This window comes from Syngnathoides biaculeatus, chromosome 7 (genome assembly GCF_019802595.1).
Source record: "Syngnathoides biaculeatus isolate LvHL_M chromosome 7, ASM1980259v1, whole genome shotgun sequence".
In the NCBI taxonomy this organism is placed as follows: domain Eukaryota; kingdom Metazoa; phylum Chordata; class Actinopteri; order Syngnathiformes; family Syngnathidae; genus Syngnathoides; species Syngnathoides biaculeatus.
The window spans coordinates 14,254,613-14,518,385 of record NC_084646.1 but is presented as its reverse complement, the minus strand read 5'-3'; the positions used below and the strand labels follow the sequence as shown (position 1 = coordinate 14,518,385).

Genomic DNA, 263,773 nt, shown 5'->3' with positions numbered 1-263,773 from the left:
AGAGGCTCCAGCACTCCCGCGACCCTTGTGAGGATAGGTGGCTCAGAAAATGGATTAATGGATATATATGTATTTTTTTCTTTTTTTCATGGTTTTGTTATTCTTTTCCTCCTCTCTATGCAACTAACAAATAGTTACAGGCAGAAACAATTACATACTTTTCCAGTAGATGGCAGAACATCCAGTTAAGCCGTAAACAGTATACTGTATACCGCCGGTTAGCATAGAATGATATCGTTGTGTTCAATTAAGCAGGGCCAAGAGTAAGTACATTTTTTAAGTTAAATAAAGGGAAAGGAAATCTTCATTATTTCCTTCTATAGACTTATTGTGCCATTTTATTTGGTGGTATACCGTGACATGTTTTCAATGTGAAATACGTGCCTTGGCTAAGTAAAGCTTGGGAAACACGAGTACACAATATGTAATTCTCCCTCTATATCATATTCAATACTGCATTTTTGAAGTTAGGTGGCGTTTGGTTGATATTATGACGTATTTAGTAGTAGTCGTGTATTTAGGATTCCCTGGGGAAAAAAATCCTTGAAGGAGAAACCAGTGTGTATAACGAAGGGGCGCGTCTGAGCGTCCAAATTGCAATCACACCTAATGTCCGCTAGGTGTCACTTGACTCAACGGTAGAATTTCTGCCTTCCATGTTATGTAATCAGGATATTGTAAGAGAGCAATGTGAAAATTTCTGCATCCTGAACAACTGACTTTTACTCACTCTCTTTACATTGTTTTTTTCCCCCACAAATTGCATATATTTTGACAGGTCAACTTTTTTTTTTTGTTTGGTCGTTAAAGCTTAACCCAAAACCTGTTCCACTGTACTGAAGTTGCATGACTGTCAGTTTATTCAGTATTGTGTCATCTGTTCTCTCGCTTTCTACATTAGAATAGCAAACATGCCACCCTTTTGTATTTATTTATTGTAATGTCACATTGACTGGAAAGGTGAGACACTCCTCTGCGGTTTTGTCGTTTGTCACTAAACTCAAGAAAAGTTTCTTCAAATATTGACACTGGCTGTCATGTTACCTGCGCGGCCAAGTGTTCATTTTGGGTTACAGAAGTTGGAGTCACTGTCACACATCCGAAATTTGAATATCACCAAAACTGGCTTTCGCGTGTCAATTGATGTTTTTCTCTCCCGCGGAGGGGGATAAAAATACATTTAATTCATTTTATTTTCACCTTTTAATTCACAGACTGAAGGTAAATTTAGATCACATGTGTCAAATTCAAGGCCCGGGGGCCAAATCTGACCTGCCGCATGATTTTATGTGGCCCGTGAAGGCAAATTATGTCTATCAACTTCCTTGATTTAAAAAAAAAATTGTGCTCAACTTTCAAATGGTCATATCATAAATTATAACATTGCGATATTGCAAGCAATATTCTGTGCCCAAACAACAGGAATAGTTGAAAAAAAAAAACCCAAAACATTACTATTGGTGTGTCATTACAAAACTCGCTCATAAACTTCATCTGTAAATATGATGAGGTGAAAGATTTTCATGGTTTCACATTAATAGCGGGACACTGAGGGGAAACTGTAACTGCATTGTGGCCTGCGACAAAAAATGAGTTTGACACCCCTGATTTCGATTCTTCAACTAACCTTGCATGCATAACTGCACGACCGCGAGGCGAGTCTGCAATCCAGGAGTTTTCCCGTGCCATTTTCCCACTTGAAAACAGTCCTGCCTGCGTGGGTTTCCTCCCACATCCCAACAACATGCATTCATTGGAGACTCTAAATTGCCCGTAATTGTGATTGTGAGTACGACTGTTTGTCTCTATGTGCCCTGCGATTAGCTGGCAACCAGTTCAGGCTGTACCCCGCCTCCTGCCCATTGACAGCTGGGATAGGCTCCAGCACTCCCACGACCCTCGTGAGGATAAGCGGCTAAGAAAATGGATGGGTGAAATTGGAATGTTGGAGGAATTCAGAAAACCAGGGGAAACGGCAAACTCCACAGCCAAACCCTGAACCTCAGAACTGTGAGGCAGATGTGCTAAGTATGCGTAATTGTAGTTTCAATTAATACAATAATGTCGTCAGGCTCAAGTGTAATCATCCAGAAGATGTGACCAAATGGGAGCCAGGGGGGCTGACACGCCTCCAACGAGGAAGGAAGTCAGGAAAGGCAGGAAGGAAGGGAGGAAGGCGTCCTCTCACACAACCTTGCAACGTCGCGAATCTCTAAGCCCCGCCTTCCAAACCCGCACACGCTCGTCTCCATTCGCGCGGAGGCCTGTCAATCAATTAAATGACTCGTGACATCACGCCCAGCGGAGTGGATGACGAGGAGGGGCGCTATTCCAAGCAGGAAAAAAAAAAAAAAAAAAAAACAGCACCAGGAACGATCAATTGCCCAATTTTGACTGTCAGTATTCAACACTTTGCGGGCTTTTTGCCCCCACTCGGAGAGGACGCTTCGACAAAGTGCGCTTCCTAGTGATGAAGTTCCTCCCGTCACTTGGTGCTTTTTTTTCCCGCTGCAATTCCAGGGATGGCTAGTCAAGCTAACGTAGCTCGCTAACGGGTTAGCTCGTCCATTTAGCCATTCCCACTCCCCCATAACTTAACCCGTTGTATTATATTTGTTTTTTGAACAAAAAAAGAGGCGAATTATTTTTTTTCAGTGTGCGAGTCGAATGATAGTCGTTGGGAGCTCGACGACGTGTGCTCGCGGTAGATGGACGGGCTGACGGGCGGCGTTTGCAACCACTGCGCGGGCGTAAAGTGTCGGCGTCGGGGCGGCTAGGCTTGCGGGTGGTCTCCGACAAATGTGGCAGGGTCGGCCAGCAGTGCCCCGCTGTCTCCGGGACACGAGTGTTTAATAAAAAACGGCTTTGTGTGCGTGTAGTTAAGCTTTCACGACTGAGCAACGGCGCGGGGAATGATTAAAAAGGTGTTGACATACTGGGAATCTGATTTTTTTTTTTCAACCCCTCCAACGTTAGCTAGCCTGTTGTAGTTTTTTATGTCCACCAAGAAAATGCTACCTTCTAAAACGTCGCCTTTTAACACTCATCTTCAGGCAAGTCTTTTTTTCGTGTAAACTGCTCATTTGCATACGAGTCTTAAGCTGTCAAATATTTGTCACCGGCAAAGAAAGTAGCGTGATCCCATTCGGCTGCACGGGATTCCATTGACTTGAGCTCGGAAAACCTTTTATTTATTTATTTTTTTCCTCGAGTACCCCTTTCGTCCGTCACACGGGGCTTTTCTGGCTCATGCGGTGATGACTCTTGACTCCATGATGGCTTGTTGCCTGAGTGAAGAGGCGAAGGAGTCGAAACGGATTAACTCGGAGATCGAGAAGCAACTGCGGCGGGACAAACGGGACGCCAGGCGGGAGCTGAAGCTGCTTCTGCTGGGTAAGCATATTAATCATCTCACACCAAGTAGAACGATGTTACTAAATGGTCTTTTTTTTCATGCAGTGTTATTCCCGTGCAACTTGTGGTATGCAAAACATTGCACCCACTTATCATATTGACATGCTTTTGACTGACTTGTTAATATGCAAATTGTGTGCTACGTTGTGGTGATACTCCTAACAGGAACTCGAACAGCTGCTTGACCTCACATAAGAGTCACCTTGTTGATACAGTTTCAGCAGAAGACATTTTATGTTCTGTCCCTGGTTTTCTAGTCACGCCAATTTGAGTGAACTGTTTAGAGAGTGCTCCGTGTACCGTAACGTGTCCTCTTTGTTCGCGGCTTCACAATTTCTGCAACCATTAGTCTTGTTGGGAGTTTCTGCCAGAATTTGTTCGAGATAGTTAAATTTTCATCCATCCATTTTCTTTGCCACTTATCTTCCCGAGGGTCGCGGGGAGTGCTGGAGCCTATCGCAGCTGTCAACGCGCAGGAGGCGGGGTACACCCTGAACTGGTTGCCAGCCAATCGCAGGGCACATAGAGACAAACGACCGCAGTCACAATAACACCATGGGGCAATTTAGAGTGTCCAATTAAAAAACCCACGCAGGTACGGGGAGGACATACAAACTCCAAACAGGCGGAGCCGGGATTGAACACGGGTCCTCAGAACTGTGAGGCCAACGCTCTACCAGCTGATGCTATTGGATGAAAGTGGTCAAACATGTAGAGAGCTTCTTTGCCACTGAAGGTGTGAAAATGACCTCTGAAAAATATGTGAAATGACTGACTGGTCACTTTTTGGAAAATGTTTTGACTGTGTGTTTCTGCTCCTAATTAAATTTTTAAAGCTTTTATGCTGCATTACTGCATATAGAGTAACAGGCTTCCTGTAGTCTCCATGGTATTTAAACATTAGAACATCTTTTTATTGTATTTGGGATGTAATATTGTCTCTGGTGCCTCAGTAAACACGTGACATATTGAATTGAAATTGTCCACGCACTGCTGAGTTCCAGATGTTTTTCTGCCAAGAGGCCTGAAATCAGGTCATTGGAATTTCTCGATCTTACCCATGTCACTAGCAAAGATCTCTGCCTTGCTTTTGTGGTCTTGACCCAGCGCTGTCAACATAAACACGTGCTCTCACGAGTGGTTCTTCTACACGGGGCAACCAATCAGAGGAAAGGGACAGTCTTAGCCAAATACAGATGGAGGGGATGTAAATATGGGTCAAACAGAAGTAGCTGACAGAGGGGGCTTTTCTGGACACTCCTATGACAAAATCAAGGTATTTTTTTAAATGAAATCCCTTTTAATTTGGTCTCATCTTGGTGGGATTTTCTCATTGGCTGCAATAGAAAAGTCCTCTGAGGTGATTTTACCCCCCCCCCCAGTAAACATGATATGCACACAATGTGGGGGGGGGGTACAAAACTATCCATCAAGTGTTATCCTGTTCTCTTTGAAATGTAAACACATCAGTATGTGCGGGATGTAATGAAACGAGGCCCATTTCATAGCCTTCAATTATTGGTCGTGTCTCGTTAAAGTTGCAGGAACAAAGAGAGGCTTACAAGTTGCAAACATGTGGTCACGCAGGATCCAACAAGTCTCGTACACAGAGATCCTGCAAAATTATCGCATCAGAGATTAGAAGATTTAAATTTTTTTCTTTTACGCAGAAAAATGGGATATTAACACAATTAAATAATTTGGTTGGCGGCAGTGTCTGGTGTGATGTAAATTATTTTCGTATGACAACAACTGCTTCCAACACAAACACGATGAGACAAGTGAGTCTCTGGCGTTGAACTTCACACTTCAGTTTCAGCATTGCATACATACCCTTACATACTGCCACCGTCCTGCCTGTATTGCAACTCCATTGCAGGGTATCCTCAGTTTACGGCAGTCCCGACATCTGATGTATTGAGGTTACAAGCATGTAGTTAACCAGTTTGCGCAAGAAGTTGCGCTCAGCTAACAGTATTATTTTGGGAGTTTTTTCACATTTATTGGCCATTTTAATGTAAATATTTATTGTAATTGATTTAGCCTTTGATCGTTATAGACTAAGGTGGCTTCTGACTTGCTTGCAAATTTGAGTTACTGTAATTCCCGGCCTACAGAGGGCACCTGGTTACAAGCTTCACTGAATACATTTGCCAAGGAAATACCATTTGATACATACATACGCCACAGCTTTGTAAAAGCCGTAATTGCCTACATTGAAACACGATATTTACAAAGAAAGACAGTACACAGAGAGATTAATGCTAGCGCGACGCTAGCGCTAAGAGGGCCGGTTAAAATAAAACTTACCGGTAAATATAACTGAGAAACGCCAGTAGCACAGCAGCAACATGTTAGCACAGGGCCGGTAAAACTCACTTCCTCGGCATATATATTCTACCGGTCTCACACTTACCTTTTCCGCTCTAGTGCCCCCTTGCGGCTATTAGAAAACAAATTAGCCGCATCACCGCATAAACCGCAGAGTTGAACGCGTGTTAAAAAAGTCGGGGCTTGTAGGCCGGAAATTACGGTACATCTCCAAAGGAACAGAATTCCGAGTACCAAAAGTACCAGTTAAAAGGTGTAAGCAAAGATTTTGTTCTCCCTATTTTGCGTTCACTGCTGTTGACACAGAACAGAGGCCTTGCAAAAGGGGGCTGAACAACTGCTTGTGGCTATTTGCAACTATTTACGCTAGTTCTTATGAGATGGAGAATCTTGCTCCGATGTTTGTTACGAAATTAATTTGCAAACATTACTGCCTCTTACTGGTAAAAGACGGATTTATACTCATGTTTCTGTTCTGTATAAATTTCACAGACAGAATATGAGGGATGAAGACAACCTGACAACTTTCCACCTAATATTCGAGGCAAATGTCCAGAAATTACAGGTTTAGTAGGACCCTCAGTTGTCACTTGATGATCATCAAAGTTGTCTTTCTTTGTTCAACAATGGTTTCCTTCTTTTTACATTTGGATGACATGTAAGAATGTTGGGGAGAAAAAAATCAAAACACAACCCATTATGTTGCAAACTTCATCATTCGTCATGTATTTAGTATTGTTTTTTTTGTCACTAATTGAAGTGGTGAACGTGTATGAAAATTAATATTTGAGAGAAACTTCCTCTGCAGTTTACTCATTCACTTTCGTGGACATTTGTCAACTAGAATCCAGGAGTTTACTAGCTCCAACGTTGATATTCAAATACATACCCCCAACGTAGATATTCAAATACATTTTTCAAAGGGTAAGTGTGGAAGAGGGTCTCGTCCATCTTGTCTCTGAAATTCAGTCTTGTAAATCACTGGTTTTAATAATTGTAACTCATGCGAGGACCTTTGGCGGATATTTGACTAGTTCTCTATTTTTTTGCGCAAGAAAATGAAACCGGCAGTAATTTTCCAATAATATTTTGGAGCATTTGGTAAATAATTTCCCTGGGATCGCCACGTCACCAAGCTCGGTACGGCGCCATGTGTTAACATGACTTCAGCAAGAGAACTGAAGTCCCAATTCACTGCATAGCCGGTATCGACAAAGGAATGTACATTACAAATGGCACGCATTTCAAACTCAAGGCCAAATTTAATATTTTTATTATCCAAGAAGAAGAACCATAATAAATTGGTTATAATTTTATCATGTTAAATCATTGATTGAACAAAAATTTGGGGTCGGCAAGATCTGGCCTTTGACAACATTTTGTGTCCTGGGTAAGCAAATCATGTGCAACAACTTCAAAATTTTCTCAAATCTGTACCAAAATAAAATAAGATATTCACACACAGACTTTGTAAAGTTTTTTTTTTACACACCTTGTTTCCAAACAATGTCTGTAACGTGACAGTTAAATGGCTCAGCAAAGTCATTGTTTTATTCCCCCTCCTCCCGTTCACTCAAACCACTAAAGTCGTCATCTTCAGTATCAACAGTTTTGAAGAGCCTCACCAAGGCTCCATCACACATCATTTCAGTTTCCCAGTTGTAATTGGCAGTAGTTTATCAAATTCTTCTGTATTATGTTTAATTGTAATCTTTATTCAACTCATTTTAAATCAGTTTTTCCTCACAGCTACGTTTATATCTGATTGGTATCATCTGATACTCAAGGCTGAAATATCTGTATCATAGCAGAACTGAAAAAATTGTATTGAGCTATCTACCGAAAACATTTGTGGGGGGTTGGTTTCATGTTTGGGTTAGTCTGTGGCGGTGCCACCTGCTCTATTTGCAGTCCCTACGGTTTGAGCCTAGTTGGTGGAAAATTTCGCAGCATGGTAATAAGGAATGTGTTTGTAGTTGTGCACTATTTGTCTGGCAGTTCCGTTGGTTGAGCAAACTCATACTGACACACCCTAACTTTCAGCAGATATGTGCCAGACTGAGACCGCGAGCCTCTCTGGATATTGCTTTTTATGTGTATATGGAGTGGATATAAAAAGTATGAAAAGTCCTGTGCAAATGGAGTTACACAAGTATGTACATCCTTTTTTAGCTAGGATGTGGCTGTGTTCAGAATTCACCAGTCACAATAACCTCATGTTATGTGGTAGTAAACCCAGACCTGCCAATTTTTAAAAAGCCTCTAATCAAATCCAAATACGTTCCAGCTCTTCAAGTGGGCATTTCCAGACCTTATTTTTTTGTTGTTGTGTTTTTTGTCTGAAGGTTTTATGCTAAGACCGACTGCTATTTTGAACTGTTCGTAATTCCTTCCATAATATTTTAGGCCCCACTGCCATCTGATGGGTAAAACAGCCCCAAATTATAATGCTTCCACCACCATGTTGCAATCTAGGTATAGTGATCTTTAGCACATTAGCTAAACCAGGGGTGTACTAACTATGGCCCCTTGACCGTTTCAATGCAGCCTGCCCAAGATTGGTACAGAATTGTCCAAATCATACCCTATTCATTACAACATTCATTGGACCTTGTCTGAAATGCCAGATGGTTCGACCAGGTTGTGCTTTAATACCCACTGGTTCCACTAAGTGGTTGGTCCAGTGATAAATTGAATTGACTTTAGCTGTTCTGTTTCTTTTCTGATTGACCGCTGAAAACTTCAATCATTAGGAGTGGACCAAAGATAAGAAATGCCAAAATTGAATGCTGAGCAGTGATTCTGCTACTTTAGGAAAGAGAAGAAATGGATTGACTACCCCAACAAAATAACCAGACTAAAGTTACATGTGGATTTTTAGGATTTGTTGGCAAAGCACGATTGTATGTTGATGATTCAGAAGTTGGCTATTAAACCATTTGCAAGAATTTTGCAGATCACAAAATTTGTTGAAATGTGAATAGTAGGAAAAAAGGAGATTGGGAGACGATTGGAATCTGCAATGCGCAGTGACGATGGTGCAATGGCATAAATAGATGAACAAAGTTACATTGGTTATTGTAAATATATGTTGTAGCAATAAAGTACACATACATATACAGTAAATGAACATGTCATTTAAATATTCATTGCTCCATCTTGTGACCGGTTGTTTTTTTTTTTTTTTTTTTTTTTTAAACTCGGTAGTCGGTGATCGGCACTAAAAATCCTGATCGTGTAGAGGTTATTTTTTTATATGCACTGTATGTGTCATTCATCTGAACCTCACGTTCTTCTTCTTATTCTTTCAGCTTGTCCCGTTCGGGGTCGCCACAGCGTGTCATCTTTTTCCATTTAACCATTCGTGCATCTTCCTCTCTAACATCAACCGTCCTCATGTTCTCCCTCACAACATCCATCAACCTTTTCTTTGGTCTTCCTCTCTGTGTTAAAAATATAAACCTAAACCTCACATTATAGCTTGGAATAAGGCTAATAACATTGGAATTCTCAAGGTACTACTCTACTTTGTACTTCTGTCCATCCATCTTCTATCAATTTTCCCGGTCTAGTCGCAAGGGCAGTAGGGTTATCAGGGATGGCCAGACTTCTCTTTCCTCAGCCACTTCTTCCAGCTTTTCTGGTGGGATCCCGAGGCATTCCCAGGCCAGCCGAGAGATGTAGCCTCTCCAGTGTGTCCTGGGTTGTCCCCGGGGTCTCTTTCGGTCCTGACCCGCAGCTCGTGACCATAGGTGAAGGCAGAAATGTAGATTGACAGGTATGTTGAAGGTTTTCCCTTATGCATTTACACAACGCAGCGACACAAACGCTGCATTACTTCAGATGATGCATCGATCCGCCTGTCAATCTCTCACTCCATTCTTCGATCACTCATTAACAAGACCCCAAGATAATTGGACTTCTCGACTTGCGGCAGGATCTCATCAACCTGGAGAGGACACACCACCCTTTTTCATGGTCTGAGATTTGGAGGTGCTGATTCTCATTCCACCCGCTTCTCAAGTACCTTGTACTTGTTACAATTAGTGACACATCATTGAACACATGTTAGGGAGATGCAAAAACAGTCCATTTAAAAATATGACTGGCTTTTTTGATTTAACTGCAGCCAAAGGGGGATAATTTAATTGTAAGTTTTTTAAAAAGCCAAAGTTTTCAGGGAATTTTTGTGAAAACTGCATCCTGTGCTCTTGCAATTCTCATGCGCTGTAGCCTCTTTACGCAGCGATCTGCCAGAATTGCCCCATCAGAGCCGTAAAGGAGGGACTTTGACTGACATTGCCTTTTACACAGAAACCGGCAAAGTTAAATATTTCAACGCCTGCATGAGCTTTCTCTCTGACATTCAGCATCCCGCCATCCGATAATTATATTAAAAACATCGTCTGGTGTGACATCTGACTGCATTCAATCAACGGGATGGGAGAAGTGAATGTAGGGTGTTAAATCAAACACCCCAGTCTCGGAATTCACTTACACATAGGCAATGTCCCAGCTCTTTTACACGAAGCTTTTACAAACAGTGTAAAAGGGACTTATCTAGGTACAAACCCCAGGTCTATTTCTTCTTTTCCATGCTCAGTCACTTGATCAGTACCAAGTCGGACTGGCTGCTTTTTACTCCCGAAATGACAATTGTGGACCTCAAATCCATGTATGAGTGAGCCAGCATGACATCACATCGATGGACAAAAAAATAACGAGGGGTGTGCCACATGGATATCCCCAAAGACACCATATCCATCTTATGAAATGTCTGGTTATACAAAGTTTGCCGTCTAGTCGTTGCGCTTTTTTTTTTTTGGTGCCATTTTCACAGCATTAATCTTTCTTTCTGGGTCCACTCTTAATTCATAATGGCCACTGTTGTGTAGTTCCTCTTCATTTCCTCCTATTCTATTTGTCTTTCTCTGGTGTCTTAACTGACTTGGATGGTGGGAAGAGATTTGGGAGTGAAAAAGGTTCTCAATTGTTGTTGGTAACAGTAATATGGGAAATTAGTTTGCTGACACCCTCTTACCAAGCAAGGGTGAAGCCACATTTTAATAGTTTGAATTTTTTTTTTCCATAGTGAGAAGTTACATTTAATGATTGCTCTGAGAAGTAAAACTTTTTTTTACATATGTACCTGAAAAAAATCAGAGTAATCCATTTAATGAAATTTAAGCTTGAAGCACTTGATGAGACCTTGATCATACACACTAGTGTAAAAGTTCACAATGCTGCCACCGTATTTAAAATGTGTAGAATTATGCGTGGTTAACATTTGGACAATGCTGCCACCGTATTTAAAATGTGTAGAATTATGCGTGGTTAACATTTGGCAGCAAGTGGGCAAAATCTCCAAGTTGAACTAGTTAGCATTTTAAAGAAGTATTGAAAATGGTGCTACAATGAGAGCTGTCAGAGTTTCGTCCACATTGCCGGCAGTTTATAAGACCCGTTTCCAGTTAGAGTTGGACTCCACCAAGGCTGACTTTTGTCACCGATTCTGTTCATAACTTTTATGGACAGAATTTATAGGTGCAACCGAGGCGTAGAGGGGGTCTGGTTTGGTGGCCTCAGTATTGCATCTCTGCTTTATGCAGATTATGTGGTTCTGTTGGCTTCATCAAGTCCTGATCTCCAACCATCAATAGAGCGGTTCGCAGCTGGGTGTGAAGCGGCTGGGATGAGAATGAGGACCTCCAAATCTCAGACCATGATCCTCAGTCGGAAAAGTGTGGCATGTCCTCCCCAGGTTGAGGATGATATCCTGCCCCAAGTGGAGAAGTTCAAGTATCTTGGAGTCTTGATCACGATCTGATTCGGACTCCTCCCGGGCGCCTCCCTGGAGTGGTGTCCCAGGCACGTCCTGCCAGAAAGAGACCCTGTAGATGACCCAGATCACGCTGGAGAGACTACATCTCTTGGCTGGCCTGATAATGCCTTGGTATCCCTCCAGAATAGGTAGATGAAGTGGCTGAGGAAAGCAAAGTCTGGGCGCCCCTGCTAAACCTACTGCCCCCGCGATGCGAGCCAGATACGTGGTAGAAGATGGTTCAACAGAAACAACTCTGCTTCTCTCTTTACATACGATTCCCTGTTAAGCATGACTTGCCCTGTATTGAAACAGCTCCAGACAACCAATGTTGATCCCTTTCAAGGCACAAGCTCCTCACCACAATGCCTCTCATATTCAATTTTTGCTCTATTTTTTTCTCTTGATATGACATATTATCGTAAATCCAAATGACTTTGGGCTCCCACTGCAGGGTATGCATCTTATTTATTATTTTAAAGAAGCTTAATCAAGCCTTAACCATCTGTTCGACCCCTGGTGGTTGGGTGGGTGCTGATTGAGAACGTGTTTCAATTTGTAACAGAGCTTGGATTTTAAATGTTAAAATTTGGCGGCAATCTGTTTAATTTTATTGTGGTGGACAAAATTGTGATCACGATTACAGTTCGATCTAATTGTGCATTTCTAGGAAATATGCATCCATTATGGAAACATTTGAATGAAGAGACAACTTTTGTTGCAGCGAAGTTAATGAGTTACTGGATGATCTTTGATTACATCGAACTGGTTTAGAGGCTGTTGGCAAAAATGCCTAAAGTAATTTTTAGTCTAAAATGTTACTACTCTAGGGTGGCCAAGCTTGGATTCCTTCAAGCATAAAGTAGGTTCACTTCCGAGAAGTATAATTGGAAAAGTTCCTGCGGGCAAAAAGGGCCACTTGACAGCCATTTGGTTCTTGTGCAGTGAGAAAAGCCCCCAGCCAGCCTTGCTCGTGCAGAGTTTGAGTGGATATTGCTTCCTGTTAGATGTACTTGGAGGGGGGATTATTAGGGAATCATTAACTTGGGGCACCATTTTTGTCACACTTTGCACCTCCTCCAATGCCACTCTTTACTTTTCAACATCGATCTCTTATGCTGTGGTTCTGGTTATTAATTTTCATGTAAATCATAACTAAAATGTCAGTTTTGCCCTTAGCTATCCCTGCCCAATGAATGGGGTCTGTTTCAAGGTTTTCTTGGTTATTTCACTGACTGAATGAATAATACGAACCCAATTCTCATGAAGTTGGAACACTGTGTTATAGAAATTAACAGAATACAATGATTTGCAAATCATGTTCAACCTATATTTAATTTAATGCACTTCAAACACAAAGGAAATGCTACTCGATACTATGGAAATGTATTTAAACTTTTGCTCCGAAGTAGTATAAAAGAAGAAATGCGCCCTTTCTTGTAGCATTTAACAAAATTAAATAATTTTTGTAATTCTGACTGAAATATTTTAGTCTTATTTGACTTTAGACTGTGACAAAAAATATATTTTTGCATGTGTTTGTAAACTTCTGGCCTCACCGCTAAAAGTCAAATATTGCGTAGTTGATAAGTTATTTGGGACTATTTCATCATGTCAAATGATTTGTACGTGCAGGTTTTAACTTGACTTCCTTTTTTAAAAATATATATTTTTAAAGCTTGTAGCCTTGTAGAACTCAGCATTCTTGCTTGAAAAGTAACCTCACACGGGACTGGTGCATTTAATTAAGTTTTTAATTGGTGGAACCAATTGCTATAAAAAAACTCAATCCTTTGCCTACCCACTGGTGAGGCACGAGTTTAGTGTTTGTGATTGTAATGTAAAGTTGCTTCGATTAAATTTTTTTTTTTTAGCTCTTTTTTTTTTTTTGGTCATCAGCACTTACATTGGTTTGAAGACTAAAATAAATGCTTAAAAACCATCATTGCAAAAAGTGCAAGAAGCTGTTTATCTTGTTAGCTGTCTCTACGTTGCCATATTTTATTGACTGAGAGTTGACTTCACTGAAGCTCTGTGTAGTGGATTCTGAGGCTCGGAGCGTTTCAGACGCTACACATCGTGAAAGCCTCCTTTGCACAATATAATCTTATTCCAAGTGTTGCACTGAGGTGACTGGTCATTAATTTTAACTGTTACGACAAACTTTAGGTCGTCGGCACCATTTGGTAAAAGCACGTCTTTGCCTGCGTTTTTCTTCGTTGGTTTTTGCCACTTCGTAATGGAAGGACTGTAGGCTTCAAAACGGAAACAATTTTTTTCATTTTAACGGTTACGGGTGAACCGGGACGTTAGTCCTGGTTCCAATTAATTCTCGATTTTGTCCAACCCCAGGACTCTTCTCTGTGCTCCTTCCTTTCCTGCACGGCGAATGCCCATTTCCCATGATTCCCTGGGCACTGCAGACATGATTCCATGTACTTGGATAAACACCCTTTTGAATGGGATCCCACAAATAGCATTTATTCAAGAGGGGAATAGTCTCCCCCCCCCCCCCCCCGACAATTTCTCAGGATGTTGTCATTTATGCTGAATACTGTACAAATGTACAGATTGCTTACAGTTAAAAAAAATTGTATATGTATTGACATAATGCTCTTTATGAATATCACGTTTGTTACACGTTTCGACCTCTGTGAAAAGTATAGCAAGGGGGGCAGGGGGGACCTTGCGTGTTATCTTGGCTCCATAGAGACATGACTGAGCCTATCATCTAGTGTTGTCTGCCATGTATTTATGAATCCAGAGCTGGGGTTGCCATGGCAACTAACATGAACCCTAAGGAGTAGCTCCAGTGAATGTACAGTAGCTTGACTGTGAGAAAAGCCTCTGCTGGCTTTTCCACTCATGCACAGGAACAATGAGATCTGTTGAATGGAGCTTGTCATGCCTGCAGGAGATTCCACTTTTATGTGTTTGGGAAAAGTCAAACGCACATGACCGTGCAATCGCGCACACTCCGGGAAAGATGTCAAGATACAAGGTTCCTCGATTTACGGAGGAGGACTCTCGTTATACTGGGAGTGTAACCCATATTTGTCGCCGGCATTTTCCCACCTTTTTTCAGTATGCAGACACAGAATCGGGGGCGAAGTCGTCCATTACGGTGATGGTCCATAAGCTGATCATTAAATGCTAACATTAACCAAAAATGCCCACCCTGTCAGCAAGCTTGCATATTTTGATGTTTTGATGTATATTGGTTGCAGTCAATTAAAATAAAAAAAGTGTGTGAGTTTGACCAATGAGCTTTTCGAACAGTTTAACTTCTACTTTACCAGGATTAGAACTTGGTCATGAAACTAATCAGACAATTTGGCTTCACGGTCTTAAAATCTGAGAGCCACACTTTGTTAGCCATAAGAATGTTTGTTTATGTGACTAAACCTTAAGCTGCACTTAGCCAGTCTTCGATACCGCGAAGTCAATAAGGTGTTAACAAAACGGGCCATTTCAAACTACCTAATCTTCACTCAAGACTGGGACTGGACGATTTAATAAAATTCTGTCATTGTTTTTGGGAAGCAAAGTTTCACGCGTTATTCACTGAATGGAACAAATGTGGAATATTTCCCCAATACCTTTTGTCCAATATGACCATGTAGTTCATTACTTGTTGATAAAGCCTTGATTAGTATATGATGTTTTTATGAGACAGCAATGTTGCTTTTCATTTACATCATGGGACAAATTAACATTTGACTCTTTACGTTCCAGTATACTACTACGCATTTTTCATGTCATATGCACTCCAAAATTAATAATCCAAAAAACGGTAACTATTACTAAATTTCATCAATCATATTCAGTGCTGGATTAATCAAAAAATAAATCAATGACGTATGCAAAACAATCCAGAGATTGTACAGTTACTTTGGTGTGCACTCATCTATGCTCTCCATTCAACGAAAGCTACACTTGACTTTTTGATGGATATTTTCTGCAAGTTTATGCATCCTAGTGGACTCTTGTACCACAACAACTGCAGATTGTCAGTGAATACCTGAGCGCTTTACTGTAGTGTGTAGATACTAGATGGTGTATGCTTTACTCTTCTCCCGCCTACCTGTTTGGGTCAACGGGGTCAAAAGTAGTCTTAAAATAGTAGTACATATGTACACAGAGCTGCAAACAGGTGATATCACTTTTAAGACGTGAGAGCCCAAATAAATGTCATTACTGTCATCCATATTATTTACACATATGCTCTTCAAGGCAAACACACTGTGGCTGGGCTATTTATCTGAACGTTTAAGTAGTAAATTTGACTTAAAGCTTTTATAAACTGCGTGGCGCCTCGGTTGATTGCCATTTTCACGCACACACTTATGCATATAGAAGATATAACGGTAACTTTATTTTCAATTTCAACAAATTGTTAAATATGAATCTCTTTTACAGTTTGTAAAACCAGAAATTATTCTGTCTTTTCTGTTCTGCTGTTATGCACAAATGGCACATATTGGGAATTAGGTCAAGAAGACCATAGTGGAGTTTGCGATGTTCGCAGGTCTTACCAGAGGCTGGTTGATGTGTGGGAGGAAAGGCCAGGAACACTGGGCAGAAGTGCTAATGTCACACTCACTTTCCTTGTTGTGTTGAAAGCAGTTGTGGCTGTCAACGTTTTGACAACTCTTATGTCACACAGTTTTATCAAAATATTACCTGATTGTGGGATACTATAGTATGTCTACCCCATATATTTGCATTAGTAGATTAGTTAGTAGTAGTAGTCAATGGTTAGACTATCCCATCGTTGCCTGTTTCTCTGTAAAAAAGACACCAGAAAAGTGGAGGTTCCTATGTAGCGCCTCTGCTAATTTACCAGGTTCATTGTTTGACAGAAGCTTTTGTTGCAGCTTTTTGTTGTTATTCATTGATTTGGGTTTATGTCCAATTCCTACAAACCATGAGCGAATCAACCTTTCTCTTCCCATTTCTACCTCGAAAACATTTTTTTTTAATTCCTGACAATTATTTTCACCACTTACTAAACATCTTAAGAAAACATGTTTTTGGTTTGTTGTGTTTGACGTCATTGTAGAAAATCCTGCTTAACAAAAACATTTGACGTTTGACATTTTCAGCAATCTCAAGATATTCCGCTATTTTTATCCAGAAAATAACTCCCATGTGTAAAAGCAGCATATCACATGAGGTAATCCGTTTGACATGCCTAGAAAAACCGGTGTCTGCACCTGAATTTCAAAATAAAAATTCTTTGTCTTTGTAATATATGGCCACACTTGCTGGATTTTTTTTTTTTTTTTACATTTTTTTTTTTCCCTGCAGTCCCATGGTTTGAGAGCAATGCAGTAGATCATACCTCCCCCATTCAATATGTACCATACTAATAATAATTGCCGTTCTTTTCTTCTAATTTAGGGCTGAACTGATCCATTGAATAATTCGACTAATAGCAAAATCTCTGCCACAATTCTTCGTTGCATTATTTTTCCACATGGACTGTGATTGAAGACCCGCACTCTTTTCCATGAAGGAATAAAATGGCAAGATGGCAGCAAGTCATCAGGAAATAGTCCAAAATTTGGGATTATTTCAGACTTAATAAGGAAGATGAGATGCCACGAGTACTAGTACAACAGCACTTCGATAATCGCCAGCTCGAGATAACATACTGACTGATGTTGGCTAATATTATAACTCACAGTTACTAGTTAGAATAGGATTCAACACAACTGAGGGTGCACTTTCACTTCATTGAATAATTGGGGAGGAAACAAACGGAATAATGAGCACATTTATCCACAAGATGCCAATGTTCACCATTGTTTAGCCTCCAATTATGCAGACTTAAGCAACAGTCAACTCTACACATTAATTTTGTTTGCCTATGTCACTCACCTGGCTAGGTGCTGCTTTTTAAAGCCATACTTAGTCACAAATACTACAGTATTGTAGGACATAAGAATGGAGACCCCTAATAGACAAACATAATTCCTGCACACCACGTGAACTTCATTTTTAATCATGCAAAATACTTGTATGCGTTAATCAGTAAAATACGTAATTCTAATAATATCCAATAGTCGTATCCCATGTTTTAATAAACCAACCTCGATGTTTTGAGTTGATTTCTCACAAATGCTAAATTCACCATTTCAGTGTATTTCTCACCATCAACGTAAAAACATTGCTTTTACGGATGTTTCTTTTTAACTTGCTACATACTGTCACAAAGAAGTTGTAAAACAGCTTTGTTGTATTATGGATACCTGGATTCTGTAGCTCTCCACCCACAAACTCAGTGTGTAAACCTCCCCACCCACCCCCCACCCCAAGACTGTTACACAAAGTTTGGCAAAGAAGGGGGGACTTGGACCACTGCCAGAAGGTGTGATGGTGCAATTTCCTTCACTGTTGTTTGCACCAGCACCAAGATGGTGGTGGGCCCCCGAGATTGGCCTGTCGCTAAGTATGGCGTCGTTCTACCACAGAAATTCACATGGCATCAAAAGAAAAGTAGCTGGGTGATTCGCCGGGTCAGCTTACTTATTTGAGCTCTCTGGCTCGTTTTATACTTGGGTTTGCTTACTGTTGTACACGCACGTATCATAGATTATCCTGTGTCTGTGTACTTTTTTTCCTCCAAACTTCATTACAAGAACAGTATTGTCAAACAGTTTCACATAGCCCCCCTTATGAGCTTTTTTTCAGTAGTTGTCATCTTCCTCCTCAGGTACTGGCGAAAGTGGCAAAAGCACTTTTATCAAGCAGATGCGAATCATCCACGGGTCAGGCTACACCGATGAGGACAAGAAGGGCTTCACTAAACTGGTCTATCAGAACATCTTCACTTCCATGCAGTCCATGATCCGTGCCACAGAGACCCTCAAGATCCCATACAAGTTCGAACAGAACAAAGTAAGTCAATTTTGAAAGTAATAATTCCTCTGAAATTACTGCTGTTGATTAACAACTTTGAAAAATGGGTATTAGTGCCACCCTGAAAACAAGAAAAACATACCTGGATTCGAGAGTCAGAATCTTCCTTTTTTTTTTCCCCAAATGTATATTTTCAAGAATTTTTTTTTTTCTTCAGCTTGTATTGTCTTGAGAAAACAAACGTGTAACGAGAATAATAAAGTTGCATTTTTTTCTTAGAGGTAATAGAGAACTAATATTACAAAATTAATCAAAATGTTACCAGATTATTATTCGGTACAAAATATAGCAAATGAAAAAGGGTGTACAAGAATAGTCTTTTTTCTTGTTGTTGTAAGTTTATGAGTCTGTTCATTTTTCAAGAAAGGTGTAACGTTTACAGGAGCAACAATTAATTGACAACTGATTATCAATTGGCTATTTTGACAAACCATCTTTTTGAGACATTTTTCAGTTAAAATTGCCCACATCTTCTGATTTCAGGATCTCAAAAGTAACTCTTCTGGTTTTTGTTGTCCTGTATGGGAGTAGATTTGTATTTGTTTAATTAAAGTAAGATATTTGCAAACATCTACCTTTTACTTTGTAAAGCAATGATAAACATTTTACTCTATTTTCTGTCATGCTACGGATCAAACGGGAACCTAATCGTAATATGTTTTTGTGCTTTTTCTGCACTGACAGTTTGAAATAACGTCCCGTTTCTGAAAAAAAGGATGGTAATTTAAAAAAGGTTTTAAAATCTGCTTCAATTAATTGAAAAATAAATTAGATGAATCAATTTTTAAAAGAATCTCGAGTTGCACCACTAGTAATATTACAAGCATAAAGTTGAGGATTTTTTCAAGTCACGTCTCATGATAAAAAGTGACCGTATGAGAATTAAGTCATATTTTTTTTGAGAAATACAATGTTTACATCCCTCAAAAAAGTATTTTAAAGAGTCAAGCGAAGGAAAGATTTTAGAGAAGCTTTTGTCAACTTATGTTCTTGAGTCGGGAAAAAGTTTTCGACTTAATACGATTAAGGTTACTTTGATTTGATGAACTTAAGTGCCTACAACCTTAGGTATTTAATGAAATATTGATAACCAAAACCCAAGGTCCTGTAGTCTAGTCGAGTGTTGTATTAGAATTACCCGCATGAATAGGTTTTGGATTTTGCCCTTTCAGAACAACGCACAGCTCGTGCGAGAGGTGGATGTGGAGATGGTGACATCGTTCGATCAGCCGTACATCGGCGCCATCAAGATGCTGTGGGCTGACCCTGGCATCCAGGAGGCCTACGACCGCAGAAGAGAGTACCAGCTCTCGGACTCCACCAAATAGTAAGTCTGATTTTTATAAAAACAGTCTACTTGAGGTACATGTGCACGTGGAGGTTAAGATATAAATGATTAGTCATTTTGTCTCTGTTTGTATTAGATAATATTGAGTTGCTTTCATTGGGGTTCTGGATCAGGTGTGGGCAAAGAGTATTGCATAGTGAAAATTATGTGCACCCCTTTTTTCCACACCACACATTTACATTATCAACTGGGCCTTAATATTTGTTGTAAACTGTATTTTCCCAAACGTATTCATTTTCATCAAAATATTTCATTAATTTGTAACCTAATGTGTTCATTTATTTATTGGAAATAAAAAAATAAACGATATATAAATTTAGACTGGTTCTAATTAATAATTGGTTGTGAGTTTTTTTTTTTAATTAGATGGCTTTTATGTTTTTATTTACCTCAGCAACTACAAATCTGTCTCTATAGTTTAAAAATCAAAGGGGCCTTTAGTATTTATGTTTGCCCACTCCTGTTCTGAATCGTTGCATGACACTCACCATGAGGTACACCTGTACAGTGGATTAATTATGTAATATTTGTAATAATTGTGAAGGACATTGGATATTGGAAACATCTCTGTAGAATGCAGTACAAAGTGCGACCACAATAATGAGCATACGGTCTGTCTTTAAAGTCCCCAAGTATCATTCGGACAGATGTGAAGGCATCAGCATTGGACATGATAGGCTTTGTAGTTTTTGTATGCATATTATGCCTGCAAAATTGCCACCTTGCTCGTGATTCACCAATTTGACAATGGAGCAGTGTGGCAAAATTACTGCTTCGCAAAAAGTTTTTCTGTCCCTGACTGTAGTGTAACACCGAATTTGGCATGCTCATTAGCCGTCTCTGTCATCCAAATTAATCCTGGAAAATTTCTCAAATCATGATCTGTCCTTTGGAAACCACGCAGAAGAAGGCCTGTGACTACCACCATTTTTTTTTTCTTTTTTTAAATAAAATTTTTTTTCAGTGCTGCTCCAATGGCAGTTGAAGCTATGCGCAAGGGAATGATTTGCTTCCAAAAATTAAAAATCTGGTGCTGTAAAAAGTTCTGATTACCTCACATCTGTCTGAACGATACTTGAAAAAAAAAAAAAATATATATATATATATATATATATATAAAGTGTCACTGTAGGTGTACCTAATGACGTGTGATGAGTCCATATCCATGTGTGCTTCCCTGTCATACAGTATGTTCCTCCCAATCCACAGTTACCTTAGCGATTTAGAACGAATAGCGACGTCGGGGTACGTGCCCACTCAGCAGGATGTGCTGCGGGTTCGTGTGCCCACCACTGGCATCATTGAGTACCCGTTTGACCTGGAGAATATAATTTTCAGGTACTGGTGGGCTGAGCACTGCCCGTGACGTCTCCGGTTGGCCTGGTCGTGAACCGTCTACGCCGCTGTTGCCATGAGCTAGCTTTGGGCTGCACGTGAAACCATCCCTGATGGTGGCCTCCCAAAAGACTGTAGTCCAGATCGACAATACATGTTAGAAAGTTAGCATTTTTGTGATGCAAATGGCTCGTTAGAGTCAGACGATAGCTTTGTTGAATCCGTAAGAGGGAAATTCTGTCTTTGGGAGGCGCCATCTTGGATGAAGCTGAAATTCCTTTGGGGGTTCTGGCACGACATTTCATCTAATACCCTCGTGGTGCTCAGGAATGTTTCCTTTGGTTACATCTGAACTGAACCACTTGCTTTTTGGAGGGTTTATGTGCTGTATCTGCTCTTATGCTACACTTTCTCCTACCTCTTTCTCTTGTCTTTTACTCTCCATCCTTTCTCCAGCTATCTTAGCGATCTGGATCGTATCGCTGAATCTTCCTATCTACCCACACAACAGGATGTGCTTAGGGTTCGGATCCCAACCACTGGGATCATAGAATACCCTTTCGACTTGCAAAGCATCATTTTCAGGTAGACAAAAAGAATTGCACCGCTTTGACTAACTTCAGCCCGCCCATGTTTCCATTTAATGTTAAAAAAGCACGTCAGTTACATGTACAGCATGCTTAATGTATCTCCTATTGACCCATAAAATCTCAATGTGCAGCGCTATCTTGAATTTGTTCCGTGACCAAGCTCACAACTGGTGTATTTCAAATGAATATTGCCCAGTGGCATGGGATAAGGGGCATGGCCTATTGAGTGACATTGGGAAAATGGCTGGTTTGTGGGCTTCTGGATGGGAGTTTCAACTCACTGTAGCTATTTGCTTGTGTGCTGATTTTGTATTTGTCAGTTAAAAAAAAAAAAGTCACACCTCATAACTGAGTCAAGGCACCACAGTATTTATTGTAAACTTAATGTGCAATTTCACACGAGATTCTCCAAGAGTCACAACTGCTTTATTACCCTTCCTTGTTTAGTTAAACCTCATTGTTTAAAAAAAAAAATAAATACTGTAAGTTCTGTTATTTTTGACATTCAGGGCATTGCACAGACTTTGTGTATCTCGTTAGACTCCAGCACGGTGAGAATTTACTGGATTAACTCTACAACCATAGAACAAAGAATGAAACTCATTGTGATGTAGGTAAGTGTGTGTCTGTCCCAGGTGCTTGGCACACATTGGTATTTTATTTCAACATATCCTGTCCAGAAAAAAATACTAGTATAATATTCATTCATTAAAGACACCACAAGCCAGTGGACAGCAAGCAATGTATCAGAATGCTGCTGAACTGTCGGGCAGTGTGTGTCGCTCTCCAACTAACTTTCAACGGTGACATCGTTAAAAAGTTGTCTGCCTCACATTCCATATGAAAGTGATACATTTTTGTCTTCTTTACTGCAGCATCCATACTCATGTTTAAGATTTCTTAAGTGAGAGATTAAAATAGTGGGGAACTCACTGACAGCGTATTTTCCTCTACTGTCGTTGTTTGCACATGCGGGGTGAGCTAAAAAAAAATACAACTGTCCTTTTTTTTTTTTTCCCCCTTGGGACGCCATCGCGATGGACCAAAACTGCCTTGCAATCGACTGTCGATCGCAATCGACGCATTGAGCACCCCAGTTCTAAATTATTGAGATTCACCTGTATTTGCATCCTATTCCTAAACATTCCCAAGATTTGGCCCATAAACATCGTTGGGACCAAGCCAGCGAGCAACTTCCTTTCCCTCCCGTCCAAAAAAAGAGAGCAACTCAAAATGAACATAGTGAACAAGCGAGAGTGATTACAGTAGAGTGCAGATCGATCGGAAGCCATCATGTCAGCCTCCTCCTACGCTTGGCAAGCCTGGAAATAACTGCAATGTGGTTGTACTCAAGAGCTTTCTGGCCGCTCTGCTGCAGCAAATCTGAGAGGCTCCACTCGGCCCGGCTGCTGATGATGGTGACTCACATGCTCTCAATGGCTTTTCTTTTTATGGGGAGGAACTGCTAAGGTGTCCGGCTACATTCACTGAAGCGCATGATTGTTTAGTTGCCTTAACGCGGAGCGTGTTAACCACAGTGCTAGATTGTAACAAACAAACTTTGTATATTCCGACGACAACCCCCAACGCTAACAAGTCAGCCTTTCATGAACACTCGTAGTTCCTGTTCTTTTAATTGGCGTCGAAGATGTCATTTCTCTTGGCTCATCTTGCATGGGAGGACAGTCTTATTGTTTAAGTGGGTCACATGAAAGACTTTTAGTTAAAGCTGCCAGCACTTGTTTGTGGGTTTTGTGACATCATCAAGGTTTTTACCTTTTCATCAAAAAATGACTGCCATCAGGTGAAATTCCCATCCATTTTCTAAAGCGAGTGTGCGGATTAGAGTAACAGTGAGCTGGAGTCTATCCAAGCTGGCTTTTCGTGACTTTGGCACAGCCTATACTGGTCACCGGCCATAGCTCGGCACATTTAGACAACCAACCATTCTCTCTCACATAGACTGGTACTTGTGGATAGCTTGTATTGCTTGCTAGATGGAAAAAAGTTGGCACCCTCCCCCTGTAGCCTCAACTAGACGCAGTCAGTATTTAGACTTTGGGCAAGAAGTAGTACACACCCGGAACTGGTTGCCAGTGACAACTCTGGCACATATAGACAAATGACCATTCACACTGACTTAGACAGACACATTTTGATAGCTTTACCGAAGTACTTTCTTAAAGTTGAACCAAAATCAGTATTGTTCTAATATTAACTCAATTAAATATTTGACAATAAGTGATGAAAATGGGCAAAGACCTAGAACACAGTACTGAATTATTGAGGTATATCTTGAAAATCTTTAATTAGTTCAGTTCCTTATTTTATATACATGGTGGTTTTAATTTATTTGTCAGGCTTTTGGACCTCTTTGTTCCATCCTTAATAGTACATAGTCTGCTTTGCACTCTACCTCATAGCCCAGACGTAAAGTAATATAAATAGGTTTTTTGTTCCTCTTCTTGTCATTGTGACATTAACATGTTAATCATCTCCCACTTGATGCAAATCTTTGTTGAAAGATGTACTTATCTTTGCACCCATTAAATTCCTGCATGAAAATTCCATTTCTGTCTTGACTCGACGCATCTTTTCTGGTAGCTCTTTTCCTCAACATTTTCAGTCAATGACATGTTTAAATTAAATGTAATACAATTGATTCACTTAATGTCAGATCTAGCTTCGCTAGAGTGACCCTCCCCCATCCCAAAAAATAGTTTAATCAATGCATGCAGCTCTTGAAATGTTACCTTTAAGGATGCTTTCTTAATGTTCTTTTCTGCATTGTTTGTTCGGTGCGTCCCATTCAGGATGGTGGATGTCGGTGGCCAGCGGTCGGAGAGAAGGAAGTGGATCCACTGTTTCGAGAACGTCACCTCTATCATGTTCCTGGTGGCACTCAGCGAGTACGACCAGGTGCTGGTGGAGTCGGACAATGAGGTGAGGGATGCCATAGACATTATAAATGTGTGCGTGTGTGCCATGCAGCTGAACAAGACAGTTTTTTTGTGGGGGGAAAACAATGCTTGTAATGTCCAGTGCCCCAAATATTATGATTTGGAGTTTGAGGAAAAATGTTCTGGATGATCACTTCTATGGCAAATCCAGTCAGACTTGTGCCCAGTTAGCGCCTCAAGCAGTGATATCCAACTGAAACGGTCTACTGTGAGAGATCATTCTTCTGCACAAAATGAATCAATTACACTTTATTGGGCCAAAAATTATTTTCCCCCAAAAATACTCTTTGTTCATTTTGTTTTTTTAAAGTCACTGACATATTGATAGGCAGAACAATTTAATGCCCTTCAACTACAGCTAAGTACAATTAACTGACGTCCTGTTTCCATTCATACAAGAGAATAAATGGCTTTGTGTCCAAATAAACAGGCACAGATTTCACAGCTTTTTTTTTTTTTTGACTATTTGGTGGTGCTCTGTTAGGGTTTTGTTTTTTTTTTTTTTGGAAGTAACTAATCCATTGTTTATCGCGGACATAGAACATGGTAATGCATTATGCAGTCTTATGTAATTGGCATTGTAGCTTTGTATGAATTAAAGATTATCAGCACATTTTTTTTTTACTGTGAAGATAAATTTTGTTTGCAACAAGCAGTGGCTGACAACACAGGTCGGTTCTTTTATACAATTTAAAAATACAATGAAAAAAATTTTGAATAAACGAAACATAACAGGCATGCATGTTTACTCTTTTTTTTTTTTTTTTTTACTTTTTCTAAATGCTCTACTTAAATTAACAGAAGCATACTTTTAACTTAATAGGATGTATAAAGGGTGATGTTGGTTTAAAGAAAGTGTAATTTGAATATAAAACGTTTGTTAACAAAACAGCAGAATATGATTTTTACAAAGAATCCAACAACTAGTGATATTAAGGTATTTCAAAATGGCTGGGCAGTGTTTAGTCATCAAAATGTGCAGAGATGAGCTGGCTGTGTTGACAGGCCCAAGACAAAAGCCTCAACCTTGGAGACACTAAAACCCGGACCTGATGTTTTGTTTAATCACTCTGATTTCACCATCTTTTTTTTTTTTTTTAATTTGATATTAGATTTAGCCACAAGTATATGTGTACATTTCCTAAATATTCTGTTCAAAATCGAAATGTTCTGCATGGGCATTATAAAGTGGGATTGTACACTTACACAGCACCCCAGATGCATAATATTTGTGGCCTGACCGATATGGATTATTTATCTTTTTATTTAGTCCAGTGCCAAATCCCATATTTACCAGAGTTAAGATTCTAATAAGTGATTAATCGGCGTATCAATTCAGAAATATACAGTTGGGCATCACGAGGGGTGCAGCTGTAGAGCGTTGGCCTCACAGTTCTGAGGACTTCAGGTTCAAATCCTGGCCCCACCTATGTAGAGTTTGCATGTTCTCCATGTGCCTGCGTGGGGTTTCTCCGGGCACTCTGGTTTCCTCCCACATCACAAAAACATGCAACATTACAGTAATTTGCTTGAGCACTCCCGCTACCCTCGTGAGGATAAGCAGCTCAGAAAATGGATGTAATCGCAAAAATGCAGTAGACTGCTGCATATTTGCGATTCATCACTCATGGATTCACCTACTAGCAATGTAATTATCATGGGTGTCAATTATTCGCAGATTTTGTCTATTCATGGTTGAGCGTTGTTCCTACACCCCTTGAAAAGTGTGTGCGTGTCGCATTCACGTTACAACACATTTAAGGATTTGCTATTGTAAATACTGAGCTTATTTCACAATTCCGATGATCACCTTGGAGTCCCTCTTAGCCCTCCTCACAACACAGGATAATAACTCAGGATAATCTTTTAGAGAAGTCTGATAATCAGGCCTTTGAAGACTAATTGAAAATACACAAATTTTAAGGATTTTGTTGTTATGCGGTGCCTCCCACTTTAGTTTTTGTCAAAGTAAACCAAGCGTACTTTTGTAAAGTATGTGATGCTGTTTTGGGTTCCAGTTAAATGTTTTCTTGTTTTCCTCTCACTCTCCTAACCTTCTGTGGATGTTCAGAACCGCATGGAGGAGAGTAAAGCGCTGTTCAGGACCATCATCACATATCCTTGGTTTCAAAACTCCTCTGTCATCCTTTTCCTCAACAAGAGGGACCTGTTGGAGGAGAAGATTATGTACTCTCACTTGGTGGACTACTTCCCGGAGTTTGACGGTAGGTACTGCTTGCTTCATATTGATGATTGGTTTGACTGTGGAATCAAAGGGCATGCTGTTTGTCAATTTCTTGATTATTTGCGATTTTGGCACCTGTGTGCATTATAAAAGTTTTTTTTTTTTTATTTATTCTAAAAGAATACTTTTCTAGTGACGCGTGCAAAGATTAATTCATTTTATTTTTATCATAAAGAGACTCAGGCATGAGGATTTCGGCAAGTATGGTAACCAATCTTTCGGTTCCGTTGATTTTTGTCCTGGGAAACGGTGGTAAACAATTTTTCGGTTCCCATTGATAATGCTCATGGAAACCGGTTTTTACATGTACTTCAGAATAAAGCCTTAGCAGGCATGAGCATTTTGTCTTTTACGCTTAGCAACCGACATGTTTGACTAGCGTTTGAGTGACCCGGATATGAATAACTCGACCTTGTGCATGCGTAGCGCAGAAGCAGAAACCGGTGCTGTTTGTAAACCACACTGACAAAGCTGGGCGTTTTAATCATTAAAAATAAAGGGGTTCATGTAGGTTCGTTTTATACAGATTGTTGTATTTCGTTGAGAACTTGTTTTACATTCCACACATGGGCGAATTGTATTAAAAGTAAGCCCTGAGATCTGGGAAACGGACTTTTGGTTCCGTGTTTTCTCAGGCTGGGTAACAACACGGTAACGGAACGATCATTTCCGTGAAATGCTCATGCCTATGACTGTCTGGATAAACGACGACAAATTGTCCCAATCCCCATTACCTTTACTTGGAGAATAGCAAAGTAGAAGTAATATTATGGTTACAGTGAAATGACTTTTTAATTTTCAGATTATTTTACTCAAGTAACTTAACTTCATCCTCTTCATATTATGACATTCTTGTAACATGACTTTTAAGACTTTGTCATGATACTTAGACTTCATCCAAGTATTAGCGCCTTGTTTTTGTTTACAACTTTTGACTCTATGCATCAATAACAAATGTATCAACATTTTAATGACTTCATTTTATTCTGGAATGTAAACAAATCTAACAACCAATCTTTATAATATTACAATTTATTTCTTGTAATACTGTTTTAATTCCTGAACATTACAAACTTTCTTATAAAAACAAAGTTTTCATCGCACCACTACCACTTTATTCAATTTTGTGGCTTTTGTTTTATTGAAAAAAAAAGAAGCTCCATCTCCGTAATATTATTGTGATATTCTCTTAAAACTACTGCTTTATTCTTCTTACACTACACTTTATTCTTGAGATTAACTCTAAATTTTGCAACAGTTTTATCAGCCTGATCAGAATTAGATGATGATTTCCATTTGATCCTGATCGTCTTATCAGTTTGAATCTCATTTGGCGATCCAATCAATGACGTCATTTATCGGCTCCGCAAAAGACAATTACTCTGTCCTTCACAGTTATTTTTATTTAGTAGCCTAGCAAGCTAGTTTTACCACTCGTGGTGTGTGTAAACCTGCTGCCGTTCTTCTGAACATGTGATCTGACCAGATCAGTGAATTCTAACCTTTTTGTAGCCAAGGCACATACTTTACAATTGAAAAACTCTCACGAATACCAACAAATGACAATGTCACAAAAAGTACATACATTAATTGCTATATGTATGTACTGCCATCTAATAGAAGACGATTTGTTCTATCTGTCATTAGGCATCACTGGCATAAATAGATAAACACTGATACATCATAGCAAATATATATTTATTGGGCAGTTCAGTACACAATTACTGTAAATTCTGGCCTACATCGCGGACCGGATTATAAGCCTCACCGAGTACATTTGTAAAGGAAACATCTTTTGGTACATACATAAGCCGCACCTGTGTAAAAACCGCAGGGGCCCACATTGAAACACGAGATATTTACAAAGAAAGACAGTACACAGGAAGTTTTCAGTTATAATATGTTAACTTAATTCAGCAACAACACGGTAGCATGAACAGGGCTGGTTAAAAAAAAAAAAAAAAAAAAAACTTCCACGGTAGCTATACAGTAGCGACATGGTAGCACAGCGCTATCAGAGCCCATTTAAAAAAAAAAACATACCTAAATCACTGAGATGCGGCAGTAACAGCAGAAACATGCTAGCGCGGTGCTAACAAGGCCGGTTAAAACAAAAAAAATCTGTAAAAATCACCGAGACGTGGCAGTAACACAGCAGCCACATGCTAGCACAGCGCTAACAGGGCTGGTTTGGGGGGAAAAAAAAACCACCGGTAAAAATCACGGAGACACGGCAGTGACACTGCAGCAACACATGAGCACAGTGCTAACAGGGCCGGTTTAAAAAAAAAAAAAAAAGCATACCAGTAAAAGTCACTTCCTCAGCACATATAATCCACTGGTCTCACTCTTTCCTTTTCCACTCGAGTGCCTCCTTGCGGCTGTTAGAAAAATTTTTTACAAATTAGCCGCATCACCGCATAAGTCAGTCAGGGTTGAAAGCGTACGGGGGAAAAAGTCGCGGCTTATCGGCCGGAAATTACGGTATATACAGTAAATGAACAGGTCATATAATTAGACAAATTGCGCCATCTTGTGATCAGATCGGTGATCAGTTTTTAAACCCGCTGATTGTTTAGCGGCCCCAAAAATTCTGAACGTATCAAGCCTGATTGCAACTTTGTGACATTAGCTGCGCTACAGCTCTTGGTAGTAAGTTTTGCAAATAAAGTAGCAAAATGAACAGAAAGGACTACGAGTTAACATGATCTCCCTTGTTTTTTTTTTTGCCAGGCCCTCAGCGTGACCCGCTGGCAGGCCGCGAGTTCATCTTGAAGATGTTTGTGGACTTGAACCCAGACAGCGACAAGATCATCTACTCGCACTTCACGTGCGCCACCGACACGGAGAACATCCGCTTCGTCTTTGCCGCTGTCAAGGACACCATCCTGCAGCTCAACCTCAAAGAGTACAACCTGGTGTGAAGCGCTACGTGACACAAAGCGAAAGAGAGGGAGAGAGCAAGCCACACACACACACACACTCACACACATTGTATTATTTACTTTTAGACAAATACACATTTTGCATGGAACACAGTCATCAGCTTCGCTCCACGCTTTGCTATCTTTTTTCGGGGCTCTTGTTGCTCACCACAGTGTACACTCTTCACCTGAGCCGCTTTTTGGGGGGAATTCGTGGTTGAACCTACTATTTTATCAACAGCGCTTGCGTGTCGGAGGTTGGCCCGTGTTGAAGACTTTACCGTTTAAAGGGCTCTCTCCCTTCCTTTGTACGCCATACATGCTGTACACAGCAACAGTATGCTCACCTTAAGGAATAGAATATCTTTCGGTGTTAAAAGAGAACTCTCCCAATTCAGAGTACACTTGTTGAATGTAAATAGTTTTGCTTACACACAGTCAGATGACTTATCTACTTTTTGCCTACTTTGGAGTAACAGTGACTACATTCAGAGGATCGTGACCCTCCTACAGACCCCCCCCCCCGCGTTTTAAAGTGAACTCCGATTGAAATGACAAATACTTTTAAATTTACGACAAACATTTAAATTTGCACCTACTGAAATGCAGTGGTATAAATGTATAATTTACTCCTATAAATTCAGATTTTTTTCGACCATAATCTCTCTTTCTGCCATGTTTTAGTGTGCGCAAAGCATTCTGGGAAGGATGACGTGGATTGGCTGTTGCTCTCTGCGGAGCTACGCTAGCCACCTTCGAAAAACTTACATTATCAGTGAAAAGAGTTAAAGATGCCATACTGTGCTGCTTTTGGATGCAATTTCTATTCAGAACAGAATGCAAAAAGGAGATATGAATTTGTTGCTTTCTTCCGTTGGGCTGTGCTTGGAAGATTTGAGCTGCCCAAGGACAGCTGTCTTCTTGTCATTTCAGCCGAGATCGTTTTTTTTTTATTCTTTCCTCACAAGGAGCCTCAACGGCCGCATGACAAATAAAAGCTGAGCAAAAAGATGCGAAAGACAGCCGGTCTTGTTCATCCCCCTTTAGCAGTAGTTACAAAATACACCACTGAATATGACCAGCTCAGGTTTGTTCACAGCCATCATCTTCATTCTCATTTCTTGTCTTCCTCGCTGTCCTCATTTTCCTTTTCACGCTCTGGCTCGAAAAATGACTGTACGGCGTTCGTCGCTGCCAAGAGATGCTATGGTGGCTTCTGCTAAAAACACCGGGCGACGGTGACATCCCCCTTTTGACCTCACTACCGAATGCAGTGCGAAACAAAAACAATGGCGGCCTATGATGAAATTTGATTTCTTTTAAAAATATAAATCGGGAATTGATTATCGAAAGTTCTTATTCTTATGTAACTCAAGTCGAAAGGGATCATGTATGCCAAACGTCATTGGAATCGGAGTTCACTTTACTAAAATTTACCCTTTAAGAAGACAGACAGCACTACCACTACTTTTACTGCAAATCAATCCACTCTTGCCAATTAGACACCACGTTTCTTTTTTTTTTTTTTTTTTTTTTTTTTTTTGTAAATAGAAATATATTGCCAGTATTCCTTTGGTGCATGAGTGGATCTTGTCTGCCATGCAATTCTCTGGCCCTCAAGGCATATGGAATTATTGATTGTATACTTTTCTGTAAATAGGGGTTTCCTATTCCTCAAGTGATAGGGGTTTCAGAGGTTTGGTTAAATTCTGACCTTGTGAAGTTGAATTATTAATGCTTTTCCTTTTATGCCAAGTCCTCCACCCGCACACAAATGCAAATTCAATTTAGCGTCATCCATCCATCTGATGCTCACAGCGAATCAAATAGCACGGAAAAATTACCAAACAAAAATGTCACAAAGCGCATGTGCCGAAAAGATCTTGTCTGGATTTACTTACAAGGTCCTTGATGCAATTATATACCCGTTGAGTTAAAAACACAAAAGACAATATTCAGATGTAAAAGAGGAAATTGCTCCAGTAAACAAGTTAATTCTATCTTCTGCCATCTAGTGGTAAATCAAATCATCCTGCCTGTCACTGTAGTTAGTGGCATAAATACAATGATCCGTTATTTGTAGAATATAAATACTGTAGTTATTTTTATACACTTGGATAATTTTCCAGTGGCTCAGTGGTTGGAATATGAGCAATCTGATAAACTCAAAAAGGAGTTTGTTGATTTATCCCATGGAAAATTGCAAAGTAACTTTCAGTGGCCGCTTTAAAGCAAACTGGCCGATTTTATTTTTTATTTTTTTTAAGGTTCACAACCACTATTCAAATGTGCAGGTGTTAGGTTGCCTACTGAATATGGATTTTCACCAGAGCAGAAATTAAACTTTTGAGATTGATAAGCCCTAATATGGTGATTTATTTGAACTGTTGGTGAGGAAACCAAGAAATTTCAATTTGACCTTTTTCCCACCCTCACCCTCAAAACCTCAGTGCAGCTTAAATGAAATTAGTTTTTATTTAATAATTTATTACAGAGTTTAAAAGCTTAAAAACATGAAATCCTCTTGAGGACTTTGTAACAACTGACAGGGAAAAGGTTCCCCTCAAGGCCCAAATGTACAGTCAACCCCTTATATTCACTCATCTAGTCGCTGTCACCTATTCCTTCTTTTCGTGCTCTGACCATAGCCATGTCTAATCTACCAGTATTTCGGTAGATGATATCTTGGGTCCACAGAACTCTGAGGTTAGTACAAGTACAATTACTGTTCTAATTGGAAAACAGCACTTTTCCGCCATGTTCTGGCATCTGTATGCAGTTACAAACCTTTTTGGGTGGATGTCACCGACTCGTTTCATCCACCAGGGGTTCACTGTACTGCTGAATCGTTTATGACGTGACAGTCCATTCTAACTTGTGATTGGTTTCCTTTTTCTTCTGACGCTAGAAGCTACAGTACATTCAACCCCCATGTGCACACCATTTCATGACCGTCATTATTAGTAATACTAGTAGAAGGAGCAGTAATGGTAGTTGTGCTGCCGGTTTGCTTTTCATTGAACTGGATTGCTTCAGTTATTATTTTTTTTCTATTCCTGTGATTGACTGGCACATTTGATTACTCAGAAGTAGTTCATTGACTTAGCTGTTTTTCCTCTGTAAGATCAGCGGGACCTCCTTGAGCTCGAGCGAGACTGGCTTTTATACTGCTGTAAAATACAGGAGCTATTTTAACGGAGACGGCGTTTTATCTTTCTACGTTCAGCCGTCTGTTTTTGAAAACGCTCGATGGTCGAAATGGCGGCGTTCGTCTCCATTTTCGGGTTCACGCTTTATGCAAAAATCAGAAAATGAAACAAAAAAAATAAAATTAAAAAAAAACACTTTTAGTGGTTTAATATTTACTGTCAGAGCATTCTTGAATTTTTGTAATTTTAAAGCAGAATATGTTGACAGTTGGTACCAATCCCATATCGTGTGTCTCTTGACGTTCTCCCCTTTTTCTCTAGAGCGGGGTTCCCCTAAACCGACCCTTGGGTCAGATATTTTTCTCTCATTAAGCAGGCACATTATTTCTCTGTAAAGGGCTTTTTGATTCTTTGTAGTGTGTTTCTGATCTGGTTCTGTGTACAGTGCAGTATGGCAGTGATGTATTTTAGTGGGAGGGGGTCGGGAGGCAGCAACCTTTTCAATTTTGACTCGATCCAATTGGGGAGGCCCTTCTCTATAGCGCTTCATTTCGCAATGTAATTTAAGTTGGTCGCCATTACAAGGGCTACGACAAGCAGCTTTGGGTGGTAATAGTGCTATATGATTGATGTGGGGGCCGGGGCGGGTGTTGGGGGCGCGTCTAAACCACAGAAGCCTAGATATGACATTCCTGGTGGCTTTTTCTTTTTTTCACATTTTGCCTTTTTACAAGACAAAAAAAAAGCATCTCACGTGTTTTTCCCTCTGAATTTTGTCCCCTTTTCTAACATTTCCACACAGTCACGGTCATTGCTGCTTAAAACTTCTCTCAGTTTTGAAGGTTCCAGTTTGTCTGAAAAATGCAAGCAAGCGTCCTCATTAAAGTCAGAAGAAGGTCGAGGTGTCCCTCCTTTTGTATAACAGTGTTTCGACCACCTTCGTTGAGCCGAGACACACAGTTACATATTTTACATAAGTAAATCTCACAACATTCCATCCGACCGAATTTCACAAAATGTATAAAGTGGAGTAATGATTGTGTTATTACAGAAGAGCATTTAATTATTCTACCTATCACTGTACATTGCTGGCATTGATACATAACCTGTTTTTCAGTGAATAAATTTTTGACCGTTCAAGTAAAATTGGATAATTTCCTGGGATACGTGTTCCATGCTTTCATGCAACACTTATGTGCAAAGGTATTGAGAATCATAATTCTATAGAGGATGTCAAAATCACCCCAAAATGAAAATGATATATACTGTATTTCCTCAATTTTACTAGACAAATACCTGTCAAATGGGAAAAGAGTAACAGTCATTTATTAAAAGGTGTAATGGTATGCTGCAAAATCTGGTTTTGTTACTATTCATGAAAAAAAAGCCCAAAGAATAATAATTGTAACCGATTTAATATGAAACCAAAAAATCAGACTAATAGCAGAAAGGTCTCATTAAATATTACAAATAAAATGTCCATTCCATCCATGCATCCACTTTCTTCACCGCTTAGCTTCACTAGAGTGTTCACATCAATAGAAAGATCTATCCATTCATTACCTGAGCCGCCTATCCTCACAAGGCTCGCAGGAGTGCTGGAGCCTCCCCCAGCTGTCTTCGGGCAGGAGGCGGGGTACACCCTGAACTGGTTGCCAGCCAATTGCATGGCACAAATCACACGATCACATCCAGGGGCTAATTTAGAGTCTCGAATCAATGCATGTTTTGGGGATGTAGGAGGAAACAGGAGTGCCCGGAGGAAAACCACGCAGGGGAGAACATGTAAACTCCACACAGGTGGGGCTGGGATTTGAACACCGGTCCCCAGAACTGTGAGGCATACGCTCTTCAATAGGAACATATATTGGTAATTGCTAGTAGTAAATCTTCCACTAAAAGGTTCTTACAATAATACACAGAATTTTTTTTTTTTTTTTTTTTTTTTAAAATACACAATTCCAAAAAAGTGCCACAGTAGCAATTATTACATTTCTTTTTGCTTTGGTTCCATTACAAGAGCTCGTGTGAGACAGTTTAAATGTATATGAAAGTCGTTTGTACCACGTTCAGGTTTCTGTTTCACGCTAATATTTATGCTCCTGTGATGCTGTTTCAAATAAGTTAACGAATTGGACTCATTGCCAAAAGCATCTTGCGAGCCAAAGGCTCCGCTTCGCTGTTTGTTTACAGAGGAGATTATACACTTCCTGTCCCTTAGCACTTCTATACCATACACAGTATCTGGAAATGGGAATACACTGTACAGTTACACCCGTAGTACTTTTTTCTGTTCACACAAAGAATCGAGCTGTTGCTAACCAAAACGGCAACACCTGCTGAGTCACACAGCCTCATAGAGGAATACAAAGAGAGATTTCAGGGACAGTGCCAAGCAAAAATACTATCACTAGTATTTTCAAGTCAACTTTTTGTTCCATTGAAGTATGTTTGTAATGGCTTTGTAAGAAAATAAAAAAATGCTAATAATAAATGAATTGAGATGTGAAGCTACTGAAATGGCTGTCAAATTCTTGAAATGAATGAGACTTCTACCCCTCCACCGTCTCGCCCCCCTCTTTATCGGACTGAGTCGTCTCCAAGGATCAGAGAGTACTGAAAGGACTTGATACTGCGCCCCCCCCTCCCCCCAAAAAAAAGGCTTTTGCTTTCATTTGCTCCTGATTATTAACAGTTACGTCCAGGTCCGATCATTTTTGTAAGGAGGACAAGCTTTTCAATGTGTAAATTTTACGATGACTTATGATTATTTTTTTGTTTTTTTCAACAACTTTGTGTAGTGGTGTACAAATTGAAAGTAATGTATTTTCTTTTTTTTTTTTTTAAAGTACAGTATGCCAAATGTAAATTTTGTACAATGTGTGCCAATCCCCTTTCTTTGTAAAGCCAGACTCTTGATTTAATACTTAAGTGCCAATGTTGTGAGAAAAGGGGAGTGGGGTGGAGGTTGGGGGGATTCAGGCCCTGTGAATTTTCATGGTCCACTTTTTGAAAAGAAATATTCTAAATATGTGATAATTAACAAATGTATTCTTTATTTAAGCTTGATCTGCTGTTTTTAACTGCATGTGTTTGTCGGGAGGGGAGGGTGACGTCATGCCAGCCATGACCTCACCGTTGGGGTTGTACTTATTATGGACTTGTTGAGTTACAGTATTTTAGCCATATTTCTCTCATTTTTTTTTTTTTAGTTTCATTTCAACCACTGTTGCCTGAACCTCATTTTAACATAAAAACAACTTTCATAGCCTTCTCCTTTTCAATGTTTTCAATTGGAATAAAAATTATTCCTATATTCACCTACATTGATTTCTTCTGTGCTTTTTCATTTCCGTTACACACACTTTAATTACATTGATCCGACGTTTTAATACTTACACCAGTTTACGTTGCAATTTTTTTTATTAATTAACCATTTAACTTTGTACGATGTCTGGGTAAACACCAGATAAATGCCATAAACTGTTTGCCAGCAAATAGAGCTCGTGCACCTATGTCATAAAATCACGTGACTTTTGTTTAGCTCGCCAAATTGCCGGTCAAGCTAAGCATTGCTCGACGCTAAGTCGGTTGGGGACGACACGGAAATGTCTTGTAGCACGACGCCCAGAGTCTTGTCCAACAACGTCAGACATTTAGAAGGTGAAAATAAATGACAGTACATGGAAATATTGGCTAAACTCTGCATAGAGGACCCATATTTAAAGCCGAAATCAATGTTTTCGCGGATAATAAATTGGACTGTTAATTCGCTTCCGCTTGTCTTGGACAACTGGATATACACATGGATCCGCTGTGTAAGTCGTCAAGATTTACACGGAAAAGTTTGAAAGCGTATAAAAGTCTGGACGCAAACAAATATTTGTTGCTGGATCTGTTCTCATCATAAATAAATGAATCCCACAGGTTTTGATGGCTTGTGAACGCGGAAGAGTGTTCGGCGACACGTTAACCTTTGCTGGAATCCATTGATCTTTTAAGCTAGTATTCAATACAAATATTTAAATAAATGACCCCTGGTTTTACACAAACTCGCATTCATTAACTGTGATTGGGGGGAAAAAAAGACAGTCGTCTCCATGGAATGTACATGGAAGCGATTGGGGTCACGCTTAACCTCCGTAAACTTCTGTGACAGGTTTTTTTTTTTTTTTTAACAACACACATTATTCTGAAATGTTCCAATTTGGCATTATAAATACTTTTTTTGCCATTTTATATTGAGAAGAATAATTCCTACCTGAAATTAAGCGATCGCTACACAGGCGTGTTTGCATTTTGGTTGGGCACCATCCATCATGTTTAATTGCCGAAATCCATCAATATTTTCTGGTCTTTTCACCTGGTATTCCATAGAATTATCTTTTTGAAAATCTGTCTCGTCTACTGTGACAACCAACAGTACAACAGGTCTCGGGTATTGTAAATATTCTCCGGTTCAATGTCTCCCACAATGTCGAGCAGCTCTGTTTGACCGGCAAGATGGCGCCGTGAAAATTGTGACGTCACATGCACGAGCTCTATTGCAGGGCACATGGGGACAGACAACAGTCGCACTCACAATCACACTTCAGGGCAATTTAGAATCTCCAATTAATGCACATTTTGGGCATGTGGGAGGAAACTCACACCATATTGGCTGCATCTCCTGTCCGTGACATCACACTGGGACATTCGCCATTAAAAACATGCTTTGCCACCTACTATGGGAGACGAACACGCCCCTTCTGACACGGAAGCTCTTTTCGAAAAAGAGAACATCTCACAACCGAGTGAAGTTACCGGGGCAATATAACCCGATTGTTTCGAGCCATATTTAGATGATATCCACATTACTTCTAACAACAGACTCCCAGACAGTATGTATGAGCCGGACGAAGGTGTGCTCGCCCACAAGGCACGGCTTGGCCGGCAGCTCGTCCGCCCATCTACTATGAGACATGGAATCTCTTTTCAAAGAAGAGAACATCTCACAATCGAGTGAAGTGTCCTGGGCACTATTACCCTCTTGTTTCGAGCCATGTTTAGATGATATGCGGATCACTTCTCACTAACAACAGACTCCCAGACAGTATGTATGAGCCAGCCCGGCCAAAGCCGTGCTCGTCCGAGAGGCGCGATGCGGACGTCTTCGCCGGCGAGCCCGACACGGAAGCCTTCAATGGCGAGTTCGACGCGGAAACTGTCCGATGCGCACATCGACACATTTCGCACCCCTGTCATACGTCCGCAGATCTTTTGTTACATTATGAGAGACGGGTTACGTGGTCCCCCCCCAAACTGTTATTTTTTTTAGTAGCTGTATACACACCTACCTGTCATTTGGAACCCACAAAGCTCACATCCTTTGCACCCCTAACCGGGTCTTTTGGAAAAGTATGAAGAGCGAATCCATCCTCCCGAGTGTTCAAGCCATATCCAGCAATGCAACAAGTTGGCATTTTGGCTAACACCAAGGAACAACGAGGTACCTTACAGCAGGTAAAACTAATAGAAAGAAACGAGTCCGCTTGAGCACGCTACCGCCTCCATCGTCACTTCTTGCTTCTTGTCAAAAACAAATCCCTCGAGAGGATTTTCATGGCGGGAGTTCCAAAAAGCTGTATACGTCAAAATCATGTTTTGTGCTGAAAAAACGGAAGGGTCCCTACCAGCTGCCGTTTTTTCATTAATAACATCCTAAAAATCATGCATTTCATGACACTTGACCTTTAAATGCAGTAAAAATGAGGACTGGTCTTGATCCTTTTTTTTTTTATTATTATTATCAATGATTGTAATTTTTCTTAAAAACGGGCTTCCATAGGCAGCAAAGAGAGACAATGTTTTGTTTTTCTTACTATTATTTTTTAATCGTCATCATTTAATTTTGTCATATTGCACTTTTATTACATGTACTGTCCACGTGATGACGCCATCTGCTCATACATGTCCAAAAGCGGCTGGCTGCTGGAGAGCCTCATCACATAGATCTGTCCTTAGCGTAGCTGTGTGCTCGTCTTCCGGACCGATCTAGCCAGTGTATTTCTATGTGGGGCGTGCAAGTAGGCAGGCATCGACGGACTTGTGGTCTTTCAGAGAAGACAGACGCACAAGACTTGAATTCACGTCCACGGCACGGAGAGACGATTCGACTTTTTAAAACGTCCCCCCCCCCCACACCTTCTGTCTTTTATCCAGAAATTGCCGGCTATTTTTTTTTTTTACGAAACGTATACGAATCGCTGTGTGTGTGTGTGTGTGTGTGTGTGTGTGTGTATTTTTATTTTTTGGCTTGTTTTCCTCTCGCGAGTTGGGACGTAAAAAACGGGAATGAACTAATGAGCAGACATTTTGTCGTTTTTTTTCCCCCTACATTTTTTTCTTCACTCAGAAAACTTATTCGACTTGGGTTTTTTATATATATATAGCTGTTGTTTTTAAGCACGCGCCGAGTGAGTGTAAAGCGGTAATTCCAAATGTCCTTCCGAGCGATGAATAATTTTTGAGTGACAGCTTTTGGGGGGGAAGAATTACGGCTAGCTTAGCTTAGATGCTCTCTGCCTAGCTCCAACCACGACGTCAAGACCAAAACCAAAGTCTTTTTTTTTTTAATTTTTACCGAGGTTAAGGTGTTTGTTTCTGTTATTTGGGGGGTGTCTCTCGCGAGCTAGCCGTGAGCTAGACGCTGGACAGCTCCACTTGAAAGCTTTTTTTGGGGGGGTGGGACAAAGAAAAATATCAACACAAGGCTTTTTGGTTTTAGGGGGGGGGGGAAGACAGCAACAAGGGACTGACATGATGTTTCCACAATCAAGACACTCAGTAAGTATTTTTTTACATGTGTATTTCTCCTATTTTTTACTATGGTGGGCTCTGCGACTTTGCTTTCTAAACAATGTTTATTTTTGTTTTGATGCTTGTCACAAAATAGCCAAATACTGTGTTCAGCAAGTCTGCCTGTTGTATATGTTACATTACACGTGCATGTAATTTTTTTTTAACGAATGTTGCTATTGGAAGCTGAAACTCTTGCATTGCCATGGTAACAGTGATTGAGTCCTTATCACGCACTCTACTAGTGGCCAAACACAAGTGGGCTAGTACTGTACTCCACTATTAGAGTTGAAAATGTTCAACATATTGAGTACTGTAAATTGCCTATAGATGGGAGATTGTATGTGAAATGTTTGGCCATATGTGCCCTGCAATTGAAATGGCTCGTGACCCGTCCAAGGTCCCGCATCTCATCCCATACAAAGCCGTTAAAGGTTCCAGCTGACTTGCGACCCAGATGCTGACAAGCGACAGAAAAACTGGATGGACAACAAAGTGTCCTGGTGCTTATCTTATGTGCCTTACATAAGAAAAAGTACAAAAGTCATAAGGGCCCAAATGCTAAAATCTCAGCTGAGGCTTCCTGTGTGGAGTTTGCTGTTGTGATCGCTTTGAGGTGAAGTGCTATCGAACATGGCTGAATATTTGCACAAGCATGTGCCTTGATAGCCAGGGAGCTTGCTACCAGTCTCGATCGTTATCCAACATGAATATGCACTTGACACTTCGTTGTCACTCTCTGAGGCATGTCTTTTTCTAAGGTTTGCGTCTTTGTGTTCATAGTTAACTTTGGTTTGCCTGGTAGAGATGCTACATATGATAGTAATAATGACTTTTGCGCTGTTGCCCTCGTCTATTTTTGTGGATGAATACATTTTACTGTCACAGCACTGAAATGCTAAATCTGGTAGTCTTCTTCTTTTTCTTTCGGTTTGTCCCGTTAGGGTTTGCCACAGCCATCTTTTCATCATCATCTTTTTCCATCTGAGTCTATCTCGTGCGTCTTCTTCTTTAACAACCACTGTCCTCATGTCCTCCTTCACCACATCCATAAACCTTCTCTTTGGTCTTCCTCTCGCCCTTTTGCCTGGGAGCTCCATCCTCAGCATCCTTCTACCAATATACTCACTCTCTCGCCTCTGAACATGTCCAAACCATCGAAGTCTGCTCTCTCGAATCTTGTCTCCAAAACCTCCAACTTTGGCTGTCCCTCGAATGAACTCATTTCTAATCCTATCCAACCTGTTCACACGAAGCGAGAACCTCAACATCTTCATTTCTGCTACCGCCAGTTCTGCTTCCTGTTATTTCTTCAGAGCCATGTCTCTAATCCCTACATCATGGCCGGCCTCACTGCTGCTTTATAAACTTTGCCCTTCATCCTAGTGGACACTCTTTTGTCACATAGAACACCAGACACCTTCCACCAACTGTTCCATCCCACTTGGACCCGTTTCTTTACTTCCTTACCACACTCCATTGCTCTGTATTGTTGACCCCAAGTATTTGAAGTGCTAAATCCTATTAGTGAATATAAAATTCTCTCTTTTGTCCAAGTCATCATTGTGGATAAGAAATGTAACATATATAGGGTACTAAGATCTACGTAAATCTAGGTCTTAGTCGCACCCTAACATATGTGCCAAGATGCTAACGTGGAAATTGTGGTTGGAGATGTTTTTTTTTCTCATTAGTATTAGTGGTGTGAATCACAATCACCACCGATTCGTTCGTTAATAGCTCTAGCATTTATAATCATAAAAACATTAACTTCTGCCTCATTCTTCTTACCAACTTCGCTGTGGCTACCATGTTTAGAGGCACAATAACGTGCACTCAGGTGTTACATGAGGTACTAAATGAAAATCAAAATCCCCATTTGTGAGTGAATAACTACAGTAACAATGTCACAGTGGGTGCCTAATTTATTAGCACTGTAACGTATGCACGCTAATGAAAATTTGACATTGTAATACTAAGAATCTAAAGTTGTGTCATGGTTTACTGCTAAACCATTTAATCTCTACATTAGCGGGGAAGGAAAAATTAAGTATTCATAAAGAGTCAATCTAAAACTCTCTCACTTGAGTGTGTAATATTTGAGTCACAGGATTAAAAATGAGCATATATGGAAAGATGGTTTTATTTATGCCAATCTGTCATTGGAACTCAAAGCACCTGTTAGCGTCACTGTCAACCTGTGTACGTTGTGCTGCCACCTCTTCTGTCGCAGGCTTGTGAATGAGCTGCATCTGTGACATTCACATAGATACGTGCGTCAAGATAAGTTAGCCTTTCTCATGCGAGCATGCTCACTTGCTCAACTATTGTCACATCACCTGTTTATGAAAGTCTGGCATTTGGATCAACATTTTTGCGTGAGGAAATGCCTCCAAAGTCACTCAGGGGTCAAATGGGGTGAAAACTCGCTTATGCCTTGAGCAGATTGCAGGATTTTAGAGCCGTTACGCGACGAGAACCCCCTGCCGTCAACCGAGAGGATTGGTGGCATAATGTTTATGAACAAACGTTAGTGCTAGCACTGGCTAAATTCATAACATTATGTTGCCAGCATGTTAGTGGTATTAAAAGTACTTGAACATTACCTGAAGACAGCACTTCATGAAAAACGAACAGCCCAAAAATGTCCTCTCTGGAGCACCTCGGTACAGCACTACACACCTTTTGGGGGTAAAAAAATGAAAATGTTCATGGTAACGGCTGTATCCCGTTGTGTTGTCACGTTTTCCGGTCCCTGCCACCAAAACAGGTCTTGATTTGACAAGATTAGCTCAATGATCGTTAAACATAAGATATGGTGATATCATAATGTATTGTATGTCTTATAGTCTAGCCAGTGTCTGACCACGACACAGCAAGATTTTACGGCAGTAGTCTTGACAAAGTGCCATCGTCATAGAGACCAAATTTGTCTTGTATTCCAAGCATTAAGTGAAGGAAGATGAAAGAGTGAATTGATTCACTTCCATCCATCCATTTTCTTAGCTGCTTATCCTCACATGGGTCACGGGGAGTGCTGGGACGTATCCCAGCTGTCAACGGGCAGGAGGCGGGGTACACCCTAAACTGGTTGCTAGCCAAGCGTAGGGCACGTAGAGTCACACCTAGGGGCAATTTAGAGTGTCCAATTAATGTTGCATTTTTTTGGGATGTGGGAGGAAACCGGAGTGCCTGGAGAAAACCCTAACGCAGCCACAGGGAGAACATGCAAACTCCACACAGGGAGGGCTGGGATTGAACCCAGGTCCTCAGAACTGTGAGGCCGACGCTTTCCATCTGACTCACCGTGCTGCCAATTCATTCACTTTTTTTGTTTTTAAATTACAAGTTCCTCAGTTAAGCGTTGCGTTAGACAATTAAATTGTAGACGTTTTTTTTTCTTTTTCTTTATGTTTTTGGACATTTTTAGACCTCAAGACGGCAATCCTCTTTTGCCCCCCCCCCCCCCACCACCACCACCACCACCAATGAATTTAGTTTAGTAATCCGCTCTAGTTGCAGGTTATGGGCACAGTTCATTGGATTAATAGTGGTGGGGATGGAAAAAGCCTCTTTTGATGCTTGACCCACTTGATAGCATTTGGCATATTGTTGCCTTTTTTTTTCTTGACTTGATTAATTCTAATGCAGCTTCAACAAAGCCGCTTGTGGGTTGTGAGTGGGTGGGGCGGGGGGAGAAGTGGCAAAGTTAAAAGATAGCGAGGCAGAATCCCCCGATAATACGGGTTGAACGACTAAAGACTATTGTGATGAAAGTCGATCATTCGATGTTTCTTTTTTTTCAGCTCAGTACAGTGGCCCTTAATATTTTTTGGCGCCATTGACTGGTTTCACATTAAGACTTATTTCGACGAACCAGCAAAGAAGCAAATCAAAACAACTGAGGATGCAAAGACGACTCAATAAAATCATCAAAAAGCGATCATTAAAAGTGTTTGCAATGAATTTCACTCTCGGTTTATTGTGTTGTGAAATGATTATGTCAGTCACTTGGTGCTTTGTGTTATTACTCCATCAGACACTCTCCCTGTTGGTGCATTGCACATAGGTCAGTGGACCCATGGCTGCTCTCATGGGCATTACATATTTGCATCTAAACCAATAAATAAGATGTATTTGGATGATGTCAGCACTGCTGACTACTGATTGGAAGTCCTGATGATTTCAAGCGCGCAATGACGCATGAGGCACTGATAGACTGAACAAAAAACATGATGGCAATAGGCAAAATGTAAGCGCTAATTTTTGATCAGTCCCTTGTAAGGATAAGCATCTTGGATAATGGAATCGGGGGACAAAAATAGATTTTTGCTTATGCGAGCCAAATAAACTCACTTTAAATATAATTTTGCGTCTTACAGGTGTCCGTGGTTTATTGTAAAGTTATTAGACCTCAACAATGTAAAAAATGTATTTTACCTTTAAGTTTTCCATAATATCATATAATCTTTGTCCGTTTATCAGGATTACAAGACAATTTGGGTTGAAGATGCCCAGAAAGTTCATTTTTCAAACTATTGTACTTGGTCTTTTTCACCTGGCACTTGAGATGGGCACATTTCTTATTAATATATGCTTTGCTCAGATTGTATGGCTCATTTTCTCATTGTAACTATCTACGGAAGACAGCTTTACTGTGATCAGCCATTGGAGACTGGCAGTATTTTGGCAGCTGGATCGAGCATTCATAGTGACCTCACGTTCATTTATTTTTAAGTGGGTGTACAGGGGGGTCTTACTGAGAGCAAAATTCATCAAGTGTTGGATTGTTCACCCACTACATGGTACCCAAAAGAGGACCGTATGTGTCGTGCAGGTGAAGAAAAACTGTGGTTATTTTGAAAGCAGGTCCCATTCATTCACGATAATGTACAGTGAAGAAAATAAGCATTTGAACACCCTGCTACATTGCTAGTTCTCCCACTTAAAAATCACAGAGGGGTCTGACATTTTCATTGTAGGTGCATGTCCACTGTGAAAGAGATAATCTAAAAAGAAATCATAATGTATGATTTTTTTTTTTAAATGATTTGTGTGATACAGCTGCAAATAAGTATTTGAACAGCTAGAATTCTGACCCTCGAAGACCTGTTAGTCCGCCTTTAAAAGTCCACCTCCACTCCATGTATTATCCTGAATCAGATGCACCTCGTTAGCTGCATAAAGACACCTCTCCACCCCATACAATCAGTAACACTCAAACTTGTAATAATTCCACTTACTGTGTTTGGAGGAAGACGACTGATGAGTTTCATCTCAAGAACACCATCCCTTCTGTGAAGCATGGGGGCGGTAGCATCATGCTTTGGGGGTGTTTTTCTGCACATTGGACAGGACGACTGCACTGTATTAAGGCGAGGATGACCAGGGCCATGTATCGTGAGATTTTGAGGAACAACCTCTTTCCCTCAGTCAGAGCATTGAAGACGGGTTGTGGCTGGGTCTTTAAACCTGACAACGACCCGAAGCACACAGCCAGGAAAACCAAGGAGGGGCTCCGTAAGAAGCATATCAAGGTTCTGGCGTGGCCTTGCCAGTCTCCAGACCTAAACCCAATAGAAAATATTTGGAGGGAGCTGAAACTCCGCGTTTCTCAGCAACAGCCCAGAAACCTATTTGATCTAGAGAAGATCTGTGTGCAGGAGCGGGCCAAAATCCCTCCTGCAGTTTGTGCAAACCTGGTGAACAACTACAGGAAACGTTTGACCTCTGTAATTGCAAACAAAGGCGTTTATCCCACATGTATTACGGCGACAGTAACCGCAATTACATTCAACATTAGAAATATAGTAAAGTTTTCTTGTAAAACACAACACTCATATCCTTTTGTATACTGTATTTGCATGGGTTGGTGGTAGCTACCAAACCACCTGGCTAGGTCGCTCCAAACCTGGAAATCCACTTCCAGCCATGAGTGAAAGCTTATTTTACAAAGCCACTCGCCACAAAATCGGTCCAAACAGCACAATCCCGGTCCCCCAAATGCTTAGGAATTTCCCGCAAAATAAATCGAAGCCATTTGTTGTCAACTCCTCTGAGTTTGGCAGGTGACTTAAATCGGTTTAACCCTGACCACGCAAATGCACGAACCCGTGCGCGCACACACACACGCACACACAAAAAGGTCTCCTGTAGTGGTGGGAGGGTCAGGGACATTATGAACCTCACTTGAATTAACAGAGCAGCCCCCAGCCTTTCCGCTAAAACCTCCGGCTGCGTGTGGAGGGGGTTTTTAATCCCGGTGGTCTCCTGTCTCGCCCATTAAATAACCTCCCCATATCCTCCCCTCTGCATTTGTGTGTGGTGTGTGAGTGAGTAACCCTCGCTGTGTTTGGTTGCAGCCAGTGGAAATAGACTCTTGTTGATAATTCTTGCAAAGACACACACACATACACAGATTCTTAGCAGCCTCAAGGGTCTTTTTTTTTTTTTTTGTCAGTGCGGGGGGGGGGGATTGAATGCAGGGTGGGGGTTTGACACGCGGGCCAGCAGATGTCTGGGTCATTAAGGTTAGGCCATCTGATTAGCATGACAAACGTGCACCTCCCCGCCCAACGAAGGGGGTTGCTGTTGACTAGCCAAGTTGACGACACGGGTCACAGGTGATGTTGATTTTTGTCAAGGATGGCTTGAATGGGAGGGGCGGAGCCGCCTCGGACTCAATTAGAGCAACAAGATACACATGACTGCTCTTGGAAAAACTGACTTGTGCTCTTTTCATACAGATAGCATCACAATGTCATAAAACACGATTTTCAAAGATAAAGCAGTGCGCATCGAGTGTTAGGAACAACAAACTGGTTGCATGTTTTTAGCTTGAAGAGGAAGAATGTGGTTTATGTGCCCCCTTAGTCGAAACAGAGTATTCTGATTCGTATTGCATTTGTGGAATAAGAATTGAACAAATAAATTCATCAGTTTTCACCGATCTCAGGGGGATGCCGTTGTGGGTAATGTTGCCCCCTGCTGGTGACTGAAATGATGTCCTTCCACTTGCATTGCAAGTGTATTGTGAGCAGTAATCTTGACAAGATGTTGCAATAACTAGCAAAACTATGGGTCATTACTTGAATTTTTTTTTCAAATCTGAACTTTACAGAATATCTTCAAACCATAGAATTATAATTTTAACTCGATCTACCACCGTACTTACTGCTCTTAGTGTCGAATGTTCGACAGATGACATACACACGACGTTATCTCCATCAACAGTCTGCTTCCACAAACCAGAATTCTATCGTAGTACCAAGACTGACCTATGCAGAGTGCCATGACATCTCAGAGCTATGGAAAATATAAAGACTGAAAAAAAGAACGCAAACGATTCAGTACATATGAACACAAAAGCAAAAATAACACTGAGCGGCTATGGCTGTTGAGTGTAGCACAATGCATTTTCATTGGTAGATGTAGCATTTCAACACCAAACTACCAAGTTCGTGTTTATGAGTGGAAACCCCCGTGTTGACAAATTAGGCAAACTTTTAGTACCGGTATGTACCACTTATCAGAAGCTAACATTAATCTGTGCTAACACTTATTATCTTATTACCTTTTCGCCTTGACGTTAGTGCTCGAGACTGTGGACAATGGGCGATCTAGGAGGCTAGCTGCTAAACGTGCAGAGAAACTCAGTGTGACGAAGGTCATTATGTAAATAAGTAGAATTCTGGAATAAATTCGGTAGAATTCAAAAGAGCTTATTCACAGGCTCATTTTCAGAAATAATCAGATAACTAAAGATTAACAGGAAACACTGTTCATTGCAAGTAATTGATGCTGTACATTATATTATTACTGTTTAACACTGTAAACATACCACAAAATATTATCCCAAAAAATCGTTTTGACAAAAATACAAGAGAAGTACAGTACTATGAATGCAGTGAAGATCATCCGTAACAGAACAGCCCAGGGTTACTGTAAACTTATTTGCTCTGACATGGCCGCGTTGTATATTATACATAATATTGACTGGTAACCTAAAAACACAAAATTGACCTGACCAAGCGATGGATCGGAACTTGGGAAATTTATAAGTTGGTACCGTAAGTGAAATTACCACTGTACTTGTTTGAATAATGTTTTACATAAAGGGTGGGAAGACATTCTAGAAACAGAAATACTTATGTCAAAGCAATTAAAAATCAATTGTCCCATATGTCTCTTTTAAATGTATTCATCTTTGTGATTGACGTCGTTTTCCATTAGGAAATTCACTGAAAGGACTGTGACTCATAAATAAAAGCAGACACTCTTGCTTGTGTCTAGCAGTAGGAATGTGTGTGTCGTGTGCGTCTCTTTTTTTTTTTTTTCACGTGGAAGAAGATTCAAAGTACAAATTCATCAGCAATTGGTCGACTTTATATTTGCAGAACGGCCTTTTGTTGTTCATTGCGTGGCCGGATGTTCTGAATTTAAACGATTCATCATTTTGCATTTTCATTCGAGTGCTCATGGAGTGTGTGTGTGTGTGTGTGTGTTTATGTGTACCTGCTGCATCAGTATTCAGCAGCTTGTTCCCTGTGGGGAATGTGGCTGTGGGGGGGAGGTAGATTGGCGTCGAGCTAACCCTTCACCGGTGCAGAACGGTGCGCTGGGCAGGAACAAAGCTCTCTACGGGGGTTGCTTGATTGGCCCAGCTGGCCTCAGCCCCGCTGGAGCCCCCCCCTTAGACCTCTGCCTTGACACAAAACACCAGACCGCGCTGCATCGGAGCAGAGAAGAGAATTAGCTGCTCTGTTTGTCCGCCTAAGAGCGCCAAGGCCCTGACTGGAACAATGTGTTGCTTCATCCCCGTGATCCCATTCAGACTCCGCCAGGATTCACAGCACTGCGACAACAGCCTCGCTTGTTTGTCTACTTCCTGTCTCTGTGTAATTCAGAGTACACAATGATGTGTGTAATTTAATGTAATGGAGGCTCCGGCATATGATCAGATAATGATGATAATGTCTTTGGTGGTGAAGCAGTATGTGGCTCATTATCCAAAGTTATTTTTGCATGCTGTTTTCCAAGTAACTCTAAATAATTAGACGCGTCCACAAGGCGGCAAAGTGTCAGCTGCCACATTAAAGCTGATCAGCGTGAAATACTTATCGGATGATACCGAGCAAGCCAATGAGATTGGTGTCAAGCCTGGGGAAAAAAGTAATAAAACTGACAAATAACGTTAAAAGTCATGGTTAGTCATTGACGGAGAATTGTCACGGCCGATAGAAACGTTAACCCATTCATGGGCAGGGTGGGAATTTTTCGCCTTATTGAGATAAAAGTCTCCTAACAGGCCACAATCAAGGAAATAACACTTCTTTTTCATTTAACGCATAAAACAAAGGGCAAAAAAGAAGGCAGAGTCTCAAAACCGGGACGGCTATCTTATCAGTTCTGTGAAGTGGTACATACTACAGATATGTTCATTAATTCATTTTTATTCTAGAACGGCACTTATGCATGAATAATACTGATGGATTAGCATGTTGAAGACAAACTTGGTTTCATACTGACCTTTCTCCCTTTCTTCTATTGGAAAACGCTCCATGTGTACTTGAGGCAGCCATGTTGGGTCAGGAAGGAAAGGGAAATAAATTTGACCGATGAGTTATCCTCTCCCGATACCAAATTATGGCTTCAGAATAAAACACTTCAATATTTTGATATACTGAAGGATATAATGCGTGAAAATCATGATGTCCCAAAAATGGGACGCTGGCCATGGATTGGTTTTTAAAGGAGCTTCATGAATTGTTGGAAAGTACTGGCTGTGTATCTATCTACAGTCCTCCATCCATCCATCCATCCATCCATCCATCCGTCGTCATCTCATTGGCCGTTTTACAGCAAACTTTGAGACCAATCTTTCGTTCAGCCTTTCCGCTTCTCTCCTGTGGGTTGTTGTGAGTAATAACCTTGCTTTTTACAAGCAGACATCAATCATCTGCACAACCATACGGGGTGTAATCTTAACCCCCAGCCCCCACCCCCCTCCACACGTCTGGCTTTAATCTCAGACATGCTCTCCAAACCGTCGGACGGTTCCTGCTTCACCATTACCCCCCGCCCCCTTCTTGACAAATTGCCCATTTCCCTCGGTTTTGCAATCTCTGCGCACTTTCCTCTGTGTGTGTGTGTGTGGGGGGGGGGGGTGAGTCTTGTACTATTAAACGCTTCCCTACAGCCACCTTGTCACATCTATGTATGTGTGTGTGCATATTTTTTGTGCATCTGTGTCTCCAGGGCAGGATGCCATGAGTGTCATGTTTGTGTGTGTTTTTAACGCATGCTTGGCTGGCCTTGCACGCGGGGTCAAGATAGTTGCGCCGAGCGGGGAGGCGAGCCGAGCCCTGCCAAGTCCTGTGTTTGCAAGGGCACCTCACTCCCAAGTGATAAAAGTAGAATAATCCTCTTTAGAGCATCTTAACGAGGTCAACTCTGGCGGGCTGCAAGGGGAGGTGTGTGTGTGGGGGGGGGATAAGCCTTGGTATGGTTCGTGAGAGATAATAATCAAAATCAAATTCCTGGCCCAAACAGGATTAGGCTCTCGCTCCACTGCAAAGCCTCTGTCCAGAGCAGCCGAAGACACAAACCTTTACCTCAACACACACACATTTACACACAAACACTTTATACACTTGAAGAAGCTGAGTTGATGTGGGTTCTTGGACATAGCCGTTGATATTTCTATCTAGTGATAAGGCGAGAGCTATTCTTCAGCTGAATTTACACTGGAGGGCTAAGTGGCCAATTTCGAATCGGTGCCATTTCGACCCATCAATTTGTCAATGTCTGACGTAGCACCGGAGGCATAACAGTGTGTCAGGAGGTACCGAACTCTTATTAACCATTAGGGCTGCAAAAACTGAATATTTTCAGAATCAATTGGTGGACCACTTATGCCATTGATTAATGGAGTAATCAAATGAAAATTTGTTTTTCCATTCTTAAACAAAATAATGTCCATGAAAATTTGTTTTTCCATTCTTAAACAAAATAATGTCCATGGTGAGGATTTTTTTTTTTCTACTTGTGGTGACCATCCGCAGGTTCTACTATAGTATCTGTGACTTTGAGTGTGTTTGGCTTTAAAAGTCGAGAGAGGCCTGGCCTGGTGAGTGACAAGGGTATCAGCTGTGAGTTATGAGTTGTCTCACTGTTAAGTGACTAACCTGTTAAATCTCAATCTATGAATTGTATGCTTTGCAGTGAGTTGCAGTAGCTGGTAGTTTACAGACTCGTTCCTCATGGCTAGCCACCATCACCCCAACTTAGTTCTACCGGAGGTAGACTTTTGTCTTATCAAATCAAACACTGTCGCAGAAGTGGAACCAGAAAACCTCTCACATTCCACGTGTCTGGATACACGTTAAAACCATGGTGATACAACAACAATGTGCCATGGAAATGTATTTTATTTTTTTTTTCTGCATGGGGCAGCACGGTAGATTAGCTGGAAAGCGTTGGCACCACATTTCTGAGGTCCCGGGTTCAATCCTGGACCCGCCTGTGTGGAGTTTGCATGTTCTCCCTGTGCCTACGTAGGTTTTCTCTGGGCACTCCGGTTTCCTCCCACATCCCAGAAACAGGCAACATTAATTGGACACTAAATTGCCCCTAGGTGTGATTGTGAGTACGGCTGTTTGTCTCGATGTGCCCTGCGATTGGCTGGCAGCCAGTTCAAGGTGTACCCTGCCTCCTGCCCCTTGACAGCTGGGATAGGCTCCAGCACTCCCACGACCTTCGTGAGGATGAGCGGCAAAGAAAATGGATGGATGGATGTTTCTGTGTGAATGGTTGTTTTTCTTTCTCCACTGTGGTTGGCTGGCGACTAGTTGAGGGTGTACCCTGCCTCCTGCCCGAAGATATCTGGAATAGGCTCCAGCACTCCTGCGACCTTTGTGAGGATAAGCGGCTCAGAAAATGGCTCGATGGATGTTTCTCTGTGTGTGAGTGTATAGGGACAAAATGGGGAAAAACTTGGTTTTCATCACTGGTGCTCAGGAGGCAACATTCCATCAACGATTGCCTGTGGTATGTCCATGCACTTTTAACACGGTACGGCTCACAAACAGGCAACAAAATATTCCGTAGCCTAGCAAGCTAGTGATAGCACGAACAGTTGTACATAAACCTGTTGGCGTTCTGTCGAATTATCTCATAGGCCGGAAATTACGGTATACTGGTGACTGGCCACAGTGGTCTAAGAAACTAAATATTTCATTCTCAAGACAAATAAAATTGTCTGACTAATACTAAGCTAAATAACAAGCTGTTTCGTGATTACAAACATCCAGTTGTTTCATTGGAACACATCGTTCAAACAAAGCACTTTGAACATGAAGCCACATGCCCTGTTAATATCCATTCCACTGCTAGTCTTACCACAAGTATTGATATTTCTATATATTCCGGCTTCATCACGCATTTGCATCCGTCGTCCACATCCAGGTTTTTTGCCGGGTGCAGAAAGCGGATGCTATCGCGCTGTGCTTGAATGGACTGTTGCTATGGCGCGCAACAAAACAGCCCTTGTAGCCCACAAACACAACACGGCCAACTATTAGTCATTCCGCATAAATCTTCTGCAGTCCTTTTTAAAGAGTGGGTGTGAGATAATATGCAGTCATTAGCCGGGGTGTACAATTCCAACGCTACGTCTCCCCACCACCCCCACCACTCACACACGCACACACTGACAAAGTGTGATGTAAACAGCCAGGCAGTGCTCCAGGAAATATGATCCCCACACCGCACAACCCTTAGGCGGGATTTATATGGATAAGGATGTTTTTCAATGTATCCTGCTGGTACTCTGTGTATGTGTGCGCGTGTGTGTGTATGCGTGCCCTAATCTTCTTCCATTTTCTTTGTTAACTGTTCAGTGGGGTAAAAACAATGTTTTGCAGTAGATTTCACACAGATGAGACAGGGTGAAGAGGCAAAGAGATGGTGTTTGTGCGTGCGTGTGTGTGTGTGCGTGTGTGTGTGTGTGTGTGTGTGTGTGTGTGTGCGTGTGCGCCTTGCATGGGGGTTCAGGTGGGACGGGAAGGAAGGCGGGGCAGTAATTTCCTGAAACGACGAATCCCATTTATACGCTGAAGACTGTCTCAATTGCCTCGCTGGCGCACAAAGCTTTTTAATGCTTTAATTACGTCTCAAAGGAGCGGGGCAGAATCAAATTAGAGGTTGTCCTACATTTAAAGTCCTATATATGTGTGTGTGCGCGTGTTTGTCTGTGTGTGTGTGTGTGTGTGTGTGTGTGTGCGTGTGTGTGTGTGTGTGTGCATGCATTATGCAAATTGTGAGGAAGAGGCTGTGTGGGCTGTGTGACTCACGGCAGTGAATATTTGTTCCTCATACACACAAGCTCATCACGCCTCCCCCTCACACACAGTACACAACATGTATCTTTGTCTTACATACACAAGAACACACACACACACACACTGCTGGATGTTGGCGTCCATGATGCCAACTATGCAGGCCAGCCACTCTTTCTTTCTCAAACATAATTTTGCCCCCCCCCCCCCTTCCGCACATCCACATGCAGCCACCTTTTTCGTCACAGCAGATGGCACATGTCAATGTATTGCAGCAGTATTTCATTCACATTATGGGCATCCATCTGTTGTTAGATGCTTCGAGAGCACCTTGTTTTAGCCAGTGGCGCAGTGTTACATAGACAGCTGCCAGTGTTTTCTCAGACTGGGAGGTTTTCTGTTTTCGTACAAATCGGTTTTCGGACAAAAATTTCGAGATTTTTTTGGTTTGGTTTTCAAACGAAAATTTGTATTCGATCACCCCGACCGGCTGACCCATGATGATTTGTTATTGTGCTTTCGAACGCACCCTCGAAAAAAACCAGAAACGACATAACAGCGTGCACTCCCAGCCTAGCATACTCGACTGCTAAAGCATATATTTTAAGCAAGAAATAAATATATTTCCTAAATGATTTCATTATATAACATATTTGAAGGTCAAGTGTCATCCCTATAAACATTCTAAAATAGATATTGCAATGAAAAATACATATATCATTATTCACTTCAATGTCTATACGAAAAAATAAATGTGAGCGGAGAGCGCGTCATCCATGCGCAATGTTGCGGAAGTCTCATTCGACATCCAAGTGGTCGCCATATTGGCTGCATCTCGTGCCCGGACATTCGCCATTGAAAACACGCTGTGGACCCTACTGTGGGAGACGAACACGCCCCTTCTGACACGGAAACTCTTTTCGAAGAAGAGAATGTCACACAACCGAGCTGTTACCGGGGCAATATTACCCTATAGATTCGAGCCATATTCAGATGATCTGAGATCATGGCCAAACCGGCTCCCCGTCCAATCCACTTCCGTGGCGGAGATGAGCCATCGCGTCCCCGGTGCCGCGACGGGCCACCCCGGCCAACAAGGCCGAGCGGCAGCCTTTGCCGGCGAGCCGTCACGGCACCCTTTGTTGGCAAGCTGACACAGCAGCCTTCGCGGGCAAACCCGACGCGAACCCATCCGATGGCATCGACACATTTAGCACCCCTGTCATACGTACACGGATCTTTTGTTACATTATGTGATACAGATTACGTGGTCCGCACCAAGCTAACACGAATGAACAACGAGCTACCTTCCCGGAGGTAAAACTAATAGAAACAAACGAGTCCACGTGAGGGCGGTCCTGCAATGTACGTCACTTCCTGCTTCTTGTCGAAAACAAATCCCTCAAGAGGATTTTCATAGCGGGTGTTACAAAATCATGTTTTGTGGTGAAAAAACGCATGGGTCCATGTCGGCTGCCGTTTTTCATTAATAACGTACTAAAAATCATGTATTTCATGACAGCGGCCCTTTAATGTATACAGTTGAAGCCAAAAGTTTGCGTGTACGCTGCAAAACACACATTTTGTTTTTTTGTCTCACTGTCTGAAGTCAAATGCCGCTAAACCCTCCTCTTTTATATTAGTCAGGATTACAAAAAAAAATGCATTTTGTTAAATGCCACAATAATGTGAGAGAGAATTTTTTTGGGAATTTTGTATTGTTTTCATCGAGGTCAGGTTTGGCCAAAGATTTTGGATAATCTTCCACAAGCTTCTGACAGTACTCTGCTGGAATCCTGGCCCATTCCTCCTGACAGAACTGGTGGAACTGTCAAATTTGTCAGTTGCCACAATCGCACACACCTTTTCATATCTGCCCGCAAATGTTCGATGGGATTCAGATCAGGGCTTTGTTATAGCTACTCCAAGACTTTGTTATCCTTAAGGTACTTTTGAGTCATTTTGGCACTATGCTTTGGGTCATTGTCCATTTGGAATTACGTACGTATGTACGTGAACATACCTCAAGCAAGCCTTAATCGAACGTCCTTCCCTGTCCTGAGCACCAATGACTCTCAACACGTTATTTTCCCCCATTTTTTTTTTTTTTTTTTTATGATAGAGTCGCCGCAATCCAGTCGTGTTTTTATCCTCACATTAATGAGTGTATCCAGTCACATTTGACTTGACCCACTGAGCGTAACAAATGGGATGCGGTGGTATCGGCATAAAGATTTGATTGCAGTAGTCTGACATAGTGCAGTCCTGAAAAAGCAAATGTGTTTTGTAGTCTGACCCGTGCATTATGTGTCGTTTCGTTCAGCCATGTTCTCTCTCCCATGGAGTGTTTTTTTTGTTTTTTTTTAAATGACCTTATTGGCCGTCAGATATTTAAAGTTCTATGACAAAAGACCTATATAAATACCAAGATATAAAAATAAACTTGCTTTTGGATTTGATGTACTGTGCATGACGGCGATGCGAAGTAAATGTCTTTGTCGGAGACGATCACTGAACGGATCGGAGAATTATGACATCCAAACCAATCAACCGATCCGCAAAAAAGTACCAATCTATGGCCGGTCTAATCAGGCCAATCCAATCGGTCTAAAGTCTAACTTGAACGTGTACTCGGCAGATGGCTCTTAATTGCGAGAAAGCGCGTTCTTATTAAGTGGGTGGACCATGACGATGAAGTTCTAAGACTTAAAACACGATACTATAAACTCAATTCTACGTTGTCTTTGTTTGAGTAAGGGAGAGTGAGAAAGAGAACGAGATATGAAGGTCCTGAAATGTCTGTCCTTTCCTGATGCTCTGATTTTCTTCAAACTGTGCATACACTCCATCTCAGTCCCAACATTTGCGTGCAACTACAAGGTCTACCAGGGGCTGTTGACTGCAAACACACACTGAAAAGGAAATGCGGTATTTAAAATGGTTGCACACTGTGTTACACTGGGAGGAAACAAGATCTGGGGCAGCAACTCTAGCCTTGGGCTCCGGCAGCCAACCTGTATGCAAACACTTCCATACACACGCACACAAACACACACGGTATGCAAAGCCAAACGGTGCAGGGAGCAGTTATCACAGCGTGATGTGCGAGGCTGCCTGCAGCTAAGTGCCTTGTGTTGACACATGCTCAGCGTGGCACAGCACCAAATAGCCGCGGTGCTGTTTGATGAGTTTGTTCCTCGCCAGTACAGTCCAGAGAGATAATGGAAAAGCTTATTTGGATTTAAAGTTGGTCTCTCTAAGCAACAGCTTTATTTATATATTTTTTTTATTTTTGCTTGTGTGTGTGTGTGTGTGTGTGTGTGTGTGTGTGTGTGTGTGTGTGTGTGTGTGTGTGTGTGTGTGTGTGTGTGTGTAGACTTGTTTCTGAATAATGCCAGCCCCTCCTTTGACAGCGATATGGCTGATATTACAGTTGTGGCGTAGTAGTATTTTTTTATTTAATACATGTGATCAGATAGTTTCGTATAGTCAATTCCCGCATATTCGCGGTTGTACGATGGAGCTCGTGCACGTGACGTCACCATTTTCACGGCGCCATATTGCCGGTCAAACAGAGCCGCTCGACATTGTGGGAAACACTGAACCGGAGGAGAATATTCACAATACCCGAGACCTGTTGTGCTGTTGGTTGTCACAACATATGAGACCGATATTCAAAAAGATAATTCTTTGGAATACCAGCTGAAAAGACCAGAAAGTATCGATAGATTTTGGCAATTAAACATGATGGATGGTGCCCAACCAAAATACACACACACCCGTGTAGCGATCGCTTCATTTCAGGTAGGAATTATTCTTCTCAATCTCAAATTATCAAAAAGTATTTTTAATGCAAAGTTAGCTCATTTGAGTGTTAAAAAAAAATGTCGCTGAGGTTTACAGAGGTTCAATGTAACCACAAAAAAACAGTTAAAATGCAGCTTACCGTGCCAGAAATAATTTTATAGACAGTATCACATATGATATGAGAACGAGCACGATGGAGCGCAATCACTCAAGCAGCTGCCTTGCACATCGATAAAAGTTATGGTCCACATCTACAGCAGTAAGACTACGTTTATCCTCCTGCTGAAAACTGTAGGCCGCAGGTACATTTTACAAACATACTCACGACTACCTGCAATTTTTCTTGTCTCTTTTAGTTTAACAGCCAAAGATGCCGCCCAAACTCTAAATGGTGGAGTAGCTACACTCAACACAAGCTTAAGTATGTGCTACTTAGCCGCAAGTATTTTGCTGACGTTCGTTTACGCTATTTGTACAGTAGTACTTGTGAGGAAATCAGCAGAGAGCTGGAGGGGGTGTCCTTTTATTCTGCAACAACAGACGTGCTCCAGTCAAACCATGAAGCCATACACTAGTTTAAATGTATAAAATATACATAAATATACCCCTCAACCAAAATACTGTATCATGTTTATTTTGTTCAGTTATTCAGGAATACGATTGGCACGCTTTTAAAATTAAAGCTCAAAAAATTTGTGTTTGCACTTTACACATTATGGACTTGATTAAGTTTTGAATTTGAATTCCAGGAGGGATGTACGGGTTACATTTAAAGTTTTTCATAAAAACAAAACTTTTTTGTTCTCTGTCATTTGTATTGGTGTGCAAAACGTAACCAAAGCGGTAGAAGATGGATGGATGAATGGGTGGAAATGGTTAATTAATTTATTTGTGAAAAATTCCTGAGGTTATAATTTTAGGTCATATCACCCAACTGGACTGATAACACAGCTTTCATGTTGGACTATTAACATTTAAAGTTGCTAAGTGTCAGTCTAAGCAGTATTCTCACCACCTGTAAGTTGTTGTTTTTTTTTTATATATTTTATGCAGTGTTTTTGTCATTTTATTATTACAGGGCATAGGGGTGAGTCATCCGTGGGGGTGTAATTGGATGTGATCCACATTGAGCTAGAGATTTCTTTTTATGATCATTGGAATGAAACGTTCAATTGAAAAAGCAGTCTATCTTCCAATTTCATTGTTAATTATTTTTCCTTTCAATCCGTCACTCCGGGATGCTTTTTCACGTTGATCTTATTCCCCTGGCAGGCTTCATCACAGCAGCTGAAATTCACAACATCCGACTCCTGCGACAGGATCAAGGATGAGTTCCAGTTTCTCCAAGCACAATACCACAGGTGAGAACGCATGCAAACAAGATTTAAAAGCTGTTATAAATGACGTGGCCTTTCTTTTTTGGAATTTAATCCAGTGTGTGCGTGGGACCACAGTGGAAAAGTTATATCTTAATCCAAGACATAGCATCATTTAAATTGTTATGGTTAATTACTTTTCTTCTGTAAGAAATGGCAAAAAAATGTAGAATCTGCTGTGCTGTAATTGAAGATGTCCAATTAAAATAATTACAAATATTTTTTTTCTTTTTCCTGCTCAAAATAGCTCAGAAATGCCTTAAACCTGTTCATTTTCTCCGCCCTTTTAAAATCCATTCAAAACATTAGTTTTTTGAAAGTGAAGAAGTGATTTTTCTTTATTAAAAATCCATAGGTGGCTACTTTCCATATTTTCTCAGAAAGTGATTTGGGCCATAAGCCTTTTACTAAACCACAGAAAGGTAGTTGGCATTTATTTGAGAGAAGGCTTTCTGTGTGTGTGTGTGTGTGTGTGTGTGTGTGTGTGTGTGTGTGTGTGTGTGTGTGTGTGTGCGTGTGTGTGTGTGCGTGCGTGCGTGCGTGCGTGTGGGTGTGTGTAATGGTGGAGCTTGACCTGGTTCCATTCACTGATTGGTCCACAGAGAAAATTTACTTCTATATTCCAGTGGGAGTGGAATGCCAGTGATAATGTCCTGGCAACACCGCATATGTCTCATTATTAAAGGTTATTTGTGTAAGCTCTCTTCCACGCTGCTCTTTAAAATTGTATGTCCGTTGATTGAAGACTCTAATTTGCCCATAGGTGTGCAAATGTTTTTTTTTTTCAGTATATATGTGTGTATGTATATATATATATATATATATATATATATATATATAGATAGATGGATAGATATGTGTGTGTGTGCCCTATGATTGACTGGCAACCAGTACAAGGTGTACTTTGCCTCTTGCGATCCTTGTGAGGATAAGCGGCTCAGAAAATGGGCGGATACATGATCACAAACTATTAGACAGGTGAAGCGGCATGTGCCTTATTTGGCACTCTTGCACACTATGTTCTAGGTAACTAGTAGCAATTGTGTTTATGATCATGAGACCAGACACTTTGATCAAGCATGTGGCATGTTATGTAATGAATAACTGATTACAAAAAATTTTTTGATCATGAGGTGGCTCAAAGTTTAGTACGAGTGTTTTCACAGGTAGGTACTACTATTGACATTTGCTCTTGTTACACAGCTTTGGGACTGTGCTGTCATGTCATTACAGGCAAGCACCACCTATTTTGTGCCCAAAGAGGTGAAATCATTATTTGATGATTTGATGACCGTCGGCTAGGCGCTACCGATCAATGTAAATCAAAACTAGCCATTCAAACTGTTTTAACTTGTTACAATTAAGTCATTAAATTCTAGATCAGCGAAGCTACTATTTTCTGCCTTGGAGTGTTGTTGAGACACGGTTATTAGAATCAGTAATATATACTGTATTTGTATTTGTATTTCACGATTCGTCACTTTAAACTACACCCTTTGCACAATTGTCATTGCATTGGTCTATAACGGTGAACCGCGAACAGGTCAGGGCACTCTGTATAATCTTAACATAAAGTGGGGGGGTTGACACACACTAACTGCTCTAAATCATAGAAGACTGCGTCTTTGCACAACTGTGACTCTTATAAGGAAGGGTTCCCTATTAATTGAATGTCTGTCGTTCTTCATTTTTGTTAGTTTGTTCTTTTCCTTGCTCAACATGAATCTCGTACCAGGGTGGTACCAACTGCTGGACACAAATTCCATGTGTGTTGTTACAGTGGAGAAAATGAGTATTTGGACTGCTTTATTGAAAGTTCTCCCATTTAGAAATCATGGATCGGTCTTAAATTATCATCATAGGTGCATGTCCACTGAGAGAGAGATAATCTAAGAAGAAAAATCTAGAAATCACAATGTATGATTTTTTTTTTAAAATGATTTGTGTGATACAGCTGCAAATAAGTATTTGAACACATGGGAAAAAACAATGTTAATATTTGGTGCAGTAGCCTTTGTTTGCAATTACAGAGGTCAAACGTTCCCTGTAGTTGTTCACCAGGTTTGCACAAAGCAAGTCATTGACCAAGTCCTGTCGTGTAGTCCAGGGCTGAATTGTAGCTGATAGACAGGAGTTCAAATACTTATTTGCAGCTGTATCACACAAATATATCGTTAAAAAATCATACATTGTGATTTCTGGATTTTTCTTTTTAGATTATCGCTCTCACAGTGGACATGCACCTGCGATGAAAATTTCAAACCCCTCCATGATTTCTAAGTGGGAGAACTTGCGATATAGCAGGGTGTTCAAATACTTACTTTCTTCACTGTACATACTGATGATGATGATTCTGATGATTTAATGCAATTATTTCTTCGCTTTTATATTCACCTCTTTTTGAAGTCACGCTATCTTTAACGGTTATTAATCTTTCCGTTTTGGACTAAGAAGTCTCCCCCAGAGCAGCCGTTAGAACGTTAACTGATGTGTTTGAAAGGTGAGACATCCTAGGGCTTTCCTTTAGTGCAGGTAGTTCATGGTTTTAGTTCCTGTAAACGTTTGTGTCTACCATTGCATTCATTCAAAGACATGAAAGCCTGGTGTGTTTTGGCTGGGATTATGATCACTTTTCTTTGTTGTATTTGCAGAGAATTGAGTTGTAGCAAAAATAGTTGAGGGTTTTTTTTGTTACTCGGGTCTTTGTTTATTTTGTGATTCCCTCAATGGCGAGCAGCGTTTAACCCCCATTAAAGAGCCAACTCGCGGTTGAAAAAAGAGCTTTTTTTGTGCCTGCTGACTTGGGAGAGGGTTTTAAAATGTGGGAGTCACAGTGGAAGCTTTGTACTGATATGCTGTATGTTGTTGAAGCCTTTAAAAGGCAAATGTACAACAGGCATTCCCCTGGGGATAGTCGCAGCCATTATATCTGTCGCTGTCTTCCTCCCACCCCCCTCCTCCTCTTCTTCCTAATTCCCCTTTCCCTCAGTCCCATGCATAAATAGATCAGGGAATACATCAATCAAAATAAAGATGACAGCGCAAGCGATTTAGAGACGGAAGAATCGGCAATAAAACTCCATCAAAGTGTCTTTGGAGAGAAGCGGTGCATGCCCGCTGGCTGATGAGCGCCAATTACAAGAATCGTACAGCCAATCCCAGGTGAACTGGGAGTGGGGAGACAAGGGGGGGGTAGGCTTGTTGTCATGACAACACACCACACAGCCAAAAAAAAAATGCACATATGCAGGAAGTCAATGCAGCGCTTTTCAGCAGGAACATGACATTGACATTTGTTTCAACGGTTTGTAATGCAAATTTACCAAAGCATGCTGTGTCTTTTAAGCAGAGTATTTAAGACTAAGCGAAGCAGTATGGGGTTCATTGCCGGAGGTCCTCAGACGCTTTGTTCCAAGTCGGCGTCAACAATTGTTTGTGAACACAAGGCAACTCCATGTTTAGTATAAGTGTGACAGCAACTACTGTGTCAGTCAAAAAAATGTTGTCTGCTCTATGCAGTTTCTCTCTTGCAAGAAATGAACTAGAAAGACAACAATTGTTTTGTATGATGTTTGAGGCACAGCAATCCATCCATATTCTTTAGTGCTTGTTCTTATCCATGTCCCAAGTAGGGTTGGGGATAGTTTGAATTTGAGCAGTTCTGTTCCCGATCTGATTCCACATTTAGATTTTGTATGCAAATGATTCTCGATTACAATGCTTTTAGAGGACTGGGCCAAAAAGTTTGCATGGTTTAAATAATAAGGGTCCAAATTATGAACATCCTGACTGCAGCATTGACGAAAATGAACATTTGACTCAAGAGTTCTTTATAACCAGTATCAATATTAAACCTATGAACTAAAAGTCAATGTGTTTAGAACTAACCCAATTGACTTAAAGGTCAAGTGTCATGCCTATAAACATTTTAAAATAGATATTGTAATGAAAAATACATATAACATTATTGACTTCAATGTCTATCCATGCGCAAAGTTCCGAAAGTACACATAGATGGCAAGAAAAAGTAATCAAGGACAGTCTTTGTGATACTTTGAGACGTTTGTCAATCTTGTGCCACTTCATTATGATGTAGAGTTGCTAGTTTGACCTTTTGTTTTAGTTCAGTTTTTTTTTTCCCCTGTCATGGGCTCTTACGTTGGTTTGAAGACTAAAATAATGCTACAAACCATCTGTTCAAATGTTCCACCCACTGTTTAATTTGTTAGCTGCCTCAATGCTGGCATCGACATATTTTATTATTTCACTTATCCAATTGACTAAAGTCGTGCACGACGTAGCCTCCTGAGGCTGGGAGCGGTACGGAGCACATCAGACTTCCAACACATCATGACAGACCCTTTTGCAGAATATAACCTTATTCCAAGTGTCGCACCGAGGTGCTTGGTCATGTATTTTTACCGAAGTCAAGACACAGTTACGTTCACTGCTGCCATACAGCACAAGCACATCTTTGTGCATGTTCTTCAGTGGTTTTCAACACTTTCTTTTTCAGTGTCAGGGGGAATGTAAGCATCAAAACGGGGAACTGAAATTTTTAAATTTTAATGATTCCAGGAGAACCAGAATGTTAGTCCTGATTCCAATCGATTCTCGATGTCACACCCGAGTTGCAGGTGAGCCGGAGGCAAGAGACTGGTTACAGCCTGGATTGGTCGAGTGCTAATCGCAGGGCACATATACAGTAGACAAATAACCACTCACTCTAATATTTGCAGTAATGGACATCTTTGAGTCTTCATCAAACCCAACATGCTTGTTTATAGAATGTGGGAGAAACATGGATGACCTAAAGAAAACCAATGCAAACGTGAGGAATGACAGAATCCAATTTATTTTCAAGCATGTTCTTTTCACAAGTTCAAAGAAAAGTTGTTGTTGCCCCAAACGTCTTCCATTTAAGAATTATGGTGGACCACTGTGGTTTTAACCTTAAGTGCATCAGAAATGTTTTTATTACCTTGGCTAGATCTGTGGTTTGCCAGAATTCTATCTCTGAGCTCTTCAGACATTTTCTCGTTCTCATTTGCTCTAACGTGTACTGTGAGCTGTAAGGTCTTATATAGACAGGTGTGTTGCTTTTTTAATTAAAAATCAGTCAGGTCAAATACAACTGGACTCTATTGAAGGTGTGGAACCATCTTAAGGATGATAAGAAATAGGCAGCACCAGTGTTAAATACTAGTGGTTGTGTGGGAATAAAATGCTTTTCGTAATCTTTTGGGTAATTCATAGATAGGTGGAAATGAGTGTTTTAATCAAGTTAGGTAATTTTTAAGGTTGAGTAGAGGATCAAAGTTAAGACGAGATTTGACTGTGAAACGAATCTTAGCTTACAGCTGGTGTTGTATTTGTAAAAAATGAACTTGTACACCTGAGTAATGTGACAACATTAGCAATGTGTGACATTGTGATACGCGCCGTGTTAACTGCCATCACAGCTTTCATTCCCGCAGATAGCATCGATGTACACAGGGCATCAAGCAGGTTTTAGATCTATGTGCCATGTGCCTGTGCATATCTTTACACCACCCCAGCCTTATCCATCCTCGCGTGGGATCACGCCTTGTCACACCGGCGTGTCGGCACCGGCTCCCTCAATCAAATGCGCACGGGGGTGATTTATCGCACCTCCCTCCCCCCTGGTCTTCCTGTCGTGTTCATTTTACCATCTGGCTGACTTGTTGACGTGTCCTCCTTTTTTTGTCCCGTCGCCTCACGTGTCATCAGCGCTGACGTGATTACAGCTAATGGCCTGAGCTATGTTTAGAATCGCCTGCTTTCTGGTTGAGAAAACAAGACATTTTACCAAGTGCTTATGATCAGTAAGGTCAGGACGAGGACAGTAATGATGTTTAAGATGGCCGACAAGGGACGAGGTGCTGATGGAAAAAGAAGGTGATGAGGGATGAAGTGACCACTGCTGACTCTTGCTTGTCTTGTTTCTTCCACAGCCTGAAGCTCGAGTGTGACAAGCTGGCCAGTGAGAAGTCGGAGATGCAGCGTCATTACATCATGGTGAGTGAAGCCAACATTAATTTCATTTTATTTTTTGTCTTGAGTTGCAGCACGTGGTTTATTATGCCCTGTTCAAAGGTAGCTGTAAACAACTGTATGTTTTTTGCTCCTGAGGGGGCTCAAGTTTTGCATAGGTTTGACAGACTTTACAGGCATTTTTTCAGCAACATTTTAAAATTCCTCTGTGTCAGAAGGAGACATAACCCATATTGTAATGAAACTAAACTAAAGCGAAGCGGTTTGCGGTTCACTATTAACAAATTATTCTATTTGAGCTTTCTGTACTCTAAAATGCCATAAGGTAACACCGTAGCTTTGTGTCAGTAGGAAAATGGTATCGTAATTGATGTCAAGAAAGTACAGTGGTGCTTTGAAATGAGTTTATTCCATTAACCACGCTCCTAAATTGCAAAACACGTATTTATCACATTTTTTTCTTCCAGTATAATGAATAAAAATGACAATTCATTCCACCCTGCGCAGAAGTCTCAGCAAAATTGTTTGTAATTCTTTATCAGCAGGAAAATAGCACTCTTTAATATTTTACCTTATAAAAACCTACAATACTAATACCAAAAATAAATGGAAAGTAGAAAATTGAAAGCTTTATAAATAATTTCTTGTGGTTCCTTTTGGTGTGTGTATATGTGTGTCTTGGTCATGGGAGAGCAGTATAATCCAGTCATGCAGACACAAACAAAGAATAGTTTCATAACTATTGTAAGTGGCTCAGCAAGCTGAAGTAATACTACGGGTAGTTGTTTTTTTTGAAGAGGATAAAGAATATTTGCCTGTGAGTACTGTTTTATTGTTTATATATATTTTTTTTGTTTACGGTAGTTTGATAGTAAACTTCAACTGGGTGGCATTGAACAGGTGGAAGCCTCTTTTAAGAACTGTTGTTCACTTTGCCAAACCGCTGCTTGTTGTCAATTGAGTAGACTTCACTGCCACTATAGAGAGCGCATCATAATTTTTTGCTTGGAATTTAAAGCAAAAAAGTCGACTGAATGACTGCACCTGACTTGGAAAATCTGAAAATGGTCACTTATTTAATCTGAGAGACAAACTTTCCATATCAGAGAGGACTTTAGCCTGTGTTGTTTTTGGAGATTTTAGAGCGTCTTTGCGAGATGTATTGTATATTGTACACGTGCACTTCTGGCTCATTTCTTAGAAGACAAAGTTGTTAGATGAATTTCAGTTAAATGTACAGTATTTGAAACAATTTACAGTATATAGGCAATTGTGGTACGCTCACCCCATGGCATTTTAAAGGCAATAGTTGAATCAATAAAGCCTCGTCAGCAACTGATGCAAGCCTTGAGACAATACAACCGTTATCTTAGTATATTTCTTCATATAATAAGAAAAGGTTGATGGATGTTGTGAGGGAGGACATGAGGACTGTGGGTGTTAAGAGAAGATGATGCAGTAGATAGGCTTAGATGGAAAAAGATGAAACGCTGTGGCGACCCCTAACAGGACAAGCCGAAAGGAAAAAAAGAAGAAATGCGGGGGGCATTTATTTAGTCAGCTGGAGAAAGGAGCAGGTTTAATATCAAATAAACATCGTGAGATGATTGATTGAGGAGCGACCACGTCACAGCAACGCTCTCCACATAACATAAAATTATCGTGAGGCAAATTGCGTACTATAAATTTCCTCAGACAAATGTAGATAATTACTTTTTTTTTAATTAAAGTCATGTTCAAATATTGTAATTTATAGTCATTGCATGGAAATACTGTATACTGTGGAAAAACCAATAAGGACACCGGAATATATAGACATACTACAGCAAACAATTTAAAGAAAATGTCTTGCCAAGAAATTGTCTGCATGATTGATGAACAATAAAATAGACACTGATGATAGGCCATCCACTAAAAGAAATTTTACAATGCACAGGTTCATTCCCATTCTTTGTTGATTTTTGCCACTTCTTTGGGAATTTTTGACCGTTTCTTTTTGAGAGTTGTCGGACTGAAGGCATCAAAATGGGGAATCGCATTTTTCCGTTCCCGCGAGAGCTGAAATGTTAGCACCCGTTCTAAGTGGTTCTCAATTCTCGATGCCCAATCCTAATGACAGCTGAAACAAACAAAACAAAACAAAACAAAAAACAAAAACAAAGCAAGACTAAGAAAGCCAAAAATATGATTTATTCACAGCAGACGGAAAGAGCTGGCCTTTAGCGATGATGACTCACCGCATGGCTGAAGTTGAATGTCACTGTCTTTTTTTTTTTTTAATGTCTTTTGTCATTGACTGTGAACAACGTTCTCTTATCTCTACCACCAGTATCATGCAGTCAACCAGTTGTATATACGGATAATGTGTTCCACCCCAAGTGTCTCTGACCATTTACTCGTACAGTGAGTTGAGCAAGAACCTGCTAAAACGGCCCAGTGTTTGTTCATCTTGAGTGTGTGTTTTGCCAGTCTAGTAATCAGTGTATCCAACAAGCTAATCGCCAAATCCCCCCAAAAACAAGACCTCAGTTGAAATGGAGCACACGATAATCCTTTAAATGCCCTCTGTCTCCTCTGTGCTCCCTGAACAACCCCAGCCATCCTTTTTGTCTCCCCACATATATGTGCATCCACAAACACACACACACACACGTGGTCCACCTCGAAGTTAATCTCATTGTTGCTGGCAATGTAGCCCTGTGATGTTTTGCCTCTAATTGATCCTCTGACTGGCTTTAATCTCATCTAATCTGCGTCGCCACACCGCTCCCTCCACCATGAGACACAGACAAACACATTGAGAGCCCTCCCCCTCTGTCTGCACGCAGTCAGCTGTACGCACACAGACGCAGTCAAACGCAAATTTATCAAAACACGTGTTGTTTGGTAAAAGGTCACTTTCTTTTCGCCCAAAGCCAACGTGACGCTTTAATATCACGTCAGCCCAAATTAAATTCGACCCGATGTGCAACTGGCACTGCAGTCGCTCACCAAGCACTAACATCCTCTTATCACAATGTAGAGTCTTATTTTAACCACAAAAGTAGTATTCATACACCAATAGTTTATAAATTACTGTAAAAAAACAATGGTAAAACACCAAAATGTGTCTTTCTAGTTGAATCCTAGCAACAAAGAGGAAGTTGCATAAAGCAGGTGTGTAGAATTTAGTACAATGAAAAAAAAAATTCTCCATAAAATTCCATTAAAAGGGGATCTAATCAAATAAACATGAATAAGTGTGTGCTCTGGAAAAATACTGTGTATAAGCAGTATACAGTAGGTTCACAAAAAAAAATCTTATATGTAGTTGACTGCGTGTGTCAAAAGTGTCAATATCCTGCTGTCCACTGTACAATCTGATCCTGGAGGTTTGGTTTCCAGTCTGTCCCTAAAAAAAGTGGCTACTATCTTCTCTGTACAACTATTTGCAAGTTTTGTTGGATTACTTCAGATTTGTTTTAACACATGTTGTTTACAAACGTTATGAAATGCTGATTAACAATCAATAGCTGTCAGACAACAACAGGGTTTAAGTCTGTGCTCGGTCTAATAATTCACTGCCATTTGCCTTAAACATCCGTTGTGACTTTACCATTTCTAACTTATTAGTAAATGAATGTGTTTTGCCAGTTATATTCAGCGGAAATAAACAATATAATACCGAAAGCCTCCCTTTCAATTACTTCTGCTCTCCATGGCTCGCTCGCTCTCGCTCTGGCACAGAAACCCACATACACAACCATCTCTAATGGCGTATCAGGTTGCCCCTGCTCCCCCGGTCGACAGCACCTCCATTTCCCAGGCGCTGTAATTACTTTAGGGACCTTCCACATGGGCTCGTGCGCTACACTGAAAAGCGCACACACACACACAAAAACGTGTGCACGTTTAACGTGTATGTGTGTAAGCTTGAACACAGATCAACAGAGTGTGTGTGTGTGTCTGTGGATACGTGTTTGTGAGCGTGTTTTTCCAGTCCCAGAGCCCATTCTCTCCTGCAGACTGAGTGGGTGATTAACTGGGTTTACGCTGAGAGGGTGGCCCTCTCATTAACACTCAAAACACACACACACACACACACACAATCACAGTCAAAACACAGGCGCATTGTCTATTGTCATTACTTTTCTTGTTCACTTCCTTTTTCCTGTTACGATCTGCTCATCTTACCAAATTGTTACCAGAATGTCAGCTCCCTAAATTTTAGCACCGGTGGCCATTTTGGACATTAGTTTGTGTAACATGGACAAAAAAATAAATAATAATTTTTACATTGTGTCCAACAAAAAAAAAATGTTACGTCTTTAACTTCATCTCCTCATACATTGTGTGCTACGTCGAGTTAAGGGTGACCCAACTCAAAAATTAAATTTAAGTCACCAGAGCCTAACCCTATTACCTTAGGTTATGAGGAATTATTTTAGATATTACATATAGCTGGCGGAAACATTATCAACAAGTAGCAGTTTGGCAAATTAAAAAAAAAAGAAAAAAAATCTTTGCCTAAAAAAAATCTTCAGAAAATGACTACTACTAATACAAAACATGACAGTTACCAATTTTGTATTTAACCAAAACACATACTTTTCTGAAATTGCACTCGCTTAGTGGTAATGTATTGTAGTAAAACACCAGTGAGGGGCTGACAAAACTAGCATCATTGTTGCGATAGTAATCAGTCATTTGACTTTACAGCAATCTAATCGGTATAATTTGATATTTAGCACTTTGTCAGAATTCGCCAATCCAATCAATAACGTCACCGCAAGTCTGGTCTGGTGGAGAAATATGTTAAAATAGTACAGGACATGTATGAGGGCAGGAGAACAGCGGTGAGGTGTGCCGTTGGTGTGTCAGAAGAATTTAAGGTGGTAGACTGGAATCACCTTGGACTATGATGTTCACAGATGATTTTGTGATCTGCAGTGAAAGTAGGGAGCAGACGGAGGAACAATGAGAAAGATGGAGCCGCGCACTAGAAAGGAGAGGAATGAAGATTAGCCGAAGTAAAACAGAACATATGTGCGTGAATGAGAGGGGCGGAGGAGGAAGAGTGAAGCTCCAGGCAGAAGAGAGAGCGAGGATGGACGACTTCAAATACTTGGGGTCAACAATAGTGAGTGTGGTAAGGAGGTGAAGAAACAGGTCCAAGTGGCGTGTAACAGTTGGCGGAAGGTGTCTGCTGTTCTATGTGACAGAAGAGTCTCCGCTAAAATGAAGGGCAAAGTTCATAAGTCAGTGGTGAGGCCGCCCATGAGGTACGGATTAGAGATGGTGGCACTGAAGAAACAACAGGAAGCTGAACTGGAGGTGGCAGAAATGAAGATGTTGAGGTTCTCGCTCGGAGTGAACAAGTCTGATAGGATTAGAAACGAGCTCATTAGAGGGACAGCCAAAGTTGGATGTTTTGGAGACAAGGTGAGAGAGAGCAGGCTTCGATGGTTTGGACATGTCCAGAGGCGAGAGAGTGAGTATATCGGTAGAAGGGTGCTGAGGATGGAGCTGCCAGGGAGAAGAGCGAGAGAAATACAAATGAAAAGGTTGATGGATGTTGTGAGGGAGGACATGAGGACAGTGGGTGTTAGAGAGGAAGATGCACAAGATTGGCTAATAATGGAAAAAGATGACACGCTGTGGCGACCACTAACGGGACAAGCCGAAAGGAAAAGAAGAATCAATAATGTCATTTATCTCCTCTGCAAAAAACATTTACTCCGTGTCGCCAAGGTGGACAGTAGATTTGGATCCAAAAGCCTGTTTGTTTTTAGCCGTGTTGCATGTCATGTCATAGTGCTGTCAATAGCTGACAGCCAATAAGATTATTTTTTTTAAAATGTCAGTGGTGTAGGACAGACAACACGTCTGAGACAGACAACACATAATACCCGTTGAGATGGCTTCATATATGTGTTGAGAATGATCACGGAATGAAGTAAATTGATACAGCTATCAAAATATGTTTTTGACACCAGGGTAATAAAAAATGTCTTTGTCTTATTTCCATACCAGTACTATGAGATGTCCTACGGGCTCAACATTGAGATGCACAAACAGGTGAGTAAATGGCCAACATTCGATTGTACTCTTAAGAGTCTCTTGCATTCTCTCTGCGTGACCACTAACAAAAGAATGACTACCTTGCTCCAAACCTGCGAGATCATTTCAGCATTCTTCCTCACCTGTATCTAATCACAAACACTGTATTGCTTTATGCTTATTTGTAATACCGTAATTTCCGGCCTACAGAGCGCAGCTGTTTATAATCCTCACCCTGTACATTTGTAAAGGAAATACCATTTGGTACATACATGAGCCGCACCTGTGTAAAAGCCGCAGGTGCCCGCATTGAAACCCACATTGGAACACGAGATATTTACAAAGAAAGACGGTAAACAGAAAGAGTTTTCAAAATTTTAATACCTTAGCTTAGCGTAACATACCAACAACGAGGTAGCACAAACTGGGCCGGCAAAAAAAGAAAAAAAAAACATACCGGTGTAAAAAAAAAAAAAAAAAACAGCCGCAGCAGCTACAGAGTAGCAACACGGTAGGACAGTACTAACAGGTCCGGTTAAACAAAACATACCTAAATCACTCAGACGCGGCAGTAACACAGCAGCAACAGGATAGCGCAGCAAAGTCACTTCCTCGGCACATATATTCCACCATTTCACTCTTACCTTTTCCGCTTGAGTGCCCCATTGCGGTCGTTAAAAAAAATGCACAAATTAGCCGCATCACCGCATAAGCGCAGCGTTGAAAGCATGTGAATAAAGTCGCGGCTTATAGACCGGAAATTACGGTATATTGTTTGGATGTGACAAAGGCGGCACAGTGACTGGCTGGTTTGAGTGTTTGCCTCACAGTTCTGAGGACTTGGGTTCCAAACTGTGCAAACAAATCATGTGAGTGACACCTTATTAGATGAAAGTAGCAACAAATTGACATTTTGCTGCATTCTTAGGATGGACGAATGTCAGTGATCCAAATTCAAATCTTAGCAGAAAGAACTGTATTAGTTTATTTTATTATATATAGATAGACTTCTCATCTGTTGGCAAATACAAAACAGACTGCCACAATATGTTTCTGAGGTTAAATTTGCTTTTTTAAAACTGATCACAATAATTTCATTCAGCCTCACTTCATCGTGTTGCTGATTTCTACGAGCTTTACACGATTGAAAGGGAACGGAAAGCCTTGGTTGGAACAGGGAGCGGAGAGTTAGCGTGCTGAGATGAGAAGCACCAGCGCTCATACATCAGCTACTTTGACAGAAGCTGGGGGAGTAATTTATGCTTGGGGTGCAGGAGGGAGAGGCGCGATCATGGGCTTCATCAACTCCCCCAAAACACACACACATACACACATGGTCTTATCATTGACGCATACACTGGCAGGCATATGGGGAGAACCATGTAGGCTTTGACTAATGGACACCTGTGAAGATTGGCAAGCCCTGAGATTTAAACCCCCTTCACATGTACGCACCCAGGTTGGATGTACACGACTGTCATGCACACATACATCCACACACACGCAGTGGGCCATCTATCTCCTTTATCTGAAAGGGATGAATCCTTCAGGGAAAGGTGTGCTGCTGCATATGTGTGTTCACTGGGTTTTTGCTCATGGTTTATTTTATACATATATATATATATATATATATATATATATATATATATATATATATACACACACACACACACACACACACACACGGTTTTTTGGGGGGTGATTTGTGAGTATGCATTGTAGATACTGCTATTTCAATGCATGTCATTTCTTTGTGTGAGTGAATGTGGAGAAGCGCGAGCCCCATTAGAGAGTTGAAATGGAAGGGGATGTGCGTGGACGAGCGTTCATGTCGGGGCCCATTGTGCGCCGCCACTTTCTCCCTACCTCCTCGCCACCTCTGACTCAATTTCCCTCCTCTCGTCCGTTCCCGCCATCCCTCGCTCCCTCTTCATCGTCCTCCATTCAGGGGAGGCTTCTCTACTAGATGGGAGTACGCTCTTGTCCTCCTTTCACGCCTCTTTCTCTTTCTGCTCGTCACAAAGCTGAATCGGCAGTTGAGCTGGAGTGCTTTTACGTTTCGATTCTGTCTCTATAAAATCTTCTCAGAAATGGGATTTGTGTCATGAAATGGAATGACGGCACATACAGCGGAACTTTCAAGGGCCACCACAATCCCTTCATATTTTAAAACAATTTTACCATAGGGTCACAGTTCACTCGGTGGCCAAGTGATTAGTATGTCTGCTTTACAATGGACCTTTCCGATGGTGATCTTAAGCTCCGCCCCCTTAGCCATATCCCACAAGTTTTCAAAATGGCAATTGAACAGAACATGTTTGAAGTCGATCCTCTATCGCGTATTCTAGATAATATTGGGGTATGTTTTTTGCCAAATGCGCTAGCAACACAAAAGAACTACAACAGTGGTTTGACTTCCTGTCACCTCCGGAAGTGAAAAGCGACTCAGAGCGGCTGCCGGCGACACACAACAAAACACTTTGTTTACACCGACTGAATGTCAAAATAAAAAATGCAACATTTTTTCAACATGTTTGGTTTTATTCAAACGGGAGCGGGACAGGAGTAGGAGTAATTTTGAGTGGGAGTGGGATGGGAGTGGGAGTCATTCTACAGGAGTGGGACAGGACAGGATAGAATTTTTTTCTCTGGGAGTGGGACGGGACAGGAGTGAAAATCCGCTCCCGTATCATGCTCTAGTCTCAACTATTTCACGCATGTACACGTAAATATGTACACGGAATTAAGTTGCAGCGAAATGTTGCCGATCGATGCAAAAAATTGACGCCTCACAAACTTCATATTGAAATCCAACAGGATAAAATAGTAAAGCAGGGTGAGTACGTTTTACTTGGAAAGATCACAAGTAATATCATTGTAGTCTTTACAAGTGAGTGGGTGTATTTATTTGACTTGGCTCGTAATGGAACCCAGTGCTCCGTCTTAAAAATCTGATTTGATGCAAATAGGCAAATTGACATAGCATTTACGTATAACTAACCTCCGAGTCTTCGGCATAAAACATGACACGCTTCATTCAGCAGGTCAGTGATACACTAACAAAATGAAAGTTGTTCTCCTGCAATGTATAAAGCACTGATAATAATTCAATCAAACTCAGAGAAGATACTTCTCCCTCACTTACCTTTGAACATATAGCCTTGTGTTTGTTGATATTGTCCACATTTAGTTGTACGTGTGGTCTACTGTGAGCCTTAATCCATCGTTGACACTTTGTCAAATGTGTTTTAGGCTTTAGAAAATGAATCAAGCGGGCCCCTTGTAACCTTGCAGGATATCTTTCGTCAGAATTGCACATTCCCCAAGACCATTTTCTTCGTAACATTAACTTTTCCAAGCGCACGCTACTGACAACCAGCATTGCTTGTGGGACAATACGGCAAAAGGGGCTTGTCAAGCCAGGGGTGAAGACAATGCGGCTTTCTGATTGGCGATTATTGTACAAGTGATTGACAGGTCAGAAAGGTCCATTCAAAGGGTCAGTGCGGCCTTTGCATGTTCTCACCATGCTTGCGTGGGCTTTCTCCACATACTTTGACATTTGCCCATCCCTGACCTATGTCATGAATTTTCCCTTTTAAATTTAACTTCAGAAATAATTCATTTTTACACCTAAAGGCAAATTTATTGAGCACCATTAGTCATTCATTGCGGAGGCCCCGTAGCTCTGCAAGTGCATCTTATAGATAACGTAACGCAAACACGTGTTCCTCTTTGATCCCCCTTGTGAGCTTTTTTTTTTTTTTTTTTTTTACTATTATGGCTTATTTAAATTGCGATTTAAAAAAAAAAAAAAACAGCAAAGGCTTCTCCGGCTGGAATTAACGATCCAGCGTTCGATGTCCACTTTTCTTCTTTTCTGATGCGTACGATATCCTGCTGTTTCAGCGAGGCAAAGTGGAGAAACAACACTTGAAGAAGTCTGCCATAGAACAATGAGCAGGGAACGAAGGAACAGGAGAACAAAGCTCGGGAAGATGATAGGGAGCGCAGATAAAAGCGGCGTAAAGGCGGTGGGAAAAGTGGAATATTTGTTAGCGTTCGGCGAGTCCCACAGAGACTTTTTCAAGATGTCTGTCTGCGTGCGTGCGTGTGTGTGTGCGTGTCTGAGCCAAGCAGAGCGCTTGATTGGAGGAGGAAATCGCGCTCCGCATGCCTAATGACTGCTACTCTCGCCTCATCTCGCCACCAATTATGCTCTAACGCCATTAGCGCTCATTTGCATATCTCGCTCGGATTGGGTGATTAGCAGCCAAATGTGATAATAGACCCGCATGTGAGGACGATAGCAGGGATTGTGCACTATTCGTGTGTGTGCGCGTGTGTGTGTGCGATAGAAAGTTTGAGAAGGTCAAAGCTGCTGTTGCTCATACGAATGAGCGTCTGCTTGGAATCACAAAATGGCTGTTTCCGTGTACTGTGTTGCGGTTTTAAAGCAGGTCTCAAACTGGTGGCCCGAAATGATATTTTTTGCGCTTCCCACCTTAATATGAAAGTTTAATCTTAGTGCGGCCCTCGAGTTTTATAGGAATGGCACTTTTATGGGGTTGTGTGCGGAGCTGGCGACCCAACCAATCATGGAGGGGTATATGGCCCCCGGGGCGTGACATTGATCGGGCTTGATGCAAGCGGAGAAACGTTTTTCTAAAAAAATTACAGCAGTGTTGCTATGAGGAGTTTTATTAGTAGTATTCTACACAACTTGTTGAGACCACCGTCCTTTTTTCTCCTTTTTTTTTTTTTTAAATAAAAAGACGTTTGAGAAGATTGGATTTTCTTTTAAATTTCAACTTGATATTCGTGCATGTGCGCCGAGGTTGCGGCCCAGCTGGAGCCGGATGCTGGCTCAGCGGCCCCAAGTTAAATTGAGTTTGAGACCCATGCTTTAAAGCAGGTTTGCCCAGACTTTTTTATCCCAAGATCTACTTTTCATGCAGCCACCCTCTCGTGAGCTAAGGGGGGGGGGGGGGTTGGGGGGGGGGGGGGGGGGGGGTTATGATGATGCTCCCAAACAGTTTTAAGGTTAATGTTATGTTGCCTCCTATATTTAAAATACAGAATTAGCTTTTTGTACACTGTATTGTCTGTGCTCTCAACCTGGATCAGGCTGTGCCAAGGTGCAATTTTAAAATGACACACCATCTCATCCTGCATGTTCTACTTTGGCTTCAGACCAGATCTTTCCCACTCAGAAAAGAGAAAATCTCATCCAGTTTAACCACATTTTCTTTGATTATTCTCATACGCCGACATTGCATCTTAAAACAACAGCATTTCTTTTTTAACTTTCTCCATTAATATTGAAAGTAAACATAAGCAGCATGTCTAGCTCGTCTTTGCTCTATGTTGCCCGGACTGTGTTGCTAACTAAAGCAGCGGTGGTGGACGCTGTCATTATAAAACACATTGATGGGCTGCGTAAGTACCGTAACATTTGTAATTGAGTGTATGTCAACGGTCGTTGTTAGAGAAAGTTCCGTGTACTTCCTAAACGAAACCAGTGGCTTCTTCTTTTCATTTTTTTATAGTACGTATGGGAATTGTGTCATTGGATGTAACAACCAGTCATCCCTCACTCATTGAATCACATTGCAAAATGCCACAAACTGAATAGCTGTATGTTATACTTTCAATTAGCATTTAGAGACTGCATCAGCGGTGCACAATTGCGCATGCGCGCAGTTTGGAGGGAACATTGGCTGATGTCTTTTTTTTTTTTTTTTTTTTGGCACTCCAGTCGATGGCGATCGACGCATTGAGCACCCCTGGTTTAGAGGGTATAGCTTCAGTTTTTTTTCCTCCACTTTTCAACACATCGTATACGTAATCACGTATCAGTCACTGTGATTTGACAGGTGCGTACGCGCCTGTGCACCATGGCACTCCCAAATCTGCACAGTCGGGCACAAAAAATCACGCGCATAAAATTTGTTACGAGTAGAAATACAGAGAAAATTGAAAGACATTTATTTTGTGTTGTCTTGACCAATGTTCCCTCTAAGCTGCACAATTGCACACTTGTCACACACTTTCAGCGCACATGAAAACCGATCCAGCACAGTGAACCACAACCGAACATCTTTTTTTTTTTTTTCGTTTTTTTTTTGTTTTTAACACTGTAGCACACAGTCTCTAACAAGCTGGCACTCACCCTACTTCTACTTCCTAGTTTTCCTGACACCGCCCCCTCCGCTCTTAAAGGGGTACACTCATAATTACAAACACAACACACACCCGCAACTTTATATCTGCAGGCGTGACTGGTGGACCACACCCGTAACTTTATATCTGCGGGCATGACTGACCTCACCCAAACATTTTTCAAATGTGAGTGACTGACGTATGTAAAAAGCAACAACAATATTATGTAGGGCTGCTTACATGTTGCTGCTTTGTGCAATGGCTGTTCTCGCAGTATGTTTGTCTCAAAAGTATTCTGTCAAATGGCAGCTCCGACTTCTTCTTTTCCTTTTGGCTTGTCCCGTTAGGGGTCGACACACCGTGTCATCTCAGATGAACGGATATTTGTTTGGCACAGTTTTTACGCCGGATCCCCTTCCTGATGCAACCTCTCTGCATCTTAGCCGGGGAGAAAATGGCAGCTCCAACTACCGGAGTCAAATTTCTTGCGTGTTTTTGCCATACTTGCCAAAGTAAAGATGATTCTGATTCTAATCTTGCTAAATCATGCTAAACATTAACGTAGTCGTCTAGATTTTTACTTGAATGCACGACGTCACAGAAGAGCTAAATCACATTTCACAGAATTGGCCACTACCGGGTCGAGCTGAGACGAGCAGGCCAACTAGAATGGGAACAAAAACAGGAAGTAATAACTGCAACTGGCCACAACATGTAATCAGATAAAAATGTCTTGGTGAAGCAACATGCGGCTCTCTGTTACCACCCAGGAATATTTTGGGATCACCAAATTACAGCAGCTTTCGTTTTAGCGGTCACAAGAGTTTGAAGACGTTTTCTCTGTCCAATTTTTCCTCTTCCTCTTGGTGTTTGCTCGTGTTATAGTCATGTATGATTTAGTGCTTGTCTCTTTAACAATAACATCTCCCCTTTTCCTCCACAGGCTGAGATCGTAAAGAGATTAAACGGGATCTGTGCCCAAGTCCTCCCATATCTGTCTCAGGAGGTATATATCTCCCCCCAACACACACAAAGTTATGGTCCCGGCTAAGACCCCCTAGCATCCAGGAGTGACATCACTTTCATTCCCTTCTTGTTACCCCCTCCACTGCACTGACCTCTTCCCTCATCGTTTTCCCATCCCCAACTACCATATGTGTTTGTCTTCGTGTGCAATAATAAATGGTTGTGAGATTCAGATAAGCTGTGTTCTTATCTGGTCACCAGGGGGGTGACCATCACCCATTACTTCACACCATCCATTCACTGATGTCAGACTAGGGTTTTTCTGTGTGTGTGTGTGTGTGTGTGTGTGTGTTAATAGCTGAAAGGTTGTAGGGGAACTCCTTTGCGACGCTTAATATTGATCTAACCCGTCCACCCCTCTTTTCTCTCATTGTGTCCCTCCCTTTCCTGCCACCCCCCAACCTGTGATGCAGCACCAGCAGCAGGTCCTGGCGGCCATCGAGAGGGCCAAGCAGGTCACCCCTCCAGAGATGAACTCCATCATAAGGGTAGGAGGATCTGGCCCTCCCTGTGGGATGGGCAATTTCTTGATCATTTCTGTGAATAGTGCATGACATTATCATTTTTTATTGTTGTTATTTACTGACACTTATTGCTGGTCCGATGTTTGAGGGTGCATCACCTACTTGTCTCAAAACGGCTTTCCTCACTAGTGACCAAATGGGCTAATTAAGAAAGAAATTCTCATAATATTAAAATATGTTTTTTGAGAGGAAAAATCCAACCTATTATTTCCACTTTTTATCTTGGAAAAAGTGGCGGCACGGTGGCTCAGCTGGTAAAGCGTTGGCCTCACATTTCTGAGGTCCCGGGTTCAATCCCGGACCCGCCTGTGTGGAGTTTTAATGTTCTCCCCCGTGCCTGCCTGGGTTTTCCCCGGGCACTCCGGTTTCCTCCCACATCCCAAAAACATGCAACATTAATTGGACACTCTAAATTGACCCCTCCGTGGATGTTGCGCAATCCGTGTCACTGACCAATCAGACGCCAGAGATCTGCATCATCTCAGACTCAAATCTCAGACAACGCTGGCTGGATGGTCCAGTATAGCTTCTGTTGGCGTTTTATCGCGTATTTGGGTTCTTTAACAATAGATATGGTTAAGAGGCGTAGTCACGGACTTTGTAATAGTGACGACAGGTATCCTGAAAGGCTAGTTGGTGGAGTTCAATTCGTACCCTTTCTAAAACTGAAGACCCAGTACGAAAAATGTCTTTGATGGATAAAACTTTGAGGAAGACCGCATGATCAACTGAATCCATCAACCGGAAGAGATATGTTTGCACGAAGGTAAACCCTAAATTTGATTTTCTATACATGTCTCATATAAATGAATTAGCAGTTCTTCGCTTGCATAACATAGCTAAGTGTGAATGATTGACACACTTGATCTATGTTGAGCGATATTTTGCGATGATCTGACTGCACAAACGTGTCGGTTTGTTGCTGGCTAATTAGCTAAGCTAAACCGGACGAGCAGTCCTAAAAGCCTTCGACGTGCACAGAGACACCAAGACTGAAGGAAGGATGTTTGAGGACACTAAAGTAGTGATTGTCGTACTCGGTCGGGACTTGCGTAGGTTCGGCACTAATTCAAGAATAATTATTGAGGGGAGCGAGTGACGTTACACAAAGAAAACGAGAGAAACAACTCGTAAATCAAGCCTCGCCTTCTTTTCCTTCATACGATGGTTCACAAATGGCTATACAGATGCATATACAGATTCTGCACACAAGTGTGATATGTAACACGAAAATAGGAAACTGTCAATGACGAATTCGTCTTTGGGTTATAATATATTATGTGGCTTCTCGGTCTTCCTCTGACTCCGGAAAGATCTCGCGCTAATATCAATGGTTTCTCCGTCGATATGCATGTAAATACCATTGAAATACCGCTCGCTGAAATACTTGAAGCCCTGCTGTCTGCTTTTCAACGATATTTCGCTGTTAGTTAAGAATGCGAGTGAGAAATCAGCCGGTAAATCGGACAGTTTCGCTCTATTCCTTTCTTGCTGCACCGGTATTTTTGCCAATTGTTTGTCTGACGTCAGCGCATGTGACGTGACGTCACTTCAGGAGGCGTGGTTAAGTGCCCTGTACGGAGGGGTCAATTGCCCAAAGGTGTGATTGTGGGTGTGGCTGTCTCGATGTGCCCTGCGATTGGCCGGCAACCAGTTCAGGGCATACCCCTCCTCCTGCCCGTTGACAGCTGGAATAGGCTCCAGCACTCCCTGCGACCCTCGTGAGGATAAGCGGTGAAGAAAATTGATGGATGGATCTTTGAAAAAATGCAACTTTATTATCATTGTAAAAAAGGGTTAGAACATGACTCTTTTTCATATTAACACTTTCTTTTGCCAAATCCAACATTTCAACTTGAAAAATACAATTTTATTCCTGTAATATTGAATTTTTCTCGAGTTGTTTTTCTTCTTTCTCTAAAAATGTTGTCTGACTTTTTATCCAAAATCTCGATTCTTAAACTCTTCTCATAGTGTTCTAAATTGATCTTTTTGGAAAATTGTGAATTCATTCACATATTCTTGTGAAAATAAATCAGAATTTATTGTGGTGTCACAACATGAGCCCAAAGATTTAATATGTTGCTTTCAGTCAGTTGAGATGTCACTTGAGTGGATGCAGCCGTTAGTCTTCTGTTGCTTTTGGCCTCTGTTGCACTTTGATGCATTATTTACAAACACAATATGTGTGAGGATCAGCATGCAAACACAATTTGTCACTTAGTATATATATATATATTGTCTCTCTATTATTTATATAGTCAATTGATTTCATTGGAAGGGGGTGGGGGGCTTTTGTGGTGGACATGTTTACCTTGTGATGTTGTTTTGCTTATATAGAAGGAATGTATACACAGCAGCTGTAGAGCGTTAGCCTAACAGTTCTGAGGACCAGGGTTCAAATCATGGCCCCGCTTGTTTGGAGTTTGCATGTTCTCCCCGTGCCTGCGTGGGTTTCCTACGGGCACTCTGGTTTCCTCCCACATCTCTAAAAAACATGCATTCAATGGAGACTGTTAATTGCCTCCCAGGCGTGATTGTGAGTGCTGATGTTTGCCTCCATGCGCCCTGCGATTGGCTGGCAACCAGTTCAGGGTGTACTCCGCCACCTGCCTCTTGACAGCTGGGATAGGCTCCAGCACTCCCGTGGCCCTCGTGAGGATAAGCGGTCAGAAAACAGATGGATAGAAGGAATGTATAAGTCCAGGGCTTTTTTTTACCGTCAGTTTGTAAAATGTATCGGAAAATTGGAACTCAAGTCTCCTTCACTTCACATATTCTTTTTGTGGGCGTGTGGAGTCTAAGTGACGTGCGCTTGTGTTCCGTGTAGCAGCAGCTCCAAGCTCACCAGCTGTCTCAGCTCCAAGGCCTGGCGCTGCCCATGACCCCCCTGCCGCTGGGCCTGAGCCAGCCCAGCCTGCCCGCCGTCACCACCTCCTCCGGCCTCTTCTCCCTCTCCTCTCTGCTGGCCACCCAGGCACAGCTGGCCAAGGAGGAGAAGGCCTCGCGCGACGCCGCCGACAGCCACCGCGAGGAAGACGGCGACAAGTCTGACTAAGCAGTGCACCCCCAGCTTTCTGTCTGTATCTATAGCTCTATTCTTTCTCTCGTTCTCTCTCTCTCTCAATTTCAACGTGGAACCCCCCCCCCCCCCCCCCCGCCACCCCCCAACTTCTGCTTTCCACTGAGACAAAATGGCCTCTGAGCTTCTGACGGGACTCCAACTTTCTTATTTCATGTTTTCATCTATCTCTTTTTTTTTTTATTGAATGTTTTATTGATGAAGCTTCATCCTCTTTATTCTTCCCTCCTCTCGCCTCCTCTTCTAGCCATGTTCAACGCGACTGGCGCTGCGTTCAAGACTGCTGGGAAGTAGGAAAGCACTTTTGGGAAAAAAAGACAGGCACGATCATCAGTTCATCCATTCTCAAATTAATTTTGGATTCATTGGGAATAATGATAATAATGGAAGGCATTTTGCATTCCATTCCAAAAACGTGTTTCATTGAACCAGTCCAGGATGGACCACGCTTCCAGCTCCATGTAGTGATAAATGCTGATATCCATTACAGCCAAAGGTCTAGTTCAGGGGGGCCCCAATATCTACTTTTCAAGTATTTGACCTCCTGCGATCTACCCTTTTTTTGGGATGGGGGTTGGTAATGACCATGTCCCCGGTTTGAGACCGCAGAGAACTAACTACCAATGAGCTAAAATTCTGGGCCACCAACACAGCTCAGCAACAATGTATTGCATCACCCCGTGAGCCAATCTTGCACAACACAACGCAACACAACATAATTAAAAATGTACATTTTTTTGCCGACTCGCACTGAAGTCCGGCCAGTTGCTGTCTACAGTCAGCCTCAAGCACACTTCCAAATGTTCATCACTTAGAGGGCGGAACGGTAAAATACTCCTCCTCGCGTTCCCTATAAAAGTGGTTTGTTTTTCTCTTCTTGCATGGTCCAGCTCCCCCAAGCATTTTTATAAGTTAAGTTTAAAGGGGAAATCCACTGGTTTGCATGAACAATGTATCCAATAGGTCATGTAATATGTACTCTATTTTGACAAAGTGATGTTAAATCCTCTCTCATTTAATAGTGTTTGGAGAAGAAAACAGGTAATTCACTGACCAGCTTGTTAATTTTGACAAAGCTGCAGTTACTTTTTAGTGGTGTTCCGTAACCTAAATGTCAGAAAAATGCACATCACCGATAATATTAGTATTAGTAATATTAGGGCTGACGTCTTTTTTTTTTTTTTTGGGGGGGGGGGGTCAGATGTCATCCAATCTACCAATCCTACTGCGTCGTGCACCCCTGGTCAAGTCCATATCAGCATGACATTTTAATACTGAAATTTCTTCTCTCACCAAAGTGTAGGTATTTAAATTTGCAGTAGACCTTGCTTCGAGTGGCGTTCCAATGCACTTTGACACTAACCCGAGGTCTGAAATGTCAGTTTTTCACAGTTTTCATGAACGCAGCAGCCACGGTGAACGCCAGAATTGTTTGTCAGGCCTCTCATACACTTAATTTTTGTTTTTTGTTTTTTGAGTACGATTGCATGTGTCGGAACATTTGAACTCCATTGCAAACCAGAACAAAAGCACCTAAAGAAGCATGTAAATGTTGATTTGGGTTGTAAGTGTAATTGTCTCAGTTCATAGACTCTATTGTTGTCCAACCAGGCAGACATTCAATAGCTGATTTTATTTGAAGTCGTTCGCTACCCAAAACAGCAGCACCTACAGAAGAATGTGTCCCGCCTTCGTGTAAAAGGCTTAGGCAGATAAATAACACGTCTTTTGTATTAAATGGATGGAGTATTAGGGTCACACTGGGGCAAGGGGTCATGCACGACAAGAATAATGTTGTATTTTGTTGTCTTTAACCTTTTTTTTTTTTCTTTTCCTTTTTCTGATGTTACAACCATTTTGGGATCTCTAGAATATAATTTTTTTTTCGCCCTTAATTCCGTGACATTTTCCCTCAAAGGAATAGCCCGAGTTAGCTGGGATAGGCTCCGGCACTCCCCCGACCCTTGTGAGGATAAGCGACTAAGAAAATGGATGAATGCATTTCCTGGATTTTCTCCAAATAACACAACTGTTCTCGTAATATTACTGCTTTTCTCTGGGGGGGGGGGGAATCACAATCTTGAATTGATTATTCTATCAAATTTGTCTTCATTTTTTTTATCCTCACCCCTTCGTCGTCTATTATTTAAACACGTCATTTTTACGTATTATTTTAATACCTTTCTCAGAACTATAAAGCTTAGCATTTTAGCATTTTCTTGAGAGTTATGACTTAATGGGGGAAAAAAATACATTATTTTGACACACACGCAGCTTCCAGTGTGTCGTTAATACTCCTGGGTGGCAAATAAAAGCGCCTCGTTAAAGCAGCGTGTATGTTTTGTGTGTGTGTGTGTGTGTGTGTGTGTGTGTGTGTGTGTGTGTGTGTGTGTGTGTGTGTGTGTGTAAAGACAGCAGGGGCCAGCGTGTGTATTGCTGTCCAAACAAAAGGAGGACAAAATCCATACATTCCCCTCGTGTTGGTATGATTGTGTTTGCGTTCTATCTTATTGGAATAACGTTTCTCTGCTTGTGAATGCAGTGCATCATCTTCCTGCCTGGCTTTCATGTAGTGATGTCACTCAAAAAACACACACACGCGCGTCAATGCATGATCCACAGTGGGAAGCAAATTTCCTAAATTTTCTTAAAAAGCATTTTTTTTTTTTTTTTTTGGTCATCACTGCATTTCGCTTTGCTGTGTTGAATTGTATATTTTAGTGGTGGGAATCCGAGACCACGTTACACGAAGCTGCCATATTAAAATCCAAATCTCATAATCAACTGTTCAAAAAAAAACAAACAAACAAAAAAAAAAAAAAAAACGGGAAAAAAAAAATTGCTGATCATATAAAAAGAAACATTTTTTTCTTACATGTAGGGAAAAAGGTTCCCCCAACCCTGAAGTATAAGTTCACGTAGCTGGAGGTCGTCTCGTTTACTTCTCCATACATAAAAAGCTTTATGTGTATATTCCGGATCATTCTTGCTATTGGGAAGGGTTTACAATTGCAGTACTTTTTGCCCCTTTTTCCTCGCCCTCCTCGCGTCTCCTGACTTTCTAGCTCATAGCGTGAAGCATTGTAAGCTTTGTAAGGTCTTTTTTTTTGTTTTTCCTTGTTTTTTTTTTTAAATACTTTTGTGTATAATGTAAAACCTGAACGTGAAAATGTTTTGTGTCCTACATCATAACTACATTTAAACAACAATGGAAAAAAAAAAATTGGAAAAAAAAAAAACAAGGAAACTATTAAAAGTACAGCAGACATTTATGTGAAATAATATGAAATGTTGTGCATTAAGGAAGGACTTCTGGTGCCTTACAAATAAAGTCAATCAAATCATAGCCGACTTTCCTTGTGTTAGTTCATTTGTTTGTTTAAAACACACAATTCACTTTTTGGGCGGCACCGTGGATCAGCAGGTAAAGCGTTGGACTCACTGTTCTGAGGACCTGGGTTCGATCCCGATCTCAGCCCCGCCTGTGTGGACTTTGCATGTTCTCCCCGTGCCTGCGTGGGTTTTCTCCGGGCACTCCGGTTTCCTCCCGCATCCCAAAAACATGTAAAATTAATTGGACATTCTAAATTGCCCCTGGGTGTGATTGTGAGTGCGGCTGTTGTCTGTCTCCATGTGCCCTGCAATTGGCTGGCAACCAATTCAGGGTGTACCCCTCCTCCTGCCCGTTGACAGCTGGGATAGGCTCCAGCACTCCAGTGACCCTCGTGAGGAGAAGCAGCTAAGAAAATGGACGGATAATGCAGTAAATACGATAGAACTCCTGATGATGTCCGTGCCATCGGGCCAGATTAATGCATCGAGCGGGCCCTAAAATTTTGCTGCTGGGATAGGCTCCAGGACTCCCCACGACCCTCGTGAGGATAAGCAGCCAAAAAGATGGATGGATTTCACTTTTTGTCTGACTGTCTGAAATCAAGTCAGATTAAATCTCCTGTTTTAGGTCACTCACTGTTCTTTATTTGTTTTTTGTTTCCATGTCTCTTTAGGAGTAATGGTTTTATTCTCGGTGAGTGGTCTTTCAGCCCAGATTTTTGTGATCCTGACTAACCTGAAACAGAAGACGTTTTGCCTGATTTGACTTCAGACAGTGAGGGGGGGGGGGGAGTGTGTTTTTGCAGTGTATGTAAACTTCTGGCTTCGACTGTGTGCGTGTGTGTGTGTACTGTAAATTAATTGATCTAATCACAGGTTTTTATCTAATGATGAAGACAATTACAATAGGAAAATTGGTATTTTCTACGGGGGGAAAAAATGAACTTAAACTTGAAAAATGATGAATATCTATAGAAAATACTTTTGAATCAATTTTGTAATCACAAGCATACGGTTTTTTTTCTTCCAAATCTCAAATTCTGACTATTTTAAAAAGTATAACTTTGAAAAGACTTGTCTTTGAAGGAACTCCATAACTTGAACAAATGCTTCATTTTCAAAAATCATCTTTAAACAATATGATTCATCTAAAAATAATCTGGGCATATATGTTGATAGTTGCTTGCATCTGAGGGAAAAAAAATGCGAGTTCGGTATTAAAATCCTATTTTCTGTTTTCTACAGACGTGATTTTAGTCAACGTGTCCTTGTGGCTTGTCATTCCCTGATCGTCCACTAAGAGGAGATGTTGGTTCACCTCTAGCAGTACTGGAAAATCTCTCTCTCTCTCTCTCTCTCTCTCTCTCTCCTCTCTCTCTCTCTCTCTTTCTCTCTCTCTCTCTCTCTCTCTCTCTCTCTCTCTCTCTCTCGCACACACACGATCACTTCCTGTTCTTTGGGTTTGGCACTGATGAATGCTGCTCTATTCTTAGCCGCTTCTGACCGCACCAACATGGCCGATTGACCTGTTTACAGCCGATTATTATTATTTTTTATTTTTTTTTGTAACGTTGCAATACAGTTTCACTCTGGCTGGCTCCACCATTTTGGTACAATCTACTTTACATGATTAAATGTATTTAAAATGAGGGAATAAAACATTTAGAAGAGAGAGAAAAAAATAAAAGTACAATTAAAATAGTGTTCAAGTGCAAGAAATATTTAAAAATCGAAATACTCAAAAGCATGACGAAAAATTTTTTTAATCTATATCACACTTGGGGCTGACCTCACCTCTGTTGGCAACTTCTTCCATTTGTGTGCAGCATAATAGCTAAATGCTGCTTCACCATGTTTGCTTTGGACTCTGGGCGCCACTATTTGACCTGAGTCAGTCGATCTCAGTGCTCCACTGGGTTTGTATTCCGTAAGCATTTCTTTCATGTATTCAGGATGCAAACCATTTAGTGAATTATAGACCATTATTAGAACATAAAAATCTCTTCTTAAACTGACTGGAGGCCTGTGCGAAGACTTTAGGATTGGAGTTATGTGCTCTGACCTCTTTGTTCTGTTCAGAACCCGGGCTGCAGCTGTTTACTGCTTTTTTAAGGAAATCCAGTCAGAAGACTATTACAATAGTCAAGTCGAGAAGACTATTACAGTAGTCAAGTCTATTTGAGATAAAAAAAAAAAAAAATACAACTACATGTGGAAAAAAAATATCACTTTTGTATCTAGAGAAAATAATGCTTTTGCTAGTCTCTATCTTGAGAGGTGAAATAATTTTTTAACCAGACGTAAAAAGATAAATAAAGATTTTTATCTTTAAAAATGACTGCTTTCTAGCTAAAAAAAATAATAATACATTTTTGTCCCCCTTGAAAGAAGAACACTAAAAATTTCTGAACTTTTCACTCAAAGAATGCCACTTTGTTTTTAGAAAAATGCCACTTTTTCTTTCAATTTTTTTTTGTTTTTTGTTTCAGCCATTATCTTGTAGTAACCTCAATTTTTTCAGTAGGATTTTTTTTTATTTCTAAAAATTAACAACATTCTGATTGCCAGTGACTTGGAACCGAGTGTCCAATATGAATTAGTCTTATGTAATGAGTCATCACCTCATCTGATCAAGCCCTTTGGCGGGAGGTGTGTGCATTATTCCACACCCCCCAAACAAAAAAAAAAGGAATGTACATGATTGAGTGATGAGAAGCGGAGCGAGCGAGCGCGAGAAACGTGCTGATTAATCGTGATTGACTCATTCAGAGCGCACTCTTCTTCATCCCTCCATCATCACGCCTTCCTTGATTACAACGCTTCCTCCACGTTCCCTCTCTTTTTGTCACGTTTATATCGCCTCGCCGCATGACTCCCCCCCCCATGGGAGGGTGTCACTCTCATCCCCTTCATCCATCCATCCATTCATCCACATCCATACGACATCTCGTATCATCCTCCCTTCCATCTTTCTTTCCTGACAGCATGTCACTGCCTTGCTCCTCCGCTTGTACATGAATCATCTTTGTCACCTCCAAGCTTTCCTCCGTTCTTTTTTTCTTTTTTTTTTACCATAAAATGTCCCTTCCAATGCATTCAATACCATCTGTCATCATCCCTCAGTACGTGCGTGTGATTACTTTTGTATTTCAATTTTGGGCATAATCCTGTTTTTTTTTTTTTTTTTTTTTATTTAAGCTTTTGCATTTGTCTGGTCCACATCAAAAAGGTAGCGAGGACGGGCGAGCTCCTAACTTTTCACATGTTTTTCCACCTTTTGTGCAGCACAAACCTTGACATCTACATCACTACATGGACTTTTTTTTCTTCTTCTTAATCTTCCCCACACCAGTAAAATGCTAAAATGACCTCCTTATTAGACGGCGTGTGCATTTTTTTTTTTTTTTCTGTTTGTTTTTTGTCAGCCTCAGCTGGAGCAGCAGTCAGTGTTGACACGGCTCGTCTAATGCTGTCTCTCCCGCAAATGCATCATGGGAAAGCATCCTCTTGGCCTCCTTTTGTAATCTCCCAGTCTGCTCTGTGTACACCCCCCAGCCCCCACCCCTTTGCACCGGGTGTGTGCGCGTGCGGTGTAGCAGCTGCTTCGCTGCAGTTGCAGGAAGCAGCGAGAGCTCACGTGAACGCGCACGAAGGCATACCCCGCGTGTCCTTTCTCCTCTCCTCAACTGACCTTCTCTTCTTCTTCTTTTCTTCTTCTTCTTCTTCTCACTCCCCCCTACCTCCTCCCGTTCTCACATTTTCATCCCTCCCGCTAACAACCATCTGCCTTCCTTTTCTCCGCAGCTCCCTCTTTCTTCGCATCCCTCGTTCCTTCGCATACTTTCGAAATGTCCCCGTAGGCAAAAGGACTTGTACGGTAGCTGTAGTTGTGCGGACAGAGTACGTTCGTGCATTTTGTACGCCGCTTTTGGCCTCGTTGGGGTCGCAGGTGAGCGGCAGCCTTTCGGCCTACCGACTTTCCAGTCCTGTAATATTTATTGCTTTAGTTTAGTCGTCACAGCTCCCCCAAAACTTGAATTCCATTACATGCATTTATTCATTTTGATGTATTTTAATGCTTGTTAATACATTTATTGTAAACTCCCGACTTGGATGTTTTAAGAGATTTGAGCTGTAATTTGACTTGTGTAGCGCAGGGGTCACCAACGCGGTGCCCCCGGGCGAATGGTAGCCCGCGAGGACCATATAAGGCACCCGCAAGGTATGTTGTAAAAATACCATAGGCCACAAATTCTTATTATTATTTGTGCTTTAAATTCTTTATCTGACTTGCTTACATGAATTAGAATTTTAAGATACCTGTTATGTCATTTACTACAATAAATTAAAACGAAAATATTTATGTACGTGTAATGAACGGAGTCTGAAATTTGCCGCAAACAGGTCACGTCGCCCTTCATACGATCAGTGCTCACGAAGTAGCCCTCAGCCTCAAAAAGGTTGCTGAGCCCTGGTGTCGCAGCAGTTACTCAACTTATTTACCATCAAGCACATAAAATGAACAAATACCGTAATTTCTTGAGTATAATGCGCCCTGAAGTATAATGCCCAAAGTTGACCTAAAAACTCAGGAAAACCCTTCTACCAATGTATAATGCCATTTTGCCGCTACCCATATGCTCAGAATATCAGGAATGATCTGTATCTATATTCTGTTAGGTTTGTACTTGTATTGTTTTACAAGAATTATTAATAATACTCTGCATGTGCTGAAGTAGCAGTAATATAATCTCAGGACAGGCCACAGGACACGCTTGTCCTGGTCCCTGTAATTGTCAGAACAGAATCGCTCAACCAACGAAAATAAATGCTCAATGATGGCACTAAACTTGATTAATACTATGAACACATATTTCAGTCTTAAAAATATAAACTCTTTAACATTGTTTATTAAACACAGCATTAAGTATTTGTGCATAGTGCAGTTCATCCACTACATTACACATCCTTGGCCAAGTCTTCAAAAGAAGAATTATGACGAATCTCCAATTCGAAAAAGATCCATAGTAACTTTATTTGGTGCATCGCTGTGGAACTCATCATTGATGACTTGAAATATTTTTTTAATCCCAAGAGTTTGGGTTGCGCAGCGCAAACTCTCCCCCTCCATTCGGCTCCAATCCGTAGCATCTTTCACTACGGCGTCAGGTGGCTATTAAAACAATGTGAGCTCAAACTACGTAGAAACGAGCGTAATGGGCACATAAAAAAAAAAAAGCAACCATTTCAATTGTGTGCGCTCTCCCGTTTTATTTTTAATGTCCCCATGACGCTCGTATTACATAGTTTCAGCTCACGTTGTTTTGATACCCACCTGAAGCCATTGAGGCGAGCTATCGTTGTTTCGTACTGCGGCGCGACCTCCGGATTGCCGGCCTCATCGGCACGAGTGATGACGCATTTCTTTTAAAAGCACCTTCACACCTAGCCGTTGTAGTTGACATTTTTTTAAATTTATCTTAGTTTAAGTTGAATCGAACTCATCGGCAATCATTTCTGATCTTTGATGTGGTAGCAACACGCATGCTACGCTAACAATCATGAAATGCAAGCACCCGGAGGAGCTCTGAGAGCTCAGGTTGGGGGCGCACATTACTGTAATTTTTAGAAATGTGTAACATAAGACATCGAATATCATATCGAAATGTATATGTATAGATTTTTTTTAACCACGCTATGTACCTGTATACGACTATACAATGTGATTGTATTTTTTATTTTTCATCCATACCTAAATATAATGCACTCTATTAGCTTTTGAAAATATTTTTGGAAAAATTATTTAAATTTATTTTTGAGAAATTATGGTATTATTAAAAAAAATACTTGGAACTGTTTCGTGTTAAACGAAACGTAAAGAAAATCAAATACAGTATTTAAATCAAATGTGTAGCTTTAGGTAATGGGAAACACTGTAGGCGCTGGCTAGCTATTAGCATCTATGTGAGGATTTTATTTACCAAAGACCATTTGAACACGAATGGTGCAGCGACACATGCAAACAGACAATAGAACAGCGCTTCCAGGCACATATTCTTTGTCCCCTGTGAAGAACCAAGAACATTACAGCTGAGGAGTTGCGATGGGCAGTCTGTTTCAATCTATAGCCATATGTCTGTGTTGTGCTGCCACCACGCGGCCGAGGTGACCACACCAGAATGAGCAGCACGATGCGCATTGAATCCAGAATCTCTGGACTGTCAGAGAAAACTCGCACTGTGAAACAGCCAAAAATGGTGCATCCCCTATTCTTCTGTTTCTAGCTGGTGTGGAGGTTGTGTGTGTGTGGTGTGTGTGTGTGTGTGTGTGTTTTGCAATGCTAGCAACAGCCTGCGCTACATCCTGCCTGTCACTTGCAATCCTCGTGACACAAGCACACAGCAACAACAAGTCTCTTGCCGATGTTTTTCACACACGAGGATGCGATTCAAAATTGGCGGAACACGGCCGGCACACGCAAACGCGTCGATTTCCTCATGGCCGCACGCGCACACAAACATTTCGTGGAATTACGACTGGGGTAACAACCAACCAGCGTTGTCGTACTAATAGAACCCTCGCGAGAAGTTGGAGAGACTGAACGCAGTCAGTCAGCGTCGCGTCCATTCATCCGTTGTCTGTCTGCTTGTCCTCATGAGGGCGAGCTGGAGTCTGTCTCAGCTGACTACGTGGCAAGACGTGGGGCCCACCCTGGACTGGTCGCCATCCTATTTGATCAAGGCAAATTGTCATCTTTTAATTCTACTTTTTAAAAAAGTTATATAGTGGGATTTGATGACTTTTAAAACAAGTCAAATCTTGTACAGTTTTTTTTATTTATCAACAATTGTTTTAAAAATGAAAAGTATTTCTATAAGATTAAAAATTCTCATTTTCCTACTTATTCTAAAGTTTGACTTTTTTTAACCTGATTTTTACTACTCATTTTTAATAGAATTTTTGTAAGATAAAAATCCATATTTTATAAAAGTACATCTTTTTTTTTACTAAATTAAAAAGCTATATATTTTTATGATTTTTTTTTTACTTTATTTTTTTAGATAAAACAGATGGCAATGCAACTGTTTTGTAATAACCAAGAAAATATGTACTCTACATCGGCTCCACGTAGTTCCATCTGCTCGTGGATCCATCGCTTTCCTCGTCATGTCCCATGAATTTACCAGATTGAAATAAAACCAGGAATGGCTGACCTCTCAATATGCCCATTTTTTTTCTTACGCTATGAAATTATTATTATTATTTTTTTCAAGGAATACACTTATTTTTTTCAGCCATTTTGGGTGTTTGTACGAGAGGATTGCGACACTTCAATTTACCGTTTTGCTCGAATCAACCAATCAGAGGTCAGAAAAATGTCACCATCATTCGAAGCCTTCAAGCTGGCCCTGTTTATTGAATATGAAATCTGATGGGTTTAAAATTGCCCTTAACTGCCATTGACGGCAATAGAAGTCAAATATTCTTGTTAACTGGGAAGATTTAGCGTTCATGACATCGACGTCCCTGGGGCAGTTTATAGTGAAGAAAATAAGTATTTGAACACCCTGCTATATTGAAAGTTCTCACACTTGGAAATCGTGGAGGGGTCTGAAATTTTCATCGTAGGTGCATGTCCACTGTGAGAGTGATAATATAAAAAGAAAAATCCAGAAATCACAATGTATGATTTTTTTTAAAAACGATTTATTTGTGTGATACAGCTGCAAATAAGTATATGAACATCAGATAGAATTCTGACCCTCAAAGGACAACAGGACTTGATCAATGAGCTGAAAAGAGCTGGGACCACCGTTTCCAAGGTGACTGTTGGTAATACAATAAGACGTCATGGTTTGAAATCATGCATGGCACGGAAGGTTCCCCTGCTTAAACCAGCACATGTCAAGGCCCGTTTTAGGTTTGCCAATGACCATTTGGATGATACAGAGGAGGGTTTTTTTGGTCAAATGAGACCAAAATGGAACTTTTTGGTCATAATTCCACTAACTGTGTTTGGAGGAACACGAATGATGATTTCCATCCCAAGAACACCATCCCAACTGTGAAGCATGGGGGTGGTAGCATCAAGCTTTGGGGAGTTTTTTTCTGCACATGGGACAGGACGACTGGACTGTATTAAGGAGAGGACGACCAGGACCATGTATCGTGAGATTTTGAGGAACAACCTCTTTCCCTCAGTCAGAGGATTGAAGACGGGTTGTGGCTGGGTCTTTAGACCTGACAACGACCCGAAGCACACCAAGGAGTGGCTTCGTAAGAAGCATATCGAGGTTCTGGCGTGGCCGAGCCAATCTCCAGACCTAAACCCAATAGAAAATCTTTGGAGGGAGCTGAAAGTCCGTGTTTCTCAGCGAACGCCCAGAAACCTGTTTAATCGAGAGAAGATCTGTGTGGCGGAGTGGGTCAAAATCCCTCCTGCAGTGTGTGCAAAACTGGTGAACAACTACTGGAAACGTTTGACCTGTGTAACTGCAAACAAAGGCTACTGTAGCAAATATTAACATTGGTTTTCTCAGGTGTTCAAATACTTATTTGCAGCTGTATCACACCACTAAATCGTTACATAAACCATACATTGTCATTTCAGAATTTTTCTTTTTAGATGATCTCTCTCACAGTGGACAAGCACCTACGATGAAAATTTCATACACCCCCCCTCCCCCCATGATTTCTAAGTGGGAGAATTTGCAATCTAGCAGTCTGTGTTCAAATACTCCTTTTCTTCACTTTACCTGGCTCGCGGCATTTATCCTACACATATTATGACGTGTTAACTACGATACACCGTGCCGTTTAAAGAAACCTTCCATAAAGAGCCATTACGTCGCGTAATGACAAAGCAAGACGAAGGCATTTCTGACATCCGTCGACATAAAATGCTTTTGATAAGAAGAACGAGTCTCACGCACACACATTGACGAGTTGAGAGTTGACAGGCTCACGACAAGGTTTTGCCGGTCCTGTCCGTCAGGCGAGCCTCCAATGGACCCACTTGTTTTGTGAAAGTACAGCTACTTTTGTGCTGTATTGTTTGTGTTTCGTCATAACTATTTCATACGCAGGCTGTCCGAACTCCATTCGTCAACAACAAGACAATTGTGAAACCTCATCCGGTTAACTGGACAGTAAGCAAGGGCGCCCCCCACGGCTCCGTGCTCATCCCTCTCATTTTCACCATTTTCACCCATGACTGTCTCCTCATCAAGTTTGCTGATGACACAACAGCCACAGCAGGTGGAGAAGAGACAGAAAAGCGGCGGCTCAGAGGGTGGTGCGAAAATAATCCGTCTTGAAACGCTGTCAGGACTAAAGAAATGATTATCGATCCGAGGGGGAGGAAAACGCATCTTACAGCGTTTGTCGTCAGCGGGACCCAGCCGTAGAGGACGTAAACCTTCAAAGTCATCTGTTGCCACATTAGCGATGTGGACCCGCAACAGAGACCCTCCCTTGTTGAAGAAGCTGAGGAAATTTGGAAAAACTGCTCGGCAACTTCACCCCACCGCAGCACTTTTATGACACTGGAGTGTTTTACTGAGCGTATGACACTAAACATCTCGAATCCTGAATGGAATTCTCCCGACTAGAAGATACCGCCGGGCCCGTCTCCCCTCTTGCAGGCGTGCACGTGCAATCGTGTACGACTTTCACGCGCTCGGTCCGCTCGCTTTGCGTGTCCGCCGTGTAATTGAGGCGCTCCCCGCTGTCTTAATACTGCGATGCGGCACCGAGCGTCATTCATCTTCCCCTAATTGCGAGGCGGCGGAAAGCCGGTCAGTCATCAAGGCCCCGAAATGATGTATGCGATGACTCATGGGAGACTATTAGCGTAGGTGTTGGGGAAAATGTCGTATAATACGCGCGCGTGTTGTTTTACTATATTGCAGTCTTATATGCGTGTGCACAGTCGCGACGAACTCGTTCATCCTCTGGATGACACGTCGCCCTCAGCGAACGTGACATTGGGCGAGTGTCGTCCGCACGTTTGTGCATCCCCGGGGATGACACTCGCTACCTGACTGGTCCAAGGATTTCATCAGACACTTTGAGTCACCATTTTTCTTTTCTGCCTCTATCTATCCGTCCATCAAGTTTTCATGTTCTCCCTCTGTTTCTGGGGTCAACTTCCTCCCAAATTCTCTCCCAAAACACGCAAGTTAGGATCATATCCTCCTCTAAATTTTTAATAAGTCCGGCAATTCTCCCTTCCAAACTTCCATCCCTCATTCCTTCTGTCAGTGGCAACTCTGAATTAATGTTTAGTATTGTTTTGGAGAGAAATGGCGGCATGTTTGCAATATTTTCCGATGCTTTCAAAGTGCTAGCGTTGATGGGCTGCAGCTCACCATCAAGCGGCACGGTGGGCTCGGCTGGAAAGCGTTGGCCTCACAGTTCTGAGGTCCCGGGTTTGATCCCGCACCCGCCTGTGCGGAGTTTGCCTGTACTCCCTGTGCCTGCGTGAGTTTTCTCCGGGAACTCCGGATTCCTCCCGCATCCCAAAAACATGCAACATTAATTGGACACTCTAAATTGCTCATAGGTGTGATTGTGAGTGCGAATGGTTGTTCGTCTGTATGTGCCCTGCGATTGGCTGGCAACCAGTTCAGGGTGTACCCCTCCTCCTGCCCGTTGACAGCTGGGATAGGCTCCAGTGCTCCCCGTGACCCTTGTGAGGATAAGCGGCAAAGAAAATGGATGGATAGGTGCAGTTGGATAATTTCCCGTATGTATGCCTGATTATCTCTCACAGCACATTGGTTGGGAATCACGTGATTAGACATTAGCATCGATGCTAATGTGATGTTTCAGACTTCAGTCGAGATATAAATGCTTCACAAACTTTAAAATGCCTCCTGCCCCATGACAGCTGGGATAGGCCCCAGCACTCCCCGTGACCCTTGTGAGGATAAGCGGCTAGGAAAATGGATGGATATTGTCCATCAGTCTTTTTTCCCTCTACATGTGCCCTGCAATGGACAAATGGACCGCACCCTAGATTGGTCCACACCATCATTTTGTGGAAACCCAAACTAATTGGGTGAAAAAAAAATGAAATAAATAAAAATCGAAGCAACACAAGCACAGTAAATTTCTCTGCCTCTGGCGCTTGTGCTTTCTCTGCAGCATCCTGTATAATCAACACACACCTCACAAATATGCATGTGTGTCCTCGCAAAGGCCAGCAGTTGAACATCAACATATCCCCTGAAGAGTTTCCAAACATGGCATCATGAATTTTTCAACAGTGACATCAGCCATCTGCACCTCGGCCGACACACACACACACACACACACACCCGCCACGCATGTTGCGGGCATTATTCCTTCTTATTCCTCACACACATCTGCTCCGTTTCCGGCGAGTTCACCTCTCCCTCATCCTGTCTCTGCGCACCTGCTCGTAACAAGCCATCTTGCTCCAGTATTACACTTTCATAATGGAGTCATGTGGACAATAAGACAGATAGAGAGAGGACGGAAGGAGGGGGAGAACCTCTAACCCGCCTAAAAAAAAAACCTTATCCTGGAACCGGGTCTGTTTGCATCCCAAACAAACCAAGAGATACATCCGGGGATCCCAGTTCACCTCGGACCTGGGCCTCGGCTTCCGAATGTCCTCCACGCAAAGCCTTTGAGGTCAACCTCGAACCAAAAACCCGGCGTCCCAATCCACGTGGAACCTCGCGCCTCGCCATCGCCATCAACCGCGATAAACTGACTGTGTTCAAGCCCAGAGGTTCCACTCTAGTATTTTCTCTGTGTGAGGAAAAACACCATTGATTAAAGAGGAAAGGCTAATGTATTTTTCATTTGAAATGTGTGTGTGTGTGTCTCACTCCAGAGCAGTCAGTGAGTGCATTGTGCAGCCTGCCTCGCTTCCAATTAGTCGCACAACTGCCTTGTGCCAAGTTGGCTGATAACCACTTTGCGTACTCCAGCCTGGGTGCCCTGCCATGCACGCACACACCTAATTCACACTACACCGGTGCTTGCATGTACACATGACGTGATCTCGCCGGTATGTGCGCTGTGTTCTCACACGCTTATTTACATACCGTACACGCATAGATACCAATGTGCACTTCCAGATCTTTCTTTGCGTGCACTCGCATTGCGTGCGGCTTACAAAAAAGGCTTTTGTGAACGAAACGTAAGATGCAAAGTAATGCGTAGAGCGGTGCTAAACGAAGTTTTAGGGCCCGCTCGATTCATTAATCTGGCCGGATGGAATGGACATCATCAGGAATTCTATCGTATTTACTGCATTATCCATCCATCCATCCATCCATCCATCCATCCATCCATCCATCCATCCATCCATCCATTTTCTTAGCTGCTTATCCCCACGAGGGTTGTAGGAGTGCTGGGGCCTATCCCAGCTGTCATTCGGGCAGGTGGTGGGGTACACCCTGAACTGGTTGCCAGCCAATCCCAGGGCACATCGAGACAAACGGCTGCATTTACAATCACACCGACGAGCAATTTAGAGGGTCCAATTAATGGATCATGTTTTTGGGATCTGGCACTCAGCTGGTAAAGCATTGGCCTCACAGTTCTAGGGTCCCAGGTTCCATCCCGGACCCGCCTGTGTGAAGTTTGCATGTTCTCTCCGTGCCTGCGCGGGTTTCCCCTGGTCACTCCGGTTTCCTCCCACATCCCAAAAACATGCAACATTAATTGGAGACTCTAAATTGCCCCTAGGTGTGATTGTGAGTGCGACTCTTTGTCTCTATGTGCACTGCAATTGGCTGGCAACCAATTCAGGGTGCAGCCCACCTCCTGCCCGTTGACAGCTGGGATAGGCTCCGGCACTCCCCGCGAGCCTCGTGAGGATAAGCGGCAGAGAAAATGGATAGATTGATGTTTTTGTGAGGTGGGAGGAAACCGGAGTGCCTGGAGAACATCCAAATTCCACAGAGGCGGGTCCAGGATTGAACCCGAGTCCTCAGAGCTGTGAGGCCAACGCTTTCCAGCTGCTCCACCATGCTGCTCTTTACTGCATTAATGTAGTCTTTCCTAAAATTGATTTATTAAAATGAGTGATTCGGCGGGACGGTTCTGATCACCGGGGTTCAAATCCTGGCCTCGCCTGTGTGGAGCTTGCATGTTCTCCCCGTGCCTGCGGTGATTCGAACCCCCGGCCCCAGAGCTGGCAGGCAGTGGGTTTAACCACTTGCTCCCGTCCCGGCCATGTTTATTATTCATTGTGCGCTGATTTGATGAAGTGGAGTGGCCGATTTGGCGCCCCCCCCCCCCCCCCCCCCCGCTCATCTTTCCTTACATTCGCGTATGTCAGGGCGGGACAGTGACTGATGCCGACGACATTGTGCCAGCTCGCCTCATTTCCCCGACGCTCAGATCTTGTTAAAGCTCGTTAATCGCGCGACAAGTTCCCGTCACTTCTTTTGAGTCACACGAAGACGCCAGACAAAGCTGTCATTCCGTCACCTTTTTGATGTTGGGTCAGCGCCGGCCTTGGCTCAAATTTTACTTGTGAGAGCTGCGTAAAAACAGTGGAAAACCCAGAAAGGTGTCCTTCAAAGAAAGAGGAGTACCAGAATGTTCTACTAAGAATTTTCTTTCCCGAAGGTCCACCAGATTAATGCTAACACAAATTGAAAAATGCCGCAAATTGTCTGAAGGAAATTAATACAGCTATTCAAAAATCGATGCTTACTCGAATTGGGATTCACGTGGACCTGAAAAAGGAATCAATGAATTTATTGACTCGAATGCAAACACATCTTAAAATATCATACTGCTTTACTTTATTTGGACAAGATCTGCAACTGCTACCGCACTGCATTTACTAACATTTATAAAATATTTTAAGATTTTTCACTTGTCTTTACAGTCGACTGCATTTTGACTTACTGTGCATCCTTTCTGCGGTGAGTTGGGGTCTGGCGTATTTTTCCGTTCTCGCGGTTGGTCACGGATCGGGGACGCAACCAGCCAAAGCCCTCCAACGAGACCATGATTTCTGCGGAGGCAGCTATCTGACGGCCGAGTCCGAAGACCTGCACGACTGTTCATGGCAGCCCCCCCAGCCCCCCAACCTAAAGCCATAAAGAGCCATCGCTGGAGGAGGATGCGGCAGAAGAAATAAATGGGACCAAGTTTAGCTAAAACAGATGTGCCGGCTCGTTAGCTTCTAAGGAGGCAGCTGGTCCACACCAGCGCCGATTTCTGCAAAGAAGACAGTGATACGTAATCAACTCTGGTTCCACCAGTGGAACCACAGTACGGCGAGGGATCCTGGTTAAAGTAAGCCAGTTCAAACATCCACCCAATTTCTTTGCTGCTTATCCTCACGAGGGTCTCGGGGAGCGCTGGAGCCTATCCCAGCTGTCAACAGGCAGGAGTCGCGGTACACCCTGAACTGGTTGCCAGCCAATCGATGAGCACATACAGTGAAGAAAATAAGTATTTGAACACCCTGCTATATTGCAAGTTCTCCCACTTAGAAATCATGGAGGGGTCTGAAATGTTCATCGTAGGTGCACCTCCACTGTGAGAGAGATAATCTAAAAAGAAAAGTCCAGAAATCACAATCAATGTATGATTTTTTTTTTTTTTTTAACGATTTGTCTGATATAGCTGCAAATAAGTATTTGAACACCTGCGAAAACCAATGTTAATATTTGGTACAATAGCTTTTGTTTGCAATTACAGAGGTCAAATGTTTCCAGTAGTTGTTCACCAGTTTTGCACACACTGCAGGAGGGATTTTGGCCCACTCTTCCAAACAGATCTCCTCTAGATCAGACAGGTTTCTGGGCTGTGGCTGATAAACACGGAGTTTCAGCTCCCTCCAAAGATTTTCTATTGGTTTCAGTCCGGAGACTGGGTAGGCCACACCAGAACCTTGATATGCTTCTTACGGACCCACTCCTTTGTTTTCCTGGCTGTGTGCTTCGGGTCATTGTCATGTTGAAAGACCCAGCTGCGACCCATCTTCAATGCTCTGACTGAGGGAAAGAGGTTGTTCCCCAAAATCTCACAATACATGCCTGCCGTCATCCTTTACTTAATACAGTGCAGTCGTCCTGTCCCTTGTGCAGAAAAACACCCCCAAAGCGTGATGCTAGCACCCTCATGCTTCACAGTAGGGGTGGTGTTCTTGGGATGGAAATCATTATTCGTCTTCCTCCAAACATGGTTAGTAGAATCTGACTCCTGCAAACCTCGTGAGGATAAGCGGCTGAGAAAATGGATGGATGGATGTATATTTTGACACCAAAATGTTCAAACAAACATTATAACTTAGTCTAAGTCCACTCGCTTCACGCTAATATATAATACGACATGACATTAATGAGCTCAAGGAAACGAGCATAGATGCCATATATTCCATAAATATTGTCAGCCAAAATATATTCATTCCAGATGACGTCTCGTATAAAAGCTCCAAAGGCATTAATAATAAATCCAGTAAATACATCGGCACATAAACATCACAGGAGTCAAACAATATGAAACGATGTCGACGTCAATTTTGGTGCACACACACAGGCAAGTGACACACTTCTTTCCTGCTGCTGGGGAGCAGTCGGAAAGATGGCGTTAATATTGGCACACTTTTCCTGCACATGTCCCACATATACGGCGTTTGTGTCGGAACATCACACAAACACACACACACACGCACACACACAGGAAAAACAAAAACAAAAAAACAAACAAAGCCGCAAAGCAAACACACAACTGTTTAACATTTGCACTGCAAGGTTATGAGTGCAAATTTTGTTCGCTGGCACAAAAGGAGAAGGCGACGGTCCTCTCCAAAATCCCTTCAGGATTTACATGTGGAATTATGCGTCGAGTTTAATGTTACTGTATATTAAACCCTTTTGGGATCATAGTTTGTTATACAGTAATTACATTACTTCATTTTGAGTGACTGCATCAGCAGGACCCGTGGGGATTTCCTATAAAAAAAAACCATATTGGCCACATATTGTTTTTTTTTTACGCATATAATAAACTCAGGAAAACACGATGGAATGTAAAAATTACAGTTAGACCCATTTTGTAATTAATGTATGTAATCTAGTAACACACAGCTGGTTGCTCACCAATGCTATTAAAAGTGATCTAGCGCCCCCTGCAGCTACGGAGGCTGGGAACATCATATTGCAGACTTTCACTGTGTCACTTTTGTATCGGTTGACTAAAATGCCATAATTTATTTTTATCGATCGTCGAGGGGCTCTCTGATTGCCATTTATTGGATTCCATGGATCACGTGTTCACACTTTTTACAGTGGAGCTACAGACATCCGTTTTATTTTTTATTTTATTTATTATAATTTACAGTGGAGCTACAGACATCCGTTTTTTTATTTTATTTATTATCAGGTGATTTGAATATTTTATATATTGTCATCATTAAAAGCGTATTGGAAGGAAAAAAAAGTGCTTTTATCACTGCATATAAAATGTACGACCAGTATTCTACTTGTGTATGATGTATTGAATTTTCATTAAAAATCTTGATAATAAATTTGACGGTTTTGATGAACATTTGATGAACATTACGAACTGTTTTCTTGCACATTTATTGAACGCTCACAGACTGGCCAGATATGTTGTCGTAATTAAAAATCACAATAATTCAGTGGAACAATGAATGAGCAATTTTGAAAAATATAGGCATTGTTTATTTTTTTCCATGTTGATCCTGTGCAGTCAGTAAGGATCTTTTCTTTTCAATCAATATAAACAAAGGAATGACGCAAACTGCTTCAATAAATCATATATGAATTGTGTTATGAAATAATGCAATACAATAATAATTGTTTCGTCATGGATAATTATAAATCGTGTATTCTATAGATAATAATTGAAGAGCGGGATTCAATTCGATGAGTCCTTTTTGTTGTTTGTTTGTTTTTGCTGACTTTTGTCATGTTTATCTTATTGCCAGCCAATATGAAAGGTGTGTTTGCTTCCGGCCTCTTTATGTGTGCTCTTTAGGGGTTGAAATTAACGCCAGAATTTAGTGAGCGTTTACGTAGCGTGACTGACAGTAAGTCCGGCGTGCTCGTGCGTGTGTGTTTTGTGTCTTGCGCGCGCGCGAGCAGAATAATTGGAACTTCAATGCCCACAATCCCCACGAGGCTCCTCAATCCTCCTCCTCCTCCTCCTCCTTCTCTTCCTCCTCCTCCTCCGCCGCCGCCATCCCTCTCTCTCTCCCACGGCCCTTCCGACAGCCGTTTACCCCCGCTCCCATTGGGCAGATTCCGATAGGACGTCACGAGCCAACGTGGGGTCTGAAGGAAGACGATTGGCTCGGCTCGGTCCAATCGGCGCGCGACGAGAGCCTCCCGGCCGGCCGAGCTCTTTTAAGGTGGAACCAGGCGATAGACGCAGCCCCCGTGACGAAGCCCAATTGAGACGTAAAAGGGCTGCACTGAGGCTTCCCGCGCTTTTCGCCGCTTGTTGTGGACGGATCAGGAAGTGGAAGGCAATGCGGATCTCCGCTTGACAGATTACCTCCTCTCAATGTTATCTCTTAATTTTTTTTCCCCCCTCACAAATTGAAATTAAACGTATTAATAGGGAATACACCTAACTATTTTTGGTGTGCTTCTCAAATGAGCACCTGCAAAGGTTGCTTAGTGCTCATTTTGACCTCATGGATCCATTTAGAAGACTTAGAAAGGCTAAGTTGCAGGCTAACATGCTAGCGGTGCGCAGTCTCCTACTGCCCTCGCAACGTTTATGAAGTCAACATGAAATGTAAAGTATGTACGCCTTTCATTATGACGTGTGTGGCGGACGGAAAGAGATTTACACTATTAATTATTTGAGTCATAACAAAAAAGTAAGTTTCTTTCGGCTTGTCCCGTTAGGGGTCGCCACAGCATTTTACAACGATAACTAATATGAATTTCTGGTTCGTGCCCATGATGTTAGCACACTTTAAAAACACAGGAAAAAATGTGAACTTTAGAGATGTATTTTTATCAACGCTAAAATTAGTGACAATGTTTATACGTGTCATCTTTACATGACCAATTACATGGTTTTGTGAGCTTGTTTTTGGTGTTTTAATATGGATAGGTTTCCAATGACGTCACCGCAGTCCTCAGACCAATCGGATAAATTAACGATGGGGAAAAAAACCCACGCTTGACCTATCACCTGTGTTCTCTGACCTTTATGACACACAAGATGGCGTAATTGGAAACCTATCCATCGGGGGAAGACACAAAGTGCAATTTTCATTGTTTGATGTTTAATTTTACAGTAAACATCAACTAGCCTCTTGATGCTGAATTTTTCATTCTCTGACCCAAAAGTGAAAGCGAAAAATCCTCCGAACGACAGCTCGCATGTTGAATCAAGGCCCCATTCAAATCTCAGCTCCAGCGTTCTCGTGCAGAATTTGCACGTTCTCCCCGAGCTTGTGCGCATTTTCTTTGGGTACTCTGACTTTGTCCCACATTGAGGTTCATTTGAAGGCACTAAAATTGTCCATAGAAGTGGGTGTGCTGGAATTGACTGGTGACCAGTTCATGGAGTACCCTGCCTCTCGGCCAAAGTCAGCTGGAATAAACGCCAGCTCAGCCATGACTCTAATGAGGATAAGCGCTGTAGAAAATCGCACGGGCGGATGCTTTTCTATTGTATTTGATTTCTATTCCATCTCATTGTTGTGGGAACCTGTTGTGTTACAATGTCTGATAGTTGCGTGCGTGTTATCCGGCAGGGAAGTCGGTCTACAATTTCTATTCAAAGTAACACAGACTCAAGCGGAACTACCCGTTTATTTACAATATCAGCGGAAAATCTAATATCTGCTTTCCGGGTCAAAGTCCTTTCCCAGAAAGCGAGTCATTCTTGTTTGTTTTCCAATTGTCTGTTGGACACAGGTATATATATATATATATATATATATATATATATATATATATTATATATATATATATATATATATATACACACACACACACACACACACACACCTCATCTGCAGAATGGGAGGGCAAAGTCACCCTGTCAACTTTCTAATATTGCAGTACTAACAGATGCGTAATGAATCGCTGATCATAATTATTTAATTGTGTGTGCTTCGACTCACTCCTCCCTTTCAGGTAGAGTGGTGCCTTGACTTAAGAGTTGTATTCGTCCCGTGCCTATGGTTGTGAGTCAAAATTCTCATCTCTCGAATCATCTTTCCTCATTGGCATGAATGAAAATGCCATTAATATGTTTGAGCCCCCCCCCCCCCAAAAAAAAAAAAACACATTTTACAAAGCTATACAATAATAACATACCGTAGGAAAATAGAATATAAACAAATAAACAGCATGATTATAATTCAGTGGACAGTGAGCTGCTAATGGTGGCATGTCCCCCATTAGGGGACCATGTATTAATAAATTTTAGTACAGAAAAAAATAATATGAATGCCTATGAGTATTGCTGTCTCCTGTGTTTCTACTGCCCATGTTCAAATACGATTTTCAAATCTTTGAAGTTGCATTTCGCAACATCTTAACATTAAAATAGCAGACCTCCAGTTAATCTTCTCTTAATCCATTCATCCATCTTCCATACCGCTTATCCTCACTACAGTAATAACTGCTTTGTGTTATGTTTAGCTGTATAGCACAAATTTTTCTTGCGGGCTACATTGTGGTTCCGGTTTCCCTCAGAGGGCTGTTATGACTATGAAACAATACAAACATTTTAATATTTTAATTTATGATCTATTTTTGGAATCAGAAAGGGTAATGTGCTTTTCAACTGTTCATGTTTGGTAACACAAAAATGCTTGTTAACTTCAACTCTATCATTTATGATGCATGACAATTTGACATTTTTGCACAGATTTTTACAAGAATAATTGAAATTGACACTCTAGATTTGGCTTTGCGGGCCACATAAAATCACGTGGTGGGCCGGCTCTGGCCCTCGGGCCTTGAGTTTGACACCTGTGCTGTACAGTAAATGTCAACTGGAAGAGAAAATAAATGGCTCGACACGAGAATTTTTCACTGTTTACCATACTACTGCTTTTTGTGAAGTTCGCCGCCACCATCGCTAGTACCTATAACAATTTTTTTGGTTTTGTTTTGTTTGTAACTCAAGGCATGGCTTGTGTCTTGACACTTGTAAGTCGGGTTGCTCCTACTGCTAGGGCTGCTACGACTACGAAGTTAAGGTGCTACTACTGCTAGCATCGCTAGTGCCTGTAACAAAATGTTTTTTGCTCATAACCCAAGACAAAAATTTGCCCAGCGCCGGCTTGTATCTTGACCCTCGCAGGTTTTCCGAGCTGTTTTGAAAAATTCCATCATCGTCTTTGCTATTACCAACACAAGAAGTCCAAGTTGAATTGAGGTGTTGTTTAAAGAGGCGTTCCCCAGAAGTAGTCTGATAATGTCCCGCGTTGTATAATAAAGCATTAGTCCCGTATGTGACCATAATTAACACTTGGGGGTGCCCTCTGGCTGACCCTCCTTGTTATCAAATGCCTTACTGGAAACCCCGCGCCCTCGTGCCAAGACCGGCTGTGTCCAATTCAACGGTGCAGGATTAATGGCTGTTTGATCGAGTTCAAAGGCAGAGCTGCACCGGATAAAGTCATTACGAAGCGGGCCAAAAGACGTCTGGGCCAGGCCGGTGCTCTCTACATGGAAAGACTTTAAATAACGCGACTTCGCGGGCCGTCCTGTAAATAACGCGTATAGAGGAGTTAACAGCGAGGCCAGAAACAGAAGGACAGGCAGACAGATATTTTTTCACTGTCCTCGCGTGGGGTGTTTGCGGCATGTTGCTACGTTAATCCCGAGTGTTTTTTTTTTGAGGACGTGTGGGTGGCGTCATCACGTCATATGTCACACCTCCCATAGTACCATGGCCTTCACTTGATCTTAATGTCATTTATGACAGGCCTACTTTACCTCCTTTTCCTTCACCGTTTTAGAGTTCTTCCCTTATAATAAGACACCTGACAGCAAGGTTTCCTGCGGTGCCTAACACCTGATCTCAATATGGGGTAAAATACCTTACCTGCCAAACTCTGTGTGAAGCTCACAGTACGGTGGAGACTCTCAAGTCAAACGCCGATGAGGTTGTAAAATTTGAGCAACAAGTTGAGGGGAAAATACGCTTTGAAAATCAAAGCTTGAACGCTTTTCTTTGCCGTTTTGTGTCTCATTTGAAAAGAAAGGCCGTTGGCGACGATAGGAAAACTGAAGAAAGAAGTAGCGTGTTTTGTTTTTGTTTTTATCTAAATATTACTGTACATATCAAATTTCCAATACAGGAAACTATTATTGTGGAAGGCAGCAAGGTGGATCAGCTGGTAAAGCATTGGCCTCACAGTTCTGAGGACCCAGGTTCGATCCTGTCCCCGCCTGTGTGGAGATTGCATTTTCTCCCCGTGCGTGTGTGGGTTTTCTCCGGGCACTCCGGTTTCCTCCCACATCCCAAAAACATGCAACGTTAATTGGACACTCTAAATTGCCCCTAGGTGTTATTGTGAGGGTGGTCTCTATGAGCCCTGCGATTGGCTGGCAACCAGTTCAGTGGGTACCCCGCCTCCTGCCCTTTGACAGCTGGGATCCAGCACTCCCCATGACCCCTAGTGAGGATAAGCAGCAAAGGAAATGGATGGATGGATTATTGTGGAAACAAAAAAACAAAATATATATACTGTACATACTAGGGCTGTTCACAAATGGGTGGTGACCCCAATTATTGTTAGTTATTTTAAAATATCTCACTGTTATTACATACTGTGGCAGTCACTGTGATTTGACGGGTGCATGCGCGCTATCGCGCTCGCAAATCTGCTCAGTCGAGCATGAAAAATCACTCGCGGAAAATTTGTTACGAGTAGAAATACATAGATATTGAAGGACGTCGCTTATTTTGTGTAGTCTTTACCAATGTTCCCTCTACGCTGCGCCACAGATCCAGCACAATGAACCACAGCCTGACGTCTTTTTTTTTTTTTTTTAACACTGAAGCACATGGCCGAGCTGCTGCTCAGCCTACTTCTACTTCCTAGTTTACCTGACACCTCCCACCCTCCGCTCTTAAATGGGTACACTCATAATTACGAACAGAACACACACCCGCAACTTTATATTTGCGGGCATGACTGGTGGACCACACCCGTAATTTTTTAAATGTTGGGGACTGCTATGACATTTGGAAATCTTGTTGTAGATTCATGAGAGTTGACATCATTTGCTTTTGTGGACCACATAAAATGATGCGGCCGGCCAGATCTGGCCCACGGGCCTCGAGTTTGACACCCCTCGTTCGGTGTTATTTTTCATCGCGGCATACATTTTTCATGTATGTTCACTCCACTTTGCGAGGACCAGCGACGCACAGCGTTATCTCTGCAAGTACTAAATGACGTGCATGTGTGCGCGCGCGCTCTGATCGCCGTCACGAATCCCTGTATGCGCATCGGAGCGTTCGTTCGGCAATCTCAGTTCCTTATCAGCTTTTTGTGCATGAATGACTGCTCCCTACGAGTGTGTGTTTGTGTGAGAGAGCTCACAAGCTTTCTCGCTGCCTCGTTCCTTCCGTCTGTTCAGTTCCACCTTAAGAGCAGCTTTAGCAGCCTGTCCTGTTTGTGTTGAAGCCAACAGGCACAATATATTACAGTGTAGGGCTCGCTGCTGAAAAGCCCGCTGGATCCTCCACTGACCTGCTCGTCTTTCCTGTTTTCCTCCACCGACCCCCCCCCCACCCATCATATTAAAAAACAAAAGCTTGCTCACACTCTGTCCTCCTCGTCCCTCCTCTTCCATTCTGCAGCAGCGTGTGACAGGAGGAGGAAGCCCGACCAGAGGAGGAAGACCATCCATCTGTGTGTTTATGTTTCTGTCAGCGGATGGCCGGGTGAAGAAGGGGCACCGGGAGACGTGAGGAACAAAAAGGGGAGACGACGACGAAGAAGAAGAAGAAAAGGAGAGAGGATGTAATTGTCACGTCACTATGTTTGGAGCTTGACTGATCACAGCAGGGGGAAGCACGACAAGAAGAGAGCCTGGAAACTAAGTCTTGTGTGTTCTCATGACAGTGTTGGAAAAACCTGCCTTGGATTGACTTTGCGAGAACGAGAAGTGGACTTTGTGAACCGGTGGAGGGCAGAGGAGTGGAGGGCCAGGGGACGAACCTGGCCATCAAACGGACTGGGAGCCTCTCCTCACCTGGGATCATGTACCCTCAGGGCAGGCATCCGGTAAGTGCGTTGTCGTCTCTTCATCTTTTTGTCCCAACAGGTTTTTCTTTTCTTTTCTTTTCACCATACTTTCCGTTCCACTTTGGAGCTTTATGAGTGTATGTCACTCACTACAGTGAGTACTTGTAGGTGTTCTCATCTCGATGGCTGAGCAAACCCTCGTTTGGTTGGCGGCTACATTCCGACATACCCATTGTCACTTGTATAAAAAGCCCGCTGTGCCTCCCTTTGCGAGCCCGCCCTCGAGTGCAGTCAGGCTGTGGCGTTAATGTAGCTACCAGAGTACGAGAAAGGTTAAAAACAAAAGTGAGATAAAGGTTAAATATGCAGACGCTAATAATAACAACAACAAAACATAGGTGTGAATGACAGCTTTGGCTCGGTGTGGCTGTTTTTTTTTTTTTTTCCTCTTCTCATGGTCAGCTTGATATAATCAGATTTATTTGTCGTTCTCCGTGTCTGCTGCAAATAGGTCAGTGGCCACTTTGCTGTGTGTGTATGTGTGTGTGTAGCCAGCTTGCAGACTGACTTCCCTGCCAGATAACACACACTCACACATACTACATAACTATCACACAGAATTATGAATGACATTTCACAAGAGTCAGGCATGAGGAATCAATTATGTGTAAGCGGAAAATGCTAATAACTGAATGAGGGAGGAGGACGAAGTGAAAAAGGTACAAAGGCAAGAAAAAGATGGCAAAGGAAGAGTTGATTAATAGATGGAATGTAAATGAATGAGAGGAGGGGGAAGAGTGGGAACATTTGTGATAAAGTTGGACCCCAACAGGTTGATGGGCGTCATCGAGCCCCCCACTCTCACGCCATCTCTGCCCGTGACGACACCCCCGATCACGACGGCACCTTTTATTTCTGGTGCAGCAGGGAAATGTGATCCGTGGTGAGGTGTGCGAGTCACAAAAATACACACGCGACTTTACGTGTGCCTTTGTTTTTGCGTCTACAGTTGTACAAGTAGCGCACAAGTTGTAATTGTAGCACGTGTTAAAAAAGGAAGCCGAGCTCATAGTCTTTCCCTTTATTTCACACTAAAAACACTGCGTGTTTTACATCACATCACTTGTTTGATTTCAAATCACCTCAACCGTCTTCTAATGAACCTTTCCGACTGGCGATCTTCAGCCCCCCCCCCTTAGCTACAGTTGCTATGCCCCACAATCTTCCAAAATGGCGACTGAACGTAACAGGGTTGAACTGGATTCTCTACCGCGTATTTCAGATAATATTGGGGTATGTTTTTTGCCAAATGCGTCAGACTTGTCTCAGACAGTTTTTACTGAGAGGTCTCAACTATTTCACGGAATTAAGATTTTGGACGGAGCAGGGCGCAATGTCAGTTACAGCGAAACGTTGATCGATGCAAAAAAGTTTGACCCCTCACAAACTTTATATTGAAATCCAACAGAATAAAATAGTGAAATCGTACTGCGCATGTAAAGCAGGGTGAGTACTTTTTACTTGGAAAAATCACGAGTAATATCATTGTAGTCTTTATAAGTGAGTGGGTGTATTCATTTGACTTGGCTTGTAATCGAACCCAATACTCTGTCTTAAAAGTCTGATATGATACAAATGAGCAAATTTCTGTTGCATGACGTGGCGCATTTACGTATCACTAACCCGACTATTCGGCATAAAACATGACACACTTCATTCAGCGGATCAGTGATACACTAACAAAGTGAAAGTTGTTCTCCTGCAATGTATAAAGCACTGATAATAATGAAATCAAACTCCGAGAAGATACTTCTCCCTCCCTCACTTATCTTCGAACATACAGCCTTGTGTTTGTTGATATTGTCCACACTTAGTTGTACGTGTGGACTTCCGCGAGCCTTAATCCATCGTAGACACTTCGTCAACTGTGTTTTAGGCTTTGGAAAATGAATCAAGCGGGCCCCTTGTAACCTAGCAGGATATCTTTCATCAGAATTGCATGTGCAAAGCGCATCTGAGGACCATTTTCTTCGTAACATTAACTTTTCCAAGCGCACGCTACTGACAACCAGCATTCCTTGTGGGACATGACGACAAGAGGGGTGGGTCAAGCCAGGGGTTAAGACAATGCGGCTGTCTGATTGGCTATTATTGTACAAGTAATTGACAGGTCAGAAATGTCCATTGTGACGTAAATGTCTTTTATTTCAATCAGATGTTGTTCAAAGAGTAGTTGGACAGGACGAAAAAAAGTGTTTTATATTAATGAACTCCAAATAGGACCAATATTCCTTTCTGTACACGTGTAAAACTTTTGGTATCATTTCCTGTCTATTGTATTTTCATTTTGGAATCGGCATTTGCGTGTGGGAAATCAAAGCCATCCGTCTTCAGGATTTTGAACTTCATTCACTCGCACTAATTTCACAGTATTCCGTGCACGACTGCAGTTCATCCTGTTTTTAGTTGAGCCAATCTTCCCCTCCAAGTGCAGCTGGAATATTCATTTCCTGTTGTTCCCTCTCATGCAAATGCGCTACCTCAAGGTCCGCAAGTGACTGCGGAGCAGACGCGTTCGAAATGCTTTCAAGGCCGCACAATTGGAAGGATGAACGAGAGTTTGAGGAAAAACGTACTTTTGGACGGCCAGCACGGCGGACCGGTGGTTAGCGTGTGCCTACTCAGCAGGTTTGAGGTTGTGGGTTTGAATCTCGACTCCACTCTGCCCATTTGGAGTTTGCATGTTACTTATTGGTACTCTATCTTTCTCCTGCACTTCAAAAACATGCATTATTGGTTATTTTAAGACTCAGAATTGTCCATCGATGTATGTGAGTCGACCAATCCAGAGTGCCACCTCCTCCCGCCCCCACTCGGCCTTTGTCAGCGAGTATAGGATCCAGCTGAACCCTGCCCCTACTAAGCACAAGCAGTAAATGGATAAATTTGAATTCAAATAGATTGCTTTAGATCTTTGTGTACTAATCCCCAGTCCCTGCTGTAGTAATAAAGATTTCTTTTATAGATGAAACGGCAAAAGGCAACATTCATTTTTTATGACTATTCAGACTACACTGCTTGGAGACTCTTGAAGAAGTGTGAAGAGTTAAGTTGTATGTGCAGCTCTGTAATTGGTTACACTGGATGTTTGTTTTGCTACGTATGTGTGTGTGCATATTTTAATGTTTTTGTGTGTGCATCTGGGCCTCAGTGTCTTATTCTTGTGTACGTGTTGTTCCTATAAAAGTGTTGATGCGTGTGTTTGTGATGTGAGGAGGGGTGCTGGTCTGTGTCATCACAATAAATGGAGTGTCAGTCTGACTTTAATTACCACACAGATTTGCTTATGGCAAGAACAAAAAAGCACACACTCCATTAATGAGGACCAAGCATTCATGAATATGTGTGTGTGCGCATAATACGAATGTGGAGTTTGGCGTTTTGTGAGTTTTATGGACATGCAAGTGTGCCAGCTGCTTTTTACTTTGAGTTTTTGTGATTCTACCATAGTTACATTATATATAGCTCTCTGCTCACTTGGTGAGATTTTTTTTCAAATAATATGGCTTAGTTTATGCATTATTTTGCAAGTATATCTGAAAATATACCATATTTTCCGCACTAAAAGGCGCACCTAAATAATTTTAATTTTCTCAAAAGCCGACAGTGCGCCTTATAATCTGGCGCAACTTATATATGGATCAATATTGAGCCTTTAGTCCAGCTCCATCTAATGGATGCATAACGTAACCTTATTCTCTACTGTAGCATCTATTGTATGCGCCTGGTAATGCGGTGCGGCTTATATATGAAAAAACGTCTTAAAATGGGCCATTCATTGAAGGTGCGCTTTATGGTGCGAAAAATATGGTAGGCATTAGCTCATTTACCTGAACTACCTTAGCTGTATAAATAACAATATAGAGTCACGAGTAGGCGTTTAACTAATGTTAGCTAGCCACTTTGGCAGTATCAAGAAACAGGTAAGTGTTTTAGCGTAACCATCTATAGCTAGCTGAATAAATGAGAATATGGAGTCATGGGTTATTGTTTTTAGTACACATGGGCAGAGATTTGGAGGTAACACCAAACTACAACTGTACACTTGTCGTTGTTTTGAAGAATTGATCACTATCTGACAAGCTGCTGCTCGTTGTGGAGTTCGCCATCACCATCTAACAGTTAAAACTTTAGCCTGAAACTCAAGAATCGACTTAAAAACTACTAAGTTAGGACGCTTGTAAGTATAGGTACCACTGTAATTAAATTTACAATATATGTGATGGCTGCTTCTCTGCCATCAAGTAAATTGAACGTGCCCCTTCTCTCTCTAGCAACTCTGTGAAAATATAGTACTGTATTCTCATCCAGCCCTAGATTGTGCAGGTGTGCCTAATGGAGTGGCCAGTATGTGTAGTGCACTAACCAAATTCTTTGCTAATTTGCAACATCCAAGGCGGAATCAAATCATCCCAAATTGCGAAAGTGAAATTTGTCAACCGCTAACGAGCGAATGCCTTTCCAGACTTGCCCAGTGTGTTAGTACATAATGCAATGTGATCCAACGTGCCTCAAAATACAGCATAACCGCCCTTTGGTCCAAAAAGGCAGCGAGCTGCAGACGTGTTCATGTGGGGCACCAACACTTGGCATTTCTCATCTATTCATGTCTTTCGCAGCTAAATATTTCATCAGCCAATGATTATTTCATGCTTTATCCGAATGTGTCTCTGCTTGTCTTGGAGACGTTCTCATGCAAAATGAAGAGCGAGGGGTAAAGAATGACAGGGTGGAAGAGGAAGATGCGTCCTTGCACAGGCATGCCCGCTAACGCCGCGTGTTGCTAGAGTGCACCAGAGGCTAAACGGCGGGAGAGTCGGAAGACGAGCAGACAGATCGAATTATTTCTCACCCAATCACTGACAGACCTGCATCTGTGCCGTACTTGAGCTTTCATTTCCAGTGGTGGTGGTGAGGGGGTGGGGGGAACAGCAGCTCATTTTATCAGAAGTTCAGTCTTACAAAAGAGAAAGTGAGGGCGACTAACAAAGACTCAGGAGATAGAGTTCAGGCAGAAAGCGAAACAAATTGTGCTGACCCGATGGATGAAAGGGCCACTTTCAAGGCTTTTGTTGACGATTGTGCACTTTTTTTTTCTTTCAATCGAAGCAAAATTCTCGTTTGGAATGAACAAAGACGGTTGACATCTTGGATGATCACAAGGCAAACTCATCACTAGGCACATCATTTGCTCATTAAACTTGCAGAATTTACTTATAACGCCTGAAACAAATTCTCAGCTTTATCCTGGAAACAGATAAAGAAATATTAATTAAAAAATGGAGATCTGATTTTGCGTCTGAACTTTTCAACTACATAACGCTGTGTCAGCCTCTCGCCAACTGTTGCAGAAATTGAATTTAAATTCCCATTCACACAGTCAGTGTGACAGGTACTGGAAGGTCATTTTCAAAACTAACCACTAAATTCGACTTCATTATTTGGAATATTTATTTTGGCAATTCGTTTTTTAAATCGGTCCATCAAAGAGTCCATTACTAGTCAGTTATGAGAACGGACCATTGACGGGTGACGTCCATGGCGGGAGGAGGGGTCATACCCCGCATGGTGACTGAGTCAAAACAGACGCCTCCCCTTGCCTACCTCCCCCTACTCTGTTGGCCAAAGATAATCCTTTCTAATTCCCAGTTTTGCTTGTGCCAGCTCATTCAAATTGTGATTGACTGCTGTCCCACATGGTGTGTCAATGTGTGTGGATGGGTGGGTGTGAAACCCCCCCCCTCCCCCATCTTTCACATCTACGTCCTAGATTAACAGGATCGGTTTTTGCATCTGATTCTCTATGACGGCTGCATCTCACTCACATAGACATGTGCCCTCACAAACATTCTGTACAAAAAAAAAAAGAAGAGGAGGCAAGAGGCTGTTTTTTCGGCCATTCGTGACAGCCTTTCGGACCCCCAACAGTCTGCGTGGCCATCTGTCACGGCGCAGGAAAGACCCGACATGCTCGCACACTCAACTTCAACAACAAATGTTTGCCGTGGCCTACATACGCCATCGACGATGCCATCTTTTGTCAATATTGCTTATGCTTTCCATCCCTTCCAGTCCCTTTTATCTAAGTTTTACTTGAGAAAATGTTGGTACTCGTTGTGCCAACTCCTGCAAATTGCCACAAATGTGTCAAGGCGAGACCGACATGAGTGGCCGTATTTACCACGCAGTTGCATGAGGCAAAAAATTTGGCTCAGCGACGACTTGTATCTCAAAAAAATCCGCGGCTCTGTGCTGTTCTGTTTAGGTGCTTGTGTCTATAACGTGTTTAAAGAGTGTGTGAGGTCAAGCTGTAGGTGTCAATTGCTAAATATCTCAATCTCGCCCAATTGCTCTGCTGAACCTATATGGGTGTGCGTATTACTCCACACAATGATTTGATGGTATCCGGTAGGTTATGTTGGCATCTTCAATTCCTGATCATTTTTGTCTTGCTACCGGTACCCCATGTGAAGCATTTCCAATCAAATTAAAAGACCTTGTGGAGTTTCCTCACAGTGTTGTGGACGTATTACTCAGTCATATTAGCAGAGTATTGCAGAGGCAGGATGGCCACGTTTGTGTTGACTACAACGAAAAAAGAAAGAGGTGGGGGAGAATATTTCTTTCGTCTGCATTCGTTCTTTGGGCGTCGTAGGGCATTCTCGCTCACTCAATCACTCTTGTCTCTCTCACGCTCTCCTCTATGAGAACGTCGGAGCAGTCTATCACTCGCTCAATCCGTCTGTCTGTCAGACGTGTCATTATCTGGCTTTTTGGCCATCACGCCCCCTCGCAATCCGCACTCTTTTTGGCGATATGAAATATGCCTGTGCACATATTTGTTCCCAGTGGGTTCATGTGCTGTATGTACAGTGCCTTGTGAAAGTATTTGGCCCCCTTGAACTTTTCAACCTTTCACTACATTTCAAGCTTCAAACATAAAGATATAAAATTACATTTTTTTTCTGTCAAGAATCAACAAGTGGGACACAATCGTGAAGTGGAATGAAATTTATTGGATATTTTCAACTTTTTTAGCAAATAAAAACCTGAAATGTGCAATGTGCGTGAAATATTATTCGGCCCCCTTGGATCAATACTTTTGTACCGGCACCTTTTGCTGCAATTACAGCTGCAAGTCGCTTGGGGTACGTCTCTATCAGTTTTGCACACCGAGAGACTGAAATTCTTGCTCATGCTTCCTTGCAAAACATCTCAAGCTCTGTGAGGTTGGATGGAGAGCGTTTGTGAACGGCAGTCTTCAGCTCTGCGCACTGATTCTCGATTTGGATTCACGTCTGGACTTTGACTTGGCCATTCTAACACCTGGATATGTTCATTTATAAGTTTCCATTGTATATTTGGCCTTATGTTTTGGATCGTTGTCCTGTTGAAAGATAAATCTCTGTCCCAATCTCAGGTCTTTTGCAGACTCCAACAGGTTTTCTTCCAGAATGGTAAATGTATTTTGCTCCATTCATCTACTGATCAATTTGAACCTTCTTCCCTGTCTCTGCTGAAGAAAAGCAGGTCCAAACCATGAGGCTGTCACCATCATGTTTGAGAGTGGGGATGGTGTGTTCAGGGTGATGACCTTTGTTGCTTTTCCGCCAAACATACTGTTTTGCATTGTGGCCAAAAACTTCGATTTTGATATCATCTGACCAGAGCACCTTCTTCCACATGTTTGGTGTGTCTCTCAGGTGGCTTGTGGCAAACTTTAAACGAGATGTTTTATGGATGTCTTTGAGAAATGGCTTTCTTCTTGCTACTCATCCATAAAGTCCGGATTTGTGCATGACTGATTGTTGTCCTCTGGACAGACTCTCCCACCTCAGCTGCAGATCTCTGCAGTTCATCCAGAGCCATCATGGCCCTCTTGGCTGCATCTCTGATCAGTCTTGTCCTTGTTCCAGGTGAAAGTTTAGAGGGCCACCTGGACAGGTCTTGGTAGACTTGCAGTGGTCTGATACTCCTTCCATTTCAATATGATTGCTTGCTCAGTGCTCCTTGAGATGTTTAAAGCTTGGGAAACATTTTTGTATCCAAATACGGCTTTAAACTACTGCACAACAGTATCTCGGACCTGCCTGGTGTGTTTCTTGGTCTTCATGATGCTCTCTACACCAAACGGAACTCTGAGACTATCACCGAGCAGGTGCATTTATACGGAGACTTGATTACACACAGGTGGATTCTATTTATCATCAGTCAACATTGGATCATTCAGAGATCCTCACTGATCGTCTGGAGTGAGTTTGCTGCACTGAAAGTCAAGGGGCCGAATAACATTGCACGCCCCACTTTTCAGGTTTTTTATGGGTTTAAAAAAGTATCAAATATCCAATAATTGTCGTTCCACTTCACAATTGTGTCCCACTTGTTGTTGATTCTTGACAAAAAAAATGTTACTTTGTATCCTTATGTTTGAAGTCTGAAATGTGGCGAAAGTTTGAAAAATTCAAGGGGGCTGAATAATTTCACAAGGCACTGTATGTGCATGTAGTGCACCCAAGTATACTGCACTCCCTTCCGAACCCCGTCAGTGTGGAGTGTTTCTCCCAGCCTTCTTCTCTCAAACAAACACAAAGTTCGTTGTACGTTGCGGCCATGTCGACCTACCCGCTCTGCCTCGTCTCAACTTCAGCTCGACTCTGCGTATTAATTAATGGGGGGGAAGCATGCACATTTCCGACCTCTGGCGTAGGACTAACTGAACTCTAATTGAATTGTGCTTGTCTGGACTAATGAAGTTCGCCACTGAAACCGCCAATCTCTTCGCTCTGGCTGCAGGCAGAGTCCTGTGAACGTATAATAAACCTTTTGCCTTGTGCCAGTGAGTTTGAATGGATTCACACTTGGTCTGAATTGTTACTTTACTTTATTTATATAGTTAAAGAGTGCAGAAATTAGTGTATTGCAAAAGCGTGGATTTATGTATATGAGCCGCAATTGTCACCTCCTTCAGATACTATGTCTGTCTTTGCCCACTTGATTTGAAATTTTAAGTGATTGGAAGTATTACAAAAAAATGTGAACTATGGCTGTGGCGCCGGAGTTTGCCACAAGAGATCATCTGGTGGAAATGGTGGTGGAGGAAAGGGTAATTTTTTTTTACTCAAATGTTTACTTATTCATCTATCAATGGCAATGACATATTATACCACTATATGGCAGAAGGTACAGTAGTGACCTAATCTGTATACTGTATGCACCTGTTGTCATTCATGGTAAGCGGACACAAAGTAAGATGTGACAATGTTGGTTGTTGGTTGGTGTATGCTTGTTATGACTTTTTGTTTGGAGGTCTTCCTTATTTAAAATATGTGCCTTGTGCTTGCATGGTTAGAAAACATTAAAAACAAAATACACCTACGCTATTGCGATCCAATACAAAAACTGCACCCCAAATTTTGCCGAGTAGTAATATATTTTACACACTATTAGTCGTAGCTTTTTTTTAAATGCACATTCCACCTTGTGAGTCTACTTCATCTCCCCATTTTGTATACGCACCTTACACACAGGACAGCGAGCTCAGGGGGGGGGGGGAAATGAAAAAGACCCGTTTTAGATGAGTAAATCTTGAATACATCGAATATGGATGTAATTTCACTTGATGTGAAACGGCATCTAAAATATCCTCAGTTGTTTCTCTGCGATGAAGACAAATGTGGAGGACGGGGGCTGGCTCCCCCGAGAGGCGCTTTGTTCCGTTGGTCCTTGTTTAGCTTTTAGCAGGTGCCTTGATTTCCCTGCAAGTTATTCTAATGACGTTTCCTCCCGTCGCAGCTCTTTGTAGGCTAGAATACATTAGCGTGCCGCCAAGAAAGTGGGGAGGATGCTAATGTGGAAGAGAGGGAGAGGAAAGAGGAGGGAAGGAGGAAGAGTCATTAGCGGAGGACACAGCTTTATGATGTGTGGGAAGAGGAAGTGACCTTTTCTCACTTTCATCTTTGCACACACACACACACACACACACACACACACATGCACTTACTTTGTTTCCTCACAGAGTCACACACATACACAGCTGAGCGTCTGTCTTTCATCCCGCCTTCACATGTGTCCTTTTCTCCCCCCGTGAAGGTCCCCTTGCAACCTGGCCAGTCTTTCAAGTTCACCGTCCTGGAAACTCTGGACCGCATCAAGGAGGAATTCCAGTTCCTCCAGGCCCAGTATCACAGGTACAGCGTCATGTGTACTGTAGTAAACATAACGATGAATACATCTGTCAGGTATAGACAATGACTCACTGAAGATATGTTGTCCTCTTTCTCACTTTCTTTGTATCATATTCTTTGTCATGTAATGTCTTTGTTGTAATGTTTAATACATTAATTTTTCATTTTCCAGCCTCAAGCTCGAGTGTGAGAAGCTGGCCAGTGAGAAGACTGAGATGCAGCGGCACTACATCATGGTGAGTCGACTTACGGTTTTCAAGAAAAACCTTGTTAGTTAGTCTCGCTTGTTTGTCGAGATCGTACCGATCAATCTTCTCTTTTTTTTTAAAAAAAAAAAAAACAGAGAATCAGTATTTATGCCTTCAGGGCTCCCCATACAGCTGTGGAGTGGTGAATTTACCTTTGGGCTACTCTTCTTTCAAATCAAAAGTAGTAAATGTGTCTGTTAGTGGAAATAGACATTGCATGAAGTCAATGTTTGATTTCCCTGACTTTGATCATTTTGAGGTCATTTTAAAGTTTGTGAAGCATTTTTATCTCGACTGAAGTTTGAACTATCGCACTAGCATCAATGCTAATATCTAATCACGTGATTCCCAACCAGTGTGCTGTGAGAGATAATCAGGCATATTTGGGAAATGATCCAATTGCAGCTATCCATACATCCATTATCTTTGTCGCTTATCCTCATGAGGGTCGCGGGGAGTGCTAGAGCCTATCCCAGCTGTCAACAGGCAGGAGGCGGGGTACACTGAATTGGTTGCCAGCCAATCACAGGGCACATTGAGACAAACAGATGCACTCACAATCACACCTAGGGGCAATTTAGAGTGTCCAACGAATGTTCCATGTTTTTGGGGTGTGGGAGGAAACCAGAGTGCCCAGAGGAAACCCATGCAGACATGGGGAGAACATGCAAACTCCACACAGGTGGGTCCGGGATTGAACACGGGACCCCAGAAGTATGAGGCCAATGCTTTGCAAGTTGATTCACCGTGCCGCCCCAATTACACCTAATTAATCTAAAAAGAATTGCTTTACTGCAAATTTATCTGTTACTCTATCTATGCTAGTTATATATAGTGTCAGACAGAACAATTAAATGTGCTTCCACTAAATGGCAGAAAGTCCAATAAAATGTGTATCCACCAATTGCCATTCATACAACACAACAATAGCTGAGTGTTCAAATAAATAGGTCCCGATTGCATCATTACGGTGTATATACTTTTTGTCTTTTTTTTTGTTAGTTTTCCTGGAGAATTCTCTGTAAGATAGGTGCCTTGGATTAGGAAACACTGACTTTATCAATGTAGCGGGTGCATGGGTAACAGCTGAGAAGGTGATCAAGGGTTGCCGTGGTGAAAGATTCTGCGCTTGCTTTATCTCCTATGCAACTCTCAAAATGTACTTTTCAAAATTCTCAAATATATTTTCCCACTTCCCCCTGAAGTCATCCCCCCCCCTGCCGCTCCTCCCCCCCAGTCTTTCAGCCTGAGCTCCTCTTTGTCGGTGTCTATGTGCAACTAAAGGCTCACATGTATTGTAAGGCTTTGTCTGTGGTACAAAATCCACACAGAGCCGAGCAGAATTTGATATGCACCGTCTACAAAGCTGCTTGCCTTTCGTAAACCTGGGAGGGCAAGCCAGATCAGGACTTTAAGCTGGATAGATGCGCAGATGGGAAGGCATGAATTTAAGAATAGAAGAATCAGGCGCGAGAGATGGTGTGATACATTTACAAGTAGACACAATATAACACAAACACACAATAACTGGCAACGAAATCCATCCAGTTTTGACAGCCATTGTCCTCATCAGTATCATCTTTATTTGCCATGTATGTCAAAAACACACAAAGAATTGGTCTCCGGTAGTTGAAGCCATCCGTTCTTGTTTGACAACAGACAGGGAATACTTATTTTTGAGATATCAAAGCATAAAAGAAACAGCACAGAGAGTCACTGAGTAATGGAAGTTTACCATAATGTGGTAATACCGACGCTATTTGGTGAGTGGTAGCTAACAAAAACTAAATGAGCAAAATGGCACAAACAATCAATTTAGCCATTGATTTTATCCATTTTTACTTCATTAGGATTCTGCATGCCACGGGAATATTTGTGCACAATATACCATAATTCACGGGCTTCAGAGCGCTTCTTGTTGTAAGAGTACATTTGTGAAGGAAATACCATTTGGTTCATAGATATGCCGCAGTTGTGTAAAAGCCGAAAATGCCCACATTGAAACCCACATTCAAACATGAGATATTTAGAAAGACTGTACAAAGAAAGAGTTTGATGCTAGAGCAGTGTTAGTGTGGCGCTAATGCAAATGCTAACACTAACAGGTCCGGGTAAAATAAAATTTACCGGTAAATATCACTGAGACACGCCAGTAACACAGCAGCAACACGGCTACCACAGTGCTAAAGCAGCGCTAACAGGGCCAGTAAAGTCACTTCCTCGGCACATGTATTCCACCGGTGTCATTTTTGCCTTTTCCGCTCGAGTGCCCCCTTGTGGCCGTTAGAAAAAAATGCACGAATTAGCCACATCTCCGCATAAACTGCAGGGTTGAAAGCGTGTGAAAAAAGTTGGGGCTTGTAGGCCGGAAATGACGGTATGTGTCATGTTATAACCACTTTAGAATCCACAGTTTTCCCCCATCTATATGACACTAGTACACATGATGGCATGGCATACACTTCAGGTGTGCACTGGACAGCTAGCGTGGTGCTATGCTTCTCAGGCAGCGTTCATGAAAGACGGTCAGCGTGAGCAGGATGAGGCAGGGGACATTGACGCTCAAAGGCAAAGATAACTCGCTCTGTGTCAGACTGGAGGAGAAAAAAAAATGAGAATTGTGGATCGATGGGTAAAATGAAAAGCAGGGACTGATGAGGGTGGGAAAGAGGATGGGTGGGTGAGGGGGAGAAAAATGAAAAGGGGGGAAAAAAAGATTATAATGTGGTGGTGGGAAGAAATGGGGAAAGATAGCAACGGTGATGCAGGGTGTAAGAGCAAAGTGTGTACGATCGGGTGTGCGTGTGTGTGTGTGTATCGAGGCATAGACACATAAATAATGTGAAGCAACAACGGACTGGCTATGCCCACGGAGGAGATAACCCAGAAGGCTATATTTAGTTTGTTAGGCCTGTCATCCACACTGAGCCCCATTTGCATCCGGGGTGTGTGTGTGTTTGTGTGTGTAAGGGGGTGTAAGGTTAGGTTATTATAATTCTTTTTTTTCCTGCTCTGTTCACCGTCATTACTATTCATCAGTTTTAGGATCTCTAAATATCAGGCCGAGGCGCAACAAGCAGGATGACATCAGGCATTTTTATCAATGGTGATGTGAACATCAGCCGTTGTTTGCACATCACTAAATTTTACTGCTCAAATGGCATCAGTAATGTCTTTGTTTGATGCGAAATACTAAATACTTCTAAGATTTTGTCGTCTGTGGCTGATTTGTCGTCTTGCAAACAGCTCTCAAATAAACTGTTGCTGGAGGGAAAGATAAACTCTTGTGAGGTGTGGATTTTCCTCAATGGCAAATTATGTCTACGAGTGAGAAAGGCTGTCAAGGTGTTCAAAAAGAAATAAATATCATAAACAACACTGCAGTTATTTGTGCACCCGGCATGTAAATAAGATGTTCTGGAAAGACAGCTTTATTTATTCATATAGTCCGATGCGATGCGACTCCGTGAAAGCAAAAATGAAATTTAAAAAAGGTGAGGTGGTGTGCCAAACTTATCCTGCTATTCTGTTTCTGTGTGTGTGTGTGCGTGTGTGCCCACAGAACAAAGCTTTTATTTGGAACTAAAGTCTCTTTGACGCGGAACCCAGCGAATGAGCAATACTGTCACAACTGTGAAATACTTGTCAGACCGCATCATTGCTTTCAACGCAACAAGGTGGAAGAAGAGAGAAACTTTGGATTGATCTTTGTGCACTTTTTCTTGAAACGCCTACAATATGAAAATACTTCCAAAAATAAATGTTCCATGCTTATTTTGCCGGAGACATTTTCATCTCTGTTGAACCCACTCATGATCCCGTGTGTCATTAAATCATCAGCGACTGGTCACCGCATCCTCAAAATCATTTATTCCTCATTTGGTATTATAGCTTTGATTGTGCTTTAAAGTGAGCATAAGATAGGCATGACACAAAAATTACGCCTTTTTGTTCGCGAAATAAAAATTACATAGTTTTTATGTACTCAATAAATTGTTGTTGTGGTGAGCCGAACAGAGAGTTGAACAGCTTTGCCGTTAGCTGCTAGTGGGCTCGTGGAACACCGGCGGACCGGTGCTCTGTCTTAATACTCCACAGCCTTGCTCATGCACGGCGCATAGATTCACACAGCACAGACCCTAAAATGAAAGCTGTTACTGTTTGGTTGGTCGCTAACTAACGAACTAGTCCGCAAGCTAATGATCTGGCGCTCCACCACCAAGGTCCTTTAAAATTTCAGCGCCTTGTTCCGAATTTGTTTTGTGTTATTTGCCTATTAACATACACACACAAAATTAGGATCAGCACAGCGGCAAAGGTTATTCAAACAGTAGCTGACTAGCTCAAATGTATGTTTGACTGATAGGTGAAGGGCTCATCTTCCGCCGTATGTGCATTTAAATGTGCACTTACAGTGCATTATTTTGAAAGAAAATATTCTGTAACCTATTTGTACTTGAGACAAATTTTGTAGTTAAGTTTAAACTATTCATACAAGCAGTAATATTACACATTTGTTCGTCTAGGTTTGCGGGATGGCACCGTGACCCGCTGAAAAGTGTGTGGCTTTGCTTCTTGTGTATGTACAGTAGATGATAGTCAGAGCCATGTTTGTTTCTTGCCAGTATGTCGTATCAATTAACACAAACTCACATAGGCGTCAAGGCGCTTACGTCAAACTTAGTGAGAGTCACTACTGTTTGTGGCATTGATAATTGTCACATTTCACCACTGCCTTTGAACTCCTCCATATGTGTTGTTGTCTGTAAGTAAAGATCTGTTGTGGCGAATGACAGGGTGTGCTCACATTTGCTTACATTTGGTCTGAGAATCCCCCTTGGTAGTGGTGTGTCGTTAAATAGTTTTCCTGCTTGACAAAGTCCATCTATCCATCCATTTTCTGTACTGCTTATCCTCACTAGTTGCTTAATTGAACTCTGAACTGTTCGCCCGCCAACTGCAAGCTTGGCAAAGTAGCTCTTTAAATTCAATTCATGCATACTCTGCCCAAAACCAGCACATGGATGCCTGTGGTTCTTGTCCTAAGAACCTTTTGCAGATTTACAATCAAACATGTTTTTATTCTGTGTTTTTTTGACCTTCAAACACCCTCAAGAAGTTTGTAGAATTTCTTCTTCTCTCCTGCCTTGTTGTACTCTCTATGAGGCAGTGAAATGAATTCTTGGCGTATTTAGGTGGTGCTAGAAACTATTCCCATTGCTTCACTTTTCCCACATTTTGTTTTTTTTCATTCCGTATTCCAAAATGGATTAGTTTTCCTCAAAATTTGCACACAGTATTTTTTGTTTTTTGTCTTTGTTGTTGTTGAGATTTTTCAGAATTTATTAAAAATAAAATGAGACTACAATTATTGCTCAAGGTGTGTGAACATCTTAAGTCTTTTTCAAATATGATGACACAAGATGGGGACACCTGTCTTTGGACACTTTAATTTATGCAGAGTAAATATGAGGCAGTACAGCCACATCGTTACTCTGTCAGTCGGTTAACTTGGAAAAAATAAAGAATATGCAGAGTATCTTAAAACCACATGACATCTTACAGTGCAGAATTATATTAGGCACTCCCTACATGGTTTATGCGTGTGTGGGAGACAAGCAAAGACTCTGCAGGGGTCCGCTGTTATTAATTAGCCGTGCCTGAGGGGCAAAATATTGTTTCATCAAAATTCAGAATGGAAATTATTGGCCAGATTCAACCAAGTCGCCTTTGCTTGTGTTGAAGATGACAAAGAACAGGAACGTTATCTAACTAGCACCAAAAAAAAAACCAGTTGGCATAAAAGTGGTGTTATTGTGTCCTTGGTTTGCTTTGAATCTTAACATGTGATGAATAAACTCTTAAAAAACTGAAATACATCAAATGTGAGTTTAGTCTTGTAGTCGCACTGGTAATCTTCCAGTAGTTGACCAGGTCAGGTGAAGTAATCTCCTGGTTGTGTTGCATGTATTACCGCATAGCTCCTCATTCTCAGATACAGAATGAAAAGCTGTGTTCAACATTTCAGCAGGTTTTTTTCTCTCCAGCTTCATCCAAATGGGCAAAAGCAAAAGGATGAAGGAACTTTGGCAGAGGCGGAATAAAGGAGGAAAAGATAACAGTGGTGGCGGTGGTGTATGAGACAATAAAAGGATTGAGCATGACAGCTGGGAATAAAAAATAGTGAGGGCACGGGGGCTTTCTTGGCAAGAGCAGAAAAAGGTGGCGGACGCGCCACGACGCCTTTCATCTTGTTAGCCTTAGCATCTGTGAACTTTTCTCCTGGGAGTTGTGTGTGGAGTCTTTGTAACAGGGCTGCAGCTATCAAATGTCTTTAGAATAGATTCTTCTACAAGTAACCAGATAAAAATGGATTTTTTGCACTATTAAGCAACAAAATGTGCATGTGTACTCTAATTAGGATGTCCTGATCTGATTTTTTCCATTTACGATATGATACCGATATTGCAGCCTTGAGTTTTGACTGATACCAACATCGCAGTCTGATCCATTTTTCAGCAATTCTAATTTTGCATTTAAATATCCTGTCGTATGTAATGTAAAAATAGGCTTGTTCAAGTGGGATTTGTCAGAGAGCACTAATCAGCAGCAGTAGGTGTAAGAAAAACTGAATCATTTATTCATATTCATAAAGAGACTGCTGTGCACATCTTGACCTATGAGGGGCGATCAGATACTCAATTGCAGTAACAAAGTGGGTTAATCAGCATTTGTGTACCAATAATTATTTTGAGAATGAGTTCAATACTAATTTTTGTTAACTTCTCAATGGTGTTTTTCACTCATTTTGTGATAGCATTATGCTGGCACTTCTGTACGACAAAAACAAAGAAACAAACGAAGTCTGTGATCTATTTGAACATTCAAGAAGTGTAATTCCTTTTCACACGTTTATTTTTACAGTGAACTTCAACTGGAGTGTCAACAGTCACTCTTATTCCTTGCTACGACAATAGCACATTAGAAACCTGTTGTTGTGATCATGTGGTCTCTGTATGGTGCCAGGGGGCTGTTGGATAGAAGTGCTGGAGGAGAGCATAAAATGGACTGCTTGTATAAGAGTGGTAAATTGGAGAGTTCAGATCCAGTGCGATCCGATCCTTGTTTTTTCTTTTGCTGACATTGGACCAATAAGGTGTAATGTCTGTAACTTTGATTGTGTGTGTGTGTGTGTGTGTGTGTGTGTGTGCGTGCGTGTTTGTGACTGTAAAAAGTGGAGCTTGGCCTGGTGAGTGATGGAGGAGTTGGTGAATGAGAATGTAGAGTTAGCTGTGAGCTCATTTAGCGGCTGCCTGTTAACTAGCTAATCTTTAACTGGTCGTTTGGAGTGCCTGGTGGTCACTTATAGCTATAGGAGCTCATGTATGAATGTCCTTAGTATGTATTATTTTGTTAATGTTTGGAAAATATAGTGATTGATTGAATGGACACCGGCAGTTGTCTATCCTTGAGTGTTTGTGGGGGCATTAAGATCTGTTCTAACTAGCAGTGGTAAGCTATACAGTATTAGCTTCCATCAATGTCCACCTAAATGTGGTGTTGTGGTATTTAAGTTCTACTTTGCAGTCGACGCATTGCACTTCAATTTTCTATTTTAGTCTGAAATGATTCCAAACTTTGTTTTTTATGCGCGGCTTCATCTTATTTCTACACATAGTGTAATTGTTTTAGCTCTATTAGAGATATTGATGTGTGCTAAGAGGATCTTTTTTCTTGTTTTGAGACATTTTGTTTATAATATAACCGAGGTTTCATTACTTAACAAAATCATTCTCACTCTTATCGTTGTCTACCACAGTTGAAACACGCCTCATTTGACTCGGTTTTAAAAGAGAGATTCAGTACTTTCCAAAAGTTGAAGGTCACATTAGCGCAGACCTCTATCAAGGCTAACTGTGAACTAAAGTGGAGGAAAAAAAAAGATGAACAGTGTGGGTTTTTTTTTTTTTTATTTTTTACCAATATTTGACAATTACAAGGCTACATTCTGGTTAATTGATAGTGAGAAATTGAGTTAAAGAGCCTGACTTACTTAAGGTTAGCACAAAGAAAAGGGCCACAAACTTAATTGCTCACCCAAACAAATACAAAATGAGAGGCGCTGAGGAGAATAGATCTTTCCGCCTGCATAAAATTTAAATGCCAGAAAGAGGGGAGAAAAATAGCTTCTATTCAGCGGTGCAGTTTTTGGAGCTTTTGAATGATCAAAGCGCAGACTTGGAACAAGTCACCAATAGAAAAACACCTTTTCAACTCTGAATTTCCTTGCATCAGGGTCATCCAGACCTGACCTCTTCCAGACCAGTTTTTTGAGATTTAAATGCAATATTTCTTAGGATGGGCAACTCGGGACCAAACAAAACATGACTTTTATGTCATTCAGTCAGGCCCAAAGTGTGCAAATAAAATCCTTCATCCAGGTAATGATTTTTTTTGTTTGATAACCCATCTTCCACCATCTTTTTTTTTTGGGATGAAGTTGCTGAATTTTTGGGTCTTTTCCAAGGGTTGTACCAGAACAAACTCATCCAACAGTATTCACCTCACCACCACCAGATTCCAAACCGGTGCATCCGACAGATGCCTGAAACTTTTTTGTATCATTTCTGAGCTTTTGTTATTCGACGTGGGCACATCTTTGGCGGGATGGCTGGTCGTCGTGCCATGAAACGCGAAACTCTCATAACTCGTCACCCCAAGCGGCGATCATGACCAAATGCGGCTGTTCATGAAAAAAAGTCTCACACGTACCAAACATCACATTGCATTATGTGTCACTGTTAAATAACACACATTAGGGGATCAGATGGAATGGATGATTGGGTTCTCGCTAGAACATACTTCTTAAAAGAAAATTTGTCTGTCGGAAACTATTGACTCAGAGATGCTCTCAAACCTACATTTTATAAAACATCTTGGGCAGTTGTTCTTCAGAACTGAATGGGTTTCCTTGGAACAAATATTCCTAAAAATATTTCCTCCCTTCAAACAAAAAAAAAAATGTATGATCATACGAAGGAGGATATTGTAAAAACCCTTCCTAACAGTTGGGATGAGAATTGTGGGGAAGGATTGCTGTTGCCATCCAGGGCTGGGTCTTTGGGTTCTCAGGATTTAAAGAAGGCCAGATGCAGGGGAGGGATTGATTTTTTAAGAGCCTTAAAACAGTCTGAGGAGTCTCAAAACAAGACGGGAAAAAAAGGATTAAAAAAAAAAATGAACCGGACTCGGAGCCCTTAAAATTCACACGTACCTCCGTGTACTGGTTGTGTTGACGTTGACTCTGATGAAACTCTCTGCAAGAGGTGCTGATGGACTCGCAGCTTGCTAACCTGACCTCTTAGTGCACTTTTGAAAAACCCCTCTAATAAATAATTTAACATATTGTCAGTGACCGTGTGTGTGAGTGAGTGGGTGGCGAGATGACTGAAACGGTCTCACCCAAGAGACCCCAAAGAACAATACCTTTGTGAAGGCTTTTTACAAAAAACACGCTTGCCCACACACCAACACACACATGGGTGAAGTCGCATTCCCGCGTGTATAAACGCCACTCCCACACATTGTTTTATGAAGCCACAAACACGCACAGTGGTATACACACACATCAACGTCCCCTTTAGATTCACCACCTTAGCACTTTAAACCCACCCTTATAGTGTGGGCTTTCACTGCAGAATATATTAAAGTGAGTAATTCAAATAAACAGTTGTCTCAATGCTCTGAGTGTGTGTAACTGCTGGGTGGTGATAAATGAACAAAGGTTCTCTTGAGATTGCAACAGCAAGAGATAATATTGGTCATGATCAGAAAAACACTACTGGTGAGATATGTTAAAGAAAACTGAACATCTAATGAACTGACCAAAGGGTGTAGCTTCTACGAAAAGTAATCACAAACCCGTCTTCAGAGCCACAAGAAGGGGAGAAAAGTCCACGACTGATAGGGGCCCTTGAAATTTCTACTTCAAATTCACAATATTATCGATTATATTTTCTTTTGCAGTTTTGCAGTCTTGGCTAATTTGATCCTCTATCTCTCCATAATAGCTCCATTCTTATTGCTGGTGCTAGTACTGCAGCCATTCCGTCTCTCGTTCGCTCAAAACCCAGAAATATATTTTGAGTGTGAGTGAGAGCTTTTGTGCATTTTGAAGTGTAATCCAAGACGTTGCGTTGGTGTTTCAAATTTTGAGTTGCGGCAAAACCTGTCGCCACACTTTTGGGTTCCACAGCATCGTTGGGTGTTGGGCAAATCTTAACCGGTCACTCCAGGACCTGTTTAGACCTAAAAACATAGTCCACAAACTCTTCATGTGTTGTGGTGCTCTAACATAGGACTTTAACCCATTTGTGTATATCTCAACTCATCATTGCCCACTCAATTAAACAAGAATGCCACTAATCCATACCAGCCTCCCCAAAAACCAACAAATATGATGTCTTTTTAATAAGAAATCTATCTCTAATATCTTACAAGAAGTATTGTAGCTCTGTTATGGACTGCATTTTGAGCTTTAATTGCGACAGAGAAGCAGGAAGAACAAACACATACAAAGACACGCCTTTTTGTGTAATCTGTGGCTGGCCTGTTATTGTCGTTCCTGCTTAATGATGTGAGCTGTTTGGTTTCTTGACCGTCTCTTATATATACACATACACGCACACGCATACGTACTTTCTTCCCCACACACTTGCTGTGTCCAATCTACATATACATACATTGTGGTGCACTTAAGCAGTGCAGAGTGCAGCAACTCACCACAGGGATTATATAATGGGACCTGCAGGGGGGATGGTGGCTGTTAAGTGAGGATAAACCTTTAAAAAAAAAAAAGACAATGAAATAGTGTGGCACTGTGATCTCAGCTACAGTATAATTAGTATTACAGAGCCTCCTCCTACCCACTGGCGCACTAACATTGCAACGCTAGGTTCTTTTCAGAAGGTAAACCGACTTCATGTTCATGTTTGGTTCTTTACAATAAATAGTAGATTCAGTAAATTTACCAATTTACTGAATTTCATTGATACTGTAATTATGGGTATTGAGTAGTAACACTAACCATTCAAACACTTTGCAATTCATTGTCATGTACTCAGATGCTCAAGGTAATGAACAAATGTATTAATTTACTCTTCTCCCCTCTCAGTAAATATTTCAGGATAAAACTATTTGCGACTTCAGTTTTGCCTTGATTTAATTTTCTCGAGCACATCCCAGTAACTTCTCTGACACTGGCTGTGGAATGCGCTGCCATGAATAGAATTTTTAATTAAACAGTCTCAAGGGAACAGAAATGAGCTGAACATCTTTCTTTTTCAGTCCCTGGGCTCTCACATGTGCACGTCTGTCAAAGCTTCTTGAATGTTGCAGCCACAATCCAAACAATGCCTGGCTCTGCCTTGAGCTGAACGCTGCAGCATTGCCCTTATATAAACACGACTATGCATTTCTTTGCATATTGTTATACGCTGTTTGTACACAGTAGGAGGTTCTTCCTCAAAATTCTGAGTTCAAATGCAAGAGACTTTCTTTGTCTTCTTGGAAAAATCATTTGCAGGCTGTAAAGTACACGCCAAAGCTGGGTACAGTATTGGCACATGGACCAATATATCAACTTCAGTCAATCGGAGGGCACCTACAAACAAGCATTCACAAGACGTTCCCACCAAGGGACAAGTTAGTCTACAGTGAACATGACCTGCACATTTTTGGAATGTGGGAGGGAGCCAGACTACCTGACTCACCATGGATCTGCTTCATTGTTGCCCCCACTTGTCCTGATATAAGAGGCCAAAAACGGCAAACTGTGAAAATATATTCCCTAATCTGCACCTTTATACAGATAAGAACAACATTATTACAGAATTGGTACATCCTTGGCCCATGTGCTACCTTGTGGAAACGGGTTAGTCATTTTTGTGTAATCCTGCTAACCCACCAAGCAACCAACCAATCAACCAATCCAATCACTAATGTAACAACCAACCAACCCCCTAACAAACCCATCGGCCCACCAAACAACCAACACACCGACCCACCGAAATGCCAGCCCACCAAACCAATTGATAAATGAAATATTGCACTGGAAATGCTAAAAATGTAATGAGGATAAGCGGCAAAAAAAATGGATGGATGGATGGATGCTACTCTCAAAAATACTCCAGTTCAACTGTGTTTGACCCTGTTTTGTCAAAAAGAAGCATACCTGACAAGACGGCCTGAGTGAGAGTTGAGCGCTGCGTGATAACAGCAGGGAAGAGGCCGACGGAGTAGATGGAGAGAGAATTAATAAGCATAGACAGACAGGAATTGAGTTAAAGAGAGGTGGCGGTAACGATGGCAAGGTGAAGGAGAGGCTGATGAAAGATGGTGTGAGGGTGAGACAGACTTTACAAAGCGAGACGTCACATGCCTTTTTATGTTGACGCGACAAGGGGGGGAGGGCTTTAATAGCTTTGAGTTGTCAGGTGTGATGTGCGAGGTGTCTGCTTCCATATGTGAAAGGGAGAGATTCTGAGATGGTTTGCATGGGGTTTGTGAGAGAGAGGGAGAGAGAGAGAGAGAGAGAGAGTGAGAGAGAGAGAGCGCTACGGTAAGTATGCAACAAACACTCGACAAGGATAAGAGGGACCACATTCAAAGCTAGAGAAAGAAATAAAAGCTTGACAGAAAACTAAAATGCCTGGACTAAAAGGCTGAAACACAAGAGTCGTGTATGGAAAAACGAGAGTGATTGGGGGAAAGATGGGGGGGGAGTTAAAGGATAATTGGCATGAGGGAGAATGTAAGGAAATGGAGATGGTAAAAAGAAGAGCAGCACGGATCTCAACTCACTCACGTTTGGACCAAAGTTAGTTGTTTGACAGCCACGTTATCCCATTTTGTCCCAGAATCACAATCATATAGGACAAATAAATGTAGGACAAAGTGTAACCATGCATGGGTTCCAGCTCCCCTCATGTCTGACTGGAACACGGAGAGTAAAATATAATAAATCTATGCGCCCCTCTTACAAATGCCAGGCTTTTGTGACATAACAAATTGAGACAAGAGAAACTATTTTAAAACATTTTCCACAATTATGACCTAGAACCTTCCCACCTTCATTGGGGGAAAAAACGAGGAGAACTAAAAATAAACAACTGACATAATGTGGGGCAGCACTGTGGACCATCTGGTTCGATCGTTCACCTCACAGTTCTGTGAGGATTGGGGTTCAAATCCCGGCCCTGCCTGTGTGGAGTTTGCATGTTCTCGCCGTGCATGTGTGGGTTTTCTCCGGGCACTACGGTTTCCTACCACATCCCAAAAACATGCATTAATTGGAGACTCTAAATGATCAACCAGTCGGTTGCGAGGCAGTTTCGGTTCATCGCGACGGTGGGCCGAGGGGGCAAAAAAAAAAAGACATCAGCTATATTTTGTTTTTAACTTTAGCTCACTTCGCATGTGCAAACCGCAGTGCAGGAAAACACGCTGTCATTGACTTCCCCCCTTATTTTAAGCTTTCGCTTAAGAAATCTTAACAAACTTGACTATGGAAACTGCAGTGAAGAAGACAAAAACGTATCACTTTTATACGGAATGGGAGGCGGACAATTTTTTAACCGTCATTTTTGAAGTGCGTTTGCCTCATCTACCAGTGTAGTGAAATGTGTCGCGGCATTTTCGAAGTGTTTATGGAAAATACGACACTGGCATTCCGCCGAAAAGCAAGCTGAGAATGAGAAAAGTGAACAAACTAAAATCCCAATCCCCCCCCTTCCCCACACACACACACATTTCAGATTGTGAGTGTTTCTCACTGCAGTTGGATGAAATCCACTGACGTGAGTGACACAGCCCAGGTGTGCATTTTCATTGGTATGGTGTTTAGTGATCATCAACGTGAGCCCAGATAGTTACAAAAAATGTTTAAAGTTAATTATGTTGTGTAAAATTGGCTCATGCGGTTATGCAAGGCACACAAACATACGTCTACACATAAAGAATCCTCAATATACATGAATATAAATGTGCATTTTTGTAGTGGGTAGATCTGTGTGACTTGGTCATTCTATTTCATATTTGGTCATTCTTTTTCAAAAAAAAAAAATGTTAGCCGCCTCCCCCCACGTCCATCACGAGAGGCTGGATGCTTGAGAAGTAGAACTTGGGGTAAAAAAAAAAAAGTCTGAGCACCCTTGCTGTAGATAGACAAAAGTTGTTGATGAATAAATTAGGTCATGGAAATGACCTTAAAATGACCACTTCAAAATAAAATGGCCTTTTGAGCGTGACACTTTTTTTTTTTGTTGAAATGATCTGACGTGCTGCCTAATTTTCATATTACTAAGTGAAACTATTTTCAGCGTCACTGGCAAGACTGAATTGAACAGATGGAACTGTATTAAGTATTATACTACTTTTCACATTTTCAACCTGACACTTTTCGACCGATCATCCATTATTTCTGGAGCGTTACGCCAATGGAACGGACTGGAAAACCTTTTACTGCTTGAAGAGAATGAAGGCCTATAGAGTGCCGTGAAGGGAAAAGACCCAACTCGAGTCGCAGGATGGGACTAAAGAGAGCGGGTGGCTGAGGCGAGGAGGAAATGGAGAGAGTCATGTGTCGCTCTCATCAGTCAGACATTGTTCATCCGGCAGCGTAGGGAGGCCGACTTTGTCACGGTGACGGATCCTCGCTGGCTGCGTGCCGTCATCTCTCCATCGGCCCCATCACGGCACATTATAGTCACATCCACACAGGCCAGGGAAGCATCCATTTAGTGAGCATGTATGAGAGAGCGGGCGGGGAGGTATTTAGTCAAACGCACACAAACCTTATTATGCTTTGTGGTCGTGACGCGTGCACAGTCCGGAGGACCACAGTAGACTCGTTTTATGTTGCAATCACCGTGCAACACTGCAATGATTGTCAGCAAGCGCTTTCAGACTCCTGAAAATGTTCTCGAAAACCATATGAAAAAGTGCAAACTGCAAATGCCAGCAGCAATATTTTCGTCAACATTACTTGTGTGTTAGCTAGCAATTTTTTAAACACCCCCGCAGATGAGCAAAAAGCTAAAATACAGCAACAACTATTAGGGGATGATTTCCGCTCACAACACAAGCTAATCTCTGCTTCTCCACAACAGACAAAATAGCTCAGAACAGTCAAAATTATCATAAAATGGTTCCTTGAGATGTGAATTAAATTAATTTCCATGACCAAGCTTGTAACTTAAAACACATCTCAAAGGATCTTTTCCCATTGAAATGAATTCAAATATGTGCAATTCGTGCCAGCCTCCCACCAAAAAGTGTTTTGAATAATGAAAACGGCACTCGAGAATATTGTACTCTATAAAACCATAATTACGTATTTAAATTGAATGTAAATAATTAAACAGATTGCGCATCATGATTAATGCACCTGGCATCTTAGACTAGAGCACAAAAGCTGAGCTCCAAAAGAGTGAAACCATTCACGGGTGGGGGTGCACCGCTAACTTTACGGATAAATACTTTTGGTTCCACACAAACGGTCAGGCTAGAGCCGTCTTATCTCGCTGAGGTGCAAGAACTGATGACGCCTGCCCGGATGAGAGGTGAAACGATTTTAAGACAACCAGACAGCCCAGTTGTGATCGATTCGACGTTCAGAGACATGTTCTGTTTCTGATACACTGCCCAAACTTTAGCAAACCAATGACAAGCATTAATTGTTTATGTCAAAAATAACTTATTGTGAAATCAACAACGTATTGCTTCTTCACTTAAAGACAAAGCCTTTATTGGCTGGATAACATTTGAACTTTCTGCTCTGATCAATTTAAATCACAGGCAACACACACATGATGTGCTAAACACAATACAGTTTTTTAGCTTAATTTGTAAAATAGTGATCCTTTTTAATTATCATTGTTCATCTCAAGCGTTAGATGGGAAGAATTTTTTACATACAATTTTATTTTGAACTCGTTCCTCTGACTTTCTTTTCATGCAAAAGCCGTTACAGTCAAATGACATCAATCTTAATTTTTTAAATTACCATTTTAACTTTGTTTTAACAGTGTCGCATTTAGACCTGGCCATTTGGCAGCAAACTGGTCGTCAACTTGAAACAAACCAAACACATAAACACGATGATGCGTTATGGCGCTTTGCATCTCAACAGATGTTGTTTTAGACTTTCTTACCATGTGAAAAGCTCTGACTAAGCTGGGTTGTGTTTGTTTCCACAGTACTATGAAATGTCCTACGGACTCAACATTGAGATGCACAAACAGGTAAGAGAAACTACAGTTTGGGTTTTTTTTTGTGTGTGTGTGTGTTTGTTTTTGTTTTTTTTTTTTCAAACAATGTTGGTTTGCAGTTGGATCAGCGACATTGGTATGTATGTGTGTGTGTGTGTGAATCTGTCTCGATGCATCTACAAAGTAGGCGGGAGGAGGTCATTGTTTTGATTTTTCACAAACAACAAATGCCACTGTCATTTTGCGTGGGTGGGTGATTATTTTAGTGATTTTCTTTTAATTCCACTCAATACCTGGTACGCCTCCATGTATTTATACGAGGTCTGCAAATTGCCACTATTTGGCACATATAATTTGTGCGTGGTTTACTTTCGACCGAAACAAACAAGTAGTCGCTTTTAAAAAAAAATATGAATACAATATCGTAACTGTAGTTATTGCTGCAGTGGATTGAATAGTCAGAGAATCTCCACAACGGAATGTTCCAGTATGCTGGACATTGGCATAGCAACTCATTGTAAGATTCTGATGCAGTTAAAAGGAGAGCTCCCGCACTCTGCCACCACCTCGTAATCACTGTGTCATTTGTCAGTTAAGGTAATTATAGCGCTGCAACATCTAAACAGTGACTTTTCATCTGAATAATTTCTGCATTGTGCAATTTTGCTCGCTTGAACGCGCCAGTTTGTGTATCACCATTAGAACTTTCAAGGCTGCATTTTTTTGTTCACCATCTTGCACGTACTTAGTGAATAAATTACAGAATCTGAAAATGTCTTCAAATATTGTGATGTATTGTGACGCAAAGCGGCTGGAATTAGTGAGCTCTTCAATTTGTTCAGAGAGGCCCTTAAAAAGGTTCCTAAAGCACCAGATACCCAGATAAATGGTTACTGCAATTCCCGGCCTACAGAGCGCATCTGGTTATAAACCTCACCCAGTAGATTTGTACCATTTGGTACATACATGGGCCACAGCCGTGTAAAAGCCACAAGTGCCCACATTCAAACCCACATTGAAAGACGAGATATTTACAAAGAAAGATGGTACACAGAGAGTTTAACGCTAACACGGCCGCGCTAACAGGGCCTGTTAAAAAAAAAACATACTGGTGAAAATCACTGAGGCACGGTAGAAACAGGCTAGGGCAGCACTAACAGGGCCACACCGGTAAAAGTCCCTTCCTCGACACATATATTCCACCAGCCACACTTTAACCTTTTACGCGCGAGTGCCCACTTGCGGCTGTTATATATAAAAAAATGCACAACTTAGGCGCCTCAACGCATAAACTGCAGGGTTGAAAGCTTGTGAAAAAAGTTGCGGTTTCTAGGCCGGAAATTACGGTAATTTTTCTCTTAAAGAATTTTAGATCTCATCATTTTTAGTTCCACTATTTAAACAGGTTGTATCAGTGAAATTTAAAAATGCCATGATCCCTTCCTGTTTGTGGATGTACACCATATCAATGCATGTTTTTGGGAATGTAGGCTCCATGTACAATCCCGCATTCGATATGAAGTACTGATCTGTTCAATAGCCTGAGTTAGAAGCATATTTGGTAAACCCAAGCAATATTTACCTGAACAATGCGTTTGTTTAAAAAAAGAAAAAAAAGTCAGTGAACTGGGATTTCATTAGGATCCTTAAGCACGCTCTTATCTCAAATCACTGTTCGCAAGTGAAGGCAAAATAAATCACCTGCGCGATGGCTCACATCTTGAAAAAGTCGTGAGCATGGGCAGCAGTCTGTTGACCTACTGCTGTATTTCAACGCATTTGGTATGTGTGCATGGATGAAAGGATTTAAAAATCCCCTGCCACCCTGCAAAAAAAAAAAAAACTCCCATTATTTATTTCTGTTTGACTCTCAACGTTTGAAGCTCTTCATTGTGCTGTAGTCCCACAAAAAAACAAGCTCCGCTCTAGTCTGCCGCCAAACACACGGTCTGTGTTTGAAAACACGAAAGCAATTAGTTACTTTTTATGATAGATTCGTCGCACTATAGGAAAGCAAGACACATGCACGATTACAGTGACAGATGGATGGGTCGCATCGATTCCAAAAGCCCACGCCAGACACTAGTATTGACGGAGCAACACGAGGGAAGGAAACGAGACTCTCAAATAGGGAAAAGGGAGAAGGAAAACCAACGAGGTCACAACTTTGGATTGGGAAAGCACATTTTAAGAAAACCACAGAGTAGCGCCTTACATACTACATTGAGTTCCTCTTGTTGCCAAGTGGAGTAAGTTATGACCGTTTTCTTCTGTGTTTGTGAATTGAAAATAAACCTCAGGAAAGCCCCCCATCTCAATGCAAACTGTGTGTGTGGTCACATTTGAGAAGAAAATAAAATAAATCACTGCCAAATTGGAACAATTCACTCCAACAGGCACACGCGCAGCAACTTTAATTTGAGTTTGAAGAAGATCGGAAAGGCCAGGCACAACGCTAACAGGCAGCTGTTCATTAATCAATAAATGAATTAATGAATCAATGAGGGTTCGGTTAGTGCATTAGGGCCACAATTAAAAGAGAAAAATAATAAACTGTAAAGCCTAAACTTTGGAAGGTGATGATTAAAAATGTCTTCTAGAGGAGTTACTTTTTATCATTCATTTTTCTTGTAACATCACATGTTCATTCTTGTTGTGACGTGCCCCTTCATAGATTGCAATTTTTAGTTTTCTCACAAATGTTAATCCATGGGCGTGGAGCAGCCGGTAAAGCGTTGGCCTCACAGTTCTGAGGTCCCGGGTTCAATCCCGGACCCGCCTGTGTGAAGTTTGCATGTTCTCCCTGTTCCTGTGTCGGTTTTTCTCCGGCAACTCCGGTTTCCTCCCACATTCCAAAAACATGCAACAGTAATTGGACACTCTAAATTGCCCCTAGGTGTGATTGTGACTGCGATTGTTTGTCTCTATGTGCCCTGCGATTGGCTGATGACCAGTTCTGGGTGTATCCCGCCTCCTGCCCGTTGACACCTGCGATTGGCTCTAGCACGCCCCGCGACCCTGGTGAGGATAAGCGGCTAAGAAGATTGATGGATGGATATTAAACCATTTTGTATCCATTCACATGGGGCCCTCAGATTATAATCGAGTTCTTTTCCCATGGAGGAGACGTAACACGAATTTTTTTGGAACACGCCGTAGTCACAAGCACTCGTAATCACAGTAAATATTTGGATGGAAAAAAAACTCTCTAGTCTATACATAGAACAGAAATGTAAAACAGTAAGTGCGACGGTAACTGAGCGTGACTGATGAATTCTTACTCCACTGCGCAAGCTAGCATGAGCTAGCGCAGTGTGTGCAGTTAACACCCTTGAAACAACGCACGTCTGCGCCGGTCTAAACCGAGATCCTGCTGTATTTTTTTTCATGTTCACTTCCTGGAAGTATCTGAGGATAGATTAAAAAAAATTGAAGCTACAGCTTGCATCGGGAAAAATAAAAGAGGAAACTGAAGAAATATGTAAGGGATAGCGATAAATTGAAGGGATGAAAGGGAAGCGTGTAAACAGGAAGGATGGAGATTAAGAGGCGATTGATAAAAAAACCTCTGAGAAGAGATCAAATGAGATGAAGCTAGAAAAATAAGCAGCGGAGGGTGGAGAAACGCGATGGGGGGAGCAGAAAGAGAGACATCAAGAAGCTGCACTGAGAAATAATGAATCATGAATAGATTTCACAGTATCTGCTCTTATTTCCTCTCCTTCTCCTCCCTTTTTCCCGCTTCCTCTTAACATCCTGTTATCGTTATCGCTCGCCCTTGTGAGATCATCATCATCATGATCATCATCATCAGCAGCAGCAGCAGTGTGGCCATTGCATGTTCCAGCATTAATTGAGCTGTAACATCCCCCATCTCTCTCCTTCTGTGCGTGCTTCTTTTTCTCCTCTTTTTTTCTCCACAGTTGGTTTTTAACTACGAGAAGGGACAAGATACATAAAATGCTACATTGTGTTGTATCACATATACTGTATTGCTAGTGCTACCAAGATGTCCTTCTTCTCTGGTGCTGCTTTTACATGCAGTGATTTGACTCTTTTGGCAAGTCGATGCTTTTGCCCCCGCCTTTTTATGATTTTTCTAAATTCAAATATATGGTGTACTATGGTTCAGAGAGCTCTTAGAATGTCCAAGCTGTGTGTGTGTGTGGGTGTGTGTGTGTGTGTGTATGTGTGTATGTGGTTCCGCCCTGAGGAGTGGTGAATGCATTCATGCCACAAATGAGGTAGGTCTTGCCAGACTTGTGTCCAGTCAGGAGTGTTCGTAGCCTGCCGCAGTGCAGCCTGGAAAAAGAAAGTACGAGTGTTAAGAGAGGGAATGAGATACTGTATTTCCTTCCTGTCATCAGAAGCAAACTTCAAAGGGGCCTGTAGCGTGTAGGGCGCCCCCAGCTGGCCGGTAAGCGCAACAACCACACTGACAAGGAAGGAAGCCAATTGGTTGTAGACATCCAGTGAGGCAGATGAATTCTAAAAAAATGCCAGATTTTTAAATAATAGTAATAAAGAGAACCTGATAAGTGATGCTGTTCCCCTCCAGTCCTACAGGGGGCACTGATGAATTCTAGAGAGTGGGTGCCAACTGCTTTTCTCCATCAGCAATGGATGTGGTGGCCTCATTGGCCCCATTGCAAGCAGAATATCAAGGAAAAAGGAACAAAAAAAAAATCTCAATATTTACCTTTACAGCTACAATTTATGTTGCAAAGCTACATGAAAATTGACTCAGCATTGTTTTTCTTGAAAATTACCCGACGCTGACAAGTCTATTCCATAGCTTTATAAAAACACCCAACAGATGTTAAATCTGTGACTTGTTGGCATCTCCTTGATTTTTTTTTTCATCAGTCTGTGCAGGGATTCCATATATTACTTTATTATGACAGTACAATACAATGCCCACCAATGCAAATCACTTGTGAGCAATTTTTTTTACTCATTGAAATCAATTCCACTCTGCCACATGTATAGAAGATATTACTCATTCACGTCGACATTGACAAATGAGTCTAATCGAATGTCGATAATTCCTGCAAAACAAATGAAATGAAGATCAACTACCTCTCTTTTTTTTTCAAAGACATTGTTAACATTTCTTTTTCATTTTATATAATTTGGCCCTAATTTATCATTAACACCCATTCCCCCCCCCCTCCCCCCATTTGTATGGACAAGACTGAAATGTTCTGTCTGCCCTTGTAAAAGCTCCGCAAATGACCTCGGGACAACGTAACAGGTGGGAACGTGGTCCACATTACTATTGGGCTGTGTCACTTTTCTCCCTCTGTCTGGAAAAATAAACTCTTACCCGCTTGCTAATTTTAACCCGTTAATAACCTCACCCCATAGTAACAAATGGATACACCAAGAATCATTTGTGTTGTATAATTTCATTTGAAGGTTAGGTTTGATGGATCGTTCATTGATCCCAAAGGAAATTCTTTAGGGAAAAATTAAGCTTCAGAGGGAATAATGTACTGACTTCCCACCTTCTATATCTGAGCAGAACTATAAAGAAAATGCTTTTTGGTGTTAGGTTCTATACATTGATGAAAAATATGGCCATAATAATCCATTGAGCCAGGTACAGACAGTACTAATAATTTGCCAGATTTTGAAGTCAATTTGAAAGTCAGCTTCCCATGGGCTCACCACCTGTGAGAGGGGCCATTGGGGTCGAGTGTGAAGTGAGTTAGGCGGTGGCAATACGATCCCCAGCTACAGAAACTAGCTCTAGGGACATGGAATGTCACCTCTTTGGCAGGGAAGCAGCCAGAGTGCCTGAGGTCGGGAAGTTCCGACTAGATATAGTCGGACTTGCCTCCACGCACCGCTTGGGCTCTGGCACCACTCCTCTTGAGAGGGGTTGGACTCTGTTCCACTCTGAACAGACCAAGATCCCAGATACAGGTGACCGAAATGAGTTTCCTCCGGATGGTGTCCACGCTCTCCCTTAGAGATAGGGTGGGAAGCTCGGTCATCCGGGAGGGGCTCAGTGTCAAGCCACTGCTCCTCCGCATTGAGAGGAGCCAAATGAGTTGGCTGGGGCATCTCATTCAGATGCCTCCCAGACGCCTCCCTGATGAGGTATTCCAGGCATGTCCCACAGTAAAGAGACCCCGAGGACGACCCAGGACATGCTGGAGTTATGTCTCTCGACTGGCTTGGGAACACCTCGGGATCCCTCTGGAAGAGCTGGAAGAAGTGGCTGGGGAAGGGGAAGTCTGGGTATCCCTGCTGAAGTTATTTCCCTCGTGACCCGACCTGGAAAAGCGGTAGATAATGGATGAATGGGTTTATTGAAAGTCAGCAAAGACCTGATTATTCTTACCAACAGTCCTCATGTGTGAGGTTTGTTCACAGTGGTCGGTCAGAGCTGACAATCGTTGTCACGTCTATAAAATGAGGCTTCAGAATTGTGAAAAATCAAATCCACTCTGGTCTGACCTGCCTCTAGTCCACAGTCACGTTCACAAAAATACGACTCTGATGCTCTGACATTCTGTATTAAATAGTTCTTTGCACATTTTTGGCAATCATCTTCAAACATGTGGCAATGTATTTAGAAGCCAATTTCATAATTCTCCTCACAAGGTCTAAAATATAGGATCGCAAATCAACCTGAGTGTTGGCACCACTAAATGGCAACGTCATTTAAAATGGCGCAATGGTTTTTAATTGGACATAATTGGGTTTTCCAGTAGCTCATAATGTTGTGCGTGGTCCACGTGCGGACCCCACAACCAGAGTACACAGAGTAACCGTGCAGAATACTGCACAAAGGCACAGAGCGCGCCAAAAGACGCGGATGTTGCGGGAAGTCGTGCTGGACAGCCGGGATGCTCGGCAGCCAGGCGCTTTCCTCTGTGGACTCCCAAGGACGTGCAAAGCAGCTGGCTGTCCATCCTTCCTGTTCCCTTCTTTCATTTCATCACCCCACACCACCATCACTGTGTGTCTTTGTGTCTCCGGAGTCACTCAGCCATGGCTGGTTTTTGTACCCTTTTTTTTTTCCTTTTCCACGACAAAGTAAACGCTGCGTAGCTGTGTGTGTGTGTGTGTGTGTGTGTGTGTGTTGTACAGAATTTGGCTGGAGCTGTGACCTGAATCCTTGTCTCATTCGGAAGGGAGGAGAGATAGAGAGAAAGAGAGGCTGAGGAGGAGAAAGGATAAGGAGGAGGGAGTGAGATGCCGTCAATTTTCTCAAGAAGTCTCTTCATAATAGGATTGGATCTATCTATCTATCTATCTATCTATCTATCTATCTATCTATCTATCTATCTATCTATCTATCTATCTATCTATCTATCTATCTATCTATCTATCTATCTATCTATCTATCTATCTATCTATCTATCTATCTATCTATCTATCCATCCATCATCCATCCATCCATCCATCCATCCATCCATCCATCCATCCATCCATCCATCCATCCATCCATCTATCTATCTATCCATCTATCTATCTATCTATCTATCTATCTATCTATCTATCTATCTCTCTCTCTCTCTCTCTCTCTCTCTCTCTCTCCATCTTAATACCTTGCTCCTCCTTTCTCTTTCTTTCCACATTTTTCCTCCTCTGTCTCACTCCACAAGCACTTGATAATCCCTCGTTTATTGTATTTTTTTATTTTTTTATTTTCCCGCTTGTGTCTAAAGGGCAAGATTAGCACAAGCTTGGGTATGTGGGTCATCTCAGCTCCGGAGCGGTCAGATGACTGCGTGTATTTGTCGTTTTTATTTGCACTCTCTCTGATCACTGGTGTGTGATGACTGTCTTTGCACATGTTGCAGCGTCTGTGTGCTTTGGTTGTGTGCAGCTTTGAAATGTCGCTCTGTGTCTGGATTGCGTGTGTGTGTGTTGCTGTTCACTCGCGTGTAGAAGAGCTCGTGTGTGAATTATGTTGTCTCGAGAGACGGAGCGGGATGGAACTCTTTAGAGGTGAGACAAATTAACGTGGTGAGAAAAAGCAATGCGAGAAAGGGGGAAAAAAAGGAATGAGAAAAATTAAGTGAAGAGAAAGCGGAATTCCTGTCGCGTTAACCTTTTAACGTAATGGCTTTGTCACTCTCTGAGATGTTTTTTTTGTGTGTGTGTGTGTGTGTGTGTATGTGTGTTTGAAAGCACGATTATGTCTGTATTATACTTTTGATGGAATTTAATATGTAACTATAAATCTGTAATTCAGAAGATATTAAACTACTATAATTAAGGAACATTTAACATAAACACTATCTGTTCAACTTGGGATTTTTTTTTTCATACCCCCAAATTTTGAAAATAGAAAAGTGATGTTTACTCTGCTCCTTTTGGACTAAGTTTCACAAATATGCCATAAAAAAAGATATAGGCTACTAAAATGCCATCCATCCATCCATCCATCCATCCATTTCCTTAGCCGCTTATCCTCATAAGGGTCGCGGGGAGTGCTGGAGCCTATCCCAGCGGTCAACGGGCAGGAGGCGGGCTACACCCTGAATTGGTTGCCCGCCAATCGCAGTGCACATAGAGACAAACAGTCGCACTCACAATCACACTTACGGGCAATTTAGAATGTCCAATTAATGTTGCATGTTTTTGGGATGTGGGAGGAAACTGGAGTGCCCAGAGAAAACCCACGCAGGTATGGGGAGATCATGCAAACTCTACACAGGCGGTTCCAGGATTGAACCCTATACCTCAGAACTGTGAGGCCAACGCTTTCCCAGCTGTTCCACCGTGCCACGCTACTAAAATGAAATAAGTAATTATTCACAGCAAAGTGGATAGTTTGACAATAATATATATAAAAATTTACACGTTTCTAAAACCAGGCAGTGAGAGCAGTGGATGGCAAATGGACAGAAATAAATACTATATACCAGGATTTGAATGACAAAATGCACATGAACAAAGACGTACTGTATAGTGGTTGAACAGACTAGTCGACTTCACCTCTCCACAAAGACGCTTAGATCCTGAAGTTGACTAGATGCCAATCACCTTTCTTGGCATTAATGACACTGATGCCTCGTAGCAACCAACAGGTGACAAGGGAAGTGCGTACGCGCGGCAAGCAAGCAGCACTGCCTCAAGTATGTAGAAACATTTTGTTTATTCAAAATGAGAACAGGAGCGCAGTCACTTTCACAATAGTCGATTCTCAAGTATAACAAAAGTACAAGTGCTGTGTTCACTTATCTGATAAGGCAGTCACTGACGCTGGGCATTGTAAAGCCTGAATCCTAACCGATCAAAAGACAATAATGGACGGGGGCGTTGATTAATAAACGCTTTATTGTGAATAATTAACGCTTTATGTCGGACAAAGCCAAGCCAAAAAGTCCACTCGTTCCATCACAAGTCACGCTATGACAACTTGATGGCTTCATAGACAATCGGAACTTATAACACTCTGGTCAACAACCCACACAATACAGTATGTTATTGCAAAGCATTTCCTCCTCTTATTATTATAATTTTTTTTTTACAGTATTGTAGTGACTAGTACCCTTCAGTTGTGTTAGGTGACGGCGGAAATAGTGCGCTTGCATTTGAAGGCAAAGGCAAACATTTGTGCAGAGTGCCAGTCGACAACTGAAAAAGTATCAATGACGTCATGGGTTAGTCGACGTTGACGCCGCGTTGTCTTTGGTTGCGTTGCGGGCGGAGTTGGGGGGCGACGGATGCAGCCTGTCTGTGTAAGCTGGTGAGCTGGCACCGTGTGGCTATGACTAATAGCTGGAGTTACAATACAGCCTGAAAGAGAACGAGCAAGCGCGAGAGAGAAGGAGGTTTGTTAGATTGCAACTGCCACTGGAGCGCTGCAGAATTTGGGTCTCACACTCACATGCCCTAGAAAAATTCCCAGCGCGTACAACACGTGTATTTTTAGAGTCGTCGTCAGCTGTGGCCGTTACGTGTGCTCTCTGTGTGGAATTGTCATCATTTCTATTGGGACACTTGATAACACCACCATGATGTGATTCGCACATTCTGGATGAAATAAATCCTGGGATGAGTTGTCAGTCAGCCCTCTTAGAATTGTATCCTTATTATTTTCATTATTCTGAGGTCATTTTGAGGGTCCTCCTCGTACTCACAATCGAAAAACATTTTGCAGGTGAGTTCATCCTGGTGAAAATGTGCTTAATTTCTTTAAAAATGAGCTTGCTCCACCGCTGGAATAAATTTTAATACTTCAGTCCCTGAAGGCAGTTTCACTTAGCAACATGAATTTTGTTCAGCCTGTCTGTCATGAGCAGACTCAAAAACCCAAGGCTGAAAAGATAAAGGATGTCTCATCTTTTGGTTCATAGCCAAACCATTAATTCTCCATTGTGGTTCAGGTTGCAGACTGGACTGAAACAAGGATTTACATTCACAACTACGGACAATTTAAAATATTCAATGACCCTCACATTTTTTTGAAAGGTGGAAGGATGTCATAGGGTTGCGGTTAGTTAACCCTAAGAAGAAAAACTACGCGAGCAGGAAGGCCGAAACCAGAATAGCAGGTCCTGGAGACCGCTAGATCACTCTGCTGGCTGCCATTTATCTCATGTTGGCTGTTTGGGGTTGTCCTTTAAAGGTGGAATACTTACCGTAACACATTGGTTGTTCACTTGCTACGAAATTGAAACCACGTAAAGCAGACAGATTGGTCACTGTAAATTGCCAAGAATTTTAAAAGGGATGTCATGATCATTTTTTTTTTCCATACTGGAGTCAGAATCACCTCATTTTAAGTCCCCAACCAATATCTTAGCAATGCATTGGAGGGGAAAAAAAGACAATCCCAGCCAAAGCTCCTCTTTTCTTATATCAATCAACTCCCACCAGAATCGAAAGGAAGGTAAGAACTGTGTTTGTCAATATTTGAACAAATACAGTGAAGAAAATAAGTATTTGAACACCCTGCTATATTGCAAGTTCTCCCACTTAAAAATCACGGAGGGGTCTGAAATTTTCATCATAGGTGCATGTCCACTGTGAGAGAGATAATCTTAAAAGAAAAATCCAGAAATCACAATGTATGAATTGTTTTTTTTTTCACGATTTATTTGTGTGATACAGCTCCAAATAAGTGTTTGAACACCTGAGAAAACCAATGTTAATATTTGATACAATAGCTTTTGTTTGCAATTGCAGAGGTCAAACGTTTCCTGTAGTTGTTCACCAGGTTTGCAGACACTGCAGGAGGGAGTTTGGCCCACTCTTCCAAACAGATCTCCTCTAGATCAGACAAGTTTGTGGGCTGTCACTGAGAAACACAGAGTTTCAGCTCCCTCCAAAGATTTTTTATTGGGTTTCATGATTTCAAACCATGACGTCTTCATGTAGTACCAACAGTCACCTTGGAAATGGTGGTCCCAGCTTTTTTCAGCTCATTAACCAAGTCCTGATATGTAGTCCTGGGCTGATTCTTCACCTTTCTAAGGATCATTGACCCCCACGAGGTGATATCTTCCATGGGCCTCCACTCCGATTGAGATTGACCGTCATGTTGAGCTTCTTCCATTTTCTAATGATTGCTCCAACAGTGGAGCTTTTTTCACCAAGCTGCTTGGCAATTTCTCTGTAGCCCTTTCCCGCCATGTGACGTACAATTTTGTCTGTGGTGTCTTTGGAAAGCTCTTTGGTCTTGGCCATGTTACAAGTTTGAGTCTTACTTATTGTATGGGGTGGACAGGTGTCTTTATGCAGCTAACGACCTCACACAGGTGCATCTGATTCAGGATCATACATGGAGTGGAGGTGGACTTTTAAAGGCGGACTAACAGATCTTTGAGGGTCAGAATTCTAGCTGATAGACAGGTGTTCAAATACTTATTTGCAGCTTTATCTCACAAATAAATCATTAAAAAAGCATACATTGTGATTTCTGGATTTTTCTTGCACCTGCACATGCGATGAAAATTTCAGACCCCTCCATGATTTCTTAGTGGGAGAACTTGCAATATAGCAGGGTGTTCAAATACTTATTTTCTTCACTGTAGATGCTATGCAACTCTGCTTAATCAATTGCTGCTTGGATAAACCACATTAGGATAAACCACATTAGGGGAATGATAGCAGTTGTGTGCATGAGCTTTTCTTTTTCACTCCACCACACAAAATGGAAACATCACATTTTGCTGTCTAAAACTAAGCTATTGCTGTTCCATTTGGCAATATTTTTGTTATTTTGTGACATTTTTAAAAATTCATCTGAAAACAATCTGTTCAAGATTGCGATGGCTCTAAGTTTGAGTTTTTATTTTTTGGGGTGGATGATGGCAGCTTAAGTCTGATAATAATAAATCGGCTTCACGAGCTTTGAACTTGGGCAAGCGTCTTGTGTGTTATGAAACGTGAAGAAATTCATACAAAAATGTACGCATTGAGAAACTTCTCTCATCACAACCTGCGCTTTCCTCAAACTGGTCTACTTGCACTGTGTGCGGCTTTTTTCTTTTGTAAATGATTCTTTCTCTCTCCTGCATGGTCGTTCGGGTGCCTGTCTTCTTGGGTTTCTACCATGAATCTTGTCTTTATGTGTGTGTGTGTGTGTGCGCGCGCGTTGCTTTCATGCTGCGAGGCTTTGCTTGCTTTGCACACAGCTCTTTGTACTGTATGTGTGCACTTCTCTGCTCTGTTTGGATTGCTTTTCTGTGTGCGCGCGCGTGCGTTTCATTTTGTGTGTTTAGCTGTATTTATATGTGCTTTGTGTGTGTGTGTGTGTGTGTATGTGATAGTGCTTTGGTCTGTCTGTGTGTTTTGGCGCTTGCGGTTTTTTTTCGTCTTCCTCCCTATTTCCCTTCTTCTCCCTCCATAACAGCAGTGCCATCAATCAGAGGCAAGGGGTGGGTGGTGAGGGGGGTCGAAGGGGAGGAGGATGAGAAGCTGGCGTCATGCCAGGGAAGACGAGCTGGCACGCAGCCCAGAGGAGAGCGAGGGGAAAAGCGATGCAGGGGAGGTGGAAAAAAAGATGAGACAACGAGAAAGAGGGCAGGGAGAGAGAGTAAGGAGCAAGGCTGAGTGCACTAAGGGAAAACATTGGGGGGGCTAAAAAGAGAGAATAGAAGGATAAGAGTGGAAGAACAGAAAGAAGCAGGGGAGGAAGAATGACCTGATGTCACTGAACTGCTGTGGGCCTTAAACACCAATCACTGTCTGATTAAAGTGTCACTGGCTACAAATGTTGACCTTTAACTATTCACACCGGGTGAATGTGGTCCAGTTTGCAAGCAGGGGGATTAGATAAGATTCAGTGTCTCTATGCTTAGAGACTGTTCTCACAACAGTTTTAGGGATATTTACACCCCAACCTCATGTTTTATTGTTATAATTAATATTATTTTGCTTGAGAACAACGTCAAAAATTCTGTGAACAATGTACAAATGTCCACAAAATGCAACAGCACCATTGTTATTGCTATGATGTATATTGAACGCTTGCTTGTTTGCAGGGGGTTGTATGTACAAAACAAAATGATGGATAACCAGTTTTGAAATTAAAAGTCCGGGTTGATAGTTTATTCATCTATTGTTCAAGGTACTTTAAAAAATGCCAGCAATATCTCAACAGTTCTAAATTATATAAGTGGACGCGCATGATTTGCTTCTACAGGTCTACATAAAATGATGTTTTCCCCTCCACCTTGAGTTTGACACCTGTGGTTTTATATCTTGTATTAGTGAGCCATGGGCAAGGGAACGATGTGCTTCCAAAAACTGCAAAGTCTCTGCTGTCAAATGCTGGCTGAATGATACCTGAAACAGGAACAGAAAAAGTGAGAGTGGACCGAGACTTTATGTAAACCGTTCGTGTACTCCAACAGGAAATGTTGTTTGAAGATTATGACGATGAATTAGTTGTACACACCCGTAGCAGTGTTAAGTCTTCTATTTTCTTTGTTTTTGCCACTTTGTTCTTCTTTACTGTGAGGTACTGGTTCCACTCAATAATGGCGGGTCACTGCACTGTAACGTTTTCCTTCTTTCCTTTCCTTCACATCCAAAAGGCTTACCTTTTGGCCCGTCTTCAGGCACTTTGGTACATTGCCAGAAGCCTTAGAAGGAGAAGAGCTTTTTGACATTACAGAATGCTTAAAACGACACTCGACACCAACAGGCACGTTTTTTTTAAGCAAATTGTTTTAGTTCTGTTCTGCAGTCCAAAAAATTGCAATTCGACGAGTGTTGACGAGTTATGCAAATCAGCACAAGGTTACTTGGTGAACAGACATAACCCAAATTTGTTCCTCAGTAAGACCGTACTGTAGTCTACCACTGACGTATGCAAAAGCAGTAGTTACAATCATAACATGTAAGTCATATTTATAGATTTTTTTGCTTGAAAACACTTCTCGGCTGTAAGTAGAACAGTAACTGAACTTCTTTGTGTGTTGTGCAACATGATGACTTATTCATTTGTTCCTGTGCAATCAGGTTAATTAGCGCCCCTTTGGCCACCCCGAAACATTTGATGTCAGGAACCTTTTAAACTGGACCTTCCTGGACTGAATTTACCCACTGCTCTGTAACATTTGTTTCCGAAGTGAAAAATTGCAGACAAATGCAACAATACAGAATTGTTAACCTATAAAAAAAGTGGCATTTGTTATTCTTTTGGCTCCATCGTAAGATCCTGCGAGAGACTATTCTTTCCTGCTAGAAGTTACCTGTGCCTCACACTAGGTTTTTAAGCTTTTCTTGCACTGATATTCTTGTTTGCTTGATGCAGTTTCAGTATGTGCGACGTACTGCATCTTGCTCGCCATACACCTTCAGCCAGGCAGAGCCTCACTGTATTTGTTTGATGAGATGTGGATACATGTGTCTCTAAACTCCCTTTCCTTTATCTAACATGTTGAGTGTTGAAACCTTGGAGATTTGTACCATACCCGAGTGATCAGATTACCGTAATTTCCGTCTTATAAAACGCGACTTTTTTCACATGCTTTCAACTCTGCGGTTTATGCGGTGATGCGGCTAATTTGTGCATTTTTTCTAACGGCCGCAAGGGGGTACTCGAGTGGAAAAGGTAAAAGTGAGACCGGTGGAATATATGTGCCGAGAAAGTGACTTTTCCCAGTCCGGCCCTGTTAGCGCTGCGCTGGCTTGTTACTCCCCTGTTTTAGTGATTTTTACCGTTATGTTTTTTTTTTTTAACCGTTTAACCTGTTACCCCGGCGCTACCGTTAGCGCGGAAAAGCTCACGTCGAACTCTCTCTGTACGGTCTTTCTTTGTAAATATCTCGTTTCAATGAGGGCACTTGTGGCTTTTACATAGCTGCTGCGTATGTATGTACCAAATGGTATTTCCTTTACAAATGTACTGGGTGAGGCTTATGACCAGGTGCACTCTGTAGGCCGGGAATTACAGTACAAATACTGTGCATGGACTGCTCCACTTCTCCTAAATATGCAGGTTCTCATTTTTCACGGACAACCAATTTTAATGTTATTCATCCATCCATTTTCAGGAGTGCTTCTCCTCTTTAGGGTCTCTGGGTAGACCCTGGTCACCAAACAATTCACATGGGGCACGTATGAACAAACGCGCCTTCGTACTTAGATTCACAGGAAAAACTTGCTAAACATTGGGAGACAATGGCACCTCCGGACAAGGCAGGTCAGAGCCGAGAGTCGAACTGCGAACCCCAGAACGTAAACCAGATGTGCTCAAGAACTGGTCTGAAGTCCTGCCCTGTTAAAAGCGAAAGAAAATGGCCTCTTCGTATTATTTTTCAATAACAATTTGTAGCAAACAGATTTGTAGATTTGCTTAAAAAAAATATTGTATGACAGCATCGGCAGCCATTTGCAAGGATTGCTATTTTAATGGCAGTCATAGGTAAACGGGAAATGAACGTGGACTAGAATGCTGGACAAATACCTAAGCCAAGACCTCTTTTTATTCCTTCGCACCGCAGTCTATTCCCACACTTCTGTGAATTCAATTCCTCGGATTGATTTGACATTTTCTGGCATTTATTTGATAGCCACCCCCCCTGCCCCCCATCGAGTACAAGGTGGCCGTCTAGAACAAGCCTCAACTCCTGCAGGGTCAGCAGTGTTAGCAGAAGCAGTCGATCACAAGGAGGAGAGCTGCCTGTGGCAGAAATAGAAGAGATGTTAGCGATTATTCAGCCAGTGAGTGGGACGAAACGCTCACCTTTCCTTCCTGTAACAAGTTGAGTGTTGTCGACGGGCTGTCCTTGATGGCAGACCCTCAGCCCGCTGGGCACCAAGTTGCTGGCACAGGATGCTAATCACGCTCAAACTCGGCAAGTTTTATTGGCAAGATGAATGCAAGCGCTGTTAGTCGCTGTCCAGCTGTCCTAACACAACGCTGATTTTTCACAGCAAGTCCCTGCAGTGACATCTTTCACTGGGTCTCCTTGTCTAATTTGTTCTCCATTTCTTCTTCTAGCAATATGTGACTGGTTTGAGTTCATTTAAGCGGAATCGCATACAGATGTTTAACTTTTTTTTCATCGCAGCATGTACTATTGAGTGCTCTAAATTCACTTTACGTCCCAAAATTGTAATTTCAGGTCTCAATGTAGTATTTTTTCTTACAACTAAATGAAAGTAAATTTCCCTTATTTAGAAAAACATGCGTAAAAGAAATATCCGGTCATACATCCAGTTTTCTAGGAATGTACTGTTGCGTACATTGAAATGGAGTGTATTGTCCAACGTTATTTACATTCTTGGTCCTCTAGCAGTGCCGTAAAACAAGTATTTGAGGGTGATGTAAATATGCTACACCAAAGTAGCAACGCTTTCTGCATTAAAATAACCTTCATTGATTGTTCACACAATGTTAGTGCAGCGTCCCAAATTTGTTCCTGTCACACAAAAACTCACTCACTCGTACTCTCTTGGCGCGCATGCCAATCACGCAGATTCCGTTTAACAAACTCTGCTCAAAAGTGCCCAGCATCATCTCTTAATTAAGCACGTCAACCCATGCGGCCCACTCAGGTCGGCCATGTAACAGTTGGATTGAGCGGAAATCGATTAGTGTTGCCTAGAGGGTAGGATGGGAGGATGATTTACTATACAGCCCAGGACAGGTGTCAAACTCATGGCCTGGGGGGTAAATCCAGCCCACCACATCATTTTATGTGGCCAGCGAAAGCAGATGAAGTGTGTCGACTTCATTTCTGTTGCTAAAATGACAAACTAGCAGATTTTCTTCACCTTTGATAACAATAATTTGAAACCATTTCTTTATTACCAGTCCCCCATTTAAAATAATTTGCATGGTATAACCATTTTTACAGGGCTGCGATTGGCTGGCAGTCAGTTCAGGGTTTACCCCACCTCTATCCCGAAGATAGCTGGGATATGCTCCACTATGCCTGCAACCCTTGTGAGGATAAGCGTAATGGAGGACGAATAAATGAATTTTTACAGTATTCTGATTTAAAAAGTGCGTGGTGGACCACGATAGCGTGACGGAACACTTCTTAGGGGAATGTCCACCATTCCCAAATTTGTCCTAACCTGCTTGTCAAACACAGACAACACACACAAGCCACAAAAATATTTTTAGGTTTTATTACCTTTATATCAAGTGTTTCAGGATGCTATCGTATCTTGTTTTGTATTAAATGTTCCAATAAGATGTTCTAGTTTTTGGTTTGCCATCAGCTCATTTTTCCCTCATGACCATAAACCATACAGACATCATTATCTGCAGCCATTGTTTGTTTTTAAAATATGCCCAAAAGCGTATCTTTCCTTCCCACCTGTCTTGCTTTTTTTTTTTTTCCCTCCACCTACCCAAGATTTCCTACGATGCATTTTGACAGCCATCATAAACCTGACAGGCATGTATAAACTTTGCACTGTGGTTTTTATTTCGTGGGCAGCAGAAAACACTGGAGATAGCAGAGTAAGCCACGGGGAGCGTTTCCACTCTGGGTGTGATTCTGGTCCAATGGGTCAGGTGCTTTTGTGGAAACAGACTTCATCATACAGCACCGGTCTCTTGTTTGACAAGATCGTGGCAATCTGCCGCTCTGCATGACCTTTCAAACACAGCATAATCCCCCAGTAACAAGTATGGAAAAGTTTAATATGTTTAAATAAATTGACAAACATCCATCCATCCATTTTCATATCTGCTTATCCTCACGAGGGTTGCTGGAGTGCTGGAGCCAATCCCAGCTGTCTTCGGGCAGAAGGCGGGGTCCAGCAATTGCAAGGCAGACAACAGTCGCACTCACAATCAAACCTTAGGGAAATTTGTAAATGTTATGTAATATTGGAAGCATTACAGTAGCTGTTATGTATTTTTTTATAAGCATATTTTGTATAGTGCCACGGTGACAGTTCTGAGGTCCCTGGTTCAATCCCGGACCCTCCTGTGTGGAGTTTGCATGTTCTCCCCATGCCTGTGTGGGTTTTCTCTGTGCAGTCCGGTTTCCTCCCACATCCCAAAAACATGCGACATTAATTGGACACTCAAAATTGCCTCAAGGTGTGATTGTGAATGCGGCTGTTTGTCTCGATGTGGCCTGCGATTGGCTGGCAACCAGTTCAGGGCGCACCCCGCCTCCTGCCCGTTGACAGCTAGGATAGGATCCAGAACTCCTGCAACCCTCGTGAGGATAAGCAGCTAAGAAATTGGATGGATGGATATTTTGCATATCCTTCCTCTACCAAACCACAATAGCAGATGATGAAAGTACCAGGGTGTTGTTCGCCTTTTCGCCTGAAGTCAGAATAACCTCCAACTCCCCAATAGAAAATGGCTTGGTGGATGGATTAATTCTTTCACTTTTCATTTTTGGGAAAGGAAAAAAATGTTTTGAAATTAAAGCAACTTGGAAGTCAACTTTGCACGTTTGCCTATATGTCACAATTACAATTAAGATTCTCCATGAAATTTCGTGAGCTTTGACTGACTTAACTTTCGTGGCGAGACAAGTAAGGCGGTTGTCTACTTTCTCCAGGCCCAAGGTTGACAGCAAAAGGCAACAGTCAATCAAACTATGTTGTGAAGGTTATGTTTTTATGTATTTCAAATAATCCTACAGACAGTGGCACTGAACATAAACCACTGAGTGACCTCCTGAGGTTGTGATTCAAACTATAACTTGTCGACTATTATTATGTACGTAAGAATGACTTGGCACAATGCACTTAGAAGCCCCCCCCCTTTTTTTTTTTCAACTTGCATTGCTGCTGGCATGAATGCTTAACATTCTTAACGGTGACAAGTCGTTTCATATCCCCATCGTCCTTTTTCACAGCCATGCTTGTGATTAAAAAAAAATCATTGGATTTACCCTTTGAAAATGAACAGACACGTTTCATTTTTCAGCACGTGTGTATGTGTTATTTTTGCACACATTTCTGGATGTCTTTTTATGCATTAATGAAACACTGATTGTATAAACGTGCTGGGTGTGATGATCATTAAATCAGTGAACATATAATTTTGAGCATTCTATTGTGTGTGTGTGTTTTAGGCTATCTCCTGAAGCTAATTCTTGCTTTCTCCTCAACCCCTTCATTTCCTTACAAGCTTGTTTTTATTTTGTTTTTTATTTATTTTTAAGAAGAGAAGAATAAAGCAAAGGGAATTGTTTTTGTTTAATGGAAATCTGTTAAAGATTTTGTTTTCTCACTTGCACTTTTTAAAAAAAAATCTCACTCATTTTCTCTCTCTCGCTCTCCTTCTCTGCAGTTGGCAGCTTATCTGCCCTCAGGTGTTTATCGACCCCCCCTCTTTCTTTTCTTTGTATCTGTTCCTGCCTCCATCCGCTCATCCCTCCATCCATCCATCCAGCCTGTGCCAGCACTCCCTGGTGGCTGTGCTTTGGCAGGCCTGTGGACGGGCATCTCTGTACGGTTTGTGACACCTGGCTTGGAGCGCACTCGGTTTCAGCTGAGCTGACTTTTATTGTAGTGCAAAGCCCCGCTGGCTTATTGGCTGCTTTCACTCCACCGCCACACTGCTCCTCCAATATTCATTCCCCACCCTTGGGGGGCTGGGGGGGAGTTTTTATCTGTTGCTGCATCCCAATTATAGTGTTTGATAACCTGTTTTATAGAGTGCCAGAGCACAAAATCTGAAGGTTTTGCACTATGTGCACAAAAACAATAAAGTGTCCCTACAGGGAAAACCACAAGGAGAGACACTTGACTGAAAACAAAATCCCTTCCTGAACAAAAACCTCATATTTGTTATTTTTGCACTTAAAATTAGGGCACATGCCTGAAGTGCATTAAATAAAATGTGTTTTTGCTTTTTTCAGGGCTTCACCTCTCGTGACCCTGCTGTATCGCAGATTTGTTCATGTTGAAATATGTTTACAGTAGCTACCGTAATTCCAGGCCTCCAGAGCGCACCTGGTTCTAAGCCTCACCCAGTACATTTATACATACATACGTCGCAGCTGTGTAAAAGCCGCTGAGTAAAAGTGCCCACGTTGAAACCCACATTGAAACACGAGATATTTACAAAGATGGTCCAGAGAGTTTAACGCTAGCACCGCCATGCTAACGATAGCGCCGCCCTAATGCTAACACTAGCGCCACAATAATCCCACGCTAATCCTAACACCGCGCTACCGCTAACGCAAGAGCCGTGCTAACAGGGACGGACGGGTAAAAGTCACTTCCTCGCCACATATATTCCACCGGTCTCACTCTTACTTCACTTTTTCCGTTCCCTTGAGTGCCCCCTCGCGGCCGTTAGAAAAAATGCACAAATTAGCTGAATGACCGCATAAGCCGCAGGGTTGGAAGTGTGTGGGAAAAAAAGTCGCGCCTTATAGGCCGGAAATTACGGTATGTACAGTGGATCCTCTGTGCTAGCGTGGATAGACTACAAATAGTGAAATTCCTCATAAAATTGACAGCCATTAAACTTGCATTTAAAAAATTTTTTTTTTTTTTGAATAATCTACCAACAGGCATTTTGGGGATTTTCTCCCCGCAAAAAAAAAAAAAAAGGAAAAAAATGGTTACATGTTTGATATGTTCATATACAGTAGGTGACTGCCCGTGCTGAACCAGGATATTTCAAGCCGTTCAGTGACTGCAACAGTGTTTTCATGGAAAATAAAAAAATAAAGTGAGTGACACCAAACTTTGAACAGTAACTTTGTGATCATGAATCGGTTCGTATTCCGGAGCTAGAATGAGGTGTGTCAGAGACGTTCCAGTACTCATTCGCAGGGGATAGAGATGAGCGCAACAGTATATAGTGAAAATCTGTGTATTATAGCTATATAAAAATGCAAATCGGATCTTTAAAAAAGCACAAATAAACTTTTCCGGGCTAGGTTCCATACAAAAGTACTGTAATTTCCGACCTACAAGCTGCGACTTTTTCACACGCTTTCAACCCTACGGTTTATGCGGTGATGCGGCGCTAGCGTTAGCGCAGTGCTAGCGTTAGCGCATCTGGTTATAAGGTTCGGTACACAGAGTTTAACGCCATGCTAATGCTAGCGCTGCGTTAGCGTTAAACTCTTTCTGTGCACCAAGGCCTATAACCAGGTGCGCTCTGTAGGCCGGGAATTACGGTAGGTAAGTCTGAAAATGGCGAACTGCGATATGTATGGTCCACTATATTTCAAAGCCTTCAAGTTTTCCCTTTAAACGTTGGCCATACGATCAACAGGAACTTCTACAACAATCCAGCATCTGCTTTGTTCAGTGTGTAGGAATAGGAGAGAAAACAAAAAATCAGGAATACATAGATAGTGGAGAAATACAAGTTTCATGGTATTGCTTCACAGTTCAATACTATATAGTTGTCTCAGTTGTCAGTCATCACATTTTCAGAAGTTGTTTTCAAACAAATATAATGTACTTAGCAATAAATCTGATTTTAACTTACAGGCCCTTTAAGTAAAACTCATAGAAGTACCTTCATGTATTTAATGCCATTATAACAGACTTGCCTTGCCAAAGCTAAAGTCCTCACAGTTGCTTACATGACGTAGCTCCAGCCCCATTTCTGTCTTCAATCAGAGTTTGGCAACGAGCTGATTGAATTGTTTCCAGATTGCGAGAGCATTTGCCAAATAGAAGAACGCTCGCTCCATCCCAGATGTTGTTGGTTCAAACACACGCACACACAAATTCACACACACCCTTTGTTAGCCTCCGTTCAGATCGTTATCAAAAGAATACAGCAACGGGCTGTATGCACACGTAACTGTGTCAGTCTCTTGTGGCTTGTTTTCATTTCCAGCTTTAATGTAGTTGTAAAGGACAGAAAGAGTTATCCAAGCACAAAGTTGCAAGCGAGTCTGAAAAGCGGGCAGTTTAATTTTCATATTCTCAAATGTTTCTCCACACAACCGGGTTGCTGTCCATCTTTGACTATATCAACTTCATCCATAGTTTGACCATGTGACAATTTCGCACTATTTTCCCTCTGTTTTTTTTCCCCATATTGGAGCTAAAAATCACAAATATGGACCGTTCACGCTGAGATTGACACCTTTTGGACAATCTAGTCTTTAGTAAACCACACTTAGGAATGTGGGAGAAAGCCAGAGTAGCACACAAAGAACACGCAAACTCCATACAGCAAGACTGAGGCCAAGAGCCAAACCCAGAACATCAGAACTGTGAACCAGACATGCTAACCACTATTTCATCACGCTATCCATTGTTATTATTCCTTGGTTGAACTAATCTTTGTGCTCAAATACAGGATCTTTTCGTAGGCATTCATCGGGTGAAAAGGTTACATTAGGTCTTTTTAGAAAAAACTAACCTGGGGTCAAATACATTATACAAGTTTAGATGTGTGCCATCAAGCTTCTCTGGAATGTTTATGACCCTCAAAAAGATGGTCACTAGACCCTACTGGATGGTTTGTCTTTGTTATTCAGTTTCTCACAGGAACCACAATTTTGGTTGTGATGTCCATCATGAGTAAACCCAGAAACAAGTCTCAAGAATCCATGCCTGAGAAGAAGCAGGAAGTCTGCCATTTTGTTTTGAAGTGGCCACTTTAGAGTCATTTTGGTTATTTTCACGGGTCCTCCAAAAACAAACTACCCAGTGTTTTTCTGTGGCAGCGACAAAATTTGAACCATGTGCACTAAACAGATGGATAAAATTTTGATTTTCTATCACCCACTTGGCCATGCTGCTCAAAGGCACACATATTACACATAACAGTTGTTGTTGTTGTGACTGAGCCTTTCTGATATATATATATATATTTAGTGAAGAAAATAAGTATTTCACCACCCTGCTATATTGCAAGTTCTCCCACTTCAAATTATGGAGGGGTCTGAAATTTTCATCGTAGGTGCATGTCCACTGTGAGAGAGATAATCTAAAAAGAAAAGTCCAGAAATCACAATCAATGTATGATTTTTTTTTTTAACGATTTGTCTGATATAGCTGCAAATAAGTATTTGAACGCCTGAGAAAACCAATGTTAATATTTGCTACAGTAGCCTTTGGTTGCAATTACAGAGGTCAAACCTTTCCTGTAGTTGTTCACCAGGTTTGCACACACTGCAGGGGGGATTTTGGCCCACTCCTCCACACAGATCTTCTCTAGATCAGAGAGGTTTCTGTGCTGTCGCTGAGAAACACCAAGTTTCAGCTCCCTCCAAAAATTTTCTATTGGGTTTAGGACTGGAGACTGGGTAGGCCACGCCAGAACCTTGATATGCCTCTTACGGAGCCACTCCTTGGTTTTCTTGGTTGTGTGCTTCGGGTCATTGTCATGTTGAAAGACCCAGCCATGACCCATCTTCAATGCTCTGACTGATGGAAAAAGGTTGTTCCCCAAAATCTCACAATACATTGCCGCGGTCGTCCTCTCCTTAAAACAGTGCAGTTGTCCTGTCCCATGTGCAGAAAAACACCCCCGAAGCATGATGCTACTACCCCTTGCTTCATAGTAGGGATGGTGTTCTTGGGTGGAAATCATCATTCGTGTTCCTCCAAACACAGTTAGTGGAATTATGACCAAAAAGTTCCATTTTGGTCTCATTTGACCAAAAAACCTCCTCTGTATCATCCAAACGGTCGGAGGCAAATTTAAGATGGGCCTTGACATGTGCTGGTTTAAGCAGGGGAACCTTCCGTGCCATGCATGATTTTAAACCATGACGTCTTAGTGTATTACCAACAGTCACCTTGGAAACGTTGGTCCCAGCTTTTTTCAGGTCATTGACCAAGTCCTGTCGTGTCGTCCTGGGCTGATTCCTCACCTTTCTCAGGATCATTGAGACCCCACGAAGTGATATCTTGCAAGGATCTCCACTCAGATTTTTTTAGCTTCTTCCATTTTCTAATGATTGCTCCAACAGTGGATCTTTTTTCACCAAGCTGCTTGGCAATTTCTCCGTAGCACTTTCCAGCCATGTGGAGTTGTACACTTTTGTCTCTGGTGTTTTTGGACAGCTCTTTGGTCTTGGCCATGTTACAAGTTTGAGTTTTACTGATTGTATGGGTTGGACAGGTGTCTTTATGCAGCTAACGACCTCACACAGGTGCATCTGATTCAGGATAATACATGGAGTGGAGGTGGACTTTTTAAAGGCGGACTAACAGGTCTTTGAGGATCAGAATTCTTGCTGATAGACAGGTGTTCAAATACTTGTTTGCAGCTGTATCGCACAAATAAATCGTTAAAAAAAATAATGCATTATGATTTCTGGATTTTTCTTTTTGGATGATCTTTCTCACAGTGGACATGCACCTTCAATGAAAATTTCAGACCCCTCTATGATTTCTAAGTGCGAGAACTTGCAATATAGCAGGGTGTTCAAATACTCATTTTCTTCACTGTAAACACCCCCCCACTCCACGACCCGACCCCTGATAAGCAGTAGAAGATAAATGAATGAATTAATATTCTTAATTCAACAAAAATCATTTCAAATGGGAACATTGATTTTTAAATTCTTTAAATCAAGACAAACCCATTTAGTTTACAAAATATTGCATTTGCTGATGCATAAATCCATATCAGTACTGCTCAGAGGCACGCACACGCGCACACATACACACACACACAAGTAAATGTATGACTGTATGATGTAATGAAGTTGTGTCCTTGCAACAGTGTGCGATGGCGGCCACGATTAGACTTGCTGTGACTGACAGGCTGGCTCATCATACAGATGAGTGTGTTTGTGTGGCGATGATGCATTTCTATCCTCAGCTCACCACACTTTTTGCCCCCCCCCCCTCCACACACACACACATACACACAAACACACACACTTTTTTCACTCCTCTACATCCCCCAGTGGCAGGAAGGAGGAGGATCTACAAAATTAAAGCGAGAAAGTAATGAAGTGAGAGACTGATAATGGCGAAATTAAAAAGAAAGAGGAGCAAAAGATGGTGGTGGAGGGTTGGCGTTGGTGGGGTGGGAAAATAGAAAAAGATGAGTGAAAGCCAAAGCTGAGGTGGGTGAGGGGGGGCAGTGAGGAAGAAGAGGGTGAATGGCGTAATAATGGCCTCGTGTGAGAGCTGTTGTTGGAAAAGAGACGGGCTGAGTGAGGAAGGAAACAAAATGAGGCTGAGGGCACTCAGACAGATAGAATTAGACGCACAGCAGAGGCTTTGTGTGCTTTTTGTGTGTGTTTTCGTGCAGCTGGATGCTTACCAGGTTTGTCTATGCACAGGAACACAATGTTAAAATGTTTTAAGGCCAACAGAGTGCCTCTTCGAAGGCTTTCTCAAGTATACTCTACCTAAATTATCACCAAATGAGCTGACGGGCAAGTGGGGTATACTTTATGTACAACATCTGCATTATCTATTTCTGCAGTGGAAATCAAAAGTTTACGCACCAACTTTTAAAAGGACAGGTTTTTGTTATGAGACAAAAATAAAGCATTTGCAAACTTTCTTGAATATCGATGTGACCTGTAACACCGTCTTTATAACTGGGGATATGGCTGTATTCAAATAATACTCTACAATTCAGCTGATCTCGGAGGCTTTTCCAGACAAGGTTTTATGCTCATACTGCTTTTGAATAGTTCATAATTGCCTCCACCTTCACTTAGGCCTCAGTTCCAGTTAAAGAAAAACTGTTGTTTTTTGTTAAAAGTTGATGCTAGCGTTCTTTTTTGCGCCAAATTACCGTTTTCTAATTATGAAAAGAAAGTTGGTGTGGGACGGCATGGCGGCTCAGCTGGAAAAACGTTGGCCTCACAGTTTTGAGGTCCCGGGTTCAATCCCGGACCCACCTGTGATGAGTTTGCATGTTTTCCCCGTCCCGGCGTGGCTTTTCTCCGGGCACTCCGGTTTCCTCCCACATCCCAAAAACATGCAACATTAATTGGACACTCTAAATTGACCCTAGGTGTGATTGTGAGTGTGGCAGTTTTTCTCTATGTGCCCTGCGATTGGCTGGCAACCAGCGATTGGCTGCCCGTTGACAGCTGGGATAGGCTCCAGAACTCCCGCGCCCCTTGTGAGGATAAGCGGCTAAGAAAGTGGATGGATGGATGGAAGTTGGTGTGGGTTCATCAACTATAACACATTTTCTCGCAATGTGCCTGGGACATTTTATGTGCAGGGTATGTAGACATTATATATAACATTATTGTAGTGTTATATTTTCAAATGAAATACAGCAGACAAAGCAACAAGTACTTTTATTAGTATGGTTTGTATTTGTTTCATAAATAAAAACATTTAAAATAAAAATGTAGAAACACTCATACGGCACAACTTTCATTTTGTTATTTATAATTAATGAACTAAACAACTATATGATGAGATTCGTTTTAAAATATATATATTTAAAAAAACAACTCTCGATGATGACAATAGTGTAATTTTTTAGTGGGCCGGATGAAAGAATAGCGCCCCATGTGACCCGTCGCCATTCTTTCGCCACTCCGGCATGAGAGGGTGCAGGTGTACCTAATGAAGCGTCCCGTGGATCAGGGGCTTTGAGAAAGACGCCGACGATGAATGAACGCGATGCCGAAAGGCGCTCTCAAGCACGCTCGTCCTCCGTCGCAACCTCATTAGAAGCGTGTTTCTTTGACGCGGCGAAGGCTTAATGTGTTGTAAATGCAGATCATATGCGGTGTTCATTGTGCACTTTGCCATATGTGATGTGATCGAGTAGCTTTTCTCTCTCTCACTCTCTCTCCATTTCCTCCCTTCACAGGCAGAGATTGTCAAGCGTCTTAGTGCCATCTGTGCTCAGATCATCCCTTTCCTCTCGCAAGAGGTGAGTGCGGCCCTGACCAGACATACGTGCATCTTACCTGGATTCACTGAATCTCAACTAGATGAATATAGAGCAAAAATCTGAAGAAATTTGTCTTTGGTCAATTCTTTCTTTGTTGTAACAATTGCTTCTTGGCATTCTTACAACAAATGCCAATGTCCAACAGTTTATTCTGTTGTTAACATTTATCTACTGTCAAAACACTGAAAACTGTGGACTCGTGCTTGGAATAAGGCATACAAAAGCAATGAGGCCTTCAAATGTAAGTTTACTTTGCTTTGTGAACATGTTAACATCTCACAACGCTTGTCGCAAATCAACTTTCCCCTTTGAAACTAAGATAAATGCAATTAATTCATTCCAGCCCCCCAAAATAACCTTTTTCACACGGTATCAATTGAACGGCCATTGTGCCGCTCTTTCCGTTGTGCCTGCCTTGGACCCTTACAGGCACTACAAGACAGACAGATGAGTATACTGTTCATTGCGATGTTTCAACTCCTCTCAGCCCATCAGTACGGCACTATTATTAATCATTATTTGCAGAGGGTACAGAATGTATCGCTGGTGTCGAGTCAAAAGTACCTGTGTCAAAATAAGGTAAATTGAACGTTTTTTTTTTTACAAATTGATACTTTTGGTCTATCCCCATGTGGGTCTGTTATCCTCACAATTTCCTGACTAATATTAAACTGAAAATTGATGTCGACCAAGCGTGAAGGTTGCTGCCTCCATCTAGCGGTGGGGGTCCAAAGCGTATCTCCACTTTTAAAAAAATAAAAAAAAAATAGCCAAGCAACAGCTTGCATCTCAAAACTAGTAAATGAAACCACTTATACTTCGAGGTACCGCTATAAAAACCTTTTAATAATGATGCGCGTTCTGTCACAACTTTCTAAAGAAGAATACATTTGCCCACGCGTATATATGGTTTTAACTGCTTGAATCCAGTCTGTAGATTTGATTAGATTTTTGTTTTGTTTTTTTTTCCAAAAAGTCCTTTTTTTCTTTCAGGCATTTTTGTCTCAGAGTATGTAGCAAAGTGACCTTCAAATGAGGTCTGTAACAAACGACGATTGAGTTAAATGTTTCCCTTTCTCTAGCTGCGGCTGAGAGAAGTCTGGAGAAAGGTCAAGTGTATAGCTGATGAATTTTTAGTCCTTGCTTATTTTTGCAGTTCTTCATTCTCCAACTTGTTCAAGTCCTTTTCTCCTTGGCCTGCTTCAAGTGCGTAGAGTTTGCTTTGCAGAACACCGTGCGGGGCTTTGTGAGGATTTGTGCCTGAGAACAGCACTCGCCGGTAGCGGCGTATCACCTGCTCAGCTCCTGCATTTGCACTCTTTGTAGCGTGAAAAGCTATTTCCACTTCAGCTGCGGCTTCTTCAGATGCCGCCGTGCAATTAGAGCAGGTCTGCAACCTTTAAAAACGCCAGAGTGACTTCTGCGGCGTACCCTCACTCTCGCTCCCCAGTGCAACTTTAACTTTGAATGCGCTTGGCAATCCAAGATAAGAGAGCCTCGTAAAAACTCCTTTCCTTTTCTTCACCGAGAAAGCGAAACATTGCTCCCGCTGAGATTCATGGTGTTTGGAAAACTCTCGTTGTATTTCTGGCCCTGAAAATGATGGGATCGCAGTCAAACCGCAAGTTCAGAACACGGTCCGCCCACTAAGCGATTTCTGGAGGCCAGTGCTGTCCAAAACTACAGGTGGCTGGCAACGGCCTCAAAGCCGCACTGTAATCAAAGACGGATTCCGCTTCTTTCTGGTTCCATTTCCTAAAACAAAAACACTACGCTATGACAACTTGTGCAGAGTGAAAATGTGAACCCTGTGCCCTCGTTAAGCCGATCTTTTTTTTGCAGATTGCAAATGTGTGTATACAGTTCTTGTCAGACGTTTTTGTACACTCATCACAGCTATTAATGTCCTATTAAATCGTGATTGTAATATGATTATAAAGTGTAATGGACGGTAGTACTGAAATATTTTTGGGTTGCTTAGTATTGTCTTTATTCTTTTAAAAGAAAAGCATTATTTCTTAAATGAAGACACTTTAAATTAATCAGAAACACAGTCAAAACAATCTTAATGTGGTAAAACTCCTCTATTTCGCAGAGCATAATTTGCGGTCAATTAACAAAGTGCTGTCATCCAAGTTCACTTTTAGATATCTGTGTCATACTATTGAAGCAGTTTGCCGAGTCCAAGTACCGTATTTTCCACACTATAAGGCGCAATTTTCTCAAAATCCGACGGTGCGCCTTATAATCCGGTGCGCCTTATATGTGGATCAATATTGAGCCTTTAGTCCCGCTCCATCTAATGCATGCATAACATAACCCCAGCCTCTACTGTAGCGTCTATTCTATGCGCCTTATAATGCGATGCACCTTATATATGAAAAAAGTTTTAAAATAGGCCATTCATTGAAGGTTCGCCATATAATCCGGTGCGCTTTATAGTGCGGAAAATGCAGTTTTAGTCAAGATGTGCAGTATCAGCATCAATACTCAACAGTTGTTTGTCAATTATATAGTAGTGTGCTTTCATGGTGAAAAAAATATTTTGTAAAAATATGAATTGGACACACATAAAATAAAATAATACGTACTTAAAATAAGGGGAATGTCTTTTAACTTGACAAGGCCATATCCTTTTTACTTACTATTACCATTTACCAGCATGTGAAAATGTATGTATTTTAGCACTCGTGCTTTGATTTCAAATGATCAAGCAGACAAGAGGATATTTTAAAAGGTTGCATTTTAACCACAAGGGGGCAATAGGACCTCACTAGCCCAATGGGATTTAGTCACAAATTAGCCTCTTTAAGGTCAAAAAGTGCTGGCATTTAGCGGTCTGCCTGAGGCATGTGTGACGCTGCAAACAATGTAAGGTGAAAGTGTGTGTGCGCGTGTGTATCCGTGCCCAGAATACAAATCTGCAGTGTGAGCGTGCACTGATGAATGTGCATCCTGCTGACAGGGAGGTCACAGCTCTGTCAGTTTAATCAATATTGACACAGTGTGTGTGTTCTTGTGCGTGTGTGTGTGTGTGTGTGTGTGTGCACGACTGATTAGATTGGGACATGGTATAAACACATGAGAATTTGAGTCTAGAGCAGCTTTGAGCATGTATGCCAGCAACTACTTGGGTATACGTTTATTAGTGTACTTAAGTAATAGTTAAGATGCTTTGGTAATTTGCAATTTAGATCAATTATAGTCGGAATAAATTTGAAGGGAAAATTATATTACGGCGTCACTGATGGGGTTATCGTACACACACCTAACTGCATGGGATCGATTCCCGCTTAGTGATGGTGTTGATATCTGCCCCGCGACTGACTGGTGACCAGTCCAGGGTGTCGTCTGCCTTTCGCACAAAGCTAGCTAGGGTAGGCTCCAGCTCTCCTGTAACCCATGAGGATAACCAGCTCAGAAAATGGATGGCTGGATGGATGGATATTATATTGCGATTCCAAGAGGGGTTTCGTAATGCATGGTGCTTGGGTCTCAAGTCAGTCATATATGGGGCACTAATAAAACATGTTAAAACCTAAAACGTGCTCACGATACTGTAATGTTGGCCACACACTGAGCAACAGCCACACAAAGTGATTTTGACGTGCCACATACTGCACACAGTACGAGTTATTTTTTACTAAACCACAAACAGTACGGTGCAATTGTAAAAGAAGAAGCAGATGCCTCTGGTCTTTTGGAAAAATAAAATAAAAAAATAAAGGAAGGAGTGGATATTGGAGAACCTCTTGACTCCGTTTATTGACTTTACACGAGACTTTCCATGCTTCGCTTTTTCAGCCACAGATAAAGTACACATGAAATTCGAAATATTATTGAATATATTATTGCCAAACGCTGTGTATGTACACTTTTTACAGCGGATTGCTATGGCTTGACAAACCCTGGCTGAATATCATATCTGGGAAAGCTAGTTGTTGGGCATCGGCTCAAAATTATCACAAGCTATCTAGGGAGCATGTGACGCTAATATTCCCATTTATCTTCACTCAGACTTTCTTCTTCTGAAGTGAAATGCCGCACATTTCTCACAGAGGATCTGAATCAAAGTCCTTTGTGCATCCAAAGTTGAGAATCCTATAGAGCCAAGATGAGGTAGAAACCTAAAAAACAGATACAGATCACAACAACAATTATTAACTCTGGACAAAAGTTCTCAGACATTGGTATCCAAGTACCTTTTCGCGCTTATCTGCAAATTTCCAGAAATATGTCAGAGTTCCACTGGAATCTTTCACCACGCTGCTGTTGGCTTTCAAGCTAGCTAGCCATCAAATGGTGGCCAGCGCTAGCAACTCCGCCGGTCCGGATATACTTAACATTTTAACGACTCCCATGAGATATTGTCTCTTGAAATGTGCTCTCAAAATCGAAGTTATTTTTTATTAATTTTTTTGTTAAAGATGAAGGCTCTCCTCACCAGGCTTCCTTACCCCAAACGCAGAAGCGCTGCATGTGGAGACCCCCGTCCCTCCTTGTGAAGTGTCCCTTCATTGTGAAACATGTACTGCAAAGATAAATCTCTCTTTTCATGTGTCATTTTTGTGTATGTGGGTGTAGCATCAGCAACAGGTGGTGCAAGCAGTGGAGCGGGCCAAACAGGTCACCATGGCTGAACTCAATGCCATCATCGGGGTGAGTCACCTCCCCGCATAAACACAATAACGACACCCCAGGATGTTGAGCTTGCTCTTTTAGATTGTTTTTGTCCAAACGTTTTAAAGCATATGGATTTTATCACTATGCACATTGAAAATGTTGGCACTATTAGGCTTCATTTCCAAAATACATGAGGTGTTTGTAACATGCACTATAGAGACTTTGATCCTTTATCACCATATAAACCTTATTCGGAATCATACTTGGTGAAAATGTCATAGAAAGTACATATTGAAGAAATATCACACGAGAAGCAGAAATGATACCAAATATTTGTTTATTTATTCAATCACTGACACAAATTTTAGCAAAGAGTGGCATTAGCCACCGAGTTAGCATTCGCACAATATGCTAACTAGCCAACATTTACCCCAAAAATTAGGCAAATGAAGATTGTTTTACTGTTTCATTTACACGGAACGAGTTGGATTAGTCCACTATACACCATTCCGTCTTTAAATTGGCGCTCAATGGCAAGCACAAGTCACACAAAGTAGTACATAAATCCAAGTGAAGCTAATTACACATGACATCTCTGCACTCATTAGACACCTAACCATGTTGGCCAACTGCCAAGCAAATTAAATTATTAGCTTTCGCCTGGAAACATATATATATATATATATGTTTTTTTGTTTTTTTTTTTCAAACTAAATTCACTCAAAAATTGCTGTCAGCACAAAACGTTATTGTTGCGACTTTTAGCTTGTCCCATCAGGGATGGCCACAACAATTTAGACTTGAGTTAAACATTTTTTAAAATGGTTTATTGCAAAACATTAAGCCTTGCACCAGCGTTCAGTACTTCTCAAATCAAGACAAAATATGCTTGTGTATTTCATCTTATCAGGCAGTTTTTATGTAAGAGCATTGCCTGGTTTTATGCACTTTCTATTTTATTGTCCCGTTTACTTAATCGTTGAAATTTAGCACAGTTGTTAACAACACTCTTCTCTGGTGTGTGAAATTTAGAAAACATTTTCATTTTATTGGAGCTTTAAGTAATAGATTCCTCATTTCTTTCCTTGTTTTTTAAGTGAGTTTTTGGATCGATCTTTGTTGTATTTTCTTATCGTCTTCCATCATTCTTTTCTTGTCATTGTCTCGCCTTCTCTTCCCTTAATCGACACGGCTCCTTCACATCCCTCACCGCGCGACATCAATCTCCTCTTCTCCCCACTCATCTCTCCCCTTCTGCTGTTTTATTCTTCACATATTAATCGTTTTTTATGATCTCACGTTGTCGAACCTCGCCCCGACCCGGTCGTCATCTCCACATCTTTTGCCTTCTCTCGTCTTTGCTGATGATTCAATTTCCTCTTTTCCCGTCTTTATTTTTTTATCCACCGTGTCGACCTTTTAATCCCCTAATCTCTCCGCCATCCTATCAACTTCCCCCCTTATGATTTCCTCTCTCCCACTTCACTGTGACCGCCTTATTTCCTTCCTTCCTAATCATCCCCCCCACCTCTTCCTCTGCCCCACCCCACTTCTCTTGCCCCTGTGGCCACAGCAGCAGCAGCTCCAGCACTTGTCCCACCACGCCCCAGGTATCCCCCTCACGCCGCACCCGTCCGGGTTGTCTCTGGGCGCGGGCGGCTCCGGGCTCCTGGCGCTGACGGGGGCCTTAGGGGTGTCGGCCCACCTTGCCGCCAAGGACGAGCGAAACCACCTTGACCCAGAACATCTCAGAGGTATTGAAGCAGTGCAGCATACGTGTTATGTACTTTATTAGCTAGTAAACATACATAATTATTCATCAACGAGCAGGATTCTGTTTTTATGACTTAAGTTTGAATTTCATACAGTAGTTGTTTCTGCCAATCACAATGCCAGGTTGGATCACGTGAAAAAAAATCTGGGTACCAAGCAAGATCCAGCAAACATTGATGCTATAGTCTTATCTTTGTCCACCCTCTGCGGCACATCTGGAATTATCATGCGTCAGCTGCTTCAGTGGAACACTTTGTCAGCTCGTCCACAGTTGGAGGAAGTAGGAGTATGTAAACCTTGCTCTATAAAGAAATAAGTCACAAGCAGTTAGGTCAAGTGACGTTCCAGGCCACGTCCAGAACATTTGATTGTCTTGTTCAACACACACTCTGTTTGGCGGGTGCTCATTACGAAATACGAGACAGCCAGATACCACCGTGGCAGTGCGGAATCTTACTGACAAAAGGTAGTCACCACCCTCAGTAGTTAGTTGTGGAAACATCCAATTGATTTGGAGTGTTGTAAGGCAAAAAATCTAATCAAATATCATTGCTATGGAATGTATGGATGCAATATATTTCAATTAACATCATGCTGCTCCTTCTGTGTTGCACACATTTTCCACCTGTGAGCAGTGTAACACAGATAGTTACACTTGGAGATAGTCACAGATCCTCAATAAGACACAATAGTATTCGTTGGTCTTGACAGAGGATAAAGAATATATGCCTGTGAGTGCTATTTTTTGTCCACATGTGTTGCCCCACCATTTGTGCGCAAATACCGGTTCCTCAAAAGGTTATAACACCCTGACACAGATGCTATTTTTTAGCCCATTTGTGGTGTTTAACATTGTTTGTCAGCACTAAGTCCAAACAGACAAACAAGGCTTTGCGGTTGTTTTAAATTCACACCGTGTAACTCTTTGAGCGTAAATTTCCGCAGTCAACAATGAAAACTTAAAGAGACGCCGCTATAATTGAGCGGGCCTGCCTTGTGGACCTCAGTTGAACTATTAAAAATCACGGGCACTGTGCGGACAGAAGCTCGTACGTGTGAACTTTCCTTCACCTCCCCAGCATAGCTTATCTGTTTCAGGCTCAGTGCCAAGAGGCTCGTGAATAAAGCCAGGGCTGGAAAGATGTTTTTAAAAAAAAAAAAAAAAAAAGGGGGAGAAAAGAACTGTTGGTTTTCATTCAGTATTTGCACATGATGGATCTTGGACAAATGTTGTGTGGTCAGAAAGCCTGGCCATAATAATGTTTTTAACAAGGAGCGGTCATAACCTTGTCTTATTGCTCTGCAGTGACGTCTACTTTTTCCCCCCATAACTCTCTTATCTCACTTTTTTTTCTTTCTCTTTTCATGCTTTCCCTGCCCAATCCCAGAGGGGGCACCCAGCAGGGTAAGTACTTTTGTGTGCGTGTGCGAGATATTGATAAAGCAACCAAAATACACAAGCACAGCAAAGTATGTAGTAGTCGCAATAGCTCTTCATCGCTCATCCACACCAGCGACTCCTTCTGAAAGTAGATTTTGTCCAGGATGCACAGTTTGTAATTCTGCACACACCTGCCACGGCCCAACTACATACATCACAGATTATTATTCTTTTTCGTATGTGTGTGTCTGTATTTGTGTATTGGGGAGGTCACTGCTGAATAATGATCTGTTTCGTAGTGATCGTTTTTACAGTATACTTGCTGTCGTATAATCCCTACTCATGAGAGAAAGCTGCAGTTGATGACGCACTTTTCACAGAACAGTTAAAAACTCAGCCAGGAACTGCTGTCGACCGCAGCTCACGCCCAGACAGCCACACGTGCACACCACACGCATGCCAGGGCTCTCACAGGCAGCACAAAATGTCCAACAATACCATTACAGTATGTAGTCATGGAATTCAAGTTCCATCGTCCAAGCCGCTTATCCTCACAAGGGTCACTGGAGTGCCGGAACCTATCCCGGCTAACATTGGGCGAAACATGGACTACAGCCTGAACTGATTACCAGTCCGTTACAAACCTCAATTTCAATCACGTTGTGTAAAATGTAAATAAAACAGAATACAATGATTTAAAATCTCTTTCCATCTATATTCAGTGCAATGCGCTACAAAGACAAGATATTTAATTTTCAAACAAATGCACATTTGTGACTTCTTTATTTATTTTTTGCTTGTTGTTTTCACGGCATGGTGACTCAGCTGGTAAAGCATTGGCCTCACAGTTCTGAGGTCCCAGGTTCAATCCCAGACCCATCTGTGTGGAGTTTGCATATTCTCCCCGTGCCTGCGTGGGTTTACTCCGGGTCGGCGCTCCGGTTTCCTCCCACATCCCCAAAACATGCAACATTAATTAGAGACTCTAAATTGCCCCTAGGTGTGATTGTGAGTGCGGCTGTTTGTCTTGATGTGCCCTGCGATTGGTTAGCAACCAGTTCAGGCTCTACCCCGCCTCCTGCCCGTTGACAGCTGGGATAGGCTCCAGCACTCCCCGCGACCGTCGTAAGGATAAGCGGTGAAGAAAATGTATGTATGAATGGATGCTTTTTGTTTTCCACATTTTGAATTTAATCCCCTTAACATGTTTGAAAAAAGCAGGGAAAGGGGGGCATGTTTACCACTAGTAATTACAATGCAAAAAAAAAAACCAGCCCACTGACAGCTCATATTTTGAAAAACAAAAACAAGTTTGGCGGCTCATATCTCAAGGAATACTGTATTCCCCATCAGATATTGGTTAAAATAATACCAAGCTCGCAATTGTGTTTTTGACAATGGGAAAATCCCTCAAAATGCCAATTTGGGCAAAGTTGTAAGAGCAATTTCAAAAGCACGAGTGTTGCGTGAGAAATGCCTTTGATTTGCTTTTTCCGTTGAAACAGAAAAGCTCGCTGCTCCCTTGACACAGGGCTGGAGTCCAACTCTGAGCATAAGTTAATTGCTAAGTATACAGTATCGACTTTAAAGCTGCAAGTGAAACATTTCTCTCGGGAAGCGGCGAGTGGAGGGATCAATTAACATTTGGCACTGGTGAAACCGCTTTCACTTGTACACGGAGGGCAGTTGAGCTCCATTGTGTTACTTATTCCTCCTCTCCTCCTTCCTGTCCTCCCTCTGAGCTCTCTTCTCTGCTGTGTTGTCCCCCCCACCGGAGGGACGGAGATAGAGGGGCCTCTAGCTGAACCCCTCCTGGCTGCCCAAACAGCCCGACGCTTTCATCGGCACTTCTGAGCGCGCTGTATTGTAAATATACCTGCGCAGCCTCATAATGAGAGCTGGATTTCACACCAGGTTTTACGTGTGAAGCACTAAATAAATACCTTATGTGGGCTTCTTTTCAAGCTGCCCTGTTTACATTCACCCCTCATGTTGTGCATGAGTCAGTGCAATAATTTCTGTTTATCTGATTTAAAAAAAAAAATGGGCCTCATCTTCATCACTCATCTTTACTTTCGAAGCATACAGGATCATGGTTGCTAACCTAAAGTCAAAACGGGCTCCTGGAATTGTTTTTTCAACATACTCAAATACTTTTTGCAAACTAGTCTAACAATATCTGTACGGTATTTACAGGTCCAGAACCGTACACATATTTCAACTAGTGGCTAGAAAAGACACAAAACTGGGCACGCATTACAGTGGTCCTCACACGTAAACTTAAATGCACCCAAAAAAAAAAAAAAAAGAATACTCAGGTTCCCAAGTACCACCATTATGACCAATATTCCCAATATAATTGTCTAGATGCCACGCTGTGGTGACCCCTAACAGGACAAGCCAAAAGGAAAAGAAGAAGTCTAGTATTTGTTGTAGAAACGAGACATACTTTTTACACATAAAACCATCCATCCATTTTCTCAGCCGCTTATCCTCACAAGGCTCGCGGGAGTGCTGAAGCCTATCCCAGGTGTCAACGGGCAGGAGGCGGGGTACACTAAAGGACACATCGAGACAAACAGCCACACTCATAATCACCCTTACGGGCAATTTAGTGTGTCCAATTGATGTTGCATGATTTTGGGATGTGGGAGGAAACCGGAGTGCTTGGAGTAAAACTATGCAGGCACGGGTAAAACATGCAAACCCCACAAAGACGAGTCCGGGATTGAAGAACTCAGAACTGTGAGGCAAACTAATTCTTATTATTGTAATCCACTGTAACATTTTGTACAATTTCAACTTTTTTATTTGCTTGTTTTTTGGTCCGGTTCGGCTTTCAGATCAAACAGAATGGAGCGTCTGCATCTGTTTTTCGCAACAGTTTTATTTTGTCACATTGGAGTTTCAAGCACAGTTTTAACATTAAAACCACACTTAAATATTGGAACATAAAAACAGTTACTGGATTTATTAAAATATGTTGCAGACAGTCACATTTGTATAAGGAAAAGGAAATCTTTAGAAGAAAAATGTGTTATAAAAAAAAGCTACAGTATATATTTTGGCTACCAAAGTTGCATATTCAAAAAATACCTTTTTAAACTTAAAATGTTTGCATTTAAGGAAATTATCATTTTAAAAAAATGAAAAAAAGTAATTTAAAAAACAGTAAAAACTGTAAAAGAAAAAAGTAAAATTTGCTGCAAAAATCTAAATATTTTCAAGAAAATATATTTTGAATGTCTTTTTCCCATTTTTTTTTAATTGCTTGCATTGTTTAAACATTTTTAACTAACATTGTGTTGATCTTATTTTGAGAGAAAATCATAAGAACACCATTTTAGTTTCAAAGTGCCATTTGAGAAAAAAAAATCATTGATCAATGACAAATTTGATGTCTATTACGATGGGAGACATGGCACAATTGCAGCAATGTGTGCGTATATATCAGCAGGATGATCATTGATGTTAAACCCAATTTTGGCCAATTCCATGGGTCGCACTTGAAGAGCCCCCCGCACTCCCCAAATGGATTCCACTTCAATGAGTCCAGATGTAAATCAAGGATTCTAAACAGATGGGCCATGACGAACACTGCCCTCTCACCATCCCGACATCCCCGACATGCGTGCTGGTGACGAGGGCCCGTTGAACGCTGCTTTGCACCTTACATTTCCCGTTGTTTTCTCTCACTTCAGAGTAAGTCGGCGTCGTCGACTGACAGTCAGCCGCCGGATGAGCGTCAGGGCCCATCGGGCGTCTACGCCTCTTCGCAGGGAGGAACGGAGGCGAAGAGGAGGCGCTGCGACGAAAAAGAGCCCCTCGCGCCGCACTCCTACGTACGTGCCCGTGTTCCCGCTTGGATTACAGGAACAAACTTGTTACCTTGTTAGCATTGGTAATTCTAACATGAATAATGATGACCTCATCTCAATTTACGCAACAAAAAAGCGCTATGAATTGTTCTGTCTGTTACTATAAAGCATTCACACATGAGCAAAGATACCATATTTTCTGCACTGTAAGGTGCACCCAAAAAGCCTTTAATTTTCTCAAAAGCTGATGGTGCGCCTTATAATCCGGTGCGCTTTATATCTGGAGCAATATTGAGCCTTTAGTGCAGCACCATCTAATGGATGCATAACGTAACCCCAGCCTCCACTGTAACATCTATTCTATGTGCCTTATAATGCGGTGCGCCTTATATTGTATATGAAAAACGTTTTGAAATAGGCCATTCATTGAAGGTGCGCCTTATAGTGCGGAAAATACGGTACATTTGTAGTAAATGAATAATACAGTTTGACAACTTAAGTGAAAATGGACACTTTCACAACAAAAGAAGCTACAGAAGTACAACGAGCCCCACGTATTTGCAAATTCACCTTTTTGGAACTATTGCCTGTTATTTGTTGAAAATCTCTGTTTTTTAGTAAACGTTTTTGAGTAAATTACTTTTTATCTTGTAGAATCTTGGTGTTTGGTTTAATTAAATGAAAGTATTTAATAGCTAGTTTCTGCTTTTTTTCCCTCTCCAATATTGCTAAAAAATGGCCTATGTTGTCTACTTTACCATTTTCCTGCTTTCCATAATATTTATTACTATGTGTAAATACCTTAACAAATATTTAATTACTCATTTGCGTAAGAGCTACTTGGCATATTTGCCAGTCAGTTTGTGGTAGTGTGTCATTTAGGCTAGTACGCTAGCTAATGATGTTAGACTTAGATGGTTTGGACATGTTCAGAGACGAGAGAGTGAGTATATTGGTGGAAAGGTGCTGAGGATGGCGCTGCCGGGCAAAAGAGCGATAGGAAGACCAAAGAAAAGGCTGTTGGATGCTGTGAGGGAGGACATGAGGACAGTGGGTGTTAGAGAGGAGAATCCATGACATAGGCTTAGATGGAAAAAGATGACATGCTATGGCGAACCCTAATGGGACAAGCTGAAAGAAAAAGAAGTTGAACAATTTAACTACAAAATGCAAAGATTTATGTAACATGGCTACATGACTGTATACATGCTTGATACATGGAGATCCTCTCTGTTTTAAGTGCTGTGGCGCCATTTATTGGCTGGATTTTTGCAAATTATGTGTCACACATGTCCAGGTGCGGCATTTCTCATGAATGTTTACCCCTCGTGGAGGTGGTGCCGTTGAGGTCGGGGGCCAATTAGAGTCATGTTATGGTTGGATGAACGATGAGTTGCCAATAATGATAGCCGAAATGAATGTGATGGCTGTGTGTGTACGTGTGTTTGCAGTGTGCAGGGCCAATTGACACTTGTAGTGTGTGTGTGTGTGTGTGCGGAACGGCGTCCAGCTTGAAATCACGGCCATGGCGATGGTCCCAGTGCATCTAGTTTGATTCCTCATTTTTTTGTCAAGACACATTTGATCTCTCATTTCTCTCCTGTGTACTTGCACTCCTTCCATCACTTCTCGTTTTTGAAAACATTTTTCGTCCTCATTTGTCATTCCCCGTTCACTCTGTTTTCCTGTTTCAATTTGAGGACTCCAGAAATCGCCCGTGCATTAATTAGCTGCCGATGTCACTTGTCACTGATGTCAATGGGGAGTATCACGCCCTGATGGTATCAAAGCTCGGTTGCCATGGTGACTAAATGCCATCATTCTCGCCGAAGAAAGTAGGGATGGATATGGAGAGGGAGAGAGAGAGTGGAAGATGTCTCTTGGAAAGTAGTCAAAAAATGCGGGAGTGATGGAGAAAGAGCAACTGTGTGTGTGGGTGGGTGCGCAGAGGCAATCAATATTGTGTGCTTGTGTGACAGCAGATGTTTGTTGCGTACTGTTGCCGTTGTCGAAAGCTGACAAAGGAGGGAAGCGAAGTATGGCCAGCGATATTGACTGATCACTGTGTGTGCTCGTTTCTGTCTTTGCGAAGAAAGCTTTCTACGCACACCCAAGTCTCTCTTGTGTCTGTGGGGAAAAGTAATAGAAATTATTATGTGTTGTTTGTTTCTTTTTCCTCACTTGCAGGACAGTGATGGAGACAAAAGTGAGGACAATCTGGTCGTGGACGTATCCAATGAGGTTGGTTTTCTGTCTCAGTGTTTATCAATTTGACTGTGTCAAGGTGCACATTTTACATTTAGGTTGTCCAATTGAAGCCGTTTCACTTTTAAACTCCTTATAAAGACGCACTACACATGCTCAGAATGAAACATTTCATGTTTTTTTTAGCAGGAATTTGCCCTATGGACGTTATTTTCAGAGGTGTTTGTACATCCGTCCATTTTTTTTCCCCACTTATCCTCACGAGGGTCACGGGGAGTGCTGGAGCCTATCCCAGCCGTCAAAGGGCAGGGTACACCCTGAACTGGTTGCCAGCCAATCGCAGGGCACATCGAGACAGAGAACAGCCGCACTCAAAATCACACCTAGGGGCAATTTAGTGTCCAATGAATGTTGCATGTTTTTGGGATGTGGAAGTAAAACCGGAGTTCCCGGAGAAAACTCACGCAGGCACGGGGAGAACATGCAAACTCCACACAGCTGGATCTGGGATTGAACCCGGGACCTATGAACTGTGAGGCCAACGCTTTCCATCGTGCCACCTATTTAAAACATGGCACGCCTATCCCGTATTTGCCATTGTAATTGGAAAAGTGGCCACTTCATCTAACCATGCACATCCTTCACTTGATCCTCTGCAGATCCCTTCACACGCATGTTTGGTGGCATTTTGCCCGTACGATGGCGCAATTTCCAGACAGGATGGGCATATGACTGTGTCATAGGCCGCATTGCATGAATAACACGTGGGAATAAACCAGTTGAATCAGTCCTCTGTCATCAACAATCTTTGTTTGCCAATCACTCACACTGATATAATCAAGCCAATCATTGATTGCTCGTCTTCCCGTTCCACCGCCTTTTTTCTTCAAACCTTCAGAAGTCTCAATGTGAACATTTCAATTGGCCGTCACCGGTCAAGCCATCTATACATATTTTGGAATTGCATGACAAATAAGCCTGCTTAGGGCGAAATGGAATTCTCGAGTGCAGTCATATGATTTTTTTTTTCCCCATACACTACTAGAATACATTTCTGAAAGTGCTAGTTAATTGCATCATTAATTCATATGGCACAAATTGTAGGGATTGTTGCATGAAATTAAAAGCGATAGATCTCCACATGGCGTCGCCACATTGATTGTCCAGAAAATGAGCATTTATTCGATTTTCATTTAGCCCTCTAAATACATTCCCTTCATCCATTCTTTTTTTTTTGGGGGGGGGGAAGGGGGGGAGTCACCTTCATCGCTGTTGCTTCCTTTGAACTCCTCGCTCTTTATAATCCACCTTATCCTCCGATCCGCTTCTTCTTATTACGGTTGCCTTCACACAACTAATCTTTTAAAATGCATCCAGCAAGCAGTGAGCAAAATGTTGTGTTTTTTTTTTTTAAAGTCTAAAACTTTCATTTGAATCAGTAAAACACAAAGAGCTCCCTTGTTGGCAACCAACACCAAAGCAGAAAATTGCGTCTAATAACTGGGAGAGGGAGGGGTCGGGGCTTCTCTGTGTATACAATAATTGCTGACCCGTTAAGAAGCGCCAAGTCCAGCGCAAGGCGGTCTAGAGAAGGCAGAGGGATTTTTGGTTAACATCATCTTCTTCTGTTCTCGAAGCGATGATGAGACGAGCTGTTGTAAACTGCTGAGTCGCGATAATCACTATAGGTGCTGAGTCGCCAGAAATTCTGCTGCGGTCACTGTGGTGCTAACATGTTTTATATGTGAGGCACATGGAAGCCACTTGTACAACCTTATATAAATGATGAATTGACTGCCCGAGTTCTATTCATTGTTCCATTTTGTCTGGCTTGAATTAATATCGACCAATTTGGCTGAGAATATTCACATAAAAAAAATACTGTCACAACGCGGTCCAGTTCATCTGCTGTGGTTGCAGTCTGCCATGTTGGTCTGTGCAGCACCTCTGTACCATCGGATGCCTTGTTCGACAGTGATTATCGTCTTGGGCCGGGGGAGGGGGAGCCGTGATCCATGTGAGTTGTGCAGTAACTACCTGTACAACAAGCTATCAAAAATGGCAGCAGTCATAAACAATGGACGTAAACGCGGTGTGGCAGAATAGCAGAACCTTGTCAGAATCGAGTAGCTTGTTATTCTTTTGATTGAAATTTTGGATTTGTTCTTTCATTTGGATTTGCGATTAATTTCAGTCGTCACAGACTGGTTAGTAGACAGTAACACTGAAATGTAAAGAATTTGTGCATCATGATAACGCAATGGCCATTGTGCTCTTCATTCTTCATCTTTGGGCATAATAAATCTTGATTTGATGATAAAACAGAAAAAGAGTGTGTTATGATCCTTTGTATTCAAATCTAAGTTGCTTAATGGTTTTGTATCCCCACAGCGTTGACGTCCGCTTTGTTAGCGCAGGCTTGTGTCAATAACTGTTTGCATTCTCTTCTAATGCAGGACCCCAACTCCCCTGTTGGCAGTCCACCTCATTCTCCACGTGGGAACGGTTTGGACCGGGCTCCTGCCTTAAGAAAAGAGCTTCCAGGCTCCTCGGGCCCTGTAGAGACCCCTTCCACCCCGAACCCATGTAGCCCCGCTCCAGGCAAATCCAAGGATCCCTCACAGGCAAGGCGCTGCATCTTCGCAGTAACACATCCTTACCTTTCCACTTAAAATACACTCAATCTATACAATTTCTCCACATTTGCGTTCTTCACTAAATTCAAAAGACATCCTACTACAAGTGACACCCCCAAATTGCTATTCCTATTTACTGTTTGTTTGACACAGATGGATAAGTCCCAGTCGCCCTTGTCCAAGTCCAGCACCCCGTCGCCATCCCACCGCGAGGCCCTCACGCCGGGAGCTCCCGGAGCACCCGGTCCCAGCACTTCCTGCCTTCGCCTGGTCAGCAAAGCGGCGTCTGCGGCTGACCCCCTAGGTGGGACCCCAGTTGCATTACAACTTGGACTGTATTTTCAAATTATTATTCCAAGTGCGCTCAATTAAAAAAAGGAGAATTCCAGAGTTAAAAAAAAGGCCCATGAAAATATTAAAAATGAATACAGTATTTGCAACTTTTTTTTTCTTTCAATGGAACCCATTCTCAGTTATTCACTGGAAAACTCACCTATTGGCGATATATTTCAGCTCATTTGCTAACACCTTAATGGTGCTTCTAATGTTGCCAAATCTCTGGTCAATAGGAAAATATTAATTGCTGTCAAGGAAATATGTAATTTATCAATATTTCAGGGAGGAGCTGAGTTTAGTCTGGGTTGCGAGCGGAAGTTCAAAAGAATCTTCGCTGCATAATTTTGCTCCGCCGCTGTTAAAAAGTTCAAGATAACAAACGACGGAGGTCTCATTATTGCTTGACAAATTATTTTTACGTCAAATGTAAGATTAGTTTGAAATGATGTGAAGTGTTTGGGATCATGTTTTGTAATATATAAAACATGGATAATTATACCATATATCTATATATTTTTTAGACGGGGGGCATCAATTACTTATCTAGTACTTTATTTCAAAAGAGTGCTTGTGTGTCATGTGTCGATGTCTTCCCTTTTTTTTTTTTTTGGTCTGCTCTCCTTCTCCTCTTGACTTTCCCAGCACTCCGCAGCCCCATGTCTGTGCCCCCCGGTTCATACCCGGCTCATTTTGGCGTGGTGTCCCACGCAGGACTCAACGGGGAGCTGGCCAGTCCCGGAGGCTTTGGCGGGCCTCTCACACTCTCGCCCCAAATCAGCGCAGCGGCCAGCGCCTACGCCCGAAGCCCCATGGTGAGCGCCGTCATTTGTCTCTGTTCACGTTTGAGTCATAGCACGGAGTCCGTTGTGACCCACTCAAAAGATAAATATACCGTAATTCCCGGCCTATAAGTCGTGACTTTTTTCACACGTTTTCAACCCTGCGATTTTATGGCTAATTTGTGCATTTTTTCTGGAGGTTATATTCAGGTGGAATATATGTGCCGAGGAAGTGACTTTTGCGCTAGCATGTTACTGTCGTCTCTCAGTGATTTTTACTGGTATGGTTTGTTTTTTTTAACCGGGTGCGCTCTGTAGGCCGGTAATTATGGTAGATATCAATATAGTGTGTAGTGCTCTCTGACTCACGAGGTATCCACTTATGTCAATCTAATTCCCTTTTTTTTTTCTTTTATCCTGATATGCAAAAGGTTGCTTATGACTCCCGGTCTCACTTGAGAGCTCCACTGTCGTCCTCTCTGCCTGGCTCATCTGGCGGCAAGCCGTGAGTTAATTTTTTTTTTTTTTTTTTTATTGTTTTGCTCAACCCTACACAATCATTAAGCGTTGACTCCAAAATGTATCTTTCGAATACTCTAAATACTTTATGGCAAACAGTGTAGAGGTTGACTCAAGATAACAATGACGTGACAGCCAACCACAGAACATTACTTCCCTCGTGCTTAATGATGATACGAAATGCAAACTGCCATAGATTGTCTAACGAACTGTACTGCTAGTTGCTGTGCTTTATGCATTTAAGCAACAGAAGACAAATGGTGAAGGACAATATAGACTAACAAATTTTAACGGCGTATTTTATTGATCTGCTGTGAAAAATAACTTCATTTATTAATGTAATGAGTCACTTAAAGTAGTTGTAAAAGTCTTTGTCTGTGTCTTCGTGACTGTATTATACACACCAAAAGGAGCAGTACAAAGTTTACTGAAGAGAAGCAAAAAATGTTGCACATATTAATCCTAGTTTTTATATATGACAGGACTATAATTTTTTCAATACAAAAAATAATACAATGATTTGTTGGACAGATGAGCGCCATTTGCATACATTTCAATGGAGCGCATAGTCACAAAACAAAATGTACTTGGAAGTGAAGGGACCACTGCATAATACATGACATGCATACGCGCTTCCTACTTACTTGAGAGGAATCAACTTGAAAGGCAGCCATGGTATTTCCCAACAAATCTCTTTTTGATTTTTTTTCTAATTCTGCGGTTGCAATTTAAGTCACTTGCTCCAGACAAGCACCTGCTTCAGTATTGATCCTCCATTAGCGCTCTCACATGGACTCCACACTGTGACGCATTGTGGTCTTTAGTCTGGCCCGCTCGCTGATGTGTGTGTGTACCGGTGCAAGAAACCGCAGGCGCTCCAATTTCATATTTCTGGATTCATTTTGCTGCAAATACTGCTTCTATTACAGTATTTCATAGTCGATCGACGCCTCCTGCCTGTTTGTCACATACAGGGCTTACTCGTTCCACGTGAGCGCCGACGGGCAGATGCAGCCTGTGCCCTTCCCCCCCGACGCCCTGCTGGGCCCGGGCATCCCTCGCCACGCCCGGCAGATCCACAGCCTGAGCCACGGCGAGGTGGTGTGCGCCGTCACCATCAGCACGTCCACGCGTCACGTCTACACGGGGGGCAAAGGCTGCGTCAAGGTCTGGGACATCAGCCAGCCGGGCAGCAAGAGTCCCATGGCGCAGCTCGACTGTCTGGTCAGTTCTTTTGAACCCCTTTACAACTCTGGATCAGGGTCGTGAAATAGTGAAATAATAGACACACGCGTAGAAATATAAAATCATAAGGAATCAAATATTTGCCTCCCTTTCAAACTTAAAAAAAATTCAAATTTCTATAGCATGTATGACAGCTTAAATATTATTATAATTGGTGGTGGCATGGTGGAGCAACCGGTGAGAGTGTTGCCCTGACAGGTCTGAGTACCCGGATTCGATCCCAGACCTGCCTGTGTGGAGTTTGCATGTTCTCCCCATGCCTGTGTGGGTTTCATCCCACATCCCAAAAATATGCAACAATACAATTGCCCCTAGGTGTGACCGTGAATTGGCAGTTGGGATAGGTTCGAGCACTCCCCGTGACCCTCGTGAGGATAAGTAGCAAAGAAAATGGATGGATGATTACAGATTTCTTAAGCAAAGCAAATGAATTTGTATTGCAGATTTCATACACAAGGTAACTCAATGTGCTTTACATGATTATAAGCATTTAAAAGCAAATAAATAAAACATTTAAAATGGGGATTTTGGAGAGTCCAGTCAGAAGACCATTAAAATAGTCAAGTCTACTTTAGATAGAAGCATGGATAAGCTTCTTCTGGTTTAGATAGTTTTGTCCTTCTCTGTTCCCAGCAGAACCGCGACAACTACATCCGCTCCTGTAAGATCCTACCCGACGGGCGCACGCTGATCGTTGGCGGCGAGGCCAGCACGCTGTCCATCTGGGACCTGGCCACCCCCACCCCTCGCATCAAAGCCGAGCTGACGTCGTCCGCGCCCGCCTGCTACGCCCTGGCCATCTCGCCCGACAACAAGGTGTGCTTCTCCTGCTGCAGCGACGGAAACATCGTCGTCTGGGACCTGCACAACCAGACGCTCGTCAGGTAACAAGTTCAAAGGTCGAGCAGCCATCGCTATGCTGAGGACGGGGTAAAAATAGAAATGTTTTTATTTGTCAAAGCAATACAGTTTCTGAAACTTCTCCTGTACTTACTGCTCTGTAGTATATGTTTAAATTTAATGTATGTTTGCTCGTAATTACATGAACTTATGGATAAGTTTCCAGTGACGTCACCACCACCCTTAAACCAATCAGAAAAATTAACGATAGAAAAAAATTTCACGCTTCACCTATCACCTGTGTTCTTTGACCTCCATGACACACGAGCTGGCGTAATTGGAAACCTATCCATTGCCAATGCATACCCTTTCTCTATTTAAAATACAATAAAACTCTAATCTATAATAAAATGAGTTTGTCGATCATTGCCTCAGACAGTTCCAGGGCCACACGGACGGCGCAAGCTGCATCGACATCTCCAACGACGGCACCAAGCTGTGGACGGGAGGCCTGGACAACACGGTCCGCTGCTGGGACCTGAGGGAGGGACGGCAGCTGCAGCAGCACGACTTCACCTCGCAGGTGGGTTCATTACGTGTATCGCTTATTTACCGAGTTAAATAATTGCTTCATTGATTTATTGGACATCAGAGAGTAAAAAAGTACTGGGAAAGTCCAAAATCGGTCTTACAAAATTTGGAAAATACTAGGTAATTCCCGGCCTACACAACGCACCTGGTTATTAGCCTCACCCAGTACATTTGTAAAGGAAATATCATTTGGTACATACATATGCCTCAGCCTTGTAAAAGCCGAAAGTGCCCACATTGAAACATGAGATATTTACAAAGACTGCACACAGAGAGTTTAATGCTAGCGCCGCCGCACTAACAGGGCCGGTTAAAGAAAAGAAAAACATACCGGTAAAAATCACTGAGACACGGCAGTAACATGCTAGCGCAGCACTAACAGGGCTGGACCGGTAAAAGTCACTTCCTCAGCGCATATATTCCACCAGTGTCACGCTTACCTTTTCCGCTCGAGTGTCCACTGGAGGCCGTGAGAAAAAATGCACAAATTAAGTGCATCACCGCATAAACCGCAGGGTTGAAAGCATGTGGAAAAAAGTCGCGGCTTATAGGCCGGAAATGACGGTACAATTATTATTACAATAAACAATAAATGCGTTTTATTTTTCCTTCATCCACAAATAAACTGCCCAGGGATGAAATATGTCCCTTGAGCACAAAGTTGTAACAGTAGTAGTACAGCATGAACATGCATGCCCCAGCCAAACAGCGCTCACACGGTGCGTGAAAGAATATCAGCCAAAGGAGCAAAAAGTGTGCAGATATGACAACAAAAGGGTGAAATTGGAGAAGCTGTCGGGAAATGAGGGATGAGGGCGGGAAGAAGATAAGATTGATGAAAGGACGCCAACATGACAAGAAGAGAACAAAGCAGGAAGGACAGAAATGTGAGATTATGGAAAGATGAAAAAATAGATAAATAAAAAGATGACAAGAGCATTCAACATGATGGATGCACAAGTCAAAGGCCGACGTGCGTTGTTGTGCTCGGGCAGATCTTCTCGCTGGGTTACTGTCCGACGGGCGAGTGGCTGGCGGTGGGCATGGAGAGCAGCAACGTGGAAGTCCTGCACGTGTCCAAGCCCGACAAGTACCAGCTGCACCTTCACGAGAGCTGCGTGCTCTCGCTCAAGTTCGCCTACTGCGGTGAGAACGTGCTTCATTTCCACTCGGGGGGGTTTACTCCTTCATAGTGTGCAACTCCACTGAAAATACCATTTGGAAACCTTAATTCGAAACTCTTCTTTGACACCCTGACCCTAGTTTGAAGCCCTAATTTGAAACACAACCTCTCATACAAAACCCATTTTGAAAACCTAACCCTAGTTTGACACCTTATTTGAAACCCTAATACACTAACTCATTTGAAATCTTACCCTGAGTTTGAGAGCCAAATTTGAAACCCTAAGAATAGTTGAAAACCCTTTTTGGAAACCCTAACAGTAGGTTAAAACCCTTCCCCTAATTTGAAATCCTTGTTTGATCCCCTTACTCTAGTTTGAACCCCCTTTTGAAAGCCCAACTTGTGTTTAAAACCCTACTAACCCCAGTTTGAAAGCTTTCCCAGATTTTAAACCCCATTTTGAAACCCAAACAAAAGACCTCAGCCATGTCTGAATCCCTAAACCAAAGCTCAGAACGCTAATTTGATACCTTACCTTACTTTGAACCCCTGTTGTCTTAAAATCCCTTGTTTCAAACTGCTGCCTAAGCTCGAAACCCGAGCCCCAATTTTTCAAAACTTGCCTGTGCTTCAAACCCAAACTTATTCTTATGTTTTATTTCAATTTCAGGCAAGTGGTTCGTGAGCACAGGCAAAGACAACCTGTTGAACGCGTGGAGGACGCCGTACGGTGCCAGTATCTTTCAGGTGACTTCTCTTTCGGATCTTCTTAGAACGCAGGATGAGGAGTGCACGCTTGTATGCAGCAAACGCTCTCCTGACTAACATGGCCGTCGTTAACGTACTAATGAAGAACCGCTTCCTTCCGGTCACCGCTTCCCGGCGGCTGCAGCGACCCTGTTTGCTCAAAATGGAATTGTGTGTAAAAACAGTCAAATGTGAACGTGTTCTTTGTGTGTGTCTATATTGCACTGCCCCCAAGTGGACAAGGCACGTACAGCAGAAGGAGCTGCACAATGTCCTATGAAGTGGAGCAAAAAGTGTCGCTTATTCATTAATTCTTCACATTCTACTTCACTATGTCATTACTGTATGATTTTTTTAATGAAGTGCAATATTAAAGAGTGCTGTTTTGGGGGATGAGGATAGATTCTGAGTGTATAGCTGAACAAATTAAATTTGCATTTCAAGGCAGCGTTGTACAATTTACCAGTATGTGTTTCTAACAAGAATGATTCAGAATTAGCTTACAACTTCAGAAAAGCCCAAAATTGACAAAAGTGAAGAAATTTGAATGTGACATAAAAAGAAACCGTCCAAAATGAAAATGACTTGCGACTAATATGAGTTTGACTTTTTCCTGACACGAACCAACTTTTCACCCCTCTGAGTAGTTCAGCTTTGTTGTTTGTGTCTCGGACGTCCTTCACATTTTTCACTTCAGGAGCTTTTTTTTTTCCCTGCCTCTCTTGCGTGTTGCAGCAAGAACTGCATTGATTTTGAAGGCAAGACGCAGAGGTCGCACCGTGCCGGAAGGTCGCGACCCGCTGCCGCTCGCCGCTGTGTTACGTAACACAAGTGCATCTAACAAGCCTCCACTGTGTGTGTGTGTGTGTGTGTCAGCCTATGATGACAGCGTATGTTTATCGTGTGATTGAATTGCAAATGCATCTTGTATAATTGAGTGATGAGTTATATTTGTCTCGATATCTCTCTCTCTCTTTCTCTTTTTGGTCCGGCTCACCCCCGTTTCGGTCCAGTCCAAGGAGTCGTCGTCCGTGCTGAGCTGCGACGTGTCCCCGGACGACAAGTACATCGTGACCGGCTCGGGGGACAAGAAGGCCACCGTGTACGAGGTGGTCTACTGAGTGACCGGACATTCTGGTTCCCCTGACAACCACTCGCGTATCCCATAATACTGTGGAAGCACCCTCCCCTCTCCTCTCCATCAGCGGCGGGCTGAAATAAGTCCGAGAAGTACACTACTCACAAGAAATGCCGTGTTGAGCTTCATTTCAGGCTGACCCTGAAACGCACTTACCGTAATTTCCGGCCTAGAGAGCCTACCTGGTTATAAGCCTCACCAAGTACATTTAGAAAGGAAATACCATTTGGTACAGACATAAATCGCCCCTGTGTATAAGCCGCAAGCACCCACATTGAAACCCACATTGCAACACGAGATATTTACCAAGCAAGACGGTAAACAGAAAGCATTTTCAAAGTTTTAATACCTCAGCTTATGTTAACATAGCAACAACACGGGAGCAAGAACGGGGTTGGTTAAAAAAAAAAAAAAAAAAGCCGCGGCAGCTACACAGTAGCAACATGGTAGCACAGCACGAACAGGGCCAGTTAAAAAAAAAAAAAAAAACCTCACTGAGATGTGGTAGTAACACAGCCGCAGCTGCTAGCGCGGTGCTAGCCGCTAGCATGGCGCTAACTGCTAGCGCGGCGCTAACCGCTAGCGACACGCGTACACAAAAAGCAAAATATCTGTGTTAAGGCACACACCGTTGAGTTTGAGAGTGACACGCGGACAATTTGCGGGAACAAAAGGGGGATCTGGTTCTAACCGCTAACTTCCAGCACGGCGCTAACAAGGCCGGCAAAAGTCACTTCCTCGACACATATTCCACCTGTCTCACTCTTACCGTTTCCGCTCGAGTGCCCCCCCCCCCTTGCGGCCGTTAGAAAAAATGCACAAATTAGCCGCATCACCGCGTTAGCCACAGGGTTGAAAGCGTGTAGGCTGGAAATTACGGTAATTTGACCATCTCTAAACTTCTGAATGAATGTCCGACTGTTTTTCGTTTCAGTACTTTTTGCCCAGTTGGCTGTTTTCAAACAAGGAGCTGAACGTCAAATCAATGTCCTGGTTCGAGCTGAACTGTTTTTTTTAAAAAGATATCTTTGTGTTTTGACATCACAATACGAAGATGATGTCTTACAATGAATCGACAGTGCAACACCATCACAAGCGGGTGACGAATCTGCAAGAGAGACTGGAAAAGTCACAGAAAGGCTCACTGTCAAAACAGTCACAAGCAGCTGCTGTAGGCCACAAGTCACGCCCACACGCTCACACGCTGACTTAACTTGCCGGTGTGACGGTCTGAGCGCTCCCCCGTGTTCAAAAGTCTCCTTGTGATGAATGCGCATGCGAATACTAACAGGGGAACTCTGGGTACGTAGCAGACGCTTACTGGGAAATCCCCCGGTCTCATAGTTCCCCTTCTTCTACATAGACGGAGCTAACATATGTTATAACCTAACCTTAAAAAAAAAGTTGATAAAAAGATATACACATGTATGTACGTTCACTGTGTTCGTCTTTCCGAGACGTCCACAGCGAACATGAACGCTCTGCGACAAGTTGAAAAAGCATGGATGGGGATGTTTCAGACTGGCTGGAAGTTTACAAATTATACGTACATGCACATGAATCACAAGGAGACTTTTCAGCACCGGGCCAACTCGTTAGGCCACACCCCTTAAAGGCGCACGCCCAACACAAATACTGCAGGACGTACTGCAGTTGCCCTTTATAAAAACGGCGGAACAAATTAAAGCTGTTTCAGTTTATCGAAATTGATTCGAACCAACGTTCAACAGTTGTGATTACGGAAGTTACCAGAAGGCCAAATGAAGTCCGCTAATAAAGGTTCTTGTGCATTTTCATCCTGAAAGTTCAGCAGTTTTTTTTTTTGTCAGGAGTGTACACATGAGAGTGTATGCGTGTGTGCGCTTTCCACCGTGTATACACACACACACACACACACACGGGAGGAATATAAATGAAAAGGAGGAGTCTGTCTAATGAGTGCTGTTTCCTGATTAAGAGATCAGCAGAGGAAGGGAAGCCCCCCCCCGCACACACACAAGGGAGACTGTAATGAGGTGTACGCTGCCGTACGCTATGCCCACTGAGAAATGTCACGAGGCGGGGAAGCAGCCACGTCATCGAGGGTACATGACCCCCCCCCCCCCCACCCCACTTTCCCCCTTCTAGGGAAAGAAACAGCTAATTAAACAGCCTCCTTGCTTATTATACTATTATCTTATTTCCGTCTAATGAGGGGCCACTCTGTTCTCAGCCAACAGTGGGTCCCGCTCACGTGCCCCCCCCAACGCTCCCCTTCAAGTGTTACACAATGTGTCCTTTTTTTGCATTCATATCATTGATTATCAACAATTTTGTACTGTACTTGTTTCCAGGCGTTTGTCCATTTCTACATGCCTCTGTTCAAATGTGTTTAAGGTCGCCTGCAGCAGACGTTTTATTAAACAAGACTTTTTTTGTTTTATTATTATTATTATGATTTTCCCAGTCCCTCGTCGCTCGCAGCATCAAATCAACAAAGCCACTAGCTCGTTATTGTTTGCATTTTTTTTCCAGTGGGCTTTGTCGTCCTCGTTGCTTTTGTCGAGAACCTGCTAAGATTTGGAAGCAACTCCTCACAAACGTGGCCGCAATTGGGACAAAATGGAAGAAATAAAATCGGCAAAACTTTGTTTACAAAGGTAAATAGAGTGTCAATTTTATCTCCCATAGGGAAGAATAGAATGTGAAATAAACTGGCGACATTCTGAAACCATTTAAAGAGCCTGTAAAGTGAATTCTGAGATTTGATTCATTATGCGTATTACTGCAAACGAACAAAGACAGCAAACCAAATTGTTCCATTTAATAGTTTTTCACTCAGCCAGTATGTGGACAGCGGCTTTGCGCTTGCACGGCCATATTAGAGCGCCTCGTTGTCACTGGATAGAAAACTCCCACGATAACCTAGTGGGAACTATTCCTGCCACTGGTGCCGTCATAACAAAGATACTAATCAAAATGTTAACTTTTTGTACAACATGCTACTAAATTCTCATCGGACGACAGTAGCGATCACTTGGGAACGCAGGCTTGTTGCACTGATGTTCATTTTTAGTTTAGTTTTTTTTTTTTTTTTAAAGTATTTTGTAGTTTGTACTTCAGACACAGCAAATGAGTCGGACATGTGGACAGTGACGCTTTCGCCCGCCCGCCTGCCTTTCTGCCCGTCAGCCACAATGTGAATTCTCTCACAATCCACACGAAGCTGTTATGTCTGTACAGTAGATGTATGATGGCCATGCATTTGCTTTTTTTTTCTCCTCATGATATTTTACAAGCTGATGTACAGTTTGTTTTTCCTTGAAAAAAGCCGACAAGGCTTTTGTCTTCCCTCCCACGTGCTGTATAAACAATGATGCTAACACTACAATGTGCACAGAATAAACCTAACGTGTTAACCTTTACGTGCGTCGGTTCGTTTTCTGGGTTTTCGCTCTCCGTTGACGTTATACGACTTCTACACGACCGCCGTAGGGATGAGAATGACCAATTTGGAAAAACACTGAAAATGTCTGCCTTCGGCGGGGGGTGGGTGCTTTGGGCACAATTTTTTTTTTTTTTTTATAAAACACTTAAATGGTGACCTCTGGTTACGTCTAATATTATAAATACAGGGCAATCATATTTTGAAAACTTAAAATGAGTCCAAACAACCAAAATAATTCTGCATACATAAAAATGTAGAGTGAGTGATCTACGTGGCCAGTGCTACAGATAGGCCTAATCTTATTAACAGTTGTCAATTATATAATATTTGAAACATTTACATCTAACTTACCTCTGCGTTTCCCGATTTGGATATGCTCCTGGATATTTTTTGCTCCTCGGCTTCCATAATTGATCATATCCGAACACAGAGTGCGCAGCACTTTGCTGGGAACGTCCACGTTTTGTGCGTTCGCTTAGACGTGTTGGTACCGTTTTCGTTACACTTTTTTCAAGCCACGCCCACCTGAAACAGTTTTTTTACCCTGTGGTTTTTATCAATTTCCCTGGCACGATCTTCACCTTTTCGCGCAAAGACTTTCATCATACTGCCAAACGTGCAAACCGCTCAATAACATACTGTATGCGTACGTGTGTCTAGAACTATCCCGTAGTAAACAGAATGCTTCGCTATGAAATGTTAGAGTAAAAATCCAGATGAAATACCGCCAAATTGCTGCCGGAAATCAGAATGTTGTCGTTATTAGAAACACCAAATTTAATGCAAAAAAAGATACCAAGCAGGGCCGTTTTCCGCTATCACAGCTGTGACTAATTTCACGATGAGCGTTGCCCATAGATGCTTGATCACAGAAATCTGCAGAAAATTCTCATCCCTGATAACAGAAGCATTTGAGCAAAGACGCAAAATGGTCTAACGGCGCAAGCAATGAGTCGACTCAAGCGAAGTCCCACTTGCCTTTCCAGAACTTTATTTACATCCATATAGAAGCCAGCAAACGACAACGAACCTTGAACATGAAGCAGAAAGTGTCGCGTCTCTGGTAGAATCGGCAAGTCTTAAAACCAAAACCAAAGAAACACCAAACAAAACAGCAACATTTGACAACACGGGTTGTTGCGCCTTCCGGAAATGGTACAATCAGGTTTGCCGCCGTCGCCCGAACCCAAAAAATTAGGTACAGGCAGAGCAGAGCCAGGCTCGTTTGAAGCGGGCTGAACTTCCAAGCCGCCTCTTTGTGGTCCACAAAAAAAAAAAAAAGCTAAAAAAATATGTTATGTTGCTAATGTCCACTACAGAGGTTTTATTTTGTTAAGTAAAAAAACAAAAACAAAAGGAAACATCTTTGGAGGAACCCCGCACTCTCTCAGCTATCCTTCTCGAAGTATTAAAAAACAGTTTGGAGTCTTTCTTTCACAAACAAACAAAAAAAAAGTAGTCGAGTGTCTGTTTTCCGCTGTGTACAGTCGCGTGTGCGTTGATGACTCAGTTCAGTAGATGACTTCGTACACGGTGGCCTTCTTGTCCCCCGAGCCCGTCACGATGAACTGGTCGTCGGGGGAGATGTCGCAGCTCAGCACTGACGACGACTCCTTAGACTGAACCCACAGACACAGACCAAAGTTCACAATCAAGCAGTTGGACTTTTGTTCTGAGTCAAGGCGTCAAGCCAGTGCTTGCCTGGAATATGCTGGAGCCGTAAGGCGTCCGCCACGCGTTCAGCAGGTTGTCTTTGCCCGTGCTCACAAACCATTTACCTGCAGGGGGAGCACAACATTGCCACACTTCCAAATAGTGCACAAGATGAAGTTGCAATTAAGAATGATGAAAATAAAAATGAAAAAAAAGAATCAGATGCTACCATCATTCTACAAAACAATAACTGAGTTAACATTTCACGACCGCATCACTTCGTATTTTTTCGTCACTTGTAATTTTTTTGTGCGTTGGAAACTTACGTCCAAGCAGTGCTACTGGAAGCACCACATCGTTGCTTTTTGACCGGATGTTTTGAAGTAAATCCAGTTTTATTCTCTCTAGTTGATTCTCCCCACCGCACCCCCATTATATTTTCAAAACAATGACTTTTTTGGAAGGTTTTCTAGTCAGGATCAAGGTTTAAAGAATTTTAAACAAGGGTTAGGTGTTCAAATTAAAGTTTAAGAAGCAATTATAATTTCAAATAAAGGGTTCTGCTTTCCAATGAGGGTTTGAAATTAAGGCAATGAACATTGGCAAGGTTTTCAAACAAAGGTTCAAGGTCAAGTGTCATCCCCATAAACTTTTTAAAATAGATATTGTAATGACAAATACATATCACATTATTCACTTCAATGTCTATACACAAATATAAATATGAGTGGAGAGCGCGTCATCCATGCGCAAAGTTGCGGAAGTCTCATTCGACATTCAAATGGTAGCCATATTGGCTGCATCTTCTGTCCGTGATGTCACCCGGGACATTTGCAATTGTAAACACGCTTTGCCACCTACTGTGGGAGACGAACACGCCCCCTCTGACACGGAAGCTCTTTTCGAAGAAGAGAACACGTCACAAACGAGTGAAGTGACCGGGGCAATATTAGCCTATCGTTTCGAGCCATATTTAGAGGATATGCGGATCACGGCCAAACCACATGGGGCCCGATCCACCTCCGCGCCGGTGATAACCAACACTGCCCGCAATGACGACGAAGCTGCCTCTCTGTCCGATCCACCTCGCCACTGCGGCCCGGCGCATCGTCATGATCATGGCTTCGGCTGGGTGGCACATCGACACATTTAACACGCCCCACAAGTCATTAGTCACCCGCAACTATTTTTTTTTTTTTAGTCGCTGTATACACACCTATCTTTTATTTGGAACCCACGAAGCAATCCATTTTTCACGACGAACCGGGTCTTTTGGAAAAGTATGAAGAGCGGATCCATCCTCCCGAGTGTTTGAGGAATATCCAACAATACAACGAGTCGGCATTTTAGCTAACACGAAGGAACAAAGAGCTACCTTCCAGCAGGTAAAACTAGTATAAACATTTGAGACCGCTCGAGTCCGCTACTGCCCCGTACGTCACTTCCTGTTTCTTCTCAAAAACAAATCCCTCGAGAGGATTTTCATGCCGGGAGTTACAAAAAGCCATATACTGTACGTCAAAATCATGTTGTGTGGTGAAAAAAAATTGCTGGGTCCATACCGACTGACGTTTTTTATTCATAACATACTAAAAATCATGCATTGCATGACAGTGGACCTTTAAGTTTTTAAGTTTCAGTTTAGGGGGTCGAGCCTAGGTCAAGGTTTAAAAAAAAAAAAAAAAAAAAAAAAAGTGTTTTCATCATGGGTTTGAGTTACAAGTCTAGATCAGGGTTTGAAATGATTTCAAAGTAAATGAGGGTTTCAGGTCTTGGTTGTTAGGGTTTCAAATGAGGAGTTTAAGCAAAGGTTTCAAACCATTTACTTGAATTTCAAACGGTTCAAAGGGTTAGGTTTGCAAACTTGGGCTTGACGCCAGGGTTAGACGTCGTTTCGAGTCTTTCCCGTTGTCCATGATTAAGAAAGCACGTTCTCACCGCAGTAGGCGAACTTGAGCGAGAGCACGCAGCTCTCGTGAAGGTGCAGCTGGTACTTGTCGGGCTTGGACACGTGCAGGACTTCCACGTTGCTGCTCTCCATGCCCACCGCCAGCCACTCGCCCGTCGGACAGTAACCCAGCGAGAAGATCTGCCCATGGCAGAAGGGAAAACGTTGGCATTTTTAAACATTCGGATGGCGCCCTGTGAAATTCTGCTCGGCGTGTGCGCACCTGCGAGGTGAAGTCGTGCTGCTGCAGCTGCCGTCCCTCCCTCAGGTCCCAGCAGCGGACCGTGTTGTCCAGGCCTCCCGTCCACAGCTTGGTGCCGTCGTTGGAGATGTCGATGCAGCTTGCGCCGTCCGTGTGGCCCTGGAACTGTCTGAGGCCACCACCGACACAGAACGCATTCAATATGGAGGTGAAGGGGACTCGACCTTTGAACTTGTTACCTGACGAGCGTCTGGTTGTGCAGGTCCCAGACGACGATGTTTCCGTCGCTGCAGCAGGAGAAGCACACCTTGTTGTCGGGCGAGATGGCCAGGGCGTAGCAGGCGGGCGCGGACGACGTCAGCTCGGCTTTGATGCGAGGGGTGGGCGTGGCCAGGTCCCAGATGGACAGCGTGCTGGCCTCGCCGCCAACGATCAGCGTGCGCCCGTCCGACAGCAGCTTGCACGAGCGGATGTAGTTGTCGCGGTTCTGCTGGGAACAGAGAAGGACAAAACTATCTAAACCAGAAGAAGCTTATCCATGCTTCTATCTAAAGTAGACTTGACTATTTTAATGGTCTTCTGACTGGACTCTCCAAAATCCCCATTTTAAATGTTTTATTTATTTGCTTTTAAATGCTTATAATCATGTAAAGCACATTGTGTATGAAATCTGCGATATAAATTCATTTGCTTTGCTTAACAAAACTGACTGGAATTTCTGTAATCATCCATCCATCCATTTTCCTAGCCGCTTATCCTCACAAGGGTCGCAGGGGTGCTGTCAACTGGGACGCGAGAAGTAATATTTTAAGTGACATTCTTTTCATTATCAAGAGAAGTAAAACTTTTATTATTTTGAATTGACGGCGTTTATTTTATGCAGATCCATTTGGACAAGGTATAGACATTTTAACAGTATAGTACATATAACCATGGTTACTATTTTTATGTATTGAATTATTATAGAAATGAGGAAAGGATGGCAAAGGATGAGAAAGCTTTTATTTATCATTTTACTATTTACCTTAAAGGTACGTAAGAAAATCAAATTATAAAATGTAGTAGAATGTAGGGAAAGAATATGTACTTTATAATTTCCCGAAAAATTGTACTATAACTTTATTAAAAATGTAAGGCAATATTTTTTTTTTTTTAAAACATGCTTTCTTTCTCCAGAAGTTACATGGGGTGAAAAAAATATATAATTTACGATTTATAATACAGGTTTAATTCTACTAATTTATTTATTTATTATATATATATTTTTTTAAATACTAATTTTTACTTTACCGCATCTATGGATATTAAATATTTTTATTTCAAATTACATGACCAAAAAAAAAAAAGAATACAGGCTTATTGTGTACGATTTTGTACTTACATATTGACATACAGTAATTCTACTTGTAAAGATGAACTCCTGAACACTGACCAGACAGTCGAGCTGCGCCATGGGACTCTTGCTGCCCGGCTGGCTGATGTCCCAGACCTTGACGCAGCCTTTGCCCCCCGTGTAGACGTGACGCGTGGACGTGCTGATGGTGACGGCGCACACCACCTCGCCGTGGCTCAGGCTGTGGATCTGCCGGGCGTGGCGAGGGATGCCCGGGCCCAGCAGGGCGTCGGGGGGGAAGGGCACAGGCTGCATCTGCCCGTCGGCACTCACGTGGAACGAGTAAGCCCTGCGGGGTACCGGGGTTCTCTTTTAAGGCCCGGCCCCACTCGGATACTGGGAGGAGTCCGGCCGGACGAAACTTACGGTTTTCCAGAGGCGGCTGACTGCAGGCTGGCGGGCAAGCCGGGCACTCTCATGTGCGGGTGTGGAGACTCGTAGCCCACCTGTGGATCAAAACCCAAAGTGACGGGACAGAAAAAGACGAACAAGTGGGGCTTGCTGCTTCTGAATAATTCATGACCTTTTTTTCTATTTATGCTACGTATGTTGGCTAAACACCAATTGGCTCAGTGCCAAGCTGAAGCGACCTGAGTTGGAAATGCTAAAAATGTTTTGGAGTCATGGTGAGGCGTAATTATGGTTTTGAGCAGGGGCGGCCAAGCAGCCAGAGCTCAAGAGCCACATTTTTGACTGTGTTCCGGCAAAGAGCCACATCATACTAGTGGACATTGGCCAGATTTATTGTAAATGGCACACACCAACATGATAACAACAAAAATGGACTCCTACAGAGTACCAAGACCACAGGCCAGTAATAAAAAAAAAAAAAAAAAAAAAAAAATTGCGTGCTCTTTCTCACACAGAAACTACTCACATAATTGGAGCTCTGAGTGCAACTGTAATGTCTGATATTCTCAGTTCAACAGTGTGGCGGGAGAGTTAAATGTTTGACACAATTTCTTTAACATTTTTGTTTTCGGGCCACAAGGTTTCCGTGACATCACTGAGGCATTTTTTAAATAAATTACCCTTCAATGTATGTTTTTTTTGGTGCCACTCCAATGTTCCAAGTCACTTGATATGATACAAGCATTTGTCTCTGGATGCTTCAATAATTTTTTTTAACTCCATCTGCTTTTCTGTGCGATTTTTCTAAGTGACTAACTTGTGACTAGGAAGTCTAGTTTCTTTGGGAAATTCCAGGTCAATATTAGCGTGGAGTGAGCTCAAGTGAAGATTTGATGTCTGACAGAAAAGGCGCTCAACCACCCCCAACCCAAAAATAAACAATTCAGCCTTAATTCCCTCCTTCCTCATTAAGCAATAAAAAGTATTGCTTTTACTTTTTTCCATTTAGACAAATATAACACTGCACTTGTGGCATTCATAAGATATTGTAAACCTTTTTTTTCCCCTTTACACATAGACTTATTATTATGATGAGATGACAATTTACCCCCGAATAACTTGATTAATTTATTTCATAAGTGTGTACCAAACCGGTCGATCTTCCAATAATCAGTATTCAACAAGTAGCTCCGTTTTAAAAAGTTTGATGACCCCTGCATTCGACATTTGCTCGAACCCGACCTCTCCTCTGTAAAAAATTTACTACAGGTGCTCACCACTGGGGAGCGTCCGTATCCTGCCGCCGCCGCAGCAGCGGCCGCTGCCGCCGCCGCCGCACCATTCATCTGGGGGGAGACCAGGTGGAGGCCTGCGCCGTAGGCCGCCGCGCCGGGCAGGTCCCCGTTGACCCCGGGAGGAGGCAGACCGAAAGCCCCTGGGGGGTACGCGCCCTGCACGACCAAGGGGTTCCTCAGACCAAGAGCTGCAGAAAAGAGCTGCAGTTATTGCACATGATTAAATGATGATGCTCATTCTTAACACTCAGTGAGGAACTGAGCAGCACTGGAACACTACTGCCCCCTGCTGGACGCTGTGCATCCCTGCACGGACACGATAAAGTGCTGACAGGATAGGACAGCTGGAAAAATCCACGGACGTCATATGAGGCGGTCAATCAACTCGTTTTTTTCTGTCTTGACCATCAGATGAGTCGAGTTGGTGATGTGATGCATTCACACATCATGCAAAATAGGTCGGGAAAAACACGAATAATAAAATAAGAAAAAGTAGAGCTGCGGTAAAAGGAAAATAATTGTTAGCATATTGCAGATGCATAATTATTTTTTTGAACATTTTCACAAAGCCCTCTTGATTTGACCATTGTAGATTTTCATGACCTGCATGGCTGAGAATCAACAGAGACTTGCATTTTTTCCCATGAGATTTCAACAGTGCGTTAAAAATGACATTTTCTTTTTTTACCAATTTTGCCATTGAGTAAATTAAATCTGTAACTGAGGAAAAGGTAGGGAAGAGGGGAAGTTATGCATAATAGAAAAGAATATGTTTGAGCAATGAAAGGGTAGAAGTAACGATGGAAGAATAACAAAACTGAGCGAAGGAAGGCGAGATGAAAAGAAGTGGACGCCTTCTTCTGAGCACACCATCGTTATGGTCAATAAATACAACTCGAGTGCACAAAGTTTGAGATGCCTTTGACATCCAATACAAAGAATTGGAGGCCAAAGATGATCATTTCAAGCTACAAGGCTGGTGGGTGGGGGAAGTCGTCATGGCTTTTACCCAGCGGGTCGACACCAGGCTTGCCGGGGATGGGTCTGAACTGCGGCGGTCCACTGGGTCCAGGGGTATTGGACTCCTGGGACATTGGGGTTCCTGGCTTCATACCTGGAGTACTGGATTTCTCTCTCTGAAAATAAAGCAAAAGATTTTGATGTGAGTCCAGCTGTTGGTGGTGTACCCAGTCTCCAACCCAGACGAGTGAATCCTCAATTAGTTGCATGTAGAACATCAACAATGGCATGGCAGTGATGGCAGTGTGATGGTCTGGGGATGCTTTTCCAGTTCAGAAACTGGACAAGTCGCTGTGTCAAATACTGGACTTAAATCCAAGTGAGATGTTGTGTTGCCTTCTTAAATTGCACAATTTACATTTGATTTAAAATTTTGCCTCATAGGGTAGCACAATTGATAATTAGGTTCCAAACTAATGATTCAAAAAAAAAAAAAGGCTTGACATTGTAGGTTTGGGATTCCCACCCTCTTTTATAACTAAAATACGCATTTAAAAACTGCAGTTCAGAGCTACGTGGTTTGTCATTGTGAGATTAAAACCAGCGCATCTGTTTCATGAAACTTAGTATTTGCGTCAGCAACAAACCCCCACGACAGGTGAAGGTTTACGGGACAGATTCATCTAATTTGAACGATACCTGTGAAGACTCCTTGCCACGCGACGGTGACGTTGCGCTGCTGGAGGACGCCAGCGAGGTAGGGCTGGCCTGTGGAGGTCCTTCCTTGCGAGAGGGCGGCATCTTGTCCAGGCCGTTTTCCCTGGATGAGTAGGACTGCACGCTACGCGGGGACGATGGGTCCTGGTTTGTCGGATACCAGAGAGAGTAGACAATAGTGAAGAAACTACAGTACCGCATTGGAAAACGAAATAACGGTGTCATTCGAAGGTGGGAACATTTTTGTTGTGGTGTGGCTAGAGTCCCGCTTGAGACCTTCAAATAATAAAAAAAACTGTAAACTACCACTAACGATGATGACAAATGTGCAAACCTCGTCAACCACCAAGTTGTCATCGCTTTTGTCTGCATCGCTGCCCTGACAGAGGAATGAAAGAAGAATGAAGAAAGTGAGGTGGAATTCCTTCAATTAGAATTCTCTTAATATTTTACACAAAGGGCTATACACTTGCGCTCGCAAAAAAAAATAAATAAAAAAATTCTATACCAGGGGTGCCCAGACTTTTTTTTACCCCAAGATCTACTTTTCGAACATCCAGTCTCTCACGAGCTACCGACGACGGGGGGATGATGATGATGCTCCCAAACCGTTTTAAGGTTAATGGTATGTTGCCTCCAATATTTAAAATACAGAATTAGCTTTTTGTGCACTGTATTGTCTGTGCTTTCATCCTGGATCAAGGTGGAATTTCAAAATTATACACCATCTCATCCTGCACTTTCTACTTTGGCTTCCGACTCAACAAAAGAGAAAATCTCATCCAGTTTAACCACTATTTCTTCGATTATTCACATACTCTGACAGTCATTCCATCTTAAAACAACAGCATTTCTTTTTTAACTTTCTCCATTAATGTCGAAAAAAACATAAGCAGCATGTCTAGCTCGTCTTTGCTCTACGTTGCCCAGACTGTGTTGGTAACTAAAGCAGCGGTGGTGGACGCTGTCATTATAAAAAAACATCGATGGATCAATCAACCAAGACTGCCTCGCGATCGACGCATTGCTCTATACCATAACAATGAAAAGCTTAAGCATGTCAAATAGGACGGCATACGCTAGAATCAGCTGCATTTTTGTCCCGTTTGTGGTATTCTTCAGGTAAGAGAGCTTGAGTGGCACCAGGCCTTAAAATGAACAAGAAATTGAAGGAACAAGAGTGGCTGCATGTAGAAAAAAAATCATATTCAGCTTGATTCCATTAAAATATGTCCCACCACTAAAAGCAAATTTGAACTCGAAGTGTGTAAAAGGGCCAGCTCACATAGTCCGTCATGAACTCCTTCTCGTCAGCTTTCCTCTTCTTGCTGTTGCTGAGGTAGTCTGCAGGGCGACCTTTGTCCCCATTGGACAGAGAGCTCTGCGGGAGAGACGGAGGGGCGGAAGGAAAGAAAGGGAAGCGACGGAGAAAGGAAGTAAGGAGGCGACGAGGTGAGAGTGGACGTGATGAATTATCTAAAAGGCTTCAGACACACACAAGCGCACCAAAATAACCCCACAAACATATCACATGGCATCAAAATATCATTTTTTTGCTCTTCTGAGCTGAGCAAACGTTGTTTAAATGCTTCAAATAACTCAACTTTGGCCAACAGTGCATTTCAAAGGGGACACATTACGGGAAATTGACTTTAAATGGGCCGTATACAAATAGTTGGCTCACTGGAGTGTCTGTCCGGCCATCAAGAGTGAAATGAAACATAAAAGTCAATCTTTTGTCGGAAAAACGTCGGGGCTGATTGACGTGGTAATCGTCGCTGGACTGAGTCCCTTGAGCAAGAGCCAGCTGTTAACTGGCTGTCTGACCCACGATCGTGGAACAACAACAACATCCCTCACAGACGCCACAGCGTTGCTATCATGGCAAAGCTCAAAGGTAGGCAGAGCTGCATTGAGTGAGATTAGTGTTGTGACTGCGCAACACATACACACACTGTTTTGCGTAAGTGGTGTCTCCATGAGTTAAAAAAAAAAAAAAAAATATATATATATATAGAGAGAGATTTTCTCTATTTTTATCCCCCTGCTGCCTTGGGTTGTCATGGTAACAAAAGCTGGACTCACCATTGGTTTGGCAAGATATGGGGTGGGGTGTGTTGTCACTCACTTGAATGCGGATCTGCTGCTCAAGGTGGGTTACCTTAAGCAAGGCAAAAAAAAAAAAAACTGGTCTAAAGTACCCCATTATCCTTAATACTTGGGGTATTTGAACGCTGCGGACATCTGGGAACTGTTTTAAATGGAAAATAAAATGTTTGGGCATTTGAATAATCTAAACGTCCTACATTTCTTCAGTAATTAAAGTAAGATGTGCAAAAAGTTATGAAAACGTCTGCAAGGAGGACGATAATGTCCTTTTTATTGATTTGATCCAAATTCCATCTGTTTTCCAAGCGGCTTATCAGCAACAGGGTCGCGGAAGTGTTGGAGCCTAACTCCGGGGGAAAAGCGAACTACACCCAGAACTGGTCCTCGGTCACGTATCGACACCATCACTGAGGTGGGAATCGATCCCACGCTGCCCACACCAAAATCAGTCATGTGTACCACTACACCATCAGTGACTCTGAGATGTACTTCATTGTATAGCTACAGTATATTTGCTCAATTCCTTGTACTCACCGGTCCTGCTTCCCGGTCTGTGTCCAGGTTGAGGTGGTGATGGTTCATGTCACAACACCCAGAAAAAAAAAATGGACAAAAAGAAAAACATTTTTTCATTAGACGATAATCCTCGACACAGTCAGCGGCGTAACTTTCAAGTCTTCACTCATTATTGCAGCAATCATACACGAGACGTTTGATCCAGCTGATTTCGGCTTCATCACTGAGATCGTCGGCAAATCGTGAAACTTTGCCTCCATGTAATCATACACACAATCACAACATTCAAATTCTTTGCAATTTCGTATCAACGCTCTACATACTGGACGTGGTTTCAATTTAGAAGCTGGATCAGGGCGAGTTAGTTTTTTAACATAAACTTGAAAATGGACCAAAATGGCCTCTTAAAACAAAAGAGCTGACCTCTTATTTCAAGATATTTTTTTTTTCATATAGTTTTTGTGAGTCTACCAATTTGTATGTTTGTAACGCATAAGCTGGCCCAAATGATTAAATGACTACCGTTTTTTCCCCACACTATAAGGCGCACCGCATTATAAGCCACACCTTCAATGAATGGCCTATTTCAAAACGTTTTTCATATACAATATAAGGCGCACCGCATTATAAGGTGCATAGAATAGACGCTACAGTAAAGGATGGGGTTACATTATGCATCCATTAGATGGAGCTGCACTAAAGGCTCAATAATGATCCATCCATACATAAGGCGCACCGGATTATAAGGCGCACCATTGGCTTTTGAGAAAATGAAAGGCTTTTAGGTGCGCCTCATAGCGCAGAAAATACGGCAATTCAAATATCACTTCAAAATCTCAGCCCTGCGATATTGCAGCTTCTCCTATTTTTCCGCTACTGCTACCAAGACAAAGCTATGAATTTCACAAAAACTTCACATGGAAGGCCTATTGATATGATTACAAAGCGGTCAAATTTTTATTGTGGAAGTATTATACTGCCCCCTGGTGGCCAAGGGTACACACATAAAAAGGATCAGCACAATGTCTACTGAATTAAAGCAAAAAAAATGTGTTACGACTATATTATCCCTCATTTTATCTGAAAAAAAAAACCCAAAAACATTTGTTTGTTGTTTTTTGGGCCTGGAATAGATTAGTGACATTTCTGTCCATTTAATTGAGAAACAATTTGAAGTAATTTTCATTACAAACATGGCCACGTAACTTTTCATTCATTCACGTTAAATGCTGCGCTCGGTTACCTCGGTGATGCTCGGCGGCGGCGGCAGCGGCCTCCAGGTGAGCTCTCTCGTCTTTGGCGGCCAGCTGGGCCCCCAGGGCCCCAGACAGGGCCAGCAGCCCGGAGCCCCCGCCCAACGCCAGGCCCGGGTGAGGCAGCCCTGACGGGTGCGGCCCCACCGGCAGACCCTGTGCGTGCTGCGAGAGGTGTTGCGCTTGAAGCTGCTGCTACGGGGGGAGCCACAAGAGGGGAAAGACATGGGTGACTTATTGGCGCTGAGAGAGAGAGGGGGGGGGGGGGGGGGCGCAGAGCAGGAAAGCAGGAAGTGCAGCGGGAGAAATGCACAGGTCAGGGCAGTGGGCCTAACAGGAATCATATTTGCATCATAAATGCGTATGGGACATTTTAAAGTGCAACCATACCAAATTAAGAGAGCCAATCGGTGTGGAATGGGCCTAAAAGGGTGCCTCGTTAATATATCTTTTACGTCAAGAAAAAAGGAGGGAAAAATAAAAAGGAGGATAAGGTACACACACTATGAGGCAGAGGGGGGAGCCCACGTACCCCTATGGAAGCATTTAACTCCCCCATGGTCACCTGTTTGGCGCGCTCCATAGCTTGGACCACCTGTTGCTGGTGCTGCGGGGAAGAAAAAAGCCAGAGGTCACTCGGAGGACACGTCGTGCTCGCTTTCAGGAATATTAATTGCGTGCAAAGTGGGATTGATTAGCATGCTAAGCTATTCAGCATGTACGAATGAATGTGACCGCTTGGCCATCAGCAAAAATGAAATGCCCTTCAGAGGACTCAGCGTGCCGTAGGTGCGCTTGCGTTCTTGTCTCTAAATCTTTGTGAGGTACAAATCTTGACATTGCCGCCTACATTTGTCTTTTCTTGGAAAAAAACAGGCTTAAATGAGCTCTTTTTGCCCTGGACTGTTTTGTCTCTATCTGTGTGTGGCGCAGCCCTTGGCATTTACACCTTTATTGTGAAGAGATTTGTCTTTGCCTGTGCATTCCGCCCTGCTAAAATGTTTGTGTGAGCTTCTTTCGCCCTACTGGTCAGGTCAAATAGTGGAGCGCAGAGTCCAAAGCAAACATGGTGAAGCAGCATTTAGCTATTATGCTGGACACAAATAGAAGAAGTTGGGAACAGAGGTGAGGTCAGCCCCAAGTGGGAATATTTTTAAATCCAGGTTGAAAACTCTTCCTTTTTCTCATAGAATATATCCACTTTTTGATCATATTACTCGTTACATATTACGCGGATTTAATTGTCTTTTTTAAAATATTTGGTCATTTTTATTGTTTTATACCGTTTTAAATGTTTTATCTCTTTGTTTTCAAATGCCTTTAAAGGGCCACTATCATGAAATGCATGATTTCTAGTATGTTATTAATGAAAAAAAAACCGACATGGACACATGCGTTTTTTTCCCACCACAAAACAAGATTTTAACATTTATGACTTTTTGTAACTCCCGCCATGAAAATCCTCTCGAGGGATTTGTTTTCGAGAAGAAGCAGGAAGTGACGTACATGGCAGGACCGCCCTCAAGTGGACTCGTTTTTTTCCATTAGTTTTACCTCCCGGTGGTAGCTCGTCGTTCCTTCGTGTTAGCCAAAATGCCGGGCCGGCTCGGTGCATTGCTGGACATTGCTCGAACACTCGGGAGGATGGATTTACCCTTCATAAGTTTGCAAGAGACCCGGTTCGTCGTGAAAAATGGATTGCACGGGTGCAGAGGACGAGAGCTTCGTGGGTTCCAAATGACAGCTAGGTGTGTATACAGCTACTAAAAAAAAAATAATATTTTGGGTCAGACCACGTAATCAGTCTCTCATAATTTAACAAAAGATCCGCGTACATATGATAGGGGTGCTAAATGAGTTGATGTGCGCATTGGATGGCTTCCGCGTCGTGTTCGCCCGCGAAGGCTGCCGCGTTGGGTTCGCGAACGGGGGCGGCTATGAACAACAGATGCCGGCAATGGCACACTCAGCTGCGTGCTACAACAACGCCCTGTCGGCCGGGGAGGCTCGTCGTGGCGCCGGGTTGCGATGGTTCATCTCCACCGTGGAAGTGGATCAGACGGGGAGGCGGTTTGGCTGTGATTCACATATCATCTGAATATGCCTCAAAACAGTAGGGTAATATAATCTTCGAAAAGAGCTTCCGTGTCAGAAGGGGCGTATTCGTCTCCCATAGTAGGTGGCACAATGGCGAATGTCTGGGGTGACGTCACGGACAGACAATGCAGCCAGTATGGCGACTACTTGGATGTCGAATGACACTTCCGCAACTTTGCGCATGGATGACACGCTTTCCGCTCATATTTATTTTTTCGTGTCGACATTGACGTGAATAATGTTATATGTATTTTTCATTTCACTATGTATTTTAGAATGTTTATAGGGGTGACACTTGACCTTTAATCATGTAAAGCACATTGTGTATGAAATGCACTATACAAATAAATTTGCTTGCTTTGCTACTGGACTGTGGGTGCGTACGTTCTTTCCTCTACCTTTGAGAGGCACAGTTCTTGACATCTGCACTTGTCTTTGGATGGACGCTTTGACAGGGAAAAAAAATGATTGGATGAGCTCTTTGCGTCCTATTTTACCACGTGTGTGCTTAGTTGTTAATCTTTGCGTGGCACAGCCTTTGCCATTTATACTGTACATTCATTGTGTGGAAATTTATCTTTACATGGACATTTTTGGCTGGAAAAATGGTACAGGACACAGACTTTTCACCCCGTCAGACAATGTGTGTGTTTCTGGCTACACATATTTGTGTGGGCATCTATCTGTGTGTGGACATTTTGGTTAAAAAAAAACAAAAAACGGTGAGCTTCAATTAAACTGTGTGTGTGTGTGTGTGTGTGTATCCCACCTCCTGAGACAGGAATGGGATGAGTTGAGCACAGATCACGTTCAGCCGCTTGGCAATCTCGGTCTGAAAGCGGGGAGGAGGAAGAAAAATATGTGATGAAAAAAAAAGACTTTTTACACACAGATACATGCAAAAAGACACACCCACACAGACACTGTCGCTATGACCTGCTTCTCTCGCGGACCCCTGTGGTAAATATTTCAACCGCTTGCATCTGGCCCATGCAAATGGAACCTTTGCCAGAGAGTCGGACTAAAATATTCATGGTGAGCATCTGCTGTGGCCGCAGCCAGCCCACACACACACAAAATCACTAACTTACACACATACACACAATCAGAGCGTGGGCGTGTGCGTTGCCGTGAGAAAGATTCTCAATATTTTTGCGCGCGCGCGCTCCTCAGACGTCGGCGTGTGTGTTCACATTCTGCCGGCTCGAGTGTGCGTTTTTCACGCTACGGGTCAAAGACTCTTACTGAGGGTGTGTGACTGTGCATGCGCGTCTAACTGCTCTACTACACAGCCGGCTTCCTCCCCCCATCCCGTTCTCCATTTCGTTAGGTGTATGTTTACGCAAGAATATAAGTGTAATCAGAGATACAAGTTTATAGCAATATAGCTGCATATATACATTACACACAGGCTATGACGGTGCCACAACTGGTTTGAGCGTTAGTCTCACAATTCTGAGGACCGCAGTTCAAATCCCCGACCCCGCCTATGTGAAGTTTGCATGTTCTCCCGGTGCCTGCGTGGCTTTCCTCCGGGCACTCCGGTTTCCTCCCACATCCCATAAACATGCACCAATTGAAGACTCTAAATTGCCTCTAGATGTGATTGTGACTGCAGTTTGACTCTATGTGCCCTGCGATTGGCTGGGAACCAGTTCACCGTGTACCCCGCCTACTCCTCCATGACGGCTGGGATAGGCTCCAGCACTCTCATGACCCTTGTGAGGATAAGCGGCTCAGAAAAATGGATGGATGCTATATATACACATACACACACACACACACACACACACTGGATGATAGTGTTTCTATTGGTTGTTTTGCAGTCTTGATGACGAGGAGAATTTCAACAGCAATATTGATATTTCATGAGATATCACCATAGAACAATATTTCGGTACTTATAAAAATAAGTGCTGGTTTCCTGTTGAAATGCAATTTTACGTCATCAAAATAATGTTAACTCATAAAATGGACAAAATTTGACAATGAAAATACGAAACTTGACTCAAAAGAGCATATAATGGAGGGGGGGGGGAATCGACATTTTGCAAGAGATGTTATTTTCCTACAGAAATGCACATCGGAAGGAAGGCTGCCATTTCCCAGTAGCGGTTCTTTTGACTCTAAAAACACGGTTGCTGTGGAAACAAGCAAACAACATTCTCTTTAATCTCCTTTTGGTTAAAAATAGTCCTGCGAAAAAACGCGCCCTCTGTCTATTCCAAGTCTGCCTCCTTCCATTCCTCCCTTGCTGATATTATTGATTAGTGTTACGGGCTTCGGCATGCACACGCAAGAGCATACGCAAAACACACAAACACACACAAACACACTTAGCATCAAGGCCGTTAGGGCCGGTAATGATATGCATGCAGAGATCATGACAACATCATTATGGCTGCAGGCTGTTTGTCTAGTTGACAGCCAGCCTGTGCTGAGGTGTGTGCGTTACTGAGTGTGTGTAAATGTGTGTCTGTGTCCACACACACACACCACACACACACACACTGGATGATAGTGTTTCTATTGGTTGTTTTGCAGTCTTGATGACGAGGAGAATTTCAACAGCAATATTGATATTTCATGAGATATCACCATAGAACAATATTTCGGTACTTATAAAAATAAGTGCTGGTTTCCTGTTGAAATGCAATTTTACGTCATCAAAATAATGTTAACTCATAAAATGGACAAAATTTGACAATGAAAATACGAAACTTGACTCAAAAGAGCATATAATGGAGGGGGGGGGGGAATCGACATTTTGCAAGAGATGTTATTTTCCTACAGAAATGCACATCGGAAGGAAGGCTGCCATTTCCCAGTAGCGGTTCTTTTGACTCTAAAAACACGGTTGCTGTGGAAACAAGCAAACAACATTCTCTTTAATCTCCTTTTGGTTAAAAATAGTCCTGCGAAAAAACGCGCCCTCTGTTTATTCCAAGTCTGCCTCCTTCCATTCCTCCCTTGCTGATATTATTGATTAGTGTTACGGGCTTCGGCATGCACACGCAAGAGCATACGCAAAACACACAAACACACACAAACACACTTAGCATCAAGGCCGTTAGGGCCGGTAATGATATGCATGCAGAGATCATGACAACATCATTATGGCTGCAGGCTGTTTGTCTAGTTGACAGCCAGCCTGTGCTGAGGTGTGTGCGTTACTGAGTGTGTGTAAATGTGTGTCTGTGTCCACACACACACACACACACACACACACACACACATTTATACACGCACACACAACCCCATTCCCTCCTAAGTGATTTATTGACGCCGGACTGAACTTCCACCCCCTCCTCTTTTTCCTCCCTCTCTCCGTCATTCCTCTCACTTGCCCACATACCCTCCCCCGCCCCCGTCCTCCTCCCAATCCATCAGCCCCACCGTCCCTCGGCCCCGCCTGCCCAGGGGAGACACAATGATTTCTTGTTAGAGAACTCCAACTACTAAATGACATCTTCAGGAGGGAGGAGAGTGGGAGGAAAAGGAGAAGAGCAACTGAGAGAAAGGGGATAAAGAGAGGGGAGGACAGAATGGGGGAGGAAGAGGTGGGGAGGTGATGAAATGGGAGAGGAGGGGATTGGGTGGCGAGGAAGTGCGACAATGAGGCGAGGATGTGGGAGGAAAGTGGGGGAGGGAAAAAAAAAAAAAAAAAAATCGACATCGCGGTGGAGAGTGCGGGTTGGGGGGGTGGGGGCTCTGTGACATGTCAAAAGTGAAACAATTGAGATGGCGAAATGAACAGAGAGAGAGCAGGAGAAAGAGAGAAAGGGGAGACAGCAGGAAGGCAGTGACCTGATTTAAAGTGAAATCTAGCATGGACTTTATATGTCTGAGAGGAAGAGGGAAGAACCCCACACACCCCCATTAAAAAAAATACAGAATGCAGAAGAAATTGAAAATTAATAGTGGAGTGGGGGAGAAAAATCAGAAAAAAAAAAGAAAAAAGATTCATGACAGACAGGACCGATAATGGTAAGAGAGATCTTCCTCATGTACGTAGTGGAAGAATGAACTCGGCGTGGAGATCCTATTAAACGCCTCCGTTGATATATTTGAAGGAGGGCTGACATTACACTCAGAGAGAAGGAAAGCCAGGAAGGGGGGTTGGTGGTGGGGGGGGGGGATAAAGGAGAGGGCGTGAAATTCCAAGACAAAGATAAACTGGAAGGACGACAAACAAACGTCACGGCTTGCTCACCTGTTTGTGCATTTCGATGTTAAGGCCGTAGGACATCTCGTAATACTGCAACACACACACACAAAATACATATTGTTACATTAATGCTGCTATTATCTTTGAATGGGACCACTGTTGCTTTATTTATGGGCCACCCAGACTATTAAATGTTTCATCAAAACACACTTGTACACGCTATATGTACGATATGGTCTAAACTTTGGGGGCCGCTTGGAACTCTTTTTTTTTTTTTAATGTCTAGACTATTTTCTTCACTGGAAAAAAATGATTTTCATTAAAAAGTAGGAACATTTGTTAGGTGAAATTCTGAAACTTTTGAATGACCGTGTTTCTTTTTCCTTGATGTGTTGTTTCTGATGGTATTTATGTTTAAAACGGATATAAAAAGACAACACATGTGTTCAAATGACAGGTTTTTGTCCTGTAAGAAGATCAATTATTTCAAACAATAACCTGTATAGGTCAATTGATTTCATAATCTTCTGAAGAGCGGGACTTAAAATAACACAATGTGTGCACACCATCTTATAAAATGGCGTCAGCAGACATATCCTTCTGTTTAAAGTTCCTGATGAACCCCAAATCAATTTCAGATCAGTTAAGGCTTTTTCTGACCTTTTTTCCCCACCAAAATTGTTCATAATTCGTTCCACCGAGACTAAGGTCCCAGATCCATCCATTTTCTTCGCCGCTTATCCTCACAAGGGTCGCGGGGAATGCTGGAGCCTATCCCAGCTGTCAACGGGCAGTAGGTGGGCTACACCCTGAATAGGTGGAGACAGACAACAATCGCACTAACAATCACACCTATGGGCAATTTTAGAGTGTCCAATTAATGTTGCATGTTTTTGGGATGTGGGAGGAAACCGGAGTGCCTGGAGAAAACACACACAGGCACAGGGAGAACATGCAAACTCCACACAGGCGGGGCTGGGATCGAACCCAAGCCCTCATAACTGTGAGGCCAACGCTTTACCAGCTGACCCACCGTGCCGCAGGTCCCAGATTGGTGGTGCATGGCTAACTAATGGTTTGACTACAGCGTACGGATTGCCCAAAAAAAAAAAAAGATAGAAAAATGTCACTTTTCCCCCACAATATTTGCTTTTTTTTTTTTTTTATGAAGATGAAAGCAGTCTGTGATATTAACCTTGGACACTGAAAGTCATCAGCGCTCGGAAAACTCGGGTGAAGGGCGCTTGGGAGGCCTCCAAGTGAGTAGCGGCGAGAAAGGAATATTGTCAGACTGCTGGAATAATCACGTCTAATTTGAGCTATTTGAACTTTTTGACTCCAAAGAGGAGCTGGGAGGGGAGAGCCAATGAGAAATGACAGGCAGGTGGCACTCTCTCTCTCTCTTTCTTTCTTTCTCTCTCTCGACAGAAAAAAAGAAAGTGTTTTAAAGTCGGATGCCTCGCAAAGTGACAGCCTGACATTTGCTTTTCAGAGAGGAGATTGGCAAGTTGGAGCGCCAGAACATTCTGGCTGTATGAGAGGAGAGGAGATGGGCATGGGGTTGTCTCTCTGCAGACATCTTTCTTGGCACGCTGTGTGTGTGTGTGTGTGTGTGTGTGTGTGCGTGCGTGTGCGCGCATGCAGGTGTCTATGCGTCTGTATTGCTGTTTGTCTGTGCTTCCATAAAAGATGCCTTTCCTGGCAGCTGGCAGCTCCACTTGACAGTTGGTGTGCCAAGTTGTGCCGGTTGCTTAGCAACACCCAAACTCCCCCCAATCAGCCACTAGGAGAGGAGACCTCGCCTACCCCACCAACACCCCCCTCCTCCCCTTTTCTTAGCGAGAGCCAGAACTTCAACCCCCAACCCCTCCAACACACACACACACACAATTCCCAGCTCAGTGCCAGGAATGCCTCATAGCATTTTTTTGGCAGGGCCCGAGCGGGTTCTTGGCAGACGGCGCTGGTTCAGCTGTGGTGGCGAGGGGTTCAGATGGCAGGCAGAATTCCCGCTGACTGAACGGACCCAAATATTCACAGAACGTTGCCCTAATGGTACGGTCGCAGCGCAGCCAAGTGCAGACACGCATTAACCTCAAAACTGCGCGCGCCTCATTAGTTTCAACATTTCCATACTTTTGTAGTTCTTTGACCATTCGCGGCTGTGATCTCACTTATCAGACCCAGAAACGGGCCCAGCACTCCATTTCGCCTCAGTTGCTTCCCGGTGCGATTCATCTGCAATCAATTTCGCATCTCGAATCGAACAATTAATATTAAGTCAATCCTTAGTGTGAACGTTGACAGATTCTGTTGCTGAGCCCAAGTGACCGAACAAAAGAATAAACTGAGGAAATACATTACTCGTGAATCATTATGAAAATTAGTGTCTCCCAAGCTTTACTGAGCACATATTTTACATTTGAACGATCTCATGGCACACCCTCAATTTAACTGCAAATGGATTTGCTCAGTGTGCAAGTTGGTCATATTTATTTGGACGTAAAGCTATTTTGCTGTTGTAACGCCAACAGGTGGATACACATTAATTATACCTTCTGCTATTGAATTTAACTGATATATAATGTACATGTAACCGACAGACAGTGAAGAAAACAAGTATTTGAACACCCTGCTATATTTCAAGTTCTCCCACTTAGAAATCATGGAGGGGTCTGAAATTTTCATTGTAGGTGCATGTCCACTGTGAGAAAAATAATCTAAAAAGAAAAATCCAGAAATCACAATGTATGATTTTTTTTACTGATTTATTTGTGTGACTCAGCCTTTCGGATATATATATATATTTAGTGAAGAAAATATGTATTTGACCACCCTGCTATATTGCAAGTTCAAATTATGGAGGGGTCTGAAATTTTCATCGTAGGTGCATGTCCACTGTGAGAGAGATAATCTAAAAAGAAAAGTCCAGAAATCACAATCAATGTATGATTTTTTTTTTTAACGATTTGTCTGATATAGCTGCAAATAAGTATTTGAATACCTGCGAAAACCAATGTTAATATTTGGTACAATAGCTTTTGTTTGCAATTACAGAGGTCAAACGTTTCCAGTAGTTGTTCACCAGTTTTGCACACACTGCAGGAGGGATTTTGGCCCACTCCTCCACACAGATCTTCTCTAGATCACACAGGTTTCTGGGCTGTCGCTGAGAAACACAGAGTTTCAGCTCCCTCCAAAGATTTCGTATTGGTTTAGGTCTGGAGACTGGCTAGGCCACCCCAGAACCTTGATATGCTTCTTACAGAGCCACTCCTTTGTTTTCCTGGCTGTGTGCTTCGGTTCATTGTCATGTTGAAAGACCCAGCCACGACCTATCTTCAATGCTCTGACTGAGGGAAAGAGGTTGTTCCCCAAAATCTCACAATACATGGCCGCGGTCATCCTCTCCTTAATACAGTGCAGTCGTCCTGTCCCATGTGCAGAAAAAAACTCCCCAAAGCTTGATGCTATCACCCCCGTGCTTCACAGTAGGGATGGTGTTCATGGGATGGAACTCATCATTCGTCTTCCTCTAAACATGGTTAGTGGAATTACAACCAAAAAGTTCCATTTTGGTCTCATCTGACTGCAAAACTTTCTCCCATGACTCCTTTGTATCATCCAAATGGTCATTGGCAAACTTAAGACGGGCCTTGACATGTGCTGGTTTAAGCAGGGGAACCTTCCGTGCCATCCATGATTTCAAACCATGACGTCTTGGAGTATGACCAACAGTCATCTTGGAAACGGTGGTCACAGCTGTTTTCAGATCATTGACCAAGTCCTGTCGTGTAGTCGTGGGCTGATTCTTCACCTTTCTAAGGATCATTGAGACCCCACGAGGTGATATCTTGCAAGGATCTCCGCTCAGATGTTTTTAGCTTCTTCCACTTTCTAATGATTGCTCCAACAGTGGACCTTTTTTTCCACCAAGCTGCTTGACAATTTCTTCGTAACCCTTTCCAGCCGTGTGGAGTTGTACAATTTTGTCTCTGGTGTCTTTGGACAGCTCTTTGGTCTTGGCCATGTTACAAGTTTGAGTCTTACTGATTGGATGGGGTGGACAGGTGTCTCTATGCAGCTAACGACCTGACACAGGTGGAGGTGGACTTTTAAAGGCGGACTAACAGGTCTTTGAGGGTCAGAATTCTAGCTGATAGACAGGTGTTCAAATACTTATTTGCAGCTGTAACGCACAAATAAATCGTTTCAAAAAATCATACATTGTGAATTCTGGATTTTTCTTTTTAGATTATCTCTCTCACAGCGGACATGCACCTACGCTGACAATTTTAGACCCCTCCATGATTTCTAAGTGGGAGAACTTGCAATATAGCAGAGTGTTCAAATACTTATTTTCTTCACTGTAGATAAAGATGTTTGTTTTGTCAAAAGTAAATCATCATTTTCAGACCAGTTAAGTGAAACCGACACACTGCTTGGGAATCATTGATGTAAAAATAGCATCAAGTGGAGAGTAGCATTTTGCTGACATCACCACAATAATCAAGATTGGTCCGTTTCTAAGTGTTGTGGTCTGACCATGGAGCACAATTTCACAAGCCCGTTGAAAACAAATAAGTAGGTATTTAACTGGATTGGAATGCTTTGGCACATCGTTTATAATGAGTTTAACTGAAAGACAAATTGCTGTCTTTTGAAAAACTACCCACTCAACGAAAAAAATTCGAGTTGAACACAAAGCAAAATCTGGAGGAGTGCATTTGATGAAGCTCAGTAAACGCACATGCGCCTTTAAAAAGGTTCGAAACATCGGCAGCATAGATGCACTTTGTTTAGCCCAGAAGTCCACGATGATGATGTTCACTCATTCACTGTAAGTGCTGTTTACTCCGTGATGGAACGTGCGTGCATGTGTGTGCGTGTGTGTGTGTTCGTGTGTGTGTGGCCTTGCGAGTGGTTTCTGGTGGGTGTTTAGCATCTGTTAGAAGAAAAGGACTCAAGACGACTTGGCTCACCATCACGTAGTGTCTCTGGATCTCTGTCTTCTCGGTGGCCAATTTCTCACATTCCAGCTTCAAACTACAACGAGAGGGAACGAAGAGGGTGAGAGGGGGTAGCAGCTGCCAATGTCCACAGTTTGGGTTTTACTCCAAGTCATATACTATATTCAAATGCATATCTCAGTCGGCAACAAAAGTTGCTCTCACCCATAATCGTGTCGCACAAACACCGATGGGATAGATTGGGGGGTTTAGGACGAGGTCAAAATAAGTTGCTGCACCGAGATCATCTCTCGTGATTGGTCCGCTTTAGTCACATGCTGTGATGACATACCGTTCCTCCCTGCTCCACATACGCCGCCACCTCATTGATCTATTTTGCAGCATACTGTATTTTCTGCACTATAAGGTGCACCTAAAAGCCTTTAATTTTCCTCAAAAGCCGTCGGTGCGCCTTATACGTGGATCAATATTGAGTCTTTAGAGCAGCTCCATTTAATGGGACGCATAACATAACCCCAACCTCTACTGTAGTGTCTATTCTGTGCACCTTATAATGCGGTGTGCCCTATATATGAAAAGAGTTTTAAAATAGGCCATTCATTGAATGTGCGCCTTATAATGCGTAAAATACGGTAATTAAACATATTCTGTCATTTACGCCCAATTGTTCAAGCAGACACTATTCCTCGGTCATCATTACTGTTGCTTTGTTCATTTTTAGGGAAAGGAAAGTAAAGTAAAAACGGCTACAGGAAATGAGCAAAATGGGCTGAGGAAACTCCACGCTGTGCCATCCTAGCCAATACCAGCCAAAGTGACATCTCTGACTTGGAGAAGACGTACGGCATATTTTCAGAACTGCACGCGTGGGTTACGCGGCAGTACAAAAGCAAACTACGCGCGGGAGAGACAGCGATGACGTCGCCTCATATGAGAGTATGAAGAGCCCTTTAGTGACTTGTTTTCAAATGTTTGTTGTTGACTTAAATTTAGTACATTGAAACAACGGTAATATCAATGCCGCTAATATGTATGGTAGGGTGATATGGTACTGCTTCAGCTATTTTGAAGGGATAAACTTGAGCTGCACACAACAACGTATTTCGTGGTAAAGCACTAAAGAAAAAACGAGAGAATGCATATCAAATTAAAACAATGGATTTGTTGAAGAACAGACTGATGAAAGCCAAAGGCCTAGTGTTAGGAATGTGCTAATATTTATGCAGTACAAATTGCAGGATAACTGGCCATGAGAAGAAATGACTTGAACCTGAAATCTGGCAGGACTATTAAACTGCTCAATCCATCCATCCATCCATCCATTTTTTAGCCACTTATCCTCACAATGGTTGCGGGAATGGTGGAGCCTATCCCAGCTATCAACGTGCAGGAGGCAGGGTACACCCTGAACTGGTTGCCAGCCAATCGCAGGGCACATCGAGACAAACAGTCGCACTCACAATCACACCTAGGGGCAATTTAGAGTGTCCAATTAATGTTCCATGTTTTTGGAATGTGGGAGAAAACCGGAGTGCCCACCCGGAGTAAACCCACGCAGGCACGGGGAGGACATGCAAACTCCACACAGGGGGGCCGGGATTGAACCTGGGTTCTCAGAACTGTGAGGCCAACGCTTTACCAGCTGATCCACCGTGCCAACCTAAATTTCTCAATACTACAGTATAATACAGGTAAAAGTCTCAAATGATCATCTGTGCTTTCCTAAGATGTTTTTTTTTTTTACCGATTATAAACTGTCCCAAAAACAAATGGGGACCTTTTATCTTCATTTGATGATTTTCAATGTTGTTTAGCTCTGAAACTTTTAAAAATGCACAAACACTGGGCCACCAATATCCGTTTACAATCAAAGAAATACCTACCACAGAGTAACAACGCTTTAACGTAGGCAGTTATCACGCTCTGCTTGGCCCAAGGCTGCCGTCCAACCTTTCCCCAAAGAACAAAGTCTTTATTCAAACCCTTTTTTTGCTGTAAGCCCATTTACTATCATAGTACATACAGTATTTTCCTTCCCATGTGTAACCTTTGTACAAACTAGCCTGTCAGATACCGTAATTTAGAGAATATATAGTACAACACACCCTCTAAAAAGGCTTGAAATATGCCCATGTCTGTAATTATTGTACTGGTATTCTGCTGAATGTGTGCCCCTGAACGGATCACACACGTGCCACAGATGAGGCGGCCAAACGCCTCTCCCGTGTGTGCCGTATTTCCGTGAGTCTGTCTGACCACACGGCCCAACAGGTCCCCCCTGTGCACTAAAATTGGATAATGCCTTTGGCCGGATTTGCAAAAAGGGGACGCGCTCATTATTCTCTCCTGTGGATGTGTAACAAGTGCACGTACGCACACATACTTTGCAGCTCATGTAGGAAAGTGCAGGACCCCCTCCCTCCCTACCTCCCCCCCTCCTTCCGTCCCCAGAGAGGCAGTATTTTGAGTCAGTTTACGCTGATTTGTTTGCAGGCAGCAAATAGATTGATAGGGGGAAGCGGGAGTGGGGAGTTGGTACGGGTGCATTTGTGTGTGCGCGCGTTGATGATGTGCGTCTTGTGGGGCGGGTTGCGTGGCGGAGGAAAATTAGAATATGATTAATATGGCAACATTACCCCCCGCGCCCGCAACAGGTAATAACAGCCCCCCATCAGCTCTCTTTTCACGCACACACGCACATAATTGACTCATTTATCATTGCCAGCCCGTGGAGGAGAAGGGGAACAAGGAAAGTGAGGGAGCGAAGCGGCAGAAGAAAGAAGCGGCGGTGGCGTTCAAAAGGTGGAGGGGAGCACGGATTAAACCCCTCCCACTCCGCCCCCGTCACCTTATAGATTTTATTACAGTGCAATTGCCTCTCAGCTCAAGTGTGCAGTGTGTGTGCATGCGTGTGTGTATACTGGCTACCTCATCTTCTTGTGTTGGATACATTATAAAATTCAGTCGGGTTCTCGCTTTGAATCAGAAAAATAACCCCAGAAAGTTTGAAGACCTGCGGAAAATTGATGACTGGCAAAGACCAACGTGCGCCAGCTGGACCGTAAGACCTCAGCTAATCACTTCATGTGTTGAAAATTCTTAAAATCAAAAGAGCTCCCGCTTTGACGGAGATTTAAAGTGCCTGCATGAAACGTTTACTGACGTGGCGGACCTGGTTCAAACCATAACTTTAAAATGAGAGAATCGTTTGATGCTTTTCTCAATTGACAGTAATAGTTTGCATGTTGTCCCCGTGCCTGCATGGGTTTTCTCTGGGCACTCCAGTTTTCTCCCACATCCCAAAAACATGCAACATTAATTGGACACTCTAAATTGCCCGTAGGTATGATTGTGAGTGCGACTGTTGTCCGTCTCCATTTGGCCTGTGATTGGCTGACAACCAGTTCAGGGTGTACCCCGGCTCCGAAAATGGATGGAACCTGTCCCTAACTAGTCACAGAAAAACTAGCCTGTCAGTGTATTTTTGTCCCCTTTCTGTACCACTTACAGTTGCCACAAGATGGTGTCCGAGGCCCAGCGAATAGGAATGTACCTAATTAGTGTCAAACTAGGACACTTGACGTGATAAATCTCATTTAAAAAACAACATAATTGCATGTCTCTATGTTGTGTGTAGCATCTTACAGGCAGTAGATTGTATTCACATGATTAAAATCCACCTCATTTAACCATTTTATTTATGGACAAGGACTTGTCCTCAGCGGCACGGTGGGCTCAGCTGGTAAAGCGTTGGCCTCACAGTTCTGAGGTCCAGGGTTTGATCCCAGCTCCGCCTGTGTGGAGTTTGCATATTCTCCCCGTGCCTGCGTGGGTTTCCTCCGGGTGGGCACTCCGGTTTCCTCCCACATTCCAAAAACGTGCAACATTAATTGGACACTCTAAATTGCTCTTAGGTGTTATTATGAATGCGGCTGTTTGTCTCAATGTGCCCTGCGATTGGCTGGCAACCAGTTCAAGGTGTACCCCGCCTCCTGTTCGTTGACAGCTGGGATAGGTTCCAGCACTCCCCGCGATGCTCGTGAGAATAAGCGGTGAAGAAAATGGATCGATGGACTGGTCCTCATTGGGGGTCCAGGCAGAACTGGAGCCTATTCCACCTGGACTTTGGACCAGAAGTGGGGTAACACCCTGGACTGGTCGCCAATCAATCTCAGGGTATATAGACAAGCATTCACGTTCACATTTCAAGCTGTGGACATTGTAGCCTACAATGAACCCAAGATACAGGTTTTTGAAATGTGGGAGGACAGCAGAGTAGCCACAGAAAACCCGCACAGAGTTTCAAACCTTGGATTTTTTTCACAATTTGTCAGTTTTTGTTTGTCCACCAGCCTCTTGAGGATTGACCACAAGTTCTCAATGGGATTCAGGTCTGAAGGGTATCCTGGCCATGGACCCAAAATGTAGACATTTTTCTCTATGAGCCACGTAGCTATCACTTTAGCCTTACAGCGAGGTGCTCCATCATGGTGGGAAAGGAATTGTTCGTCACCAAATTCTTCATGGGTGGATTGGGAGAAGTTGCTCTTGGACGATGTTTTGGGACCATTCTTTATTTATGGCAGTGTTTTAGGCAAAATTGTGAGTGAGCTCAGTCCCTTGGCTGAGAAGCAACCCCACACATGAATGGTCTCAGGAAGGATGATAGCGCTCGCCTTTTTTTTTCTCTTCTCTGGCCAAGCTATTTTTTACTCCCCAGATGCCTCAAACAAATCGGAAAGGGGATTCATCAGAGAATACACAGAATATCAGTCTGTCCTTGATGTTTTTCTTGAGAGAAGTGGCTTCTTTGCACCGGGCCCATCCTCCAAAAGTCTTCGCCTCGCTGTGCCGGCAGATGCACTCACACCTGCTTGCTGCCATTCCTGAGCAAGTTCCGCACTGGTAGTGACTGAATGAACTTTGGGAAACGGTCCTGGTGTTTGTTGGATTTTCTTGGGCGCGTTGAAGTGTTCTTCACGTCAATTGAACTTCTCTCCTTTAAGTTCTCCATGATCCAATAAATGGTTGATTTCGGTGCAATTTTACTAACTGCAATATCTTTGCCTCTAAAAACCTTTTTTTTTGTTTTGTTTTGTTTTTTTGCATCGCGATGGAGCTTTCCGACCTGTCAATCACTTGTACAATAATAGCCAATCAGATAGCCTGGCTTGACACGCCCCTCTCGCCGTATTGTCACACAAGCAATGCTGGTTGTCAGTAGCGTGCGCTTGGAAAAGTTAATGTTACGAAGAAAATGGTCCTCAGATGCGTTTGGGGAATGTGCAATTCTGATGAAAAATGTCCTGCTAGGTTACAAGGGGCCCAGTTGATTCATTTTCCAAAGCCTAAAACACAGTTGACGAAATGTCTACGATAGATTAAGGCTCGAAGACTGCAATGTACAACTAAATGTAGACAATATCAAGAAACACTTGGCTCTATGTTGGAAGATAAGTGAGGGAGAAGTATTTTCTGAGTTTGATTGAATTATTATCTGTGATTTATACATTGCAGGAGAACAACTTCCACTTTGTTAGTGCATAACTGACCTGCCGAATGAAGTGTGTCATGTTTTATGCCGAAGAGTCGGATTGGTAACATGTAAATGCGCGATGACACGCAAGAGAAATGTCCATTTGCCTATTTTTATCACATCAGACTTTTAAGACAGTGCACTGGGTTCCATTACGAGACAAGTCAAATGAAGACACCCACTCACTTATAAAGACTAGAGTGATATTACTCGTGATCTTTCCAAATAAAAAGTATGCGTAAAGTACGATTCCACTATTTTATCCTGTTGGATTTCAATATGAAGTTTGTGAGGAGTCAAACGTTTTTGCATCGGTCGCCAACGTTTCGCTGTAACTCTGACATTGCGTCCTGCTCCGTCCAAAATCTTAATTCCGTGTACATATCCTTGCGTGGAATAGTTGAAACCTCTCTTGTAGAACTCTCTTGGACAAGTCTGACGCATTTGGCAAAAAACATACCCCAATATCTGGAATATGCGATCGAGAATCGACTTCAAACATGTTCTGTTCAATCGCCATTTTGGAAGCTTGTGGGACATGACCAAGGGGGCGGAGCTAAAGATCGCCATCAGAAAGGACCATAATGACTGCCCGCGTTTTCCTTTCCGGCAACCTTGGTTAACAGGGGAAGAACAACGATTTCAAGCACCAGTTTCTTTTTAAAGCTGTTATTCTAAGTCAATCAGCATGACAAAATGAACTCAAGCCTCGTCCTCATCAACACTCTCACCTGTTTTAACGAGGGAATCGCATTGGTGTCAGAACTGAATTCCAGTGGAAGTGTCTGTGTGTGTGTTTGGGGGGGGAGGGGGTAATTTTCATAGCAAATAGGGACTTTGCAAGTAATTTCAATTCATATGATCACTTTTCATAACATTCTGGAGTGCATTCAAATTGCCATCATAAAAAAATGAAGCAGTAGATTTTGAGAATATTAATATTTGCGTCATTCTCCAAACCTTTGGCCATGGCTGTGGCCTTGTACCCGGAAAATGAAACCTTGATTTAAGATGGCTCTTTTTCAAAAACAATGTGGCATTTTTAAGACTGTTGAAGGGCAGATTAAAGGATGAAGACCAACTTTTCGGGATAATTATGGCATTAATTTTCCAAAATCCCATTTAAAACTTTCAGGACCTCCAGACACCCTGAATGATATACTGCGTACTTGAATAACATTGTAATGTTCAAATGACTTTACTACTCACTTGATACAAGTACATCATTAATTTGTTTGACGAGGCAGGGAGGCCTTGAAGGGAAGAAAGGAGCGAAGGAGCGTGCCGGCCAGGAAGTGGAGCATGATTGGCTGTCATAATTAGTCTTTAGCCGGCCGCCATTTAGTGATGATGTGAGGGAGAGAAGCATGAAAAGCGGGAAAACAGACGTGAAGGTGTGTGTGCGTGCCTCAAATCTTTCCCTGGCGGTGACAAGATAAGGTGATCAGCTGAAAGTGCTCCAAATCTGCAGCCTGTCGCCTTTTCAGACAGCTCTGTCTGTGTTGCGTTACTGATGAACACGCGTGCACGCAAACGCGCACATCACGAGAAACAAAGACGTGTGTAAAACTGAATATATTGGCCAAAAGATGCCACTGCCTTTGTGAAGGCAACAGACTCCCACGCATCGGCAAAAATAAATAAATAAAAAAAAACACACTAAGACGGTCAAAAGAAAACAACATCCAGCATCTAATTAAGATGTTGCACTTTAAGAAATATCCCGGGTGTCATTTAAGACTTTATTTTTCTTCATTTCTTTTTCATTTGCTCGCAGTTTTAAAAATCAGGAATGCTTCCACGCGTCCCTCCAGGATGTTCTTTTTCAAAAGGGGTCGGGAAAGGTGGATCGAGCGGTTTTCAATTTTCCCTCAATTGCAAAAAGACAATTAAAATCAATCAACTGCAAACAATCAAGCGGCGTCTTCGCAAACTACGTCAATCCCGAGCCAAGGACGCAAAAGAAAAAAAAAAATCCTGTTGTGATCCACTTCTCTTATTTTGCTCGTCTATTGTGTCCTTTGTAATTTTGTTGTTGTACAATTGTCACAATTTGTGCCCTCGTTCAACAAAGCCCCCTGTCATAAAATGTGATTTTGTAACATTTTGTCTTTTTTTTAATAATAAACATGCAGGTTGACTTTGGATGGAGAGGTACTGAGATGTTCCTCAAATGTGTAATGACGTAAATATGGATAGCCCTTCAACTAATGTTTAATCTCTTCACTCTCACTTAGGTGTATGAATCGTCACCTGGCAACGCCACAAAGATATTGACTTTAAAAATAAGCATCATCTCGTTTCGCTTTAATTATGGAAATGGTACAACCCAAAAGCTTAGCTTGACAGAGGCTCTGGCGAAGTCACTAAAATGTTTTTTTTTTTGTTAAAGGGTTTCAAGCGGCACATTTAAAAGGATGTAAATCATCTTCACAGTTAAAAACGTACCAGTCAGCACTAAGTCTTATTGATCGTGACATCAGCGTAATCACACGGGCACCCATGAGGACCGTTTAGGCTCCAGGCCTCCAGGTCTGTGACTGTTCACTTTACATCTCATTAAGTATTGATCAACCGTTTCTTGCAAATCCGCTGGAAAAATAAATTCCGACAGCTCTCTCACACGCACAAACGCACAGAGCACCAGCCCACCCAACTAGCATGTGCACACTTTCATCATCATTCAAGGGTGTGCACAAAACACACACACAAACAAAACAAAGGACGGATCTCGTCGTACGGCAGCAGACCAAGCGCACTTGTATCTGTCATCGCACTCATTGCTAGGCCACACACACACCAAACTAAAATCACAAGGCGTGAAGCATCCCGCTTGTAAATACAATGTCAGCATAGAGAGTTGATTAAATCAAATGTTTACACACTTTTTTCTTTAGTGTCGGTCGCGAAATACACTGCACTGGTGTTTCTCAACTGTCGTTTTTGACAAGGTATATACTGCGTTTCTCATTAGAAAACGCTTGCGTCACACCAGGTAAATGTACCAAAATAAAGACCTCAGCTCAGTTGAGTCACTGTGTAACCCGAGGCTGTTAATTTGAACAGAAAGCTCGTTTTTTTGTACAGCAAAAAGTGGCTGAGAAAGGTTAAAGTCTACCTTCTGCCATGTGGTGGAAGAGTATATGATTGTTCTGGCCGTCATTCTACAACGCTGGCATATATAGCTTAACAAAGGTTTGCCATTTGTGGTAAACAATCATTTTTGGAACCATCCATCCAATTGAATAGAGTGCTCCCCCGCGATGAGTCACTGATGATTCGGCCGAATTTGACAAAGGCATTGTCGCTTCAGTCCCCACTCAGTGATGTGATTCAACAGTTTGAAGGTGTGAATCGATGGTTTGTCCATCGTTATACGTGCCCAAATGGCGACCAGTTTGGGGCGTCGGCCGCCATTCACCCGGATTTAGTTTGGATAGACTTCAGCTCTCTCCATGACAGTAAACAGAATTTTTAAAAAGGCATAACTGCCAATAGATGCTAAAAGATGGTGGCAAAGCACTACTTTTGTCTCAATGAAGCTCCTCAATTCACTTCAACATTGTTCCTCGGCACTAAGATTCCAGAAGATAGTGGCAAAATCCGAATCTTTCCTTAAAAGCACTAATTTTGTTTAAATAAAAGTCCTAGGTTGATAAGCATGATCTTTTTTAAAAAGATACACTTTAGATCACAGGTGTCAAACTGAAGGCCTCGGGGGCCAGATCCGGCCCGCCACATGATTTCATGTGGCCCACGAAGGCAAATCCTCGGTGTCAAAATCCGTGATTCTTGTGAAAATATGTCCCAACATTTCAAATTGTCATATAATCATAAATGATAATGTTGAGATATAAGATTTTTTGTGTTACCAAACATAACCAATGGGTGAAAAACCCATCATGCTTGATTTCCGATTCCAAAACTAGATCATGAATTTCCTGTGTAAATATGATGAGGCGATTCAGGATTTCTATGGTTTCAAAATCACGGCTCTTTGTGAAAAATCGTAACTACAATGTGGCCCGCGAGGCTGACACCCCTGCTTAGATGCAGTGATTGTCAACGAGACAAGTCCTCACCATCTCTGTGGAATTTTCCAAAACATGGAATTGGCACTTCAAGCGGCTTTAAAATGATCCAGAACAAATACCTACATTCAAGAATTAAAAAATTCGATAGAGTACATGACATGCTATTCTGCCCATGGTGCTCTTCTCATAACCAATGTACGACTGGCGCTATTGAAGTCCAGTTTCTCGTGCAAGTGACAACATTTGAAATGTCCCGGGTAATTTGATAACTGGACTTGGAGAAGATGAGATCCTTCCCTAGGTGGAGGAGTTCAAGTATATTCAGGTCTTGTTCACTAGTGAGGGAAGAATGGAGATGGACAGACTGATCGGTGCAGCGTCTGCAGGGATGCGGACTTTGTATCGGTCCGTTGTGGTAAAGAGGAAGCTAATTTGAAAGGCGAAGCTGTCAATTTACCAGTCGATCTACATTCCTACCCTCACCTATGGGCACGGGCTGTGGGTCGTGACCGAAAGAACAAGATCCTGGATACAAGTGGCCGAAATGAGTGTCCTCCGCAGGCTGTCCGGGGTCTCCGTTGAGATAGGGTGAGAAGCTCGGTCATCCGGGAGGGGCTCTGTGCCGAGTCACTGTTCCTCTGTATAGAGAGGAGCCAGATGAGGTGCCTGGGGCATCTGATTCGGATGCCTTCCGGACGCCTCCCTGGTGAGGTGTTCCAGGCATGTCCCACCAATGACCCCGAGGATGACCCAAGACATGCTGGAGAGACCATGTCTCTCGGCTAGCTTGGGAACGCCTCGAGATCCCTCCAGAATAGCTGGAAGAAGTGGCTGGGGAAAAGGAAGTCCGGGTATCCCTGCCGAAGCAACTTCCCAGGCGACCCGACCCAGAAAAGCGGTAGATAATGGATGGATGGATGGATGGAGTTTGAGAACCCCTTGGAATATCAGGCCATGTGAACTTATTGTTGGATATTTTTAACTGAAGCATGTCAGCCAATCAGATAATGGGTTACCCAATTAGTAGTGCAGGAGATACTCGAGAACTAATGATCTTTTACCTACTCTAATTTGAAGGCATTGATTACCATATTTTCTTTTGGCAATGTTCCTCAAAAAGGCAACTCTTTCTAACGCACACAAAAATATATATATTTTATTTTGGGGTGAGTTGTACTCCGGCAGAAGTAACTACTCCAAACGGAGTCGGCATCCTCACAGACTGTTGGTTTTGAGTGAATCTTGTTATGCTGCTACAGACAGCCAAAGTCCATTAAGATGCACTCATGCCTTCCATGAAGATTGACTTTTGAGGAATATTTTCCCTCAAAAATTCGGGGGCCTAAGGCGAAAAACCACTCAAGGAGCCTTTGTGTTCTTTTGTATTGCAAGTGTTTCCAAGCCCATCGACAATGAGGTTTGTCCATTTCATTCCCCCCTCCAATTCAATTACCATTGTCGGACAGTCGTTTTATGCGTGAAGCCAATCTTGCCAGTCATTTTTTTTTTTTTTTGCCGCACAGCAATTGTCAAGGTCATGTGACACACTTACACAGCAGATGAGTGTGCATGTTTGTCTTTTATAACAGCAGTCTAGTGTGCGCCCAGGGAAGAGGACAAGGGCTTCAAACATGAGTGGTAGCATGTTAGCAGTGACTGAAGAGTCTCTGTGCAGCCACACACACACACACACACACCACACACACACACACACCACACACACACACACACACACACACACACAACACACACACACACACACAACACACACACCACACACACACACACACACACAACACACACACACACACACACACACAAAAATTCACTTAGAGCAGCCTTTGCTTGTGTGCATCCAAATGTGTGGAGAAAAGAATTGAAGTAATTAAAGCTCCCTTGCCCGTCTGCTGATTACAGACCGTTTCGTTAACATACACGAGCGCGCGCGCACACGCCAAAAATCAGAGTGCTGACCCACCAAAGGCTTTAATTAGCCCTTTTCTGCCTTGAGTTTCCTACTAATCTTCCTCATCACGACATACCTACCATGCCGCCAAAAACCCGGCAAACATTTACGTTTGCGCACGTAGCCCACCGCGACACACATGCGTCGACCCCCGCCACACACGCAGTTGTAGCTCATCAGTGCTAATCCCTTGCCCTCAGTCTCTTTCCTGCCGTCTAATCCGGCATCTATCGGAATCCAACCACCATCTCCGCCGCCAAAACACACAAGTAAACTCTGCTATTTCGAGGCGGCGGCTATTTGTGTGCGCAGATAATTGGGGAGCCCTGCATGGGTGTGTGTGTGTCTGTGTGTTATTTAAGCACATAACTCATCACCATGTGTGTTTGTGACTGCAGGCAAACACAGCAGCAGTGAAGGAGCCTACGAGTGTGTTTCTTTCATCACCAGGCCTGTCCTGCATGCAACCGCACGAGAATCTGTGGTCATAATGACATCAGTGAAGCATCCATTTTTGCTATTGGAGACTGACTAAAGTGTCTTTTACGAGTTGCTCACAACTTCAAGGGACAACTCCGCAAGTAAATTGGCACTGCGACACGGATTTGTAATTAATTCATCTTAATCGTATTTTGAACGGCTTTGTCCAATCAAACGTGATTGCGGCGTAGCTGTTATCGAAGTGGAACTAGATGTTGAGTTGCGTTTCAACGGCAGTGACAAAAATGCAAATCTATCGTGTAATAGTCCATCACAAAGCTACGCTAATGATGTACAGTGAACCGCTTCCTATTTGCAGTTTGCCTTTTGCATATTAACTTATCCACCCTCAGCTATTTGCTGAAAATCTCATTCGCATTTTTATTTTTTTGTACTCTTTAATTGCCCTAAAATGTCACATAATGCAACAACCCCTTGACTAGTAAGAAAGCAGGATTTGGTGTCGAGGAAGTATGCTGAAGTGATACAAATTGGCTGTTCTAAGACTTACATAATCGGGGAGAACCTAACTTTAGCCTGGGTTGTTAAGAGAGGTCTTGTTGTTGCTGGACAATTATTATTTTTACGTGTTGCAAGGGCAACACACACGTGGAATTCAATGTTTAAAAAGCACTTGCAAGCCATATAGTAAACATAAAATGATCACGTAAAAATTCCATCCATCCATTTTCTTTGCCCCTTATCCTCACAAGGGTCGCGGGGAGTGCTGGAGCCTATCCCAGCTGTCAACGGGCAGGAGGCGGGGTACACCCGGAACTGGTTGCCAGCCAATCGCAGGGCACATTGAGCAGCTGCATTCACAATCACACCTAGGGGCAATTTAGAGTGTCCAATTGATGTTGCATGTTTTTGGGATGTGGGAGGAAACCGGAGTGCCCGGAGGAAACTCACGTAGGCACGGGGAGAAGATGCAAACTCCACACAGGTGGGGCCGGGACCGAACCCGGGTCCTCAGAACTGTGAGGCCAATGCTTTACCAGCTGACCCCACCGTGTTGCACCAAGTTAAAATTTGCCCTGCTAAAAACTTTCTATAGAACAGTTGTAAAAAATTTCTAAAGAACTATATAACTTTAGGACCCAAGTCCTATAGAAATTCCATTGTAATATTACAGCCAAAGTTCTATAGAACAAGATGTTCTGTACAAATTCTATAGAAATTTTTAGCACGATGTGACTGTGGATATCTTCTTTTGCCACATAACGTATTCAAATAGGCGGTTTAACGATGGCATGCAAGAAAATAATTTACACAGCAGGGTAAGCGTATTTAAGGCTGAGAAATGTTTCTCACACCATTTTTTATTGTACATATGACTTAAGTACTATCTTAGCATAGGGTAGTTATAGACTTTGGTACATTCCGACTTGTGTACAAATTTTATTCATGTATCCGGCGGGGAATTGAACTCCCATGTAAACACAGCGCCCTATGTACAGTTGAAGGCGGATGTTTACATACACTAAAAACACACGTTCCTTCTTTTTTTTTGTCTCACAGTCTAAAGTGAAATCAGATTAAATGTCTCCTGTTTCAGGTCACACAGGATCACCAAAATTATTTAATTTTGTTAAATGCCACAATAATGACGGAGAGAATTTCCCAGAGTATTTGATATTTTTTTCTTTGAGGTCAAAAGTTTACATAGATTTCCTTAGTATCGACTAACATTTCCTTTGAACTGCATGCCACGGGTCATGTGTTTTTGGTAACCTTCCACAAGCTTCTGACAGGACTCTGCTGGAATCCTGGCCCATTCCTCTCGACAGAAATGGTGTCCCCGATTCAGGTTTGTCAGTTCCCTTGCCCGCACAGGCCTTTTCAGATCTGAGAGCCCACAAAATTTCCATGGGATCCAGATCAGGCCTTTGTGATAGCCACTCCAAGACATTGACTTTGTTATCCTCAAGGTACTTTTGAACCATTTTGGAAATATTCTTTGGTCAGTGTCTGTTTGGAAGACCCATTTGTGTCCACGTTTTAGCTTCCCGGCTGATGTCTTGAGATGTTGCCTTAAAGATCTCGATGCAATGTTCTTTCTTCATGATGCCGTCTATTTTATGAAGAGTTCCAGTTCCTGCTGCAACAAAACACCCCCACAATATAATGCCGCCACCTCCGTGCTTCACAGTTGGTATGGTCTTCTCAGGTCTACAAGCTTCTCCCTTTTTTCTCCAGATGTCACATTGGTCATGATGGCCAAACAGCTCCACTTTAATTTCATTAGACCACAGAGCATGTCTCCAGAAGTTAGGAACTTTGTCTTGGTGTCTTTTTACAAACTGTAACCTCGCTTTTTCAGGTTTCTTTTTTCTTGGTGAGTGGCCTTTCAGTCCCTGTCGGTGCAGGACTCATTTACCAGGTTCTTCTAGCATCTTGACAAGGTCTTTTGATTTTGTTCTGGGATTGATTTGCATATTTCGGACCAAAACACGTTCTCACAGAGGGAAACCGTGCCTGTCTCCTTCCTGAGTGGTGTAACTGTTGGACATTTCCATAATGTTTATATGTGCATAGAATTGTCTGACTAGATGAAGGTACATCTTCAAGCATCTGGAAATTGCACCCAAGGATGAGCCAGACCTGTGGAGCTGCACGAGTCTCTCTTTGATTTCCTAGCCGATTTCTTATATTTTCCCGTGATTTCACACAAGGAAGAAGAGTGTTTCAGGTTTACCCTTGAAAACATCCCCAGGTGTGCTACCAACTGACTTACATGTTGTCAGTTAACTTATCACGAGCTTCCAAAGGCGCTTCCCAACGTCAATTAAATACATGGAACTTTTACTGTATGTAAACTTTTGGCTTCAAAGAAAATGTAAAATTCTCTCAGAAATTCTCTCATCATTGTGGCATTTAACAAAATTAAATAATTTGGGTGATCCTGAGTGACTGGAAAGAGGAGAGCTTTAGTCTGATTTGACTTCAGACAGCGATACAAAAAAATCAAATCTGATTTTGAAAGTGTATGTAAACTTCTGGCTTCAAAGGTATATAATTAGCCTACTTCTACAAAATTATTCCCATACATAAAACATGTAAAGGCAGAGGCATTCATGTCAAAATGATCAAAAGCCATATTTCCCCGCTCGTTCATCTGCGAGCCAAAGAAACAGGTTCGTAGCCACCTGCCAGATTAAACATCCAAACCATCAGTGAATTTGCAGGGCTCAATCTGTTGCCATGTTCGTCGGCCAAATGTACGCTTAGAGACATACATGGTTTAAGTTTTCCCATTGGCCATTTTTCCTGGAGAATGTACACCGGCCTGCTCAAGATCTGAAGTTCACCCAATCAGAATCACTTCTATCCATTTATTGTGTATTTAGCGAGGTGTGTTAAGCACGAGGGCACCACTCCAGGTGTTTTGTAACACAAGCGGGGAGGCAATGAAATAGCGCCAAGAGAGCAATCAACACACGGGGTGACTCACCCGCCATGAATTCCTTGATTTATCAAGATCAAGCCGACAGGTGCTTCACACATTGCCGCAAATATTTTTTGTATTTTACATAAAGACATGGCAGTAACCTGTGGTTACCTCTTCATTTCTCAGGGCAAATATTTTTAAGACATTTTCCAACACTGAGAAGGAAAAACAAATATGAGGGGGAGGAATTAGGGGAAATGGAAAAGTCATCTTGACCTGAGAGTAAACTAGTAAGCAGGAAATTGTCATTTAAAAGGGATGTTTTGGCACTAGCAGTCTGTACTGCAAGTGCCCAGTCAACAGAGAGCACAAATGTGCCAACTGCCAAAAGAAACACTCTCCTGCACGACATTGAGAGGTGATTAACATGAAACCCGAAGTCAAAGAAATGAAGATTCCCGCGTAAACGTCACATTTTTTGCTGAATTACCCCCACACCACTGCGCGCCGCCATTTAACCTCTCTACTTAACGCGTACCCACTGTGGAAGTCTACGGAATACCCTCGGTTACTGGTTGTGTTTTAGTGTTTCACGGGCGTCTCTGGACTCACGTACACAAGAGAGGACTTGCTAACCATCAGAGAGGATTCTTCTGACTTTTATTTTGACAATTCTCGCAAATACGCTGAAGCTTTTTTCACAGTTACTAGTCGGCGCGCTCTTCAAGGCCTCCCAATCCAGTACACAAGACCGGCTGCGTAAGCGGGGACATTGTCTAACGCTTACGACTAAAGACTTTGGACGTTGTGCGGTTCTGTGCTTCACGGAGACTTGGCTTTGCGGACGATTGCCCGACGCTGCTATCCCGCTGCCTGGTCTCAACCTCCATTGTGCAGATGCGTCGTGGGGCTAAGCTAACAAGCTTAATCGATACTCTTTTCAGAAGGCCAACATTACCGTTAAGATCGTTTTTTGTTAGTCACTTGAAAGATTTGAGTATTTTGTGAAATACTGGATTTGTTTATTCTTTTGTCTTTCTGCCATTGTCATCAAATTTTAAACAAACATTTCGCTTTGCTTGTGGTGACCTAATATACAGGTTTTACTTTTGAAAAAAATACAATGGAATAAATGGAGTTTGCCTCAATATCAAAAAAATACTATTCCACTGCCTTTCGTTTTCCACGTTAGCATACAGGTAAGTGCTCTTCCTTCGTAATTTCTGTCACAGAGTGAAAGATCAAGGGCACAATACTGCGCCTTTGTTACACCGTCCTGAGTCCCATGATGTGCGTATGCCAGGTAGCCTAGTAGTCAGTTTGGGCTTGATGTGCTGTCGGTCCCGTCCGTCTTCAATAAATACGGTTAGAAACATAATGTCGTCCACCTTGCCTACGTATGAGTCACGGGAGGTCAGGGATCGAAAATGGCCGCCGTTCGAGGCAGCCCGACGGGTGAAGTCACGTGAAAACAACCCATAATACTTGTCCTCTTCGCAAGTTGTGGCAGAGCTAGATGGAATTTCAGTTGCCAATCAATCAATAAGCAATTCAGTAAAACAGAATTATGGATCAAATCATTGACTAATGAATGTCTACGCCTGGTCTGAGTGATGACAAAGCAGAAAGTCCTCACGCTCTCGTAACGATCCCGCCACAACTCATTGCAACATGATCCTCACAAAGATGGATGCCCACGAACACACTCACACTCACACACTCACACTCACACACACACACACACACACACACACACACACACACACACACACACGGTTCTGTGCAAAGCTGCAGTAGCCACGGGGGTGAGAGGACTGTAGATGGGAGGGGTGTACAAAAGAAGTTTGAAGTGGGACAGAAAAAGAGAGGGAGGGGATGGGATACTGGCGAGCTAAATCAAAGCAGGTTGAGAGGAGGATAAGAAAGGGGGAGCAGGGGGTTGGGGGCAGATATAAAGGTGTGCCAAGGGCGGGTAGGGGGGTTGGGCAATGGAGGGGGTCCCACAGCTAAAATGAAATCCCTCATTCAAAGGCTGTGCATAGTCCTGCATAGCAACCATCTCAAACAACACACACACACACACACACACACACACACACACACACTATCATGCCAGCCTCTTTGTACGTACACTACTACGGTCTAATGCAGGTGTGGACAAACCTTTTAATCTCAATTCATTCATATAGCAATTTCATATTCTCCAATGAAATGGGTTAAAATGCCACTAATCTGTTCAAACCCCCTTTTTTTTGTTTCATGGTTTTAACAAAGTAGATTAGCTGGGAAGCCTATTCTGACCCTCAGAGGTGCTCCACAGACTCTGTTGGGACTTGGAGGTTTTGAAAAAAAAAAAAACAGGTTTCTATAATCTTCAAAAAGCATTTTGTATCAGTATTTCAAATATGCTTTTTCTTTTTACAGAACAGAATTGTTTTAGATCTGAGCTACTTTTGGATCAAGTTGAATACAAACGAAGCATTGTAAATATTACATTAGTAGCCAAAGAAGCATTTATGGGGAAAATTATCGATTGCAAGAAAAAAAAAAATCTATACCTGCTGGAGTAATATAGATCTGGTAACCAGTCATTGTTTATAATTCTTCAATCATTTGACCTTAAAAACTGCACATACTTCATCTAGTCTGGACAAATACTCAAACCATTTCTGCAGGCTTTTTAAGTACTCATAAACTACATAAAAATTTTTGGTCTCTCGACAAACTTTAAGTCACCTACTTTTTTCTTTTAAACCCCCCAAGGACACTTTACAGATATTACGTGTGCGCTGGATATGCTGTACCTTCTGTCCAAAGTTGAAGAAAAATAGATAAACTGTATCATTTCATTCTCTCACCCAATGAGATGTGAAATCAGATCAACGAGTATCGATAATGGAATCAGAATCTTTTCATTCTCATCCCATCCTAAATTTTAATTCAAATTTTGTGTTGTAACGCAAAGGTGTGGGGTTATGGGGAAAAAACATTATTATAACAAAATATAACAAGACTCTTACAGTAAGCAAACGCTCTGTGGTCGAGATTTGAGAACAGAGCGGCCACAATTGACCTCCCCACGCCCCATGTTCTAACTGGACATGTACCTGTGGTACTGGGTCTGCAGAAACTGGAACTCCTCCTTGATGCGGTCCAGAGTCTCCGGGTACGTCAGCTTCAGCGACTGGGGGGTCCCTGACGCCGCAGCCGCCGCCGCGGCCGCCGCTACCACAGAGGCCGAAGACCCCGGGGGTGGCTGGAGAGGTGCCTGAGAACGACGACGAAACACAAACACACACACGCTATTGACATATGACACAACGGCGATGAGGAACGATGGTGGCACTTGCTCGGCGGGTGGCGGGCTGTCTTTTGCAAAGTGTCACGGCCAACGGAGCCAGATGTGAATGAGTCACAAAGACTCGGGAAAGGGGAGGGCGGGGGGGCATTGAGCACATGAGATTCTTAGCCAAATGAACACTCATTGTTTCACTGCAGGTCCAAGAAGGGGAAGAGAGGTGGGCGCATAGCGGGTGGGAACGGGACCCAAAAAGGGCTGGGGAGCCTTTGGAAGCCCTGTGCTTTTGGCTCCCTTCTCTGGAGGGTCCAGAGCAATTAGGAGGGTACAAGCGTAAGTGTAATGCCGCAGGACAAGCAGACAAAAGAAGGCTGAGCGCTGGACTGCGAGGGTGGCGGGGCGGGGGCTCCCCCGTCTGTCTGTCTATCTGACTCTGTGTCAACATCACAGAGCTCACGAGCCCACAGGGACAGGGAGTTCTCAAGCTCTGAGGCGGTCAAGTAGTACAGTGAAGTTCGCACTTGACTACTGAAGAACAATATCATGCCTGATCCTCTGTCCAAATTAAAAGGGAAGGGTTTTCAGGCAGAACATTTCAATGATTCTCACCGATTATGAATTTATGACACTTCCAGTGTGCTTTTCCTTCATGAAATATTTTTAAAACCAAAGTATATTCCAACAACTCTTAAATATTTAAGAAGAAAAAGGTCCCTGAAAAACAATGGAATAGCCTTGAGCTTAGTGCTTTAAAAAAAAAAAAATGCTTTGCATTCAACAAATTAAGTCAGCCTGGTGAGTCTTCGTGGCATCAAATGTCGCCAAGCATGAATGTTTTCCAGGACAAGGTTGGAAACAGGACAATGTACGCAACGTCTTTCAAAGAAAATCTGAAGCTCCAGTGAGGAGGCTGGAAAAAGGTTCACAATGACGATTGTAAATTGTGGTCGTGTAGAACAATAACGACATTATTTAGTAGCAGATTAAAATCCATTTGTAACTCCATTAGAGAAAATATTGATTTGTTTACATTTTCTATTTCCATTGTTTAATTAATTTAAAACAGACCTTGGAATTCCTCTGAACAGAGTATATGTGATATTTCATGAACTTTTGAAAAAAAATGGGCGTTTCCTGAACACAGACCTCTTTCTTTCTGTCTATGTCTAATAACTTTCCAATCTTTATTGGGTCAATCAACCAATGAGGGTTCAAATTAATTAGTAGTAAAAATCAATTCCATCTGGAGTCTTGAAAATATTCCCTACAACAGGACATACCTCAGTGCAGATCAATTTGAAGGTTTTTTGATCAATTACTGCGAATTATGCTTGCTTATCTCCACTCGAGAAATTTACAGTTTATTATTCAAGGTGCATTTGGCTGTGCGCCACATACTTTCCCTCTCAAGTTTATCTTGGATGTCGCCCACATAATCTGCAGCTATGCTGGCCTTTATCCGGGTCCCAAGGCCCCACCCAGGTATTTGTTCAACGCACTTAACGTCCTTGTGAAACACGAATCATCGAGCCGGTATGTTTGTCCGGTCACACGAAGAGATCTCCGTCTGCGTGGCTGCCAAATCTCCTTTCGACGTGGTCTTCGGACAATCCAGCCCCGAAACACTCAAGTCGAATCCTGTCCCGTTATAGCGTCAGAATATAAGGAGAGTAGACCGCTAATGACGGCGCCGACGGCTCCTTTGAAAATGTGTTCCACTCGGATCCGACCGTCGCGCACATCAGCAACACATTAGCTTTAATTAACTGCAACATCGCTCAGCCGGGATGCCAAAAAGCGCATAGGAGCTTGGCTGGGTGGCGGTGGGGGGGATGAAAGCTGTGAAAATCAAACTCGCATGTTGACATGACAGCAGTGCAGCGTTCCAACACAAACGGACGCATTCAAAAGATATAAAAAGTAGACGCACTCCCATCTTCAAACGGACGGTTTTTGTGATGGACTTTTTTAAAAATCCCACATTAACGTAACCTTAACCTCGATAACCTTCAAAAACATAATTGAAAAACAATAGAAAGCTTTTAGAGATGCGAAGCAAATCTTAACTGCCGTTGCACAAGTGCGCACACCCTCTTATCAGTGGGGGATGTGGCCGAGTTCAGATGTAACCCATCGCAAGCCCACGTTAAAAGGGAGTCAGCACAGACCTGCTAATCGCTGAAAGGCCCTCCGATTAACCCCAAATAAAGTTCGGATGTTTTTCCTTTTCTAGCTTTCCCTGACATTTTTGTCGCCACATCTTACAACAGAGGCCAAGGTCTGCTGAGAGCTTTCAAAGCATCTGAGCGAGCTTGTCGTTCAAAAGGTAACAGGAGAAGGGAACAAAGGGATTTTCAAGGCATTAAATATAACAGAGTGAAGTCCACTTATGGAATGGAGGGAAATGGCACAACGGAGACAATATTACCGAGAAGCCTCCAAAACCAATGAAAAGGAGGAAAACAAAATGGCCAGGGAAGCCGTCAGGAACATTGACAGATTGAGGTATCGATGGCAAGTAAGTACATGTGACAATTGGTCGTCTGCTTCGTACTGTACGTCCGGGCTATAGAGACAGGTGGCAAGATGGCAGCCTAATCTTACAAAATGACAACACTGCGTACACCCGAGTGAGTGCGCCGTAGATAAAGACACACACCAAGGAGTTAGGAGGAGGTCATGAAATGAAAGGAGAAGAGATAACAAATGGAGGATACAAGGGGTGCCGAGTGGCGACCCGGAAAGTTGGAAACGCGCTGAAAAGAGGAAAGCACAAACGAAACGAGGCACTCTCAACCTGTCGGACAGAACCCTTCCTGGGTGCACGTGCGCACGCGGGCCAATTAACCTGCAGAGGAGAAAAGTCACTTGGGTCCTTTCATGGGAGGATGCAAGGAGGGCGAAGGGTGTAATGTCTCATCTTCCTCTCATTTAAAGCGCTACCTTCATTTTTTCCTTCATTTGTCTCCTGAGCGAGTGTCCTTCACATGTTCAAAAGAGTTTCTGGTGTACAGAAAAAAGATTTCTTTTTTTAATGAAGTAATCATCCCACAATGGTTACCTTCATTTGTCACCCCTTGCTTTGAAACATGCATCATGCACACAGCATTTCCTTAAACAGCTTTAATTTTTCTCCAATTATGTTTGTCTATGCATTTTGCATTTTATAGTCTTTTTCTAGCAAGGGTAGACATTTGTATGATGTCAGTGTGCTCCGTCATTTCATTAATGGAAGCAATTTTTTCCAGCCCATCCTCACCTAAAATAACATCACTTAATTTTTCGACAATATTTTTTTTCTCTTAAATCATGTCGTGACGCTTGATCCTAAATCCTCAGTTGAACAGATCACGCAATTCTAGCTCTGTTGTGTAATTATTAGTAAATCTTATTTGGTTCAGGTTTTCGTGTTTAGTGAAAAAGGAAAAAGATTAGGGTACGATTTTTTTTATTTGGGGAATTTTATTTTTTCAAATGTCATCTCACAAAAAATCAAAATGAAGTGCAGTTGGTTGCAAGCAGCACGCGCAGTGCATTGAGTCTCAACTAGTTTGCAGTCTAAAGAAGGACAACAGTCAGGTTTGGAAAGTTGTGCTCCACTTGCACATCCTCACAGACCTCCACGGCGGCAAAACTTCTCCGGGCAGTATTACTCTGCCCAATAACAACACTGGCATGAAAACAAAAGTTCACAACATTCAGACCAATTTTTTTTTTTCCATGGAGAGTCTACTTATTTAATTTTCCACTGTGGCCAATTAAATGCAGTTTCTGAAAGCTAATCCTTATTGTAAGTTATGCAAATAGGTAGTAAAAATTGATTTATTTATTTTTTTTAGCCTGGTTCATAATTGGTTTAAAAAAATAAAATAAAATAAATAAATCAAGATTTCGCATGCGCTTTATGACTAATGTGTCTTTTGTTTGACACTTTTCCCAAGCTGGTGAGGAGATTTTTTTTTTCCTTTTGAAATAGCATTAACTGTAGACATTTGATGAAATTCCCATTGTACAGCTACAGCCTCAAATCTGGAAGGTTCTGGCGCAATTAGTAGTAATCATTTCTTTTGTGAACACTGATAAAATGTGACACGTTTCAATGTGAGAAAAGCAGCCGAGGGCCTCGTGCTGTATTAGGGGTGTTGGGCTCGTCCATTACAAGGACATCACGCTGGCATATTTAATGGGCCTGGTGATGTGCATTAGGGCTGTTTCCCAACCCTTGTTGAGCCTGAACATTAGAAATGTTTAATGGCACACCACCGAATGTCGTCAAAAGTACATAAAATGAAAAATAATGATTTTTGTGTCAGATTACCTGCAGTGAAATCCGGGCCTGTTAATTGACCAAAAAGCCATTATTCTGCTGTATGAATGGCAACAGGTAGTCCGCAGGTTAATTCAGTTGAGTCGAGTTAAGTTCTACCATCTAGTGGAAAAACAATACAGGCTTCCTGTCACCGTACAGGGAGTCCTCGGTTTGACAACTGAGATCCATTCCTAGAGTAGCGAGTTAACTCGAATTTCCACTTAAGTCGGATTCCACCATTAAAGTCAGAATTTACATCAAAATACTTTGTATAATAAACAAATACGTTGAAATAAACAAGATGATGTAGTTAGCAGTATTGCCAACAGGTGAATGGAGAAGAAGGAGGCGAGGCTGTGCTTCGCTATAGCGAAGGAAGCTGGTTCTCAAGTCTCTCAATCTCAACAAGTCTCAAAGAAACTTGTTTTGTGATCATTGTATCCGACATAGGAACGGAACCCTTCGCATGCGTTAGAACGCGGGCTTTGTTTTTAATAATTGTCACCACGGTCGACCGACTGAAGCTTTGGTGGTGTTGGTGTCTCTCCTTTCTCCAATCTTCTTATGATCTTGAGCTTTGTTTCCATGGTAATGAATTTTCTTTTGGCTGCAGAAGCATTGCTAAAAGACACAGCTTTCTTCTTTGGCGCGATAATGTCTAAAAAGAAGGGCGAAAAATGCGAAGATACTCCTGGCGCACAAACACAAGCATTAGCCATACAAAATGGCCGACGGGGGACGGGCGTTGTAAAGTCAAAACGTCTTAGGTGGAGACAGTCTTAACCCGAGGACTCGCTGGCTAAGATGGATCAACAAAGATGTATTATTCTAATTAATTTATGGACCAATTAAACGAAATTGGATAATTTAGAAATCACTCTGTTAGGGAGCGTTCACACAGAGGAGCTCATCAATTTTGTCTCAGTTGATGGCTTTGTAAACTGCTTCTGCCGCAGTTTTGTACATGTTTGCACAGTTTAAAAACTATGTACCGTAATTCCCGGACTACAGAGCGCATCTGGTTACAAGCCTCTCCGAGTACATTTGCAAACGAAATACCATTTGGTACATACATACGCTGTGTAAAAGCCACAAGTGCCCACATTGAAACCCCAGATATTTACAAAGAAAGACGGTACACAGAAAGACTTAGCGCCGCGCTAACGCTAGCGCCACGCTAATGTTAACACTAATAGGGCCGGTTAAAATAAAACTTACGGGTAATAGTTACTGAGACACGCCAGTAACGCAGCAGCAACACACTTGCACACCAATAACGCTAGCGCAGCGCTAAAAGGGCCAGTAAAAGTCACTTCCTCGGCACATATATTCCACCGGTCTCATTCTTACCTTTTCCGCTCGAGTGCCCCCTTGCGGTCGTCGCATAAACCGCAGGGTTGAAAGCGTGTGAAAAAAGTCGCGGCTTGTAGGCCGGAAATTACGGTAAATAAATGAAAATCCACAGGCCTCTTTTGGTTAGGAACTTTCTTATCCTATCCCAAATGAGTGAGATGAACCACAAGTACTTGAAGGAAAGGATCGTTCAGATTGTAAAAATGCTTACCAAAGGTTCCTCACTGCAACGTTTAATTCACCTTTAGCGTAGGTTACTCCTTAGCGAGAGTTACAGAAGAATGTTACCAATAAACTTTATGGGAGCAATATTTAAAGCAACAGGCAACATACAAAATTTACCGACTCAATGCAAAGACACTGGAGAGTTCAGAAGCAAAAGTAGAGTACAAAAAGTAACAAAATCACACGTAGGTTACCGTTGTGCTACATATTATTTCTGTAGCCTATAAGAAAAACAAACGCCAGTTTTACATTATTTTAAAAAAGACTGATGGACGCAGTGAATTTCCATCTCAACATACATGAGTTTAGCCTCTGAAGTGATTTTCATGGTTTATGATGACCTGGTGAAAGAAATGCTTTTTGCAGTCCTTCAGAAAAATTTCAGTTTCAGGGGAGGGCTGCACTTCCCTATACAAGTTTGAAACTGAGGACCGTTTCATCTAACCTTGAACCGATGACATTTTCCACAAAAGCTACGGAGAACTAGCATAAAGCGGATGAAAATTAAACTTCCAAAGACGCCCAAAACGCATTAAACGTGTCATCACCACGTGATGCTGCTCTCTTCCCTTATTTGTCACAAGAATGTCAACAGGAAGAAACTTTGTTGATCTGCGTTATAAATAATCAACAATTGCAATTGTTGATCATTTTACAATGCGACGAAGGACTGTGTTCTCCTTATGACTGATTTTAGCACCCAAAGTTGCGTGTCAAGTAAGTTATTGTGCTAATGGAAGAAATCCATCCAATTCAGAAATAATGTCTACTTTTGAGGTCCAAAGACAAAAGAGCGGACATTAAAACAAAAGCACTTGTTGTGGAGTCTGCCAACAGTGTGGCCGTGCCCGCCTTTTTCATTTGAGTTGCCTTCGTACCGCAGGCAACAAAACCGCAATGACCTCACATCCTCGTTCGCCAACAATGTGCGCGCCCACACACACACACACACACCCTCAGAGCAGACAACACGCCCACACGCCACCTCAGACAGCGGATGCGTACAAGATGCAGCTTTCCGCAAGTATTTACGAGCACATGTGCACTTTATTGCCTTCACATGAAGCGGGCTCGGCGTCGACTAGATGAAACTCCGCAATCACGCTTCGTGAACGTCACGCTGGAACAAAATCTTGCACACGGACGTAAAACGGAGCCACGGCCGTCATCACATGGGTGTGAAGGCTGCGAAATTAGGTTTGCTGAAAAATACTTTTTTTATTGTATTTTCTTCAAACGTACAACGGGAAGAAACTTTTTGTTAAATCCCACTGCATTCTTTTCGCAGAAGAAAATGTGCTTTGACGCACTTGCTCAAAGAAACAAAACACGCATAAATGATCAAACAAAGTCCATAACCACAAAACTACTTTAACAATCATAACTGCTTGACTACTTTTGTCTTTTCTGCAATACGCTCTGCCTCCTCAACTTCTACAGCACTGCGCCGCGGTAAGATTTAAATCTAACCTTCTGGTGCACAAATTACGCTGCTGCCTTCCTTTCGCTGCGCTCTGCCCATTTGTCAGGCCACTAATTACACTTCTTCACCCACAAAACACCCTAAACACCTGCCAAATTCTCTGAAAACGTTCTATATGTGCAGCTTTCCCATACGAGTACTATTCAATTTTCCACAGGAAACCAAAACCACACTGGATTGAACGCATCAGCTGAATGAGACTCTAACAAACAACAATAGCGTGTGGCTGTCAGCTACTGTATATTTGATTCAAGAGGAGAAAATGGGCCATTGCAGCAAAGTGGAGACTGTGGAGTTTAATGTCGGTACTAGAACGTCAACAGCATAGTAATGAGGAATGGGGATTCCCGATAATATTTGTTCATCTATGTCAAAGGCGCACAGTGACAAGCGGAACAACTGAAAATTCTTCTGCATCCACCTGTTGCCATTCATACAACTGAATAATTGCTTTGCGTCCAATTTAACAGAACCCACACACCACACAGACTAAGTAAGTGCGTTTGTGACTAAATGAAGATGAGAGCGGCAATGTCACTTTTTGTGGCATTGTTTCTATACAAATATTAAATTGTGCTCTTTCTCTTAATCCCCAAGATGCCATAAAATGGTGCCAAAGTCTGAGCTCGTAGGAAAATAGTAACTGATGACAAGCAAGTATTATCGTAGTGATAAATCTCGACTTAGAGGCAAAGATCTTCGAATGTCGGGAAGGAGCCGACTTTACCCTGGATTGCTAATGGAAGAAGTTACAGAGTCTTTGCCACATGCATTTAAAAAAAAAATTAAAAAAAAAAAATCAATTGATCTGCAAGCCATTTATCTTAACAGCAATGTTCTGAGTTTGACTTGACATTCAAGTGTTTTGGGATCATAGCGTGTGGTACAATGTATGGTTTCAACTACTGTACATATAGGAACCTAATAATTTTTAGTCCCCATCTGCTGCACATAGCAGGCATTTACTCTATTATTACATTTGTTTATAATTATGGATGTTCAACGCCACTTTTAAAGACAAATACCAATAAAAGTATTCACTCGAGTTCTTACCATTTTTTAATTAGTACAGTGACATAATTGTGAAAAATGATTTGACTGGCTTGTATAGGGATCTTTCACGAGTACCCGACACCTTGAAAGAAGGCCATCACTACTTATCCTAATAGCGAGCAGTGGTGTCAAACATACTAGTACCCGTTAATCCCAAACTCTCCATTTAACGCATTTCAACCAAGACTACCATCTGAAATTAAAAGACGAGACGCCACGTCCGATTGTCTAACAGAGAGGAACAGCCAGAGTTTGCTTTGTTAAATCGTCTCCAGCGAAGACAAAAAGTCAAACCCGTTGCAACAGCATCGCTCTACTTGGCTCCGAGCTGCAGAAACAAGCTGCTAATCTCTCAATGACTCCGGCACTTAGAGGGGAGGGGCAGGCAGCCAGGCACCTGTTTCATTAGCACCATACATCTCTTCTTTCTCAACCACCCCCCCCCCCCACCACTACCTCATTTCTCCCACAAGCCTCCTTATTCAAATTTCCATGCTGTCAGCCCACATTAGCAGATAGCCACAGTTTGCCTGTCAGCCGCCTTAATTGCTGGAGGTGCCTTCTTTTATTAGGTAACCCCCGCCCCTCCCCTCAGCTCGTTTACCAATTCCATCGAGACACACCTCCACGGCAGCGTGTGTGTGTAAACCCAAGATCCCTTCAGCATCGTTTCCTTCATTTTCTCCTCTGGATCGATGGCCGCGTTCACATGTGGGCAGCAGTGACAGTAAAGAGCTAAGGTACTAACGTAAAGTGGGCCTAAATGCGGTGTACTAGTGCTGCGGCAACTAACCCACTAACACATTTAATATTTGAGAGAAACAACAGTGGGAAACAAAGAGCCTCTTTGGAGTGGGACGAACAATGCCAGCAAAAAAATGCAAAACCAACTCATGTACGTCGACGTAGTCTGAGGATGACCTCGGCAATTGACCCCTCCGTGGATATTGCGCAATCCGCGTCACTGACCAATCAGAGGCCAGACATCTGCATAAACCAAAGCCCGTTTTTGCTCCCGCCATTTTCTCAGACAACATTGCACGGTACAGTATAGGTTTAGTTAGCGTTTTATCGCGTATTTGGGTTATTTAACAAAAAATATGGTTAAGAGGTGTAGTCACAGACTTTGTAATAGTGACGACAGGTATCCTGAAAGGCTAGTTGGTGGAGTTCGATTCGTACCCTTTCCAAAACCGAAGACCCAGTATGAAAAATGCCTTTGATGGATCAAACTTTGTGGAAGACCGCATCATCAACTCAATCCATCTAATATCAACCGGAACAGTTATGTTTGCACAAAGGTATGCCCTATATTTGATTTTCAATACATGTCTCGTATAAATGAATTCGAAGTTCTTCGCTAGCATAACACTGCTCCGTGTGAACGATTGACACACTTATACTTTGTTGAGCGATATTTAGCGATGATCGGACTGCACAAACGTATCGATTTCTTGCTGGCTCGCGGCCGAAGCTTAACCAGACTGTGTTTGCATGAAGATATGCCCTAAATTTGATTTTTAATACACGTCTCGTATAAATGAATGAGACGTTCTCCGCTAGCATAACACTGCTCCGTGTGAACGATTGACACACTTATTCTTTGTTGAGCGATATTTAGCGATGATCGGACTGCACAAACATATCGATTTCTTGCTGGCTTGCGCCCGAAAGTTAACCAGACTGTGTTTGCACAAAGATATGCCCTAAATTTGATTTTTAATACACGTCTTGTATAAATGAATGAGACGTTCTCCGCTAGCATAACATTGCTACGTGTGAATGATTGAATGAAATCAGAAGCATGGCGTCTCTCTCAGTTAAGAATGTATTGTATTTAGAATCTATAATATATCGTTGATTTGAATGAAATCAGAAGCATGGAGTCTGTCTCAGTTCAAAGTGTATTGTATTGTATTTGCCATTTTTACTGTTTGTCTTACGTCAGCGCACGTGGCGTGACGTCACGTCAGGAGGCGTGGTTAAGTGCCCTGTACGGAGGGGTCAATTTTCATTAGCTTGTCTGTGACCTCCTGCATACGTCATCATCAACGTCTTTTATAAGACGATGTCTTCTTCTTTTCCTTTCGGCTTGTCCCGTTAGTTTTCGCCACAACGTGTCATCTTTTTCCATTACTAGCCAATCTTGTGCATCTTCCTCTCTAACACCCACTGTCCTCATGTCCTCCCTCACAACATCCATCAACCTTTTCATTGGTATTCCTCTCGCTCTTCTGCCTGGCAGCTCCATCCTCAGCACCCTTCTACCGATATACTCACTCTATCGTCTCTGGACATGTCCAAACCATCTAAGTCTGCTCTCTCTAACCTTGTCTCCAAAACATCCAACTTTGGCTGTCCCTCTAATGAGCTTGTTTCTAATCCTATCCAATCTGTTCACTCCAAGCGAGAACCTCAGCATCTTCATTTCTGCTACCTCCAGTTCTGCTTCCTGTTGTTTCTTCAGTGCCACCGTCTCTAATCCGTACATCTTGGCCGGCCTCACCACTGTTTTATAAACTTTGCCCTTCATCGTAGCGGAGACTCTTCTGTCGCATAGAACACCAGACACCTTCCGCCAAGAGTTCCACCCTGCTTGGACCCGTTTCTTCACTTCTTTACCACACTCTCTATTGCTCTGTATTATTGACCATACAGTAATTAAAGTTATCCCCAAAATATTCGTGTTTCACTTTTCATATTTTACAAAACAATTACGATAGAGTTCTGTTCCTGTCGCGGCAAAACAAGTTGGAAATATTTGTATGAAAAGCACTTCTAGTACATACTATAAATATAAAACAGCTGAGAGAACAGTAAGTAAGGAAGTCCTAACTAAATGTTCCTTTTCTACAATGTGATATATTCTAAGACAGCTGCAGAAATGACCGTATTTTCCGCACTAAAAGGCGCACCGCATTATAAGGCGCACCTTCAATGAATGGCCTATTTAAAACATTTTTCATATCTATGGCACGCCGCATTATAAAGCAAATAGACTCGACGCTACAGTGGAGGCTGGGGTTACGTTATGCATCCATTAGATGGAGCCGCACTAAAGGTTCACTATTGACCCATATATAAAGTGCACCGGATTATAAGGCGCACCGACGACTTTTGAGAAAATTAAAGAATTTTAGGTGCGCCTTACAGTGCGGAAAATACGGTAGTCCAAATGGTACACACAAAAACTGTCAGGACTGGCAAAAAGAGGCGCTGCAAACGTTCTCCTTAAATGAAAATTTTAGATGTGTAACTTGCATCAACAGCCGGTAAACAAAGTTCATCTGTGGTGTGTTTCATTAACTTGCTGCAATATATTATAAAATAATAACAAAATGGGATTTGGGAATTTCCACAACGCATTTCATGTACAACTCTGCCATCTACCAGCCAGGAAAAAAAGAAAGTGCTGTTGCCACACGAACTTTGAACCTTTCGAACAATTTCCCCCAATAAATATTTCACTTACTGTGATATACCAACGGCAGGTTCGCTAATCTACAGTCAACACTCCTTTCCCGGATCTTTGTGATGATATATCCTTGATCTCTGCGCTTACTCACAGAACCTGCTCAATAAGCTCATTGAAAAGGTGTTTGTGTACAAAGTATGAGTGCATTTATGGGCAAAGTGACAAAATGAGCTTTTCAACAGTCTCCTGTGAGACAAAGTAAGAGTTAGGCAAAAGGTCATTGGCAAATCCAGTTTAACGGCATCAGTTTAAAAAAAAAAAAAAAAGGGAAGATTAGATCAAAGACAAAACATCCTTGGTAGACCAGATCACATTAAAAGGCAAACAAAACTGCAGTTAAAGCTGAACCTGTGTTCAATATTTTGAGAAGACCAGTTTTGGTTGGTAACCGAATCAGAGGATTTGGCTGGTCGGATCAAGGTTGCCACTAATGTGTTTTAAAAGGCTGTTGTGGTGTCTTAAAATACAGAAACTGTATGACTGGTTATAGAACATTGTGAGAGAGGAGCTGTTATTGCGCAGGGCAAAAGCTTTAACGAAACAAGACGACACGAGAGGCGGGACAGAAGTGGCCATTAGCAAACCCCTGCGCTCAAACGAGGGCATTGTCCTGAAGAAGGCCGAGGAAAAGGGTGTTGGTAATATTACAAGACGCCGTGGATGATCATTTGGAAAAATACAAGCTTAGCTATTCTTAGGAGGAATGACAAAGGCAGTGCCAAAGGTCTTTCAACGCCACTTCCGCCAAAGAAAATGTGCCCAGGGAACATTACTACTGGTACTAATTCTCAAATGCATTCGAATGTAATCAAAAATTCCAAATTCAGAAGCCCTTTTTGTACCATATCATTTCGATAACACCGCTTCATCGCATCTGATTTTGTTTGTAACCTCTAATTAGGAGAGCATAAGATGGGTTGAGGTAAGCCAAGACACTCCTTCTCCATAACATTAGGTAGACCTGAGCTCTATGAAAAAAAAAAATGAACATAAAAAAAATCTGAATTTACAAAGATAACGCTTACCTTTGTAGTCACTGCACAGTCGAGCATGAAAAATCAAGTGCGTGAAATTTGTTACGAGTAGAAGAAAAAAAAATATTGAAAGACGTGGCTTATTTTGTGTAGTCTTGAAATTAATTTACGCGTTTATTTCATTAACGTAGTTTACAAAATATTCACCCGGAAACAGGATATGCAAGTTAACTGTTCTGAGCATGTTCGGAAGTTAGGCCAAAAGCACGTGTTCAGAGCTTCTTCACGTACTGCAAGCACATTTACGTTGAAAGTCATCAGCATCATGACCCTCGCCAAAGGAAATTCAATTACACTGAAAACATTTCTGGGATATAACACAGGTAATGTTTCAGTGTCTAATACTTTGACTTGATCTAAGTTCTAAAGTTAGAGTAGTTTGTCCATTTATCTAAATGTGAACGTTTTTGGAATCTTGCCTTCCAATTGCCCAATCCACAGAAGACTTTCAACTCGGGCCGCCTGCTGCATTCACTGGGCTTTAAAGGTCTGTGAAGCAAGAAAATGTCCAGACAACAAGGCGGCACAATCTTCATACATATGCATAGGTCTGAGTACCAAAATAAGATGGTTGTGGAGAACAATAGCAGTTAGCCTCGTTAACTTCATCTACACCAATTACTGAGGGTTTTAAAATAAAATCATCTTCAAATATTTATACAACCATGACCACGGGACTGTTGGCGAGGAACACAGGAAGCGGCAAATCTATCATGACAGACAATAAAAGCAAACATGAAATACAAACAGAAAAAAAAAAACACAGGACTGCTTAATATTTTGGGGAGCCTGGCTTGGATGTCCCTGTCTTACAACATGCTATGAAACAAACTGGTTCTGGGAGAAGAAGAAAAGAAAAAGACAAAAACACGCACAGAACTAACACTAATTTCAACAACTAATTTGAGTGTAATGGTTAGTTGTACTTTTAATCATTTGTTTCGACACCTGTCCGCCAAATTGTTTATATGTGAAAACAGTCCGTGGCGCTAAAAAGGTTACTCTACTGTGCTTAAAAAAAAAAAAATCATGTCATTGATTAATTGAATTTGTTTTCCTTTTTTTAACATTACAGTTGATTACAAAATTGTTTCATTGATCAATCCCCAACTGAACTCCCGACAGGAGTTCCCAATAATAGAAAGAGTTCAGTAAATACAGTATGCAACCTCAATAATTTATTAAATGCATCTCTAACACTGTCCATCAAAATAAATTAGATAGCTTTTTTTTTTTTTTAAACATACAGTACTTTTATTACACTGAAAAGATCAGACTAAAAGATAAATATGAAGACGAAAGCCGAGTGGTTTTTTAAGTAATAGCAGTGTTTCAACTAATCACGCGCTATAAACTTATGTTCAGCATTGAGCATAAAATGTGTGTGGCGATCAATTAATTGTAATTAGATTTTCAAAACGATAACTTTTAATTCCATTAGCCACAGTCACAAGTTTTTTGTTTTTGTTTTTCCGCGTATATAGGTCAAATTTGTCACAGCAGGGCGGTACGCAACGCTGACAGGTTATTGGCCGCTTCGTCTTTCACGGCGTGCCAACTTGACGGGCCCTTCGCTCACAGGTGAGAATTGGAGCTACCGCCTGGCTGCGTGTTTTTGTGTGCACGTGCAGACTGAAAAAGAAACGGGGTCATCGCTTTCCCAACCAGCGCCGCCGCCGCCGCAGACTGCGCCTCTCGGCCTGGGACACCTGCCCATACATTAAGATGTGGTTTGGAGCCTCTTGCCGGAACACAGCAAGGAGAGTCTGGATGAGAGGGATCGGGTTTACAGTGGAAACCGCAGAACCACAGTCTGCCTCCTGCCTTCCCTTCCTGTAGGCCCGCTTACTACTTACACAGCTGCAGGAGGTCACAAGATCACAGCAAAAAGAAGCGCAGCGGGCGAGAAGGCCGACAACCACGGATGTTGCCGGCGCAGTGTAAATCCTGCCAGCTATTAGCTTTTAAAAATTTTTGGCTTTCCACCTGAATGGCTCAGATGGATCCCAAGTAAATTCGCATTTGCATGCTTAATCTGCTTCTAAAGCGTGGCACGTCAATGTCAAAACACCGTCAGGGGTAGCGTGGCTGAGGCGTGAAGATGAGGGTTAGGCAAATGAGCGAGTCCTTAATTATACTTCACGCAGCTTGAGGACCAGTGTTTATGTATTTCACCCAGCTCGAAAGCCCTCAACCTAACTTGATTGACACAAATTAAAAGACAGGTACGTCTCTCAGGGGAGTGGAAAAAAACAAAAGCAAAACATTGTCCCTTTAGGGCGCGAACAGCTTGTCACCGGAATGGTACTGTCATAATAACTTGTTGCACCCTTGATATTTGACTCACAGATTAGCTGTGGAAAAACGCCACTCCAGGAGTCCAATATTTTCTCCCATGCGGTACCAGATCAGAGGTTCTCCAAGTTCAAGGCAAGGTAACACGTATAGGAGACCATTTTTTATTTCCATGGACATCCTCCAAATCATGATGAAAAATAACTACCATGTGTACCCCTAAATTTCAACCTATTCATGACTTCACCTCAAATCGGTCATCTCAGTGAAGCTCCACTTTCCAAGAACTGCCAGCATCCCTCCAGCTTCAGTGAGTCACACCTCATGGGTGTCAGAAGTCATAACAGGAGAACTGGCACAATTGGACACAAATGAGAGAAGATGGCCCGATGTGCCCCCAGTGGATGCAATGCTTCTTTCCTAACATGCACACAGGCATCAAGGACGCTTTCCCACCATGACCTTTACACTCGAAATCAACTCATGGTTTCTTTGAAATACATTTTTTTAAAATAGAGTGAAGAAAATAAGTATTTGAACACCCTGCTATATTTTAAGTTCTCCCACTTAGAAATCATGGAGGGGTCTGAAATTTTCATCGTAGGCGCATGTCCACTGTGAGAAAGATCATCTAAAAGGAAAAACCCAGAAATCACAATGTATGATTTTTTTAACGATTTGTGTGATACAGCTGCAAATAAGTATTTGAACACCTGTCTATCCGTCCACTTTTGGAGCAATCATTAGAAAATGGAACAAGCTAAACATGACGGTCAATCTCAATCGGAGTAGAGCCCCATGCAAGATATCACCTTGTGGGGTCTCAATGATCCTTACAAAGGTGAGGAATCAGCCCAGGACTACACGACAGGACTTGGTCAATGATCTGAAAACAGCTGTGACCACCGTTTCCAAGATGACTGTTGTCATACTCTAAGACGTCATGGTTTGAAATCATGGATGGCACGGAAGGTTCCCCTGCTTAAACCAGCACATGTCAAGGCCCGTCTTAAGTTTGCCAATGACCATTTGGATGATACAAAGGAGTCATGGGAGAAAGTTTTGCAGTCAGATGAGACCAAAATGGAACTTTTTGGTTGTAATTCCACTAACCATGTTTAGAGGAAGACGAATGATGAGTTCCATCCCATGAACACCATCCCTACTGTGAAGCATGGGGTTGGTAGCATCATGCTTTGGGGGTGTTTTTGTGCACATAGGACAGGGCGACTGCACTGTATTAAAGAGAGGATGACCGCGGCCATGTATTGTGAGATTTTGGGAACAAGCTCTTTCCCTCAGTCAGAGCATTGAAGATGGGTTTTGGCTGGGTCTTTCAACATAACAATGACCTGAAGCACACAGCCAGGAAAACAAAGGAGTGGGTCCGTAAGAAGCATATCAAGGTTCTGGTGTGGCCTAGCCAGTCTCCAGACCTAAACCCAATCAAAAATCTTTGGAGGAAGCTGAAACTCTGTGTTTCTCAGCGACAGCCCAGAAACCAGTCTGATCTAGAGAAGATGTGTGTCAAGTAGTGGACCAAAATCCCTCCTGCAGTGGGTGCAAACCTAGTGAACAACTACAGGAAATGTTTGACCTCTGTAATTGCAATCAAAGGCTACAGTACCAAATATTAACATTGGCTTTCTCAGGTGTTCAAATACTTATTTGCAGCTGTATCACACAAATAAATCATTTTTAAAAAAAAATCATATATTGTGATTCCTGGATTTTTCTTTTTAGATTATCTCTCTCACAGTGGACATGCAGCTACGATGAAAATTCTTGACCCCTCCATGACTTCTAAGTGGGAGAACTTGCAATATAGCAGGTTCTTCAAATACTTATTTTCTTCACTGTACAACATTGTCGTTTTAATTTTAATTATTATTAGGTTGCAACACAAGACTGTTACTAAACACAAAGCAGGTAAAATGTACATTGTTCATAACTCCGATTCTTTGGGGACAACCTACCAGGCTACAGCTCACCTTCAAATAGCCGAGTGCACTTTAAAAGGATGTTGCAAGCTAAGTGACCATGTTGGTGACGTTTCTTCTCTTGAGTACCCATAGTCTGTCATTATGATGGCTTTCAGAGTCAAACCTGATTTGTTCAATTGGCAGTCAGACTCCTTGCCCATCACAACCCATCCATTTTCCATTGTCCTTTTCTTCATTATGAAGTCAAGGCCTGGCTGGACCCATCCCAGCCAGCTTTGTGCGAGAGGCTGGGTACAACCTGAACTGGTTGCCAGCCACTTTTAAGACGCATACACACAAACAACCATGGTGTAGGCTATTTAGGAGCTTTGTGCTAACATGAATGTCTTTGGTATGCGGAAGAAACCTGGAGGACACAGACAAAACCCAAGCAAGGATGGAGAACCCAGAACCTCACAACTGTGAAGCAGACGCGCCAACTCCTACCTCACTGTGCGGCCCACAACCAAACTACATCAAAGTTTAGTCGCAAGATATCGAGAAACCACCTGATCAAACCAACTACTAGTTAGAAAGGGGTAAACCAATAATTGTTTGGTTAAACAGACCAAGACCACAATAAGCTACAAGAAGCCTGACTTGCTTTGACGACACCCGCTTTTTGCTGACAAAATACCATGGGAAATGATTGCCCAGTATATGCCCAAATCTTTAATCTTCACACTCCTAAAACAAAAACAGCTTGAATGGCCGCAGTTTGGTTGTAATCCCTGATCGGGTTTGCTTGCCTGTTGTTGCCAGGAAGTTACAATCGCTTCTATGCTTCTGCTTTAGGTGTGATATTCAACAGCAGCGTGCCAATAAGCGGTATGGTAAAGGCTAAAAACAAGTGGAGCATTCAGTCAAACCACATCTTTAAGGTAGAATTCATATCTATGTTTTTCTGGGTACAATTAACAGTGTGATTTAAATTAAAAAAAAAAAAAAATTGTGGTTCCTGGTTTATATGAAAATTTGTGAAGTAACAATATTTGTTTATATTTCCAAGTTTAATACCAATACAATATATGCACGTGAGGAGCACATTGGTATTATTTTGTCCACTTCATCCATCCATTCATCCACCCATCCATCCATTTTCTTAGCCACTCATCCTCACAAGGGTCACAGGGAGTGCTGGAGCCTATCCCAACTGTCAACAGGCAGGAGGCGGTGTACACCCTCAACTGGTTGCCACCCAATCGCAGGGGACTTGGAGACAAAGAGTCGTACTCACAATCACACCTAGGGGCAATTTAGAGTGTCCAATTCATGTTGCATGTTTTTGGAATGTGGGAAGAAACCGGAGTGCCCGGAGAAAACCCACGCAGGCAGAGGAAAAACATGCAAACGCCACACAGGCGAGCCCAGGATTGAACCTGCCACCTCAGAACTGTGAGGCCAACACTTTCCAGTTGAGCCACCGTGCCGCCTGTCCACTTCACTATCTTCATATTTTACACAATAGTATCTATGACTTAATGTGTGTCGCTCTAAAAGGTGGGTTCTGACCAATTAAGTTACATAGGAGTCAGTTAGCCACTTTGCTTGTTCAGTCCCTGGGCGTGAATTTCGGGCATAGTAGCCAGTGTATGACTATGCTAATGTTTTCATTTTGTTTGTATTAGTTTAATAAAACAATTGAAAGTGCACTGGCGGCATTCTCTATCAATGACCACTTGTGGGGGTTTTACGATACGGTCTAACTAGCAGCGGTTCGCTATATTAAAATGGCTAGTGATGTTTTGAATATTTTGTTAGCTTATAGACTGTTTGACTGACGTCACACACCTTCCGATTTAGAACGCGGGTGCCATCTTGGTTTGGCGAATTCACGTAAACAAACAGTAACTAAGCAGGAATCATTTCAGAAAGGCGTATGAATGGGGGCACACTGCTATGTTATCGGTTGCTCAAACGAAAGTGGGCGTTGTAAAGCGTCTTTCTTTCGACTGCCAGCTGTGATTAAGGACCAGTGCGAGAAAACGGAGCAGTTAGCAACCAAACGGCAACAACTGTGGCTGTCTCGCGTTAGCAGAGCCGACCTAGCAGCAAAGTCATTCCCTTACGCCCGAGTTTGCTCGAAGCATTTTGTTCACGGTAAGCATTGGATACCTTTTAGAATTTCACACCGACGTAGCAATAACTACGTTTTGTGAAGGAGAAGTATTCTTTAGGGCCAAGGGCCTACGTAATACTCGTGTGTGTGAGAATGCAATGCATGTCTCCAAAACCTGTATTTTCTGTTTTATTATAATAACTTTGCAAAAACGGGTTACCACACCGCTAGCCGTTTCATGAGTCGAGTTAAAAATGTAGCCGTGGAAGTGGAGAAAAAGGTGCGGGCTCCACTTGGGACTCGTCCCGGTCGAACCTCTCTCTCTCTCTCTCTCTTAGTAACAAAAATAAAAATAATAATCTACACCTCTTTCGTTGGTATAATCAACAAAATTTAACACAACGCTGACTATAATCACGCGGTAGCGGTACACTAACCTTAGCAGTGTGTTTACAATGGATACCGCCGTATGACAAACCCATTGATGAATCGGTTCTAGGCCTCCAGACCTTTGTAATTCTCTAGTTGGTCCATGGTATAAGCACTTGTCGAGAAGAGGAGATCGTGGACGATGTCTGGATAGGTTACCGACGCCCACATTTCTGTGCTCCATTTGTGTTTCTCCAAGGCATTTGGGTTCATATTGTCGATCAAAGCGCACTTCTCGTCGTAAGGGTTTCTTGAAACAACATCTAATGAGCCCAGATAACTTTCCAAAGTCTTTTTAGCCATCACGCGTCACTTTTAACAGTCGTAGGAACATTTGTGTAACTCCGGTCTGTATGCAAAAGCATTAGTGAACGGGGCGTCAGTAGAGTGAACCCATCCAACACGGCCAGGTGCCCCTGGACGTAGTCACATGGTCGAAAACGGTCTATAGACGTGCAGTAATGTAAGCTAGTTTATCTTCTTTCAATGTGATATGATCCCAGATTTGGGACATTCTCAATCTTTTAACAGACTCTCTCCTCATGGCTCGACCGTATTACTTTGCGAGTTTAATTGACAGTGTACATTAACGAACGCCCCAAAAAATACAGCAATGTAAAATTTGAAATTTACGATTCAAAAATGCAGAATACAGTGAGACCACAAAAAAGTGAAACCTCGATATGGCGAGGCACGACCAATTTTTTTCTGACACCTTGTAAAACGGTTGGATCACTATTCACGGTTTCCGGCGCTAAAGACACATTTTTAATACAAATCGATGATATGGTTTTAACTGGGGGCCAAAATAGTGACAATAATAACAGCAAGAATGATACTTGAGAATGTGTCAACAAGCGGAGTTGACTCACTTCCCTCGCTCTCAGGCATTGACGAACGTGCTCTGTTCATCCCCACCATCATCGCACTCCGGTTCGGAATTAAAGCTGCAGGTTTGTGGTGGGGAGGCACCCAAGTCTTTAAAGTTCCCCCTTTACTCATTCACCGGTCACTGGCTAACAAAATGAGCATGACCTTAATAAAATTACAACAACAAGTAATCATAATAACGAGCACCGCTCCGATGGGATTTGACGGACACTTCCTACTCACCGGTGCTCGGTTTTGTGGGAACATTCTGCCGGCAAAACGTGCGTCTCCGGATGGTTATTGTCCTTCTTGTCCCCCGGCGAGGCGGAAAAAGCTTGCTCGAGGAATACGAGGAGAGCTTTTGTATGTGTGTGCGCTATTTCTTTTTTGTAGTTTTTTTTTTCTTTTTCGTTTTTTAGTGGGACATTTGGCAAGGAAGCTGTTCCGAGGACTCGCTCGTTCCTCTCGCCTTCCTTTGTTCTGATTTTCGCGGCTCTCCCGGAGCACCCGCCGCCCCGCTCTCGACGCGTGAGGGCCGGGGCAGGAGGGAGCAAGGAACCGGTCCTGCTTTTGGAAGACTTCCTCGATTCGAGAGCGGGGTGGGGGGGTTGGTCCCGCTCCGCGAAAGTCTCCCAAAACTTGATAGGTCCGGCGATATCGGTTGGCCCCTCTTTCTCTCCCCCCCTCTCTCTCTCTTTCTTTTTCTTTCTTTCTTTCTTGGCGAAGAGGAGGAGGAGCGGCTCGCAGACGGACACACAACACAACAGCAGCACGTTGAATGCAGCCGCAGCCTCTTTTGTCTCCCTCGTTGGCCTGCACCCCTTTCACACAACACTCCCTCTCCCCCCTCTCTCATCCTCAATGGGACATAACATAGGAGTTCTTAGAGGAGGGGGGCCTTAAATTCGCCCCCCCCCCACGCTCACACACAACCATACTTTGGTTTAAATATTACGGCAATGCTGCACGTGCCGTTCAATATCGGTATTTTTTAAGGGAAAAAACTGGAGCATTTTATTTCATTTGGTTTGCATAAATGCAATTTAAATCAGTCCGCATAATTAAAAAAAAACACGGTTATTTAAATGGAGGTGGGGGGGGAGGCTCCGTGGAATTGTTCTCAGTAGTGATTGAATGAAAATCTCCACGTGGGGCTCGTCCGTTGAGCTGGTGGAACAAGCCAATCGGCGTCGGGGAAGCCCACGTGGGATCAACTGTCCCTTCGCTGATTGGAGTGCAGGGCTCCGACACGTCAATCAAACTCGAAGGGCGGGGGGAAAAGGAGGAGGGGTGCGTTTGAGTTTAACCCCTTGTTGGCGACGAGGGGGCGGCGCTCGGCGGTGTGGCGGCTTGTGTATTGCGACTCGGTGGTTTTCCGCTTTCCTCGCCACAAGCTTGACGGCGCTCTTGTTGAACATCTTACATTTTTGTCCTCGTTGGAGAGGAGATAAGACTAAAAAGATTTGCATCATCATCATCAACACATCACCGACCCCCCCCCCCCCCACAGACCCCCTCGTGCTTGTGTTTTGCTAATCGCCACCTCAAGGGAAGGATTGGAAGGGCCCACTGGTGATAATGTAGCAAGAACACACACACGCACACACACACACACACACACACACAAGCGTGATGTCTTCATTGTTGCAGCCTGGAACACGAGAATTATTCCAGCCAAGAAAGGAAATAAATTGTAGAAAATTGGTATTCTGGTGGCAAGACCCCTTTAGCGGGGCTCATAATTAGAGAGAGAGATATTGAAAAAGCAATTTCTGACAGTGGAAATCACAACCTGCCAGAGGTGGAGTTGGAAAATATAGATGTGTGTGTGCGTGTTTGTGTGTGTGGTAATTTGTGTGTGTGTGAGAGAGGGGGGGGGAGAGAGAGAGGCCGAGGGGGAGGGAGGAGGAAGAGAATAAAGGATGAAGGACAGCAGGGGGGATGCTGAGAAAGACGAGTCAGTGGGGGGGTTAGTGCACATCTCTGATGAAAAAAAAAAGTGTGTGTGTGTGTGTGTGTGTGCAGATTTGCTCCCCGCGCGTGTGAGGCAATGGAGATTGTCGGAGGAAAAGATGGAGGAAGAGGACACATTTTATTGCCATTTTTTTTAACGCTCCTCTGCTGAATTTGAATGCGCGACATCTCCAATTGCACCATCGCATTTGGGAGAATAAAGTGAAAGAGGAGGAATGTGACGCACGGGAAGTGGCTTCACGCGGCGTGGAAGCAGCGGCGGGGGGGGGCGGGGGGGCGCACCGAAAGGCTCGGCTGCTAGCGGGAGCGGCTGAGAAGGTGGTGGGCGGGAAGGGGGCAAAAATAATATAGAAAATGGAAAAGATAAGTGAAGGACACACACTGTATATTGCTATTGGCAGGTCAGATGAAGGTGTGTCTAATGGTTAAATACGCCCCCCCCCTTCCCCGCACAAGCGAGGCACATCAAAGTCCAGCCAACAATGGCGAAGGAGATTTTTTTGGGGGGTGCTTTTAGCGGTCCCGTGCGAGATCGTAAAGGCGCGAGGGTCCTTGCGACGCACACGGATGCCGAGCGGGAGTAAGCACGGTGGCCGGCGAGCGGGTGTCGTTTCTCCTTTGGGCCAAAACAATGCAAAGGAGGAGGAGGAGGAGGAGGAGGAGGAGGAGAGGCCTGCATACCTTCATAATCACAAGTTGAAGCGCAGGAATGCAGGGAGCGCACGGGGAGGCTTTGAACGTGGCCAGTTTGATTCCCACAGAACTCCGCAGATGACTTCATCGAGAGTGATATGAACAATAAACGGGCGAGGTGTCACGGCGCGAGCGGTCCGGTCGGTTTGCCTTGACGGGTTTGTGACTGGGCCCTGGCTCGTGTCGTCGCAAATGCACGAACGAGGCCGCGGAAACCCCCCCCTCGGTTGCACCCGGCGGGCATGGCGCCCACCGAGCGAAGCGGCGCAACCCAGCTGGAGAATCGTGAACAAATTACAGTTGGCGTCTCGCACCCGGGAACCTGGGACTTGACCCCAACGCAAGGAAAAAATTGTGACCCATGGGTGTGTCTGAGCGAATACACTCAGCCCGTGAGCGCCCCCTTTGACCACCGTGAGCAACATCAGACGCACGCACTGTGGTCAATCAGTGTCATCCACTGAAGTCATGAACTCATTAAAAGGTTCAGATTACATTCCCATCACAACATTTTGAAGAACATTTAAAATACATTACAATACACATACACACCAAGCCAACTATTAACTATAAATTTGAAATGTTGCTTCCAACTTTGTTTCTTTTTTTTTTTTTTTTTAACTCAGAATGATATACCCGTCTGTTTTTCTTGGTGTAAAACTGAATTATTGCTTGCAGAATATCTTTCGCAATCGATGTGGAAAGCTGAATGATGCTCCCAAACAGTTTTAGGGTTGTTATGTTGCCTCCTATATTTAAAATACAGAATGAGCTTTTGGGGCAATGTATCATCCATGCTTTCACCCTCGATCAGGCTGTGCCAAGATGGAATTTTAACATTGTACACCATCTGATCCTGTACTTTCTACTTTGGCTTCAGACCAGACCTTTTTACACAAAAAAGAGAAAATCTCGTCCAGTTTCACCACTTTTTCTTCCACTATTCACATACTCCGACCTTCATTAAAGCAACAGCATGTCTTTTTTTTTTTTTTTAACCATCATTATCGAGAGAAAACATAAGCAGCATGTCTAACTCTTTGCTCTACGTTGCCCGGACTGGGTGGTGGGCCTGTTTGTAATTATGAGTGTACCCCTTTACAAGCGGAGGTGGGCGGGGTCAGGTAAAGGAGGAAGTAGAGTGTGTGTGGCCCGGTGTGGCCGAGTAGCACCTCATTGTGATAGGCACTGCGTTGGATCTGTTTTCATCAGCGCCGAAAGTGTGCAACAAGTGCGCAAATGCGCAGTTGCACAGCTTAGAGGGAACATTGCCCACGGATCTTTTTTTTTTGATGCTCCACTTCAACTGTTTTTGCCCGTGACAGGCATTATAGGGTCATGGGTGATCTGGAGTTAAGTGTTTCGGGGACATATCGACAAACAAGGATTCACACGCGAATCCACGCCGAAGGATGATTTGAGAGTCTTCAATGAACCTAACGTGCTTGTTTTCAAAATGTAGGAGGAAGCTGGTGAAATTAAACACCAGCACAGGTAGAGCATGCAAAGATTCAAACCCAGAATGTCAGCGCTGTGAGGCAGACATGCAACAACAACAACAAAAAAAAAAAACCATTCGCATTAATTAGTGGTTGGTTGGTGGTCCTCGCGGTCACGACGTCGCATCTTCTCCAACGGCCTCTGATATTAGTTGGAGACACTCGGTTGGGCTCTTTCCCAATTTAACCGACAATTCCCAGCTGATTGTTCACTCGGCGTGCAAAAGTCTGAAAAAGAAGCGGCCGAGCTGAAAAAGACAAAGTACAATATCGATCCATCCATCCATTTCCTTTGCCGCTTATCCTCACGAGGGTCACAGGGAGCGTTGGAGCCTATCCCAGCTGTGAACGGGAAGGAGGCGGGGCACACCCTGAGCTGGTTGCCAGCCAATCGCAGGGCACATCGAGACAAACAGCCGCACCCACAATCACACCGATGGGCAATTTAGAGTGTCCAATTAATTTTGCATGTTTGTGGGATGTGGGAGGAAACCCACACAGGCACGGGGAGAACATGCAAACTCCGCACAAGCGGGTCCGGGATCCAACCCGGGACCTCAGAACTGTGAGGCTTTACCAGCTGATCCACAGTGCCGCGCCGAGTACAATTGCATTTTCGAAACAAGTTATCTTTCAAAACTGATGAGAACCTCAAAGATTATGACAAAAAATGCAATCGTACACTCCGCAGTCTCCACTTAGCTGCTGCGACCCTTTTCTTTGCGTTTGTATTTTTTTTTAAATGGGTTTAAGTCGTATATTATGAGCCGCCGTGGCGTCCGCACTGCCCTTTAAGACGGGGGTCAAGAACGGCAGGAAAACAAGGCCGTAGCGCTGTTAGGGTGGAGCACCCCCACCCCCAACTCCGCTCTTCACTAATCCAAACCCCCCCCCCGTTCAGCCCCACTCCCACCATCGCTGTCCTCCATCAGACAAGATGGGTGTCAGAGTAGAGACGGCGCAGTGATTTATTGGTCTCAGATCCTCGGGGACACAACCTCAGCCCCACCCTGATGCAAGCCACACACACACACACACACACACACACACATCATGCAGCATCCGCCCCCTCCTCCTCGCTCCCACTGCCTGGCCCCTTGGGGAAAAGAAGGGGGTAATGACCCACATACGCACACACAAATACAAATAAACACCCCCAGTGACACACATACACATGCATGCCCACATGAAACAGACGCATTTACGCCCACGGCCATGTGAACGAGGGTCCTCAGGAATTCCAGTGCAGAGCCCCCACTGCCCCCACCCCCCCACCCCCATCGTTGTTTTCTTCTCCCCATTCTCCACGCGATAAGACACTGCAGTTCGCGACACTTCATTTCAATGACGTTTATTCCCATTTTATTTCTCGATTTTTAAAACATTTTTCTTCTTTCCCCTGAACCGAGAGTCATCGTCGCAAAGGGTGAGACGAACTTTCCCTTTCATCCAACGGAACAAAGGGAGCGACACAACGCAGCCTTCGGTGGGCGCGCGGCACGTTCGGCCTTGAACGCCGGGAGCTGCACCGCGCGCGGGCGCAATACAGGCGACTCACGACAAATACAATTTGGAGATTTCAATATGAATTCACGCCACTCTGGCTTGTTCTTTGGCTTTCTGTGTCATTTTAATTTTCCGGTGGGGGATGTGCCTGACTTTTCTGAGACTTCTTCGCCCCCCCTGTCCTGTCCCCTGCTGGCTTGCACTCTTTCACATAAACTGCAAATTTCTTCACTTCGTGTATTATTTCTAGCCGGTGTTTACTTCTTTTGTGCAAGGTGGTGGTTATCATTAATAACTAGCAAGAGCAATGATAGACATAAACAGAACAATGTTACTGAGCGTGGGATGGACATTTCTTTTTTTTTTTTTTAACTCAGGCTTATTTCTGTTGGTCTTCCAGTTGGTTTTTATTGTGCAAGGTAGTGGTTGCATTGATTATATTAAAATTAATTACAGAGGGTATAGGAAGTAGCAAGAGAGAAGGAAAGGTGGAATGAAACCATGTAATGAAAGAAGGCCAAGGCCTAATTATATATTGGAAGGAAGGAAGGAAGGAATGACTGTATGAACAGGAAGGATGGAAGGAAGATGGGTTACAATATGAGCATGTATGAAAGGGAAGAACTTGGAAAGGAATGAAGAGAGGAAAGATGGATGGATGGGTGGAAGGAAAAGCAAGTTTAAGAGTTGGAAGGGTGGATGGATGTAAGATAAGAAATTATAAGGATATAGAATAGAAAAGATGATGAGATAAAATATGAAATGTTTATTTTCACAAGTATAAATCTAACTTTTGGCACAACTGTATATGCTGTTAATATTGAATGTGACGTCATGCCAAAGAAGTAATGGGATTGGGATTAGTAAAACATGCTATGTGCAAAATAATAATTAAAAAAAATGCGAATAATGTTCAATAACCAGGCATAATGTAATGTCTGCCTGTTTATGCGAAGTTTACCTGCTGAAGGAGGAGGCCATTTGTTGTAATGTCTCAAATAAAAGTTTCAATTCTCCCAAGAAACCAACAAAATAAATAAATAAATCAACTCTTGCTAACGAGCTAGTTTCAAGGTAGCTGTTTTATTTTGCGACACTTCACAACACAAGGACGCCCTTTTACGGCAGCTCTCTGCAATTGCACAAGAGCTCCACACGGCGTCGTCAAAGCGCCGTCCCAGTAAGCGTGGCGCAATGGAGGGTTTCTTTCTCCTTAAAAAAAAAAAGAATAAAAAGCAGTATTGAAAAATAAGACTGTTTTTTTTTAAACAACTATAAATCTGAGAAGTTTTTGATTTAAAAATCTGAATTATCATACATCTAAAAAAATAATTATCCTTTTGAAATTACAGATATTCATACAACGGAACTATTTCCCTTTTCAGCAAATGAATATATGATGCTCAATTCATACAAGAGTGCTACCTTTTTTTCCTACAATAAATCAAGTGGAAAGTTTGATTTGAAAATACCAAATAAAACTCAAAATATGCCTTTGCTTTGGTAACATACATTTCTGAACAAAGAAAACAAATGTGATGCAATACTTATTAATATGCTTTAAAACATGTATATATATATATATATATATATATATGTGTGTGTGTGTGTGTGTGTGTCAATGGGTGTGTTAACATTAAAAATGAAACTAGACCTTCTCCTTGGTCTCTTTTGACTTTTGTGATATTAAGTAGTTGCACAAAAGTAAAGTGGAACATCCAGTTTGTATTTCAACGCACCATAGCCATATTCTGTTGTCCTTGCCTTTTTTTATTTTTATTTTTTTTATCATTTGTTTATTTATTTGTTTATTTATTTTGTGTGTGTGTATGTGTGTGTGTGTGTGTGTGTGTGTGTGTGTGTGTGTGTGTGTGTGTGTGTGTGTGTGTGTGTGTGTGTGTGTGGTTTTGCGGTTCCAGGTTTAATTGCTCTTCGCCTTGAAGACTTGCCAGACGCTCGGGCAGCCACATAAAGAGGTCTCACTCCTTTGCCTCTTTACGGACACTTGATCATTTAGCGTGTGCGCGCGGTGTTGACAAAGTGTGGGTAAAAGTAGTACACAAGCAGCCCCTCCCTGCCAGCCCCATTACAGTCAGTGCTCATTAAAAATACATCTGACAGTGGCAGGAATTTCAAACAGTGTAGTAATGCGCCTGCATAGTCGTTAGGGTGAAAGCTAATATAAAAAAATAAAATAAAATCACGGTGGACACTTTGAAGAGGTTCCAACAACCAATCAATGGCTGAGGAGCCACTATGAGCGCTTGAAAAATTCAACTAAAGAGTTTTTGGGAGGCTTCTGTTGGCCGACTGGCATCCACACCCAGTCGCTTGTTGCTCAGGGCGTCGTCATGAGTCCCTCGACCCGAGTCGTCCGACTTTTTCTCCTTTTCCAACAGGCCTTGGCTACTTCTCAGGCACCAAACTCAGACTTGCATAAAAGTGTGCTACGAGTACCAACTCTAACTGTTGTGAATTGAACTTCATTATTGTGAGTTTAGAAGAAAACAAATGGACAGAAACATGTGAGCTTTTGAAGTGCTCCTTTGGGATATGAATATGACTCACCTTGAGAGGTTTTTTTGGCCGGGGTGGATTTTTATTTGTGAATTGTGAGCAAACATTTGAGATAAGAGGGCTGTAATGTGGCAGTCAAGTCGCTGACGGTCGTTCCCGGTCCCTGACATTTTGGGAGTCAGATGAGCGTATGTGACACGTCGTGTGGTCGCAGCCTCCCGTACAGATTTGAACCTGTGGCTGTCAATAATTTTGAATATTCGGATGGTTCTTCGGACGGGAATGACGCAAAGTCTGACAAGCGAGCTCCGGCGGCAGGCCGTTAGCCGAGATTCGGCGGAGGCCGTTAGCCGAGGCTCGGTGGCGGAGCTCGCTCGTCAGACCCTGCGTCATTCCCGTCCAAAGAACCATCCGAATATTCAACATGATTGACAGCCACAGGTTCAAATCTGTATGGACGTATTCCTCCGTCTTTCCGATCAACCGATACTTGTATTTCTTCATCAGATGAGGACAAATTTGAGAAATCAGCGGTGACAATAACTGTGTAGGAACGTAACCGACCCTCGGGTTGAGCACATCACACGTCACGTAGGGTCATGTGACTCCCAAAATGTCAGCGACCGGGAACTTTCAAAATTGCCGATATAACCAACCTTAAATGATACCTGATGAAAATCTTTATTTTAAAGTTACAGTACAAATGACCTGATACATCGTGATTTTCAACGAGTGCCCTTCCCCTTTAACAAGCAGCAGTTTGGCAAATAGTGAACACAATTCTTCAACAAAAGAAGCTAGAGGAGGTTTAACGACACGACCACTTGAAGTTTACCATCAAGCTAAACATCGCAAAATTGCCGGTGTGTTTAAAACATCCACAAAACACATATTGCAAAATACCACAGACATGATAACGAATAGCATTGTTAGTCGCCATGTAATACCCCATCAAGTAACGCGTATTTGAAGAGGAAGGGTGCAGCAACACATGCAGAAAAACAGTATGATAATACAGGCAGATTTTCTTTATCCTTTGTGAAGAATGACGAAAATGATTGATGAAAACGATTCATCGTTTTTGAGTCTGCATTGCTGTACTGTAGTGCCCCCTGCTGGCCAGGTTCCACATACCAGAAGCAGCCAAGTGAATGAAGTACAGTGCAGTATTTCTGCTCTTTCCCCGGGTGACATCATCTCAACCTTGAGTCCCAGGAGCGACAGACCCTGCGGTTGTTTACCACACTGTTCCATATGAGACTTGTTTGCCCCCACCTTTTACCTGCCATCCATCTCAAGGACATAACGGCCAGGAGGCGAGAGAAATGGGCCGCGCCGGCGTAAATACATAAATCACATGGCAACACATAAAGCCAGGCGGAGGGAAACATTGGACCGAGGCTGCTCCTTTTCACAATCTTCTTTCTTGATTATGAAGTAATGTATAGGCGGTACAGTGGCTCAGCTGGAAAGCGTTGGCCTCACATTTCTGAGGTCCCGGAATCGATCCCGCGCCTGCCTGTGTGGAGTTTGCATGTTCTCCCTGTGCCTGTGTGGGGTTTCTCCGGGCACTTCGGTTTCCTCCCACATCCCAAAAACATGCAACATTTAGAGATCAAAGTGGACTTTTGTGAGAATACAAATGTGAGCACTAGGGCAGTCCGGGGGCATGCCCCCCACCCCCGGGAAATTTTTGAAAAAAAAAGGGATGGCTGTGGTGCATTCTGGTGATATCTGTGAACAAAATTCAGACAAAAATTGAGAGTAACATTTCAAAGGCCCGACCAAAAAAAAAAAAAAAGAAAAAAAAGGGCAGAAGTTCCCCAAGGGCCAAGCCCAGATTTTTTTTGCCCCCCATTCCCCTATCACTGGATGGCACAAAATCACATTTGTCATTAAAATATGCCATTTTATCTCAAGACAAATTAAGTGAACTATTCAGTAAAAACACAACTAAAATGGTCCTTTTCCCCACATTATACATATCATAGTATGGTAATAGAATATACACGAAAATATATCCTAGAATTTCTACACTGTACTGCAAAATGTTCAGAGGCGAGAGAGTGAGTATATTGGTAGAAGGATGCTGAGGATGGAGCTGCCGGGCAAAAGAGCGAGAGGAAGACCAAAGAGAAGGTTTATGGATGTGGTGAGGGAAGACATGAGGGCAGTTGGGGTTAGAGAGGAAGATGCAGGAGATAGGCTAAGATGGCAAAAGATGACACGCTGTGGCGACCCCTAACGGGACAAGCCGAAAGGAAAAGAAGAAGAAGAAGACTGCAAAACATGTTAAAGAAGTTGATCTGTAGTAATTACTATTAACGTTTAAGTCTCAAACTTGTTACGTCGCGTTGTACTGATACACTCGACCACATTGCTCACTATCTTAGATATAGATCTTGTAATACTAATAGTATAATGAGTTTGCGCTTTTAATATATATATATATATATATATATATATCTTGTATGTATTTTATAAATATGTGCCCTGGGATTGGCTGGCAACCAGTTCAGGGTGTACCCCGCCTCCTGCCCATTGACAGCTAGGATAGGCTCCAGCACTCCCTGTGACCATTGTGAGGATAAGCGGGCGGGTAAGAAGATGGATGGATGGAAGTTATGTATAGTACGAGCGATACCGTGATGCGGGTGCTGCTTGAGGGATCAAAGTTCACGGGAATTCAAGGTCTGGGTTTGCCCTTGCTGCTTACGTGCAGATATTCCACCAGATTCTCCAAATACTTTGATGATATTGTGGACCGTAGATGAAATCCCCCAAATTCCTCAGAGTTGTAGATTGAAACGCATTTGTAAAACCGTTGAACAATTTCCTGGAAGCAGGTGAGTGTTATAATTGGGTACAAAACGGGAGCATCCCCAAAATGCTCAGTTGGTCACAAAGTGGCAATCCTTGCTTCTCATGACACTCACGTGTTTCCAATTTAACGCTTCACCTGTGAAATGTTCCAAAGAGGTGTTTTTTTTTTTTTTAAGCATTCCTGGACTTTCTTAGTCTTTTGGAGCAGGTGCAGAAAGCTCAATGAGGTGAGAAAAAGAACCCGAGTGTAAACTAAAGAATTACAGACCTCACCGGCACATGCCAATCGCCCTGTTGACAAATCTAGCATACGTAAAATATTAAACGGGGACGGGGTTCGTCGGAGAACACCAAAGAGAAAGTCGTAGCTGTCTAAAAAAAACCAACGTAATTTCTGGCTTATAAGCCGCGACTTTTTTTTTTAATACACTTCCAACCCTGCGGCCTATGCGGTGATGCGGGTAATTTGTGCATTTTTTCTAACGGCCGGAAAGGGTCACTCGAGCGGAAAAGGTAAGAGTGAGACCGGTGGAATATATATGCCGAGGAAGTGACTTTTACTGGTCCGGCCCTATTAGCTAGCGTTAGCGCCGCGTTATCGTGTTGCTGCCGCGTCTCAGCAATTTAGGTACGTTTTTTTTTTTTTTTTTTAATGTCAGTACTGTGCTAACGTGTTGCTACTGTGTAGCTGCTGCGGCTGTTTTTTTTTTTAAAACCAGCCCTGTTCATGCTATCGTGTTGTGGCTATGTTAAGCTGAGGTATTAAAACTTTGAAAGCTCTTTCTGTGCACCATCTTTGTAAATATGTTTCAATGTGGGCACTTGCGGCTTTTACACAGGTGCGGCTTTTGTATGTACCAAATGTTATTTCCTTTCCAACTGTATCGGGTGAGGCTTATAATCAGGTGCGC

General features: G+C 42.5%; 4 protein-coding genes across 30 annotated transcripts; 3 read left to right on the top strand and 1 right to left on the bottom strand.

Moving 5' to 3' along the window:
- The first annotated feature begins 2,352 nt into the window (after positions 1 to 2,352).
- Positions 2,353 to 36,119, top strand: LOC133503079 (guanine nucleotide-binding protein subunit alpha-11-like). 3 transcript variants are annotated; one of them, XM_061824220.1, is made up of 8 exons: positions 2,353 to 3,393; positions 18,285 to 18,469; positions 19,663 to 19,817; positions 21,048 to 21,176; positions 21,630 to 21,758; positions 24,577 to 24,706; positions 26,795 to 26,948; positions 29,702 to 36,119. In XM_061824220.1, the coding sequence occupies exons 1-8, from the start codon at positions 3,258 to 3,260 to the stop codon at positions 29,890 to 29,892; spliced, it is 1,209 nt and encodes a 402-aa protein (XP_061680204.1). In that variant the 5' UTR covers positions 2,353 to 3,257; the 3' UTR covers positions 29,893 to 36,119. The 3 variants fall into 3 exon arrangements, with proteins under 3 accessions (XP_061680204.1, XP_061680206.1, XP_061680205.1); XM_061824222.1 differs by lacking the exon at positions 21,048 to 21,176; XM_061824221.1 differs by lacking the exon at positions 21,630 to 21,758.
- Positions 36,120 to 39,090: 2,971 nt separating this feature from the next.
- tle5 (TLE family member 5, transcriptional modulator) lies at positions 39,091 to 84,592 on the top strand. Of its 2 annotated transcripts, none has more exons than XM_061825544.1 (7): positions 39,091 to 39,866; positions 58,295 to 58,383; positions 64,374 to 64,437; positions 70,426 to 70,470; positions 77,558 to 77,620; positions 78,054 to 78,128; positions 80,998 to 84,592. In XM_061825544.1, exons 1-7 carry the CDS (start codon positions 39,840 to 39,842, stop codon positions 81,220 to 81,222), a joined length of 588 nt encoding a protein of 195 aa, XP_061681528.1. In that variant the 5' UTR covers positions 39,091 to 39,839; the 3' UTR covers positions 81,223 to 84,592. The 2 variants fall into 2 exon arrangements, with proteins under 2 accessions (XP_061681528.1, XP_061681527.1); XM_061825543.1 differs by having other exon boundaries at positions 39,093 to 39,866; positions 80,995 to 84,592.
- Positions 84,593 to 102,060: 17,468 nt separating this feature from the next.
- On the top strand, positions 102,061 to 188,923 carry tle2b (TLE family member 2, transcriptional corepressor b). Of its 12 annotated transcripts, none has more exons than XM_061824951.1 (21): positions 102,061 to 102,353; positions 107,398 to 107,824; positions 117,935 to 118,032; positions 118,202 to 118,265; positions 134,534 to 134,578; positions 161,682 to 161,744; positions 166,350 to 166,424; positions 167,965 to 168,142; positions 169,550 to 169,566; positions 173,244 to 173,384; positions 175,548 to 175,601; positions 178,022 to 178,189; positions 178,355 to 178,505; positions 179,180 to 179,349; positions 179,748 to 179,821; positions 180,810 to 181,059; positions 181,717 to 181,964; positions 182,356 to 182,503; positions 183,507 to 183,657; positions 184,305 to 184,381; positions 185,395 to 188,923. In XM_061824951.1, exons 2-21 carry the CDS (start codon positions 107,801 to 107,803, stop codon positions 185,500 to 185,502), a joined length of 2,304 nt encoding a protein of 767 aa, XP_061680935.1. In that variant the 5' UTR covers positions 102,061 to 102,353; positions 107,398 to 107,800; the 3' UTR covers positions 185,503 to 188,923. The 12 variants fall into 12 exon arrangements, with proteins under 12 accessions (XP_061680935.1, XP_061680932.1, XP_061680934.1 ...); XM_061824948.1 differs by having other exon boundaries at positions 181,714 to 181,964; XM_061824950.1 differs by having other exon boundaries at positions 167,962 to 168,142.
- Positions 188,924 to 189,921: 998 nt separating this feature from the next.
- tle2a (TLE family member 2, transcriptional corepressor a) lies at positions 189,922 to 258,592 on the bottom strand. 13 transcript variants are annotated; one of them, XM_061825249.1, is made up of 21 exons: positions 252,094 to 252,228; positions 251,853 to 251,996; positions 231,093 to 231,253; positions 212,591 to 212,654; positions 207,654 to 207,698; positions 204,210 to 204,272; positions 201,846 to 201,950; positions 201,334 to 201,538; positions 200,109 to 200,125; positions 198,751 to 198,846; positions 197,800 to 197,844; positions 197,448 to 197,609; positions 196,798 to 196,924; positions 195,771 to 195,976; positions 194,509 to 194,588; positions 194,182 to 194,431; positions 192,989 to 193,239; positions 192,771 to 192,918; positions 192,538 to 192,688; positions 190,648 to 190,724; positions 189,922 to 190,565 (listed from the first exon to the last, which is right to left on the bottom strand). In XM_061825249.1, the coding sequence occupies exons 4-21, from the start codon at positions 212,591 to 212,593 to the stop codon at positions 190,458 to 190,460; spliced, it is 2,139 nt and encodes a 712-aa protein (XP_061681233.1). In that variant the 5' UTR covers positions 212,594 to 212,654; positions 231,093 to 231,253; positions 251,853 to 251,996; positions 252,094 to 252,228; the 3' UTR covers positions 189,922 to 190,457. The 13 variants fall into 13 exon arrangements, with proteins under 13 accessions (XP_061681233.1, XP_061681234.1, XP_061681227.1 ...); XM_061825250.1 differs by lacking the exons at positions 251,853 to 251,996; positions 252,094 to 252,228 and adding an exon at positions 258,484 to 258,592; XM_061825243.1 differs by lacking the exons at positions 251,853 to 251,996; positions 252,094 to 252,228 and adding an exon at positions 254,506 to 254,840.
- Between the last annotated feature and the right edge of the window lie 5,181 nt (positions 258,593 to 263,773).

Bases quoted from the DNA above. Each gene is read 5' to 3' on its own strand.
- tle2a (XM_061825240.1), bottom strand. From the start codon at position 252,117: ATGTTCCCACAAAACCGAGCACCG. The intron at 212,655-231,092 runs GTACATGTCCAG...CTCTCGTTGTAG, and splicing joins CTGCAGACCCAGTACCACAG to TTTGAAGCTGGAATGTGAGA. The intron at 192,919-192,988 runs GTAACAAGTTCA...TGGTGGCCTCAG, and splicing joins CACAACCAGACGCTCGTCAG to ACAGTTCCAGGGCCACACGG.
- LOC133503079 (XM_061824220.1), top strand. From the start codon at position 3,258: ATGACTCTTGACTCCATGATGGCTTGTTGCCTGAGTGAAGAGGCGAAG. The intron at 18,470-19,662 runs GTAAGTCAATTT...TTGCCCTTTCAG, and splicing joins ACAAGTTCGAACAGAACAAA to AACAACGCACAGCTCGTGCG. The intron at 21,177-21,629 runs GTACTGGTGGGC...TCCTTTCTCCAG, and splicing joins CTGGAGAATATAATTTTCAG to CTATCTTAGCGATCTGGATC.
- tle5 (XM_061825543.1), top strand. From the start codon at position 39,840: ATGATGTTTCCACAATCAAGACACTCA. The intron at 39,867-58,294 runs GTAAGTATTTTT...TTCCCCTGGCAG, and splicing joins TTCCACAATCAAGACACTCA to GCTTCATCACAGCAGCTGAA. The intron at 58,384-64,373 runs GTGAGAACGCAT...TTTCTTCCACAG, and splicing joins CTCCAAGCACAATACCACAG to CCTGAAGCTCGAGTGTGACA.
- tle2b (XM_061824939.1), top strand. From the start codon at position 117,836: ATGCACTTACTTTGTTTCCTCACAGAGTCACACACATACACAGCTGAG. The intron at 178,506-179,179 runs GTGGGACCCCAG...TGACTTTCCCAG, and splicing joins GTCTGCGGCTGACCCCCTAG to CACTCCGCAGCCCCATGTCT. The intron at 181,965-182,355 runs GTAACAAGTTCA...TCATTGCCTCAG, and splicing joins CACAACCAGACGCTCGTCAG to ACAGTTCCAGGGCCACACGG.